At 40.7% G+C, this 247,403-nt stretch overlaps 2 protein-coding genes across 16 annotated transcripts; both read left to right on the top strand.

Annotated features, from left to right (window-relative positions):
* Positions 1–15,755: 15,755 nt before the first annotated feature.
* C2CD5 (C2 calcium dependent domain containing 5) lies at positions 15,756–92,581 on the top strand. 15 transcript variants are annotated; one of them, XR_014227959.1, is made up of 29 exons: positions 15,758–15,950; positions 19,980–20,066; positions 21,917–22,088; positions 24,392–24,487; positions 25,037–25,192; positions 27,621–27,819; positions 30,412–30,563; positions 36,041–36,126; positions 41,814–41,922; positions 56,238–56,352; positions 58,975–59,070; positions 60,828–61,019; positions 63,879–64,065; positions 65,100–65,264; positions 65,594–65,734; positions 68,701–68,764; positions 72,140–72,201; positions 72,970–73,068; positions 73,490–73,579; positions 74,360–74,447; positions 75,532–75,618; positions 77,137–77,187; positions 77,989–78,042; positions 78,231–78,332; positions 79,173–79,363; positions 82,229–82,375; positions 88,582–88,723; positions 90,695–90,777; positions 92,048–92,581. XR_014227959.1 is itself a non-coding variant. In XM_082309939.1 (28 exons), exons 1-28 carry the CDS (start codon positions 15,861–15,863, stop codon positions 83,073–83,075), a joined length of 3,498 nt encoding a protein of 1,165 aa, XP_082166065.1. In that variant the 5' UTR covers positions 15,756–15,860; the 3' UTR covers positions 83,076–84,737. The 15 variants fall into 15 exon arrangements, 14 of the variants coding, with proteins under 14 accessions (XP_082166065.1, XP_082166066.1, XP_082166071.1 ...); XM_082309939.1 differs by lacking the exons at positions 88,582–88,723; positions 90,695–90,777; positions 92,048–92,581 and adding exons at positions 33,424–33,618; positions 82,944–84,737 and having other exon boundaries at positions 15,756–15,950; positions 58,975–59,163; XM_082309940.1 differs by lacking the exons at positions 77,989–78,042; positions 88,582–88,723; positions 90,695–90,777; positions 92,048–92,581 and adding exons at positions 33,424–33,618; positions 82,944–84,737 and having other exon boundaries at positions 15,757–15,950; positions 58,975–59,163.
* Positions 92,582–105,095: 12,514 nt separating this feature from the next.
* ST8SIA1 (ST8 alpha-N-acetyl-neuraminide alpha-2,8-sialyltransferase 1) lies at positions 105,096–235,338 on the top strand (the record flags this gene model as incomplete). The annotated part of the gene is made up of 5 exons (XM_082310643.1): positions 105,096–105,334; positions 139,102–139,246; positions 176,397–176,506; positions 182,552–182,644; positions 234,852–235,338. The coding sequence occupies 5 exons, from the start codon at positions 105,096–105,098 to the stop codon at positions 235,336–235,338; spliced, it is 1,074 nt and encodes a 357-aa protein (XP_082166769.1).
* Positions 235,339–247,403: the final 12,065 nt, after the last annotated feature.

Below are 247,403 nucleotides of genomic sequence, written 5' to 3'. Positions count from 1 at the left end.
TGTTAGTGCAACCGAGACTTGTTTTTCTTCTTTTTATCCCTTTCATCCAGTGGAAAAAGTCTCCTGCTGGTCTCCCCACTGATATTTGATATCCTGTCTCCAACTGATGTACGTCTTTAACTTTTAAAGAACAGCATGTCAACTAGCTCTGTTAATTATCACTCATTTTGTCCTTTCTTTTTTTTTTTTTTTTTTTTTTGCATTGCAAGATTATTTTGGAGGTGTTACTTCTCAGGGGAATGACTTTTTCTGTAATAATAATAAAAAATTACTTTCTTGTGCTTTGCAACAATGTATTTATTTAATCTACAGAATCAAAGGAATGCTTAGAGTAAGCAAAGCAGCCAGTCAGCAGCTTTTCTGAAAGTCTGTTACATGTAATACTGTAATGCAAAAAAGTAGGGAACTTGAGAGATTTTTTTAGTTTCTCTTAAAGCCGTTTACATTCTAATAGGTTTTCCTGATAATCATCTTTCCTCCTCTCTTTCCTCCTCTTTTTTACCAGAAATAATCTTTCTGGCACCACCAGCAACTACCTACATTGGAAAGAAACAGTGGGAAGCCATTGCTATGCAGTTATTGATCATGAAATCAAATGTATCACTAAAAGCCATGCCAAAAGCTGTCCACTGGTCTTTTTACGATGAGTAAACAACAAAAACATTTCCAAAACCTTATTCTACCACAAACCTCGAACTCCCTGCTTATCTTTACAAGCATTTGTTTCCCACTGTCTTTGGGAACACAAAGCTTTAAGCGGTAGAAAAACACAAGTATACAAAAGTAGAAATACTGAAGGAATGTTTGAAAGGTTTATTGACCGATCCTACAATTGTATCGATTAATTGCCCAAAATTATGTATTTATAAAAACACCTGCAATACCATTCACAGATCCTTAGCAGTGGACAAGTGGAACTCCTGGGATAGCTCTTCTGTGACGGTCACTTCTAGTTCAATGAATCATTGTCTTGCTTTGCTAAGTTACATAAAGTCATTGGCTCCAGGTCAACTTCTATGTGATCCCTAAAGCCTCCCCAAACCAGCTCTGCCACAGCCTCAACCAGATCCTGTCTTACAAACCAGTACCACACATGGACCTGTGATGAAGAAAATAGAATAAACCCAGATGTCTGAACCTTCAGAACTGTTTTAAAAAAAACCCCACCTTAAAAACCTTTGATGAATTTAAGGTCACAGCTTATTTGTAGTTCACTTTCTGCCAGTCAGGGATTTATTTTTCCTCCACCAAGGAGGAAAACTTTTCCACCAAGACAAGTTCTCCTTAATCATGTGTGTACATGAAAGTTGATTCCAGAAACCAAACCTCTGGCAGAAAATATTTTTTCCTACAATAACATCTCCCTTGCTTACTCTTTTATAAAGCAAACTCTTTAATTGCTTCCAGAAATACTCTGGGTTTCTGCTCTTCTCTGGTGTATTTCAACTTTCCCTTTTTTATCTTTGTGGTGTTTTTCAGCATTCTTTCCTCAGCTAGCTGTTCAAATCTGATCCTCATAATTCACAAGCTGTTTTCATAAAAAGAGTGAGGCTTCTCTTAGAAAGAAAAGCACACAAATAAGAGGTTTTACCTGGCCAAAAGAGTCTGGCAAAATCTGAATTTCATATGGAAAGGATCACAGAGCAGAACACAAATACAAGAACAAGGCGCACTTTTGATGCAGTTGCTGAAAGCGTAAACAAGATCAGAAAAAGGTTAGAAAATGAAATGTAATTAGTACAGTGTTTGTTATTTTTGAATACCATATCAGGAAACACAGTCATAACTGGGGGGGAGGGCAGAAAATAACAGAAAAACTGCCTGATAGAGAAGCTCAGGCTCAAAGTTCAAGAAGCAGCTGAAACAGGCCCAGAGTAGCTGTGGAGATGCACTTTTTGTGTCTTTGACCCAGCTTTACAAAACCTTGAAGTTAGTTCCAGTTTTACATGAGCAAAAGATGTTTCTGTGTGGACGTAAGGTGAGTGAAAGCATTACAGGCATTTCAAAAATAAGATAAGCTGTTTCCATAGACGTAGCCTATGGAAACCTTTTTCAAAAAACTAATCGCTACTTTTATGTCCCTTATCAGCAAAACATGGAATTCACTCCAATAAAACTTATGTCCATTGAATTTAGAATAAATTAAAGAAAAGCATTTTTAACTGAGATAAGCATACAGAAAATAGTGCTTTGGGCAGTTTAGGTAAATATGTGGCTGAATAATTTTATGGCTGATAATAATACCTGCAGTTACTGCGTGTACCAGGTTAAGGATAATTAAGATAAGAGTAATTAAATCTTATTCTTGTAGGGTATAAACTAAACTGGCAAAGTCAGGAGGGAATTTTTTTCTTCCAAACTTTATTTATTGTTGCACTGTGTATATTTTTAGGGAATATTATAATATTTTCACCTGGTTTTGGAGGCCTCTGGTTCTTCAATACTGCTGATAATAGAAGAGTGGAACACTGATATCATCTAGCATCAGATTATTTTTGGTGTCCTTGGTGGAAACCCACAAGGCCTGCAAACACACAAGCAGAAACTCATAGTGAGAACAATGTATTGCATTGTCTATATATACAAAAGTATGTTAAAACATTAATGTGGCCACCTTTAGTACATTTTTAATTTCTTAGCTTGGTGCTCTGTAAGAATTAGAACCTATTTCTACATTGAGTATTCAGAACACATGCTGCTGCACGTCGGCACGGAGATCTGAGAGAAGGAGGGAGTTCTGCCACTGAGCCTTTCTGCTCCCTTAATGAGCTCCCCAGCCCTTCGCCGACTGCGGAGGAAATCCAGGTCCTCAGTGGGCTCTGCGCAGTTCTCAGTGGTTTTCTCGTATACAAGCCCAGCTGTGTATCAACTGGTGCTGCATGTGTAGAACACACATAGACTAGCTTTTGGTTTCTATACCTCTGTTTTTATAATTGCACCCCGATAGAACATTATTCTGTTTTTATAAACTTGCCTGTCGCACAAATACGATATGCTTGTCGAAAAGGCAAAAGGAATCCTAGGATGTATCAGGCAAGATAGTCCCAGCAGGGACTACCTACAAATACAGAGGTACATGGGATACAGAAGTAGGGGGATTATAATACAAAGCACTGTTGAGGCCTCATCTGAAGTACCATGTACAATTCTGGTCCTGTATATTAAAAAATGAGACAGGTATGGATAAAGGATAACAACATGATTAGGTAAATGGAGACCCCCACTCTCTTGTAAGAGGAGTCTGGATCTTGGCTAGTTCCATCTAGTACAGGAAAAGTTGTGTGTGGACAGAACCACCCATCACAAAAGCTCCTGGGCAGGTGTATCCTAAAGGGAAAAGATCCATTTAGGCTAAAAAACAATATTGGTGTGCACAAAATAGGCATAAACTGCTACTGGAGTTCTAGTTGGAAATTTCTAATCATGCATGAAGGTTCTGAAACAGCTTTCAAATATGAGTAACGGGGACAAGAAATGTCTTTTAATTTAAAAAAAAAAGAAAAAAACCAAGCAAGCATAGTTAAATCACAAGAAACTTGATAACTCTGTCCTCTTTGATACTGAATCAAAAATAATGGGCTTCTTAATGTAGGATAGCATATTATCTCTAAGAAATACCAGGCATTCCCATGTGTTCACTCTCATCAGAGAGGGAAGTGGAGAACAAGAGCTAGTTAGCTGTACTTTAAATTCAGCCTCCTACTGTTTTCAGTTGTGGCCATTTGGAATGAGCAGGGTTAGGCACAGGAGCATAACCCAGTCGACATCCAGCCCACTCCTAGTTAAGAGTTCTGATACTTCTCTGTATCTGACCATGTGGTTATCTTATGTGGCTAAAACAGAATTATTCTTTTTCCACATTACTTTTCATCTGCATTAACTTCAGCTACCTGATTTCGTTCATCACAATTTAGGTACCACCAGTTAACAAAGCTGTGAGCAAGGACTGCATTTTACCACATACCAAAGTACTTTTCAGTGACTGCGTGAAAAAAATGTATACAGCCACCAAGAACAGAAAATGAAACCGTGACGCACATCTGGTGTAGGAGCTGAAGGTTCCCTTTCCTCTGGGAGCCATTCAATATCACAGATAGATTTGAGATGTAACTCTGTAACAGCATGCTCTGATAACGAAGCCTCAGTCTGAGGCTGGAAAAGATCACGGCTGCAAAGGTTGCGTCTGAAAGACTGAGCTGTTACTTCTTCGTTGCACACAGATAACAAAGTGTCCATGCACACAATTTTGTATGCGTAGCTAACAATCGCTGATGAGCAAAAAACCTTGCAAGATGTGAATTACAAAGGACAGGAAAATAACCAAAATTACGGGGGTGTCATCATCCTTTCCACACTTTTCTATTAGTTCCTCTAGCTTGGTAGCATCGCTCCCAGATAGATTTTGCCTCAGCCTTTTAGTTCTCACCCATGCTCCGGTCTGTCTAAGGCACCAAGCTAAGAATTCCTGGCTCAGAGGAATATCAGAGTATGCGATGATCAGATAATACATGTGCATCTCAAACACTTAATAACACATGCATTAGAATTACTGCCCGTGGAGAATAAGCAGTGCAATTCCAGCAGTTTCCCCCTAGGCCACTGACTTGACTCTGCTTTTAGACTATGAGTAGTCTGACCACACCAACTACCAACCCCGTATCAGCAGCTATAGGTTAGTTCGAATAGGCAATCTGCAGTATAACTCATCTATTGTGATAGTTCACGCCTTGTCTTATCTCAGTGACCCCTAAAAACAAAAACCAAGCACTACGTGCGTGTTTTCATAACGCAAGATCTTACAGGGCAGATAACACAAGAAAAATGTTTCAAATGTTATCTGAGACAGTACATGCCTTTTTTTTTTTTTTTTTTTTTAAACTTGAAGATCAATGCTGTCAAGCTGTCTCCCCACACACGTAAACAATAACAAGGTTAAAATAATATCGGGTCTGTCTTAACTTCAAAACAATCCTCCAAAATGAAGTGAAGGCTAATGAAGTGATTAATCTGTTGACTTAAAGCACTGAAACTTACATAGTGCATCGAGATAATCTCCAGCATAAATGGAAAATCACTGGAAAGGAAGGCCACGGATAAAATATGATAGTACAGGTGACAGCAGTTAACTCTTTGGATTCAGAAGATGTGTGACAATTAGGCCTTCAAAAATTCAAGGCCTTGTCTTCACACAGATCACAGCTATGCTTTGCACCAAATTCTTGAGTCAGTTGACCTCTGCAAAAATTACATGGAGGCTTGTTTTTGAAAACTGATTGTATCACTCTTGCTTGCCTTTGTTTGGTGGAGGGTTCAGGAGTCACAGCAATAAAATCAGGAAAACCACTAGGTTTTCATACTATTGGAAGTAATTTGGAAGACATTGCAAGACTAGTAGTGTGAAATTAAAACATAAAATTAGTGAACATGTCTCAGAATGAGGATAGATGTACTGGAATATTCTTAGTTCTCCTTGCCTCTTTCAGACTGTTAAAATAAGCCAAGGCAGGTCTGTTCTTAGTCCTTATATCTGGTAATGGCAAGATAGCAGAGATCTTTCTTACTCCAAGAGCTTAAACTGTAGGGTACGGCTCTTATGGGATGGCAATCACATATTTGTGTACATGATAACTCTTCTGGACTACTGTAGAGAGCAATTTTTTGTTACTCCTTAAAAATACAGCAGTGTGTCTCCTTATTTTGTGCTAAACATTAATTTTTTTTTAAATTTTAGCAGAATTTTCCCAGCTGCGAGATGCTTTGGTACTAGCTAGCAGCCCACTTACCTTAACTTCCAACTTTAACAGCATACCCTCATCAGGGCACTGAACACACCAACACAATTACACCAGGTCCGACGGCCCTCACCAGCCTTTAACTGCCTTCCTCCATAATCCTCCTCTGCAATCCCTTCCACCTCCCCCCCCAGGCTTTAGCTGCCAGCATCCCAGATGAGCACTAACACACCACAGCTGGATAGCTTTTGTGAAAATGGGTAAGGGGGCGAAAATTCTCACCTGGGGCCTCTGCAGCTTCTGGCCCTGGGCGGGGAAGCTGGGTGTAGGCTCAGGCCCCTGCCCTTGCTCCTTCCTTAGTCCTTGCCTAAGAGCTCTGGTGGGGTGGCTGTATCCAGCCTTGTAGATCACGGCCTTGCCTTGCTGCTTTGTCCTGACTTTCAACCTGCCTCATTACTATAGACTCGACTGCTAATTACCAGGCTGTTGACCAAACTTTATTACCGTCACTGGACTCGCTCAGCTCTTCTCGTTGGGGTGCTGTGGGACTGCACCCTGGTGGGTCATGTCATTGCCCCTGCCTGCCTTGCTGTCACCCCTATCTCCTCGCTTGCCTAATTAAGGTCTGTATTTAACTTTCACGCATTGGAAGATGCTCAGTCATTTTACAGAGGTGTAACGACTGATTAAGCGATGTATTTAGCATAGATTTCTCGAGTTGTGCTGTTCACAATCATCTTTGCTAATAAAATCAAAGCAGTACCTCCCTCAGCTGCTATCAAGACAGTCCAAGGTGACGATCGTAATTCTCCTGCACATAAAAGCAGAGAAAGGCAGAACAAGCCTGATGAATGAGAATTTTTGTACTTTGAAGCCAGTTTGAAGACACTGTCCTCATATTTCAAAAGCTCTATAAATTGCCATTAACAGGGTCAAATGCAGCACTGAACACAACTCTGTCAGGAATGAATTACGATAGTACTCAGAGAACAAGCACAGATGACAGGATCCTACTTTAGTTAGCCAGGTTTTAACTCTACAAGGGTTTTTACTTGAGAAGTAAGGTGGTAAAGCCTTTGCTCAATGGCTAGTAATCAAGAGTCAACTGGATTAATTCACAGTAATAAAGAACGGGTCAGTACCGAGACCATCCATCTTTTCTCCTTTCCATTCTACATAATATAGTTATATGCACCCAGGGCTATACATAAATTTGGATTTTTTTTTTAAAAGTGTGCTTTGTGGGGCTTCACTTATCCTGCAGGTCCTGAACTTTTATGCTTTCTCTGTGAATAGAGACTTCCCCCTGACCCTGAGGGGACTTAGCAATGTGTACAGGAACCATGATAGGACTGTTGCAAACAAAAAAAAATTTGCTTTGTTAGAAGTAGTCATTTTGATTGCTCCAATAACCCATCAGGTAAGAAGGCTCTTTTTACTTTGGACTTCTGTGTGCCTTTGTATACAGCATAAGATTTTATCACCAAGACCACCTCGAGCTGCTCCCTAGTGCAGAGCCCCAAATCCTGTAGCAGCAGCAGCAGCAGCAGCAGCAGCACCGTTCTCTTGCCACACCACACCATGGAAGACACAATGCACATTCCCAGTAGAAAACATAAAATGAACTTGGGACTTCTAGTAGGAGCTTCCCGCCCACCCCCTGTTCCTGAGAGTTCTGGGTGAGAAGGGGACAGTTTCTTCTATTTGTTCACCTTTTTCCCCATCACTGTGCACCCGGAGGGAGAGTTTTTCTATCTAGCTTGTGAAGTGCTTCATCTCATAGCAATCACAGTTCCCCCTACTTTATTCACATCATGTGTCATGGCCACCTTGCTAAGCTGAGCTTGACTGACGTTTTCTGCAGCAGCAGAACATACTTTTCACAACAAATTGAATGGTGATAGAAAGTGAATTATAAGGCTATTACTTTTCATTTATAGTTTAAGCTTCTAACCTTACCAGCTTGAGCTGGGAGCCTAGTTTTTCTGCTTCCCACATACTAAGGGAGGAGACCGAATTCAGATCAGGAGCCTATCTGTCTCCTCTGGCTTGGCATGAGAGTTAAACTCTTAAAATAAACAACATGAACCCCTCTGTGTCAGCTGTTTTGACAGCAAATGAGTATCACAGTGTAGATACTTTCCTAAGAAGCTCAATGTAAGGCATTACATGTTGCTGAAAACAAAACTCGGTGAGTTTGCTTAATTAATGTGTTTTTATTGTTTATATATGAAAAACTTTAATGTTTAGTAACTCACAACATCACATCTATTCCAAATGGAGCACAAGAAGCAAAAGCATCACATGGTTATTAAGAACTGCATTCACTCCACGTTTTAGAATACAAAGATTTATTGTTTTGATTGTAATCCAATTTAATCTCTTTAATGCACCAGCAAATAACTTGCATATCTTGTGAAGGATCTTGAAGACTAGTCTATAGATAGTTTATGTAGAGTTACTATACTTAAAACAGTCTCCTCCGAGACACAGACTGACTTGCTGAGCAGTATGTATGTACTCTTGCTCCCTGTGCCATAGCTGTTGATGAGACAAACTACAAGGACTATAGCTTTAATAAGCGTTAACCTACTTCAAAATTTCAGGATCATCATCTTTGATCCTGACAGCAATTTCAATATATAAATATACACATTCATTAATATTTCCATGTTTTGGGATGGGACCTGAATAAATGATCTATTTATTACATTTATAGAAGAAAAAAGGAAGAGGAAATACCAACAATATTAAGCAGAATAAAAAAACCCAAAACAGTAAATATAACTGTTTTAATAACTGGTAAGTCTAATACATATTACAATCACAGTTAAATATTTCATTTCTTTGTCTCAACCCTTAAAAGGAGGAAGGGCAGAAATGTTGAAAGTGTCACTGAAAGACTAATTATCTTCTAATGATATAAATACTGCTGCTGACAATTACATTTAATTAAATTATTAACTAGGTGTTGACTAATTAACTAGGGCTTTGTAAGTGTGGAGCACTCCGAATAGCTATTATTATTGTACTGCTTGTAACTAAATATCTTTGCTAGAGCACGTGTACACAGGATTCTGCTGCAATCTCTGTGAACTGATATCCCAATTATGCCATTGCCACTCATTGCTCATAAAATGCACAAAGTCATATGCAGTGTTATTTCCCTCACAGAACTGTAAGAAAGATAAATGATATCCAATTACTAGCTGAGAACATGACATCAGATCCAGTTGTTTGATTCCCCCAGTAGGTAACTGCATACATTCCCGTGTTAGTGAATATTTATTTTATCCAATTTCTTTCAAGTCTATATGGAAATTGAGACCTTCATACAGCAATAATAGCACGAAATGGAATATTTTGATGGCTCTCTGTTCTTATGACCTGTTTAATATGGACCAAATCCCAAACTGCTGAAGTCAACAGAAGATTGACTCGAATAGACTATTGGAAAGAATATAAAGTGTCGAGATCTCATTTCCAAGAGAAATACTTTCATTTGATATCCAGGAGACAAGTGTACATAAACAATTCAGAAATATAACTTTAGGAGTAAGACATATTGGGGCTTATTTTTACCCTCTTAATGTAAGTCTTGAGAATAATTCTTGGCTTCTGTTTTTCCTCAAAGGACAACCAGGTTTTATTCAATTCACTAGATCTACATGGGAATAATATTTCCGAATACCACTGGACTTAAAGAGTTTTCAGCAGATAAGCTTTTTTTCATACATATTATAGGATATTAGCACATTTATCTGGATCTATCTGTTGTATCACTAGTACAGTATTTAAATTTCCTGACAATGTTTAACTTCAAAAATTAGTTTCAAGATACTGTCTCCTTTTAAAATCCAAATAAGTTCTGTATTCAGTTCCTGTATAATATAAAAGAATAGACTATATTATCGTCTGTCACCAGTGTCAGTTCAACTTAGTTCTGTTAGCCTGGAAACGACTTTGAATAGATTCAGGACAAAAGTAAACCACCCATGTATACCATTACTCATATCACATACTTTAATTCCATCAGGGAAATCACTTATGATCATCTGATTTTTACCTAATAGTTACAGCATCAAGATTAAAAAGCATTATCGAGAGATGCAGCTTTAAGGCAAAGCAGGATAAAGTCAGCAAAACTGAGCCCATAAGAACCTCCCCAAGTAACCGAGAGTCCAAATGAACTTTTTGGGTCAAGTACGAGGTAGGCACCACTCACTGACTGCCTTCACAGCCTCTTTCTGCAGCTGCCTGCAGGCTCGCTCTCCACCTGTACGAACAGCTGCAGCAAGGTGGCAGGGGTGGAAGACTGGAGCCTGCCCACGTCACCTTCCCGCTGCATGTAGCGCGCATCTTTGCAAGGCCATGGGCCTTTTCTTTTTTTGTTCTCACTCATAGGTCAGCAAAAAATGCAGTCTCGGTGATGGGACTACAGATTCTAAGTGCTCCAATGGCTTATGATTACAGGCAATTAAAAAAATGCCGACCTTTGATATCTCGCTCAATGATAACTCACATTTCCATTAGTCACGTCGACATATTTCCAGTTTTAATTTGGCCTGCTCAGACTTCCATCCTTTCTTTATCACACCTGCTGTATTAGAGACCCTTATGGTAGCAGGAATTTGTTCACGTAGATAGTAATATACATTAATGCTGCTCTTAATCTTCTGTTTAAACAGGCTAACTACAGTGAGCTCCTCCAGTGTAAATCGGAAACCTCAGTAATGAAACCTTCTTTCCCCCAGGAGTGCACAATAAAAGTCGTCATTTCAGTGAGAGAGTTTCACCTTACCGATTTTATTGAGACAGGATTTCACTATCTTTTAATCTAATGAGAGGGATGAGGGGTTGCAATGCCACATCAAATACATACAGACAATAATAAATAGTAATGATCAGGATTGTGCCCCTGTTTAAATCCTTGCAGTGGGCACACAGCATAGCACACATAGAGCAGAGGTAAGCTTTTTTTCTGGGATGCAGGGGTCCTTTACTAAGGACACACACACACACACACACACACACACACACACACACCCCCCACACACACACCCCCCCCCACACACCCACACCCACCCACCCACCCACCCCACTCTGCATATAGGACCCCTCTGAGCATTATTAAAAATATTTTTGGATTGATGTCCTGTAGATTTCAGCCAGATTGCTTTGAAACATGTAGTTTTACAAAGAAGTACTGGGATTTTTCCAGAAACTCAAAACTGGCACTGCAGAGTTTTCTTTGTTGATAATAGTTGACAAAGACTCCTGTTTCAAAGACTACTTATCACAGTAACTGCAGTAGAAATGGAGCCAGTATCTTCTGTGAATGCTAATAAGCAAAAGCAGATATAAAGTCTCTCTGGTGTGTTTCAACAAACTAAAAAAAAAAAAAAACAAAACCAAAAAGCTTTTTCATTCATTTCTGTTCAAATCAGCTCAATGCAATATGATCAAAAAGCACTTTTCCCCATGGTTAAGACGCAGCCCACCACATGATTCTATGATCTCAGGTCATGTTGCAACCTGAGGAAAGCCTAGGCCACCACCTTCTAAGCTGGATCTTGAAGAAGGCTAGGAAGCCCATAGAATTGAAACCTACCCTGAAGTGATGGGTCAGCAGATTGAAGTTACGGGGAAAACCTTTTCTTTGGAATATCAATTTCTAAACTAAGGGTTCAACACGCATGTCCATGACAAAGGAAATCTCTCTTAATTGGAAATGCAAGTATACATGGAGCTAGCAGTTAAGCAGAAAACAGACCAAAATCCTATCATACTTAAAACAACTGGAAAAGAAGGGATACATGGATCTTTACATTTAGATGGTAAAATCTCCCAGCTTCCCCACACAAAACTCTTACTTTTATGACACTCACTGTTCCACAAAAGATGTCTTCAATATTGTAATCAGCAATATTCTTGCTTTGTATAGTTGGATTACAATGCCATTTCATACATGACAATACCTGCTCAAATAAGATAATGCTATTTTTTAAGGATATCACGCTTGCTGTCTTGCTGAAACACAACTTCTTTTGCCACGACCTGCTAAAACATCACTTTTAAGCTGAAGGGGAAAAACTCAGCAAGAAACAAAGTGGATACTAAAGTGAAAAGTCAGATGTCACATCTTTTTTTTTTTTTTGTCCCTTGTGATGAAAATATACCTCTTAGTATTTTCTGTGGACTTCTAGCATGTGTATTACTGAGGAAGCACATACTACAGCTTTAGTTTCAAGTATATCCATTATATTCAACATCATTGGCCTAAACAGAGGGAAATCTAATGCTATTTTAGATGCCTCAAATAATATACATATTCTAGGGCTTTGGCTAAACTTTCAGCTGAGTCCCTTCTACCTTTCCCTTTCCGTAAGTCCCTGCTGGCCCTAGAGATCTGGAATACTATAGGCATGCAATGTGTTAGGTAACATGCTAATTTATGGGAAGACAGGTCTCATTCTGCCAGTATAGAAAGTCCTCAGCCCCAAGACAGGTGTAATACACCAAGCAGGTTTCTTAATGCGTGAAATCGTATCTAATCAATCCTTCCAAGTATGTAAGAAAAAGATTCTAACTGGTTCTCGAAAACAGGTGGTTTTTTTCTCATTTCTAGTCCTTTTGACTACTAAAATTTTCCATTGAAAGGCTGGATCCTTAGACAGAAATTTTTTGAGAAAGAAATATGCATTGCATTAATCCCCGTATTTCATAATCCCAGCGAGAGGGACATGTCCATTAGGCAACATCGGCAAAGCCTCCCTGGAACTTTATTTCCTGTTTGAGATACTACACTTCAAGAAAAAAATGTGGCCTGTTCAGAGAGTCTTCAGGAGAAATTAAAAAGAATGTTCAGAGGCATGAAAAAAGACCTATAAAGAAAGAATGGAAAAAATAAAGTTACGTATTTCAAACAAGTCAATAAAAAAGTTAGATGGTAAGTCCATAAAAAAAAAATCCATAAAAAACCCCCTTTGCATGAATAAAGGGAACAACTCTTCCTTCTCTCTCCTACTATAAGAGATAGGAGTCCACAAGTAAAATCAGTTGGTAAGTTCAAAATAAAAAGGAGATAAATTTTCCCCAAGCAGGTAGGTAACCTGTGGATCCTATTGGCCCCAGATGCTATAAATTAAACAGCAGAAAAGATTACCTAAAATAATATGTACCAGTTATTACCAGTCTGATCCAGTAAGATTCTTCTAATATTTCTAAAGGGATAAACTGTTCTCTAGGTTCAGTGGATAAGACAAGAACAGATTTGTATTTCACCACAAAACAAAACAAAACAGTTTGAACTTTAGAAAAATCTTTTAAAAAAGTTTGAAAATAAGAAGCATTGAGCTGGATTGTCTGGAAAGATTAGAGAGGTCTTTAAGAGTCAGGAGTGCTGCAGGTTTACAAGAACCTGCCTGGAAGATCTTACTGTGTTAGACATTCTCTTGAATGTTGCCCTTTCGCCAAGCATCTGGTACAATAATGTTTGAATTGTTTAAGGATTCTCCCAAATTGTAGCTATTTCATTTAACAAGGCAGTACATTTAGCCAGGTATTCACTGTAGTAACTGGCCATTAGTCAGGCAAATTGTCCAATCTTCAGTGAACAATAAAGAGCTCCAGAGTTTTGTTTAGTCTGTTCAGTGACCAGAGGGGGGTTTAGGAAGTGGCATCACAAACATATTTGGTAGAGCCACCTACCCATCTCTAAAGAGACAGAACTAAACTACATTTGTGTCCTTTTGACTATAATGTACAAGACAGTTTCAATCTTTTGTTCGATGTGCTAGAAATTCCTCTTCCAAATTAAAAAAAAAAAAATTTGTCAAGGACTCACGCCCTTATAAGCCAAAAAAAATTTTTCTACCTATCACAAGACACACTGTAAAATCGCAGTAACCACGCAGTGCTTCCTAATAATTTTTGCATTGTCATTTAGCTAGCAAAAGCAGCAAAGAAATAGGTATTTTTGCTAGAAAAAAAGAACATACAGCGAAGTTTACTTTTACGTTGTTTTTACTTGTCTATAGTCAAGAACTTATTTTACACTCCTTAAATCTTGGGCTATAAAGCAGTACACCACCAATTTACGAAGGCCAAACAATGCTGTATCTAATAAGGGCAACAGAGAATGTCTTTTTGTAGTCCCATCTTCTGCTGGTAGTTTTTTACTCTAATAGGGAAGCTAAGACACAGGAATGCCTGTTAACAAATAATGTAGTGGATCAATGGCCCATCTTTAGGGTGAAACAGTTGCCGAGGACCTAGCACCCACACCATATGCAATTCAGGGGGTTTAATTTCATACTAGCTTTAATTTGCGGCCACAGCCTGAAAGCCCTTAAACAGCTAGAATGTATTTGGTGTATTGCTAGCTCATGCTACTCAGTTCACTTTTATCCAAATGAAATATTCAGTTCATATGCTCTGTAACCGCTCGATTATGTCAGCCAAAACAATATTTAAGCAGGTGAGATCAAGGGATTCCATTCAAAAAGCACATTTCTGGTCTAAACTAAAACTGTAACATTAGCAGCATGTTTTCTGGTTTTGATTCCCTTCCTGGGCCTTTGCTTTTTACTGCTGTCCTGCCTTGGGAGCAGTCTCATTCCAGTACTCCACTCAAACAAGGATGGATGAGGAAGAAACATGCGTCTAGCCTGTTTGTAACTTACTCAGATATGATGAATATTAGCAATAGTATGAATTGTTCCAAAGGTAACGTCAAAACAAGCTAAAGAGACAAAGTGTTATATTAGTGAAACTAAATGCAGCGAGCTGGAGGACAGAGAGCCAAAGATTTTCTAGACGTTAATTTGCTATGCCACAGACTACTGTATTTCGTGTGTATGGTCTGTGTTGGCAATATCGCATCCAACCCATAGCATTATTTAGTCTTTTTCTAAGATTAGAAAGAGGGGAAAGTAATCCAACCAGATCTACTATTCGGCTCAACACCTGGGGACTGTTTAATCAAAACACAAGGCCTCTTTTATATTCCCGTTGACGGCCACACCAGCAGTACAAGCCACGACCCACCGATGCCCGCACGACCTGGTTCAGCTCTCCCAGACCCCCACCCGGTGCAGCCCCCGGGCAGCCCCGCTCCTTTGCTTCCCCCAGGCTTCCACAGCACTATTTCCTCAACAAAGAGCTTTTCAGGCATCAAAAAGTCAAAACCTGGGTACAAGAACCATATCAAATCCTATTTCTGATAACTAAATTCCATTTAATCTAGTCATAATCCCTCAAATACTGCAAATATTTGTATTTGATTAAGAAAAAAACAAAACAAAACTAAAAAACCCACGGGGTTTGGTTTAAGCCCTTTAAAGGACTCTCCCACCGGGCCCCCAAGCCCGAGAGCGGATCGCCTCCTTCCACGGGGAAGGACGCAGGCCGAGCGCTCGGAGCCGCTGGCAGGGCTGTCTCAGCGGGCCGCAGCCCCCGGGACCGGGCCTCCGCAGAGCCGCAGACGCAAGGCGAGATGGGGCACGAGGCGCGGCGCGGCCCCGGCCCGGCTGCGAAGGGGCTGGAGGCGGCCCCGGCCCGGCCCGGCCCGGCGCCCCCCCCGGGCCGCCCGCGGCCCCCAGCATCGATGACTCGGTGCTCAAGCACCCTGACTTCTCTTGGAAGCACCGCCGCATCGCTAGCGCGGAAACCATCGAGGAGTCGGCGTTCGACTTCCAGTGGGGTCTCCGTGCCCGCGGCGCCATCTTGGCGCGGGGGCCGAGCGGTACCGGCGGGGGCCGGCTGGGCGCCCCGGGGCCTTGCCGCCGCCGCCGGCGGGAGGAGGAGAAAGGGACGGAACGCTGCGCGCTGCCGGCTGCCCGCGCCCGCTTTGTCGGCTGCTTGCAGCTGTGACCCAGTAAGTAGCGCATGCGCCCGGCCGCCGTTCCCTCCCCACCGGGTTGCGTCACGGCGCGCCTGCCCCGCGGCCGTTGCGGCGCTGGGTCCGGGCAGCGGCGCCGGGCATGGGCGGGCAGCCGCAGGCCGTTGCTCGCCGTGGCGCATGCGCGCCCGCTCCCCCTCCCCCCCGCCCCCGTGCCGCGCCGTGCCGCTCCATGGGACACGCGCTGTTGTTTTCTCCCTGCAGCCGGGGGGAGGCGGCGGCGGAAGATGCCGGGGAAGCTGAAGGTCAAAATCGTGGCGGGGCGCCATTTGCCGGTGATGGACCGCGCCAGCGACCTGACCGACGCCTTTGTGGAGGTTTGCGGGAGGGGCGCCGAGCAGCGGGGCGGCCGGGGGGAGGAGGGCGGCCCCGCCGGCTGACGCCTCGGGCCCGCGCACCTGCCGGGCCCCGCCGCGGCGCCCCCGGGGGCGGGCGCGGCTCCCGCGGCCGCGGCGCGGCGACAGGTGCCGCCGGCGGCAGGTAGGCTGCGGCGAAGGGGGCTGCCCGGGACCCTGCCGGCCGCGGCTCCCCTCAGCACTCCCGCCCTGGGACGCGTCGTGCCTCCGGGTTCGGCCCGGAGCTGTTCGGGCGGTTGCGCCCCTCTGCGCGGGGAGGGCGGGCCGGCCCCGGCCGGGGCCTGGGGGGCGAGCGTGCCCCGCGGAGGGGCTGCAGAAATGGCGAGGAGCAGCCTGAGCCCGCGTCCGCAGGGGTGTTTTAAAAGCAGTTTCTGGTTTACCCGTGGGTGTGATTTTCAGCTGACAGCCACGTAGAATTTGAGTGGCATTTTAGAAATACCCTGCTCTGTTTCAGCCTCTGTTGGCTGAAGGTTGTTAATGAATGGCCCTTGTTGATATCGCAGCCGAATGGAATCCATTTCAGGATTCAATAGATGCGTTGTAAGCAGGATGGAGAAGTAGTAAAAGTGTGTTTAAGTCATTTGTATCTCTGAATATATGAAGTGCAGAGTGGTTCTACGGGCTGTACTTTTAAGGCCGATATTCGATTTTCTATTTAAAGTATTTGAAACACTAAAATATTTTCAAAGAGGATTTTCATTGGACAAATATTTAATGTTGTTTGCATGTTTAAATTACTTTATTGCACCAAAAGTATCTAACCTCAACCTTCCTTACCATCGTATAGTTAACAGGCAACATATAAGACGTTTCTCAGGAAGGGGTTATAAAATAAGTTGACGTGATCCTTCCGTTTTATGATTCATTATTTCCAATATGAATAACTTGGAACGTTTCAGAAACGTTCCATAGATTCAGAAATCATACTCTCAGAAAAAGCAAAGAGGTGTTTAAAAATGGAATGCTATGTAAATGCTTACTTGTACCACAGAGAGTAATTGAGGTTGGCACAATACTGGAATTAAGGTAGGAAGACAGAATGCCTTTCTAGAACTGTATAAATTGAAAAGTCTGATAATAGTAATATGAAAATAGATTTTGGTATGCAAGTCCTGATTTGGTTTAGTGCTTAAAAATTTGATTGACATTAGACACTAAGTGCATTGCTTAGTGGGACAGTAAGTTGGTAATAAAGTGAAAATCTATTTCTCATGTGCTTTTCAATGGAGCTGAAATAGTACACAGTTCTATTTTATTACATGAATGACAATAATTTAATATCTTAGCATTTGGTTTCAGATGTTTCATCAGTCAGTTTCGGATGTTTCATCAGTTTTTAGTTTATAAACATCTCTCTTGTAATTTTAAATTCGATTAATAGGCAGCCTACAACAACTTGATGCGTGCTACCAGGAGACAGGGAAAACAGGAATAGGAAACAGTTCTCTGATGAGTTTCATTTGGCCTGTCTTTATGCTGCCTTGAGGAGAAACAGCTCTCCTCTCCGTCACTTGTTCCCAATACTGCTCTGTCTGTGCTAGCCCCACTGTCTGAGTAGCTGTGTAGCAAAATAGATTTGGAAGTTCATCTGTTTAAAGACTAGCTTAGGAAAAAAGGAAAACAAAATTTTTCAGAAACATCAATTAGCTTAGCTGGGCTAATGTGCAGTTTCATGAATGTCTTGGCACAAATAAGGCTCAAGAAATACGATGGGGCCTTGCTTTTAGGACTGTTCCTTAGAAAGACTGGGAACTACCCTTTCCACATATGAAGTAGGCAAGGCAGCAGGTGAGATTTGTGTCAAAATAAATTGAGCTTGAAAATATAGTTTTATTTTTCAGTATAAAGTTGCAGAAAGTCTTTACAAAACATTTTCAATTAAATAAAAATGAAAAGCTGAAGTAATGTTAAGGTACTAGTTGATACACTAGCCTTTAACTTCCTTGTTAAATTTTCTAGTTAAATCTAGAATTAGAACAGAAAATGAGAAAAGACTTTAGAGCTCTTACCTATGCTCATGTTATGCATAACTTGGACTTTGCCAGCATGTGTGATCTGGAGCAAATTAGCACAATTTCTTCTGTAACCGTGCTTCTAAATTTGTACAGTGGACAGCAGCGTAGTGCTTGATGATCTCTACTAGCTTTAATGAACTAGCTTGACTACTGGAGAAGTTCAGTTACAGCTGCCTGGGGCTCCAAGGGAACTAATTTACTCCCTAGATAACATGTAAAAATAGGTTGGGTGGAGCTCTGGGCTGTTGCATCTTGGCAGCTCCGTTAAAACTAGCGTTAGTATCACTTTGTTATACTGCTTTGTGTGATGAACACACATTCTAAGTGGCAATGCTGTTAGTTTTCTGTGTGTGCCTAGGCTGCATCCACCTTTTGATAGCTAGATTATTTTTTACACTAAGATTGCTTAGTCCTGTGTTTTCATACCACTCTGGCTTTTAACTTTAAAGCTTATTTTGAGGTAACTTCTTTTTGAAAAGCATTACTGTTCACTGAATCAAATAGAGGGCCCCACCATTTTTTTTTTTTAATTTGTTTCTTTGGTCACAAATGCTGTGCAGAGTTCTGTTGACTGAGGTACGGTTATATATACAAAGCTCAGTATGAACTCATAGTCCAGTTCTGCAGTGCTTTTGGCTTTTTAAATTAACTGGGTGTACTTAAGCAAGTGCAGAATCTCTTCAGAGTTCGGGTATGCACCTATGCAAAATAATCACCATATTACTGAAATGTGTAAAGTGTTTATTTAATACTTTCTTGAGCAAAAGTGTTTAAAAAATTACTATACAGTTTTCAAAAGCTAAGCCTAAACTTAGTCTCTGAAATGCATTTAGACTTTTAAAAAGAAAAAGGCTTTCAAATTCCATTACTGTCTTTGACTGCAGCATTTCTTTTGTATCAGCCCACTCATTATTTTCTTAAGAATCTTGAACGAATTAAAAAACATAACTTTGGGTATTTGTAAGTAGCATCAGATAGCTGGTATGAGTTGAAGTACTGATTATTTTGAGGGGCAACATTGAGAGAATTACAAGTGTTTGTAAATGGTTTGGATTGAAAGCTGCAGTGAAATAAAGGCTCTTGTATTGTGCAGCATGGTTTCTTGATCTATGGTGCATCACAGAAATTCAGTTTCACTTTAAAAAAAAAAAAAAAAAAAGGGGTCATCCTGAAATAGACTCCTATGGAGTCCAAATGGAGATTCCTGAAATAGGCTGTTATGTGGTTGAAGGTGCATTAATCAACAGAAGTATGGAGAATATTTAATCTTCAGTAACTGGAGGTTACAGGGATGTATATAGAGAGATATGTATGTAGATATGGAGTCCCTCTGACCTTTTTGTCTATATGCTTTCTGGAATTTTCTATATTTTAAGAAAGGAGTAGAAACTGGTAAGGTGCTTACCCCTTGCTGCTCTGAATTTACTGACGTGTGTCCAGCATATCAAGATTGCAGTTAATGGAGATGGTTTCAGTTATTTTCTGGTGTGTATTTGGGGAGATTTCTTAAATTTAAGAAATAAATTTACCGATGTTACCGTTTTATTTCTATATTTTTTTTATAAATTGTCAATAAAACTGATTTAGAATCCCTAGAGAGAACAGTAATAGGACATAAACTATCAATATTTAGATAGAATACTTTTGCTCACAGTATTTCTAAACAGAAGGCAAAAGAGTGTACCAAGTGATTTTGAATAGCCAATATAAGCAATATTTTTACCTCTCAAGTGATTGAGGAAGAAAAGAAACGATGTTAATAGTGGGAAAGAGAGAGATTTATTGGAAGTCGTCTGATATGTGGAAAGCTACTTACTGATACATGTGAATCAATTAAAAAAGCCACTCTCGCTGAAAAGGATTTGTTGATATTGTTGAAATACGTATTTGAAATTATTTGCATGTCTAGATTTAATGAGTTTCTAAATTTATTTGTTAATATTTATTATTAATAATGGAATACTTGTATTTTTAGGTAAAATTTGGAAATACAACGTTTAAGACAGATGTGTATCCCAAATCGCTTAATCCTCAGTGGAATTCTGAGTGGTTCAAATTTGAAGTAAGTATTTTTTTAAGAGTTGGCCTGTATCTATATAGACACTCTGGTTTAGATGCCCTTTATGAAATAATTTCATTTCAGGCAGAAAATTAGTTTTGAGGAGTGAAGTGTATTTCTGTTTAAATACACACGAAGCCTTTTCAGCAAACCTATCTACAGTCAGACCTTGTTTGATGTCTCATTGGCTTTTTAGGACTGTTTGTAAAGATAAAAGCTTGCCAGATTGGATCCAACTCAAATGTTATTCTGGGTAATAATAAAAAAGACAAGACAGAGGTAAAAGGTGGGGGGGGAAATTATGGATTAGGCTTTCAGATATCAGTATGGGTATGCTTGTGTTTTTTTTTTTTTAAAGCGGTAATTTTGAGTAAGGAAAGTTAATTGGGATTTGAAATGTTACTCTGGGTTGCAAAAATAACATGCTTGACAAAGAAGAAAATGGAGAATTCCTATGAGAAAATTACAAAATAAAGAGCTTGGACAACAATTATTGGACACTTTCTTTTCCCATTTCCTTATATAATAATGAGGGCACTCACCATTCTCCTGTAATTGCTTGTTGCTTGCCAGGATCTGATTTGTTGATGTCCTTTGACATTATGCCCTCAACAAGTATTCACGTATTTTTTTTATTTTTTTGTTTGGCTACTGCTTTTTTTATTACTTAAGACAATGTAATGATATTTAGAATAAATTAATTGTTAAAACACTTTAATATATAATACTGTTTCATTTATAGTGTTCTAAGATAATATTGCAGTATAAACATGGTTGTATATATGTACGTGTAATGAGTGATGTAAAAGCTGGTAATGTTAGACGTATTTCAGAGCAAATATAAAATAGTAAGGTTAGGCAGATTATTAATCAACATGGAATGATTGATTAAGAGCATCCCTTAGTCAGCAATCCATGTTGATTAAGAAAGTAGTACCGTGGTATTGAAATTCAGTTTTCTTTTCTTATCTTTCAGTTCCTGGGGTTGTTTTTTTGGGGGAGCTGATCTGTGTGGAGGTTCTGTTCACAGAGAAAGAGTTTTTTTGACAATAATAGGAGCCTAAAAATTCTGTCTTTTTGCGTGGAAAAATGGATTTGGGAAAGAGCCAAACAGCAACATTGAGGGGGGCGGGAAGAGAATTCCACATTTCAAGGAGTGGAAAAACATTTAACTGCTTAAGACATTGTGTGTGTGTAGTTTGATCTTTTTGCAAGACTACATGTTATAATTCTGCAAACGCTTACATGAGTCATCCCATTGCGTTTAGCAAACCTGATTCTTGGTTTGTGACGTTCAAGACAAAAAGTTGTAGGGTGTCTATCTTTGTACGTCCTAAAAAATGGTCGAGGTATCTGCAGATGGATTATTGCATTTATTTAGGAAAGTGCGTGTCTGAAATTACTGAATTTTTACGAGTTGTATAAAATGTTTTCTTTTAAGGCACTGGCCAGTTTGGAAGGGTGAGAGCGCCAATAATCATAACTTCAGAGTATAATAGTCCTCTGAGATGCTTTATCTTAAGTTTTCTTTTTTTAATGAAAAGTATGTATTGTGGAGATGGGTAGACAGTCTAGGGAATGTGACTTAAAACAAATTATGTGGCATTTTGAAATGTGTAGTTGCTGTGTTCTTCTCCTAGTGATAACTCTCGCTCTAGGATCTCACCAGTCTGTGAAGGGTAAAATCAAAACAAGTGAATGCATTGTTTAGATACAGGAAATTGAAATTACAGATTTATGTGTGTCAGGTCACTGTACATAACTAACTCTCCTCTTTTTTGCATTTGTTTTTCAGCAGTGTTTCCCTGTGGTTTTTTTAAATACTGAGATTCCATGTTAATATTTGTTTCTAGGTAGATGATGAAGAGCTACAAGATGAGCCTCTCCAAATCACAGTTCTTGATCATGATACCTACAGTGCTAATGATGCCATTGGCAAAGTGTACATAGATATTGATCCTTTGCTCTACAGTGAAGCAGCTACAGTTATTTCAGGATGGTTTCCTATTTATGATACCATTCATGGTAAGAATTGCTAATTTAAAAGTAAAAAAATGTTGTTTGAGATGTAATCTGCTGCTTACAATCTTCACTTCTGTAAGCTGTCTTCAGAAATTTGTAAAAATTTTAGCCTTGGGAGCTGGAAAGCTACTTTTCTGGCACTTTTTTCCTTATTTCTGGCATGAGAAAATTTCTGGCATAGTAGTTCAGACTAGTGCTTGGCAGAACGCCTTTCATAGAACTTGTGACAAGTGGAAGAAATCTTCATATGGTATTTAAAATAGTTACTGCAAAATTCAGATTAAAAAAAAAGAGCCAAACATACTTTTCCAATTACCATGTGTTTACTAAAAGAATATACTTTTGCTGAAGTCACTTGGGGTGTTCCTTCCTGGGATGTTGGATGAACTTCGCTTGAGATGCAGGGACAGGATGTGTCCTATCTTCAACATAAAGTACAGGATGAAATTCCTTTTCCCTGCAGAAAATACTCTCAGTGCTAGGTAGATTTCATCAGAATACCTTGAGGTTATGAAAATGAAGTTAATCGTATTTTTGCCTTTGATTTTAATGAAACACAGCTTTTGTCCCAGAAAGTCAAGGTCAGTTTACAGCAGTTAGCTTGCTTCTTGAATACCGTATTGCAGAACATCTATGTCGTCGTGATTACCACCCTTGTTCATTTTCCAGTGTGAATTAAATGACCTAACTATGTTAGAAGCTAATTATAAATCATTGTTGGGAAATAATTAATGGTAGTTATTGGATGATCATCATAGCTGATGCAGAGTATTTTTTACATTTAAAACAGTTATATTGAAGAGGGTTTTTTTGAGAAATATTGCATGTATTTTTCTTACTTATCCTATTATTCTATTCACATTTTCCTATCATACATTTTCTTTTGAAGTTAAATTAGGTGAATGCTTATCTCAGGATGTGTACAACTTGTATGTCAGAGAGAATTAGATTTCTCTGTATTTTTCTAGATCTGTTAGTATTTCACAGCTTTTTTTCTATTTAAGTAAAATTAGAATTCTTATATTTTCATGCTCATAGCAGTGGATTCTAGTTATCTTGATCCTTGGCAAACAGTAATTGAGGCTTCCTTAAAAAAAAAAAAAATGTTTATGAATTTCTATTAAAAAAATTTTTTTGCACCTTAACATGATTATTTGTGAAAATACATGAACCTGATGCACTTCTTGTTGTAGTAACTGAAGGCTTCTTCCTATTGGTGTTTTGGAAGATAGATCTAGGTGACTTTATTGCAGTAATGTCAATCTATGAACCTAACGCTTTTGTTTAAGTGTCATATATTTATGTGATAAAGGCTTCTGAAGACACCAGAGATCAGACTCATAAAGAAGTTTAGTCCTCAATATGTCATATTCACATAATATGTGGAATGATTTTGTTACTGGGTGGGGAAAAAGAAGAAAAAGCTCAGAATAGAAAAGCAGAAAAATCAAAAAGGAATGGCTGTGTGTTGAGGAAATATGCGATTATTAATAAGGTTTAATTGTGGCCAAAAATTAAGCTTTATCTAAAAAGTCTGCAATACCTTATTTTTAATATATTTCTTTTCATAATCAAAGTATTTTACGAACATTTACTGTGCCACTTTATGGTTCTAGGAAGAACAATAAATTTTCTCATTGGATTGAACTTCAGAGGGTGGCTTTACTGTGATTTTGAAACCCTTTCAGGGAGAAAATGTAAAAGCTTTTTGGTGTTGGTCAGAGCTTTTTGATGTGGACAGGACTCCAGTTTCAAGGCATCTATACTCAAAAGTTAGTACTTCTGACCTTTGTGCTAAGGATATCTTGGGACAGTCATGGTACTTAGAAACTGATTTTATACGCTTCCTGCCTTGATGGTACAGGGCAAAGGAGCAGAGAGAGCACTTGCTCACTGCAGCGGAGGCCACTGCAGTATTAGGAGGCTGATGGCTTCATTTTTCCCAATTCCATCTTTCTTCTAAAGTCCTGTTCGGTGCAGCAAGTATTTGAGGACTGTTGCTTGCATAGCTTCAGCCTCAAAGGCTGGGCAGAACTAGAACCTTCCTCTGAGAGGGCATCTCTGCACCAGACCTGAGAGGCAAGGAAATGTCTTTCTGCTCCTCTGGCCAGGGTAGAATTGACACATGAACTAACTGCCAGTTGAACCGAGCGGTTGTCGCAGGGTTATAGTACATTCTTTGCAGAAAAACTAACTCATTGGTAATAGAAAGTGCCTTAATTACTAATAACAGGGAATAATTAGTAGGCCTAGTTTTGTATTTGTTTCTGATACAGCTTCTAATTTTTCATGGTTTTTATTGATAGGTATACGTGGGGAGATCAATGTGGTGGTGAAAGTAGATCTCTTCAATGATTTAAACCGATTTAGGCAGTCATCCTGTGGAGTCAAGTTTTTTTGCAGTAAGTAGAGGAAAAAAGTTTATTTGAACAGAAAACTCCACCCCCCCCTTTCTTTCTTTACCTATTTTGTCAGTTTCCCTTCTTCCACCAGCTCATTGCATAAGCCCAGTGGAGATTACATTGAAGCCAGTAGCAAATGCGGAAAAGTGTTTAGTTTTCTTTTTTTAAATAAATTTTTACTGTTCATATTTCAAAACAATGTAAGTAACTGATCCCCCCCCATTATCTTTCCTAAGTTGCCTTTCAGTGCATGTGCATGCGCATGTTGTGCTACTTTGGGTGCATATCCTGTTAAAGAGGCACAAAGTGAAAAGGTTTCATAATGGTACATGTTGTAACTGATGCACTGGACAGTTATCTTATCAGTGTTCCAGAGTCTCCCAGAACAAAACTGCTTAGAGTATGTCCACGTTTTAAGAAAAAATCATGTGGATTACTTTCTGGAATTGTTCACATCACTCTTTACATGTAATTGTACATTTTTGTTGGAATTCTTGACTCATAGACTCATGCCTTACATCTTCTATTTTTTTTTTTTTGTTTTAACAGCTACATCTATTCCTAAGTGTTACAGAGCAGTAATAATTCATGGATTTGTAGAAGAACTTGTAGTTAACGAAGACCCAGAATACCAGTGGATAGACCGAATTCGTACACCAAGGGCATCGAATGAGGCTAGACAAAGACTTATTTCACTCATGTCAGGTATTAAACATGTAGGCTGTAGTGGTTATTGCTGCTCTTAAAAATATTCACCATTTAAAGAAGTGACTTGCTTAAGACAATGTTGTATATGATTTTTGGTATTAATTATGTTTATTTTTTCAGTTAACAGTATCTTCTGTTTCTGAAGATTCTGTTGTCCTAACTGATGGCCAGTGTGGCTGGCTGACTTTCTTTTCCTTCTTGGTGAGGCAATGCTGCTGTCAAATTTGTTGATTGTTTTTAGCAAGGTCTTAATAACCTGTGGAACTCTTATTAAAGATGTTCTTAACCCATACGGGGAGTATTACTAGAATTTTGACTCAAACAAATAAAATAATAAACTACTCCACTCTTTGAACTACTTCAAAGTATGTGAACAAATATACACCATCTCAGATACAGTGTGTATTAATACTTACCTTACTCATCCCATGTTTTCAAAGTCAAGATTGGTTCATTGTTTCTGAAGCATACTTCTGTGTTGCCTTGCATCGATTCTGCAGGACATACCTGCAATTCCTGGAGAGACCAGTGATTAGAGTCAGTTGATGTCTCCGCAGCTCCACAGTATCAAGTATCTTCACAGATATTTTTTTTTTGGTATTACTGATGCTTATGAACAGCAGTTGTGAACCAAGATCCTCCTGTTTCAGTGCTAGTAGAACAGAACAAAACACCCCTACTGTAGAGTACGTACACACTAAGACAAGAGACAACCATTTGATAGAGGTGTGATAATATTGAAGGTGTAACGAATACAAAGAGACGAGGAAAAATAGCCACTAGAATGATAGGCAGTGGTTTCAGTTCTCTAATGGACTCTAAATGTTGTCAGGTTTCTTGTAGATACAGCTGTGTTTTAAGGAAGACAGTAAAAGAAAAAGTGAGTTGGGTTTTGCAGGCACGTATGGAGATCTTTAGTAAGTGGGGCAACATAAAAGAGATCATGGAGGTGTTACTCATTCACTACGAGAGCCATCATGTTTTGAGGAAAAATGTGAAAAAACAATATTGTCATAACTGACATGAATTCACTTTTTATGAAGTTCTTAATATAGCTTCCTGGTGTGTCAGTTTACAGAATTAACATTTGCATATCTCTTGCCTTGCATAAATGGTGAAAGTGGATAAAGTAGCACATGTGGAAGTATTCTGCTAGATTTTATTAATGTTTTTATTCATGGCAGTGATTAAGAGGAAAAAACCCAAAAGACCTCATAGCAATACTGTTTCATGTAATGTAAGATAATGCTTCACATTGCAATCGTTGTTACTGGTGGCTGAAGAAATTTGTAGCTTCTGAGAATGACCCAGGCTGTTCCATAGTTCTCTGTCATATTATGTGTTGTATCTGTAAAAAAGAATTCAGTCTCGATCTTGGCTTGAATGGAATCCATAGCAATTTTCACTCAGCTAGAAACTTGCATACTTTACCTCAATCTTGGAGATTTTTCAAGACCAGCACATGCATATTTTCAGCCCCAATTTTACTCAAATCAGTAACCAGTTTATAATAGGAACCTGTTCTGGTAAGTGTTAAAACCAAGCTTCTAGAAAGCAGTAGTGATCATTTCATTCCACTTGATTTCTTAACATCATTGACATTGGGACTGTTAGGCTATCCTCTGTGATGGTGAGGCTTTTTCAGTTTGCTAACAGGATTTTGGAAATCTTTTGATGAAAATGAAAGAGATAATATTTCGCATGTAGTACTACCAAGGCTACCTAGGTACATGGATCAATTAACTTTTTTTTTAAACATCCTGCTAAGTAAGCATCTATAGCAGACCATTGTCTTACAGTTACAGTCTTTCAGTCTTTGTGTGCAGGTAATAGAGGAGAAGTGGCAGTCTTTTGTTTGCAGTGAGAGTGTGGCATATTTGGTATTGTGTTTTGTTTATTTGGTGTTACATTTTGTAGAGGAGGCTGCATACTAAACACTATAAATTTAAAAAGAGCAAAAAGTATGAATTAGGTTGAAATATGCTTAAATAGGTTTGTAAAACAAACAAAAAAAAATCATAGATGCCTATACACATGGATTACAAAGATGTTGCATTGTTCTGAACTGTATGAAGGAGTATTACGATACTTGTGTGTGTTCCAGCACACACATCTTGACAATCTCTTTCTCTGACTAATAAAGGGAAAAAACAATGAAAATAAAAAACAGAGAAAAACATTTCTGAAATAGCATGTTGCAGTAGGAGTAGATTCGGAGAAAAAAGGAAAAAGCTGTGCAAATCATGAACATCACACTATGTTATAGGAGGCAGAGATTGTGACCAGCTGCTTGGCATAATTATGTAAGATTGGATCTATTACCTGTTTTACTGACTTGGAAATTCCAAAAGCAGAGGCCAAAGACCACAAAAAAGAATAAGGAAAGTTCACGGCAATTATGAGCTCTTTGTCTTTTGTTTTGTAGGTGAATTGCAAAGGAAGATTGGCTTGAAGGTGCTTGAAATGAGAGGAAATGCTGTTGTTGGTTATTTGCAGTGTTTTGATTTGGAGGGAGAGTCTGGACTAGTAGTACGAGCCATAGGAACAGCCTGCACGTTGGATAAATTAAGTAACACATCAGCATTTTTACCTGCATGTAACTCCCCATCCAAAGAAATGAAGGAGTAAGTATGAATTAATAATTTGTAGGGCAAAAAGTTTCATCTCTCTTCTTTTCATACTCATTCAGTTTTGCATAACCAATGTGATTTCTTTTTTTTCCCCAGAATTTGTTTTTCTTTTGTAGTTTTATTTGTCTGCAACTCAGTTTATATTCCACAATTTTGAAATGTTTTAGGTTGGATTACTGATGTTCTTTCTTTAGAAGCTGGAGTGGTAAACTTTAATACGACTTCTTTGAATTTATATAGCAACGGTATTATGTATCCTTGGGTTGTGATCAACCAGTTTCCTAATAATTAGTTCTGCCTTGACTCCGTGTTTGTACAATAAACATTTTTGTGAGGGCTTTTTATGATACACGTTCTGTTCAAGATTTTCCAAGTTCAGTAAAATCAGGTTTGAGTGTTTATGCTGAGCGTATAAGAAAAGATAAATTTTGAATTCAGACAGTTGCGTCAGTGATTTAGAGAATGACCCTGAAGTAGCCTCGTCTTTTCTTGTGTGCTTTGCTTTTTACTGTTGCAAAACAAGTAGGGCTATTGCAAAACAGGTAGGGTTACAGTGTACTTGCAGAGAAAACTTTTTATGATGAGAGGCAGAATTTCTTGATCTTTGTTATATCTACTGCAACACCAAACACAGTTTGAATGCAGTTTCTTAATGTGTATACAAATTAATAGAAAAATACTTGCAGTCTTCTTCGAATTGCTACTCCTTTGTTGCTTGGAGTGATCCAATTTCTGAAAGGAAAAAACAGAACCAAAAAGTATACTACTTATGCTATGTTTCCAGAGGTATTATTTGAATTAGCCATTTTCATTAACTTGAACTGTTGTGTCATTACAATAGTAATTAGGTATTTCTGTTGCGCAGGCATCAGTATGCTCAGAGTTCTCAAAATTACAGGTTTCTATTTCAAATCATAGCTTGTTTAACTTGTTTTAATTTTAAAAATTTGCCATCAAAAGAGCTTCTGGATACACTGCATCATAAAATAACAGTGGTGATTTAAAAAAAAAAAAAAAAAAAAAAGGTGGACGTAGTAACTACCAACTTAAAAAGCATTCATAAATAAATCAGTAGCTTTCACTCTGGAGCAAAACATGGAAATTCCACCCCCCAAATAATCCATGTTCAGCTTCGTGGTGGATATTGTCAGAATCATTTCCCATTTTTTGGACTGATGGGACATGTTTCTCAAAGCCAGCACAATCAACTAATGCTTCTTATTATTGGCTTTACTAACTTGATGCCCTGTTGCCAAAGAATCAATTACACATTCACAAGCTAGTGCTTAAGCTGTTCCTTTCTCTCTTTTTATTTCATCTGGACTCTTGCATGCTAGGAATTAAAATTCTTAGAGTCTGCTTAAAGTAAGAGATCTCCTCTAGCTAAACTTCCCTGAAATAATATATAACGTAACTTTGCAACCTGTTTGTATGTATTGTTTTCTTTTCTTCCACCTTGGCTGCAAATTCTCTCAGGTCTCCGCTGGTTCATCCGCCAAGCCATGGATGCCGCTCGACTCACAACAGCCCAATTCACACTGCTACTGGCTCACGACTTACTCAGAACTTCTCTGTGTCTGTTCCCACTCTCATCTACACTGGTACGAGACTGCTCAGACTCAAGAGCTGGGGAGAGGCAGGCCACAGGCACAGTGGTCGCAAAGTGCAGGCAGGCAGGCAGTGTAGGCAGGTACCACCCATCTTTTCTCCCTCATTTTCTCATGGAGACACCTTCTATTGTCAGTGAAGAACTACTGTGTGCAGCTGCTGAAACAAAGGCAATAGTTTCTTGAAAATGCATCAAGAGTCTCTTCCACAAAGCCACACTCTTCATTTCTTTTTAACATGCTTACTTCCTAAGAAATTAAGTAAAAATAAGTCGATATCTGTGAGGAACATTCACTATTTTACGGTCATTGGAGGAAATCACGTTTTGATTGGAGTTCATAATTGCTTTCAAGTGTAATTCAGATATGGTATTTAGGTTTTAAAATGGTTATAGGAAGGGTATGTGCCGTTTGTGGAAGAGATGGTTTTGGAGAGCAGGTAAGTCAACCTGTGCATAAGTGAACTGTTTGTCAATATAGTTGTTCCCATAAAGATTCTCCTCTTTGCTCTGTTTTTAGCTGTGGCATGCTGCTGATGCTATAGGATAAGGAAACATTTTTTTTTTTTTCCTTAAAATGCATATGTGTGTATATACATAAATGTATGAATATGTATAAACACAAATATAATTTGAAATCATTTTTTCTTTATTAAACTAACTCAAAGCATTGTGTATCTGACCAGATTTTTAAGCCATAAACTCTTTTCAATTTTTTCTTTTGCATATATATAATTTTTTTGTCACATTTCATGCCTTTCATTTGGCTTAATTGTTTCATTGTAGATTATCAGCATCTCTCTGTAGAATGCTGAAAGGGTAAAACAGCATTTCTTTGCCTCTGGCCTCATCCCCAGTCTCGCACCTAAGGAATAGCTGCTGGCCCTGCCCCAATCCCATCCTGGTGTTTGGATCATGCTGCTGTCAGCCAGGTCCTTTGGCACAGGATTACTGAATATGTTTCCACCTTCTTCTGGCAGGATTCCCTTCAATGAAGATCCCAATCCCAATACTCATTCATCAGGACCCTCCACCCCTCTGAAAAACCAAACCTATTCCTTTTCACCTTCCAAGTCCTACAGTCGACAGTCCTCTTCTTCTGACACAGATTTGAGTTTGACACCCAAAACTGGTAAGGCACTTCCACCCACTTTTTGTTTAATTTGTGTTTCTCTTTTTATATTTTCATTCAACCCCTTTTTGCTTTTTGGCATTTAAGTTATCAAAATGATGTGGAAATTGGAGAATTCAGATAGCACACCTCAAGCTTGAAAGGGTTTCTGTAGGGCAAACATTTAAATCCTGCCTAAACTTCCACTATTCTGGGTAACATTAAAATGGCATTTGTAACATGACTGTATTCAAGTCGAAATAAAACATCTCAGAGCATTAAGGGAGTCCTAAGTAATTGCCTTTTTCTTATTTCCTCCATTTCATATTACAAATCATGGGAGTACGTTTCTCACCACAATATGTTAAGGACAGTGTTAGTAAAACTTTGTAGTCTTCAAGCCTTATGTGTTGTGCTCCAAGTATATTGTATACATTTCTCTGTGATTTTTAACTCCTTTTTGCAAATGTGATACTAGAAGTGTAGCAGCTGCTATCTTCTTATTCTCCTTGGTATATAGAAATGGCTTTACATACACAGTATACATTTTGAAAATAACTTAAATTGTACTCCAGCCATCTTCAAAAAGCATTTTTCTTTCTCCGTTGGTCTATCATCAATTCTTCAACTTGTTGTTTCCTCCCGCCTTATTTTTTAGTCTGTGGTTAGAATCATGTCAGTATTAATGTCAGCACAACTCAAAGAATTATTGTCTGTTTATTCTCCATTATGTGACCAATGCCCTGAGTTTTGCTACTGTAGGGCAAAATATTTTGCAGAATTGTTTGGTTGCTTTTTAAATGGTGTTTTAAATTGTGGTATTTGAAGCTCAGAACATTCTTGTCTCCATCTAGTCTAGGCAATTTTTAAGCATGTTAAAGTAGTTGATTCAGCTTTACTTGATAGCACCCCTTTCAAGAGTTTTTCCATGCAGATAAATTAAATGTTGCATTCAAATGCTGTTATATTAAATATTTTACCCATTTTATTCTCTAGATAACTGTTAAAAAATGTTCTCAATTACGAAGCTGTCTGTCTTAGTACTATCTTCACTGTCCTGTTTTCAAAACAAACAAAAGCACATATTTCTTTTTTTTCAGTCCTTTGATGTAAATGATGACTATTTTGTGGATAACCTATGGTGGTCACTTGTTTAAAGGACCTACAAATATAAATGGATGCTTATTATGTAGGAGACCCACAAATTCATGTATTTGGTTTACTGAATATTTGAAAACCTCCTTGTTTTGATCAGATTTTTCCATTGTAAAGATCATGTCATGTAAAGGATTTAAATCTAATCTAGATGGTCATCTTTGGAGATGTAAATGTTCTGAATTTATGAAGGTAGTAATTCACTGTGAATTTGTCAAGTTATTAAAGCAGCAACCTTATATAATTCCTGGCAATTTTATGTAGGTGGATGGGCCCTCTCGTCTTTAGTCAGTTCGTTCAGAACTGAAACAGATTGTGTGATCGGTACCTCTTATTTTTAGGGATTTTTCAAGATACTTTTTAGCTATCTTTTTAGTATTAAAACTAACAATGGGCATACTTTTGCTTACTAGCACTGTCTTTTTAGCAGCTTTTAACTCTGCTACTGAAACTTGTCTTAAGAGGATTTGCTGGTTGCATTTAAAAATTCTGTATCTTGGTGTTATGTACTAGAGTTTGAATCTTAATACCTTAAAAGGACAGTATCTCGAGTCGTTTGTTTTACCTTTTACCAAAAATTTGATGATGTGCAGAAGATACTTCCATAACGTACTAAATTCAGTATGTTGTTTTTAACAAGTCACTGTATATGTTTAGACCTCTGTCTTCATTTCCTAAGACTGTTATTAGGTTGGAATATTTCAGCGTGAAAGTTGGTGGTGATAGTGTTTAAAAAAAAGCAAACATCTCGTGTGACACATTAAAGATTATCAAATTGGAGATACCCATTACTCTGATTGGCTGATGTGAAAAATGAAGTATTTTCTGATGTTTGTGCAGTACATTATATTCCTTTCTCAGTCAGGTAGCTAGTGTGTTCACGTGTTTGAGATGGAGACTAACGTGGAAAAAGAGTGCAGATACCACAATTTCACAATATGAATAACTAAATAGAGGAGTTTGAAACTTGGATCTGCTTAAACATCTAGTTTTCAGTAGCTCCAGATCAGGAGAATATTACCTTAATGTCTTTTATAACATACAGTTGTGATTGCATTATCCATTCTGGTCTATATCTGGTCTAAATATGAGGGGAAATTACTCTGTGCTGAGAAAGCTTGTTTTGGTTTGAAGTTAGACTTCTGTGAATAGTGATATATTTTATGCCACCGCAAACTAACAGAATATCAGGCTGACAAAAAGCGTGACATATTTTAATTTGGTACTATATTTTGATGTGACATAGTATATGTTTGGAGGAAATTGAGAAGGTGGGAACTCCTTTTCTTTGTGGGAACTTAGAATTCTACAAGATTTACGACTCTAAAAATCATAAAACAGATCCATGGCTTCTCTGGAAAATAACTTTTTATACCTAAATAATAAAAGTAATCAGATTGTGTGAGAGGACTGTGTTATTTAGCCTTTACTCCATAGTATGTTATCAAATTTTGTATAAAATTTAAAATAAATGGTAGATTACCATGGCTTTTAAAAAAAATCAATTTCAAAATACAATTAATCCGGTCATGATTTTTGAGATGCTTCTCATTCACATTGTGGAGCTGTATTGTCATTCCATTTCTTTGTATGTTGAGAAATAATTTAGCAATAAGTGCTGGTCATTTGGAGAAAAAAAAAATTGCTTCATTTTGATTTCTTCCGTCTGTTTCTTTAGTCATCTTCTGAACCTACATCTCTTTGTCTCTATTACTTTCCTCCACAGCACCTTCCCCACAGGGACCTAGGATTTTCCTGTTTCCCAGCTCCCCTACACTCTCTTGTGATTCCCCACATCTTAAAAAGTCCTGTCTCCTCCTCTCGGGGTCTAGCCTTAACCCTCTACACACTAGCCATGTCAGCCCAGTTGTTCTGAGGAAAAGTGTTTCTTTCACTGAAGAGCTGCTTCTGGCTGCTTCTGGTAGGATCAATCTATTATGGCCTTTTAAACAAACTTCTAAGAAAATGTTGTTGTTATTTGATACGGGGGCATTTAACACACAGCCTTCTATAACCCTATGTTTTTGTTCAGTTAGCCTCTGAAAACTGCTGGCTACATGACTATTCATACCATCCCTTACTTCTGCCCCAGAAGCTTGAAACAGCTTCAGAACTTCTTACAGGATTTGAAACATATGTAGTTTATGCTACAGAACTTTCTCCTTTTCCCTCGCAAAATTTCCTTTGGTAATTGGACTGAAATAATTTACTTTCTTTTTAATCCCCCTTATGCCCTTCACTTTGTTGTTCCTATATTTTGCACGGAACAAGCACTTGCTCATTAATTTATTCAGCCATTATTTCAATAAATTATATCAGATGGCTAGCAACTCTGCTCTTTAAATTACTCTTTTAAACAAAGCCTGTACAAACTTTTTATTTGTACTGCCTCCTTTTCCATTTCACTGACATGCATTATTTTCATAGATTTAAATTGAATAGTTGATATCGCTGCTTTTTTCTGTATAAACTATTTTGATTAGTTTGTATTTTTTGAGTTTGTTTCATGTCCAGTATTTATGCTATGTTTGTCTGTATTTAATATTGTATAGTCCCTGACAATGATGTTTAGAATCAATGCCAAATAGTAAAAGCAATTTAATCTTGTTTAACGGGACTATACAGATAGTAATCTTTTTGTTTCCTTATCCAAGAACAGCTAAAAATATTTGTTAAAAATTGTAGTATTTTTATATATAATTATACGGTAATGATAGCCTAGTAATTTTTGGAAATGTTACGAATGAATTAGCATACATTATAAAGTCTGGTATTATTTCCAGATCTCCCAGTCTTTGGTTAAAACAAATAACTGACCTTTGATGTATATGTACACTCTCATTCATGTTTATTAGATGCTTGATCAGAAGAAAAAGGAAACTAGCAAGGAATTGTTATGTTAATTCTGTGAAAGAAAATCTTGGCTTCGTTCGTAACTGTTTGCACTGTGGTGTTTGTATTTCATCTTGCTCCTGACACTTCTTTTTGTTCTTTATCCTGTGCTTTCCTATACAATTTAGGTGTTTATTTTTACTTTGTCAAGTTAGCACTGATGGTTTTTAGATACAAGAAATACCAATGATAGAATGTTTTTAGGCATGAAATATTACCAAGAAAATCTGATTCACCAGCATTGTGTTTACTTTAGGAAAAACACAATCTTGGTATGTGCTTACTTTTTACTTTTGTGATTTCTAACCATAGAATGAATAACTTACTGTCATACATATAACCTGCATCTTGACACACTCAGTTAAGAGTACAGTTCCTTGATAGCAGATAATTCAATAGCAGAGATATTTGTGTATCTGGTAAACTTGCCATCTCTTCAGAAGAGCTCCTGTATTGGGGGGTGGGGGTGGAGTAAAAATATATGAAAGAAGGAAAGAGAGATTACACATTACGCAAAATCGGAGTTTATTTCATATTTTCATTTTCAGATAATCTGCAGGTTATGTGTGTGCAAATGTAGTAATCAAATAAGTGTAGCAGTTTTGAATGCTGAGCAGTAGTCCTTAGCTTATTTGAATGAATCAGATGAATGATTATTTCATTGAGTAGGTATTAAAGAAAATTATTAAAAAATAATTGGTCATTTTTTTCAGAGTTTATATTTCAAATCAAAGGCTGTGCATTGCCTTTGCAATTTTCTTTTCAGTCCCAATCATGCATTATATAGCTCCTGCTGTAATTACGTGTACAGTCTCCTCCCAGTGGTTAGGAAAGGTGATTAAGTTACTCTGAAACTCTCAGAAAGCCAGATTTTTTTTTTTTTTTTTTTTTTTTTTTAAATTGATAACTATAGTAGAGAGATGTGCTTGACTATAGAGTAGTCTGACAGAGGGGCATCGTTCAACAGTGTGGAATTAATGGTGACTTTGCAGCCCTTTTTGATAAGGGCTGAAAATCTAATTATGTAGAAACTTTCTGCAAACTACAGAGAAGGTAGATCTATATTGAAATCATAAGACAAAACTCGCAATAGTAACAAAGAAGTTTTATGTCATAAGAAAGAATTGCAAGCCCAGGTCTTAAAGTCTTTGTGTTTTGAAAGTTTTTTTAAATTCATGTTGACAGCAGAAAAAGCTCTTAGATCAGGAGTTTTTTGTCCAAATGCTAAAAACCAGCAGTGCCACTGCTAGTCGTGTGAAAATCAAACCTAAAAAACAACACCCCCCGACCCCAAATTAAACTGTGATGCTCAGCATTTTTCTTCTGAAAATTAAAATTATGGGGATGATTTGACTGTTTTCAATTGCTGTTTTACATATATTTAAAGCAAAGTTTGATTACAATTTATAATATGTGTTTCTTTGAATGTCATTTGTACTGATACTCTTCAGGAATGGGCAGTGGGAGTGCTGGAAAAGAAGGGGGGCCATTTAAAACTCTTCTAAGACAACAGACTCAGTCAGCTCTGGAACAAAGGGTAAGGCATTTTATACTTATATTTCTGGTCTACTAAAGTGAAAATTTAGCTTGTAGTAAGTTAAGTGTTTCCTGTTACTTTCTGTTTAAAAATATGTGTAACTTTTAGGTCTGAAATCTCACTAGAAATAATGAACGTTTAATAGCCCTTTCATACACAAATTATTTAAATTTTAATATATCACTAAAGCATTAAGAAAAGAGTGGGGGAAATAGCTGTAATGTGCACAGCTCTCAAGTAATTACAGTTGGTGTTATAAGAAACAGTTATAGCAAAAATTACTGCTGTTTAGCCTCTGTAAGTTACTGATGCTTGTATAAGTTTAATACTTTACCATCATGTATTTAGTTAAGTTTTTACAGAAGCCAAATTCAGAAACATTGGAATAGCTTTAAACAAGGTGAACATCCCATTTATAATTGCAAAAAATTTCAGTTTTGAAAAATAGATACGGTGCATAATTTAGCCTTCGTTCTACTACATGAAATAGTGTGCTGGTAGCCTTTAAAAAATGGAAACTTAAACAAACCTCAACCATTTCCCAAGCAATAAAAGGGCTTTATCGATTTACAGGTTTTTTGAAGAACCTCTGTAGGACTAAAAATGCCATTGGTTATTATACTGAATAGACTGTATAATAAAAATAGTGTTTTCAATTCTTTGTTTAAATTTTGGAATGAGTCCTTGCAACTTTTTTTTAATAGATTATCTGCTGCTTTTGTCAAAATGTTATTAGTGAGGTGTCTTGAAGGAAGAAATGTGTTTTCCTATTCAGAAATAAATTCTAGTTTAATTTCTAGTTTAATTTCTGACTACCCGAACTACTTACTTAGAACCATATATGTTTGTTGAAAACAAGATCAGCTACATCTGTGAAATATAAGTGAATAGCTACTATTTTGAGTAAGTGGATGATTCTCTTCTCATTTTTTGTGTTATCCGTTGCTAAGGGAGGATCGCCTCATAGGTTCTGTAGAAGGCGGGTATGTTCCAAAACATTGTGTGACTCTTTTTGTAACCCTTTTTTCTTGTATTGAGGATTTCTAAACAATTATTTGAAATATTTTGATTTTCTTTTTTGTGAGGTTTTGCAGATTTCTTTGTAATCTTGTTTATGCAGGATTTTTTTTTATATTTGTTCTGTTTTGTTTTTTTTTTTTTTTAAGAGCATTTATCAGATTGGCATACTTAGTGTTTTGCATGTTGATACATTTCAGTTAAAATTTTAATTTCTCTTTAAATACAAATCCATGGCTTTTGCTTTCAGTGTTTTAGTTTGGAAAAAAAAATGTTTTAAAAAGAGCTTTTTCTCTGTTTACCTTTGTTTCTGCTAGCATTTCAGACATTTCATGGCTGATCTGTTATTTCATTAGGAAGCTTTTTAGAAACAAAAATGTAAATTAAGAGCACGTAATGTATTCTAAGAGCTTGAATTATTTGCACATTGTTTTGATAAGACCTGTATATTGTCTAGTGGAAAAAAAATACCGTAAAATGGGATGGAAACATGTTGAATGTGTTTTTAATGATGATGATGTAGCAAAGCATGCAGACTGTTAATTGATACAAAGAAATATGTTCATAGTGTCTTTCTGAAAATATCGTGTTGGATGTGTTTTTGCTACAGTTACCTTTTTTCAGTTACCCAACTAGAATGAATAACCCTTATAAATTATTTTCTCTGTTTTAGTATTGCACACATAGATAGTGCACTCTAGTTACTTATCTGGATTAGTTAGGGTAGTGCTTATTTGGGAAAACAGAGAATAAATTCAGTATGTATAATATATTTCCACATGTATTAGATATATACCAAATTCTGTTGAGTCTTAGTTCAACTTATTTGAGTATATGGTAATGCTAAGGCATATTAAAACCAGTTAATTTAAGTGGATGTCTCCACAGTTTCTTCAATCAAATGTATTTTTAATGTGTCACTTAAAAGAACCCTAATTGCAAACCAGAACAGATTTTGTTGGAAGGGTAATATTTCTCTATTTCTTCCGGGAAAATACACCAGCTGTGGAAAACACACGTATGCGTTATGTTTTACATGAATATATTTTTAGCAATTCACAGGATGCGTGTTGGTAGCAGGTGTAACTATAGCGTAGCTATCCTTGTGTATATTTTTATCTAAATGTATATGGTATATTTGTCAGTGGGAAAATTTGAGCTTACTTTACTCATAAAAAAATTAGCCTGTGTTTTTGTAGAAATGGCCAAATGCTGCTCGTGATGGTATTTTGTATCTCTGTTGACCTCAACTCGGACAAATGCTGTTTTATTCCTCCACGTTTGCGTTCTGCAAGTGCTTGAGAGATCTTTACTGCTGCCTTTTCAAAATGGAGATCTGTTGATCTTCATCTCTGAAGAGCACTGCTAGATAACTGTAGTGTTAGAGTGCAGTTCTCTGTGTGATTCTTTTGGCTGAAATGCTGACTTAAGCAACTTTTCTTTCCAGCAACTTCTTGCTACTATCCAGCCCATCCCCTCAGTTCAGTTGAAGAAAAATTGTAAGATTGTTTGGCCACCTTGTGAGATGGCACAGTAAATGTGCTTAGAATAAAAATAATTCAACCAGGAAATTAACAGTATTTTAATATGGACCAGTTCCCTACTCAGGTTCAGCCCAAAAAGCTCTATGAACATACCTGAGCGTTACGAGCAGTATTTGAGGGAGTGATGCAACGATGGGAATGAGTGAATGGCTGGAAGGGAATCTGAGAACTGCTTCAGCTGACACTAACACCTAATGATATGCCTGTGTAGCCTTGTTCCGTGTGCCTTTTCATTACTTTGTGTGTCTTTGTATGACATGTAATTAAGAAAGAATACTAGCAATACATGTATGCGTATACATGAACATTTTTAAACATTGTATTAAACAAATATTATGAGTATTTTATTGTAATCTTATCAAACTTTCCCCAAATTCCAACTATAAAATCTCTATGTAGTTGCAAGGATTAAACCAGTGACAGTTCTTTCAGGGTCTAGGCAGTCAATGACTGTGAAATGGTGTAGTGAATTAGTATTGGTAAAATGATGGAGCTTGGAAACTTTAAGATCATCATGTCTTCTCACACACAGGAATACTCTGTGCTTGCATCACCTTGATGTAAAGATAGTCCTTTGCAATTTGCAGTAATAGAGGAGATTTGTAATAAGGAAACACTGCATCTGGTGCTTATGGAATCTCTGTTTTCCATGCAATAAGTAGAGGTTTATAATTTTGAAGTATTACAGATTACCACATGTAATTCAGGCTGGAACTTATGTTTGAGTAATATAATAATAAAAAACCCCAAACCTTTAAATGAGCTTAAAAAAGAAAAAAAAAGGGAGGGGGGGAAAAGCCATCATACAAAGTGATGGAATTCCATCTTGGTCAGAATGAATGAAACATTGTCAATGGATAAAGAGCACGTCAGAATGGTTCCGTTTCCGAGATTTGTCTGTGGCTGAAATTAACTGCTGGGGCGTAGGTCTAATTTTAGCATGTATCACTCGCAAGTATTAGATACTCCTGAGTGTATAGATTGAGACAAAACCATGTTATTACCTTAAAGTTTTATTCCTGGCTTGTAGTGTAGGGAATCAGGCAAACTGGAAGTCTAAACAAGTTAAAATTACTTGCAGTACACAGCCTTATGAAAATGAACGAAAAATAAAGTAATTTCTGAATCTCCACATGGATTAAAAAGCATGAGATCTGCTTATGCTTTAGAGCATGGAATATCGTTCACTTCGTTCCTACATACTGCTTTAGCACAATGTAAGTGTGAGTATATATAGGTATGTATACAATATAAACGTAGTATAGGCTTAATGGAATTTCATATAGGTGGCATATGCAGTAAACTTTTTCAATTGATTTCTGTAGTTCTGGGAAAGCTTATTTTTAATGCCATTAATGTGGGATAACTATATTCAGGGGACAGCAAACATGTATGTTGATATACTTAAATATAGGTTATGCAGAATGAGTGTCATGGAATTATACAGGGACAAATATTATCAGTATTACTTGTGAATCACTGAATAGTTGATACTACAGAGCCACAGTGAGAGAGAGGGTTCTAACAAAGTGTTGATGTACTGAGTTTTTTCCATTTTTCGGCATGAAAGATGTACAGAAAAGGAGTTCGGACTGTGTTGTAGTCACAGCTTTCTGACTGTTCTGATAACCTGCAAAGCAGTTTGTGATCTGTTAGAACCTTCTGGGGGAGTCCCTAGCCCTCTGTGGAGATGCATCAGTGCTCCTGAAGACAGATTAGTCAAGCAGGTTTGCAGAGTCCTATGGTGAAATCTTCCTGCTTTTGCATCATAAAGCACGACTGCAGGTTTTGATATTTTGGGGGGTTGTTTGTTTTGTTTTGTTTTCTTCTGGTTGTTGATACTACAGTTGCTGATCTCAAAATTTGCCTCTTAATTTTGAAAGTCTAAGCCAAATGAAAATCCAGAAAACTTCAAGTTTGTAGGACCTTTTAAAAGTCGTAAGAGTTCTAATAACAAGGGTGGTAATAATTCTGAAGTGCTCATTTTTAAATCTACATTGGGCTTTGTTGTAAGAAGATTTTTCATGCCATGTATTGCTGGAAGAACCGTGGTCCTCATTTAATCTGCAGCATGTACACTGTTCAGGTAGAAGCTCAGTTGAACTGTACTGTTGCAAGTGCTTCAAGTATGTGAGAAAGGAATCTATACTGTACTTTCTCTCATATATAATTATGGTGTTTATTTTTTCCATTTAACCAATCATGACTGTACAAACCATGATTGCATGACTTTTATTTTTCTTTTTTGCCTTTATGCATTTAGAATTGCTGAAAATAAATGTATTGCCTTTCCCCCATAAGTGTGCTATCATGTGTATATTGGACATTCCATAGAATGTCTCTCTAGAAAATAAAATCTTCCAGTTTTGGGCTCACCTCCTTTGAATATGGCTGGTTTACTTCATCATGTGTGTCATGAAAAATTACAGTTATCACTTACTTTGCTTCTTGTATGAACTGCATTTTTGAGTAGTTGCTGAAACATACTAATTTTAATTATGAATTGGTAAAAACTAATTTATGCAAATGAATTGGAAGTGAATTTCCTTAGTTTAAGAACTTACAGTTGTATTTCAAAGACTTATGCTTTAATCTAGAAGATGGATATTCACTAGCAGAGCAGTCCGTTAATATTTTTTTAGGTATGTTTTCCTGTAATAAGACATTTATTATTCTTGCAAGACTGCAGTTTGGTTTACCCTATGCTTCAGGATCAAAATGCAGTCAATTGTAACAATAAGACTTAAAAAATGGAGAAAAATGTTCCTTTATTTTGTATCAACTAATGAGAGTAGAATTACGTTGTTTAGCAGCCATCCTAAAAGTGGACCAATAGAGGCTTTCCTAACACAAATGTGTAAAGTTTTGCTTATTTATTAATATTGTGCTGAGATACAACTCTATGGGGGAAAAGTATTCTTACATTGTATAATGCCTCTGCTTTTATTATACTATGGGTATATGAATCGTATGGTTACATAGTGCTTAGTAAGCCTGAAGGCCATCTTTGGCCTAATGTAACTGCTTTGCTTGTATTTTAGGGGAATTATCAATTCACTGCATGTTTATTGGCAATCAGAAGTGGTTGGTAAGCAGTCATTTGATGTTTGTTTTTAATCATAACAGGAATTTCCATTTTTTACCTTGACGACCTTTCCACCAGGCTTCCTTGTCCACGTCGGTGGTGTTGTCAGTGCACGGTCTGTGAAGCTCCTGGATCGCATTCACAATCCTGGTATGTTAAAACAATAACAACTTCATTGCGCAAGTCCAGTCGTCATGATCACATGCTTCTAATCTTTATAACTTCATAACATATTAGTATTTGGATAGATAAAAATCTATTGTAACAACGTATATTAAAAGCAATATTTTTCAGACAATCATTTAAGCTGGAAAAATAATAGTCATTTAGAGGGTATGTTTTTAGTGAGAAACTTTTCAGCAAGTTAATGAAATAATAAAGTACTTTGAATCCAGTAACTTTGCACTAAAAACTGTCTTTGAATTATTGAGGGTTTAATTATTTTTTACCACTTCTTAATATTAAAACTTGATGCAAGTTTTCCATTTAAACAAAAATAAGATGAAATACTTGATCTTAACTATGAATGTTTTCTAATTTTCAGCTCCTTGAAATCCTTAAGGACTAATGACTACAGTTTAGCTCCATACATGTTTTTAGCCTTTTTGATAAAACCTTTACAGCTTTGTTTCTGTTCTTAAAAACATATACTGAACAGTCCTTTAAGATTTTTATTTAATATTTACCTGGGAACCCCAGTACTGGAATATGTGTATTTTGCATGTTCTAGTTCTGACATCAGAATTAAGTGACTTTTGACTCTGAAGACTTTGTTATAGTCACTGAGACAAGCCGAGGAATATTCTCTAAAAAGCTGGGAGTTAACAGCGCACTTAAAAACACAGAGGAGAGTGAAAAATAGCACCTGTAGTGGTTTTGCATGCACTAGTCAGGAGTAATAAAACAAAGTTTGTGCAAATGCATCTTTAAAAGCAATTTTAAAAAAAAAATAAAAAAATCTATTTTCCTTTTCTTTCTTCTTCCTGTGGCCCAAGGCAAGTAATTCTGCAAGCAAGTAGATTGTTGCTGATCTAAAGATGCTGTAAACTGACAACATGAAATAAAATCTGAGACTTAATTTGAATTTAAAAAAGCTACTTTAAAGGATTTTTTAAAGCATATGAGTACACAATATTGTTCTTTTTTCCTATTATTAAGATCTATTTACACAGTGGAGAGAAGATGAAAAGAAATGTCAAAGTATAATTTATATGTGGGTACTCACTTTCTTTGCCGCAAAGTTATCTTCGGCTTCTGTACTTTGAACAGGTTTCTGATACAGGTCACTTACGTGCAAAATTTCCTGTGTGATAAATTTATTTAATACAAAATGGAAGTAAAAAAATCAATTATACTCAGAAGTTCTAAAAATTAATTTCTTGCATTATGCACTCCTTTATTTTTACCAACTGACTGAAAGCGGGATAAGAAATAAGAGGAGATGCGTATTTGCACAACTAAGTGGCTCTTTGCGGTGTTTTTGTGGGACTTGTAGATTGCTCCTGACAAGTGAATGTAAGATGCATGATACTTTGAACTCAGTATATTGCAAAACAGTGAAAACAAAAGAGGGAATGAAGGCACCTGGCTATGGGAGGGAAGGTGAAGAAGTAGAAAAAAAAATTCTGATACAGGGATGATCATGCTAAGCATTTGAGTCAAATAAATCTATAAAATATTAAAGGAAGCAAATAAACTGGTGAATGAACAGGAAAATGTAGAAGAGGAAAGAACAATTGACAGGGTGGATTGAGAACTTATCAATAAGACAATAATTGCTATATACTGTACACTTTGATCACGCCTAGTGCTAGATTGCTATAGCATGCTCCTTTTCTCCCTTTCTATTTCAGCCTCTTATTAACTCTGCTGTCTGTGTCTTTCCAGTTCCTGTGGAGTGGTGTTGTCAATTGTGTTCTTGTTGGTAGTTTTTTTTCACTATTCTGCTCCTATAACTGATCTACTAATTTGCTGTTTTGAACTCAGCCTTTGTCGGAATTATGGGTAACACAAGATCATACAAACTGCTAGACTGGAATAGTTTCAATTCAGGTATTTTACTAGTCATTCAGTACTACATATGCTGACAGAAATTATGGCAGCTCAGTGAAGTTCTTAGAAATGCTGTAGGATATTTAGGTTAATCTTTCAAATTTAAATCTGTTTAACCATCAAATGCCTAAATGTCTTGTTTTAATGTTGTTAAAGGCTTTCTTTAAAATTGCAAAACATTGTTTTAGTATAAAATAGTATTGCTAAGAATAATTTAATATCAATCTGGAAAGCTGAATGTTCAGATGATTATTTTGTAGTAGCTTTCAGCTCAGTGTCCATGAAACAAATAATTTAGGGAAAGAGAATGGATTCTTACTTATACAGTGGGGATCATGTCAGGTATGAGTTTTTTTTAATATAATTTTTTTTATTGGTTTGAATTTTTGTTTCTGGAGGGGCTGTTGGTTTTGTTTTGTTTTGCATGAGCTTGCACTTTCTTCAACAATGGCTGTACTTCTGTTGATTTCAGGAAACTGATGAACATGTTTGTTCTAAATAATAGACATAAAAATTGTCCCAGAGAATGGAAGATAGATGAAGAGGATGATCTGTTTAAAGAGAAGGATAGAGTGTAGTCCAGAATTTGTTGGTTCATAAATTTTGTATTGTAAAATGCAATCAGCTTGCAGGACTTAGAGCATAATAGTTTGAACTTCTTGATCGCTTTTAACACATAACTTGAAAAAAGCCCTAATATTCTTTTTTATGCAGTTTTAGGGATCAAAGTATGTAACTCCTTTATACAGCTGCAGAGAGAATGGATGAGTTGGTGCAGTCTACATAAAAGCTACTTAGAGTACTGGCCTCTTGTGGGGAGAAATAAAGACTCTGCCCCCCACCCCCACCTCCTTCTGGAAACGTAGCATGCTTTGGAAAAAAGAAGGGCATAACTTCTCTGTGTATAATAGCCAAGCCAGCAGACCTTGCCAAACTTTGATGTTTTTAAAGCTGGCACAGTAGAAAGGTATAAAGCTGACCTCTGGGGGTTTGTTTCCCCCAGAAACAAACTTTCCTTCTTGGTACTTCACTGTTGCAGTGCAGCTCTGTGTTGTTTGTCTTTGGAAATGGCAGTGTCGTGCTCTAAACTTCAGCTTAAATGATCTATATACATTTTTCATTTTACAAATAGTTCAATAATAGGTAGTGCCGAAAACTATTGGCTCATTTTTGTAGCCTTGTTCCTTGCTACAGTGAGCATCCTGTAATACTATAATTATAAAGTTTTCTCGTTTTGTTGGTTTTATTTGCTTGTTCTAAAGTGAGTATCTTTTAAATTAACTTTCTTTTCTGTATGAAAATAATATAATGAAATTCTCGGATCTATTACTGGTATAGCATAGTCTGATCCAAGGTGTTAAAAATGTGTTGAAATTTTGCATCTTGTATGCTACCTTGAAAAGTTTTAATTAATTGTTGCTTCTTTGAGGTAGTGTTTAGTAGGATGTTACCATGGAAGAATTTTATTAGAATAATGGAGTAAATGAGTTATGCACAGACACTAAACATACATTGAGCTAGGCTAAAAAGTGATCCAGAAATGTAAGCCTAGGAAGTAATGAATTTGTTTCTTGACAGAATATCCAAAACAGTAGCATAAATTTTTTAGAGATAACAGGACAAAGAAGGCATATATATATATCTATATCTATATATATGCATTTTATCTCCAGAGGTGGTTGTTACTCAAAAGTTTCGGAGTAGAGAGGTCTATACCAAACAGTAATTTTAGAGTTAATACCTCGCTGAGTACTGTCTTGTACTTCTGTTGCCTTGACATGTGTCAGCAGCTCTGTAGTAACAGTCTTGATTAATCTTACTGGTTAGGGACTGAACAGGTTATGCTCATATTCCTGGAAGTATGTTTGTTTGGCAGTGCTAGGTGTGTTGCTGAATGAAGAAGAAAGGAGGAAGAGAGTAGATCAATCGTTAAATACGATGTGTGATGGATAGCAGAGTTGCAGATTACATACAAGTTAACTCTGTCTTAAACTGGAATAATGAATATGCTGTGCAGATCCGTTACCATTGAGAAAACAAAGATGATGTCTATTCATCTGCCCCTTCCAGAGCTTTCTTGTCAACTCTGTCATTGCTGGCTAATACTTGGCCTGAAGGAGAGCAAAGATCTATACAGCTTAAGGAAAACAATACTACATCTTTACATTACATTCACATTAGCAAAAATGTAATCACAGCTGTAAGTAGGCTAAAATTATTTTCCTTTTTGAAAATGTTCAGGCTTCATTTAAGTTTGCTAGTAACCTGCATAGCATAAAGGTTGGGTTTTTTTGTTGTTGTTGTGGTTTGGTTTTTTGGTTTTTTTGGTCAATGCCAGGGAGGCTTGTTTAATTGAGTGTGTAAGATATACACTGGGACCATCTCATGGTGGTGAAAGTCAGAGATTTGAAGATGCTTGAAAATCAAACATGGAAGTAAAGACTGACTTTATTTGATGAATGGAAAAGAAACTACTTAAATATCTGGGAATTGCATCTAGTTCAATGGCAAAATTGTTTAAATGTTTGTAAAATTATGAAAAGGTGATGATCAAGATGAATCTGCAAAATAAAAGTAGAGAGACAAGCACAAATTCATAGAAAAGAGGGCACATAATACAGTGGAAGAAATACTCCAGTGCTGTCTCTGAAAAAGGATGTTAAAGATGTACTGTAAATATAAACACATGAAAGGAATCCTGGATCCAGAGGACTTGGGTCTTTGTTAAAGTTTCTCCCTGAGGTTAAATACAGAGAAGAAAGGTTCCTTGGGAAGTGCAGGGAACTTTTTGAATAGAGACTGCTTTTGCATACGAGTGTTTCATAGCACTAACGTGTACAGTGTCCTCATACAGTGACATTTTTAAACTTCTCATTCAGGGAGCTGCTTCAGCAGTGATTCTTCAGCTCCAGTAGTCAGAAACATGGAAGGAGAAAAGATTGTTAGTAAAATTCCTAAGGATCTCCTGAGCTCCTTGTTTGATATCCAGATTTGCTGTTGGAGTGAAATTCTCCAGAACTCTAGTTTTGTATATGAGGAAATGCAAGAGGAAAGCTTGAATATGTTTTGGTTCTGTAACTGAATGCTTTTCTTTCACAGAAATACAAACATACAGTGAATGTGCAAATTACATTTCATACTGCTATCTGGGTTATAAATATGGCATACTTGTAAGAACACAGTAGAAAATGTCAGAATGTTTTTGTTAGTGTCTGATGTGGCAATCATTCAGAACTAGTAGAAAAACAACATTTTAAGGTTGACCTCTTGCCTTTTCTTGGAGAATTTCCAGGTTGACTTCTTGTGCATCAGTGTGTGTTGATATGATAACGGGAGGTTAAGGCAGTTCTCAGAGGCTTTTCTGAGCAGAGTGAGAGGTGCAATGTTTTTCAGTAATATTTTACTCTACTTTTCTGCAGCCTTTCCAGAGCAGTGAATATTCCAGTTTTTATGGTTAATGTAAATGGTGTTTGAATATTCTTTTTTGAAGCAGATGCACCCTTATATTAATGAAATAATTTTCTTTGGAACTGTGCATTATTTTTCTTTTGGAGAGTTCTGAGTAGTATTTATGTAACTGAACAAAGGGTGGTCACTGTCAGTGAGTATAGAATAGTATTCTTGTGTTCTGTTAGAGATTCATAAATTAATAAACTTGGTATTTAAAGTCTTTGGTTTAGAATTCTTTGCCTAGTAGTAAGTAATGTTATTTAATCTGTTCATATTGATTTAAAAGTCTCCCTGAAATTTGGCTAATGGTGTGAAAACCGTCATAGACTTTCACTGCACAAATGCTCCAATAAAGCTGTTGCTGATTGCACCACTACAGTTTGTTTTTTGATTGATCGCACATAAGAGAGAGAACCTTGGTCTTGTGGAAAATTGCTATTCTTGCACATAACTCTTCCTAATTTCAAAATACGGGGCTTGACTAAAACTCTTACCTTGATATAATTTCTTTCATGGATTGCAATGAGTTTTTTTCAGCCTTATGGTGTGTTATTCTGTGGTTGCAAAGATACAGTTGTAGAACTTCTTGCCTGGCTCAAAATATGTTATTGTTAGAAGAAAACTAGAATGATTCTAGTTGAAAGGACACCTTTCTAACTACTACGTAATTATGGGTAAGCATGTCCTTATAAAATGTCTACGGACAGCATTGTAGGAAAATGGCAGGTAACACAAGTTCTAACTGACCGTAACAGGATTATAGAAATAACTCTGCTTAAATGTTAATGGATAAGATCATTATCTGAGCTGAATTAGGCACAAGAGATTTTCCTTCTAAGTGCTAAGACTGAAGTTGCTCAATATGCCATGTTTCTTATAAAGAAATATCATAGGTATGTTTTTTTGGTTCGGTTTGTACTTTGGGTTCTGTTAGTGCAGTTTGTCTTTGATCTTTTGCACTAATATTTTCAGTGTTTTTTGTAAGCTTTGAGGTTTTGGTCTCTCTTAATGCAGTCTCATTAAGGTCCTGAACTCACTTCAAGAGGCACTGTAGCAAAGGCTCCTTGGATCCAGAAGTTTGGAGGCTTCTCCGACTAGTTTGGCTTAAAACAAAATAAACAGTTGTGAGTGTATAGAACTAAGGAATGCAGAGGTTTTGTGAATGTAACCAGTAAAAGCCTGAGGAGTGTAAACAATGACTAGGAAATGCAGAGGCAGTATCTGTTCTTGCCAAATAATGCCATCCTGTTTCCGCAGTTTTGCGGTGAGGTGGATAGTCTGTCTGGCAGTCAGCAAGAAAGCGGCAATCTTGTCTGTGAACATCTATCTGTGTTTGTTGAGAGATTTATTTTTTTTTTTTGTGTTTAAATTACTCTGTTTAAATTAATTCTGTATGTTTCTTTCAAGGACCGTGTTAGATAAATTAGTATTATTGTTGCTTGTTTTAATGTTCCAGCTAGTTTGGCTTGTTTATAGCTTTAAATAATACTTGTAGTTCATTTTGTGATACCAGTTATAAAATAGATAAAATGTGGTTTAAGATGATCTATCTTGTTACAGCATAGGGTCTTCAGCTTTGGATAATAGCCTCTTTGCTGCTGTCATTTGAAGATGCCCTTTGAAGATCACTCATATTTCAAAATAGGTTGTATTTATTGTGCCAAGATGACAAAGCAACAGAGAGATACAAGAGAGAATAAGTAGTTTCTTTTAATACCTAGCAGCTCTTCAAAGTGGCAGAGCTTGCCCTTGTTACTGTAATAGGATCAATTAAAACAGATTCCTAGATCTTCTTTAGCATCCCACTCATCTTATGATTAGAGGAACCTTATGCACAGCTGTGAGGACTTCACCGTTATAGGATGAATAACTGATCAAAATAATAATTAAAAGCTGGAGTGACAAAGTTACATATTTAGGCCTGGCACACTGATTTTCCAGAGACAAATTAATTCCCGATATTTAACATTTTGTTATGCCTGGGCAGTACTTTTGAACTTTTATAATTCTAAGGAAGTATGGTGAAGTTTAAACCTTTATTTTTAAGTGTTATCTTAATAGATTAATTTTAGGTTTAATTTTTAATATGTACGTATATAAATACTCTGAACATGTTTTTTTTTCTTGAAATGCTGTATCTTTTTATTTTAGTTTTTTAAAATTTTATTTAAGTTGTATCACATGGTGGTTTCCTTCAGCTATAAATTAAGTTATTCTGGCAGTTTTAGTGGTATTGCAGAATTTTTTTTTTCTTTTTTATTTCTTTTTTCTTTTTTTTTTAAGATGATACTTTTTTTGCAGCTTGTGCTGTTTCTAGCAGACCTTCATCTATGATTAAAAGCCAAAGTTATAGGATGCATTACTGTTACGGCTGTGTAGTTAATGCCTGGTGGTATTTGCAGCAGATTTTGTTGAACCAGTTTATGGAAAACTAACACCTCAAGGATTACTTGTAATATTTAGAAAAGCTTAAATTATGCTGTAGTCTGCCCAAGTGATTCTTGCATGTTTATTTCTGAGATCAATTACGTATGTAACTTGCAATGTATGACTGATAGACAAAGTGTAGAACAGTGGAGGTTTGCTTTTTTCAGTGTGAAAATCTAAGTAGTTACTCTGTTTTTTTTAATCTGGGACATTCTGCTTAGATTTACAAGGTTGGAATTAGTTTAGAATACAGACGTTGTATCACAGTGGACTATATAAAATACTTGCGTTTAGTGATACCAGTCATAAGACTTCCAAGATGCTAATCTTTAGGTATCTGAGCATTCAAACTGTTCCAAGGAATATTTACTTGAGATGAGGAACAAATGCAGGGAGACATCTCAAGGCTTGCTATTGGGGATGTTGAGAATATAAAGTTGTTCAGGAATATATGGCTGAGAGTGTTAGCTGATTGGAAGTTAAGGTAGGATTCCAAAAGCCAAACTTTGAATTAGGATTTTTATAATTCCTGTTCAGGGGTGAGATAGGTACAAACATCTCCTGATGCATTTTAAAATCCCTTAATGGAAGTATAATTGCATATGTTTCTGTCTAAATTACAAATACATTCACGCACATCAGAGATACAGAAGCTATGGAGATTCTGTTATTTTTTTTTCTTTTGTAAGAAAAAACAGAGTATTCTCTAGCATCCTAGCAGTGGTGTAGATTTTTTTTCATGGAATTTGGAATATAAGGAAAGAATTCAGGAGCTTTGATGGGAATGTTACTAAGAGGAACACTTTGTTGCTTCTCCATCTTGGGGTATATTTTGGTATTAAAGCTAACACTCCTCAATAGTGAGCTGCCACTAAAAGGAATGATGCTGCTTTTCTGTACAATTTCTGCCATGTGCTCTTGCAGTCTTCTGGTGATCATGTAGTGATTGGGCTTGACTGACCCAATAGAAAACTAGCCCTGCAAATGAATGGGTTTGTGTTCAATCAGCCAGCTGAAATATCTCATCCTGTAAATGCATGAAAGCTGGATGCAGTTTTAATACTAAATGTTCTTAAAATTGTTTCTTCATCCAAACTTAAACCTGCCTTTTTGCATATTCAGCAGTTTGGGCTTGAGAAGTGAGATACGTGCTCTCTGACCTCATCTGGCAGAAAAGCACTGATTCAGCACTATTCTCCAGGCTGGATGTTTTGTCTGTAGTTTAAGCTTTGTAGGAGTAAGTCTACCTGTTCTCTTTGGTGGTGTGGTTGCATTGTTTTCTGCTGTTTTAGTGTATCTTAGTTTTCATTTGATAAATCCCAATTATCTACTTCCTTCAGTTTCCTTATCATAAGCAAAGTTTTCATGTTCACATCTTTTAGTCTTAAAGGTGAATAAAGGGAGTAATTTTTAAAAAAGGATGGAATGGCTTTGAAAATCTTTTGAAAGTTTTGGGTTAATCTGTTGTAGGTTTAGTTTTTTGCTACTCAAGTTTTATTGTTTAAACTTTACAGACAAGAGAATTTAGCCTTTTTTGCACTTACTTAATTGTTCAGTATTTTAGAAAAATGATAGGAAATGTCAGTATTTATAGGATAACCAGAGAGAATTAAATTAAACTTCAAGGTCCAGGGAAGGCTGCTTGTAAACCTAACAAAGGTGTGTCTTAAAAAAAACCAAACCAGCCTACCAAAAAATCCCCCACTTTTTTCTGTATAAGCTGACTAACAGGTTTTAATGAAGAAGATACAAGAATAAGGGGATAAGGAAGGTGTGGATAATGGCTCTGCCTAGTGAAAGACTCAAAGATGGGATTTGAAAGAATATTATTGGTGTCTTCATTGCCATTTTTGAGAGTCGTTTGTAGATTGTGAAAACTGTCATAGTATGATTGTCCTCATTTGAAAATGTTATATGATAAATGTAAATATTTACTAAATTATGCAATATTAAAATAGGTTGAAATGAATCTTACAGTTCTTACTTCAGAGTAATTGTCTCAGGATGTCTAGGGATTCAGCTTTAATAGAATAACTCTTGAGTATGATCTATGTAATCAAGAGACCATTCTTCTTAATTTTTCTTCAGTTTTTAAGAATCTGTATGGACCTAGCATAATGCAGATTCTGGCTAAATCATGAAAGGCCCTCTACAAGTGAACCTCTAGCAAATAACTTTGGAAAGGTGTTGCTTCTTATGAATCAGAAAGCATTGATAGTGTCTAGGGTTATCTCCAGGTGGAGGACTTGGACAGGATGTTGTTCTATCGACAACACAGCCTCATAGAAATCAACCTCATATTTTGATGGAAAGACATAGATGAATTGGTGGTGGATGGAACCAACTCAAAGAACATTTAGGGGACAAAATGAATACAGTGCTGTTTGTATCTTCTGAAGCTGTTGAATAAAATAAGTTTGGAAAGTTTCAGTTGGAGGAGGTTTGAGTTGGCACGATTTTTATAGAATACTGTTAACAACATTGTTTCTCAAGTCTCCAACTCTAGAAACAGTGTACTTTGCTTCCACTTTGTCATAAATATCATGCCAATTTTGAAACATTAATAAAAGTAGGTTTAATATTCAGTCTTTGGTTTCCAATAAAGGGCGCATAATAGCAGTGTAATTTTTGCCAACTTTTTTGCTTGAAGTTGTAGATAAACCTTGCTACAAACTACTTAGTAGATTTGCTAGAAAAGCTTGTGATTGAGTGCTATGTATGCTTGCCTTTTTGCTTCCACCTAGAATCCAGGGCCATTACTTTCTGTAACCATTTCAGTGAGCTGCCATAGTTTTCAGTCTGTACTGTCACCTGATCCAAGCATGCGCCAAAATACCCACCGTTTCTGGCTACTGTCTGCTGAATCTGCTTTGCAAACCCTTAGTTCTTAAGCTTTTGCCTTAGCAAAAAACAAGAACAGACACTCTTATGGAGTGTACTGGACACATGCCATCCTGCTTCCCTAACTCCTCTAATTGTTTATGTAAATCCTTAGCTTTACTAAACTTGTAAATGCTACAATGGCATCCCCATGTGAAATTGTGTGGCTCATGTGTCAAAAAAGGCTGCTTGTGGAAATATTTGTCAGAAGAATATGAATGCTACACATTGCACTGCATTCAGTGTTTTGTATCAGTTTATTATTGCAATGTCATGGTGTTTGATTTTAATTGTAGACAATCATTTTGTGTTTTAATATGCAAAGGTAAGTTCATGTAAATGGTGAATGTACAATATTTATATATAAACATACTAATTCGTATTTTTGGCCTCTTTCTGAAAGGAAAAAACCCCTCAATTAAATGTCTTAAGCAGAGGACCCAGACTTCTTTACAGACACTTGTTTATGCATGACTCGTATAGAAATCTTTGAACTTGTGCAATGAGAATTTGTTGGAATTTTTGAAAGATATTGGACCTGATCCTGTTAACACTGAAGTCAATGGCTGGAAAATTGTTCTTATCTCTAATAAGAATTAATGTATTATTGTAGTTAATAGTTTTATTAATCCTGATATTGAACAGATGCTCAGAGTAAAGGGTTGAACGTTGCTTTAGCAAGACATAGTGTTGAGCAGCCTCACAACAATATGTGCTTTCCATTACGATAAGGCGTTCTTGTAGATGAGTTAGGTGAGAAAATTGCGTTAACTCTTTTAGGAACTTGTTCCTAAACCTTAATTTAAGCTATAAATTTTTGTGGAGGAAAGTTAAATGTTTGCATACAGTTTGGGACCCGTCACTACTATTTCTACTGTTTCTGTTCCCCTTAAGCATATCTGTTCCCTTTCAACATTTCATTCTGTTTCAGTTTTTACTGTGGCTACATACCTTTTCAGTGTCATATTCTTGTTTGTAATCTTATTCTTTATTCCACAGCACTTTCCCTGTTCATCCCCAGTCGCTTCACCTGTTGCTCACTTTCAACTCCTTTGTCATAACTTGCCATTTTCTTGCACTTTTTGTCATGGAAAGGTCATTGGTGACAAGTAGGAGCAGTTTTTGCTAAATGATACCTAAAGGCGTGAAGAGAAAAGTGATGATTCAGTAAAATCGGCTTTTTCGTCTTTGTTTATGTCTAGAAAAAGGTTACTTCTCCTTTGCAGGTGTTTTTCTGTGAAGCACAAAAATCTGTGTGGCTGTTCATAGCCAGCTGCCTGTGGTCAAATCTAATTCAGTAGGAGTTGTTCTGCATAGTCAGTGAATCATTTTTCCAACTACTTACACTTTTCTGTTATAGAGAGAAACACACATTGGTAAGCAATCTTCCTGTCTGTGAGTGGATGGGGAAGGAGAAATTGATCCCAAGATCCACATCCCTTCTACCATGAAGAGTTAACGATAACATTTACAGAACGCGTTTGTGGTCTCACATCTCCCATACAGCTAGCTGTCCATTTTGTCAGATGTTGTAGCTTTTGCCGTAAAATGCATTTCCAAAGTTGCTCTGTTCACCTACCACTACTGTCATTAACTGGTGGCAGCAGCAACAGCCTCTGTTTAGACAGAGGTGCACACGCAAAAGAGAAGACATTTTGCCTCCCACTTTCCTTTATGTTTACCACCAATGGTTCTCATAGCTGAGCTTGGGAACTCCAGCCCTATGATGTGATGGGTTATTTCTGCATGATTCCCTGCTTTTGAAAGCTGAAAAGTGTGAGACCGTGCTAGCAAGTACTCCAGCCATCTGAGTCAGGATTACTGCATACCATCTCGAGCATTTGATTTTCCCAGTCAGTGAAAGTGTTTAAACAGTGAAGTGCAGTGCCTCAAGATTCTACTAGTAATGCACTGAAACCTGCTGAAGGTGAACTTGGATATAATGGGACATGATTGTTACAGTTCATGAAAATCCTTAGTCTGTTTTGTGTCCTAATGTGTATATTTTTGTCTTGATTGTGGAGAACCTTCTGAGAACTATCACTGTAGGTTTTTTTGTTTGGTTGTTTTTTTGTTCAGCGTTCATTTCTTAAAGCAAGTGTTGGATAAACTTCAGTCTGCACACCCAGGGCTGCTGTTAGTCAGTACAGCACTGAGTTACACAAGCATTAACATACAAAGTTAGGTATAGTTGAATATACATACCTCTGTGCTCTTTTTTTTTAATTAGAAAATGATCACTAGTTTAGTTTGGAAAGCTGAAAGCCTAGTTCTAAATGAAAAGTTGAAGTAAATTAATGAATTAATACATCTTGCTGTACAATCTTTTTGTTTTCGGTAAATTTCAAAATATGTGTATATCTGCATCTTTTTCATTTTTGTTTGTCATGTTGTCAGAGAACCTAGTGTATGATATAGGGTTATCATACACTATATTTATAAATGTTCCTGATAGTACAAAATTGGTTCCCAATTAATCTCAGGTTTTGACATTGATATTTTAAATTATGATTCAGCGAGGAGATCTCAATGGCTAGAAGTCTGTATCTGTGCAAAGTTCAGTTGATTTCAGGGAAATTGTATAAGAATCTATCTACTCGGAACCCTTTGTAGCATTTAAGTGCCTATTGTTTCTTGTTGTTTTTCCCCTTTTTTTAATGTATCAACAATTAACATAGTTTTCAGCTAAGTTCATTGGTACAGGTAAGCCATTTTGAAAGAAGAAACAGTTGACAAGCTCTAATTGTAAACGACAGTACTTGTTTACTTCATATGTAAAAAGTTTGTGAGACAAGAGCTTTAGTTCTGGGAAAATACTTGCTGAACAATTAAAATAAATGGATTGCATAAACTTATTCTAGTAGCACTCTTTTTTGCATTTTTAATGTAGTATTCATGAAAAGCAGGTAGGATACATTTTAACATATAACCTCAAAGGCAATAAAGGTAATTCAAATCCATTGAGGGGGCAGAAAAAAGGTGTGGTTGTCAGGATACTGAAACAAAAAAGCATTGACAAGTACATAGGCGACATGTAGTACTTATGCTGTTAATGTAGAAGTAGTTTCGGATACCTATGGCTTCTCAAAGTTAGAGGTGCTGAAATAAGGACCACAGAGCTGTGTGATTTCGTGATAGTCTTGAACAAATGTTTTTGAAACCTGCTTAACAGAGAGAACTGCTTGCAGTAGGAAAAACTATTGAGGTTATTTCAAAGATGTCAAGTGTATAACAAAGCAAAATATTACTTTATTACTACAAATACTGTTTCATTACTACTACTTCCAGTTTTTCAATATTACAGAGTATCTGTGATGCTTTGTTGCAAGTTACATCCTGCTCTCATGTTGTTGGAAACTGACAGTATGGTCTTCAAGTGGGTAGAGATTGGAACAGTATCTACAGTATTTTGGTATTATATGGACAACAACAGGAATGCAGTAATTTGTCAGAACCTGTTCACATGGGTGATAAGCAAGAAAATTAATGAAAAAGCCCTGTTAGTGTTTGCTTGAAGTGCGATAGCTAGGAAATAAAAAGTGTCCAGATACAACAAAATACTTGAATATGAAAAAGTCGACTTTTCAGATTAATTGCATGAAGCTTTATGTTGACATAGCGCAGAATAGTGAACTGATTTATACTTTGTCTTTCAGATGAACCAGAGACACGAGATGCATGGTGGGCAGAAATCAGACAAGAAATAAAATCCCATGCCAAGGCATTGGGTTGTCATGCTGTAGTGGGCTACAGTGAATCAACTAGCATTTGGTAAATCATGATGATGATTTGATTTTCAAAATGCCACAGAAAATTTATTTCATCTTCAGAGGATTAAAAATTATAAACTATTTCAGCACAGTTGTTGGTACTGTCTAGTATATGTACTTCAGAGAGTTTGTTAAAGTAACTTTCTGAGATTTCACTATTGTGCCTCTTTTTTTTTTTTTTTTCCTCCTTTATATGTTTTGGTTTGTTTTTTTATTGGGTTTTAAGTTTTTTCTAATGAACATTACAATTTTTATTTAAAAAAAAAAAATTCAAACCTACCTCTTTGCTTTTGTAGTAACAATATTAATTTATCTCTGAAATTTTCTAAACCTAATCTACCTAAATAGTTAAGACTGTTCCTAAAAGTATACGTATTACAGTTTCATTATTGGGTAACAACTGGCAGACCAGTACTTAAAAGGTACACTTGAAACTTAAGGCACAAGTTCTTTACTAGGAATGTATTAGTTGTAAGTTAAAGGAGAATATGCTGCCTGATAGATATAGAATACTTTAGGTGTAAACATTCTGTATTTCTTTATGGAAAACGTGTGTCATCATTTTTATCTTTCAGTACTACAGTGGTGTTTAAACTGCAGCTCTGCAGTAGTCTTTCTGACGTTGAATTCCCCAGCCCTGCATCCTATTCAGGCCAAAACTCCAATGTCTTACTGTATTCCCTTTGGCTAAGAAAATTCCAATCTTGTGTATTTTGGTGGCTTAATAACAAACTTTGTGAGAGGCTTCGAGATTGGGAGAAATAATTTGGGATTAATCTAATTACTTGTCCTTCTCTCTGGCCCAGGAAAGGTTTTGTCTCTTTATAGCTCCGGAAAGTAATCTATGAAGAGCTCCTCCTGGGGCCAAGTATGTATGGTTGGTATCAAACAGAAAAGTGCTCTGGCTCACTAGTTGTTTTGAATTGCTTTAGGAAAGTAACTGAAGCAAACTCAGACATCTGAATTTACTTTCTGTCAAGTTATTTTTGCCTAAATACTTTAAAAGAAAAGCACTGGGGATTTGCTTTTTTAAAGAGAGAAGTTGGAAAAGGAAGTTTAATTTTACTTCGCAATTAATAAGTTGAAGAAAGAAATACAGAGTTGTACAGTGCTTTCACAAGTGCACACCATCTGTTGGTAAAGTAGTAAGATAACCAGAAACGATCAGTCTGAAAGCCACAGCACTGATTGCTTCACATCTGTTGCTCCTTCACATTTCTTGCTTCACTGCAGGTAAAAAAAAAAAAAAAAAAAAAAAACCACAAAAAACAAAACCAAAACAAACCAACAACAACCAAAAAAACCCCCACCAAATATATTGATATTTCACAAAACTTGAAAACAGTTTTTGGAAGTCAAGTGCTTGTGCTAGTAGAGTAGGAGAACAGGGGAGTTTACTTTACAGACAAGGCGTACTTTGTATTCCTTATGCTGTCTTGTCTGGTTATGTCCTGTCTTGCTTGGTGTATTAAAGACCATTTTACCTCAGAATTGTGATGTGCAAGTTTCCATCGCTAAGGGATGATCTTGCCCTAAAAATGGAAGGCTTATTCCTTTGGCTGTCAGTCTCCTTGTAAAAAGCATGAAATTTCTTTTTTTTTTTTCTTTTTTTTTTTTTCCCCTACCTTAACTATGGGGAAAGAATGTACAGAATATAGATAGGCAGTGAGTTACTGGGTTATTTCACACTTTCATTTTTCTTAAGGAATTTAATGTGGTGCTATTTGATCATTGATGAAATACTTTATTAATGGAGTTCACATGCTTACTCGCCAGTTCAGCTTTATTCCATGCTTAAAGAGCAAGGCTCTGTCTGTAAGTACTGGTCTGCCAGACATGTTATATATGAAAAAATATTCTGGAAAGAAAAAACAACAAATAAAAAAGGCACATGTATCATTCTAGAAAGTGTGGGAAAGCTTTCCTCTGTATTTTTTCCTGTATAGTATTTTAAGTACTGAATGTTAGAGATTTTTTTCTTATTTAACAATTTCAGAAATAATAAAAGCTCTGTGATCGTAGTTTGCACTTCTGAGAGCTTTAACTCTGCTGAATCGTGAATATGGTCAGTTACTTTACAAGCTGAACGTACCATTATTGTAGTTGTTCATGGTCAAATTTTACTGTTTTGCTACTTTTTATCCTCCAAGAAGCACGCTTGTCAGTATTGTGTTGTAGCTTCATTTTGAGAGTGAATGTTTATAAGGTGATGAGGCTCTCAACTTCCATTTTATTTTGGTAAACAATTACTTTGGTGTTTTTTAATGTTTCTTTGCTTTTGTTTGGTTGACTGGATTTCTTTGCATTATTAACCATAGTATTGAAAGCCACACTTAAACCTGGTTAGCCTTTGTGGTGTTCTAGCATGTTATTTATAACACAGGGCAAAGCTCTTCAGTCTTTCTGTTCAATCCTTCTGCATCTCTTACTTATACAATGGTTTAAATACCAGAAGAGGATTGTTTGTGAGATTTAATGGATAAAACTGCACAAACGCACAAAATTGGTAGTTACATTGAATTCATTGAGACTTTCATACCAGCCTTTTAATCTAGTAGTTTTAAATAAAAGTAGCACTAAGTAGTAGGAATTCACTTTGTTGTAATTCTTTTCTCTTTTATAGTGAAGAGGTCTGTATTTTGTCCGCGTCTGGCACAGCAGCTGTACTGAACCCTAGGTTTCTTCAGGATGGCACCATGGAAGGCTGTTTGGAACAAAGGTTGTCATGGCAGCCTGGCTTCTTTTCCATAGGGTCAGAGAAGGGAGAGGTTGATTTTTTTCCTCAGAGCCAAGATAGTTCTTCTCTATTAGGGTAGGTTACAGTGTTACAGTGCAGGATGCGGGACCAACCACTTTACTGCTTTTCACTAACAACAACAACAACAGAAGTAATGGAACTCTGCACCAAATTAGATATTCTGTTTTTATTTCTAACAGTCTGAATAAGGTAACACATTTGACTACTAACCACAGATCGTAACTCAGTTTTTTTTTCTTTGCTGCTCTTCAGGTATCTTTCTCAACTTTATATCATACTATAAAAAACTTAGAGATGTATGATAAATTACATAAGCCAAAAACTGCTGTGGCTGTAATATGTGTATATATGCTCTATAGATACTCTTTAAGAGCTGTATGGAAGATAAAATAGCTTGGTTGTAAAACAAAGATGGTGCCAGATTTTTACAGAAGACGTATGTTTTAGTTGAAGTGTATGAACGAAATCATGAAACTGAAGGAAAAACATGAAGTTTCCCTTTGTTTGTGCTCTTGCAAATAAAATTTGAAGAATGAGTATCGACAGACAGTTATTTTTGGGAAGAATAATTAGATTAACTAATGCATATTGGCAATTTATTATGTGTTCATCAGGACAGTCATCAAATATTTCAATGGATTATTGTAGTTGTAAGTAAGGCTATTTATTACACCTTAGCACTTGCATTACGTTTTCCATAAAAACCCTGCCAACATAGTATTATTTACTTTGTTAGCAGGAGGCCATTATCTTCTTGTGTAGATACACTTTTGAAAACGGTAGCCAGAACAAAAATACTTGTTTCCGTATTCACTATGTGATGGAGAGAAAGAAGTGTCATGTTCATAATATGAAGAAAATTGCATTTTTATCCAAATATGTATTTCGGTGCTACTGAGAGCGTTGGCATAGATTAGAAATGCCAAAGGAAGGTAGACTAACTAAATGGAAAAAGCCCATGTTTGAGACAAAATATGTTTGCCAAAGTCTACAATAACTGATGTTCCAAATCTGTCAGATTTGCTTAAGCATCTCTTCAGAATTCACTGAGAAGAATTGTTTATGTGAAACAGAATAAATTTGCAGTGATGCAGTTAGCCTTTGCTTTCCTTGTTCATATTTTTATAGTGGTCATTCCTGGATATGGGGGAGTGGGACTAAGCGTTCTAAGTGAATAACAGGTTTTACCTAATGCCTTATCTTAGGAAATAATCTTGCTGTTGTTCTTACAATGTTAATATATATTGTGCTGCTTCTCAGTAGGATGGTTGGTTTGTTGTTTATGTTCTGCTCATTAGGTTTGTGTAGGTTTTTGGACACAATCCATGTAAAAGAGACTTTGCATTGTACAATACAGCAAATTCTCTGTACAGCTGTTGTACCATGGACTACATTTAGAAATCATAGTGCCTAAAGCCAGCTCAGTAATGTTAGGTTTATATAAATCATTAGTCATTGTATGTACTACTTCTTGATCCCTGCATAATAAGTTTCAATGCAAGTTTTATTTATAGCATTTTAGCTAGTAGCGTGCAGCCTAATTTTACTCTTCTAATTCATAAAATGCAATACTTGTTACATTGGTGTAATGGAGCAGAGTATAGCTGCAGTGTATGATTTAAGTAGGTATCTGTAGGTGTTTATACACATATGCATGTATTGATCATTGTTAATAAGATGCAGATGTTTTAAGTATGTTCTCCATAATGTATTTTTAGGATTGAAGAAGCTTCACCACCAGGTTGTGGATTTTGCCATATACCATATGATGAATTGAACATGCCATTCCCTGCTCACCTCACTTACTGTTACAACTGCAGGAAACAAAAAGTTCCTGATGTCCTTTTCACCACAATTGATCTTCCTGTAGAAGCAATAGTTATTGGAAAGGGATGTCTTATTCAAGCCAGGTATCTATCAAAATGTTTTCTTGGTAAAGTTTTGGAGATCTTTGAAAGACTTCCTGTTGCTAAAATCCAATATGTCATCAAACCTTAAATTTTTATGTTGAATTGCTAGGAGTTAATGGCAGTGTATTAGGGTACAGGAGGAGGACAGGCTTCTCCTCCCCCTGTGTTACGTGTCATGTCTCTTGATGAACATCTGGTATCTTATCCATGCTGATGGACATTTGGTTAATGTTCTGCCTTTTTTTTTAATGCGTATGGGAATTGCTGTATTTTGGCTGCCTGGATGTAAGAGTTTTCATGCTTTATCTTGCTGTTTAAGACTGCTGACATGGTCAGATACAGCTATTGCACTGGAAACTCAATGAACTGTTTAAGTCAGTTTTGTTACTTCTGTGCTGATGTCCGTAACTGAACATCATCTCTGTAGAATGATGTCTACGTCCAGTTTATGCTGTGGTCTTTGAATTTGGAAAAGGGAATAAGGTGGTTTACAGTGGGAAAGAAGGAAGGGTTAGCTATGTACAGTCTGTATGGGTGGCCAACTACATGGATAAATAACTGGTTGGATGGTTGGGCTGAGAGGGTAGTGGTTTATCGTTCGTAACTTACCTGGATGGCTGTGACAAGTATAATAGAGTCTGCAGTGGGACCTGTCCTGTTGAACATCTTAATGATGTGGAGGGGATGATGGACTGCATTCTCTTCAAGTTTACCAGTTACACCACAGTGAGTGGGACCAGACAATACGATACCTGTCCAGTTTTGTCCTCTTCTGAGAGTAAGACAGACATCAGAAAACTAGAGCAAGTTCAGTGGAGGGCCACCAAGGGAGTAAGGAGCATGTGCCCGATGAAGAGAAGCTGCGGGTGTTTGACTTGTTCAGTCTGAAGAGAGGACGGATTCAGGGGGATCTAATAGCAGCCTGCCAGTACCTATAAGTAGGTTATGGAGCACATGTAGCCAGGGTCTTCACAGTGCTGCACAGTGGGAGAGTGAGAGACACTGGGCCTAAGTTGAAGCAAGAGAGATTCAGAGTGGGTATAAGGAAAAACTACTTACTCATGAGGACAATCAGGCAGTGGAGCAGATTGCTTAGGGGTTTCTGCTTACTCCATCTTTGGGGAGTTTTCAAGACCTGACTGGATAAAGCTCTGAGCATCCTGGTCCGAGCTCGGAGTTGACCCTGCTTTGTCTGTACAGGAGATTGGACTGGATCTCCTGAGGTCCCTTCTCACATGAGGTTTTTTTATGATCCTATGATTATCATTTTCTGACTTCTGCTAGAGCAGAATTACTGGAGCTACTGTAGAGATGTGTTCTGTGCTCCTCCTTTGGTGCTTTCTGTATTATTAAACTCTTGTTCAGCACCATTGTGGAAATTGACTTTTAGTATCACACAGTGGTCCCCAGTCTGTCTCTGGAGCACTTGCAGATGTCCCCTTTTCTCTAGAATGATTCCTCAAACATTCCCACCCCCAAAAAAGCAATGAAAAATGAAAAAGACTGAAGCTATAGTTAGAAGGATTTTGAAGTGAACTTGTTACGATTGGGTGAATTACTGTGTTTTCCTGATCATGTAATAAATGTGATCCTTAGAAGAAAGTGTTGTCTGTTCATATCACTAAAACATGCACTTGTCATGTGCTGGTTTTGAATGAAAATTTGTCACTGAAAGTAGGCAGTCATTACACTGGTGTGGGGGTTGAATTTCAGCTTATGGGACTAAACCTAAAGAGTGGAATATGACTAACATAGTCAGAGATGGGATTTCTATGCTCTTTCTTTTATTCTTTTAAGATAAGTCTTTTTAGTTTGGTTAATGCTTGAGCTGTGAGGGCACTTGGTTTTTTCTTTATTCTGAAGTGTGCCTTGAATAACTGTATTAATAGGAATTTTAAAAGTTCTACTAGTAGATATAATTTCCTGTGTATGCGCCTCAAGTGTTTTAAGAGGTTTGCAGCAACAGAAATAGATGTTTGCATTTAGGGTCTTACCAGAAGAAAAGCTGAAAATATAAATTTTCAATTAAGACGGTCTCAAGGAGTTCTTGTAAAGAACTGACATTTTATTTTACAGTTGCAGCAATCTAGAAGAATACATCTCTTCAGTTCTGAGGCTCAATTGAAAAGGGCTGCAGTAACTGTCCCTTGAAAGAATCTATTTTTGGAGGGGGAGGTGTTTAACAAATACCAGACAACTTGCAATAGCGAAGAAGTTGTGTTTGTCTTCAGTATTTGCTTTGACAGAAGTGAGCAGGGCAAATTTTTAACAGTCACTGCTATTTGATGAGTATGAATATATTTAGCCAGACATCTAGTAGATGGTTATCTGGAATCTGTAGGCAACTTCTTTACATTGCATAGTTATTTGGTGCTGTCAGATTATTATGACAAAAACCCTGTGTGATGCATGTTGTTTCTGTCTGATAACAGTCCTTAAGTATATTTTAAGAAAGGAGACATGCCTTCATTCAGTGATTTACAAAAATACAATATTTGTCATTTTTGTATTCTGCTTTAATAGGGAATATTTTGAATGTTACTGCAGGTTATGTATTGTTTTATAAGTTTACTTTTTATGTTACCTATTTTTATTGTTAATATAAATATATGGTTTCCTATTAAAAATTAAAATCAAATCTTACTTATTGAGACTCAGTCCCTTGGTCTGCCTTGATCTTCCTGGTGAGAATGTAGTATTTTACAGGATTTTAAAATACATTAAAAAGAAACTGATTGTATTAGGTTATACAATGATTGGGGTGGGGGGTGGGGGAACCTACTCAGTGATCACTTCCAATCTTCAACGTTCCATTAAAACTGTTTAGCTGCTGATCTCATATACTGTTTGTATTGTCAGGTTATGCCGTCTAAAGAAGAAAGCTCAAGCTGAAGCAAATGCGACATCTATCAGTAATCTCTTGCCGTTTATGGAATATGAAGTGCACACCCAACTGATGAATAAACTTAAGCTGAGAGGAATGAATGCTTTGTTTGGCCTGAGAATTCAAATCACTGTGGGTGAAAATATGCTAATGGGGTTGGCAGTAAGTACAGTTTTAATCTTGGGATTCTTTTGCTTTCTTACAGTATTTTTTTCAGGACACAAAGACATATAAGTGTTGTGGAATTCAGGGTAACTAAAGATATTAAAATGTCATTTTAAGAATAAATGATGGAAAGGAGTGAGCTGTCTAATTGTTGACAAATCAGGATAGACTGTCTTTCAGCACCAGAAAAAGAAGATTGAAATCTCTTGAAACTGTGTTAGAGGACAAGATTATTAGAAAGGGTATGAGAGGAAAAGAAACTTTGAATGATTTAATGGCATAAATTATAGAAAAATGATTGTGTTCTTTAAAGGTCCTGTCAAAGAGATCCCTGGTCCTCAAGTTGCGTTACAGTTCCATGACAAATAAGGTCAATTAAGTCTCTCAATAAATCCTTTGGTTAGTTGCCAACAAGAGAAAGGTCTGTCGCCTCGTGTTTGATGGCACTGAAGAAATAAGTGTAGATTGGAAGTGTCTTAAAGATAATCAAGAAATGTTTTTTTAACAATATTTTCTAACCTCATTCTGTCATGGGGGGTTGGAATAGTGAAGTATGCTGCTTCTTCCTGCATCAGTGTAAGAGGATGCTTGGGTAACATTGACTGGCTTGTACGTTGTTTTGTCTGAACTGATTATCTGTTTTCTGTAAATAGAAATGGGATTGGCACAACTTCAGTGATACTGTCGATGGTTTGGCTAAGTTTTAAATCCTTCAAACTATCACTTGCCTATGCAAAATATACTAGAACAGTGGTTTTAATTCATACTTTGTTTGGAACTTTTAGGTAAGTTAAGAGCCCCACCATGGAAAAGACCCATGAGAAGGAGAGAGTTTATTAAAAGAATAGTGTTGGGTTTTTTTCATAAGTGTACAGGAGACGGAGATCCATTTATTATGGGAGGAGATGATGCTCTAACGTACATGTCACAATGCTGTCCATTATAGCATAAGCATTATGGAAAACTTCATATGAAAATATTAGAACTACATGCTTATGTAATTGTCATTTTTCTTAATGACTTTATAAAAGTCTGCAACAGGTGTGTATCTAGCAGCTTTGCCAACACCTGGTGGTATTCAGATTGCTGGGAAGACTCCAAATGATGGCACCTATGAGCAGCATATATCCCATATGCAAAAGAAGATAAATGATACGATAGCAAAAAACAAGGAACTTTATGAGATTAATCCTCCAGTAAGTAAAGCTTTTATATTCTTAAAAATAAAGCATTCTGAGTCAAACAGATATATACCATGTATATTCATGAATTCTTATTGACTGAATTGTTCAGAACATGTTGTTTTTTAATAGAGCTATAGATTCTTTTCATTATGTTTTGGTAACCTACTGGAATTTTCAGATCTCTTAAGCCATATATCCAAATCAGTTAGTACTTATTCAGATTTATTTCTCAGTAAAATTATTTTCAGAATGTTCCGATTCTTAGAACTGTTAACAAATTGCTTATAATTGAAATTATTTCTAAGCCACATGGAACTGTTAATTTTCATATCTTTTTTTAGGAGCTACCTGAAGAAATCATTGGGTCTCCCATTCCAGAGCCAAGACAACGTTCCAGGTTATTAAGGTCTCAGTCAGAAAGCTCTGATGAAGTTACAGAGCTAGACCTTTCACATGGCAAAAAGGATGCTTTTGTCTTGGAGGTAATAAATGTTTTCGTTACTCATTTTCATACTTCTCTTTTCGTGAAATATATATAAAAAAATGGAGAAAAGTGTTCTTACTCATCTCCAAAGACAGTTCTTAAATTGTATATAAATATTTCCGTTTTATACTGATAGAAAATGTTAAGTATTGGATTTTGCATTGTCTCTCTTATTGTGTTTGCTTAAAGCATAGCTATGTTATGCTTAGGGACAATATCTGAAAAAAGATTGCCCTGCTTTTCATGAACATGTAGCAATATCTAGAATAATAACTAAGAGCTGTTGAGAAATGCTCTTCTGCCTACTTCAAGCAGCAGTCATGACTGATCCAAAACTTGGATATATTTTTATAAACATTGAGGTTTTGTGTTGTTATACTTCATAATATTTAGCAAAGAAAAAGCTTGTGTAGTCTTCCTGTTTAAAGCTCTTATTGTTTTGGTTGGATATTCAGAATTATTAGTTTCCAGACCTGGTAGTATTCAAAGCATTCAAAAAAACATGTGTCAAGGGAGGACATAAAAGAAGTCTTGCTTTTCTGAATTTCAGCTGATGCTTTTCAGAGTTCAAGAATTTACAGCTTCAGAGAATACCTTCCAGTTCTTTCTACAGCTACAACTAGAAACAAGAACAACACCTGTAGATAAAGAACAAAGATTTCTTTTACCTCTCTATTCACTCAAATTCAAAGATGCGACTTTAACATTGCACAATTTTGAAGGAAAGGTGCCAAGTACTAAAGAATGCTAGAGTTTTGATCATCTTCCTGTAGATACAGGTATTACAAACACCTGTCCTAGAATAAGGGGGAAAAAAAAAAATTAAATTACAGCCTGTAATTGCAGCCTAAGGTACATTCAAGACTTCCCTTTGTGTTATTCTTCACAAATCACTGTCTTCATAGAAAATAATCTGGAAGAAAGGTTGTAGATAGGGAGAATGAGAGAGCGCTGTAACAGCAGTTCATTTGAAAACAGAGGTAAGAAAGGAGAGTGAAAAAAATAACAGGTTGGAAGATGTTGGTATAATAAATTGAGATTGGTTGGTGCTTCTGCTCTTTGAGTAAATTTTTGTTCTCCAATGCATTACAGGTATGCTAGGATCAAAGTAAGTAAATTGGGAAATACCTAAAAGTAGCTTTGATGCTAGTTAAATCTCACATGAAAAAGAAACGAGGGCAGTTTTCATGAAATAGTTTTTTTGCAGCTGGTCTGAGCAAGCTCTTGGTTTTGTTTTAATATCATCATCTGTATAGACTGACAGGATTGGAATTGTATCCTCAAAACAAAAGTTACAATAGATATTCTCTGAGACACTGTATTGAAATGGATGAGCCAATCAGAAAATAGTTTGATAATGCCAAAAGGGTCGAATGCCTTTGTGAAAAATAGAGGATTGTGTAAGGCGTTAAAAAAACCCAACCCAAAGACTGTTATACTGCAAGAGACCCTTTGGACAAGTTATGAAAAATATGAAAAACATAAGTCCAGCCTCCATTTCACTTCTAAAGGCTGTCAGATAGAAGAGAGATAGCAATAATAAAAGCTCAGCATAGTTATTCTGTCCAGTTGCCTCATAAAGAAGCTTGATATGTTATAAGCAAAGATCAGCATTATATGCTGCAAGCAGAGTTCAGCTCTTTTTTTATGGTTTCAGAGAATTCTTCCTTCTACCTTGTTTATTAACTGTAGTATATGCACTTGGGGGGATAGGAGGAGACCTCCATGTGGAAGGGAAAAATGTAAGTAAGCTGTAGGGTACTATAGTGTACATTATAAATAGTGCTAAAGTTAGCAAGAAAAATAAGATCGGATGTTTAAGGACCATCATTTACTAGTTTACATTATGCGAATGTGTTGGTCCTAGAATATGCGTCCCTGTGTTTTGGCAGTTCAGTCTTTATTTGTAGAAAAAAGGACTTTTCATCTGTGGAACCACTTACGACTCTCTTTGTTAAGAAATTGGATATCAGAAACTATATTCCAGGAGCTTTAGTGAAGCTCCTGAGTCTGACCTTTCAAGAGTAAAATCATTGTTCACTGGAAATATGTAAGAAAAAGTGGTAAAAAATTCACTGTGATGAGGAAATGCTAAGAGATGCTGGGAAGGCAATTATGAGAGGTAAGGCTGTCTGTAGTTTAATTTTGGAGGGGAAAAAAAGAAAGACAGACGACTCCTTTTACTTTGAGAGGGAGAAGGAGAAACAATACCTGACAGAGAACCCTTTAATACTGGAGTTAAAATATAAACAATTTCCAAAGTACTTGATAAGAAAGTGTTGGAAGTAAGAGGTAAACTTGGATCTCTTGCAGATCGATAAGGCAGAATGAACCTAAAGACACGTGACGCAGAAATATTTACAGAAGGTAGCAGGGCAGATAGCTGTCAGTGTGATCTAAAACAACAAAAGTCTTTCTTTAAAGATTGGATTGAGTAGAGGTTATTTGTATAGGAAAAACTAATAATTGCCAAATATACCTTTCCCTATTTGATTTTCTTCTGGTTGCACTAAGCAAGGTTTTTAAAGTCCTTGAAAGATTTTTAGGTGTCATTGGAATAGGCAGAGAATAATCACGTCAGTATAATACAGACCTTATGAGAGCTCTAGTAGCGAAAGGTCCTTAGCTCGAAAAAGTTCTAAGTTGTTGTGTGGAACCTTGTTCAGCATTTTAAATTGTTTAGAAAATTCTCTTTTTATCATTCTTGTCTTACCTACTGCAGTTTCTGTGTGTTCTGTGCACATTGCTTTATTTTTAATACAACTTAATTAAGGGAATTATTTTTCAAGTGTTAAGCATATCATAGGCTGCTAGTTAAGGTTCAGAGGTCTGATTGATGGTATCCTTTTTTAAAATCTCAGCTTAGCTGCCAGATATAGATCTCTCGATGACAAAGTTTTTACGTATTTCTGATGCTTCTGACTGGAACAGCACCTGATTTTTGTCAATTATTCCTTTTTCCAGATTGATGATACAGATGCAATGGAAGACGTACATTCTTTACTGACAGATGTTCCACCACCTTCTGGTATAGTTAAAAACATATTTTTCTAATTTATGCTGTAGGCTGCAAAATGACAAAACAGAACTGTTTTTATTTAAAAAAAAAAAAAAATCAAGAGTAATAGTGAAAATATTCTCAAAGTGTTTAGCTTATCAGATATACCTGTGAAAAACAAGTCATTAAGCCTTTTATGGGGATTGTTGCTTATTGAAAACTGAAGTAAACACAGTATTTGTGTGGTATTTTGTAGTTCAGGGATTTGTACTGTTGCAAATTTGTTGTTACTTCATATAGGTATAACAATTGGATCTTTCCTACTAGTATACTGGTTTCTGAAGATTCTTAGACTGAATGGCTAATTTGTAGGTTTCAGGGTCAATGAAAGTAGAAGTATAGAGAACAGAATGTTAATGTGAGATATTGGTGGTGTATTCCAAGAATGTTATTTAAAGTGAGCAATTTGCCCTTACAGTACTCTTGTTCAACAAGTGCATTTGTATTTTCCTTGCTTTGTGTTTGTGCCATACTGTCAATTTAAATCTTTGTGTTCACTGCATTTGTAGTCTTTGCTGTTAAAACAAGCAAAATCCAAAATTATTTGGAATTCTTAAATCAACCACAGCATTTTTATCCAAGTCAGTACTGGTCATTTTCTGTAGAAGGCAGTAATGTCAAATAATAGAAATAGAGTAGTTTCTAATTTCTTCAGTTTTTTTTATAGATGTATTTTTAAAAACTGTTGCAACTTGAGAACATAAAACTGCTTAAAGTGAATAATTTTCAAAATTAAATCATGAGACTTGAAATCAATGTCTTTTTACTTCACGGTAAGAATACAAATGTTCAGACTGCGTTGCTGACCATAGAACTTTGTGAGGTGTCCATTTAGTTGTCTGCGTTTAAAAATTATTTCTGCGTTTAAAAATTATTTAAGAACCCAACATAGGGGGAGGTGTACTGAATCACTCAATGTCTGCTTGCTGATAGGGATCAGGCAAGAATGCGTATTGCATTAATGTAAGAGCAAGGAAAGAAAAATCCCACAGAATAGTATGCTAACAGTTCGTAGTTCAACAGCATCCTAAAAGAAAGTTACTGTCTTTGTAAACAATAGCCTTTGTCAAACTTCTCTGTGCATTTAGCTGTTTGCATTTTGAGCCCATGTGTGCCTTCAGTGTTCATACAATTTTGCATCAGGATCTGTACTCATATAAGACCCAGCTTCTTACGCTTGGTTTGTATCAGCCACTAATTTCCTTTGGTTTTTCCTTTTGTTTACATTGGGAAGAACAGTGAAGCATTGCTTTGTATCAGTCGTCTTTATATTATTTGTGGTTGTATAGATATCTGTTACATCCTCCTCAATGGAACTCCTGGATCTGGATAAGAGACTAATGTAGTTGTCTGTTACACGGAAGTTGCTCTGTTCATTTGGTTGTCCATGTCCTCCCTCTCTTTATTTTTGTGAGTTTCCTCCTGTTTCTTCTGAGCACATATCTGTTCCCTTCCGATTAATAATTGGTATCCGTGTTTATCGTTTTGAGTACTGTTGAGGTCAGAACTGTCCTTGTCAGAGTTATCTATTATTACCACCAAATCTTTTATTCATCGATTATCCATTGTTAGATCCTGCTGCAGTTGATTTTACTACCCTAAAATAAGGCCATCAGCAGTCACCTCGTTTTACCCTCTTTTGCAGATGAGTTATGAATATGTTTAAAGCTTATAATCCTGAGTTACGATGTTTCCAGTGTGAAAACTGAGCTTTTATTTTGACCCTCTCTTTACAGTCTTATAATAATTGTATTTTCTTCGATGGTACTCCCTTCTACCCTTCAGCATATTAGTTTCTTAGAGTCCTTGGTGAAGGATCTTATCGAATGCTTTTTGATGTCTGAAGTAGACTATATCAGTCAGATGCCTTTTGTCTACATGCTTGTTGGCAGCTTATGAGCCATGACTGTTACTTAGAAAAGTGGTAGCAGCTCCTCTGCAGTGTCTTGTTTTTCCATCAGCCCATGAACTCCATTTTCTGGAATAGCTTCTATGGGCCAGTAATACAGATACCCATACTAGGCAAATTAGTAGGTCCCAGTCACTAAAAGCACCTTACTACCCGAAGATTCTTTAATCTTCTCCTCTGGTAGTGGGGTAATTTTAAGTTAGAGTTATTTTCCATTCGCCTATTTGTTCAGTGTCTCCTGCAGACTGTTTTGACAGGTTCTCTGATGGAAAATAAACAAGGGACTGGTTTTCCACTCTTGTGGAAAGCTCCACTACCATGGTGAACGTTGATGTTAGCAAAAAAAAAAAAAAAAAAGCGCGTTTTCTGCTATCATGTTATCATCTGTGCATATTCTTTCTATATCTTACTTGACTCTTCAACAAGATTTCTGCTTTTGATGTTCTGAAAGAAAATCTATTAATATTTATACCTTCTGCAAGCTGCTACACAATTTCTTTTCTCGTTTATTTTGTGCATTTACATAGGCCCTACCAGATTTTTCTCTTTTGTGCTTATTTAGCTGTAGTTTTAGATTTTCAACATTGCCTATTTGCTATTTATAACTTTTCTTACCCTGCTGTTTAGTCATAATACTTTTTTCTTTTTTTTTTTTGTCTTTTCAAGTCTCTATTAGTAAGTGCTATGTATTTGCACTCAGTCTCTAGGTAGTATCTTTAAAGCATCTCTGTGGTGTCTGTCAAAGGTTAGCTTTTTAGCTTTTCCTTTCACACGTTTTTAATAAGTTTCCTCGTTTGTGCGTAGTTTGTCTATTAGAAACTAGGCAGAGCAGTAGTGGATTTCGGGTGCTTGCCCTTCATACAAGAATGCTTAAGTGTATCTTATGACGAGCTAAAAAACTTCTTTGAACGCCTCTCCCTGCTCCGTCAGGAGTTTCTTGTTTCGTGGGTTCGACGAGGAGCGGTTCCGTGAAGCAGTCGGGGAGCGTGTCTCACCGGTTACTCTCAGCATCAGCTGACATGAGTTACCCAGTCTCCTCGGGGAGCAACTGCCGCTTCTGCATTTCGTGCCATCGTAGCCTCTCTCATGTTCCTCAACGTGGTATTTCTGGCCTTGCTTTTTGGCAGTTGAAGAAATATTCAGAATAAGAACTCTGTAGTGAATTACTGTTTTAGAAGTGGCGAGTTTCATCTTTCCATTTTTTCACTGCAGTATGAATGACAGAAAGCATGCGTTTCTTTTGTATGTTATATTGTGTTCTTCAGATGCTATGTTTGGTTTTTGAATGTTGGTCTTACTTCTGGTGTATTATTCAATATTCAAAAACACATGAGGGAAAATACTTGCAAAACTCAAGTAAGGTCACATATATTTCTTTAAAAGCATTTTTATATTTCAGTGTGCAACATAAATTTCCCGAAATATTTTCTTTACAGGTTTTTACAGTTGCAACACAGAAATTATGCCTGGTATAAATAACTGGACACCAGAAATTCAAGTAAGGTTATTCAAAGAAAATTCAAACTTGTTTTCCAAATTATGTTGAAATACACTGTGGTAATTTAAATATATATTAGAAATCACTAATTTTAAAAGATAAATTAAAAGGATACTCTTGTGTTAGAAATAAAAGTAGTATTTTGGTAAGAAAAATAGGGTATGAGAACTTGTTTCTTTGTGGTTTTTTTCAATGCTGTTATGTAACAGAGAACTTGGTACAAAAATACAAAAATTAGTTCATGTTTACTGTAATTATTTTCTATCTTAAGTGAGCTTTTACACATAATTGGCACAATGCAAGACTGCTTTGCAGAGGCACAGCTCAAACCTGAAAACAGTATGACTGCACCAGCAGCACACTCTCAGGTTGATGGGATTGCCTGTGTATCTGTGTATGACATTCCGTTATTGTCTACATTATTGTACATAATTAACATATAATTTTCAACAGCAGTTAACAAAATGTGTAGCAGGTAGAATGACTCCTTTATGAAGCAAATACAAAGAACAGAGTATTTCATATCTTGCTTAACCACTTGTTTTACATATATTTGTATACATTAGTTCACAGAAAACTTGCTTTTTGTTTGTAAAATTTCACGAGCAATAAGCACTTTACTTGACTTACCGATGCTACAGGTTTTTTTTCCTTTTCTTTCCCTCCCCCTCCCCCTCCATGTTATGCATTATTTGCCTTCTTTATAAATTTGTTTTGTTTTTAATATAACATACAGGCATATAATAAGTGTGTTTGTTTCTAATTCAGATGTTCACAGCAGTAAGAGTATCCAGATTAAGCAACATTAACCTAACAAATCAAACACTTAATAAGAACTTTAATGATCTCTGTGAGAATCTGTTGAAGGTAAGAATCTTGTTTCAAACATTTTTTTGAATTGTTCAAATGGAAGCAAAGTAAAATCAGGCTATAGTGAAAATAACATTTTCTTCATAATTACTTTTCGGAATTAGACTACAAAGTGTGTGTAATTAGTTTGTAAGCTGCTGTAAAGATAGATTCAGCCTTCTTAGTATATTAAGGATTTCCAAAGCACTTTGAATCAGAATGGGTCCTTTGATGGGTAGCGTGCTATAGAAACAGAAATACAAAGACTGCTACACAGTAGATTGCATTCTATCCTGACTTTTCACACCTGTAATTCTTCTTCAAGAAAAAATTAATATGATTCGATGATTTCTACTATGAAAAGAGTTTTGATATTTAACTTCTCTGAAATAAACCATATATTTTTAGAGTAGCACAAATAATGCCTTGTCTTCAACAGAGCTTGTATTTTAAACTACGATCTATGGTTCCCTGCTGCCTTTGTCATGTAAATTTTACAGTTGCTCTACCAGAGGATGAATTAGTTCAGGTAAGTAAACTGCTTCTTTTGACTTTCAGCGTGTAGGCATGCCAGTTTTGGCATTGAATTAACATTTGCTGCTCAAACTAGACTAGGATTTCATTTACTAGTATGTCTGGTGAATTCTGAAGTAAAACTTAAGGCTGTGATCTTTGATGAAGGAAAAGATGACGTATGGAGTTCACCAGTTTTGAGAATCATGGGACTACATGGCATTTCATGAGCACAGTGTGTCTTAATAGTGTGTATCTTTTTAGTTAGGTAGGAAATGAAAAGTCCTGACTAGATATCCATTAAAAGGTGTTAGCCACATACACTACAAGAATATGGCATGCTAGTTTTCTAAATATGCTGTCATTATAATTGTCTGATTGTTTTCTTTCAGTTTCAAGATGATGCGATATACTTCATTATTTTTAAATAAAATGTTTTCTTTAGAAGTATAGCATCATTCTTGTGATGAATTAAACATCTCCCTGTCTCTTACAAATACAATGATAATGAGTTTTTATGATTGATTTTTATGTTGGTTCACCAAGAAAGAAGGAAGGAACTGATGAAAAAAATCATAAATGTGGGACAAACACTGTCAGGTGTATGTTCTAACAGTGGACCTTAGTATTACCTTTTATGCTCTGCTGTGAAGGGTTTTTAATGTCTACTTAGATGATTCCCCCCCCCCCCCCCCCTTATTTTTCTATGGAAAAAGCTGGCTTTTTTGCAAAATTATTTTTGCAGGTTGCACAAGAGATTAAGTTACCTAATATACCATATATTTCTGATTTGCAGATTGCAGTCACAGCTGTTGCAATTACATTTGACAAAAACCAAGCATTACAAGCCAACAAAGCCCCTACAGAAAAATCCCAGCAAAGAGGTAAAATGTAGTGAGGCCTGTAAAGATAAGAGATAATCTTTTTCTTTCCTTTTTTCCCCCCTCCCCCAGTACGTAATGTGTCTACATTTTTATTTCAGTTACGTATACACATTTCTATGGGGAAGTTCTATAAAATTGTAAAGTCATAACATAGAGGTTTTTAGAGTTACATATATGTGACCTCCAGCAGGATGACTTATCAAGTATTAGGTATTTGCTTGTACATAATCAACAAACTTATAGTAACATGAAAAAAATGTTTGTTATTTCCTTATTCCATGTACCATCTTTCTTTAATTCTTTAGAGAAAATTATTCAGTGTAACAGATGACATTTCCATTGTATTTTGAGTCGTGGTGTAAGTCATTGGAGAATACTTGTTCTTATAAGTAGCAAATTTTGTCCTTACTTCAAGAAGGCAGAAAATAAATTATTCATAATAATGTAAAAAAACTCTCAAAAAACCCTTAAGTAGGTCAGTAATATTTTTGGAGATCAGTGAAGCATATAGCATTATGGAGAGAATAGAAGAGACTACTGCAATCTGTGTATGTCATCTTAATTATGAAACACCATCTTATGCTAGAAATGCATGTATGCAATCTGGATATGGGAATTTAGACAGAACTTTGAAGTTACTCCATTCTGAAGAATTGAATTAGGTAGTAGAACAGAGCCATATGTTTCTAAAACATTAGTTATACCTTACTTCTTAAATAGTAGCAGTAAATTGTTTGTTTTCTTTTATGTGAAATAAATCATATGTTGCTTTTTACTGTAATGTATAGCTAACTCAGATCCAACTGCAGAATCAAATCTTTAAAATACATGACTTGACTTAATATTTTTTTCCTGAAAATACTAAATCAAATCCTGTTCAATGGAACACAGGTTCTGTTCAGTTTTGCAGCTGGATTTATTGTCAGACATCTAACTGTTGATACAGAACTGCATCACTATATACATATGCCGAAAAAATCTGTTCCAGTCAGACCTGACTAAATTGAATCTGTAGTGCTTATTATTACTGGCGAATCTTTTTTGGGGGGTTAATTATCAATCGGTTATGTTTTCTTTGTTGAAGCATCTACAGACAATGAAGAACAGCTACAGTTTCCATTGGAACTTTGCTCTGATCCCCTTGCTTCTCAACCATTTTCACCAGCTAAAGGTCCGTTAAATGGAAGAATGTTGAACTACTGGGTTTTGTACTGATTTTGAGTTCTGCTCTTTCATTGTTGCAGTAGCTTCAAAATATCTGTACTTTCACATGCTTTAAATATTCTTTGCTACCTAAGCATAATGGATATGTTCACTCCTAAAGTAAAATTTTTTGAGTCGCATCAGATGCATTGGCTAATCCTTCTGTTTATGTTCTTTTGTAGCTTTCCCATCTAGATAGATTTTGTCTATCTTTGCATTTAGAGTATTGAAAATGCTGCAATCCACAAGGTGTTGGGTGTCATTTGACCTAAAGAATTATAAATTACTTAATAATTAGCTTGCCTCATAGTGCTTTGCTTCTGTAAATGGCCCATATAAAATAACTCCGTGTATTGTTAACCTCAAATAATTTCGTAGTTTTCATGGTGGGAGATACTTTATCTAGCCAGTACTGGTTGTTCAGCTGAGCAAAATTGCATGCAATTATTTTTTAAGTGAAAGGAGCCTAAACTTGCATAGTAAACAGTTTGTAGAGTGCAGCATGTTTTAGCTGTTAAACAGCTGCTTTATTTTACCTGAGGTAGAGCTGCATTTCAAGAATGGTTGTCACAATTCTTCTATGACTGAATTAAAAATTAGGTCATCATTCATTGAAATTGGCTGTCTTCGCTTCCTTCTCCATTGTAGGATTATCTACCCACCAAAATGGCTAGCAATAGGAAATTTAGTATCTGTGAATTATTGTAAATGTTCTTTTACTAATGTTAAAGAGCTGCATTTTTGCCCATTACATAAGTTGTATAAAGGAGGGTGCCTACTGCATTTACTTGTATTTTCAGAGGTCAGTTTAATTTCAGCAATAATATCCTTATTGCTTTGTGTGTTTTTTTTTTTTATTTTTATTTTTATGCATTTGTATGTGCTTAACTTTTAGTTGATCACATTATGATACTGTTAACCTTTCATTTTCAAAAAGAGGAGCTATCCAGAAATTTCTGACGAGTGTCTTTTTCACTGATACTAGACAGTGCTACTTGTATAATGGGCACTGACCAGTAGAGGGTAGCCTGTTCATGTATATCACTTTTCCTGATGTTCTTCACATTCCATATTGTACTGTACATCACTTTGGAGGCTTTCAACTAGATAATTATTTCATCTGTCATTTCTTCACAAGTAGACTTGAGGTTTCATTGTAGTTACATTTACTTAGCAGCTTATTTAATATATTGATACCTTTTTTACATACTTCTCTGTAAGATTGTTATTTTTAAAATATTTGTATACAACCTTATACAGTAATGACCTTTAGTAAACGATCATATTATAATTTGAAAGATTTAATAAAGTTAATTATTTATACCAATTTATTATGTGCTCTCAAAGTACATAGTATAGTATATGTAGAAGATTTTTTTTCCTCATATTTTACTCTAAAAATGTTTTTATAAGAAGAAAGCTGTTGTCCTGTACTACATGACTCTGCTCATATATTATCTGAATGGAATTCATTTTGTCTTATTAGAAGTCCTGGAGGGTGCAAGTTCCCACACAGGTATTCCTGCTGCTCAGAGAGGTGAGTTTACTTAATTTAGCCATATGCCAGAACATTGAGCATTCTTGGGATATTGGTATACGCTTTTTGGATGTGTCTTAATCCAGGAAGTGTTTACTAGTTAACTGAGAATGCATGCTCTGTTGTGGCTTAATGATACCATAATATTTTGATGTGTTTTTTAATTACAAAAGTCAGATTTGTTAATAATAATAGTGTCTCTCTGTGAGATACATTGATATCACTTTATCGAACAGAAAATTAGTCCCCTGAGAGAGAGCTTTTTTGCTTGTCTTAATTTGAAGTTAGCATGTGTTCCTTCCGTTTCTTCAGAATAATGAAGAAACAGTGTTTGCAAAACTTTTTTTTTTTTTTAAAGATACGCAAGCACCCCTGCAACTAATACTAAAAGTCATAGCAGAAACAACTCTACTTCTCATTGCAATGATAACGGGGGTGGGAGGGTAGGGGATGGGTGTTGGAGGGGGGGATGTTGGGGGAAGGAGGACAGCATTTTGTAAGGAAAATTCATTTGTGTTTAAAACCGAGGTGTTGTTTCAGCTTGTGACTCTTATCATCACCAAAGCTTTTTTTCAGTCTGTAGGTTAGATATTGATAACGACAGTTAGGAAGTTTAAATCATGATGAGCAGCTCTTTGTGAGGAAAAGAAAAGCAATAAAAATTAAAATTAAACAAGGCTTAAATAAACTTAAAGAAGCCAGAACTGAATACCTAAAATGAGATTTTAAAAAAAAAAAAAAAAAAAAAAAAAAAAAAATTTAGCATAAGTCATTAATGACTGTATTTGCATGTTTTTTCAGTGATGAAGTCCCAGTCAGGCAGTTGGTTCACAGCTGGGACATCACCAGAAATCGGTACACTGGTTTGGACTAGTCCAAACCTATACTGTAACTTTTCCTTTAAACAGACCTGGAAAGGGATGTTTGTTCTCTCTCAGACACAGATAATTGCTTCCTCAAAAGGAGCATTGAGATGAGCAAGAGACATCATCCATATTTTTTTTCTTTGTTTTTTTCTTTTGTTTTTCTGTCTGTGTTTTCAGCAACGTCAATTGATTACAGTTCCTTTGCAGACAGATGCAACAGCTGGATAGAGCTCATTAAACTGAAAGCTCAGACCATAAGGCGCGGATCAATTAAGACAAGTAGGCGGCTGTTTCTACCACGTTATGATAATCTGAGACATATCTCTGATTTCCCAGTGGTGAATAGTGGAGTTTCCTACCCAGCTATAGTATTGCAGATCACATGTAGAATGAATACCTGAGTGTCAAAACTGCTGACATTGTTAAAGTCTTTGTAAGCTAATATAGGGTTCATGAACCAGTAGCATAAAAAGCAAAATATAGTATTTCTGTTCACTTAGTAAAAATTAGTTATCAATAAATGTGTATGCCTACTAATTATATAACATACACTGCATGGATGTAGGTGTATGTATGATCTTGGAAAATTTTTGGTGAGAAACAGGAGGCAATCACCAAGGTGACAGTCAAGGCAATGGTCACTAAATTAGCCAGTGGTGAGTTATTTTTCAGTAGTTCTTTGGCCACAGGTCTGACTATCTTGCTTAAATTAGCAGAGATTAATACCTGTTTTAATGGAAAATGCTGCACTGGGGAAACACAACAACTTTCACACTTCCTATAATTTGTTCCTTCAGCAGAATACGTATTTCAAAATGTTGGCACTTTTTTCTTTACCCTCACTTTATAACTGATTGTTGTATGTGCAGCTGCTCGCCTCAATGTTTTCCTTTGCAGGAATGCCACTCTTCCAAATAAATTCCATTTCAGCTTTTTGTCTCCTTTTGCATGCATTGCATGATAATTTCCTTTCTCACATGATATGGCTGAGCATCACAGGCAGCTGAATGTTGTCACCAAACTATTTGGAAACCATAAAGAAGAGGTTTTGTGTTTTGAGAAATAGTAATTGATCTTTCTTGATAGTTACTTTCTCTTCTTTTTTTCCCATCTTTTTAGCTGCTTCACTTGATAAAGCAAGTCCATTGGCTGAGGGATATTTACGGCACCGTTCTGTTCCATCATGCACCAATTCTACTGTCTCAGTTGTTAAGATGACACCTCTTTCTTTTCTACCTGGGGCAAAAATAACCAAATATCTTGGGATAATCAACATGTTTTTTATACGAGAAACCACTTCTTTGCGTGAGGTGAGCTGTATGTCAGGGGTTAGCACCTTTTGCTAATTATAATAATCAAAGGTAAATACCTGAAGTGGTTTGAGTTGGGGTATGGCACAGCAAGGGAATAGAGTTTTTGTCATTTGAGGGTAGGTGCTGAATGGGGAGTAAATTGTGTTGCACTGCTCTTGTCATAGAGCATATAGAGCTGCTTTGTGTTTGGCAATGTTAGGAGAGGGGTTACTTAACCGTGGACATTGTTGTTGAATTTGGATATAACACTAAGCCAATGAGTTCTTAAACAGAACTATTTGGGGGAAAAAAAAAAAAAGGTCTCTGACCAACAATGGTAATTCGGATCATTTGAACCCAAACCTGAGATTATTAAATGAAAAAAAAAAAAGGGGGGGGGGGGGGGAACCCAACCATTCTCTCATTTAGCAAGCTCAATGATGAACTTTCACAGTGTATTTGGATTTTAGAATTCTTTGGTTAATACAAGGTTTCCCATATCATATATAACTATTATGCTGATTTTTTTTAATATTACGTTCTGTGCATTCTCAGTAACATAGCTCTGTCTAAAAAGCATGCCGTAGAGTATATAACCACACAAGCAGCTTAGAGGGTGTAGCTATGATAGTCAAACAATGATCTCCAGTCTGGATCTGGACAACAGATACTCATCTGAGCCTGCAAAAATCCAAGACATGTTCTTTATCACTTTTGTGTAATTTTGGGAAGTAGCTACATCCTTCTGCTACAATTTCTGGTCACAGAAACACAATATACCTCTTGCCTGGTTTGTCAGCGCTGAGGAGTATGCTGTTTCTTACTAATTACACATTGATAAAATTACATAGCAGATGTTAATAAAACTGAGCAGCCTTCATAAAAACGAGTTGCGAGCTCTCTAGAGAAACTTTGATCAGCCAAACATCTTGTTTGGATCTTGCAAGTTACGACCCCTTTTAACTTGAGAAGTCTATGTGAAAAGGACAGGATTTTCAAAAGGATGTATGTGGTATGACCAGGGAAACGTTTTCGTGGCATTTCTGTGCTAACTGCAGCTTCTGTAGATACAAATTAAATAGCTGATAAGCAAGCTTTGGTAACTGATAGCAGATATTAGCAGAGGTATGTTGCTCAAGTGTTTGATTCAGCTCCTCCGTGAAGTTGGGATGGTTGTAGTTTCTGTGATGCTGTCAGTGTGCTATTTCCAGCACACAGGGCAGCTAATTTAAATCTATTTCAGTTGCCTAGGCTGAGTGACAAACCAGTTCTAATACTAGTTGCACAGTATTGCCCTGAGGCTGTAACAGAGTCAGAGTGGTCAGTATATCCAACTCAAGCAATGTGTTTCAGATTCTACAGAAAAATAATTTGTGTTTGTATTGCTTTATATTTTGCTTATGGTAGTTTACAGAATATTGAAGCCCTATGAATGCTTTCATAAACTGAAGTATATACCAGACACTGTGCTTCAAAAATTAATGATAATTTTAAGTCCAGTTTATCTATTGCTCTTAGGTTTTGCCATTTAGAGGTGTATATTTATGATCTTTTGTTATCTTTTGTCATCAAATTTTCTGTTAGGTTTATAATATTACAGAATTTTTCCTATCAGTTGCTGTAACTATTAAAACACTTGAACAAAATCAAAATTTCATGAGGAATGACAAACTAGTACTGAAATTTTGATTTCTGGCTGCAGTTGACGTCATTCATGCTGTATGCTTGGATTGGTGAAATTTATATTTGCCTTTTGTTTGTTAATTTTCATCTGCAAGATATGTTTCCTTATGCCTTTATGAGGCTCTTCAGGGTAGATTATACTTTTTCCAGTAGATATGAGGGCAATCCGTATTTGTTGAAATTTAGCTTAGTTAGCCTCTTCTACCTACCTCTTTTCATTTTCTCCAGTGGCACACCCATATGTGGGAAATCTAGTGGTCTTGCCTTTCACTTTCATTTTGCAATTTTATAGATATTTTGAACCAATATTGAGCTCAGTTTCATCAGTTTCTTTCCTTAGTTTTTTTTCTGTGGATTTTTATTTTTTTGGTTGGTTGCCTTGTTTTTGTGTATGGGGTTCCCCCTGCCAATGTAGTTGCTCACATTCTTTCATAAGGATTGTCTAGAAAAAAAACATACATCATTGTTTTCCTCCTGCTCCTTTCACAGCAATTTAAATTATTCAGCTTGGCACCAAAGAAGTAAAAGTCCCTCACAAGCACCATCAAGTCAAAAAACTTCACTAAATGGGGTGGCCAGAAGTTCTTTCAGACTTCAAGGGAAAAAAAAAGCTTTCATAGCTTGCTTGTCAAGTCTCTGCTCTGTCCCTTGCTTACTTTGTATTTTGAGGGGTCATTTCTTTAGTGAATGTTGAGAACTGATGGCAGTCGTTAGCATGCATGAAGTTGCAGTGACCAAAGGTAATGGCCACTCTTTAGCAGTAATTTCCAAGAAGTCTAAATCTCTTTTAGTCCTCAGTAGGAATTATTCTTTATCTGCTTCCCAGTTATCAAAAAAAGTGGGCAGTGTCCTTCCTGATGAAAGAAAAAAGTCATTATTCAACTGTCATTGGAATATTGAATGTTTCTGCAGAGGTGTAGGAATGTCTGAAAAATATGAGTATATGTAATACACTGACTGCAAGAACAGCAGTCACAAATGGATAACCTACTTGTGATTCTTTTCCTCAAACAGTAAGTTCCATTGGTCTGCTTTTTAACTGTGACCCATTAAACAGTGAATAGCTTTTAAGGTCTGTACAATATACCATTTAGGATTCACTGAAATATTCAGCTGTTAAAAATTTAAGAAAAGTATTCAGCATCTTGTAGCTGTACCTAACATAAAATGTAATTTTTTTTTTTTTTTTTTCCATTTTAGGAGGGTGGTGTCAGTGGTTTTCTCCATGCTTTTATTGCTGAAGTGTTTGCAATGGTGAGAGCTCATGTTGCAGCTTTAGGGGGGAACGCAGTTGTCTCATACATAATGAAGCAGTGTGTTTTCATGGAGAATCCAAACAAAAATCAGGTAAATGATGGTATGAAATAACAGTGCTATTGTGATTAGTATGACACAAACATACATTTTTTACATTTAAAAAACAGCAACCCTGTAGAGCCATGTCTGTGTAACACTTCTGGACCTCTCATCATAATGTTTGTTTGAAGAAGCCAAGAGCATTCTTGAACACCCCAGTTAACAGAAAATTACAAATATGCTGATACGAAATGCTTCATTTTGGACATAAAGGGACAAAACTTTATTGGTAAAGATGAAAACGGAATATGGTTGTTTTGGTACATGAAATATGTTCAAAACAGTAGTGAAGGCAAGTACAGCTACCCAGATATTTCATTTGTGGTGGTCTTAAGAGAATCTGGCTTCATGTTTGATAGCACACAAGTGAGTGGATATAAAAGGAAATACGGCAGAGATTGGCTCACTAATAAATTCTAATAATTTGTTCTTTGATCTCTGTCGACTTTTCTATTATCTGTGTAGTTATATTTAGCAGATATATGTAAACATAAAATATTTTATTATTAATGTTTGGTAACTGCAGGTTGTCTTTTTTTTTTTTTTTTCCCCCCTCCAGGCTCAGTGTTTAATAAATGTCAGTGGTGATGCAGTCATCTTTGTACGTGAATCTGAGTTAGAAATGTTAGCAGTACAACCCTCTACAGTTGTTTCTCAACCAACAAGTTCTGGAGGAGATGTCACAACGTGAATACAGAAAAAGTTGAAATAGTCTCTGCCAAATATAAAGATTGTGGGAACGTTTAGGTTTGCATCTTCAAAATCAGCATCTCCCCATAACATTAACAGCCAAAATCCAAGACAATCACTATACTTTGTCGGTTAACTTCATGTAATAGTCAGGGCAGCATATTGGCAGGTATGCTCTGATTCTTTTCTTATAATTACAGGCCCCTGTGAAACTGAGACAGTAGGTGAAGCACTGATATGAGAGTATGGGTTAAAATAGTAGCCATCACATGGAACTGTGAAAGTAAACAAAGAATTCTGTTGCATTTTTCAGCTGTTCAACAGGACCATGATAAGTTGTAATTCAGAACCATTTCTGAGTTTGCATATTGTATTAGCTGATTCTCAGCTCAGTTTAAAAAATTAAAAGAGGGGTCAGAGTGGGTGGGAGATAACTGAGAAGCCTGTATTAGCAACCTTTGCCGAAGGAACAAGAGATTTGTGCACAGACTAAGAAAATGTGGGCTGAAGCCTAAACTTATCTTAGATCATAGAGTGCGAAGAGGAAGAAGCAGCACCAAAAAGTCACAGTTTGAATTTCTGCACACTAAAAATATTTTTCAACTGTTTGCAAACTGTTAATTTATTTTTTTAAAATTATTACTATACAGCATATGTGTTGGGTGGGTGTTCCGAGGTTTTTTTGTTGTTTGTTCTTGTTTTTAAAAAGGTGACAGACCATGATGCTGTGCTCCTAGTCATCCCTATAGTTTAAAAAAAAAAAAAAAAAAAAAAAAAAAAAAAAAAAACAAACAAACACCAAAACAAACAAACAAACAAAACAACAAAAAGTCCCAAAGTGTGTTTGGTGCTATTATAAGATGTTCATTTCAATATTGACAAAACAGATCTTTTTTTTTACATAAGATTCCGTGAAAGAATTGTCCTGAGGCTCATTTTCTTAAGGCATGATCTCTTGCAAAGATAACGTAAACAGTCCTCCGAAAGTCAGTATCCAGAGTATACTCCAGCCTTCTTTCTGTTTAACAAGGTGGAGATGCCTGTCTAATTAGAGATTTATGTGTATTTGTGACGCTGATTTCGGCAAGTTGGTTTTGGGTTTTCTTTTTTTCCCCCAGTACAGTAGCTGGGAAATGAGGGTACTGCAAAGAAAGGAAATCTGTCATTTCCAGTAAATGTCTGAAAGGCAGTGATATTTTAATGTAAAAAATGCAAACTTTGATCTGAAGATGCATTCTTACTTAATTCTGACAATACCATACATGGAACTTGAACAAACATGTAAACTTGAATGTAAATATTCTGCTTAGTGTTGAAATTAAGCAATGGCATGATTATTTGTTTAATTATTTCATTGTAAATGAGCATGAAAATCATTCTTGCACAATAAATTTCTGTATAAAATTTATTGCCTTTTTATATGTGTAATAGTTAAATGTGTATGCTGGATACATATTAAAGATGTCCCACCCCCATTCTCCTCAGAGGAACATTTTTTGTATAGAATGTTACAACCTGATTATTTAAAATTTGGAGAGTTAATTATCTTTATATTTAAAGTGTTTGAATTGGGTGCTTACCAGATTTACTCATACAGTTAATTGTCTTTCTAAATTCTGTAGCTGTTGCAGCCAAAGCTGCCATAAATTAAGTCTCCTGTAAATAGTTGCAGCTCTCTTGATTATTTTGCAAGGCAAATCTTGTTCCCTTTGAAGCTGATGGCAGAATATTAATAACTTCAGAAGGTCTTGGATCTGGCACAAGAAGTTGTTTTCAGAGTAAGTGTTCAGCATGGAAATATTCTCTGAAGTAGCACATTAAAGTAGCTGTTCTTCATTTTTTTGTTTTGGAGGTTTTTTTGGTAGGTTCGATGGGAAGTATTAATGCCATCTTTTCATTTCTAGCTGTTGCAAATGGCACAATTTCTTCTAGTGTGCTTCATTAGATGTAGAGATTTCTCATCTAGAAATTTTCCTTCTTCTCTAATTATTATACCAGAAATGACAAACATGTTTTCTAACTGTTACTAATTGGGATTTAGCTTTTCTTAATCGGTCCAGCTGGGTAAATTTAACCTGTAGGAAACTGTACACTTAAATTGCCTTGATTGCTCTTTTCTTCTTTCCAGTGTAAAAAAAAAGGGTTAAGTGTGTGCAAATCCATTGTCATTTGGAACATCAGACCTCATACATTTCTCGGAGGCAAAAAGAGGATCACATAAACTATAAGGCAAACTTCATGGAATTATTAGAGTATGTAAGGAAAGGGGAACTAAACGTGAGGTAAAAATTCAGATCATTGGTGCACAAAACAGCAAGGAGCTGTGTGCCTACAACTTAAGTTGACTTGTGTTCCTTGCTGGGTTCAGAATGGCTGAAAATCACACAAAGGTACTTTGTTAGTTAATGACTTTTCCCCCTTTAGTCAGGATATAACAACAGACAGTTTTGATTGTGGGAGAATCATTGAAGTTTCTGCTGAAATGGGCACAGTTAATGCAAGATGTCCTGCTCCTTACTCGAATGGAGCTTTGAAATGCAGGGATACAAACAGTATCATTGGAGGTTTTTCATGGCTCAAACAAACGTTGCTTTGTCAGGAATTTACCCTCTTTGGGGGTAGGAGCTAATGCAGCTTGCTTGTACTGGTTTTGGCTGGGATAGAGTTAATTTTCTTCCTAACGGTATGGTGCTGTGTTTTGGATTTGTGACCAAAACAGTGTTACCACAGGGATGTTTGAGCTGTTGCTGGACGGTGCTTGCACAGCGTCAAGGCTTTGTGTTGATGGCGCTGCCGCCTCCCCAGGGCGCGTGCTGAGGGTGGGCAGCGGGCGGGGAGGGGCCGCAGCCGGGGTGGCTGGCCGCAGGGCTGGCCGCAGCGATGGCCCGGGCTGGCCGCAGCGATGGCCCCGGCTGGCCGCAGGGATGGCCCGGGCTGGCCGCAGGGATATCCCGCCCTCAGCAGCCCCCTCGGGGGCTGTGTGCCAGGGTTCGTGATTGCGTGGGGACTGGTCAGCTGGTGGTGAGCAGTTGCTTTTTGCATCACTTCTTTTTCTTCGTTTTGTCTTTTTTTTTTTTTTCCTCTTGTTAAACTGTCTGTCTCAACCCATGAGTTTTCTCACTTTCACCCTTGCGATTCTCTTCCCCGTCCCGCGGGCAGGGAAGGTGTGAGCCAGCAGCGGTGCGGTGTCTGGCTGCCTGCCGGGGGTAACCCACAGCACTGCTGCTCTCTTGACTGGAGGAATCCAAACGACGGGGTAAAGTGAAAGCAGCCTTCAGAAGAGCCACTAAGCTTGGGTTTAAAACCTTCCCATCAATACTGTGAACAAATCGGGTGGTATTGCCCTTCGTTAGAAAGGAGTGGTAGCATCTGCTGTAAAAGACCACTTCTCCAGGCACTGCTTTACTTGCAGCAGTGAAGCTGGGTCTGTCAGGCCTTCAGGTGACTGGGCCGTGATCAGGGCCTGAACAGCTGCCCCTCCTCCGGAGAACGGCAGCAGACGAAGGAAGAGCATCTGCAGGTGATGCTGCTGCTTGCTGATTCTTGCCATGGCTCTCTCCAGCCATCACTGTTTTGAGATGCATAGGGCTTGCTAAGCCAGCCAGCTCAAGCTTGAAGGTAGGCAGGAATCAACTTGGAGGGCGATGCCGGCTTCATGTTGGAGTCCCAACTGGCTTGGTGCTTTAGGAATGTATGTTCTGGAATAACATCCCACTTTTTTTTTTTTTTTTTCAAGGAGGAGCATGCTTTCAGAGCTAGTTGAAAAGTCTTCAGCATTTTTCTTCTTTGTTAACTTTCTAGTTTGTGAGGGCGCTCTGATAGGCACATATGAAAGGCGCTAAGCGAGAACAAATGTCTCTGGTGCGAAGAGAATTGTAGCTCTTTCTCCCCCCACCCTGAAGTGGAATCAAATTTTTTTTCTTGGCGTTTTGTTGAAATTAGAATTTCCTTGGAGGTGAAACCTGAGGGGCTGGTTCACTTTTGTCAGACTGAAAGACAGCCCTGCACCTATTTCGTGAGCAGCTTACTGAGGGGCAGATACAGGAAAGTAGAAGCAAGACAGATGCAGGGAACGACAAACAGTCGCGACAAGTGAGATGTCAGTGATGGTGAAGTTTTTGGAGAACTCTCGGTTCCCTTTCGGTGTTCAGATAAGGACAGACGGAAGCTTTGATGACTGATCCAAGTGAGTAACAGAGTTTTCTTGGCAAGCGAGTTATGAACAACTGTTCTGCCGCGGCATCTGCAGATCTTCTGTTGTGCCTTGGGCTGCGTGGCAAGAAAAGTTTTCTTGCCATGCAGTATTTGTAGTTTTGGTAGATAGGAGGAAGCTCAGTTTTGACTACTCTACAAAGCGGAAACGAAGCAAAAAAGGATGAAGTGACTTGCCCTGTCTACAGAAGAGTGCCAGGCCCTGGGAGCGCTAGCAGGTCTTAGAGGCCCTGCCTGGCCTCATCCCGCCCTGCCCAGGACCCCATGTCAGCCCCCGGGGCCGCCAGTCCCTGCCCCAGCGACGCTGCAGCAGGGCCGGTCTCCAGCTCCCCACAGCCCTGCCCTGCCCGGCCGTGGGCCTGCCGAGCCGGGGCTGCCCCCGGTGCCCCCCGGCTCCCTGCCCTGCCCTGCTGCCCCGGGGAGCCCCCATCGCTCCGGGGGCCTGGGCAGCGGCGTGACGCAGGGGTAAGAAGCGGGTTTCAAGACACAGTAGCTTAAATACTGAACCATCATTAATTTTTAAACTTGCATATCTTACATTGGTCGTGACAAATCTGACACGCTGAAGGTTCCAGTTGGCAGGAAAGGGCTCCGTCTTTCTGGGGCTCGCTCTTCCACGCGCAGGGTAGCTTTCTGCCCAGGTTTTCGAGAAGTCAGCTGTATAAACCCTGCCTGGTATGAGAGCAAGCTGGGCTGCTGCTCCTCGTTAGTACAGATGACCCCATCAGGTAACACCTTCCATGGGTATACCTCGAGCGTTTCACAAAATCGGTTGGTATCGCTTCTCCACGGTTGAAGTACCTGAGACGGAGCGGTGTGAGGCAACGTGCCAAGGCCCTGCTGGGGGCCGGTGGGAGAAGCAGGGATCAGAACGCTGTGCTTGTGAGTACGGCGCGACAAACAAGCACGGGCTGAAGACAGATTGGCGTGGTGCTGGGTCTGTTGTCGTCGTAGCTGCCTGATGAATGCGTTGCCTGAAAAACAGAGCTTCGTCTGCTCCAATATAGCTGGAGTTAACGATGTTAGATAAGAATTTACTGTGTATGATAGTCAATGGACAAATTGCTGAGTAGAAGCTGGATTTTGAAATTGTTGATTTCATTTTTGGAAACAGGAGTCACATTTCAATTGACTTGCAGGTTTTTAGCATAAACATACACATTCACATTAAATGATGCATATTTATTTTTGTTGCAAAAGCACTTCCATTAATGTGTACAGATATATCTCCTTAAATTGTAGGGAGGAGAGGAGCTAGGATGATTCCAATTTTGATTTTATTTTGTTAAAATCAGATGTCTGTAATGCTTCAATCAAGGAGAATCTTTGTCTGGAAACCTTGTAAGGTTTTGGAAACATCGGAGTAATTACAACCTTGCAAGAGGAATATTCACCCCTGAAGAGCTCTTAAATTATGAGGGAGTGCAACTGAGCCTGGTAAGCTTTGAAGAGATGCTGTTGTCTCCTGGCATGCACTCTAAAAGCCAGAGGAGTAAGTGAAAGCACTTGCAGACAGCAACCCTTCCTCTTCCTGCCTCCCTTCTTTGCCCAGGCCATCCGTGCCCTCTCCAGAGCCGTGCGGCACCTTCCCTTCCCGGGATCCTGCCCTGCGCTGCGCTTCCCTCTTCCTTCTCTCCCTGCCCCATCTCTGGAGGGTTTGGTTAACCACAGGTCGGCAGCAGCACGGGCACTCCTCTGCACGGAGGAGAGGATGCCACCGTGTTTAAGTTTGGAAATTGCAGATTCTGTTCACACTTTGTGCAGGACAGCAGAGCTATCTGCATTGCAGAGCTGTAATTCAATTTTCAAGCTTTTACTGAAATTGATGATCTATTTATACTTTGGCCTCAGTCCAAGGGTTGGTGCTGTTTGCATGAGTGGAAATGTCTGAGAGAAAGTGAAATGGAAGAGTTGATTGTTATTAAATTGTCATAATGTCCCACCTCTGTCTTCCCCAGTGCTCCAGTCCTGCCCTTGCGCTGCATACCACATGCTTTGTTACCAATTTACTCTGTCAATTGAAGTTCTGCGTGCAGGGTGATCAGAGTACTCTGGTCTGGAGGGATCTGTTGTTTATGCCAGAAACCTGCAAACAGGCTTTTAAATTGTCACTTTAATTTTACATATATCAACTGTTAAACTTACCCAGAGGCCACGTGAAGAGAATGAAACTTAGCAATAATGCGTTCACACTGTCATTTCTGTTGACAGTGTCAGAGCACTATTTGTTGAAGGTGAAATGCTCTTGTATTTCTCATACCATTGCTGATTTTGACTGTCTCCACAACTAGCAGCAGAGCACATCTGCGGGCCAGATAATTGCCCAGAAAGAGTTTGGTGTCTCCAGACTATTTCCCTATTGCCACTGCAGAAGAAGAGGGGCTGAGATAAAGAAGGGAAAAGCAAGAGATCGGGTAGATAAAAGAAGGTAATGTAGGCAGGAGAACGAAGAAAAGAGCACAAAATGAAGCTGAGTGTCTACCAACAAAAAAATGACGGGAAGGAAAACAGCTTCAAGGGCTGTTTCCTACATCTGCAGCAGATATAGCAGAGGAAGTAATGGGCTTGAAGTGGAACAGGAAAGGTTCAGGCCACACACGCAGGCACGGGTTTGCAGTCATGAGGAGCAGGAAGCACTGACGCGTTGCCTGGGGAGGCTAGCGGTGTCCTCCACCAAATGACTTAGACAGCTGGTTAGATGAGCATCTTTCAGGAATTCCATGTGTGCCTCTGAGCAGGGGGTGAACTGGATGGCCTCCTGAGATTCTTCTTACTCCTAGGACTTCACGCTGTGTAGATTTACATGGATCCAGTTTTGAACTGAGAAAAAGATCCTTCTTCCCAACTACTCAGATCTGGCCTGAGCTGCTCCCCCTAACCTGTGTTCTGGTAACTTTCTGGCAGGAAGTAGCAAACTTAATTATATATGGGGAGAAACAGACTTTGCTTTTTAAAGTCGTCTTGCCTACAAATAAACTGACATTCTTTTAATAATGTAATTAGAGTGGTACAAAACCCAATGTAGTTGTTGTTCCTTTCCTAGGAAAAAAGGTTTATTATGACTTGTCTGAAATCATTATAGAGTTTAGACTCAAAAAAAAACAACTAGGCCTCTCTGAAATAAAAGCGTTTTGTACTACAGCAATTAAATCAGTGTCCAAATCACTGACGTTAAATTGGAATGTGGAAATAGCCTGGACGGAAGTTTGCTCAGATCTCGGCAATAATGTTATTTCAAATACGCGTGCATAAATTTAACCTGATATTCTGCAGTAAAACAATTACATTGTCTCATTTAATTTAACGAACCACAAAGTCGTTACTTCTTGCAATTAAAAAGGTGTATGGGACAAGCAGCTGATCTCTCAAGCACCCTGGCCGTACTTAAGAGAGAAATTTCTTTGACAGGAAACGATGGGAAACTCCTCAAAGCAGTTGCCCAAGCCATTATGAAGTCCGACATTAGAGGCTTCGAGTGATTAATGACTTTGGTGAGCTAACCATAGATTTGTTTGATATCAAACAGGCAGTCTGTGAAAAACACTAACAGTGTGTCATTAATTTCTCTGCAGCTCGTTCTATTAAAAACTGGCATGGCCAGCCGCTCTCAAATACCTGCTGTAAAGGGAGTCTGGTGCAGAATGTGTGTTTCTTTTTAAGTGGTAATAATCAGTTGCTATTGTGATCAGTTTGCTTCCTTTGAAGCCCTCAGCTGAGGCTTTTTGGACAGCATTTAACAGCAAAGTTTAAGCCCAGTCAATGAAACATCAATATAAAAGCTATAGCACAGTGTAGACCTTGTAAGGAAATATGGGAGACCTTCATATGGTGGTGGAACACAAGAACATCAAGGTTTGGGCAAAATGGATATCACAACTGGGCAAATACAAAAGAAGTTGTATATACTATTTCTAGTGTAGCCATGCACAAGGAAGTACCAGGCTCCTACTTTCCTTGGTTCCCGTACAAGACTGTGTGTCACTGCGGCATTTCCTAGCCCTGCGCTAGATGGCAGGGCTTTGCTGCAGGTGTCTCGGCAGTTAAGAGTGGGGTATGTGGGTTTGCTACCTTGTTTGGTTTAGAAGTTTGTTCAAAATGAATGCTGTCACGTTTTTCTGTAGGAGCTTCAAGGAAATCAGAGTAAATATTTCATGAGAAATAACAGGAAAGTTAAAAGATAGTACTTAAAAAGGAGAAGAGTTTGAGTGTTGCTCTTCCTTTGCGGAGTAATTGTCCATGGACCATAACCACACAGGAGCAATTTTTCTACTGTCTTGTGACGCTACTTGAGGAAAAAAAACGTACACTCCAATGACAACCAAAGATATTTCTGGCTGACTAGACACAGATTTAATTCATGTGATTTGCTTGAATGGTATAATTATGATATTAATTTTCATCATGTTGCCTAAATACGAATCCAAGTGCCAGAAACAGAAGACTGAATTGGCAGCCAATGAAATACAGTTAGCACACAGGAAATATCTTGGACTACAGTAATTTACAGATTATAAGAATGAGTGGGAGTGAAACAGTAAGAGAAAAGGAAAATATAATCTATGAAGATGACAGGAAATCAGACTAAATACAAATTTCACTTCTATTGCATTTTACCAGCTATGCTTACTTTTCCTCCAAGAAAAGATCATATTATATTAGCCCTGACTCCCTTAATGACAGGGAATTAAAATATTTCTGACCATTCTCTGGTGTAATGTCCAAAAAAATTCCTCAGTTGCTAAAAAAATCCTGCTGTTGTAGGTAAGTGGGGGCTGAAGACACCTGATGGCTCAGAATGGTCTTAAGACTGATGAACTGGTGAGAAGAATGCAGAGTCACGCAGAGGACGGATGGAAGTGTGTATGGCTGGAATAAAGAGGGGAAATACCCAAGCACTGATACAGCTTCTAAGAGTGGTGAGAACTTAGCTGTAAATTTTCAAGCATCCAAGGACACAAAAGATTGGAGAATTAGCATTTTTGGCATTGAGGAAACTTCTGAAAATGTCATTCTTAGATTGATGAGGCAGTGAAATATTCATAAAATCTGTTTTCTTCCTTAGCTTTCCAGTTTATCAATGGCTATCAAATCTATATGTCTTATTTCTGGATGCATATAATCGTAACATGTACAAACAGAACTAAGCATATGCAAACATATTGTAGCTGTGGGAATTCTTACCTAAAGATGAAAACACATCCATCTGACTTCATGGTTTTTAACTGTTAAAAAAAAATCTAGCTAAGATTTGAAGATTATGCAGCAATCCTGTTGAGAGGCACAACTGGATGGCTTGCAGAGCAACCAGGACAAAACATGCTGCTCGTGGAAAAACAGATTACAAAATTTAAGGAAGATATTGCAAATTAAATGCTGGTCTGTTACAGAGATAACACAGAAGGCAATAAAATAGTGAGTCACGGATATCTTGGTAGTTACTTTATTTTTGAAATGTTTAAACTTATGCTTGGATTAATTCCTATCATAGTAGAAAACTGAGATAAGTGAATAGGTTAGTATACCATTTTACAGAGCTTGAGTGCTCCTAAAGGAGCAAGAGGAATGTTCCTAAATGGATAGAACTGGCTGAACCTTGTTACTGGACAGGCTGTAAATATACAAAAAGCTGAATTTTCTCACTGTATTCTTCAAAGTCAGCAGTCAGGAGAAAGATTCTCTGAAGATTTTCTAACAAACAGACACGTTGAAAATCAACTTAAACTCTACAAGCTCCTCAATTATTTTTTTTTTTTTTTCCATGCTGTAAGATATGTTTCAGTTCCTTATGAAATTAGGTAATATACTTGGTAGAATTTGGTCTACCAGATCCTTGTTTCATTAGAGGGGTTGATGGGTAGTCAGTTCAGAAATGTCTTGCTGAGTTTTTCTGGGTTTAATGTACTCTTCCTATGGTTTTATAATTATATTTTAGAGCTACTATGAATCATTTGAGTTGTGAGTAATTAACCCCTCTGGAAATCTGACTCCAAAGGATGTCTCATGTTGAATAATCATAAAATGAGGTACTGAAATTAGACATATTGGGAATATTTTGAGTTGATCACCCAAAAATTTGGAGTCACTGTTCGAGCAGATAATGACTCAAAAGCCAAGTGTATCTGCTTCTCTGATCTGTGTCATGCAGGAAAATAAACAATATTTGAATTAATCCAGATGAGCATGGCACTCGAGGCAGAACAGCAAAGGCTATAGTTAAATCCTAGGATGGAAATTTTGCCAGACTGTAGCCCTTATTGGTGCTCCAAACTTAGCAATCATAAAGACTCTAACCCCAATGAATAGAGCATCCTCTGTTAAATCAGTTCTGTGCTGATGTAAAGTGTTACTTGAAGATGTACTTAGCTGTTCTTATGCATCCATTTCCTCTTCAGCCTCCAACAACTAACTTATCTCTGTAAAACTACAAACATATACAAACAAAACTTCCAACTTTCCATCTGAGGAATTATCTGCTTATTCAGCATTTATGGATTTTGAAAATTTGCAGAAGAAAAAAACATGCAGACTTTGCAAAATGTTTGACATTTATAATTATTGTAACTGCAAAACACAGCACATTATTTGTTCCAATAATAGGTCTCAGCAGCAATAAAGTGTATGCCTCTCCTCCAGGTTTCAGCTGTGGGAAGTATTTTGACAGTTGGATCCACAGTATGTAACTACATGTGGGCAGAGTTGTGTTTTCTTTTTGCTGCTGAAGAGAGGCTTTCAAGTTTGCCACAAATCTCAGGCGTATGAGCACATTTTCCTACTAAAAGTCCTACTAAAAGTCCGCTCTCCTTCGCTTCAGAGGGAAGGAGGTGGTTGATATCCAGATTTGTACTTAGTTTTATGGACCGGTTTGCGGTAACAGTTTTGGCGACCCAGATGGGACACGGCTTCTGAGACTCGATGGATGCGGGAATCGAAGGACCTCCGGCCAGCACCGAGATTTCTCAGGGAGACCTTGGTCCCCGCTCCTCCGAGCTCACGAGCTAAGGTCCTGGGTAAGAAAATGTAAGGCATTCCTTAATTTATACCTGAGCTCAGAAAACTGTAATGTATCTGTAATGTATATGCCTACTTGTAGGTTCTGATATCTGTCTGTAATCTGTCTGTGAAGCTCTGCCTGTCAGACTGAGGTGAAAGCCCAGCAGGGTGGGAGCAAAGGATCCTTGGGGGGGTTAAATCCTCTCCTGATAAGTCCTTTTAGGTGAAAGCCTTAAGGACGCCCAGGTTTAATTGGGGTTTGAATCCCCATCTGTTCTGATCTGTTTTGGTTTTCTGGTACTGACTCGGCTTATGTCATTTGGTTACGAGTATGATAAAAAAAAAAAAATCAGTTAGCGTCCCTCTTTATAGGACAGTCAACAGACGATATTCGGAGGAAGCTGCAAAAGTTGCAGGGCACAGATGCCAGAGACTTAGGGAAATTGTTGGAAGTTGCATGGATAGCTTTCAGAAACAGGGATCAGGTGAAAGAAAAATATGATGCTCGGTTGATAGCAGCCTTAGAAGGATTGCAAGGAAGTAGAGGAGGATTTCATGGAGGTAGAAATGGAGTCCGAGGAAGAGGACGAGTTAGAGGTGCTTATTGTAGAAAGGAGGGACACTGGAAAGCGAATTGCCCTTCCCGACAGGGAATAGAAGGAGCCAATTCCGTTTTGACAACAATAAATGCAGTTAACGCTGAGGAATGAAGGGGAGCGGAGGAATCTTCCCCAGCAGAACCTCCGGTTAAACTGCAGCTGGGGGAAGGTCAAACTGAAATAGAATTCCTGGTAGACACTGGAGCAGCTTATTTGGTTTTAAATGAAAAAGGTTTTGAGCTTAGTAATAAGAGAATCAAAGTTTTTGGTGCGACTGGTAATGCTGAAACTAGGCCATTCTTCAGGCCTTTAACATTTAAAATTGGAAAACAATGGGTAACACATCAATTCCTGTATTTACTGGGGGCTCCAAAACCTTTGCTAGGGTGAGATTTGTTTGTTAGAAAAATTGGAAGCGGAAATACGATTTAAAGATGGGGAGGTCGATGTGTTAATTCCTGAATCTAAACTTGTACAAGCGACTGTGTTCCTATTGCAGTAAAATAAAACTTTAGGAACCAGCATCCCAGCAGAAGTGGAAAATACAGTGATACCCCTCGTATGGGCCAGAGAAGTCCCTGGTAAAGCTAAGAATGCTGAACCGGTAAAAATTGAACTCAAAGCAGGAGCATAATAATCTTGAAGGACTTCGCTAATATTAGCTGTCGGTGCATCCAAGAGTTTGAATTACAGCTGAATTTCTCTGGAATGTGTGTCCTACAGCACTGCACTAGGCTTGAAGAAGCCTCTGTTACAAATCTAGCTCAGTCATCAGTCAAATCTTTTCAGGTCTCTGTCTCTGTTTCCCCTGTTAAATGGGGACAAGGGTAATGATAACTTTCTTCTGGAAAACAAAACAACTGAGACCTTAAAAATGCTAGAGGGTACTGATTCTGGTTGCTGTATATGAATGTTACTGTATGCATATTGTTACTGTACACAAGTATGTTTCAATTAATATATTTGGAAAAACTCTTCTGAGGCCAGCATGTAAATTTTGCCCTAAATAAATGGGCTAATGGAAATCTGACACACAACCCTAACTTGACAATTTCTGCACTGTTTCTGCACCTGAAGTCTCATCTAGCCAGGCTCTTTCATTTCCCATCACTGAAGCCTTGCCTTTTGCTCTGTTTTAAGTTAGGTTTCCATTTCTACTGTGCATGCTGGGTCTGTTTTTACCCATGATCCTGCACCCTTCAGAGCAACAGGTCATGCTCAGCATCTAACTGCTGGCCAGAGGAGGCCACGGACAGCGAGAGTGTCTGTGAGGCTTCCTCTTGGATGCTCATCTGTCTAGGCTTTGAGGGTTGCAGCCAACCTTGCTGAAACTTCTCTTTAAACACATTTCTGCATTACCTTTTTCCCCCTTAGAGGTGGATAACCGAACAGATCACATAATCTAGATCTACCGTCAATGCTCAGCTAGTCTCGGAAGCAGAGGGGGACTTCTGATACCTCACAAATTCGTGTTTCTCCCTAACAATAGCTAAGGATCATTTGTTATAGGAAGAAAAGATACAGCAACAACGTCAACAAGCTTTTCTCTCTCCTCTGCTTTTCTTCCATACACTTCATCCTAGTCTAGAGGGATTACTTCTTGTGAGACCAAATTTATTATGTCCCTCTCTATATCAGACATGACCTTCTCATGAACAGGCATCCTTAAACAATGCTAAATTATGAATGATGGCTTCCTGACGGCAACAGCTCAGATCGAAATTTCAGCAAATGTCAGACATGAGGTCAGAATCTGTTTGAGTCCCCAAGGAAAAGGAACTTCGCTAACAAGGGAAGTGCCTGCTTGCTTAAGAGATGCGCTTGGAGTCTGTGTGCATGTGTATGTGCGTGTTCCATTGTTACTTTTATACACCTTTTATTTCCTTTTTAAATGGTGCATAATAAAATAGGACCCCTTCAGCCACAATATTTTTGGTGTGGCAGTTATAATACGTAATTAATATTAATCCAGCAAGTCCCTTACTCTTCTGAGTAGCCCTTCTCTTTGTGACTATACCCCTGAGCATCAGCGCAGATTGGTCCCATTAGTAAGGACAACTTATAGAGCCGCACAGGGGTTCAGGTTCACTGCAGCATGTTTACGGGTGGTTTTCCCTATGGGAGAATTCACAGAGGCTGCCAAACCCATCTATCTCCAGTAATGTATGTTCATGTGTTTATTGTAAATTTTTTTCTCTGCAGCTTTACAGCTATTCTCCATAATTGATTTCTCAGTTTAGAGGAAGTATGCTTTATAATGAGAGCTTTTCTAGGCTCTGATGCTTTTTGGTAATAAGTGTTGCAGTGGTCTGGGCTGGAAACAGATTTCTTTCCCTCTGTTACAACAGGCCAGACCTATTGGACCCAATTGTCCCTAAGGTCAAACCCTTTAAGGACTGCAATAAACTTACTGTGATTTATGGATGCATCTACTTCTGTTGGATAAAACTGTACCAGTTGTGTGAGTATCTATATTATGGATGCAAGAGGGTGATTTGGAGGTGCCCTGTGAAAAGATACGTGCTGAGTTTGAACAGGAGCTTCTTGTAGTGCACATGGCAGGAATTTCACCCAGGATTTCACTGTACTTCCTTACCTTCACCTTACTGGTGCTCCTGCCCATCCATGTCTTTCATAGGCACTTTTACATATATTAAAACATTCTAAAGATGTATCCTGAAGCCAGTGCTGCATAACAGAAATCTGGTCTTTATGGCTTTCCCAGAGATACTGTAATGATGTACAGCAGTGATGGCAAAGTTGTCAAAAATTGCCTGTGCTCCTCCATTTTATGAGGGAAAACTTTTTTTTCGTGCAAAATCAAAAGTGCCTGTGGCTAATGGCTTTATATGGTCCATGTTGCTTACACTTGTATGTTTTCACTTGGTCTTGTTTCACCTTGTTACCAGCTAACATCACCAGTCGCATAAAAAGATGTTCAGAAAGTCCTCTCAACACTGCTGATAAGAGAGGTTCTCTGTTTTAGAGAATGAACTCTGCCTTTGATCAGTGAGATCTTTTTTTCCCATTTTATGCTTCTTCCTTGTGCGTTCTGACTCCTCTCTGCAGCTGGAAAGATGACTGTCAATGTTGTCACAGTAATGATATTATTACAGCATGACAAGATGCGGCACCCTCAGTAAGTCTGCAGATGACACCAAGCTGGGAGAGAGTGTTGCTCTGCTGGAGGGCAGGAAGGCTGGATTGACAGGCAAAGGTCAGTTGTATGAGGTTCAACAAGGCTGAGTGCCAGGTCCTGCACTTGGGTCACAACAACCCCATGCAATGCTACAGGCTGGGGGAAGAGAGGCTGGAGAGCTGCCTGGCAGAAAAGGACCTGGGAGTGTTGGTTGACAGCCACCTGAACACGAGCCAGCAGTGTGCTCGGGTGGCCAAGAGGGCCAGTAACATCCTGGCCTGTATCAGGAATAGTGTGGCCAGCAGGACCAGGGAGGTGATAGCGCCCCTGTGCTCGGCATTGGTGAGGCCGCATCTCGAGTGCTGTGTTCAGTTTTGGGCCCCTCACTACAAGAAGGACATCAAGGTGCTGGAGTGTGTCCAGAGGAGGGCAATGAAGCTGGTGAAGGGTCTGGAGCACAAGTCTTCTGAGGAGAGGCTGAGGGAGCTGGAGTTGCTTAGCCTGGAGAAGAGGAGGCTGAGGGGAGACCTTATTGCTCTCTACAACTACCTGAAAGGAGGCTGTAGCGAGGTGGGGGTCGGTCTCTTCTCCCTAGTAACAAGGGATAGGACGAGAGGAAACGGCCTCAAGCTGCGCCAGGGGAGGTTTAGGTTGGATATTAGGAAAAACTTCTTCACCGAAAGGGCAGTCAGGCACTGGAACAGGCTGCCCGGCGCAGTGGTTGAGTCTCCATCCCTGGAGGTATTTAAAAGACAGGTAGACGTGGTGCTCAAGGACATGGTTTAGTGGTGGTCTTGGCAGTGCTAGGTTAATGGTTGGACTTGATGATCTTAAGGGTCTTTTCCAACCTTAACGATTCTATGATTCTAAAATTTGTAAGGCAAAGTAATATTTTTTTTTTTTCGTTGGCCAGCTTGTACAGCCAGGTAAAAACAGATTAGCTTTTGGACACCATGCCTTTACAGGAATATTAATTCGATATTGTACTTGGTTGTAGTTATAATTCTCCCCCTCCAACAGGATTATATAAAACTGTCTGTCATATCAGGGGCTTAAAATGCTTTATCAGTGAGAATAAACATTTGTTGGTGGTTTTAACAGAGCTGCAGAGTAAATCCTGATAGGGAGAAGCAGTATGGGAATTTGCCAACAGGTCTTTGTATGTGCATCTGTGCGTCCATTCATAAAGGCATTCACACTGTTTGCGTTATTTTTACAGCCTGAGATTCAGATGTCAGTTTTTCAAACCGTATCAATAGGAGGGGTGCAGAGAAATCAGCCTGTTCAAAGGCGACACCACACGAAAGCTGACCTACAATAATATCTCAGGCAGGCCACGATTTCTGAACGTTTTGCTGTTGCACATTTGGTCAAAACACAGGCCGAAGGAGCGCACGGTATTTATAGCGGTGGGGAATAAGGGCTGCCATTCGACACTAAATACCAATTGTTTTTTTTTTTTTTTCTTCACCTCCCTTCTCCCTTAGAAAACAAATCCACCCTTCACATAGACTCTACTAATGGAGCATGAAATACTTGCAGGACTGAGGGCACAGCGTAAAGCAAGGTATTTTAATCAGGTGGTACATGAGTGCATTCGGAAGGTAACAGATTTACCTTGTAGGTATATGGCGTGATAACGTTTTCATCAACTGAAAGGACGTCGTAGCCTGAAAGCTGATTCCAATGCAACTCCTCTGCTAAATTCTGCAGAGCAGAAAGTGAGTGGGATGCTGAAGAGGAGGGGAAAAGCCCTGTTATTTTGGAAGTGAGAGGGCTTGAAAGGGAGCAAAGACAGAGTACCACAGGATGCATGTAGGAGTACAGGATTCTCTAAATGAAAGCTGGCAAAAACTGGATTTTTGGAAGGATGCAGCTCAAGTGGTCTTGTGCATTTTGGGCTGAGGGTAAGGGAAAGAGGAGGTGTGTATTGGGTTTGCGTGGCAAAGTTTTGGTAGCGGGGGGCCTGCAGGGGTGGCTTCTGTGAGAAGCTGCTAGAAGCTTCCTCAATGTCTGATAGAGCCAACGCCAGACAGCTCCAAGATGGACCTGCCACTGGCCAAGGCTGAGCCCACCACCAACAGCGGTAGCGCCTCTGGGATAACGTATTTAAGAAGGGGAAAAAAAAAAAAAACCTGTGCAACTGCAGCAGAGAGGAGTGAGAATATGTGAGAGGAACAACCCTGCAGACACCCAGGTCAGTGAAGAAGGAGGGGGAGGAGGTGCTCCAGGCACCAGAGCAGAGATTCCCCTGCAGTGTGTGGTGAAGACCATGGTGAGGCAGGCTGTCCCCCTGCAGCCCATGGAGGTCCACAGTGGAGCAGATCTCCACCTGCAGCCTGTGGAGGACCCCATGCTGGAGCAGGTGGATGCCCGAAGGATGCTGTGATCCTGTGGGAAGCCTGTGCTGGAGCAGGCTCCTGGCAGGACCTGTGGACCCGTGGGCAGAGGAGCCCAGGCTGGAGCAGGTTTGCTGGCAGGGCTTGTGACCCCGCAGGGACCCACGCTGGAGCAGCCTGTTCCTGAAGGGCTGCACCCTGTGGAAGGGATCCACACTGGAGCAGTTCGTGAAGAACTGCAACCCCTGGGAAGGACTCACGTTGGAGATGTTTGTGGACTGTTTCCTGTGGGAGGACCCCACGCTGGAGCAGGGGAAGAGTGTGAGGAGTCCTCCTGCTGAGGAGGAAGGAGCGGCAGAGACAACGTGTGATGAACTGACTGTGAGCCCCATTCCCTGTCCCCCGCGCTGTTGGCGGGAAGGAGGCAGAGAAATCAGGAGTGACATTAAGCCTGGGAAGAAGAGAGGGGTGGGGGGAAGGTGTTTTTAAGATTTGGTTTTATTTGTCATTATCCTATCCTGATTTGACTGGCAATAAATTAAACTAATTTCCTCAAGTCGAGTCTGTTTTGCCCGTGACAGTAATTAGTGAATGATCTCTCCCTGCCCTTATCTCGACCCACGAGCCTTTCGTCGTGTTTTCTCTCCCCTGTCCAGCTGAGGAGGGGAGTGACAGAGCGGCTTTGGTGGGCGCCTGGCGTCCAGCCAGGGCCGACCCAGCCCAAGGTCCTCCTTCACAGGGCAGGGAGAAGGTCCTCGCCCCGCCGCCCTGAGCCGGGCTTCCTCAGCCACGGCGGCAGCGCGCAGGGGCTGAGCCGGGGGGAAGCGCAGGGCCGGCGGAGCAGGAGCGGGGCTCGGGGCTGGGCCTACCGCTGGGAAGGGGAAGTCTTGGCCGGGCTGTACGCTTGGCGTGGCTGTGGCGAATAAACAGGCAACAGAAAACGGGAGAAGAGTTCTGCCGATGCATTTTAGAGTGAAACCGGGAAAACCACAACACTGTGTTTTCTTTCTGACCAGTGGATAGTCACACTATTTCTTCTGAGTGTTTAAAATGGATGTTATTCCATGTTTTCACTCATTGTTTTTCTCTGTGCTGCTTTTTAAAGGCATCTCTCAGTAACAATTTTTTGTTGCTGTAGTAGGGCTGCATATGAACCATGCCCAGAACAGTTAGCCTTTCTGACTGGGGATCTTACTTGGGACCAAAATAATGAAGATGAGGTTAAATCTCTCCACTCAAGTTCTCACTAAAACGGAGTACAACAGAGAAGAATCATGCCTGAATTTCAATTTTCTGCTTTGATTTAAAGAGATGGATTGTTGATCACTACATCTCTACATGTTCTCAACGATTGCAAACTGTCACTGAAGTACTTGAGAGTATTTGCTTGTAAGCAAGATTCATGCCTGGCAGTTTATTCTCACCTTCTGTTTATTCTCCACCTGAAACCGTTCTCCTCAGCGGGAAGCATCAGCACGCTTCCTTCTCTTCAGGGCTCACCGACGGCGGGAAAGGACAGAGGCTGATAACGCTGCCTAGAAACAGATTTGACTATAGAGTAAAAGACCTGGCTTTGAGCTTGTCCTGGTGTATCTGTAATTTCCACCTGTACGAGAGCAGAACGAGCCCAGGCATTTTCAGTTCTCCATGAGATGTCAGTAGCAACGTAACGAGCTCTGCCTCATCTCTGTCTTGATCCACTGGGCTCCTTGCGGGCGGCAGGCAGGACGCCCTGGTGGAGCTACCGCCACGGCACTAGGCAGACCGCGGACTGTTATAAATTCAGCGACCGGCCTGGGGGCTTCATGCTGAAATAGATTCAGAAAAAGAAGAGGAAAGGCATAGGAATATCTCACAGGTTAACAAATAAAAGAGATGCCCAAACCTTGCGCCTCATTGTGCAAGAATAAAAGCCCTTTATTAAAGAAATAATCCTGCCCTATGTTACTTTGGGAGGGATTATGTTACTGAAGAAATTAACAAATAATTGTATCGGTTTTATTTCAACTTACTTCATTGCAAGCAGTTTGGACAGTGAAAGAATTACAGTTGTTCCTACTTTCTCTTGTTCTTCTCCACTTTCTGATTTCCCAAGCAACACCGAGCCCCTGGTTTGTCTCTCTTCTCAGCTAAAGGTAGGTAAAGAGGCAGAATTGAATTTGGGATAGTTTTGCACATTTCAACATTTTTTTTTTCACTTTTTATGAGTGTAGCTAACTATGTTTTGAATTAGTCTCCAGAGATTGAATGGTCCTGTTTGTTTTTAATAGAGGTGACTGAATAGGTTTTGGTTTATTTTCCTGTTGGTAAATAGCTTCCTCACCAAAATGAAAATATTTATCCTTTTCAAAATATTTTTTTTTGTCAGAGGTTGGCCAAAATGCCTTCCTCAATTTCTTTTCCTGTTTTGCCCAGAGAAAACAGCTCTAATGCTCTAGACAGCTCTAGCCTATCAGATATGAATTAAAACAGTATTTCTTATGCAATTACAAGTTTCTGGCCTTTTTTTTATTCATTAGACATCATCATATTAATATTTTTGTCAGTGTATATTTCTACACAGCGACACACTATGAAAGAGAGAATGTTTTTCGTCCTCTCAAGCACTGAAAGCACATTGAGATTTCCAAGTTTATATTTTACTGAGAACTGAGTAGTATCTGTTTGGGATCTCTAGCTGAAAACACTGTGTAAACAGCCAGCTACTATTTATGATTATTTTATTGCTACCTCACGGTCAGGACATATTAAACTAACTGTGTCAGCTTCCTTCATGCTTGCCTTCCTTCACTCAAAACTTTTTTCAAAGCTTCCTTCAGTCATTAGTCCAGGGGAAGTTGTGGACATTTGGAGAAAGAGCCGTGGAATTTGCGGTCATCTATTTTCAAACTCAAAAGTTGTTTGACTGAATCTCTAATTTCTATGGTGAGGATCTTAAACCACAGATTTTTCTTTAGCTGCCTTTTCTTAGGTGACTAACTGCTGACTTTCATCCCTGTGCTTTGGACTGTTTTAGCAGAGGAGCTTGGTACTACTTCCCATCACCCGCCACGGTCAACACCTCGCTGCAAGATGTGCTGTGCTGACTTGAGTCAGGCAGAAGCTACTCCTTGTCTTGAAAGGCTGTCAGCGTCTCCTTGCTACCTTGGGTCTCCCAAGTTTAAAGCGCTCGAAGCCGTCCCTTAGCTGCCACTCAACCCTGAAAGTGCCCAAAGTAGCCAAGACCGTGTGCTCCTGAAAGTCTGGAAAGCAGCTGCCTGCTAACTCACACAAAACTCTTCCTAGGGTTTTATGGGTGTCCGCAGCGTTTCTTAACGGGTCTGATAGGTGTGTCTGGAAATGCTGTACACAATCTGATGGTACCAGCCCAGGCTCAATTTGCCTTTTATGCACTAGCCGGGGACTACAGATCGGGCTCTGAAACAGGGGAGTGCTCTGAGAGAAGCTGAACCCATCTCCCATGCTTCAGCCTGCCTGATTGCCACAGAGAGGTGCTTTCTACTGCTGGAGTCACTCTGTTGGGATCTCTGCTGATTTGGGAGGGCTGAGGGACGTGCCCGTGGCACCCTTATCCTGCAGGGCAGGCGGTGGGCTCCCGGTGGGAAGCCTGAACTGGCACTGCTGCAGGCGTGCAAGGCTCACGCTGCTGCTACATGGCTTGCGGGCGGCCTCCCGGCCCGCTCCCCCACGCACTGGGCACTGCAGGGATGCCGCCAGCGGGGCTGGGATGCCCCATCGGCTGCCCGCGTCCCACCCGAGGGTATAATCCACAGCCCGTTGCCTTCAAAGGCCCACCCGAGCCGGTGGGTACGTGCTGACATGGAGCTGCGGCTCTGGTAACGGTGCTGCTGGCTGGAGCACGGTCCTCTCTGAGGTTTGCCGTACCCCCCCGTTTGCCAAATTATCCAAGAAATACCTGCGTGGGATGTACTTCGGCCGGGCGGGCACGGGGATCCGGGCGCCCGGCTTGAACCCGGGTCTGGCGGCGGGGCCCCTCCGGCGCGCAGCGCTCCCGCAGGCCCCGCAGGGCGAGGCGGAGCGGGGACGGTGCGGGGCGGGAGGGAAGGGGCCGGGGCGGCCGCCGCGGGCCCGGGCGGGGGGACGGTGCCCGCCAGGGCGCGCCGGAGAGCGGCGCGGCGGCCGGCGGGACCCGCGGCTGCCGGGGGAGAAGGCGAGGGGCCGGGACCTCCCCCTCTCCCTCCGCCGCGGCTCGGCCGGTGCCCGCGGGTCAGGCGGGGGGAGGCCGGGGCGCGGGGCCGCGCCGGCGGAGCGGAGCCCCGCAGCAGCCGGCTCTCCGGCGCCGTTCCCCTCCCTCCCTCTCCCGGCGGCTGCGGGGCGGGCGGCGGGGGCCGGGGCACCCGCGGCCGGGGCGGGGTGGAAATTTACCGGGGCCGTCCGCAGCGCGGCGGCGAGCGAGGGAGAGCGAGCGAGCGAGCGGGGTCGGCGGGAGGCGGAGGGAGGGAGGGCGGGGAGCGGCGGAGCATCGTCTGGCGGGGAAAGCGAGGGACCAAATGACCGTGAGGGAGGGCGGCAGCCGCCACCGCCGAGAGAGGAGCCAGCCGCGGCGCAGCGGCAGCAGCCCCGGCAGGAGACCCGACGCCCGCGGGGCCCGGCTGGGCGGCGATGGCGGCGGGCGGCGGGCGGCGGGCTTAGGGCCGCCGGGCTTAGGGCGCGGGCGGCGGCGGGGCTGAGGCGGGCCCGAGGCGGCCCCCCGCCCGCGGGCGCCGCATGGCGCGGGCCTGATGCCGGAGCGCGGCCCGGCGGCGCGGCGGCGCTGCGGGAGGAGGATGGCGGGGCTGGCGTGGAAGTGGCCGCGCACCCGCCTGCCCGTGGGCGCCAGCGCCCTGGGCGTCTTCGTCCTCTGCTGGCTCTACGTCTTCCCCGTGTACCGGCTGCCCGACGAGAAGGAGATCGTGCAGGGGGTGCTGCTGCAGCAGGGCAAGGCGTGGAGGAGGAACCAGACTGCGGTCGCCCTGTTCAGGTAGCGCCGTGCGCGGCCCAAGGGCGGCCGGGGGCGGGCGGCCGGGGGCGGGCAGCGGGCGGCCGGGGGAGCCCGGCCGGGCGCCCTCCCCACCCCGCCGGGCCCCAAACTTTATTTTTTCGTGCCCGACCCCGTGTTTTCTCCCCGCGGGCGAGGGGCGGGCGGGGCCCCTCTTGCCCAGGAAAACTTTTTGGGTGGCTCTGTTCGCTGCGGGGAGGAGAAGGGGCTCGGCGCGGGGGATGGAGGCTTATTTCTCCTCGCAGGGAAGCAAGCCCACCTTGGGTGCCCTTCCTAGGAGGGCTGAGGTGTCTGAGGCGTGCGGTGCTGCCTGCACAATAGGATGCTTCTGGCCCGCCGGGTACAGCTGCGCCGGCGGCCCCTCCGGCTGCTCACAAAGCCGGGGGCTCGGCGCCTCCCTGCGCCGGTCGATCGCGGCCGCCGGCGGGCGCTGAGCCCCGCTCAGCCGGGGTGCGGGGGGCTCGCGTGGGCTCCGTGCGCGTCGGCCTCCTGGCTGCGGGGAGCGCCTCGGAGCCCCGCGCTGCTGCGTGGCTCGCTGCCCTTATGACAGCAGCCACGTGAAAAGGCACCTTTTCATCTTCTTCTCCTCTGAGGCGGCTGGGAAATGGCGATGAGCCGCGGAGCCCCTTTCCCCTTCCCCAGCGGCAGCGGCGAGGAGGAGCGGCGCGGCCGGGGCGCCGCGGCTGGGAGCGGGGCAGAACCGGGTCCCTGCGGCGGGGAGGGTTTTTTGAATGACCCTGGCTTAAAAGCGTGTGCGGTGGAGATTTGCATCCCCTCGAAATTTTCTCGCGTGTCTGGGTGAAATACAGACAATTGGAAGAGAGGCCGATTTCCCTCCCTTTCCTGGAGGGAAGCTGGGTTTTCTCCCTATCCTTCAAGCACCAAATGAAAGATGAGAGTGGTAATCAAGCTGCCTGCAAAAAGGCCCTCTTTCTTTAGTAAATGCTAGAATGAATCAGATCCAAATTCCAAGGGACTTATTTTCCTTCTTTTTTTTTTTTTTTTTTAAGTGGTGTACAGCTTTATTTGATGTTCTTCAGTGTTTTTTGAATGCAACTCAACTTGTGTTTGTCGTGAACTGGAGCTGGCGTGTGATCGCTTAATATCTTGTCTGCTGGGATAACGGAAACTTTACAGTTCTCCAAAAGCACATTCTTCCTTTAGCCCCTGAAGCTTGCGGAAAATATAAGGAAAGAGAGGTGATAAGCGGGCATGTGCTAATACCATCTGATTGGGTAGGCCTGGAAGAAGTCCTCCCTTTAATACAGAGCTAGCAATGAGGTACAGATGCAGGATCCTTTTCCTAAACCACTACCTAACTCTAGAAGCTAGGTTGATCTTCTCAGGTACTAATTCATCTTAATCCTCTTGTGCCACAGATTCCCATTTTTGGGGGTAGATGAATCCAGATTTTTAAACAATTACCCCGATAGGTGATGTAGGAAGGAGCTTGATGTGTTATTTTTCACGTTTGTAAAACAAATGTTGTTTGAAGATTGATAACGCTGCTGCAGCTTCAGTTTAAAAAACAGTTTTTAGACCATTTCCACCACATGGTTTAGTAACAAAAACTCTGCGTGGCTCGTCAGCTATTCCACTTGCCCATATGTTTTTCTACTCCCTAAGCATAGTGATTATCTCGGAGATGCTGTTGAAGAGAGTCTCTTGCAATAAAAGGAGCTATTGTTTCTTGCCTGTGTCTCTTGATGAGTTGGTGCAGTGCTAAATACAATGAGCTTTAAATCAATCTGCTTCAAAAAATAAAGTTTTTAAGAGGAAATGTACACTGGAGATATGTAGTGAGTATACCATAATATTCAAATAATTGTGATGTTGAACTCTATTTTTGCTGCGTAAATTTGCTTCTCTTAATATTGGTTATGAAATTGAAGTCTGTGTCAGGTAAGCTGCTGTATATTGTGAGGTGGTTGAGAGAAACAATGTCCCGCTCTTTGCTATGGTCCTGCTGTCTCTGTGCAAGAGCACCGTGAAAGCTCCCAAGTTTCAGTTTCTACTGGAAACTGCCTATGAATGCGAGTCTCTGTTTTAACTGGGAAGGAGGTATAAAGCTTCACACAGATCCTGTGTGCAGACTTTGAAGTAATATGGCTTTCTGTAATACCCTAATATTAAGTGGCTTTTAACGACATTAATTGCCATTTTCCCTAGCCCCCCTGCCACATTCTGGTTACCAAACAATTTTGGTTTTACTCAGTTTTGAAAAATAAATTTGAGTTTATCTGTGCTAAAAATCTATATGAGAAAGTGCAAACTTTCACATTACTGCTTTGTCTAGTATGGTGGCATTTGTGGTACTGTACAGGTGTTTGAATAGCCAGGTTCTTGCTATGCAGAGAAAACATCTGATGCTTTTGTATCTATCTTTCTCATCCTGTAAACTCACTGGAGTCCTGTTGTTGAAGTAGATTATTGTCCCTGAGTAACTAACTTGACAAAAACATACCTTTGACACCTCAGAATTGCTATTCCCCCTTTCCCTTCTGTACCTGGATCAAAGACAACTTCAGTAAGTAACTTAGCAAGGTCGGTGAAAACGTCTGGGGTAAGTTGGGTTGAACCCTGGCATCTGAGTGCCAGTAACGCCTCAGTCTCCACCGCTCTTTCCTCCTCCCCTCTGCACAGCCAGAAACCCCCTGTAAAGATCTCACCCCTGTAAACTCTTGCGTATGCAAGAACCCAGGCTGTCCTGGTCCTCGTGGGGTGGTTTACATGCGGGTTTTGTGTTTGAATATGGATTTGCAGAATTGGTTTTCGAATATAAATACCTGCGTAAACAGCCACGGATTGCTGCTTTTGAGGTGTGTGTTGCCTTGTTGCAGCTGTGAGTGAGGAGAGTTTGTTCTTCTGAATTCTCTCGGTGCCAGGAGGCACACAAGGTGCGAACATCGTTCTTCCACTTCGATCGGTCTGCGGCTGCGTGCTCTGGAGTCCCAAGGGCCACAGCGCAGTCTTCTGTTGGTTTTTTCCTCAAGACATGACCGATCCAGTTCCATCTCCTCCTCCTCACTTCATTACTGATTTTCTCCGTCTCCGAGTTGATGCTCGTCGTTTCTGCAACTTTTTTTTTTTTTTTTCCGGGAGGAGGTAGTTGGCCTCCTGCCCAACCCCCATGACTTGGAGGGCCAGTGGTTTTTCTGTCAGGGTGGCCTTCCCTTAGGCTGCGTTGGTTCACGGCACCTTCTTCAATTTTATCCGGTGCACCCTCCAGAGAGGGATCCCCTATCCACCACCCAGGGGACGCGCCTTCTAGCCGTGCAGCCCCAGCCGAAGGGAGGAGAGTTTGTGGGAGTAACAAAATGAGCAGGATTAAGCCTTGGACTCCAGTGCGAGTCTGTTTAAAGCGCGCTCTCAGCCTTGGCTCTGCACGCGTGGCTTACGTGAGTCATCCTGGCACGATGAGCGTGCCGAGTCCCGCTGCCGGCAGTGCAGTGGGTGTCTGTGCAAGGGCTGCCCGGGTTCGTAGATGGAAGGACAGATCCTGAAAAGCCTGAAGATAAAACTGAGGTTATTAGAAGAGCTCTTGGTCCAAATCCTTGCCTCAGTTGAACATCGCTTCCTTTAAAGTCCTCAAAGCCTGGGCATTCAGCCTGCTAGCAAGCTATTGCTACTAGCGTCCTTTAAATTTCAAGACACTAGTGGCTGAGTGTAGCCAAACTCTCTGCTGTGGAAACATCTCCTCTCTGACAAATGCTGAATAATAGTCTGTCAGTCAGATGGTAAACTGCTTGATCTTGAACTACAAAGTGGTCAGAATAGGAATGAGACTGTCATTAGAGTCACTAATGGCTAACGTGTCTAATTTACCTACAATATAATGGCTTGTCATCCTCTGAGGTGGTTAATGTTATTGCACCCTGATTGTTTTTACAGATTGCTTAGGGTTTTTTTAAGGGCCTAGTGCTGCTTAAATTATTTAGGCAAAAACGTTGTTAATTGCTCTTCGTTATTAGTGAAGTAAATGGCATACAATAATACCTTTAGGATGATTTTATTTAAAATGATCGCAGTTGATTAAAGGCAGAGCTGGATCTTTTCATCTGCCTTACAAGCTCCATACAACCACAAATCCCAAGCGCTGTGCGTTTATCTGACACTTCTGCTTCATTTGTTGCCTGGGGTGGACCTCCTCTGGGGACTGAGTACGCTGCGGGGGGGCAGCGGGCTTTTGGCTGTCAGGACTCCCACCGAAAGGGTTCGATGGCAATTAGTGGCTTAGGTTAGAGGTTCTTCAGGAAGAGATGAGACAGTCCCGTCTTCAAGGCAACGGAAAGGCTACCTTTGAGGTTCAGATTGTGTTCTTGCTTCTGCTGCAGCAGTTTTGTGTGACCAACCCAGGGTTTATTCTGGGGTGGCTTGGTTGAGCTTGTGGCAGACGTCTCCTGTGAACTCACTGTTCGTGACCTGCCTCCAGTCCAAAGCATCTGCTACAACTTGGCTCTGCTCTCCAGTGCTGTCCCCAGAGCCAAACCGGCCATGCTTATCTTCACAGGTGGCTTCTCCACTCCTTTTTCGTCAGGTTTGGCCTGTTATCCGTTTTCCAGGGACAGAGAGGAGAAGCTACTGGCTGGAAGTCACACAACAGGGTCAGTGGCTGAACTGGACAGAATATCCAGATGTGGTGGACTCTGGTGCTTGCAGTGTGGATGTGGACAGGCTGTGTGAAGTCTCTTCTACTGTTAGCTTTCGCGTGCCTTGCAAAAATAATGCTCTGTCGCCGCTACGTGCCATGCCGGAGGCGTTCTTCCCGCTACAACCTTCTCTGCCAGCTGCTCTCTGCCAGCTGTTAATGTCTGTACCTGGAGTGCAATCACAACAGGCACCGAAGAACATCCCCTTGTGCAAATCATTTTTCATTCTAGATTGTATTAACACAGAACTAGAATTCCAGGTCACTTCCCCGTCTGGGTAAGACAAATGCTGTTGCTAAGTCAGCGAGAGTTTCTTTAGTTCAAATGGCTTTTTTTCCTTCTCTTTTGATGCGAGCATTGCAAATTACATGAGTGTTGCGATCCTTACCGGGATATTTCAGGGCAAATCTGAGATGAAACTTCGTATTGCTCAGGTTGACTAAATAAGAGTTTTGCCCTGCTTAAACAGCTTTATCAGATAATGAATTATTCCTGCTTCTTTCACTGAGACATGTGAAGACTGGAGTTAGGATTAGAGCCGGGAGATGCTGGATTAGATTAGTTCTACTTCTGTGGCTCATGAAGCCCTGCCCTGAAACCATCGGATATGCTCAAATGTTGTGCATTGGCAGTGGCCAAATCCAGCTCATTTTGCTCTCCTGAGTAGGTGTCACTACTGCCTGGCTCTGTTTTTAGCTCAGGTGTTAACATTTTGAATGACTTTTTTCGGTTGTATTTGCTGCATTGGTTATAATTGGGTATTTGTAATTTGTAGTTTCTTGGTGTCTTCATCTGAGATGGGAAGTTGTTTTGGTGAAGAGGTACAATTTGAAGAGCAGGGTAAGGGTGAGAGGAAAGAAATGTTCTTATTCCATTTTATTATTTGGAGGCTGTGATGAAGGAAGCAAGCTGTAGAGAGATCTGGCTCCATATCTTCAAGGTCTTTAGGTGTCTTTGGATACCTAAATTACATGAAAACAATGAGAATTAGTTATCTGAGTTAGCTCATGGCGTCTTTGCAGATGAGGGCTGTGGTGGCAAGATAGGAATTGACTTAAATTCCTGAGTTCCAGCTCATGGTATCCTTCTTCCTTGCCCCTAAGTAGCATTTTCTTACAGACTTTGATTCCGCCTTCCTCGCAAAACAGACAGTTGAGATCCCTGTTTCTAGTATCTGCTCTTGCAAAGTTTTGGATGGCTGCTTTACTTTGAATTTGTAAAAACTCCAGTGCTGCCAGCATTTATGGGAGGGTGTAGCCAACTCCCTGAGGCTCTTTTCCTGTTAGCTGGGAGCATCGGAAGGCCCAGAGCCAGGCACTGGGGAACAGGAGGAACAGAGACTTTACTGGAATTTAGGTTACCCGACTAGGGCCCCGAAAGTCTGGTATGTACATACGCAGACACTGCTGGATGTATGTATTTTCACATCTGTGCGTTCCCTTTTTCTGCCTTGTGGTGGATGGAATGGGCACTGAATCACCCGTACGATATAGTAACTGGTGATTTATTCCTCTGCTTGTAATTTTCATCTTCAGAGCAGCCGAGAGTGTTGCTCCCATTTGATGTGTGTTCAATGTCATATATAAGAAGACCTGTTTTTGAGGCTAGTTCCTACTAGGTAAATGCATGGAAAATGAATTGTCTTTCCCCCTTTAGAATTTATCCTCCCACAGTGAAGATGAACCTCACTGAACTGAGGAGGCTGTTTGGACTGCAGTCTTCTGTTGTTCCAGTTTTCTAAGCACCAAAAAATACTTAATTTTAAATCTTTGTGTATATATATATATATATATATATATATATATATAAATAAATCTTTTTCTACATGCTGCGTGTGGTTCCCAAAATGCAAGAAAACTTCTCCTAATGTTAAATCATTTTAACATAGCTGTATGCAGTCAAATTCATACTGAAGCACGTTAATCGATCTTATGTAGTATTTGCAGACTTCAGTGGAGCTTCAGGTTTTGTCGTGTCACAATTTTTACATATAGAAGACCAGATACAATTCTTCTCCCAGGTCTTGTAATCTAAACTGATGAGATAAACAGAGGGTGGGGTGGGACATGGCACTGGGAAGTTGCTTAACCCTAGCAAAGTCTTTGTCCGTAAAGTAATTATTACGGGAGCTCTGAGCTTCATGAAGAAGCTGTGCCCGTTGCCTTGACCTTAGTGGTATTTGAAATTTTTAACAAAGTGAATTGCACTGCGGAGAACAACATCCTGGCTTTAACCAGGATTCTGGAGGTCACTTTCCCATTTCTCTGTTCAGGAAAAAGGTGAAGGCTGTGAAATTGGACTGTTATAAAACAGTTTCTGGCCAGCAGGGTGGTGGGGTTTTTTTGTTGTTGTATTAAATCAACAGATTGAATTATTTCAACTTCTGCTATTCCATCTGCCTGGAAAATGCCCTCCTGAATTTCTTGGTTTAGAGATTCTCTTTTCAAGTGGAAATGTGGCTACAATGAGGCTTTTAAAGCTGCTGGAAACAGCTGAATAGAAATGGTTAACTTTTTTGTCTTCCATGTTTGCTGTGAGCATCATTGCATTTCCTGAACAACCATTTTGTTTATCTTTTTTTTTTTTTTTTCCTTCCCTGTCCACCTCTTCTTCAGTCTTTTCCCATTCTTAAGCTGCTTGACGTCCTCCTCAGCTTTCAGGGGACCCCCCGACTCTTCGGGTGGCTCCTTTTGTGATTATCCAATCAGCATCCATAGCAGTGACGTAAAGAACTTGTGTGAAATTATTTACTCCTGTATCTCCCTCCCCTACTGAGCTGCCAGTCACCTTCCTCAGAGTCCTGCAGCTCCCACTGATGCTCGGGGCATCTGTCGTTTTCCGTCCTCCACGTGCCAATTGTTGGCTCTCAGGCTTTCCAGGTAAACTGCAGACTTTGCCTTCAGGTAGTAGCAAGATAAAGTCTCTACTTATCAGGTCTCCTCTGCTCTGAGGATGTGCAGCCAGCTTTAATTTAAAAGCTACTATATAGCTCGCCTGTGTTTTAAGGAGTGCTAGGAAAACAGATCAGCTATTTTGCTTGCTTTCCTGTGGGAAAACTTGCTCTGCCTATTTCTGGAATGCCTGGAGTGGCCATCGCTGTAATAGAGGAGTGACGGCTTTGTATTTCCTGTCAAAGATGAGAGACAAACAAATAAAACTTCACTGGGGGAAAAAGAAAAAAAAAAAAGAGATTGTAATGTTTTCCTATGTGCTCTGTCTTGGCCAAATGTCAGCTCTGGTAATGCCGTTTCATCTGCCGCAGTGTTTGGAGTGTCTGTTGTATACGATGTTCCGCTCGCGCTGTTGGACCCGCAGTACGGTGTGTCCCAGCGCAGGGCGATGAAGTACCTGCTGCTATAGGTGGTACTCAGAAGTGGCACAGGAGGTGAGACCCAGCCCAGAAAGCACTCAGATATGCAATGAGGGGGTGATGCTGAATCCAAGGCTCACCGATGCCTGCCTCTCTCAGTGAAAGTCGATAAGACTTAGGGTCAATAGCAAATGGGATAAAGACTCAAGTTACTCAGCTATGTTTGAACCTTTTTACTTTTGATTGTCAGGGGAGACTTGGTTCTGGTTCCCCAGGTACTTTTATATGGCAAAGGAAATATAGTTATAAAGGAAGTTAAGGAAATCGTGTCTCCATGACATGGTTGTCTCTCATAACTGAACTTTGGGTCTAGGTCACCACTGAAGTCAGTAGGGAGTCCTGTGAATAATTACTGGTCTGTACAGAAATTACCATTTATATGGTGCCATAAGCTTGCGGAGAGACATTCCGCGCTCTGAAGGATTTTCAGTCCAAGAATGTGTGTAGTGAGATTTATCCCAGCTGTGCAGGTGAGGAATTTTGATTAATGGAGTGGGTTTTCCCTCTGTTAGTACAATTTTTAATGCAAAGAAGTACCTGGGCTATTTGCTAGTGACAGGCCACCTGAATGTTCGCTGGAAGAATGATCCAAATACTTGTGCTGAGGGTTTGGTGGGTACTGGTCCTTCTTGCTACTGGTACCTGGAGGTGCCAGCTTACTACCTGTAAAGTGCTTAATGATTTTGTGTAAATTTTTGTCTTCTTTCCATAGCTTCCACTGAAGCATTATTCTATTTAAAAGGGAATAGAATAGGTCTTTATTCCGTACATAGTATTCACTTGAGAAATGAATCCCTGTTCCTGGATAGTAACTTAGAGTTTTACTTTGTTTTCCCTAGTAAGTTGCAATGTTAGCAATGCTTGCATGGTCTTCTTTTTTCTAAATGTCGATAAACTTTTAATTACCAATGAGTAAATATTTTCATTACATTTCCCACTCTTAAATTTGTCACAAGTCCTCACCAGTATTTAAATGATGGTATGTTACCATTTGTAATAGGTTGCATGCTCTGTCTGGCTCAGCATTTAAAAGCAGGCATGTGGGATCAGACACGTGCCTTTGTGGGGAAAAACACAGGAAAGGTTTAACCAGAGCTTAAGGTTAATAAAGAAGCCAAAGAATGAATCTTCAGCTACTGATAAAATTGAGATTCTCTACTTTTGACCACTTTTTATTCTTTGGGCTAAATGACTGCTTGCTTTAACCATTGTCCTTCTCCTTTAGCTGTTCTTCTTTGTTCCCTGTTCTTTCCATTTATCTTATCTTCTATCAAAGTCCCATCTGGAGAGAAAAAACATAGCCATCGTAGAGCTTGTGTGCTGTTTGCTGCCCTGGCCCTGCTCAGCTGCCTTCTACGTGCATTTTCCTCCCCCCTGGATCTGTCTTGAGTGTTCGGTCTTTGCCATCTCTCACTTACTGAGCAACGCTGCTGGTCAGCAGCGCACCCCTCCGCTTCTTGCCGTCACTCACGCTGCGTTCACCGGCAGCCCCCCGGCAGCGATGGTCCCTAATGCCCCGTCTGGTGCCTCACATGGCGTTGTGCTTTGGGCCCTACAGCGTTGCCCTGCGTCTCAGACCCACTCACCCCACAGCACAGGGGTCTTTCGGTCCCCTGCACGCTGTCCCCGTGGCAGCACCTCCATGTCATCCTGAGGTGCTCCGCAAGACTTGTGCTGCAGTCGTAGGAGTCGGAGGGTGAAATGGCATTTGGCGAGTAGCAGCTTGGAGCACAGCGAGAGCTGCTTGTGTGGAATGGGAAGAAATTAGGACCTGAAGAAAGGCAAGGAGGCAAAGAAGAGAAAGGAGGTATAAGGCTAGTTGGGGAGTTGAGCAGAAGTATTTGTTACTCTTTCTTCTTGAAGCACCTTTTCAGTTGGTCTGCGTGTTCTCTCATGGTGAACCTGACCCCTGGGAGTCATCGACTTTGTGTGTTCAGTCTCTGGGTCATGTGAAAGCTTGGCGGGAGCAAGAAAGCTGGGAGCCCCAAGAAAGGTGGGAGCTGCAAGATCTGTGGGCTCTGTCACTAGACTGCGGCAGTGAGTGCTGCAGTAGACATCCCTACGTAGTTGGAAGTGCAATGTTTACGTTGTAATCTTTAGATTACCCTTGCTTGTTTATGGGTGATATTACTGTCCATCCACTCAGGCAGCATTAGGTTCTTATTTGTCTGAGCAAGGTTCAGACTCTTTGCAGTCTCCTGCATTGTGCTATTTACTACTTAATGGCAATGTAAAAGGCATGAGAATAAATCCATGTAGGGTATGACGATAATATGGGATAGAAAGGAAATGCAATATTCATGAGGCAATAGCGGAGGAGTGCTGTTGGATCAGATGAGAATGGGAATGATGGGGAGAAGTCTTTTACTACAGCTTGCTTGAAGATAGATTGCAGCAGTGCTTGCATGACCGCGTGCAGAGCTCCTTGCTTTTCCTGGCCTCTCTCGGATTGCTGCTCTAGGAGGGCAAATAGTGACAGAGCAACTTGTGCAGTTGTTAACCTTGCAAACAAGCGAACAGGGAGCAGACACAAAGGGCTGCGAAGCGGGGAAAGTGTTGGCTTGTTTCCTCCCACAGCCTTTAAGCACAGGAGCGGGTAAGAGCGGTGCGGTGAGATCAGTGAGGTGGTGCAGTTCTGAAGCACGGAGGATGCTTCTGCGTTGTATTATGTAGGATTCTTTGTGATGCACGCTACTGCCTGACACGGGTTAAGACTTCGTAAATTTTTTTCCAAACGTTTGCTGCAAGTGGGGAGTCTAGGTTAGTCTGTGTATGTGTGATGGGTATGATGAGGATAGCCATTTCTGGAGTATGTAAGTGAACTATCAAGATGCCTGGAGTTTGTGCTAGTGCTTGAATAAGCCTGCGTGGGGAAATATAGAGCTAAAGAGCTTGCACCAGTGGAAAGCTGTATGTTTCTGTGTGACCCAGATGTTTCTGCAGAGCCACAAGATTTCCAGAAAACTCAGAACAAAGAAAGTTTTAAAAGGGAGGTGAACAAATAGGGAGAATCTACAATGAAAGTGAGTTGTGTCTTGGGCAGGAAAAAGAGGGGGAAAGTGCTTTTTTTAGCAAGGAGGGAAGAAAAACTCTACGGAAGGATCTGTGACGTGCACAGAAGGATCATGGGCCATGCTGGAGCAGTTGATTGCAACCCAGGTTGAGTGAAAAATACCTTTGAAAGAAATATGTACGGGATGTAATTTTTATTTGCTTTTTACTAGACCTCTGTAGTTTTTATTATATTAATTAAGAAATACTGATGGGATGAAAAACTTAAGTCTGTCTACATATGTCTGCCCTGCACTTCTGAAGAGTTATCTGTAAACCAGATAGCTCACCTGTAAGTTCTCAGAAAGTTTATACTTCAGCCACAAATATTCCTTGGTTACACGGAGAGGAGTTTAAAATTCATCACTGTGAGGGTCTTAATTCAGGACTATTAGGAGACCTTTTGCCAAGGGCCATGACCCCGACTGTTTTCAGGCTCCGGAGGTCTGAGACTCAGCAGTCCAGGGATGTCCGGCTGTGAAATGTCACCTTGCTTGGTGCTGGTTGCTCCTCTGCCAGAGCAAAGCAGGAACAGATGCTGAACTATGTATGCTTGTGGGTAGGGGCAGTTAATACGACTTGGGGAATGCTACAAAGTCTGCTATTGCCCACCCTTGTAATAGTTGTGCCAGCTCCCGCAATCAAGTGAATGTGCGATAGTCTTGATTTCATGGAATAAAAATGAAGAAGGAATTTTTTAGTCCTCATAGCTGAAGTGAAGGGCTTGAAAACATGAATGGCGGCTTGTGCCCCAAAAGGCAAATAAAAATCCATTGTGGCTTGTTGTTTTTCAGATGCCTAATTTCTGTGCCTTAATCATAGTTTTGGGGGCCTGACTCATGTTTTTTAAATGCTAGGGATTGCTATAGTGAGAATTACATATCAGCCTATAATTAGATGCATTTTTTTTTTTAACTAAGGAAACTGCAACAGTGAAGGGAATAGGAGAAACAAAACCAATCTGGGCATTCCTCTATAGGTCGTGTTATTAAATGAACATTTTGTCTCGGCACCCAGCAAGCATCTAGCACAAACACACTTGCTGAGCCTTATGGACAAATGCTGAACATCTCCAGGGTTTAGTATGCCCAGTTGGATGAAGCAGTGAAAATGCACATGAGATATTTATTCTTTCTATCCCACTCCAGTCATCGCCTTTAAATGTTTAAGCATATCCAGAAGGGAATGGCAGAGTGTGGAACTTGAGCTAGCTGATCCAAAAATGGTAACAAAAACAAAAAAGTAAACCTATCATTAGAGAAATCATGTGTTTTGGTAGTTCTGTTTAGACAACAGAACAAGTGAAAACACTTATCTAGTGTGGTTCAGTAAATGCTAATGGGTCCAGCATGTGATAACATGTTTATTTTTGCCTTGGGTCTTTGATGAGTGAACATAGTGATTTCTCTCATTTTGTTCTAAAAAATCTGTTTTGTGCTTCACTTGTCAAACAGTGAAAGTCTTGTACTAAGAGGGTTGAGTTTGTTGTTCTCCCCCACCTAATCTGTGGAAAAACGTATTGGCTGGCCTGAGTATTTATACTGTCAGTTGGTTTTATAAGTTTACTACAAATTCTGCTTTCTTTTCTGCTGCAGAACAGCAGATCTACGTCATGGAGAAAAGCAAAGTTACCTCTGCCGGCATGGGGGCAAATGGGCTGGTGGGTTTCCAGTGGGGTGTGGGCTCTCTTCTCTGTAGCATGACCAGGATCATGTGTGTAGCGTGCTTTCACTTGAAATCACAGGTCAGCCTAGATGAATATGAGCTTGCTCAGGACTGTAGAGCTTAAGAAGTTCTTTCCCAAATTTGACTTAATGATTTGGTTTCAGGTGGTGTCTTGTGTGACTGTGCAGTCTGTCCTGTGGGACTCTTACTCCTTTCCATTTAAGATTGATAAATTGTTTTGCCTTAGAGAAATTAAAAATAAATCCTAAAAGTCCTGAGTAGTTGTTTCCACTCATGAAATGCCCCCAGTCTACAGGTGTATCTTAAAAAGTTTGGTAACTGCTAAGAACAGATTAGCTTTCAACAAGTTTAAATAGCTAGGCTTTGTCATTTCTTGATCACCTTTTTGGGTCTCAAGTAGATGGGTTGAATGTATGGGGGAGGAAAATCTCCCAAAACACACTGGCTCTGGACTAGGCATCGAGCACATGAACATGACTTAGAAGTATTTTTAAACCACCTTTCAGGCAATATTCCTGTCTTAAGATGCCTAGTTAAAGGGCTAAGTAGGTTGAATGATTTATTTAATGAATTTTTACTTTTATCCCATACTTAGCAGATTTCTTGCATTAATTGCTTGAAGGTTTGTTTAGGATTTTTGCTTGCTCTTCTTCGCAGCATCTTTTAGATATTGATACTGTAAAAGCCCATAAAACTTAAGAAAGTTGTTTCACAATGAAAGGTACTTTGGGTACTCTGGGCTTGTCCTTTCCTTGAGGAAGCTAGTACGCCTCCTCTCAAGAGTACTAACTAACTTTTCTTTCTTTGTTTATCAAAGTTGGTGTGACATTGAGTGTTTCGGTAGCAGACCTACAGTGGTCCACTCATCCAGTGTAAAATAAGCTGAAGCAGTTTTTGAAGACTCTAGTCAAAGTTATTCTCGACAGCCAGCATTGCTGTAATGTCCTCTCTGCTTACCAGAGCCGCCTCTGAACACCAGCGTCCGTTGCTGTGTTAGCAGCTCTTCCATGGAGGGACCCATTGCTGTCTTATGCCATAATATCTGGAGCCTCCCAGCATTAGCAAGGGAAGAAATGTTACAGGTGTGCCGGTGGGGAGCTACCCTTGGGGTTTCTGACTTCCTTTCCCTCCTCAGGCCCTCGCATCTTCCCTGCCGGGGGGCCAGCTGGCGGCTGTGGATGCCGTCCCTTGGGAGCTTGCTCACAGGTGACATTGCAGGCACGCCGGCTCAAGAATAACTTGTGCCCCGGTGTTTTTGAAGCGGATTACCTTAATACTTTGGATCAACTCCAAAACTACCTCAGTTGTCACCAGCATCTCTTCCGACTTTAGAGAGTAAGTTGTTCTATAAATAGCAGTGCTAATTAGGCTCCGTTAGTGTCCCAGTTCCCTCAACTCCTTTTGTCCCCTGCGACATGACCGTGGAGGGAGCAGCAGCGGGTGCTGACCGAGCAGCCGGCTGCGCTCGGGCAGGGTGCACAGCTCTGCCCGCATGCGGCTCATAAATTTGGGTCTCCCTTCTACCCAAGTTTTCACAAAACTTGTAGGATCTTAATCGTATTTGATACTTTCCCTCTTCCCTGTTCAAATGTTGCTGAAGTTAACGAACAAATTCAGAAGTCTGCGAGGTGGACAGGCTGGGTACGTCAGCCAGTGCCCTCACTTAAGCTTCGTTTGCCATCCTTATTTAAAATATATCCTTTTCTCCCAGGTGCCCTCAGAATTGCTTGGTGGCTGCCGGAGCCTTGCCTCTCTGGCTTTTTCAGCCTGTCTGGGCCGGGCCAGCCCAGCCCCTGCTCGGCGGGGAACGGCCGCCTCTTTGTGACTAAGGGCAGGCAGCTCCCCGCAGCTGCCAGCCCCCGTCCTCCTCCCAGCAGGCCTCCCCTGCTGGGAGCCCAGCTCGGACCAAACCATAAGCCACAGCGAGCCGTCAAGACGGGGGCAGGCAAATTCACGTGTCCTCAAGGACAAGAGTGTGCTCTTTCCTGCCTGCGACAAACTACGTACAATATTCCTTCTCCCCTCCCCTCATTAGTCTTGTCCTGGTTGCTGGCTGTTCTCAGGGACAGGATGTCTTCCTTCATATATTCTTATTCTTAAAAACTGAGTTTTCTATTAGGAAATGTGTCAGAACCCTCTTGTCGGATGAGAGGGAGGGATTGTGGAGTGGGGTGCTCCAGAAGGGAAGAAAATACATGTGCTTGGAGGGCAGGGTGTGGGGGGGTGATGGTAAGGTGGTGAGATGGAGGGGCCTTGGGAGGTTGGAAGGGAGGTGGAAGACTGGTAGGGTTTAACACAACAGAGGCGAGTAGTTTGTAATAGCAGGGGCGCCGAAGAAGAAGAAACATTAAAAGCAGAGAATAAAGTAAAGAAAGATTTATGTAAAGCAGTATAGCAGAGAAAGGAGGACTGTAGTTAGGAAATTTGAGAACACGTGGATAAATCAGAAGGGCAGTCAATGAAGAATGAAACATTCAGTGAAGTGGACAATTTAAGAACAGCTCAGTTAGTTAGGCAAGATAAGCCAAGAAGGTAACAATTAATTAAAACAACATGGGTTAAATTATAATCTCAGTTAAGAAGATCAAGTATCAGATGGAAGCAGATCACTTGACTAAATTGAGGGTCCAGTTTCAATGGCCTATGTGAGGTATAAGAGAGGCTATGAAACTAATAGGAGAGGGCATTTTCATGCCACAAGATAGGAGGAATGGGAATCATTTTGCTCTAGAGATGACTGTTAAAGTGGTGAGATTTGGAAGTAGAGTGATGAAATATGTGGAGTACAGCCCACTCACTGCAGCTATCTCTGGTACCTGTCCTACTTAAGAGCTGTGGTAGGGAAAATGTCCATATGGTTAGCAATAAGACAGGAAAACAACATTTGTTGCTCTGTTTTTTTTTCATTCTGTGATTGCATGTTGCCAACTAGACAATCCACAGAGTTGGCATCTAGTGAACTTTATGTTTGCTGAGGTTTAGACTGTCCTCTGGGACACCAGCAGCTCATGCTTAGGGTTGATGAATTACAATGGGCAATTCTTTGACTCCTCGTATCTAAAACTGGGGTTGGTTACTTCGGTTTTGGGGTGAGACTGCAACAAAGGTACTCTTTGTTCTCTCTGGATGCCACCCGTAGCATTTCTGGTGAGATGACTTCTTGGTGTTCTAGTAGGGTTGTACACATGGTTGGCGTTAAATTCACGCATAGATAATGTGTATTTGGAAACAGGGACTCAAAACTGCACTGTGCTGAGGATATTCAGCTACTCCAGAATTCCCTGGCCACCTGCACTTGGCGAGTTTTGGTTCCAAACTGTGGAACAGCTCTGGGAAGGAGAGGGATTTGTGGGGGCAGACATGGAGCTTTCTACGCTTCTGGTTGTCAAATGCCAGCACCTTCTCCAGACTGATCTCACCAGGCAGGAGGCAGAGTGGAAAGCAGTGAAATTCTGTGTCTCAGGTGTTCTCTTTCTCTGCCCCCGCCCCATTCGTTTTGCAGCATTTCCATCATCTAGCTTCTGCCCCAAATATTCCTGCTTTTCTGTGGCTGTGAAAATACACCCTTTAGGGGTGTGCAGGGCAGATTTGTCAGAAGTGTGCAGCATAAATCAATTGATAATGGACTTTTATTACAGTGCATAAGAACACAGAAATGTCTTTAGTAGGACAGATTACTAGATCAGGTCCATTTAGTTTAGTTTCCTATCTTTGTCAAGGGCTGGCACCAAATGTTGCAGAGAAAGTCATGCAATAGATAGATGGGGATATGTAGTATAATCTCCCAAATAAATCAATGTCTCAGATTCTTATAGTTGTGAGGCTTACCCTTCAGTAACTTAGTTTAGTACTCATTCAAAATTACCGTTGTTAATTATAACAACCGTTCATATTCTTGGTGCATACATAAACAATCAATCCCTTCTTAACCTTCATTATGCTTAATTTAGGAAATGCAGGTGTTCTCAGAATGGTTAGTTCTTAAATATATGTCTCATTCTTAGATTGCTTCTTACTCACTTAAAAAATCTATTTCCTCTTCAGCTCGTTTACTGTTTTTGTACTAATTTACTTATTTATCTGGTTTATTTTTAGATTGTAACATTGTACCAGAAAACAAAATATCATCATGCTGTTGAAAACTAAATAGCTCATCTTCAGCCCTGTAGTAAACAGTTTAATTACTGTGGAAACTGAATTACTGCTCTTTAAAATTGTTCAGTTATTACTTCTGAAATGTGATTCTTCTTTCTAAATAATTAACTGCTTGAATTTCTTGAGATGACATAGACCAACTGAAGGACATTCCCATGATTAAATATAGCTCTATAACTTGTCATTCATTCTTGAGCTGCAAGGTGAATTTTCAAGACAAGTTTGAGACCTAAAAAGCTGTCAATTGGACTGCCCAGTTGCTGGACGCTCTCAAATGCTGTGTGAATTTTCACCAGCTAGTTTCAGGTGTCGGGCCTGGGAGCTCTGAATATAATGAAAGGCTCAGTCAAAAGCATTCCTAGAAAGCAAATGTTGGGTTAACTTTTGTGCAGTGGTGTGAACGTGAAAGTCTTCTCATGCTGGTCATGGAGAGTAACGTTTATTTGCCTGACAGGACACATTTCTCATGTTCACTCAGTCGCAGGAAGAAGGACCACAAACCCAGCAGCTGTATTGGAGTCTTGTCAGTTCATCATGAAATCAGTCCAGTGCTGCCCTGGCAAGCTGGGGAGGAAGGGGTCACAAAGAGAGCGTCCTGGGTGACCATCTCTTTGGGCCAGGGACTGCCTCTGCTCCGTGTCTCTGCTATGGGACCCTTGTTTTTGACATGTAGTTTCCACAATACTCATAAATGGTCATGAGCTACGTCCAGTCCAGACTGATGAGTTCAAGATCAATCAATTAATCAATTAAGAATCTGCTACTCTCCTCACTCCCCTCAGGATCTTGAATGCCACTGTTTCATGGGCCAGGGTTTCCATTGATTATCACATCCCCAATCAGTGCTTCCTTGTTAGTGAATAGTAGATCCAGCTGTAAGTTGACCCATCAATACCTGTATTAATAATTATCCCTGACACACTCCAGAAATCTCCCAAGTTGCTTGCATGACTCTGTGTTGCCCTTCCTGTAGATGTCAGGGAGATGTAAGTCTCCTAGTGGACCCGGAGCTTGTGATCCAGAGACTTCCTTGAGTTGTTTAAAGGAGGTTTCTGTTACCAGCACTATGCCTCACTCTTCTGGAACTGACAGCGTGGACAGCTGGGTAAAAGTAAACTCAGGTTACTGGGTAAAAGTAAACTCAGGTTACTGATCTGTTTGTAGGAGAGATGGGGGGTTGCTCAAGACCACCTGCAGCTGGAGGTGAAGCAATAGACTATGAGAGGCAGAAGGTGGATGGAAAACAAGAAGATGGTTCCTGTCTTGGGCAGAAGAGCGCTGCTTGGCAGTGGTTAAAAGATGTCTCTGCTGTCTTGAAACAGTTTGTTCCCCATGGTGATTACCTGGCGTGAAATGGCGATAGAAGGTCTGAGCAGATGTGCTACACTTCAGCTCGCTGCCTGTTGGCTATGGAGAAGGGCCCTGGTTGCTGGAGCTCCAGCTGTGCAGAGTTTGCATAATTGTTTAGGAGCGGTACAGCTCCTCTTCCCCTTTCCTCTTCAGTGGGATTGCTTGGACACGCTAGACTGAGGGACTTCACGTGGCTGTGAGGTTTCTGTCTTGTGCATAACTGCTTGGTTTATAAATTCCCCTTTCAGCTCTTTTCAGAGCCTAGTTCCAGTATTTTTTATTATTTAGATTTCTTTGGATTATGGGTAGTCTGTGAAAACTAGAGCGCGGCAGCTAATTAAATGTAGGATTTCAGCAGTCCTTCAAGCAAAAATAGTTTCCTGTGATATGTGTGGCTGTATATGTCAAATGCTTCAGGTTTTGCTTTTATTTGGAATTTCATAATGTTGCACTATATATAATTCTTGCAGGCATGACAAGATAGCATGTTTTGCATTGCTGTAGTACGCCAGGCAGCTATCTAAACGGCAGCAGTTCACCTGTTTACTACCTTAACTCTAATGAATCCTGTAACTGGGTGTTAGGGAGTAAAGAAGTCTAAGAAGGATGGAAAACTCAACCAGTGGAGCAGAAAGAGGAGGGAAAGCAAAACCCCAGACTTGAATTCTGACAGGAACATTTCCCGTAGCTGTTGGGAAGCTGTTTTGCAGCACTGGAACCCTAGGGTTTCCCAAAACCGCCCGCTCGGCGTGCGTGCCTGTGCAGGGGAGGTGCGATTGTACAGCTGGGGCCCGGCCCGGCCCGGCAGATGGCAGAGGCAGGAGAGGTAGATGGAAAATAAACATCTTGGCAAAGTTGGGTAGGAGTCATAGCATGTAGTAATCTCTGCAGTTTTGTGTTTGACAGGCTTTTAGGAATTCTTCTCTTGCATTTAGTGTTAACTTGTTAAAGGCCACCAGATTAGACAGAGGGGTGAAGTTGGATACGTTGCTTTTTTTGCCAGGACTTCAGGCCTAAAAGAGCTTAGTACATAAAACTGTTGTCCCCAGGGAAGCTGTTTGATTGCTCCGGGTAATGGAGTTTGTGCATTCCTGATTTATTCCCAGCAGCACAGAGCACAGCGCAGCAAACTAGTTAGATTAGGATAGACTCAAACATGGTTCCTGTCTCCTCACCTCTTCTTTTTCACTGCCAAGCAACTGCCTGGTTTCTACTTCTGCTGCTTCTTCTGTGCCAGTTTAGGCAACCTCGCCACTCCCAAGCCCCCAAAACCAAACCCAGACCACTGAACATTGTGGTGTGTTGTGAAACTCCACGTTTGCAGTGAGTGCTGCCAAATATCACTCGTTTAATGGTAATGGCAAAATAGTGTGCAATGAGTCGGGAGCTGGAGGTGCAAATACGTGATGACCTTGATGGCCGAAGCCATTTGGATCGTGCTGAGGACTGCTTCAGAGCCCTGACAAGATGTAGTGATGCGCCTGTGAAATTCTGGGAGCTTTGGAAATGTGAGTTACGGAAACTGCTTTCAGCGCCATGTGAATATTTGTCCTGAAAGGCCACGTTTATGTTCCCTGGTTACACTGGCAAATTCTTTCTAGCTGGTTGGGGAAAGTGTTCAGGGGAATCCTGCCAGCTCCTCTTACGGTCTGGAATAGCTCAGATGATAAGCCTCTGCATGTACTTTGCAAGCAGCAATTGACTAATAGAAATGCAGGGTACAGGTTTAGAGGAAACACGGAGTGCTTAGGTCCAGGCTACTTAAGTCTGACCCAGGAAATTCCCCATGTTTTATACACCCTGGAATCAAAGTGTATAGTTGTGGTGGTGAACAGTGAATTGGTGCCGTGAGTCTTGCCGAAGGGACTTGGCTCAGGTTAGGTTGCCAGTGAAGGAGTGGTGTGGCTCAGAAATGAGCTGATGTGGGTGGAAAGTGGGAAAATGTCTATTGGACTCTTCCATACCTCCTGTTAGATACTAGCTAGGTTACTTTGCAGTAGTGAGCATTGGTGAGAGTGGGGGTCTGAGCACATTTTAAGTAATCACAAGAGGCGTTTTACATAGAGTTGTCAGTAAGTTGGCAGCACTGTTGAGAGCAAATGGCAAAAATTTACTTCTTCATCAGCATTTTATCCTTTCTAATAAGGTGCTAGAGGGAGTAAGGTATACGGCAGTTTTTGTTACTGAGATGTGCTCAGAAAGGAAAAAAAAAAAAAAAGACTTTCCTGTGATTGTGTTTGTATTGTCTAGGCCAGGGGATAAGCAGCAGATTTTAATGCTGTGTGGTCACCTATAGATATAGCAGATTGAGGTTTATCACACTTACTTTAACTAAAGGTATATTTCTCTCTTAGCAGGAGGAAACTATAGTAGGAGTACTATAAGTAATGAGCAGGCAGAGGTACTTGCAGATACTGAGAGTTCTCTTCTGCCTTAGATACCTATGTTAGGGTAGGGTAAGTGTGCTGTTGACTGTGGAAAGTCTAGATGACCAATGTAAAATAGGTGCCTAACTGTGCGGTGGCTGGGCTTTGGTGGCGTGAGCATCTTAGGAACAACACTGAAACTTGAGGCACGCCAGTAGACTGTTACATGAGTGCAAAATGGGGCTTCAACCACTAAGTGCTCCTGCATTGCGAATCAATTAATACAACGCATAGCTGTCACTCAGCCACCGAGAATGGAAGTAGGAGAGTTGCAAAAAGAAATCCTGTGGTCCAGAAACAGGCTTAGCATTTGCTTCTGCTTTTGCTTTATCATACCAGAGTCCCGGTTCTGCAGTATACACTGATGATCATCAATAAACTTGATTTTTTTTTTTGCTGGGCCTACAGAGAGCAAGCTGTGAAGACAGAGAGGGTACACTGCCTCTTGTTCCTGGGACAGGTGTTTGGAGATGACTGGTGAAAGCATCTCAGCTGACCTTCCCTGTAAGAACAGACTCATTTCCACTTAGAGCTAGTGAGATTCTTTCTGATTGCAGTAAATCTGTAAGGCAATAGCCAGAATTCAAATATGATGGAGTGAAAGATGAGTGCAAGATGATTGCCATTTAACTTTTTTCCTCTGGCTTCACCAGAGGAAAAGAGACTTAAAAAGACTTGGAATTGGAGCTTCTAATGAAGAGACTTTCCAAATTGAATGTGCCTTTATTTTAATCCACTTACTGCATTTAGCAAAGTATTTGCATCAATGAAACTGATTTTATAGCACCTAGTACGCAGTCAAGATTTAAAACACGTTAGCAAAACTGCTTCAAAAATGAAGCTTGTAACCACAAAGCGCGGAAATGCAATTTCAAGGTATGTTTCAGGTAAATGGCTCTGTTTTAATCTGTGATAATTTTACCATTCATTTTCATCTGTTAGAAGCCATCTGTCAGCACACAGAAGGATCACTGAACTCAGTTCAGAAATATCTCTGGACACTTGGCCAACTGATCATCAGCTGTTTTCAAAAGTGATGTTGATGGTTGCAGCAACTCGGGCTGTAAGTGAAGTCCAGCGTCAGTGCTTGACAGTGCATTAAATCATGGCTTTCATCCAAAATTGGACTATTACAGCTTAACTGGTGTATAATTCTGGGTACACAGGGGCAACAAAGAATGCACAGTTTTGTCAATGTCCTTTTCAAGAAAGCTAAAGCAAGGCATTATTTGGCATTTATTGGATTCCCCTCCCCGCTCTCGGCCAGTAGGAAATGTGATAAAATGTGATATATATGACTGGAATCTCAATCATAATCCACCCCCTTTATGAAATTTGTCTCACTGGCTAATTTCATCCAAATTAGACGGAATAATAGAAGTCTTAAGGGTAGTCAGTTCCGACAAGTTTCATGAAACACAGCAGCTGGATAGAAGAGAGATCAAAACTGAGGTTTCCTATTTTGTTTGGCCTCCTGTTTGGCTGATCAGCCCGTCCTGCTAGCTGGCAGGGCATCAGATGGATGCTTCCCAACCAGGCACAACTCGCTCTGTCTGCTAAACAACTGAGAGTTATGAGATGTGGGAAGCTGTTTCTGAAAAGTGAGAGAAACAAGTTTCTCTTCGAAACAATGCTTCCTTCAGTTGTAGATGTATTCGTATGTCTTTCATGGGTTAAAGCTGCCTTCCCAAATGTGCAGCTTCATATGCCTTTGAAAATATATTGCTCATTCATGCCTGTTCACGTGATACTTTTACATATTCTTGTCTCTATCACATATACAGGCAACAGCTGCCTGGTTACCTACAGTTTTTGCATCAAAAAGCACTAAGACTGACCAGTGGAGGATTATTCCTCTCCTCTTCGTTTCTGTGGTCTCTGTTTTTAGGCATTTCAAGATGTTTAAATCTGTGTAATGGAGGAATTTTTTTTTTTTTTCCCTGGCCAGTTCACGTTCTATGGAGGGGCATGACTTTAACTGCCCAAATTAGTAAAAAGCTCCCTACGGATTTCCTTGGATTGGAACGTGGGGGCACTTTTGTGAGGAGCATTGTATAACACTTACAGGGCTTTTATCTGGGTTGCAGAAGCAGGTGGAGAAGTCACTGTAGTGTGATAATTGACTGCTTAGATCTAGGTGGTATGTATCATCACTCCAGATATTACAAGCTCAAATGTAAGATTAGAGCTGCTCGATTTATTTTTAGTGAATCTCCTTCTCCTGGAAGAATACAGCCATCCAGTGCCCTTGTTGAAGCTGAATATTTCTTTGTACTCGTAGCGGCGCAAAGCAAGCAGCAATTTTGCTGAAAGGAACAAGGGAGTTGGTAAGAACAACGCATTTTTCCCCCCTTGGAGCAGCACCGTCATGTGTTTTAACTTCCTGTCTCAGTGGATGGTTCTGCTGTTTTGCAAGACAGCAATTCATTAATTTCACTTCATCTCTGTGAAAGCTGCTCTCCTCCTGCCAGGTTTACAAGATCAAAAAAAAGAAGAATAGCAAATGAAGCAATTAATCTGTTCCCCCTGCCCAACTCCCCTTTGCCTCTGAATTCTCTCTGACAAAAGTACCAGTTCGTGCAGTTGTGCCATCTCATCTTTCTGACAGGCTTTCTAGGGTCTGGAGCAGCAGGTCTGGCTTCGTGGATTGAAATTAAATTACCAAACGTAGATGTCTCCATCTAAGGTAGTTGTTCTCTTTATGGTCATTGGAGAGGAAATAGGTGTCCGTTTAGTTTGAGATGAATCACACCCTAAAAGAAGCTATCTCTGCTACAAAGAAGCCTCAAAGTGACTTGGATACAGGTGTTTACATTTCAAATACTGTAAATGAAGCGAGATGAACCCTGTGTCGTCCCTGGGATGGGCCCTCAAACACAACATTTAGGGGCTGGTGGTGGTGGCATTGGCAAAGCAAAGGAGCAGTCTGGTGCAGTGCCAGTGAATTCCAGCATCATGTGAGGTCACTGCTCTTGAGCTGCTGGCCACTGCCCAGAAACCATCAGCTCATGCTCAAATTCATCGCCTCTCCAGGGAATGTGGCTGTTCCTCACAGTTCCTAGGTTAGATGAGGAGTCACTGCTGCTGTCTCCCCTGGATGTTGTTGGGGTTTCATTGGGAACAATACGGACAACTCGGAGGCATCCTGCATTCCAGTGGATTTTACTGCATGAGTAATAAAGCAGCGCGACAGTGCTGGTTTTGCCATTGCAAGTCACAACTTGTGGTGGTTTCCTTATATACAGCTCTTTATACATCTGGTATGAGAGTCTTAGCAAAACTTCCTCTGACCGAATACTGGAATTCATACTCTGTAATTCATACGTTATAATTCATACATTATAATTTGTGTTTCAAAGCTTATAAGCAGGCTTTGTGCATAGCAGTTTGAAGCAACTTTGCATGAATCAAAATGTATTTTCTCTGAAAAGAGGCTAACAACTGTGTGTTTCAATAGCTTTCCAGATGAAATCTGCTCAGTTTGTAAGTAAAAGAATTGGCAGGAGAAAAGGTAAACTCAAGGCTAGTCAGATGTTCAGGTAGACTTCTGTTCACTGCCTTCTTCTAGTTCATGAACATTGTTCAATAACAAAGATAGTCCCTGGCAAATTTTGGCCTCAGCTGTACTTCTGCAGTCTAAATGTTGCACAGTTCAGTCCTCCTTTGCACTTGCAATATTAATGAAGGTATGGAAAAAAATTATGTGATGCTATTAAAAGAATCATGTCTGTTTACAGTGGTAGAAAAGTATATCCTTTCAATTACTTTTCTTAAAATGCAGGGTTTTGATCAAAGAGGGAATGCATAATCAACTGAAGTAACTGCCTATCTTTATCACACTGCCTGAAATTTGAGTTTAAATTCAAAGGAGAATCTGATAGAGATTAAATAATCTGAAATCATCTGAAGATTCACATTGAGCTGAGCCACAGTTCAATTTTGAGAGAACAGAATTTAGGCAAGTTTGGGGAGTTACAAGGTGCGCCATGTAATACTGTTGCTACTGCTGTCTTCTGAAAACAGACTTAAGATCCTTGAAATTTTAAGCACTAAGTCTGTCTTTGTTTGGAAGGAGGGTAGAAGAAAACAAAACATTTTCTGTGATACTCTGAACGTTTCTGGAAAAAAGATACCACATGTACATTTCAAAAAAAAAAAAAAAGAGTTGGACAAAATCAGTCACAGAGTAGGATGATAGGCTGCAATGGCTGACAGCTCAGATTTTGCCTACTACAAGGCAGCAGGGTTTGTTTGTATCGGGCCGGGATAGCAAGGATAGCGTAGCCCAACACACAGGAGAAAAAAGCAGTTTTGTATTTCTTTTGCAGTCTGGAAAACAGAACTGCTAACTATACTGCGTGGGTGGCACCAAATGTTTTGTTCAGTGATTTTAAAATAAATAGCGAAAACCCAAAGATACAATATTCTCAAGTTAAATAAAATACTTTGTTTCCCTTTTGGGCACCTCAAAAAGACGTGGAAGAAAGTTCTAAAGGAAAAGATACTGATGATGCAGAAATGATGGAAGTGCTTGATTTCATAATTTCCCCCCTAAACTATTAATTTGGCAATTTGTAGCAAATTATCCAATGGTTTATAGGTAAAATGTCTTATTCTTACTTTAAAAAGTCACATACAGCTCTACTGCTGAGCTTATGAAGGTGGTTTTCATGAACTGTCCTTATTCTGGGAAGTACCTATGGTCTCTGCAACCTCTTTCCTTGCATGCTGGTTGCAGCGCCAGGCAGTTCAGTACATGATCTGCTCTGCCTGTCACCTTTTTATTGTCCTCATACCTTGCCTCTCTTGAGGAAGATGGGGGAAATATTACATGATCCTTGTAAAGTCCAGGCACCAGGAATTGCTGCAGGGGGCATTGAAATAGGCTGAAAGTTTCACAACAAGAAACAACATAATAATAAATGTGAGGAGAAAAACTGTCATGACTTTAGTCTTCATAGAATCTTACTGTTTTGCAGAAAACTTGGCTGGGAAGTAGATCAGATTATCTCTCTGTTCTGCTCTGTGATGTCCACTCTTTTTCATATTTCTTTTTCATTGCATTTAGACCTATTCCTCAAGGTTAGGTAACTGGGGGATTTTCAGAAATGAACCTGTGCAGAGCAATGTATTCTGGATTTAGATGTTGGTTTTGGCAAAGGTCTTAATTTTAGTTAGAGCTTAAACTAGTACTGCTTTCCCAAAAAAACAATTTGGTATGCTTTTGTGAATAAAAGAGCATTTGCATTGGCTGTTCTCTTATTCTTTTGGTACTTGTCCATGATGTTCTTAGGAGGGCAATTTTAAGATCCTATTCCTGAATAGTTGTGCTGAGGGTAGTTTTAAATTTCATCTCAGGTGGGGTGGAGTCTGCTATAGAGAGGAGTGGTGCCAAAATACTTGACAAGGCTGAAGCCAGTTTGGGTTTTGATGTGAAGGAGGAAGACCATGTGGCTCTGTGTTGTGTTGGACACTTGGAGTTCATTCAGTGCGTCCCTTAGCATCTGGTGGTAGCAGAAAGGTGACAGCCTCTTCCCTCCGTCTCCCTAGTGAATTCATAGTGGTTACTCGTGTTCTACCCACAGCTTTGGTACAGGGGCAGTTAGGTGTTTGAAGCAAGAGTTTGATGTGTGTGATATCTGCCCTGATAAGAACATTACGTTCCACTTTCAGTTTCCTTATACTTGCTGGCTTCTGCCCTGCCTCAGGTGCAGGCTAGCATGCCTTGAACTCCTTGCATAGTAGCACAGTTTAAACACCGTGAAAACCTCAAAGCCTCAGTGACTTCTTCAAGCTAACCCCCAGTTAAAAATATTATATTGAGCTCTTTGGGAAAGAGAAATTCAATGTGTGTGACCAAACCCAACTAAGGATGTTTTCACAGAATATTCAGAAGCCAAATGCCAGCTGCAGCTACAAGCTCATGCGACCACACTCATTGTAATTGAATCAGTGATTTTACTGTTATTGAATGGCTTCTGTAGCCTTCTGTAGAGCCATAAAATTCTCAGGCTGCCAGCTTGGAGCAAAAAATGGCCACAAGTATAGCCATTATGTGGCTATATGAGAGGACTCTTTTATAGCTGTAAGCATTAGCTACTGCCTACTGTTGGAGATGGGATATGGGGCTAGATTTTTTTTTTTTTTATGTTCTTGGATGGTAATGATCATTGGATGGATGAATTCAGGATGTTGTTTGGGTGTGAACTTGCTCAGATGATTAATTCTTGATTCTCTGCGTTTCTTTTAATCAGTGATCTGCAAGACAACATTAAAATATTGTTGATAAATTTTTCAGGTGAGAAAAGGAGCAGGGCAGCAACTGATCCAGGGGACAGGCCCAGGAGACAGAGCAGCCAGGGTTTCCTGCTAAGCTTCCTAATTTTCAACAGAGCCATATGTGAAATCTCACATTTAGCAAACCAGAGTGCAGGTTGCAGTTACAGATGGATGTCCTCATCCTGGGAAGCATTGGCAGCGAAAAGAGTGCTAAATAGTTAATCAGTTAAATGTGCTTTAGCCTTGGACGTGGGATGCATGGGTAATAACAGAGAGGTCATTTTGTCCCTGTAGCTGGCAGGGGGTGACTACCCTAGAAATATTATTTCCAGGCTTAGAATATTTAGAAGTGGATTTTGAAAAAGAGAGAATAGCCACAGGAATGATGGAAGGCGTAAAAAACTTTGTTCAAAGTGAGAAATTCAGGAAACTCCACAGCTTTTCCACTCATCAGAGGGGAGGCTGAAATTTGAGAAGCCAGGGATCTCTGAAGGGAGGGGAGAAAAAATAATGAAAAAAATCAGCGAACACCTGAAGTGCCAAAATTTCAAACTCTAAACTGGGTGCAAATTTGCTAAGGCAAGATTTTAACCATTAAACAACAATTGTGGTTTCTCCCCTGCCACCAAAACTTCTTGCAAGAACATGTGGATGTATTATTCTTAGGGAAACATTACGCTGAAGACCTAATTTAGAGAATTTCAGGATTAGATTTTGAGACTCATAGTGTTGGAGGTGGTCAGACTAGAAGTGTTTCAGAGCCACTATCGATATTAATCCCTGAAGTATTTCCGATGGGGATGTTGGCCCAGGGTCCCTTAAGTGTGCATGTGCTGGGAAATAGGTGTTGATTTAGTTGAGTAGGTCCTCCTGCCTCTACTGGGGGATACGTAGATGGAAGCAATTAAGCAATTGCACTGAAATGGAGCTGTGCAAATGTCCCCTAATAAACTTAAGCAACCACCTGTACTCTGGATTTTAGCAGTGCCACAAATCCCTGGCTGTGAGCGAAGGCCTGGTGGTTTTGGCTTGACACTAGCTGAAACTCCAAAGGTAGATTCATTTTTTTCTCTGAGTGTTCAGATTCATTTGATCCCAAAGCAAAATGTGGGAAGTTGAGGCGAATGTGAACTGCAATGTAAAGAAAGGAGGTTTATGTCAGACCAAATGCTGCAGCCTTGTACTGTCAGCTCCTGGCTCCATTTTGTAGTCACTGGATGTAGGCTAGAATGATACCAGCTAAATCCAGGCAGCCGAGCAGAGTCTGACTGAAGCAATTGGTTGACCAATTATTTTTATCTCAAACTTGAACCTGAACCTCAGTCATTATTTTAATGCTGCCATTAAAGCCAAACGGTAATGAAACAGTAATAATAAGTTTCGTGTTACAATTTTTGAGCAGTGGTTGAATCAGTGCCGTTGTTCAGCGTGGGGACTGCTGGCACTTGCTAGGACCTGCAGAGCAGCGTCAAGCTGTAGCCTTTCCTGCCCTCTCCCCCTCCCGTGCGTGCAGCATCATCCTTCCTGGGGCACTGCTCTGCAGAGCTGGATGGGGTCCTCTTCAGTGCAAGGTTCAGCAAGTGTGTGTGTGTGGGGGGGATTTGCTATAAAACTGCTATCCCCTTGGGGCAGAAAAAGGGGTGTTGGTAGTGTTACCAGTGTCAGGGCACCAGTAGGCCTTAATAGCCCTGACCAGCCTCACCTGGGACCCTCACCCCTGCACCCCATATGCCACGCCATGCCACGCACCCTCTGCCCGTCGCTCCATTTAAGATCAGGCGTAAGCCTTCAGTCCTCCTTCATGAAGCTGCCCTCCTGTTGCTGCTGCCTGACAAGCGGCTCCCCATCAGCCTCATCTTTTCCTCACTGATGTACTACATCCCCCTTGCATGGGTTTAAAAGCTAAAATTTGAGAGGAAGAATTTTGCTCCCCCTCCCTTGCACAGTGGTGGCGGCGCTTACGTGCTTCACGTAGTGCAGCATCACAAGGCAGGCGTGGCAAAGAGAGCTGGAGAAGTGGTGGTGTGCTGGGGAGGCAGGACCTGCTCCACCTGTGGAGAAGAGATAGCTACAGGGCTGTAACCTCCTGGCTGACAACCCGTGCTGTGGAATTGCCCATTTCTGCTTTTAGATGTTATATTTGCCAGTTTTAAGCCATTTGGGATGCTTGAACTAGCTACTGAGTCATTATTGGCTGGGACTCGAGTCAAACCCAGGGTGAGATTAAGCATTAACTGGCTGCAAACTGAAACCAAACTGAAAAGTTCATTAACTTCAGATGAAGAATAAGTAGTTTGGGATTTTTATGCAAGCTCTTTTACTCTCTTTAGGTTTAGACTTTGCAAGGAGGTGTGGCTTCCTCTCTGCTTTTAGGTGGAGGAGGGTGCACCTTAGCCCTTTGGTCAGCAGTGGGCTTTTGAGGCAAATCTCCCGATTGACCCCCGTTACTGCAGTTCAGTAATGCACTCAATGTGCTACAGCCGCTCCCAGGCTCTTTGTGGAATCAGACCAGAGTTAGTCTGCAGTAAATCCCATGAAAATAAGGTAATGTGGATGCAGGATCCTTGGCACCAACTATTTCACTCAGCTTCTTTCAGTGTGCAATGTCTGCTGGTATAACCTCAGCAAAGTATACCGTGGGGATACGGCTGACATCTCAAAACTGCTGCTCAGCTCCCGCCTTGTGCACAGGTTGCTGCTTGAGTTGATGTGCAGAGCCACTTCAGCACTAATGCTGCCTTGTACTTAATGACCTGCTTCGTGCCCAATTCTGGCTGAAATCTTAGAAGCCTGAAGTGAGATTCTCAAATGACTTTTCTCCTGCTTCTCTCGCAAGTAGGGATTTGTCCCTTAAGTGCTCTCAGATCTGAGGGCCCCCAGTGCCTTTTCAGTACCAATATTCAAGTTGTTTAATTCCTCTCATACACAGGTCTCCTCTGAATTGGAGATAACTTTGAGTCAAAGGTATATTATTTATGTCCTGTGAGTGAAGGAATGCTTGCAGTGAATTGAAATCCTTGGCTAAAAGCTGCTGCAGTTTTGCAAATTCTGTCATAACATTTTAGCTGTACATTTTAATGAAGCTCAGCAAATCAGTTCAGACTCCCTGATCCTGCAAAGTACCTTGCTTTAGGTTTGCTTTTGAATCTGTTCTGCTTTTTAATGCACGTTTTCCTATGGAGCTTTTCTCACTTCGTAATTCTGGGATTTGGATCAGAACGAGAGACTGAATAATGTGAGACTTTTACTAATTATTCTTTTCTGATGGAAAGCACGTGTGAGCGCACAAGATTTTTGTGCTAATACACGCAGATGCATACTTGAACTAGTGACCTGCCTGTCTGTGGACCTTCCAGGAGCACCTACTGCTTTTCATAATAGTTTTATTAATGAAGGATTCAATGGGAACCAGAAGAATGCATTTGGGGGGAGGGGAAAGAGTAGGTATATATATCTGGTCTAATAGATGGGGGGGACGGGGGAATCCTACAAAGAGCTGTTCCTTAGCTCATCAGTTTACCCTGGCTAAGGAAAGATTCGTTAATATAAAACATTCCCTAGATACTTTTCCACTGAGTTATCTGCTATTTTTGTGCTTCTTGCTTGGACCAGACTTCCAGAGAAGGTATGAGTTGCAGGATTTCACTTGGAAATTTTAATTTTGTTATACAGTTGTATAATAAACAACTATATGTAGAGTTGAGGCTCCAGCTAATCTTGGATTACCTTATGCTTTCTTGAAAAAGTTGCCATGGGGGTAGAAAATACAAAGAAAAGGAGGGGAAAGATAGGCAAAAATTATTTTCTTTCCACTTGACAGAGAAAGAAATAATTTTCCAAAGGCTGCAAACTGGAGTTTGTGGACAGCCAGAAAAATCGCCACTCTCATATCTTTTATTTGGAACAATATTCCATGCCTGTCTTGAACTGTTTTGCAAAGGTTATGTGGTGAGAGATTTCAAATTTCCTCTAGTTTGATTTTCACAGTTCTATGATGAAGGCTTTATCTGGGCATCAGTAGGAGCATGATGTGAAGCCTCTGTGGTGGGTATAGGTAGACCCATTGGTGTTTCTAGGAATGGAAATTGCCATTCTGGCTAACACATCGCTCTGTTCTGCTCAGGGGGAGACAAACCAGCTCTGCAACGAGCAGCCTAAGGGAAAACAGTTCCAGAGTCACAGAACTGCTGAGGTGGGAAGGGACCTCGAACGATCACCTGGTCCAGCCTTTCATGGGAAATGGAGCCTAGATGAGATTATCTGGCACCTTGTCCAATTGCATCTTGAAAACCTCCAGCAACTGGGACTCCACCACATCCCTGGGGAAGTTGTTCCAGGGAATGATTGTTCTCACTGTAAAAAATTTCTTTCTTATATCAAGATGAAACCTCTCCCAGTGCAACTTGTCCCCATTGCCCCTTGTCTTCTCCATGTGGCTCCTTGTGAAGAGAAAACCTCCATCCTCTTTGTAACTGCCCTTCAAGTACTGGAAAACTGTGATGAGGTCTCCCCTGAGTCTTGTCTTCTCCAGGGAGAAAAGACCTAACCTCTTAAGTCCTTCCTCACAGGGCAGGTTTTCCAGCCCTTTGATCATCGTCACGGCCCTCCTTTTGACCCTCTCCGGTCTGTCTGCATCTTTCTTGAATTGCAGGGTCTAGAACTGGACACAGTTTTGTCCCAGACTTCATTCATTTGGGGTTTACTTACGCACCTGAGCACAGTGATTTACATCTTTTCTGAAATGCTTATTTATACAGATGGAGGAGTTCAGGTGTTTATGGAGAAAGCACGCGGAAAAAAGATCGTGTTCGTAGCACTTCAGTCTGAGCAGCAGCTCGCTCTGTGGTCGTGAGCCCTGTGCCCTCACAGTGTAAGGTCTGGGTATGTGGTGGATCTGCAGTGCAGCACTGTGGGGTAAAATGGACAAAATATCGACATTTTGAGCCGTGAAGCACCCTGTCATAAGCTTCTGATTGAGTCTTCATAAAAATTGCTCACCTCTGTGGCTGCCTGTGGGGACAGAGGGGCTGCTCAGCCTGTTACCGGGGGAGAGCTTACCTTGCAGCTCTTCATAGAAGCTGACTCTTGACTTTCAACAAAATGTGATATCCAGTTACCTTGTGTAATTTGCTTCCTTTTAACAGTTTAATCTGCCTGCATGTCATGTGCAAAGGCTACTCTCAAGTACCTGTTTTAGGAGAGGAGTGGACCTCCTGCCCTCAATCCAGCTTCCCCGCGCTTGCCTCCTTGCTGTCCCTTGAGAGCCTTCCTCCACGCGAGGAAGTGTCCCAGGGGCCCGGGGTATCCGTGGGGGCAGCGCTGCCCTGGAGCTGAACCAGAGCAAATCACTGAACTTCCCCAGCGGGGAAGGCTACCCAATAGCACCGACACCCCTACGTTTTCTGTTTGCCATGCAACATTTTCAAGCTGTTTCCAGTTCTGCTAAGATTACAACAAATCCACTCTATGGCTTTCATCAAATTTTCAGTTGAAGTATGTACGGCAATTAGTATTCACATGGTTGCAGAAAACTATTAACTTACGGCAAAATCAATTTTTGATAGGGGAAAATATTGATTTTTTTTTTTTTTAATATCAATTTTTAGAGAAGACAAGTAGTGGTAAACCTTTAAAAATGCTAAAAAATTTAAACATTTCTGTGAATGACTTCATGGTTTTGAATAAAGTTTCCTCTTTCACAGAGGAGAACAGCGATATCAAGCATTTTAGTAGTCACTAATAACTGATGTTTTTCTGCCTGCCACTTGCAGCTCTTATGCAGCCACTGGAAATGGCATCAGCCTCTTTAGGATTCCCTGTAAAATAAATGACAAATGTATATAATAATATATTAATATACTGTAATGGCATAATTCTGCAATGTATATTTTACATACATCTATTACATATAAGAACTAATATGAGTGTCACCCTTCCTATAGAGAGCTTCTCCCATGCGGGCTTTGGAAAGATAGAATATTCCTGCCCTGCAGATGTCTAGAGCTTTTCATCATTCTGTATTTTAGGATATTAATTGCCGAGTTTACTGTGGTACAGAATTTTTGCTCAATACAACCTTCAACCACCCCACCAGCTCTCAAATTTCTATTCAAGCTGAGTAATAAGTATTTTGGGGAAATGAATGTATAAGAGGATATGCAGTTTCAGCGAGGAAACAAGAAGTATAATATCTACTATATATATATGTGTGTGTGTGTATCATACTGGGATGACTCAAGCTGGACTTCAGTTAGAAGGCAGGCTCTGATACTGCTGTGAATGTAGCACAAGGGTATTTAGTAACTGGAGAGAGATGCCAAATTTTTCCATACTTAAGTTATGTAACTGTGGGGTTTTAGGAGGCCTGCTCTTCGTGTGTAAGGCTTGGTACTGAATTTTCATATACCTTGGATTTAATTTTCAAAGGAGCTTCTCTGATTTCTATATGTGTTGGAGACTAGTATTTTATTAATTAGAATGGGTTGTAAAGGATGGAGTTTCTTTTGCTGAATCTTGGTTCTATTTTTATGCCACTTGAAAGTGAATGGAGGTTTAAATTTTTTACTGTGTATTTCTAAGATTTTCTGAAATAAAATCAGGTTTTCTGGCCCTTCTGTAAGTAAAAACAAGTCACCTACGGTTCATCCGCTGGCTGGGAAGATGAATGGCGTGCTTTGGAGCATCTGAGAGCAGCAGGATCTCAGGTGTGAGGGGTGGTCATTAGAGAAGACGTGCCGAGGCTCTAATTAATATGGCTCTTTCTCTTTTGGTTGCCTTCACTAGGAAACTGCTGGAAGAATGCTGCGACCCTGGGCAGCTCTTTGCTATGACAAAGCTGAACTCCCCGATGGGAAAGAACCTCTGGTTTGACGGGGAATTTTTATATTCTTTCACTATTGACAATGCAACTTACTCTCTCTTCCCACAGGTTAGTAAACTTTTTATTTTTCTTTTAAGTGTTAATATACTAAATGGTAACGTGGTACAAATGAGTATCAATAGGCTAAACACTCGTCAAGAAATTGTACCTTAATTTTTCAATACAGAACAGTCTCCTCTGCTTTTTTACTTCTGCGTTCTGAAAATCATAAAATGTTTGTATGCCTGTTAATATTTCCATGGCCACTTTTCAGGCGTGCGGCTGTACACAAGGGATGAGATTGGGCGACCCATCTTGATTCTTAAAATGCTAAGTTCTGGCTATTTTAAGAAGGTGATTTCTGCATATCAGTCAGTGATCCTGCTCACTGGGAGCATGATCTCTCATCTAGGATTGCTTCAGTTCAGATCTGTTTAACTAAGATATGACAGTGCTTTGTGTGGAGGTGTCCAAGTTACTTCCAAGTTAATGAAGTTTATTGATGGCAAGCGACGTGAGCCCAATAACAGAAGCCAACAACTTGGCTTTGTCGATTCTTGCTGTGTTTTGAATATTAGAAGTGGTTTGTTGTTGTTCAGCAAAGGTGTTTTGGGTTAAGTGCAGGGTTTTTGAGCACTGGGCATTTGTAATATTGATCTAGGCTTCTTGTATTTTTAATTAATATATGAACTGATGTTAAATAATGAGTTTATTATATTGAATTTTGTATGTGGAAGGAGAGATGTTTTACGTGGCTGCACATTTAAAGAAAGCCAAACATCTGGACGTATTAATTGATTTACATGTTACTTTAGTTTCTCAAATTAAAGGCATAGGTATTTATTAAGCCTTCCCGGTCAGTGTTGAGTCATTCACACTGGGCTTTTCATTTGTTGCTGTTTCAATTAAACATGTAGCAGAGTTCTTACATGTTAAACTCATCCTGCAAATAAAACATCAAAAAGGTTCTTTTTTTTAAAAAAAAGTAGTTTCCAGAACTCAACAACAGACTTAAGACTTCAAATGAGTTTCTTTTAGTGGAGAAAGAGTGAGGGGAAACTGCAGTTCAGGGAAGAGGAGATGGGGACAGCCACTTTCTGTGTTAAGACACCATCCGGAGGAGCAGTGTTACAGCTGTGTCTTGTTTAGGCTGCCAGTCCGCTATCCTGTCACTCGGCTGTGCCTGTTGCAACGAAGCGGTTAATGGACCTCTGCCTCCCTCAGGCTGCTCCCCAGCTGCTGTGTCCCTGCAAGCTCAAGAACCAAGCAGATGCTGACATGTGCATGGCGAGTGTTTTTTCCTGCAGTACAGCTGGAAAGGGGCTGCCCGGCTGGAGTGAATTTCTCTCCCTGCCTTTGAGACTGGTAGAAAGTTTATGGTGTGTCGCAGAGTAGCAGCTGTAAATTTTTTTTATGATGATTAGTATGATTTGTTGCTACAATATTGTACCGCTTATTGGAGAAAACTGAAATCCTTGGCAGAGCTGTTAACTTTGTACTGCACAAAGATACTGGCAGCAACTGCTCAGAATGTGTACATCCTTTCCAACATTTCAGAAAAGCCCCACCTGGGCTGGCACAGGGAGGTCATTATTTTGTGACGGATTTGGGATTTCAGATTTGGTTTTCTTTGGATTAAAACCTAGCACTCTGGCTGGCCACAGTGATCTCCTACTTCCTCTCACAGAAAAAAGCAGAGCACTGGATGGGCTCCTTCAGCGAGGTAAATGCTCGCTTGAGAAGAATCACGGTCTTGGAAACTCCAGTGTTTCCCAGACTCCTAATCCCTATCCTCAAAGTTTTTCAGTTGGCCGGATCGAGAGCACAGATCTGGGAAGCCCTGGAGAGACAAACTGCTGAGGGACAACATCAGCTAAGGAGTTGGGACTTCAGTGTCCCTTAGGCTTGCCAAGCAGCCTGCAAAGAGGATGGCTAGATGCTGTTGTAGGGTTGGTGGTGGAAAAGGTGAATTTTTATGAACAATGCTAGAAAGCAGCTCTAGGACCAGTGCCAGAAATGCTACTCTTTTAATGAATTGACAGGCCGTTCATTTCTGACAAGTGCTACTCACTACTACACCCTCTTTTCTTGCAAGTACCACTGCCTCTAACTTGATGTGTTATTCCTATGTATTTTGCCCAGAGGAATTTTGTAAACCTTTATCAGATGAAATCCTGCTAGGCTTAAAAGCTTAGGAAGATTTATTTGCAGTAAATTCTTAAACGAAGTATTTTTCTACCTCTCTCTTTGTTCCAAGAAAAATACTTGCCTAAATTTTTCAGGCTTCTGCTTTGAAGAATGGTGTCTATAAGCTTGCTAGCAACAGGCAAGTGATTTTTGTGAAGATGAATATTCCTTTCAAAAGTATCCAGAAGCTTAAAACCGCTCATAAAATATGGGTAATACTGTGAAATGCTCAGGGGATGTAACAGGAATGTAAAGGGCTGCAGCTATGTTGATATAATCGAAAAAAAATTTCCTCTTGAATAAATAAAAAAGGTTGTCTCCACATCAATGTGCTGGGCTTAAGCCATTTTGTGCTTGTAGAAGATTTCTCAGTCCTGAACCAGTTATTAACTTATAGGATAAAGTAACTCAAAACTAAATAGGAAACTTGCTATGTTTTATGGCATAGAATAAGCTGGCTATGCATCAATGGAGACTTATACAGAAATAACGTAAGTATGTCAGAACTTAATATGTAAAATGTCAATTATTTTTGAATGTGAACAATACAAAATAGAATAGTTTTTCTTCTGAGTAACCTGTAGGTAAAGTTCTTACAGCTGGTTCAACATTTTCTGATGGAGTGCTTTTCCGATAAAAATGCTATTTCATCAAAATAGAAATTTAGTATCAGTTCATTGGTTTTTCAATTTTTCTTTGAAGTGAAAAGGTTAAAAGGTTTGGTGGTGTTCTGACATTTCATTTTACCATTTTTTGAATGTAACTTCAACTTTTTTTTTAATCATCTCCGTTGCCAGCTTTTTTTTTTTTTTCCCCCTCAGTCTTTGCTTGGTTATATCATAGAATCATGGACTCATAGAATGCTTTGGGATGGAAGGGACCTTTAAAGGCCATCTAGTCCATCCCCCCCTGCAATTGGCAGGGACATCTGCAACTAGATCAGGTTGCTCAGAGCCCCATCCAGCCTGGCCTTGACTGCTTCCAAGGATGGGGCATCTACCGCCTCCCTGGGCAACCTGTTCCAGTGTTTCACAACCCTCATCGTAAAAAATTTCTTCCTTATATCTAGTCTGAATCTACCCTCTTTTAGTTCTAACACCATTACCCCTTGTCCTATCGCTATTGGCCCTGCTAAAAAGTCTGTCTCCATCTTTCTTATAAGCCCCCTTTAAGTACTGAAAGGCCACAATAAGGTCTCCCCGCAGCCTTCTCTTCTCCAGGCTGAACAACCCAAGCTCTTTCAGCCTTTCCTCATAGCAGAGGTGTTCCATCCCTCTGATAATTTTTGTGGCCCTCCTCTAGGCCCTCTCCAGCAGGTCCATGTCCTTCTTATGTTGGGGGCTCCAGAGCTGGACGCAGCACTCCAGGTGGGCTCTCACCAGAGTGGAGTAGAGGGGCAGAATCACCTCCCTCGACCTGCTGGCCATGCTTCTTTTGATGCAGCCCAGGATACGGTTGGCTTTCTGGGCTGCGAGAGCACGTTGCTGGCTCATGTCCAGCTTTTCATCTGTCAATACCCCCAAGTCCTTCTCGGCAGGGCTGCACTCAATCCGTTCATCCCCCAGCCTGTACTGATAACTGGGGATTGTCCCGACCCAGGTGCAGGACCTTGCACTTGGCCTTGTTGAACCTCATGAGGTTCACACAGGCCCATTTTTCCAGCTTGTCCAGGTCCCTCTGGATGGCATCCTGTCCCGCAGGCATGTCAGCTGCACCACTCAGCGTGGTGTCGTCTGCAAACTTGCCGAGGGTGCACTCGATCTCACCGTCTGTATCATTGATGAAGATATTGAACAGCACTGGCCCCAGAACAGACCCCTGAGGGACACCATTCGTCACTGTTCTGCATCTGGACATCGAGCTCTGGATGTGACCATGCAGCCAATTTCTTATCCACCGAACAGTCCACCCATCAAATCCATATCCTTCCAATTTAGAGAGAAGGATATTGTGGGGGACCATGTCAAAAGCCTTACAGAAGTCCAGATAGATGACATCCATAGCTCTTCCCTCATCCACTGATGTAGTTACTCCATCATAGAAGGCCACTAGGTTGGTCAGGCAGGACTTGCCCTTGGTGAAGCCGTGCTGGCTGTCTCGAATCACGTCCCTGTCCTCCATATGCCTTAGCATAGCTTCTAGGAGGATCTGTTCCATGATCTTCCCAGGCACAGAGGTGAGGCTGACAGGTCGGTAGTTCCCAGGGTCCTCCTTTTTACCCTTTTTAAAAATGGCTGCCATATTTCCCTTTTTCCAGTTCCTAGGGACTTCACGTGACTGCCACGACTTTTCAAATGTCATGGAGAGTGGCTTAGCCATCAACCAGTTCCCTCAGGACTCTGGGATGCGCCTCGTCAGGACCCATAGACTTATGTATGTTCAGGTTCCTCAGGTGGTTGCGAACCTGATCTTCTCTTACAGTGGGAGGACCTCTGCCTCCCTGATCCCTGTCAAATGGCCCATTGACTTGGGAGGTGTGAGGAGAGAGGTTGCCAGTGAAGACTGAGGCAAAGAAGTTGTTGAGTACCTCAGCCTTCTCCTCATCTATTGTTACCAGCTCACCACTTCTGCTCATCAGGGGGGTACACTTTCTTTAACTCTCCTCCTCCTTTTATTTCTTTTAAGTTTTTGATTGGCCAAGGGAGAAATTTACAAAAGAAAAAAGCTTTTATGTGGAAATAGTCATTTAGTGTTTCATTTCAGTTTACGAGAACAAAATTTGAAGTTGCACAGTTTTGCACGAACCAACAATTCCAGCTGCTGGAAGTGGCTCCTCTTATTTCTCCCCTTCTCTCAGTGTCATTTTCCCTCTGATTTCTAGAATTAAATTTTTTTGAAACAGACATTAAATATTACACAGACTGCATCATCTTTCCCATCCTGGAGAGAAAGTGCTGGTGGCTCATTGTCAATATCTAATGGTCAGGAGAAGACGTGGGGCAGGACGTCGCTCATCACAGAAGATGGCCTAACGTGCAGTGAGGGCAAGCATCCCACCTGCATCTTATCTGCCAACACATACTACAGTGGCCTTGGCTGAAGGTGTCGGATAATGGAGTGTAATTTCAATTAAATCCAGACATTTCTTGACAGCAGCTTTGTTGTATTACTTGCTGTGATCTACAGCATTATTTCCCACTCTTAGGAGAAAAAATGTAGAGTCTGCATATAACTGTAGGTGTAGTTTAATAATAACAATGAGAGGTTATTCCTACTGCATACCTACTGCTTTTCTAAAGCTTTTCATGTAGACTGGAAGTTTCAATATTAGCCAGTAATTTTGGTACGTATCTGGGGGCACTGAGAGTTCAGAGATGCAGGTGACCCTACTACAGTCGAGATCAGCGGCATGGTTGGATAAACCTCTGAATAGCCAGGCTGCCGTGTCTCAGGTTGACCACTAAGGGCCATGGGTAACTTGTAAATGTAATTTCCTCTCCATTGTGGCCCAACTATTACACAGAAGAAGAAACTGTGTATTGGTGAGCGTTCAGGAGTCCTGTCCCTGGCAGGACAGAGACATACACCTTCCTTGCTCTTCAGCCTGGAAGTGTAGCCGTGCAGCTCTGGTCCTGTTGCGTCGTATCGAGGCACGGCAGAGGGCATGACTAGCATTTTCCACCCTTTACTGTCTGACTAGAGTGGAAGAAACCAGGCTTCCATATATTCCTGCAGTAATTTTTAGATGCCATGAGTAAACGTGATGTAACCACATGAATAGCTGGGTTGTAACTCAAAGCCATGTGAGAGAAGCGTGAACTAACACTCATCTGCTTTTGAGTTAGAGAAGAAACCAAGCCCCAGTTGCAAACGTTTTCTGAAATAATTTTGCACTCCTTCCTGTCTTTTATTTTTTCAGAGTTTCAAAAGCAAATATCATACTGTCTTTACCATTACAGGAAAAAACCTCTCACCTCAGTATTTAGCTGTTTATGCAAATAATTCATTTTTCTTGCTTGTTGGCAAAGCTTATAGTAAGGAAGAACTGAGGTGAATTTCTGAGGTCTTCTTTCCCCTTCTCCCCAAAGGTTAAAGAAATAGTTAAATCAAATAGAACTTTTCACTCTGCCATGTAAAGTATTATTTTGGAGGGTAAGGGGGTGAATACATTTCAAAAGAAATTTCAAATGTTAAGCTTCAACTTTTTATATCTGGCACAGTAAAATAACTCATTGAAATTTTTTCAGGTTTTATTGTATTTCACCTGAAGCAGTTAGACACAGTTGGTACCAGTAAATTATTTCAAATTACTAAAATATGATTCCCCAGTTGCTCAAATCCCTTCTACGGTTTCGCCTGCAAAATGCTGTCAGCTAGAAGAATGGCTACTTGCAGTGAGCTTCTCATGAATAGTCATCACAAATGGTGTTTGAGAAATCCAAAGGAAATAGCTTCAAGCCACAAATAAATTCGGGAAAGCCGGCAGCTGCTTCTGGATACCTTGTGATCAGGAGAAAGGCAATATTTTTCAAATTATTAATTAGAGTTTAAATTCTTGTCCTTAATATAAAGGCAGGGAAAAATACAGTCTCTCTACTTGTAAGTGTAAGAAAGATAGAGACATTCTCTGACATTTTCTGGGTTATCAAGGTGAATGTTGTGTTGGGTGACAGTGAATGATTTCACAATTGTGCTATGTGATTCGTGGTTTTTATTCAGGGTACCTGTTAGATTCTGGGAGCTTGTTGAATTTTTCTTGGTTGCTCACAACATTCCTCATTTGGCCAGAGATTTTATCCTGTCCTTCTCTGATGCTGGCACTTGTACTGTGTCAAAGCACATTCTCTGGTCTTACAGTTGGAGCCCGCAGCTAGTAGAATAATTTATAATTAATTCAGGGAAATAATTAGGATTTGGAAAGGGAGTTCAGTGTAGAGTCTGCGGGCTTTTCCCCTTTTTGCATGACGATGATTACAGGAAAAACCTACTCATCCTGAGGAAGAAAATGGCAGTTTGATTCAGGTAAAAGGCGAGGTCTAGGAGCAGCAGGTACCGGGAAGGGTTAGGTGGGAGCGCGGCTGCTGCGCAGACCCAGGGTGGAACGTGGAGCTACGGCTGTATAAGGAATGTGAACCCCGTTAAGAGGACAGTGTTAACTTGCTTAGGGCAAACACTGTATGTTGTTCGGCCTGATTTTAGACCCAGATGATTCAAAAATTGCGTATGAAATGGGAAACCACCTGAAGTGAAGGGGGCTAGGATTTGATAGACTGCAGTGTTGCCAAGAGGCATGAAATTATTGCCTTTGGTGTTGACTTTGGAAGCGCTCTGTTAATTTTTGCTACCAATCTAACTTACAGAAGTACTCTGTTCTCAGTCAAGCTCTGTAATTAATAGCTGCTTGGAGAAATATATTGAAATATTGGCTGTCATACATGTCCTGATTTTTTTCTCTTGATGGCTTGGGTAGGGGCATGAAGTGCCTGCAGACCTAACATTATTGAGCAACTCTTACATTTACTTCCATTTGTTCTACTGTCTAAATAGTACCTCCCTGACTTCTTTTGAGTAGTATTTGATTAGGATTTGGGGGAATTTCTTGGTGCTGTCCCTTTTCTTTTCTTCCCCCTTTTTTTTTCCTTCTCCCCCCCCCCCCCCCCCAGTATACTGCAAACTATGCATGCAGACTATGTTCTTGATTGGCGCTACATATATTTATTGAAAATGAAAATGGAATAAACATTAATTACTGCAAACATGGAAAACATATTGTATATTAAAAGGCAAAGAGGTAGTTACATCTTGTGAAGTGACATCTGCATGTTAGGAATGCAATTATAAAGAGGTCTTCTGAATTATTCAAGTAATTGTGTCATATAGTGCCTTTCGTAAACTGGGATATGAAATAATATCTGTAGAGACCTGACAAATTGTACTCTTTTGGAGCATGAGTCTTCCTTTCAGTCCTGGATAATCTCTAGCCATTGGCATCAGAGTGATTGAGATAAAAAAATCTGGCTTAATATTTAGTTAAGTGAAACCCCTACCCTCGCTTTGATTGCATACTGACTAATTAAGAACCGTGTAATTGGACCATTTTGTGCAGCCTGTTTGCAAAGCTGGAATAGGGCATCATCTGTTCTGTCTGGTCAATTAAGCAAAAGCCATAGTCCATCTGAAACTATTTTTCCATTTTCCATTTGAAAATAAAATTTATGCTAAAAAGACTGAGATGCAATGTGTATAGTTTGAAGTAATTAACTAGAGGATGGGCAACACGCTCTTGTTGAAGTGAGTTAAAACAGACCAAGGAGTGGCTTTCTGTCCCTGTTGACCATCGGATGCGTGCTTTGGTCTCTCTGGGCTTGCTAAAATGTCTTCGGCCAAGCTGTTTAGCCAGGCTGTCTTGGTGAGCCTGATTTTCTGGAGTTTATCTGCAATAACACACATGCCAAATTGGCTTTGTCTCAGTCAGTGCAAATACATAAATAGACAGTGACCTTTCCAAATGTAACAGAGAGGAAGGGAAGGAAAGGACTAGATCTGGCTGCAAAGTGTCAGTTTGGCCCGCAGGCAAAGAGAGAGGAATGGCTGCCCGAACTCAGCGTTTCTATTTCAAATCTAAAGTGACTGAGCGTCAATCACTCTCTTTCCTAGGTAACACAGGAGCTGATCCAAGGACACACTAGTGCCTTTGCCAGACAGACCCTCATGCCCTTGGGCATTAAAAAAATCCCACAGATCAATCCCATCCCTGTTTGGGATTTTGGGGATATGAGGGTGTGGAAGAGCAAGTGTGGTCCAGCTTCTGCTTTGTTATGGATACTGAGCAGTACTAAAAGAAGTATAAAACCCTATGGGATTGTTGTGGAGCCACCTAAGACAGAAGGGACATGGGGTATTTTCAAGAGGATAACTCAGCCATGAGGGTGGTGCAACTTGGAGTGATCTTTATATTTGGAAAGCGCTTCAAAGAGCACATTGATTCATTTTTATTGGTACCCAGGGCTGTACAGCGACTGACTAGTAAAATGCGAGCCTGTGCATGGAGGAGCCGCGGAGGCTGACGAGGCCACGGCAGGGCTGGGAGGGCAGGCGAGGCTGAGGGCTGCGGCGGTGGCGTGCTGTCTCGGGGAGCGAGGGGACGCTGCGGAAGGGCTTCTGCTGGCAGAGGCAGGGAGGATCTCCCAGCCCTGCACACTAGCGCACGCTTCTACTTATTAGCTGCAGAACCAAAAATTTCTACCTCAGGTAACGTTTTTGGTGGTACCTAGAAGTCACCGTTACAGGGAAAGCGATGTTATGCTGTGGGCTTGTAAAGCACAGAGCAAAAAGGCTGTTCTGAACCCAAAGAGCAAGCGGGCAGCACGGGCAAAGACGGCCAGAGAGGCTGTACTACTGCCCGGGCAATTTTATGGGCTTTTTAGACAATGTTCGTCTGCTTTACGGGGACATAAAGTTGCTGCTTTATAAGGAAGAAATGTTGTAAGCAGAAGAAGAATTAAAGGAAGTGGTCACAGATGAGGAGCTACAGGAATAGCGAACTTCTGATGGCTAGGAGTAACTACAGGGCATATGAGCTGCCCGGCTGAGGATATAAAAATAGAAATAAGAGGTGGTTCTAGTCTGCCCAAAGGCAACACAGTTAGATTTGTTTTGTTTGTTTTATTGTGGCTTTATATAACTAATAAGATGCTAAAAGGGGGTTCTTTCTCCATGCAGGGGTTTTCCTGGCAGTGAACTTGTTTATATACCAAGACTTCCACCTACAGGTGCAATGAGACTTTTGCTTCTTTGGAAGTCAATGTCTAAATCTTGAGTAAGCTTTATCCTTTATATCCTGACCACCTGTTAACCTTTCTTATTATTTATGAATTTTATTTTTAAGAGTAATCTTGTTCAGTTTATAGACTTTCTACTGTATATGTGACTATACATTTGAATTATTCAGTGATCAGATTGCATTACATTAGTTTGCTGTATTCAGTAGTTAGCTTTTTTGATGAGATACTTCTAAAATAGGCTTAATACCAGTAGTGGCTTATTTGAGGCTTAGGTTTGGTTGCATTTCATGCCTGGCACTTACCACCTGGCAGAAGAATGAGTAGAAATTGATGAAATATTACATACTTCTGTTTTTCATACAGTTGTTGGGTTTCTTGGTATGGCTCGTGTAAACTGTACTGGAGTGTGGCAGGATGTCAGATTATGTTTGGAAAGTATTTCACCTCCAGCAAAGACGTAGCCTCCCTCTTCTTCCAGGTATTCATAAGTACAGGTGGAAGCATGTCTTAGCAGAGTCTGCAGGCTTGAATAAAGTTGAGGAAGGTTACACCACTCCAGAAGCTATTAAGAAGGGGTAGCACGGTTACAAATCTTGTAGGAGGATTATATAGTGACTTTCAAAAGATCCTTTATGTCTTTTTGCTTAGGGGGGAGTGTAAGCCCAGCTTTACATTTAATGAGAAATCTGCTGCCTTACAGTTCAGGAATTGACTTACGTAGCCAGGCATGGTTGATTTAGAGTCCTTATAACCTGATATGGCATGGAGGGGAAGGGCTGTGGTTCTCTTCTGGAACAACTTTTATCATCTGAATGGCTCCCATGAGGCAGGCATTGGCTTCCAAATGACATTTTGGATGTTGGGAAAATAACACAGTAGTGGTTTTCTCACCTCAGGATGCACCAGGTGAATCCTGTGATGCTGGATGTGCAGGTGAAATGCTGTTTAACTTGCTGTTGCTCAGATCAAGAATTCAGGCTGTTTCTCCCTTCTTGATCAACAGAGCTTGATGCTTTTTCAGAGTTTTTAGGGAGAAATTTGACAATTAAATCTGTGCTTCTGATTGTCTACTGGCCAATAACTACCGATCTGAGGTGACTGTTTTGCGTGTGGTGGCTAAAGGGGTAGTCTGTAGTGGGAGGCAAAGGCAAGATAACTGAAAGCACTGGTGTCTTTCCCACTGAAATGAGTCAGGATATGACATTTAACAGCCTTGTCAATCTGGACTTGTGTAATGTAACTATGAATCCCAAATGCAGAAAGAAATAGTTCTTTCTAGTGTGGAGATGGTGTCTTTTTTTTTCTTCTTTTTTTATTTATTTTTTGAAGACTGTCTTAGACACTTCTGCGAACCGTGGGCATTTGGGGCTGGTGACAGTTGGCAGTGGTAGTCCACGTATGTTGTGGAGAAGAGCAGCTTGCATATATGCATACCTGGGTTCGCAGGTGATTTGAAGGAGACATACTTAAGCCCAAAACCATGGCTTAGGCTTGCTGGCTTGAGTCCAGTCCATCAATCCCAGGAAGATCGCTGCAGGCATTCACAGGATATTTTCCTGTAGGGTACATTATTGCCAGCACGATTCTGCACACCGTCCTGAGTGAGCCCTTGACCTATAAGCTGAAAGTCAGTTACAAAATCCCGTGAGCAGGGTTAGGGTGGACGTTCAAGGTTCCTGCGTGCCAGCATGGTGGCTGCAGTAGAGCTACCTGAATATTGCCTCATGGAAGCTCAGTCTTCAATGACTGTGTTTTTCTCAGTGTAAAATGTACTGGACTAATGGTCTCCAATTTCAGAAGGTTCAGATGAAAGACACTGGGTTCCAGATGATCATTTGACCAGGGGGAAATTATCTGAGTTATATCCCAAATATTAGCTCTGTGGTGTTTTCTAGGAACTCCCAAGTCATGCAGGTGCGTTTGGATACCTTCATTCTCTGGCATGGGAATTGCATGATAGGTGAAGAACAAAAATTATACATGCCGGGGGGGGGGGGGGGGGTGGGGGCTGGCTTTTCCTTTTGCCCTGGGAATGTGCCTTTATTAGGAAGGGGACAGAGAAGTTTTCTTTATGAGTAAATCATCTTTAGTGTGGAGGAGTAAAGTTTGTGATCTGAATAAGCCTGATGTGAAACAGCTCTTGGAAGTCAATTCTCGTAATGATAGTGTAGCACCCTTCTCCACCTACTACTGCCCTGACTAGTCTTCCTCGCACAAGAGCTATATGACTAAGTGTGAACAGATGAAGTGCATAATTCCTGACATCCTGTGCTTGAAAAGTGTGGGCTTAGGGTTTTATTTTAAGACAAGGTCTATATTAATAGAACAATTTAAGCACAGGTGTATTACACTGAAATGTGAGTGTGTTGCTGTCTTATGCTGATGGGGCTATCTAGTCAGCCATTCGGTCAGATAGGGATAAATACACTATGTAATGCCGATAGGCCAATTTCTCATGTGTATAACATCTCCTTACTTATGGTTTTATGGGGTGTGACGGGAATCTCTGCAACCTATTAAGCCCCATGATAATGAGGCTTTCCTACAGCAACTGAAGGAAAGAAGTCAGTGCGGTGAAGGTGACAGTGGTGACACTAACGTTACTGCAACCATCGGTGTTATGCACGGGCAGGCGGCTCCCTCAGAGATCCCTCCTCACTCACCTTTACTGTACCATCTCACTCATTTTGTTGTATCTAGTTAAGTATATGCCGTAGATAGCTGCAAATGTATGCTGGGGAATGCTTAGCAGCCACGCACAGTGATTGGGAGTATGCTTGTTAGCTCCATCCTCTACCTGCTCTAGTTGGGCAAGAAGCACCAGGTATAAAAGAACAAGGGCTTTGGTTGTTTCCCCTCAATTGAATGACAGCAAACCAAAATCAACAACATCAAGCCTATTTTCACATTGTTCTTTTCGCACTCAGAAGGCTGCACAAAGAGGCACATTGAATCACAGCACATAATCCAGACGTACAGTGCTATTTATAATTTTACTTTTATAAAGCCAGGCTTTTAGGGGAAAAAGCCTTGCATCTTCACATGGGGATTCACTAGGCAGTGCTACACCAAAATACAGGGGCACTGTCGGTTCATTCTGGTGGTATCATAGTGAAACCTGTGCAAAGTCATTGTCTGGAGGGGATACTCGGCAGTCACTGCCCTCTTGCCTCTGTCCTGTGGCAGGCAGCTCTACCAGGGCTGTACCTGGCAAATATTTATCTAGTAAATTTTTAAAGCTTTCAGTAATGCAAATCCCACAGCCCACTAGGCAGTCCATTCCAGTACTTTGCTGTCCTTATGTGTAGGATAGATTTCCTGATGTCTAACTCAAAATTCCCCCTTAGCGATAATTTAAGAACATTTTTTTCTTATCTTTTCCACATATGACTGCTATCAAGTCTTCCCACAGTCTTTTTCTCTAGGCTAAACAACCACAACTCTTTCAGTCAGATCTTTTTTTCTAAACCTCTGAATGTTTTTGTTTTTCTGATAGTCTGTAAGGAAGATACGTGACAATTAACCGTGTGGTGCCCTCAGAATGTATCCTCAGACTCTTCCCGTGGATGTGGTACAAAACATCAGTGCCATATCCTCTGAACTGCAGAGCTTAATGGCACCTTTCTGCTTGAACAAGCTTGTATTTAGTGTTGCTGATTATTCCTGTAGCTAGAAGATCACTGGATGTTGCTACTAGTGAGGCAAACCTAGTGTCCCAACATACATGCTCATCTTTTCGCCTTGATAATGTCCACCAAGGACAGAACAGGGAATGGAGCTCAGGTATCTTCTCCTTTCCAGGGTAAGATCTCCGTGTGCTGCAATCACAGCTCTGACAGTCTGCGTCAGCTAATACCGCCCGTCTCTCCGCCTCAGTAAACTGCAAGTACTTCTTTATGTAGCTGGAGACAGACAGACAGTTGCCGGTGGTGAGCCCCCTCTCCAGGGGGGACAGTGAAGATTGCATGGAGCTACTATTGTACGTCTGTCTTTCCCAGTGTGTAGAGCCAAGCTGAATTACACCTGCCTGCAAGGCATGAAATAATACCAAGGAACACTTTCTCTCTGTTGATGATTTTTAACGAGGCTGTGAATATGACACGAATGAAGAATGGGAATGTGTAGTGTATTTGGGTTTTTAGGCTGGCTAACCTATTTGTAGGCTAATTCATTAATAGACATTCCTCCATCCAGACCATCTCCAGCCTTTTCCTTAACCTGGCTTGTCTCGCTTCCCTTCCCTTGCAGCAGGGCTTGATGTAGGCACAGTGTAGCTTGTTATTCAGGAGCAATGCTGCAAATTTAGGTGATGGGACTAGGAGCAATAGGAGACAGTTTAGGTGAAAGGAGGCAATGCAAAGGCTACATAGATCTATTCTGTGATCCGCTATTGTGCCAGAAGAAGAAATGAGAAAGCCAAAGATAAATAATCCTTGGTATGAGTATGATGCTCTTTATAGCAATTCCCTCAAGCACTTTACAGTCATTCAAATTCAATGTATGGTGTTACTGCACTGTTAAATCTATGCCTAGAAATCTCTGGAGACAATTAACATGAGGGTTTCTGCATGGGGAGTATGTGGGGAAGAAATACTGCAACCCCCCTTTTTCCCGTACAATAAACAGATATACGTGATGAACCGCTATTCCTTTTGCTTCACAGACAAAAAATTGGAAGAGAGCTGTAGAGCCCCTGTGATACTCTGGGCAGTATATGAATATAGCAGACAGGAGCTCTTCTCCACCCTGTGGTATTAAGCAAGGCCTTTGAAAAGCAGGACTACCTCAGTTTAAGCTCACCAGCACTGCTTTCCTGGCTCAGGTCTTGGCAGACTTCTTGCAGTTCTAATTCCCCAGTTTAGTGTCTGTCCTCCAAGTGGTACCCAGGGCCAGCACCCCCTCATCCTAGCACGGCTGTGGTCGGCACGGTGGTTGCATTTGTCTTTTCAAGGCGGTTACTGAGCAGGGAAGTGTGGGTGCTGGATTGTTAAGCACCAAAAGAAGCATGGTGGGGAAATGAGCAACAAACTGTGTTGCAGAATAGGTCAGCTGAAGCCTGGTTACACCAAAGTCAATAGCAATGTTCCAGTTGACTTCAGCATAGCCAGGATTTAGCCAACAGTACTCTCTTGCTGAGTACGCTTCTGCTAGGGACACGTGCATTTGTTTTTGTGGCTTCTTCGCAGGTAACAAAGAATGACTTTTTTACCATTTCTGGGCCTTTATGAGCCTTTGTTTTCATGCAGTGAACGAGTGATTTATCTTCTTCAGCTAGTCTGACTGAAAAATACTTGTTTATACCCCTTAAGACACACCCTGACTGAAAAGACAAGGCAATTTTGAAACAGCCACTCAGACGAGATAAAATGGAGCTTTTTGTCACTGCTCTTCCTTGCCCCCATCCCAGCTGACAACATCCTTTCTGTTGCTCATGCCAATAAGCAGGGGATCATCCTCGACTTGATGATTCACTGGGTCCTTGCAAGCAGGCTATGCGTAAGTCTTGCAGAACCTTTGTTTTACTTCTCTGTCTCTCTCAATGAGCCAATCTTACTCTAAGTTATTTTTGCAGGGCAAAGGCAGCCTTTTTTATATGCTTGTGCACTGCCAGGAAACGTGGAGTAGGCGTATGTGTACGAGGATGGTGCGTGCAATTGTATGCCACAACGGTCAACAACACGGTATTAAAGTGAGGTCATCCATAGTTTTATTGGCTTTTATTTTTCATTTTGTGGTACAGAGATCCTTGGCATGTGACCCAATGAAAGAAGGGAAATCAATGGCATCCTGATGCAGTAGTGGGTGTGTTATTTTCTGCAGCTTTTTCTTGAGAGAGGATCAGATACTGTCCTCTTCAGGTATGAGTTTACCCCAGATTGTCATCAGGATGCCTGGATAGTCGCTGTGTTCGGGGATTTTGAAATTGAATATCTGGTTACTTGAGAATAGACCGTCTGAGAGATGAGGAAGTTGTACAGAAAACCTAGGTAGTGGTAATTAGCAATGGTTTCTCTTTAAAGTTTGATATCTGGTCCCACTGGGCACTTGTAAGGCTGAATACTTTTCTGAAACCTGCTGTTGTGTGAAGCCTACAAAATAAATAACTTTTCCAATGAAGATCAGAAACTTGTTTTTTGTGATTTCAAAGGGTCATCTTTTATCAGAGCTGAAAAACGTGGAGGCAAAGATAGAAAGTGTTCGGGGTGGCTCCACTCCAATGTAAATTAAGTTCTTCGTTCTAGCTTCGTTGCTAGCATTTTGATCCTGCAAGAGGCATAGTTGTAGAACTCCTCATTCACACTAATTAGATATGCAAGAGATAATCTCTGGTTTTATTCTTTTAAATATAAGCTTTCAGCCCTTCTTTCCATTTTTGCAACCACTCCGAAGTTTGATATGCCAATTACCTCCATCCAATATTACTCTTGCTAACCATGTAAACTTGATTTTCACACCGATTTGGTTTGTACAATGCATGTTAATAACTATGTCCCTGTTATCCTTCCTCTTTCCCCTACTTCTGAGTACTGCTAGGTCTGCACTTCATGTAACTTTGCACTTTATTCCCTTTGCCAGCTCTAGTTCAGGGTAATATTTGTCTAGGGTAAGGTAACCTGGAAGGCCAGCTTGACCTGGCACGGCCTTCGCGTAGTGGCTGTTACCGACTCGGGTTTGGCGGTTCCAGCAAAGTGCTGAGGGGAGCTGGAGTGAAAGGGATTTAGCGTAACACACTCTCTGTGAGTATAACTCCATCAAGTCATTTAACTTGCATATATTTACAGAAATGTGAGCTTGTAAAAACAGCACCTTGTTAGTCAACAGAGCCCCTTCTTTCATATCCCCAAGGTTTGTCTTCCCACTGACGAAGGCAAGTTTTCATTCCTGTCATTGATTCAGAGCACATTCAGCTACAGAAAAGCACGTCGGATTGTATGTTGCCTTGCTCCTAACTAGCGTTGCCAGCTTAGTAGGGTTTTTTATCATATATTTGTCAAGTGCTAAAATTTTACGTGACTCTCTTACCTTTGCTTCTCCACAGAGCTGACAATGTACAAGGCAGATCAAAATCAAACCTCATTTACTAAGAGACCTAACAGAGGTGTTGATTTCAGAAATTACACATTCTCGTAACAGGCACTTTGTCTTTAAGTCTGTAAGAGCAAAACTCTGGCTTGTCAGTTGAGACAGCATCTTTCCATGCCTAAGCTGAAATTCGAGCTGGTGTCTGACTGAGAGGGGGAAAAAATGTAAAACCACAGTAAATATACCTTTTGTTTGATAGCAGCAGAAATTTTGATAATATAGAAGTAAGGTGAACTAGTATGTACATGATACTATAGATGTATTTGTGGTTAGTCCTATTACGGGTAAGAGGGTGAGATTAAATCAGTATTTTTCAAAACTCACTCATTCCAGTGTGGTTTTGTGTTGGCCCTTGTCAAAGACATTGGCTACCTACAGCGTCCCTTTGGATCAGTGTCCCCTTCCGCGACAGAGAAGATCTTTGTTGTCTCTCCTCCTACACGGCACACAGAAAGTTACCCCCCGACACGAGAAGCTGAGCTTTAGGTTTGACTCTGTTCAGAGGGAGCCTAGTTCATGACTTCTTAGTGTCCAGGTAACTCAGCCTCTCTTTCTCCTGGGTTCCAGCCCAAGCACCCTGTACCGAGCCATTGCTGACAGCTCCCCGGTCTGCTGCTTCGGTTCTTTATTTTGCTTTCCTCACCACGTTTTTGTCTGTGGCTCCGACATCTCTCCTAGGCAGTCTCCAGCCCTCCCTCCTGCTGCTGTGATTCTTCAATCTTTATTAGTGTCTCTTTATAGTTGGCCTTTTAATCACAGTTAGGGGGTCAATTGACTCCCCCATTAATGCTTTCTGGGCTGCTGTCAACGTTGCATGGAGTTCATGCAGCTTATCGTAGACCTTAGAGACAGAGAGTCATTGCAGCGATAAAGATGAGGAGCGTGAATCTCATTTTGCACCTGTTTCACAGCAGTGTAACACTTCTGACTTCTCTGTTTTATCCTGCTGTGGGGATTTGAATCCTGCATAAAGATGAGACAACCCCCTTCCATGTAAGTGCTACTCCATTAGTCTGATACTGGGGTAATTTGCACACCTGGAGTGAAATTCAAAGTGTTCTAGAAGCGAATTACAGGTTTTCATGGTCATTTTTTCAACTGTAAAATGATTTGCTTATGATTGGTGTCAGACAGGCGTTGCAGTTGCTTTGCTGTTGCCTATTCCTTTGTTGTCTAGATGTCTTTTTTCCCATAGTAATACTGTGTAATAATGTTCTCCTGTTATTCTGGTAGCCTTGGTGTGGCCTTGAAGGTATAAGAACACAGATAAAACAAACTTTGTAAGGAGAGGTAATTCTTCTTATTAAAGCAAGATAAGCTTAGCTCTTGTAGGGCACTCTTTCTCTGTGACTCCACAGTACAGATTTTACTGTTGTTCTCTGTTTTATGGATGGGGAAACAAGCAGTTTACCCTTACCTCAGGTGATCAGGTGATTAGCAGAACCTAGAGCAGAACTCCAGTTTAATGAACATACATGATATAGGTTGTATGTTTGGTTTGCCATGTCCAAAGGAAACAGTGCACAATTCTTAGAGGTTTTGAATGTTCATATGAGGTTTTGGTACATTCTCTATTTCCTTAATCTAAGCCACTGAGCTTCCAGTCTTGTCCAGTGGTAACTCAGTGGTAAAAGGGGACTTCAAAAGGTTCACTGGCCTGAAAAAGTTTTTTTTTTCCTTTCAGATTGGTGGAATTTAAGCTCATCTCCTGTGCTTGATGCACTAACATCTGAAGTTTAACTGGCTAGTTGCTCAATTTCATCAAGCAACGTAAAGTCAGAACAGACAGGGTACTTATTAATCACAGGCAATACAAGGCGAAATGATGATTCTGCAGAATGACTGCACATGCAGTCAGGAGTTTTGATTAGTTGGGGTTTACCTAACTTCAGCTGAATTACGGTTTTCTTTAATCCTCCATAATTAGAATCTTGTTGCTGCTACTTATTTTCTGAATTTTCCTGCAGTGGGAAGTTCTCCATTACAGCATTGCACTATTTTTTAATGATGGTCGTCTTGCACGTCTGGACATGCAGTATCCCCTCTTGTTAGCCCTCTCCCCAACCCATTATTTAAGAATATAGGCACATTATCAGTTTCTTTCTTTTGCTCTCTCCATTTGTTTCTATGTGTTTTATTGATCTTCTTAGATCACAAAAGTACCCTGATTCCATTCTCAATTAACATGTTGTGATGACATTGGTCTGTGGCATTTTAAAGTGAATTTGATGTTATCTTAATGCTCTACAGATCAAATTTTTGGAAACTGTATAAAATTATTATTTTGTTAAATATCTCATTAGTAGGCTAGGTATGGCTCATTTTTGAAATCTCCTTAAAACTTGAGTAAATACAGAAAATCTAAGATGTGCAGTGTTCCTAATTTGACAGCAATCCAATCAGTCACTTAACAGCCCTTTTACCTGTAAATTTAAGAGGTTTCTTCCATCTCCTGGCAAATAGGTCAACATCCCATTTACTATTGAACTTTCAAGGAAGCTAAATGCAGTGTAACTTGCAAAAACGTGACAGGTATGTGTGTAGCTTTGATGAGTAGCCTTTTGGCTGGAATTCATGGAAGTTCTCTTCAAAAAGCAGTTTCTCTGAAATTATGCTTTCAGGGTCTTTTTCATTTCACTAACATAGGCCTAACTACCATTTACTGGCAATGCACTCCAAATTTGTGTCAGAAGGAGTAAATCTGAAAAACACGGTTTTGTACTTTAAAATTTGTCTTTTGATTGCCATATCTTTATGTTTTGCCTTCAACAGATGTCTAGCTACTTAGTCGAGCGAGAAAAAAGCTGTCTCTGCAAAAATGATGAGCTGAGTAAAAATGATTTTTTACTTTGGCGGTGTGTTAAGAGCAATTTACACTGTGCATTGATATTCTTCCCACTCCTTTGAGACTTGTCGGGAATCATTTGTGATAGTTTCATTTGAATGGGGAATGGGAACTTTAATTTGAGGGAAGGAACAGAAAATAAATCAGTTATGATGGAGGCTATATTGCAGCCTGTAGGTTCTCTGGGGTTTGGAATCCCCCATTGCCTGTGCTTGGAGTGCCATGGAAAGGCAGCTTGCAGATCAGATCCCAAGCATACATATGATGATGATGATGATGATTCTGTCGGCCGCACTTCCCTAACATCTTTCTTCAGCTAATTTGACGCCTGTAGGTGCAAAGTGCTCTGTGTCATTGTCTCCAGTGCAGCAGGCTTAAAGGCAGCAGGAACCCTTATGACCCAGCCTGACCTCCTGAGTAACTCAAGCTGTGGGGTTGCATCTGGTGATTTCTGTCTAGCAGAGTAGCGGTGTTTCAGCTGCAGCATGTTAGTACTACAAGGCTGCAGTTACTGTGCTACAGCACAGTTGTGGCATCTGGATACAAAAGACTCCTTACAATGGAGCATTTACCATACCGTAGTAATGAGGTCCAGTAACTCATTATTGCATCCAAAATGTATTGTATTTCCACCACCCTCGGAGGTATAAATGTGGGAATAGAACTGCTGACTTTGCCTGTCAAACTATGCAATACCAAAATATATCACTATAGCTTAAAACATTGATTTTTAGAAGGTTTGCTACCTAGGTCTACCATGCAGACAAGACATATAAGATATATTACCTCACCAAATCATTGAAATGCGTGAACAATTGAAACACAAGGGTGCCTTATGGAATGGAATGAAGCTGCGTCAGGGGAAGTTCAGATTGGACATTAGGAAAAGGTTCTTCACTGAGAGGGTGGTCGGTCGCTGGAACAGGCTCCCCAGGGAAGCGGTCATGGCACCAAGCCTGTCAGAGTTCAGGGAGTGTCTGGACAATGCTCTTAGTCATATGGTTTAGTTTTAGGTAGTCCTGCAAGGAGCAGGGTGTTGGACTCTGATCCCTACGAGTCCCTTCGAACTCGAGACATTCTATGATACTATGAAATATAACACACATACTGATTGCAATCAGAATACTGAGAAATGCTAGCCATTATCCTAAATTTAAAATTCACTGTGGAAAAATATAGATTTTATGGAGAAAATATTGTAATTTCTATCCCCACAGTTGCTTGGGCAGCTGTTAATTGAATGATCGAGCTTTTTTACTTCTGTGCTTTAGGTTCGTTAAAGCATCGCTCTGGCTGTGCAAATGGATATAAATTACATCAGTGTTTAGAGACAATGAAGGTTGGGATCTCTTGGGTGTCCGATCAGCTGTGTAGGATATTACCTCATCTGCTGGGTCAACAATGAGAACTTGCTCTTCTGTTATGTTTATTGCAAAATCATTGCAGTATTTTTTTCATTCATTTATGAAGCTTGTTGTTTTAGCTTGATTCATCATAATTTTCCCTATTTAATGCTTATTCTCAGCCATTACAGTCTATAATTGCATTTTTGTCGTTATACTCTCACTTTATAGGTATATGTGTGTGATATATATGAATATAAAGTTACATCATTCAGCACTTTGGAAGTAACTGACAATATTGTATCTACCAATGAAAGCTCTGCTGAAAACTCTCCATGTTATGGCTTGATATTTCTCCATGTGTACACGTGCTTCTGGTTAGGAATTAACAGATTTTTTTATCTGACTAAGGTGTTAGCTTTTGCATTAGAGGTCTGTTCTTCATATCAACCAGACCTACAGGCTCAGCTAAAACCTTTCTGTCTGTGTGTCTTCATTTTGGAATACTTTCTCGTGCACGGCAGCAGAGAGAAAGGGAGGAATCCTGAGTGCTGGCTGCCTGAAATCTTGCATCCCACTATGTGATGCTCTTGGAAAGGGTATTTCTTCACCTTTTACTGACCCAATATATGAAACTCCGTGGAGCTATTCCCTGAGCCACTCTGTGGGAAGAGGCAGAAAGGTGCTTGTAGAGAAGTTAACTGTACCATGAGATAGTGGATGTGACTGTGGGCGATATTCATGAGAGGTTTCTGGGAGGAGAGGCTGCAGCCCCATGTGGAATGGTATTTCGTGGGATTTCTCTGGGCACGAGACTGTGGCGGGAGTCACACCGCAGCTTCTCTCTCTCTTTAACAACCTCTGTGCTTATCAGGCAAGTGCACTGGGGATAAAAAGTCTTGAAGCAGGAGAGAATGACTAACTTGTATATCGATGGCACCGTAGTGGGGGAATGTGACGCTGGGGGTGAGTCTCATTCATAATATCTGAGGCTTGAGAGGTCTGAGAAAGTGTTTCATCTCAACCCCTGGAGAACCTGACAGAGTACGGCTCCTGCCCTGAAGCACATGGGCTTCGTTCTTGTTCTGTTGTGGGATGAGATCTCTGGGTATGCAGCAAGCTCGTAGCTCTGTGTAGAGTCCCATTACGTATCAATTACTGCAGGTTCAGTGGAGCTGTAGCATTTCTTTGATGTAGCGAATTTGGATGTCTGAATTTTAAGTAGGAGTGGGAGAAGTGATTTAAACAAAATACTGTAGCCTGTGACCCATAGCTTTGCCAAACTCGATGTGAAAGACTTGCCCATTTTGAATTCTAATGTAGGATCATTGCTAATTTATCTTTAGCATGGTGTTGTAAAACAACCTCCTCTTCACTTCACTGCAATATTTGGAGCGTGGTATCTGCCAGTCAGGCTTAATGAAACCTTGGTGAAAATTTTCACTGCTTAAATGGAAGCTTTGCAACTAGAGTTTGTTGTGAACAAAAAATGCAGTCCATTAATTCATTAATATCCATAAACTTTTCAGCTGAATCCTGATTTAATTTGTGAAATATTATGAATTTCACAGGCTTCCAAGATTTTCATGCAAGAACTCAATGAAACTCAGTAGTTCTGGTAAGGTTTCACTTTGGGATTTAACTCTGAAATGTACCAATGTGATTTTGAAAGGAAAGAGAAGTAGATATTACATGTGTGAACTTCTATACAGTAAAACTGATCCCTATTATCAGACTCTTTAGGTAGTCGTACGTAGTGCTGTTGCTCTGCTAGACATCCAAGGGGCTGAGGGACTTCTAATCTTGTGCTGGACCGTTAACTTTATTTCTAGGTTGCCTCTTCTGTCATCAAAGCCTGCAGGTCTTTCACTCCAGCTCAAGAAGGACCATTACCTTTCCTAGGTTTTTACCATCCTCCCCACAAGAGGTCTCCGATTTAGTAAACTTATTATGGGCGTCCAGGTTAGCTCTACTCTAGCCTTTAACAAAGACGACAGCCCAACTGATCTTGCAACAAGTGTTAATCCGGTGGGCAAGCATAGTTGATAACAGAGGTAAAGTTTGGTGATATCAGCAATGTTTTTGACAGGAGACAGCACAAGAGCCCTTCTCTTCACCTCCTCTTTTGCTTGCTCTTAGCCTCCTGCCCTAAAACCAAGTGCAATTTGTCTTTGGTAAAGGTGCTTCTCAGAAAGTAGTCTTCTCAGTGTGACAGCATGAGGTGAGTCAGAAATGTGGCTTCTAGCCCTGGCCCATGGGCTGCATTATGACCATTACAACTATCATTCCCTATGTGGTCGCAGGATGCTAGTGCCACCATGTATGCCACGGCCTCTATGCCCAGGTGCTCTTCTGTGTTGGCCTGTTCTGTTTTGGCAAAAAGCTTCCTTCTGCAAGTGGGTATGCAAAGGACTCCTGGTACAGTTAAACCAACCATACGTTTTGACTGTATACCCTGGAGATGTACCAGACAGATAAACTTTATTATGGATGTTTTACATCTACTAGGCCAACTTGTCTGTGTTGGTGGTAGAAATGATGAAGGTAAATACCCAAAATGTGCCATGCCTTGCTAAAGCATGAGAAAATGTAGGCTATGGCCATTCAAGACAAGCACAGTCACATTTGTTCCCAGTGAAAAGAGTACAGTTACATGTTGAGAGGCATGAAAGCATAATTAGGAGTAGAAGAGGGATGCTGTAAAAAAGAATCTATTTAATCTACTTGTTTTCTGCATATTCTGAAGTCATTACACCCTTATTTACTGGAAAAAAGCACAGTATTGTTGTTAACTTGGTTGTTACAGCAAAATGGTCGAATAGTCTTTTGTTTCCAGATATCATGCATGGCATTGTCAGGAGACCAGCACAAAAATTACTCTCTTATTCTGTGCAGAATCTTTACTAGTGATGGTAAAAATACAAAAAGAGAAAAGAACCTAATCTGACTTTCTAATCACAGGTCATATTTTGAGAGATTGTATCCCTAGGGGAAAAAGCATCTTTTTTAAGTGTGACATTTTTTAGCTGGATACAATTGAGAAGGAATATAATGTACAACATTCACAGTGTCATTTTACAATAATTTTTTTCTAAGTCTGCTCTTTAAAGGCTATCCAGACATGAGTGGGTAGCAACACCACTTGAATATCTCTGTTTAATTGACTGTCTTAGAGAGCTCTAAAAATAAACTTCCAGATACTGTGGGAAGATGGAACTAGAGGACAGTTACATGTCTTATCAAAAGCCAACAACCAGGCTGTGCTGTCTTCTTCCATGAGATTCCTCATGTGAATAAAGAAAGCTAAAGGAAAAGTTAGAAGATTAAGTTTGGGGAGTATCAAAATCAGACAAGTCAAAGGGTGGAAGATCGGGGCAGTTCTTTTATAACTTCTGTCTTTGTAAAAGGATGAAAACTAAAGCAGTACAATGAGTATAAGAGGCAGAGTGGAGTGGTTTTCTTATCCAGAGAAACAAGGCTGGCAAGTATATGTGTATAAAAATGCTGTATGGAAGCTATGGTCGTCTGTTATGTTTGAATGTTGGTGTTACGTGCTAGCAAGTGCTGAGAGTGCGATCAGCATGAGGCTAATTAATGAACTATCATCCCTGTTGGGGACGCAGATGTTCTTCACTGATAAACTCCAAGTCCATTGCTCTTTTACCGGTGTCCTCTTCCAAGCCACAAGGCTCAAATGTTTACTGTTAGGAAACTTCTCTCCCCAGACTAGCGTTTGAAAGGGGCTGAAGCAGCCCCAAAAACTAAGTGGAGGGAGAGCCCTCCAGACCTTGAGAAGCTTGCTGGTCTGTAGTGTTGTGCACTCAGCGAGTGATCAATCCCGTGCGTTCTTGTTATGTTAATAGCTTCCTGCTGAGTGACTCATCTTGATGTTCATTAGTTTACCCTGGAACTGCTTTTGGTTTTAGAATAGCTTTTAGTGAAAAATAAAGTTAGTTTTAGTCTAATAGAAAGCTGAAAGACTCTTCATCGGGTCTGACAATATGGTTAAAAAAAACCAAAAGATGTCTCTAGTAGCTAGTCTGACCTCCATGGTGTTTTGTTCAGCTGGCTGAAGAGAGCTGCAGCTTATTGAAACTTCTGACATGGTCTTTTCCAAATTGCAGCCTCTGATAGGGGACAGCACATCATTTTTTTTGAACCTCTTCACTCAGTGAATGTAATTATACCTGTAAGAGATATTTTTTTTTCTGACCAAACGGAACGGAGAGTAGGACATGAAGGATGTGAACAAGGTGTGCCGAAAATGGGCCATCAAGAATACAGGGGTTGTATTTGCTCAGAGCAACAGGATAATCGAGGTATGAAAAGCTACGCGGTGCTGCCTCACAGAGGCGCGGGGTTCGTTATTACTGTCATTCTTCAGGTGAAAACCGGACCCCAAGGGGCAGCGCTTCCCCTTGTGAAACCGAAGTGGCCCGGGCGGGGGCCTCGGGCCGGGGGCGGCGGGGGGCGGCGGGGCGGCCCGGAGCTGACCAGGGTCCTGACCGCGGGCGCGGCCCGGCGCTCCCGCCAGCTGCGCTCGGAGGCTACCGGAGGGATGCAGAGACGCTGAGGCACGTCAGTAACAAGCGTATATTGGCCAGGTTTCACGGGTGAGCCTGCCTGGGGCAGGAAGCTGGACTAGATTACCTGAATTAGATGCTGCTAAACCCAAGGGAAGCACCAAGTCAGGGAAAAAAGGCGTCCCTTTATGTGAAATTAATTTTGGTCCGTATTGCCTTTCAGTAGGCTTGCAGTTGCCTCAGTCTGCACAATTTAACTGGACTTCTAATTTTCAGATTCTGATGTGTACACTGCACTACTGAGTCTTCAGTCTTAGGTTGAGTTTGGTCCCTGAAGTCTAGCCTCCCTGTTTTGCTGTGCTCTCAGTAGAGGAGCTAGCCCCAAATGAACTTTTGTGTAGGCTTGCAACAAATGACACTTTCTGTTTGCTTTTTGTGGAATCTACACCCTTATATAATGAAAAGACACTTTTCCCCATTTTAATCTTATATTACTAAGTGTTTTATTATTGATATAGAAATGATTGTTGTTTATTCAAATCAGTTTATGATAATTTATTCAAACAAGTTCATGAATTACTCTCATGCCTCTATGTAAAATACTGTTCATTTTAAGGAGTTTTGTTTTCATTACTGGAAAAAATAAATAGCTTATGGAAACTTCATTAGTTCTGTAATTGTAACAGCTTTTCCCCTCTGCCTCCTTGGGCTTCTAAACTTCTGTTTTCATAACCTTTAGAGATGACATTATATGGCACTGCACTTCCCTCTAATTGCTTCCTTGTTTGGTAAACATCCATTGTTAAACAATTTGGTAGTCACTCATTATATGAAAATCCTATTATGCTGCTAACCACCTTTTTTGCTTTTCAGCAAGGTCTTTTAATCTTGACTCTACATTTCTGCAGAAAGACTGCCCTAAAGAAAGGTAGTACTCTAAACGAAGACCTATACCCTTGCTTTACATGCAGTCCTTAAAATTCTTTGCATTGTTTTCTTTGCATACTATTATTTGCTTTTCAACTCTTATGAGTCAGCTTTTCTTGTGTTGTTAGTTACATGAACAAACTCACATGCCATCTAGGTTTGTGGATGAAGGACAGGCTAAAGATGTAAGATTGCAGGCTCCTGACCTGGCCCAGATATAATGGCTCTTTGGAGCTGGGTACATTTATTGATTCCTCGAACTGTTGCTTGTTTCTTCGTGTATTTTATGTATTTGGTTTGACTGTGTGCTATAGGAGGGGAAAAAAAGAAATTGCTCACTTCTTTGGATTCATGCCATTGTTTCGTCCAGTTCAGTAGTGCGTTTAAATGAACCTGCTGTATCTGTAAGATGATACTACATGTTGGACTTTTTTTTTAATGTTTCTGTGCAGCCCAATATCATAAGGCTTTTTCATCCAATCACTACCCATAAACTATTCTAAACACTTTGAAACACCAGAGCCTGCAGAATGTTTCCTAGCTAACCTTTCTCTGTTGTGGTTCACTTTGCTGTTTATCTCCATTTCCCTGATAAGAATCAGGGGGAATTGTTTGCTTTTTACTGAAAGAAAGATCGGTAAATGTATCTGCATCTGTTTTGTAAAATTTGGAAATTTCAGAGTCTAAAATTTGGCTTAAAATAGTTAGATATTTCCTCCTTATCTATAAGATAAATGAAGCTTACTTAAGAGGCTTAATTTTTCTCATTAATGGAGAAGAAGAAAAAAAAAATCTGCAAGTATTAAAGGAAGTCAACAGTGCTTCTGTGCTGCCAGAAACCAATCTCAGTGTTTAAACTCTGCTCAAACTCTAATTGCAGATTTCCTAGAGAGATCAATCCTTCCTAGTTGTCTTTGATGTCTTTTTAACTAGTGATTCTCAATAGACGTCATTGATTCATCTGAACTATTTAGAGGTAAAGCAAAGGCAAGAAGCATTTTTTGATTAGTGGATCTTTTCCTTGTAGAAGTTCGTTCGTTAATATTCTAGCTAAATGGAAGTGTATTGCTTTCAAGACATGCTAAAAATCCTAAAAGCCAAAGCTTTAAACTTCGGTATCTGTCATATGATAATTAAATCCATATTTTGGTGCCTGTATAAGTTGATTATTTCCTTTGCTGCAGCTCCTTATTCGTATCGGTGGGATCAGAGGGCCCTCAGGATTCAAAGAGCCATTCCGTTGTTTAAGTGTTATGGTCTTTTATACACATAGAATTGGAAGCCCTTTCTCTTTTTTATGAGCTGAAACTAACCTTATTTCTTGCATATACTGTGTGCTACTAATAAGATTTAGAGAACTTTGTGTTTCTGTAGCTGGATGAGCTTTTTAGTAAATCAACCACATACATGCAGATGGGTCTCCTGACACCTTCTTCAGAGTACTCCTGCATGCTGTCTTTCCTACCCCCACCCACGTTCAATGCAGGCTGTTGTTGCATTTCGCAATTATTTGTACTCTGCTCATGTGGTTGTAGAAACATTCATCCTGCATCAGTTCTGCAGGGTTAGGACTGATCTTAAAATGCTTAGGAACCTGTGTGTTTGATTGCGGATTGGTCCTGGCAATAACCTTGCACATATATGAAGCTGTGTTGAGAAATCCTTTGTAATGCTGGGAAAATAAGCGAGTAGTATCCCTTACTGAACAATAGTTGGTCTTGCAAAATTTCCTAATGTTTTGCTATCTTTGCTGACTGTGTGTTGTCCCACGCTCTCACCAGAGAATTCAACATGAGAGTACATTGCCTACTTATTCCTGCACCAGGCATAAGTAAGCAGACACCCCGCAATTTTCCCTATTCTGTTTTGGTTTCAGCTTGTTACTGTTCTTCCATCCTGAAATCGCTGAGGGAGAAAGTACAGTCAGGGTTGGAGGACATTGGCACTGGGCAATCATATTATTTGTTTTCTGTCTACATTTCTCTAAGTGGGATATTATAGTTATTTACTTTAAGAAAAACTTTTGTGCCTGAAATTTAAAATGTGTGCCTATATACAGTAACTTTCTCAGCTAGGAAATTGTGCACTGCAACGCAAGAGATTAATTTAAAAGTTTATACTGCATTTTCCCAGGCCTGCAGAATAACTCATTAAACTCTCATAAAATAGTAACTACTCTTGTTGTTTAATGGACGTGCATGACATTAAAAAACGTAGTTTTTCCCCCTGAAGTGATGATTTGTGCTTACTCTTGTTCCCATGAAATATCTAGTCAAAATTAAAAAAATGTTTCAATGCACTTTTTTTGACTTAAGCTTAGAGCATTGTATCGATGCAACCCTAGCGCATACAGTTTGATATACTTAGCTTTTTCTTTTCCGCTCAGACCTGGAGCAGATTAAGAAAGGAGCAGGGAAAAAGTGGAGGATGGGCAAAACCTTCAGCAGCAGCGTCTGGAAGTAAGGTCTCTAAGCCCAGAAGATAAGGGGTGGCTGCTAAGCATTCAGCATAGTGCAGTATTAAATAACCACTGGAATACCTGGTGCGTCTGAATGTCTTTCTGCCATAGAGTGCCAGCAAACCGGGAGGTGAATTGCTGCCTGGTGTGTAAATGCTGTACGGTGCGAGCACGTAAGTCTGAATCAGTTGAAATCTAAGTGGGAGGGTGTTGTGTACCTACCGCTCGAGGTGCTGGCAAAGCAGAGCAGGGCTGAGAACCCCACACAATGCACGTTGCGTGTCTCTAAGCTTGGCGCGGCATAAGACGATGTCAGATGGTCAAGTAAAAGGAAGGATTTTCTGAGTGTTTCTGTGGCTATAGGCAGAGTTTAATGATTCGACCATGAATTGAAGTTTATCCTTGTCACCACACAGGATTTAAAAAAAAAAAGTGAGTTATTCAAGTGTATGAGAAGGTGTTTAGGGAAGCCAACACAGGCAATTATTTATAAATTCTGGTCAAGCAGTTTTTCAAGAAATTTGTACATTATTTTTCCATTTTGTACAGTTTACATGGGACTGGGTTGCTCCATGGAACATCTGAATGCAGCTTAAGTCCTTCTTGAGGCCTCCCAGTTCTGGAAATGTTGGAAGCTATAACATCTTCCAGAATAAGAGACACCCTCCCCACCCCCAGTAGGTTGAGTTCCTTTTTCTAATTAATCATGAAACAGTATTTCCTTGTTCTAATTTTAGTCCAAAGTTTGAGGTCCTAGCACATTGCAGGCCATAAAGTTTGGATCCAGAAATCTTCCAGAACTTTGGAATTTCCCACCCATTGATGTCTCCTTGTCTTATATGTCACATAGAATAGAAGCATTCCCTTCACATTGCCAGAGCATTCGTTGTTTAAAATACTGTTTATGATATACCATCAATAGTCTGTTTTCTAAAATAAACCATTACACTCTCCAAATGTAATTTTTTTTTTCATAATCCCCACACTGTGCTATCCTGGCTGTATGAAGGCCGATTCCATTGAATTAAATGCCACAGCAGCAATTTGAAATGTTCTTTTAATTCACGGCAAGTACTCACTTGCAGTGACTTCATGCTGAGTGGAAAGCTATTAGAGAGCACACTGTTTTGAAGTTGCTACGTAAAGTACAGCTTGAACTAAAAGTGACTGCCAGCTAGTTACTGGTACTCCGTGGGTTTTGTGAATATGCAGGTATGTTGCAAAGCCTTCTCTCTTTTGTGTGTGGTTGCTCTGCAGTTAATATCCCAGGTATCCTTTTGGATATAAGAGGGTTTCCTGCAGCCGCAGAGCAATGCGTTCAGTCTCCTAAGTGGTCTTTTGCAGTCCTGTGTCCCCGTATAAATATTTCATGAGATATTAATCTCATGAAAAACAGTACTGCCTGAAGTACATATTTATGAAGAGCACAAAGTTTACATGAGCTTGAATGTTTAATTCCACTTCAATCCTTGATAAAGACACTGCCGTCGTGACTGAGACGTGCTTGCATGGTACAACAGAGAAGCTTGCCCCACCTGGACCTGGACTTGTGCAAGCAGTGAGCTTCAGCTTTCAGATTCGTTACCTGGCACTGCCACTGTGGAGCAAGGAAACTTAAAAAAAAAGAAACTGAAGAAGGTAGCTGGAGATTCATTTTAAGATCTCTTTCTTATCTTCTAGAAGGATTTCATAGTCAGTCACTGTTACAGTTTCTTCCTGCAATAATTGCTTTGTAATCCAATATTGGGGTTTGGTAGTATATGGGTCCAGAATTTGAAAAACCATGCTCAGCTTATTTATTGATGTTCATAATCAGCATATGCAAAGCGGCAGTGTGCTGCATACCTGGGATCAGTCTGGCAGGGGCTCCTTTCTGATCTGGTACGCAAAATGACCGTAAGGATGCTTATTCTTATCCCTCTGTTTTATGACAGCATTGCCATAGAGGCAAGATTTTTGGCTTGCTTCTTGCTTAACATTTCACACATTATTTCACATATTAGTGGAATATAGAGAATTTTATACAAGTTACAGCTAACACACACATTTAGCAAGTCTCAGTGGAAAATATATTGTGATTCTGACAGATTTTGCACATGCGAAATATAGCTTTCAACAGTTTCACTAATGTGCTTTTGTAATACAGCTTTGTGTGAACACAGAACAATTTAGGAATTATATGGCATTCAGTAAATCTGCCAGTAAAGTATCAATGTGGTTTCTTAATATGTTAAAATACATGTATCTTCCAGCCCACAACGTTCGCTCAAGATTTATGATATGGAAAAGATTTTCTCCCTTTCCAGCCCTCATACAGAGACACTTCCATTCTAATTCATGTGTCTTCTGTTTCTCTATACAGAAGTGAGTTCTAAATTACTGTTAAAATTTTAGATGCATTTCAAACTTTGTGCAGTTATTTCAATCAGTAACTACAAACAGAAAGGCCAGGATGAAAATAGGTGTGTGATAGAAAATGTCAGAAGTTATGAATTATTACATGCAAGACCTTTTAGATAACAGTGCACCCAATTTTAAAGGAAATCTTCTGGGAAAAAAAAAAAAATATCCATCTTTTATTTTTCAAAATTTTCAGTTTTCACTAAAAAAACCCTAAACCCTAGCCCTAAGCATTTTTTGGTGAAAACAGTTATTTTCCCAAGAAAATAACACTGAGTTCTAAAGAATGGAAAGAAGAACGTCAGCTGTCTCGCTGTAGAGGCGTAGCGTGGGAGGTGGGCTGAGAAGTTCTCTCTCTTTTAGGAGGAGCAGCTCCTCCTGACCTCTGTGATGTTCATGTTCTTGCCATCAATAGTGTCTCCTTGCTTGGGGCTCCTGTGCCGGGGCCAGGGCAGGACTGGAGCAGTTTGGCGGAGAGGAGCGAGTGAAATGTAGGGAACCACAGCCACCCTCCGCATTCCCCTATAGAGAATACGCCGTCCCTGACATTGATGGTTTTTTGGAGCCAGTTGCTGTCAAGCTGTCATGTCTTGACAGCTCTGTAGGAGGAACAAAAGGCCCACCAGACCGAAGATGATTTGTAAACAATGAAGGAGGAGCGTTTGCCACCCCGCCATGTCTGACAGTGTAAAAGCCAACGCCACGTTACCTGTGGCTGACACGCAGAGAGTTGTCCTTTAAAGTGTCAGCTGCTTCCTTATGCAAAGACGCAAGAAAATGTTGTATTAGGAGCTGAATTTGGCTTCTTGTTAACTCTCAGGGTTTTCTGTCTCCTTAGGAAAATCAGTAGAACAACACCCTTCTTGTCAGGATGCTGCCTTCTCAAAAGGGACAGTAACATCACAGCATCTCTTGCAAATTCAAAATCCTTATTTAAAAAACCATTTTATTCTAATTTATATTCTCAGTGTTTTCAATGTTTTTGACATCTTCAGCATTAAATCAGAGGCTGAATACTGTAATTTTTTCTGTTTTCCCAGTAAGAACTTGGTTGCTGATTAAAGTCTTTGGCAGGGAGTGGGCAAAAATTAACGCATTAACAACCTAACAATGAAATCAAAGTGAATTAGAGTAGCATTATCTAAAATAAATTATATTTTGTTAGTACTGTGTAATGTTCTTTTAACTGATGACAATGATTTATTTCTACTTAGATGAATGTTGAAATTAATCAGTGAATTGCTGGATAGATGCTTTGTTAAATTAGTCCCATATTCAATTGGGAGCCTTTAATCTATTGCTTTGTGTCCTTATTTGCCATTGAATGCACAGGGGGGGTGTGCAGGTTCTTCTTTCACGGCCATGAATATGAACTAGAACATCTTCATTGATGATCAGTGGAGTTTCATTGTATTAAACCAGGGAAAATGAGACAATGGGGCCTCTCCGTCTTTGGTTTTGTTTGAACATGCCTTTTAAAAACCACCTTGGAAATCCTTTTTAAAATTAGTTGAAACTTACTTTTAAAGGAAATTTATCCCTCTTATTTCCAATATGCAAGGTGTTTTTAGTTAACAGTATTTGCAAATCCTATGGTAATGATTGCTTAAAAATGGAGGTGAGTTGGTCATTTATTTTTACATTTTCGCTGTTGCAGTAGATGAACTGATGCTGCACTGTTTTTTCTAGTCCACCCAGAAGACTCCGGCTGTTCATTAAAATTTTATGAATGAAGAAAACAACAAATGTGTTGACAATGAAAATAAGTTTCGGGAAGCTAATATTAATGGAAATTCTTTTGTTACAACTTTACAGTCCAAAGCCAGCATTTTTCAGGCCAGCTTACAATTCTAAGGAGAAAAACAACTGAGCTTCTTGTGAGCATTTAGCATAAATGACAGCTGGGTCCCCACAGTGTGAGAACTTATATGCCGTTAACTATGAACTGACAATTTGCCTAGCAAAGAGTTATGCTGTGGGAGGTAAAGAAGGAAAGCATGAGAAGGTTTGTATAAGTCCTGTGAAATATATTTTGCCAGTAATAGAAACCTAGAAGCAAACTTGGGTTTACTGTATATTATTATCTCCAAATAGCACCATCACCTTAAAAATATAACACTCTTGACTGAAAATTGCCCCTTACTGAAATTACAAGTAATGCCCAAGTCTATTTTACGAAAAAGTAAAGCCAGTTTAATTCTGGAGCAAGTTGTAGCATTCTTCAACCCCAACGTAACATTCAAAAAATCTCAAGGTAGATCACCCACACCATGAAAACAGCATAAGATCACTTGGTGTGAGGAAACCAATCATTATTGGAGTCCATCTTCGATGTTTTTTACCCTTAGAGGAAAGAAATAACTCCAGGTTCTGATAATAATAACATTTTAATTTGATTATTTTAAAAAACTAATATTTGAACAAAATTTAAAATTTTAAAATCCAATTCAAATTTATAATTCAAATTTTAATTTTGAATTCAATATTAAATTCAACCTTAAATCCACAGTGCATACCCTGACAAGCCAGCAGTAGGAAGAGCTAGAGGATGCAGGGAAACATCTTGAAAGCCTAGTAGTGATGTGGAAAGCTAGTAACAAGCTGACCAATTCTACTGCGTGTTAGGGCTGGAACTACCTTTTGGTTAATTGCATTGCAGTTTTGCTTAAGCTGTTTGCACCTCCTATTTTGGGTAGCCCAAAGGAAGGAATGAGCTGAATGCTTACGGGAAGTCACAGAAGGAAGCCCACAGCATTTTAGCTTTGAAGAGCCTCTGAGTGCCTTTATCTGTGCTGTCTGTCCCATGAGCATCCTTTGGATGTGGAGGGACATGTGCCATTGCACGAACGTCCTGCAGTGGGTTGGGTATGCTGCTGCTACCTGGATTACAGGATGGTGATTTCCTAACAATTTCAAAGCCCAGGAGCCTGTTCCTTTGAAAGAGGGAAAAGAGAAATGCCTTTTGTAGAGAGAAAAAGGAGCCATATGTTTCATAGTCCCTTATAGGCAACACTTCAGTCTGACTTGAATGATTTGTGTATGACCAGGCAGTTTGTTTGGACAAAGAGGCTCAGGGCAGAGTTCCTGAAGTGCCCCTGCAGTCTCAGCAATAATTACAGATCTGTGATTTAAATGTTTGAAGAAAAGTCATGTGCAAGATAACAAATGCAGGTTTCTCCAAGATCATCCTAAGCAATTGCTCTTCATTAAGCTCAAAGCAGCTGAAATCCCACCAAGCAGCATGGACATTTAATCCTTAGGCCTTTGCAGCCCTCCTCCCCCCTCCAGCCCCATCCCGTTACGGTACTGGAAGGATCTTTTGCGTAGTGTCTGTAGAAAGTTTGTAAGTATGGTCTTCTGGAAAATGCATCTGTTGAACGTTTTAAGCTAAGCGGTGGCGTGTAGACTCTGTCTGATGTCTGTGCCGTGTCCTGAATTTTCAGTTCTTTGCTGGGGGAGGCAAAAGCTGCTGTGGGCTCTTGTGGGCATGGTGGCTTTTCAGAGAGAGCTGCGTTCAGCCTGGTTTTCCTCCTGTGTCCATAGAGCGAGTGGATTTCTTCGCAGGTTAGGCAGAGAGAAAACCACCATGGTGATTTTGTCTGCCCTTTCTACTTTCCTTTGGCTCCCTCAGATCACCCTGGCAGCCCTGGTCTTGTTCTTTTGTTTCTTGGACTCTCTGAAGGACAAGAGTTTCAAAGCTTCACATGCTTTTGGAAACAAATGTATGTATACAAATGACAACTAATATCATCTGTGAGCATAACAGGATATAAGCCTCCCGTGAAGGATAGCAAATCATCTCAAGCAATATCAAAGGCTGTTTGCGACTCACAGAATTTCGAAGCATTTAGCAACTCCTAAATGTTTATTTTGGGGGTTTAAAGCCATAAAATTTATGTGACAGAGTGTCCACAACTCTTAAAAGCAAGAGTTAATGGCTGCTACCTTTGTCTGTGATTTGTCACAGCCTTGCCTTTGTATAACTAGCTCTCTTGGAAGGAGTTTTGATATATCTTGAATAAGAAAGGTACTGTTATTTATAAAACTTATCTCTTCTACATTTCCTCTGATTCCCCTCCCCCTCACTTTACTGAGCATGTGAGCTCTCATTTGGTCAGGGTCACCTCAGAGACGAGATGTCCTTTGAATTTCAAGATACGCTCCTAGTTCAATAACTGTGTAAATTAAAAAATGTTCTTGAGAAGGCAGATGCAGGACAAGAATGCAGCTGCATACTTAGTATTGCTCCGCCATGCTATCACTGGCTTCTTAATGGTGGCTGGGCCTCAGGAAACGAAAATCTATTTTTCTGCTTTATCATATCTTAAACCAGAGTTAGGATAAGGAAAATGCTTTAATGTTTTTCATTAGAAAGCAGGTTGTGGCTTCAGACTAGCTGAATGGAATCTCGTTTTCTGAGAAAAGAAGATAAAGCAAATAAATCTAAGGAAGAAAAGAAATAAGACATTAGAAGTAAGTCCTAACAAATACAGAGTCTGTGCTGTAACGCTGGGTATGTTTTTGGGACCACGTACACCGTTGCAATGCCTGGTGAATACATGATGCAATGTTAGACGTTGCTCCGTACACGTAAGTGAGGACAAGTGCTGCCACCGTTCCACCTCGTCCTCCCGGAGAGGAGAGTTGCTTTGCGATGCTGCATCCTGTCACCGTGGCATCTGCATTCTCAGAGGCCTGGGCAGGAACTTCTGTCTCTGCTGCAAAGGCAGGTTTTGACAGGTTTGATAAATAAAAAATCCCTGCGCAATTTTTTGCATGAAGAGAATATTAACTCTTGTATTGTAGACAAATTCCGTTCTGCAACTCAGTCACACTGCTTTAACTTTACATGTCTTTTCACCACCTTTTTTTTTTTATATGCTGGGCTGCACTGATGCACTGTGTACAGTTTAAATGACTGTCCTGACCTCACTAAAGATGAATGATTTGGGGCTGACAGGAAGATGTCCCACCCATAGTTTTGACATCCTCTGGAATGAAGACAATGATACAGGTCTAATTTATTACTGTGTTTGGTGCATAGGATAGCATGACAATTTGACCTTGCACTTTTATGCCCTGCTAAGTGGCTACAAGAGCTGCTTAGTTAAAACGGTCCCTTTCTAATTTTAATTTATGCTGTGTCTGGGCAGCTGAGTGTTTAAGGAGCTGCTATCAAGCTCTAAATATCTTTGCCTAAGGTTGTGGAGTGACCTGTCCCAGCGACACAGCCATGGAGGGAGCCAGGGTGACTCCTGGTTCCCAGTGCCCTTCTGTCATCACCTCGTTCCCGTTCCTTCCTTCCTTTCTTCCCCAGAGCGGTCTTTTGTATATCAGCTCAGGAAGGTCACTTTCACGGAATTTTTTTTTTCTTTTTTTCCTGGTTGTATTATTTCCCCTGTGTCCTTGCAGCTTGGCTAGAAGGCTTATTCTGACTGGACTGCCTGGCTTGGTCAGCACCTGCATCGGGACTTCAGGCAGTTTTGGTTTTGCAGAGATGTTATCTTCTGTATCACATTTGTTGCGTTCTGGTTTGGGGAGTGGGGATAAGAACTGTCCTATGTCTACTTACCAGCTAATTTCTGTACTTCCCCCCCCGGCCCGCTCCTAATACTCCCTTTTCCTTCATCACTTTGAGCCCTGCCAGCTCCCCGCATTCTGCAGGAGCGGCTGCTACAAAGATGTGTGTGTTCTCCTCTGTAAAACCGGTCCTTGTTTTGTGTTGCTAGGCTACTCCCTTCCAGCTGCCACTGAAGAAATGCTCCGTGGTGGGAAACGGTGGGATCCTGAAAAAGAGCGGCTGCGGCAAACAAATAGATCAAGCAGATTTTGTCATGCGGTAAGACAGAAACCTCAATGACACATTGTCTCCCCTTCGCCCTGCTAAGTCTTGGACTTTTCAAAGCTATTCAGTTGCGATTAATCAATTATAATCTGCCTTGTTTCCCCCCACCCCTTTGCAGGATGCTTTACACAAGCAATTTGGGTAAAAGTGTGAGGAGAGGCAAAAAAGAGAGTTTTGACTGGCTTGTGCAAATGTGTGTGTAGTGCGGGGGCAATCTGCAGATGGAGGGGTTAAGGTAGTGACAGATTGTGCAGTGTCGCAGAGAGGTACTGAAGAGCTGCTTTTCTCTTTAATTATGCAGTGTTAGGCAGGGTCTCATCCTGCAGTGTGCTCTGTTTTCTGCAACTCTAACTGCCATCATGGGCAACCCCTTGAACTCAAGATGAGTAAGTACTGATTTATGGGGCAAGGCTCAAGAAGTAAGTTGGAACAAGCTAAATTGTTTCTGTGGTTTTCGTCCCTCAAGATTGATTTCTGGCTGACTGTCTGAGGAAAGGCCAAACCTCTTTCCTTGATGCAGGTTTTTTGGGATTCCTCTCATTTCCTTTCCCTCCAGCCTTCCTGAAGTTATAAGAACCTGTCAGGAGGGATGTTGAACCAGCTACTGCTTTCATGATTGAATTTGGCACTTTCTAGGTCTGCATTCTTTAAGGAAGAAAGACAGAAATTAGTTCCTCCCTGTTAAACATGAACAAGAAAAACTGGAGGAATGCTCCCAAAGAGATGAGAAATGGAGTTTCTTTGGGTTTTGAGATGGATGCATAATGAACACCCACCTTAGCAAGTCTCCTTATTAGATCCTGATGGCTAATTATAAAGCTGTACAAATTTGCTGCAAACCAAACAGTATTACTGTAATTTCTGGTTTGCATCTCAAAGACCAAAAATGCCTTCAATGTTAAAGCAAACTAAAGGCAAAAGGAAACGTATACTTAGTGCATTCACAGAAGAGAAGATGTAAGGCATGGGGGAGGGAGGCAGTGTGCTGATTGCCATTACTGCAAAACTCCTTAGGTGTTCCACAGACTAAATATAAGAAACTGCAGGGTATATACCATGGTAATATTATCTAGATGCAATGGGAAATTGAAATGCTGTAGGAGCAATCAGTTACAAAAACAATAGAAACTTTTTTTAAAAAAACAGCAATTGTTGTAGCTCGATCAGAAAAATCCTTTCCTCTCCAGGGAGGGTAAAGCAACCATTATCTGTACAGAACTTATTTTGAATTGGAAATAAGTGATAGGGAAAATCCTGCAAAAATCCCAGTAGCTGCCTGCAGGCTGTATTGTATTAGTGATGTGCAACCGTATTTATGGAAAATGTTTCAGTTCTTTTGGGTTAGAAGCTAATACACCACTGGGAGAAAACATTTTTATAGCGTGTGGAAGACAGGAGTTAGTAGATCTTTTGTAAATCTGGTTTCTATAATCTGAGAGCTGAGAGAGAAAAAGCACAATAGTGGCTTGCATAACATCTTTCTTTTTTTTTTTTTTTTTTTTTTAAAGAAATTTGTGTAATATCTTTGAAGTATTTCTGCAGTGTGAAATGTCATGCCAGGTTTTGTCCTTGTTCTTTTCTTTCTTTCACGTGGATTTTGATTTCACTTAAGTGTATTTCCATAACCTCTGTCATATGACTGCAGCCGTCTTAGCTGATATATTGTAATCACTAAGGTTAATTAATGAGTTTAAACTCATCTCATTGCTGAGCATCTACAAACACAGTTGTACCAACATAGAGATTAAAAGAGCAGCAGTTTTCAGCCCCTAAGGCATAGCACACTACATCTGCAATGAAAAAGGTACATGGCATATGGTCTACACGTTTAGGCAGCGTGGTTATAATAGGCTCTTCTTCTGATACCTGGCTGGTTTTCAAGCTTGTAATCCTTATTGCTGAGAAAAAAATTTGATTTGCCCTCTCCCTGCTAACACTTATTTTAAGAGAGAAATGTTGGGTACTAAACCCTAAGCAATGTTTTTGTCTGCATTTTAACAGAAGAGACACATTTTCTTGACATTAGATTTTGAAGAAATATTTCTACATCTCACAATTCTCCCTTTCCCCCAGTCACTTTTCATGGCTCTGCTGTGGTTTGTACGTCTCCCAGAGAGAGGGTTTCTCTCTGTAAAATAGCAGGGGGTTGCGGGGAGTTCTCCAAGCTGTTTGCTGGTGAATTTATTGCAAAACTAGAAACAACTTCTCACTATTTCAAGTTGACTAGTGGTTGTCCTGGTTTGGGGAGGCCAAGCTGTTATCTTTTAATCACGCTGTCCCATGCCATCTAGCCGTACCAATATGGTGTCACTTTGGGATTTGTAGACAAGTCCAGAGAAACATGGCTTTCAGCTGCCTTATGCAGTTATTGTCTTGATGTTGGCCAAGGTGCCACAAAGGAATAAAGATGAATGTTTGCAATTACATGTTAAATTCATGTTAGTCCCTAGTGTTTAGTATACGTGCATATATAACATTGTAAAATAGCTAGATAGTCACATAGCATCTATCAAAGGCACATGCACCAGCCAAGCTGCCTGGATTCTCTGCACCTGCGGGACATGGACTTCTGTCTGGGCCAAACCCAGAAGAGCCGCTTCTGCCTGGGGAGGGTGGAAGGATCCCTCTCGTTTTACCCTTGTAGCTGTTTCTCCCTAGTGAGCTGAAAGGTCTCAGATGTGAAAAAGGCACACACAAACTGCTGTGCCTATTGATGATTTTTTTTCCCAGTTAAACGCTGGGTCTAAGTCATATTGGTCTTCTATATAGAAGAATATGTATATTCTGTATAGAAGACCAATATGTTCCACTCTTCCAATTAGACTCATGTCAAAAACACTGGCCTGAGACTCTGTCCTGGTACTTCCTTCTTTCCTGCACATTCACCTACTTACTCCTCAGTACCAGGACCAAGAGTAAGATCATTAAAAAGACCTTTCTTAGGATGCATCTTTGGTTTCTTGGTGTGTTCTTCACCTGCACAACACTCGGCCCTCTGCTGACCTGTTCAAGAAAATAATCTGAAAGACCAAGAAGTTTCTGTCAACCAACTGATGTCTTACTGAGTTTCCTCTGGATACTCAGGCCATTTCTTAATATTTCATGCAGAGCAAGCTGCGAATGAGACTTAATGATGAATGGAATTAGATGTGTTTAAATAATGCATCTGGGACTGGCTTGTGAAAGAAATTTCATTATTGAGATGTTAAGATGATAAAAACGAGGGAGAGATCTTGGTCCTTCATAGTGCTTTTAAATAAACTCCAACCAAAAATGGCTTCTTAAAAGATTGCCCTATAAGTTTCTGTGTATTCAAATCAGAGAGCGTTAAACTGTGATCTGCCAAAGGTCGTATATGCCATCTCTGCTCTGAGGCAAATTTCTTATGTATCTTGCCTCACAAATATTTGTTTGACCTGCCACTGAAAACTGCTACTGAGAGGGTTTTTACAACCTCTCCAAATAATAGTAATCTGATTAATTTCTATCCTACCCAGTGCAGGTGCAAGAAACAACCTTATTGCAGTCTTATTTATTTATTTATTTATTTGGTAAACCTTTCTCGATTTTTAAGGTTTTATCATTCTTTATGTCTGGGAATTAAACTATTAAACTTCCCCTACGCGTCTAGTCTTTTTTTTTTTTTTTTTTTTTCCCTTCTCAATGATTGCATTTTCTGAAACCTCTTATTTTGATTCCTCTTTTCTGGCTTCTTTTTAAGTTGTCTAGCTTCTCTTAAATTGTGGCAGACCAAAGTAGAAGCTGCTTCCTAACTAAGATCTCAGTACGTTGTGCACATCTTAACAAATGTAGTCATGAAAAGGAGAAAACGTTCCTGGGAATTCTATTTTTCTTGGTGAACATGGGTGAATTCATCTTGCTGTCCTTCTCCTTGGCATTTCCTGATGATGTGAATTTAGGAGTATGGTTTTGAGAGCTGGTATTTGTATGCAGATACATGCAAATTAGCACTACCGTGTTTTTTCTTCGGGAATGTGGAATGTTTTGCGTTAACAAACACTAGTGCCCTCTCCAGGCACTGACATTGCACAAAACCATAACACGTGGAGGCGTGGCCCAGAATTTGTGCAGCCCCGTTTGCTGCACTCTGCGGTCACAAGCACCTGCATCCCTTCTCTGAACGCTGCAGAGGTCAGTGAAAATGCTCACGGCGGCCGTGACTGCTGTGGAAACAAGGGCTTTCCTTGTGATGAGACTGATTTTCCCAGCGTGGCAGGAGAGTATGGTGACCTGTGGTACAAGACCCCAACAGTTTCTGCAGTGGCCCCTGGAAACTGCCGTAAAAACTGAACTGTAGCTCGCTTCCCCAGCTCCTGCCTCTCACTAGGGTAGGAAATGGGCCTCTGAATTATTAAGATTAAAAAAAATTGGATAAGCACCTCATTGTTGTTGGACTCAAGGGTTTCACGGCTGACACTGGTTGCCTGGAGGATGCACGCAGAAATGGAGTGCTACAGAGAGCTTAATGAAGATGGTGAGAAAAATGACGTAGATCTTCACAGGCATAAGACCTGCAGCAAAGGAACCCGTGTCTCCCTGGTACCAGGAGGAGAAGTCATGAACATGAAACAGCAACTCTCTGTGCCACTGCCTGCCCTCTTCCAGTGCTGGAGCCTCGTCCTCCGTGGGGGCGGTTGTCTGTAGCACTGAAAGCAACCACGGGCTGCTTGACCCTCTTCTTTAAGGTTAGCGTTTGCTCAGCACCTTCTCTGGTGGGGAGCAGGAAGAGGCAGGAGCTGGCGCCCAAGCGTGCCCCTCGCCTTCCCTTACCTCGTGCGCTCCGTCTCTGTGCTGCGCTTTTCCAGCGTGCTGCAGAAAAACAATGAAACCAGCACATGCAAATGGGGATGTCTTGATTCGATGGTGGAATGTAAAAATTGGAGGGCAAATTTGGTTATGGTAGAGCACAGAACTTTACAAACAAACAAAAAACTCACTCAACAAAACCCCCAAACCCAACAGCACAAAAACCTGAAAGTCTTTTTTGGAAAAAAAGCCAAATTCTACTTTTCTCTGAGAATCTTCATTTCATTTTTGCCCTTTAAGCATTAAAAATATTCTTCATATCTTTGATTTAAAAAGTTGGACAAATTTGAAATGAAAAATATTGTTTTGACACCCATTTTTGGTGTAATTTTTATGTATTGAGTAGATTTCTCCTGATATTGATTGTAATTTCTGGAGCAGTGCATGGGCTTGGATACTGTTGGAACGTATTTTCACCTTTATCTGCTCCACCCTCCTTCTTCTCCTAGGTCTTTACTACGGAGCATTTAGGACTGTTCATTGTCTGGAAGTTTCTATCTACTGTTTTTTGGAGTCTTGGCTCTCTGCTTTCCAAAGTAAATTTTCTCAGTCACTTCCTCTTTATTACGTTATTACCTTGCCTACCAGAACAAGACTGTGAGCAGAACTGAGATGCACATATTTAAATAGCCACTTAAATTTTTTCTCTGTGTTTTCTTGGTAAATTCTGTACGCTGAAGATACCCCACAGTGTCATATTAAAAATGCCAGTCGCCTGTTGTTTGCAAGATGTGTAATGCTTGTGATACCACAGAGTGGTAACAGTCTGGAGCCTGATACTGGTAAACACAAGATAGAACAGAGTGAAAACCAGAACTTTTAAGAGAACTTTAAGAGAACCAGAACTTGTAAAAAAAAGTCTTTGCTATAGATTATAGCCTTTCAGCCTGTCAGAAACGCCAAGTCTGTGTCTTTGCTTTTGCTTAGTAGTTACATAAGATCATCTCTGCAAAAGGTTTTATTTCTAAATTTCCCCACAATCTGGTAACAAAAATGTCCTGTTGTGCTTATAGGTGTGGTACGTTATAGTAGGGAACATTTGTAGCTTGGTCTAGTATTTATACAGCACTTTTACATTTTCTGACAGCTTGCTTTTTTTTTTTTTTTTTTTTAAACAAAAACACCTGCAAACCTGCAGACTGAAAAAGGCTGAGGTTGAAGCCAGTCAATCCTGAATGTCATTTAAAATCTTGACTGTCTTTCTGTGCACAGGTGCAACCTTCCTCCTCTATCCAGTGAATACAGCAAGGACGTTGGATTGAAAACCCAGCTGGTGACTGCAAATCCCAGTATAATTCAGAAAAGGTAGAGAGCATATTGTTCCTTCTCTGGTTGGGGGAAACAAGAAGAAAAATGCTTCGTCTGTGTTATAGATATTAGGGCATCAGAACTATGTTCTTAACAATCTTCTGATCCTGGAAAAGGATCTGGAAAAGATGAAATAGCCAATGGTTTGGTGTTAGGTGAAATACTTCAATACTAAACCCCTGAGCCTTTCACTGTAGGCAGGGAAACTAAGGGTGGCTGGCTTTTACAGAGTTATTTCTTCTACCATAACCCCCTCAGTGCTTCCAGCTCCCTCCCTTTACCATGCGCTGGGCACGTGCCAGAGGTGCTGTGGCTGCTCCCAAGCCAGGTACGTACTGGGTGGCCCAAACTACTCTGCTGGCCAGGCCAGCTGGCTGCTGCATCCCACCATTAATGAAGATGCTAATTTGGGTTTCTCTTTGCTTCACCACTGATAACCCCTGGGTTCTTACTGTTGTCTTATTATTTGTTTGATATTGACTTGCAGGTACAAAAGCGGTTAGGATGGAACTAATTGGCAGGTTGTGATCATACAAGCCTCGCTTTCTTAGGAAACTGGGACAAATTTTTGTTATTTATTAGAGCTGGTTGAAATTTTCCAAATGTCAGTAGCTGATGAGAGAGGGGAGGGGGGAGGGGGGAAAAAAGAAAGTCATCGCCGTGTCTCTGATTTTGCCTTCCTGAATTTTAATTGCTATGTTATTTGTTTGTCACCCGGAATGAGGTGGGCTGTTCTCAGGCAGAACAAGATTTGGTCGTAACCTGCCATGTTCGCTGAAAAACACAGAGAAAAGGCATAAAGCAAGGGGATGAACAGGAAATGATTCGGCGTAAAGAAATGTATAATGCGGGTACCGGGAGGTGAAGGATTGTGAAAGGAAGCAAAGCAGGGAAATAAAATGAATAATAGAAAGCCAGGTGTTTCAGGAAGAAGAAAGGCACAGACTTGGAAATGGATGTTTGATGGTATTTAAATGTAATATTTTTCCTCTCTATCAGGAATTGAAGGGTTCTCTAGTTTTGTGCGTGGAAAAGATGACAGTCTTTCACAGAATAGAAAAGAGAGGGTGAGCAAGAGAGAAATTGAGTAGTAATCAGCTTCAAGAGCTGATTCGAGGCAGAGAGAGTCTGAATAGGAGAAGGCACAGAAGTGCTTGTGGGATGAGATGAAAGCAAACCAAGCAGAACTGGCAGAGGATGGCACCAGGTGCCAGGCGAGAAGAGGGAGCAGCTCAGGGCAGTGGACCTGAAGATGGGGAATCTGAAAACTGTGGGATATAGATGGCTAATGAGGTTGATTTAAGAAGCGGGATGAAATGGCCAGAACATCCCATCAAGGAAAGAAGATCAGTTTGGCCATGGCATTTGGGATAAAATGAAGCGGAGCAGTGTGAAACATGAAGCTTACAAAAGATTTTACAGTTGTCAAGGCGGAGGATTATTAAACTCATGGATATTTATTTTGTACACCCCCCACCCATCAAGGCCTAGTGTGGAAAGCTCGCTGTACTTGGTAGCTTTGAACGGAAAGGAAAAGGAAAAAGCGTTTTAGTGATGCTACAGGGAGGCTATGGAGCTACACTAGAGAGACTGTGGAGTTATCCAGCAAGAAGGAAGGGAAGGAGTGAGCAGATGGTTGAAGAAGCAGACGGAGAGAGTGAGACGCTACTTTGTGAGAGGGGGATATCACAAGGAGGAGTGGAGAGGGAGAGAAATGGGAGAAGAGAAGGGGAGGAAGGAATAGATGGGGAACAGGAAATGGGATTGTGTTCAATGTCAGATTTCAAAATGAGTGGATGATAACTGCGATGCAAGACCTTTGACGAGAAAGTAATGTGGGATGTATATGCCTGTGTATTGGTTAGATAAGGAGATACACAACCAGTAACTGAGAATGAGGCAGAGAACAAATTCATAGTACTGAAAATTGGCAGAAACCTTCTCTGAGGCTTGGAGCTCTTGAGGGATCTGACACTTTGCTTCCTTTGCCTGGTCAGGAAGAGTTGTTTGTTTTTTTTTTTTTTTAAATAATATTTTACTGATGTTTCTTGTATGCTATCCAAAGTCATTATTTTACCTCCTGTGTGTTAAGTTAGAGTTGGAAAAAAAAGTGAAAGCTTGGAAGGTAAAATAGAAAAAAAAGACTACTACTCTGTCAACAAATAATCCATTTCTAGGGGAAGAAGCTTTTTAGGGAATTAAGACTGCATATAAGTCCAGACTTTCATGAAATTCAAGGACATTCAGATTGGTGACTGATATGTATCTGTTTCTAAGCTATAAGTTAACTAGCTTCACATAATGGTATTATTCATTATCATTGTTCCCCTCTTCTCTTGTCCTTACTTTAAGTAAGTTGATGTTGATGAGGCTTGACATCTCAATATCTCTCAAGTGTGTTATGGCAGATTTAGTGAATTGGTCGTGCAACACCATTCATGGCTTCTAAAAGATCTATCCTTATCAGATAATTTATGATGAGGCATGTTGGATAGGGCAAAGTTTCATACCAGGGGTGTGGAGGCAATTTTCTCTGTAGTTTTAAAACCAGAATGATTGCCTTCAGAAAACTAAATTGTTGGCAGCAATTATTACAGAGTAATATCTGAGCTACTGCCTTGTCCCTCTAGACCTAGAGCCTTAGGATGGGAGAGTCAAGATTTTAATCTGGGAGTGTATTGACTTTAGAGATAGATACCTTCTAAACATTGCCTTCTGCAAAACTTCAAGTGTGCAAATAATAATGAAAGAATTAAAGATCAAGTTCCTACTCCATTTTCAGCAGGAAATATGACTGTGCAGGCAGTACAGTTTTCACTTGTACAATATTGTGCTCAGTTCTCATTTGGGTTTGAAAACCGATGAGGAATTTCCTACCCTAACTTTGCTTCATGTAATACAGGAGTACTGACAATGGAGGTACTATAATAGAAATTTTCCCAGCTGACTAAGAGGACTCGTGATGACTGCCCCAGATTCTTTTTTTGTCTAAAATATTTCACGGGCATCTCCCTTCAATTAATATTGGAACTCGCAGTCCTTCGAGCCTGTGTAAAACTTCTTTTTCCACTTTGTATTCAAACCTTACCTCTCTGTCAAACCCTGGTTTGAGGTTGCAGTTGGGATTGAAATGTTTCATAAAGCTACTCCTGGGGCCACTGCGACATTTCCCACCCTCTGCCCCCCAGTACTGTTGAGGGACTGCAAAAAGGTTGGTATCTTTGATGTTTCCAGTTCATTCCCCTACCACTCTAGTCAGCTTGGCCTTATCTGTAAGGAACCACTTTGTAGGCAGAAGATTATTCTATACTTGTTTTTATTTTCTTTCCGTGAGTAGCTGCTCTAAGTCGCTGCTAGGAAAGAGGCAGTTCAGTAGCGAGACCTGTGATGTGCCTACAGCCATTCTTAAACTCTGGGAAAAATCAACAAGGTTATGTCATTTACAGTGATTGTTTCTATATTCTGAACACTTCTCCACAGTTGTGGAGAGGGACTAGTCAGTGGATCGCACATGAACATAAAAATGCTTAAATAGGTAGTGATGATTTCAACTGATGGCATAAGATTTTTGACTAAGAAATGTAGAGTTACCATTTGGGATGTGGATATTATGTGTTTCTGAAGTCACTGGCTCTGGGCTGTTTAAGAAAAGCAAATTCTAGCAATTTCTTACCATCTTCAAGAACCCTTGCAAATGTCAGGTAATACTACTCTTACCTTTTGTCTAAACTTTTAATCAGATCTTCAAACAAATGCTGTTTGCAGCAATCTTCCTTTCTAGTCACCATGTCTGCTTACTCTGTCTAACCCATGTACACATATATCATCATTAATGTGGATATAATAGCCCAAATAGATGGTTTCCCAGCATTCAGTGAGTTTGAGATCGACTGATGTTTGCTGGTATTTTATCCACGAGCTGTGTGAGTGTTTCTGATCTGTGTAGAAATAATCTCATTACAAAATGGCATGATGACTATGATGATAGAATTCTTTATTCGCCATAATTTAACATCGGTATAACTGACAGAAGCCCCCGAGGTATGTAACGCACACCTCCCAACACTCTTTGAGATGTAATGCGATAATCGGTTGAATTGTGTGAAGCTTGTCCCCCTTCTCCTTTCAGGGTGCTGTATGTTCTCAGGACTGGTGGTGCTGGAAGGAAGACCTGTTGCACAGCAGGCAGCCGTGCAGCTGCTCTGGGGGCTGCCGCTGCTGCTCGCAGCTTGAGGAGCAGATCCAAAGGCGGACTCAGGGTCACTGCCCTCACAACCCCCACTGTATGATGAGTAATTAGATCTGCTCCTTTCCCTAGGGGAAACCTCTCCCTGCCTCCTTCTCATCTCTGAAGGGAGAGCTCAGACTCTTCCGCTACCTGAGCCCTCCATGGTGGAAAGCACATTGGTCCGTGGCAAGGGCAGAGTGTGGACTGATGCTGCTGGTCTGGCAGGAGAGGAGAGCCCTCCTGCTGAAGGGAAGAGCCAAGGTGCACTTCCCCGCCTCCGTCTCTGCGGCTGCTTCGGTGCCATGGAGGTCCTCGAGAGCAGGAGCTTGGTGCCCGCAGAGGCTGCGTAGCCGGGCTCTGAGGCACAGCTCTGCCACCCCTCTTTGATATCCTCTCCCCTCATCATGTAAATCCACTTGAATGAGGACCGGGTCATTCCTCTATGTGTTTAGGGCTTTGGAGGTTACCGTAATTAGATTCATTATGAAAATGTCTGTGAAACACCTGCACTGTCAGAGACAGGCTGAGGGTGTAGGTGATCCGTGTTTCTGCTACTGCAGCGTTTCTAGTGGAGCATGCCTTGTTGCTTTGAATACGGAAATAAGTGAAGGGTTAGTTGAGGCGGTATCAATCTTCATTCTTTGAAATGTGGATATTTTTGTTTAAGTCTTTGTAGTGGAGTCTCTCAACAGTTGTATAACATTGCCAATGGAAATAGTCTGACTGAAACTTGGATAACCAGTTTTAGGATCAGCCATTACACTTTGCAGCTCAGTATGAACTTCCATCACTGAACGTGAACATTTTTTTTTCAGTAAATTAGTTCATTTTTTTGATCTCTGCTATGTTTGACAAGTTTTTGCTGCATCCAGTTTCCTGCTCTAAAGCAAGATGAAGGAATGAGACTAAAGGCTAACAAACGCAATGATTCTGCCTCTGAGCTTTGAAATGTCAGTTAAATATCGCTGTTGTTTATTAGATTCCCACGAAATTTGAGTAGGATTAGATTTGCTTTCCAGTTCTCCCTGCATCTTAGAGACAACTAATAATCTTTCTTTCCTGGATTCAGTCCTGAAGACATCTTTGAATCCAATTGACTTAAGCAATTAAGAATAAAAAGATGGAATTGAGACAATTATTTAATTTGATAAAAGCTTCCTTCATCCTTGATTAAACAAATGTACAATATTAAGCCTGTTGCTGACACTCATCAAAATGATACATGAGAATTCCACTTGACTATGTCTGCATGTAAAAACTATATATTCCGTTCCTAGGTAGTTACATTTTAATTTGGTAATTGCAAAAGATCACCAAAAGAAAGGAAAAAAACCACCCATAAAATAAGTTATTGAAGGAAAAGCCTTCTTGCTCATCTTGTCCTTTCTTTAGGAGTCAGGTGATGTGAAGATGTTTCCTTGTAGAGTAATTTAATCACCAGATTTTAAATATTTCACATAGAAGTTCTTCTTTCATTCCTGGTATCTGAATACATCTAAGATTATTTCATTGAGAAGTACTCCAAAGTGATAAGAATCGTTGTTTTCATTCACATTGCAAAACTGCCCTTTTATGTTCTTCTGCAAGAGTCTGTGAACATCTATGCCAACAGCAAGGGGATAACATTTCTGGGAAATACTTCTTTAGAGGCAAGGCTATAAGAAACCCTTCTGTATATGGAGGTTGCTTGGAGCCCCATTTGTTGGTAACCAATCTTTTCTCTCCTCTAACGCAAAATTCCTTTAAAAACTTTAAATTAATTAACAACTGAAGCCTTAGTTTCTCTCTGTGAGGAACACCTATTTTTGTCCTCATTTGAACAGAAAAGGAAGTGAAAGTGTGGTGATGGAGAGGACTTGCCAGTGTTACCACCAGGCCAAAGGCAGAGCTAGGAAAAAAAAACCCATCCAGAATTTCTGATTGGCTTTTGTGATTTATTAGCTGATGAACAGAAAAATGAGGAGTTTTAACAAAGCCATGCTGTGATTAGGACAGTTCAATGCTATTAGAGCCATGCTTTGACCCCATTTACATCAATGGCTTTTACTCTCTTATCCGTCCCCTCTCTATGTAATTTCCAGTGTGGACAGGATTATAGTCTAAAGTAAGAAAAGTATATAGAAAACTTTAAAAAAATGCTAATCTATTTTGTATTTTCCTCTGGTTTTTACAGATGAGATTTAGATGATTTTTTCCTTTTAAAAGTTGCAGAGTTTGGCTGCAAAGTCATAGTTTTCAGTGATCTAGAAATCATAACCTACATAGGGAGACTTATGTGGAACAGTCTTTTGCAGTTGAATTAAACATTCCCAAATAATGTAATTCATTTGAATTAAACCCCATATGTACAGCTCCAATTCTAAAGTCAGCTTTTGAAATCATAGCAGTAGATCAGTCCCACTGAAAAGCGTCTATCTGCCCGCTACAGATGTGCAGCCAATACCGAATGAAGTGACGCTGCAAGCATTAGAGTTAGAATTCAAAGGTATAATGAAAAACTAGAGAAGCATTCTGAACTGAACAGAATGCTATCCAGAAAAAGCAAATGTAGAGTCTTCCACACGGGGAGGAATATGCGAAAAGTTGGGGGGGTTACTGGCTAGGTGGCATTTCTGCAGAAAAGAAGCATGTGGTGTCAGGTCAGTGGCTAAGCATGAATGGCAATGTCCTACTATTTAGATAATAGCAAATGCCGCTGGGTTATCTAAATAAGTGTAATGCATGAAGAGATATATTTAAGCTCAGCTATGGCCCAGCTGGGGTAACGTACTTGGTTTTGGCACCCTGTGTTCAAAAAAGCTGCAAATCCCAAACATGGAGTGTCAACTGCAAGGTGCAGCAAAGAGCAGGAAGAAAGAGAACTATGAAGCTTAAGCCCCAAGGAAAGGATTGTTGCATCGAGAGCTGTCTCAAAATGTATAGGTGGCTTCAAAGCAAAATGTTGGTTGCTGTTGATGAGACGAGAAAAAGTGGGCTGAAATTTTGGGTTAGGAGAATGAGAACTGAGAAGAAAAGTTATTTAATCTGGTAGGAGAGAAGAAAGGAGAAGGAAAAACTGAGGAGAGCTGTAACAGTTTCCCAGCTGGTGGAGGTGGTGGAGGTGAGACAATACCTCATCAGCAAAAGCGATTGCTAGGAAGAACTTCCCAGAGAGTGCTGTGAAATCCATGTAGCTTGTGCTTAAGTACAGGTCAGATAAGTCGGGCTGATGAAGTAAAATCTCCCCTGAGACAAAGAGCAGGTAAGTTGATACTTTGGTTGACCATCTGTTCAATTAATCTATAAAACTCTCCGTTTTACAGTAATTTAAAGGGCTAATTGATAATGAGATGAAATGGGAAATTATAAATGAAATGTCATGAAATTATAGTTTGATGCTTTCTCTTAAACAAAAATAAATGTTTTATTAGTGATCATTATAAAGCAGAGAGAAAAGATACCAGGTTTAAAATAATCCATTTAGATTTCTGATTGAAAAGTCCTCAAATTTCACTTCTAATGTGTGTTTTTTGTAGAATTGGAAAGGAATAGGATGCATTATCTTACGTGCGCATTTGTGTATGTGCTACCTTAAACTGGGATTTTGATGATAATCATAGCTATCATAGTGAATGGCATTTTAATTGCAAATTTTTGCCTTACCAAAATCACCAGTGCTTGCCCATATGTGCTGATATTCATTAACACATTGTCTCACACATTTTCATTTTCTTGGCAAGCCATTGCAGGAAGACTCTTGCTTTTGGTTCCTCCCCCCGGCCCCGCTGTCTTCTTAAGACCACTGTGTTGAAGAGTCTGCCAGCAGCACTAAACAGAAAGACAACCAGCTGTCTGGTTTTCCATTATTAGGTTTGTGAAATGGGAAAGCTATATATGTCCTTGAGCAAATAATGCTTTTAATTAAGGTGATTTTTTTCATCCTTACATTGCTGCAGTAGGACTTCATATGAGAGCTTCTAAATCCTACTGCCAGTATGTGGAATAGCATACCCAAGTGCCTCATGTTTAAGTATGTGAGTAATATCTTCACAGTTAGTGGAATAACTTACATGTGTTTTGTTGGATCAAGCAATTTAGTGCCTTGTATGAGCGACCCAAGTTTGTTCAGGGTAACAACCCAAAAGATTTTTAAGTGCCTAATCCATGTTTAGGTAACTAATCTTTCTTTGGTCTTTGGCTTCAAACTGGATTTTTCTACCATTATCCCATCTCTTGGATTTTTTTCAGATATTGATTGGAAAGCAAATATATCTTTTTTTAAATGAAGATACAAGGCATCCTGCAATCTGAAAGATTGCAAATAATGAGAACACAGAAAAACTACTACTTCTCTGCAATCTGTCAGATTGTGACATTCCCACCTTTTCTTTTGTTCCCATCTCTAAAAAATAACACTCACTATTAACAGCATCTGCGGCTGTGTGGGCCCCTAAACTTCAAAGAAAGCCTCCAAATTCAGGAGCTAGTCTCAGGAGTGTAAGAATTATCCTTACGGACTTAGCCACAGGCCAAAAGCTTTAGGTTAAGCATAAGTGTCAAAGAGGCAGAGAGGTTAATTACTATCTATTTTCTCATTAAACAGTGGAAGGGATTGCTGGGAATGAGATAATCTAGCTGAGAAGACTGGTGGGTTTTATTCCTCTGCTGATCTCTGCTGATTTGTGCAGACTTGTGAGATCCCAGCGCTGCTGATCTTGGGCAGAGGCTGACGGGCTGTGCAGTAGGTTATTCAGCAGTCTGCAGTCTGGGCAGCAGGGTAGGTTGGAAAGTCAGGTGCTTGGTGGGTCAGCAAGAGCTTGTGCCTTAGAAGCCTCCTCCCTGTTTGTATTTTTGCACTCTCGGCTGGGGAGGACAAGATCTGGCCAATCATTTTCAGGCAGAATTTGTTATAATGGGTGCAAAAGTATTTGAAATGTTTTTCTGCGGACAATTTGGTTTGCATAGGCAATATTTCCATTCATGTAATGTCTGGAAAGATTTGCTTGTTAGAAAGCAATGTTTTTCTCAATAAAAATTTTAGGACGTTATTTCAATGTGAATTTCAGTGAGAAGACTAAATCAGTAGGGCTTAGAATAGATGCTGAAGGAAAGGATGAATGGAGAGATAAACGCCAGTGCGGAGTCCTTTAGGGGAACAGATTCTCTCCTGGAGTAAATCACTGTAGCTCGCACTGCAGTACTTCACACCCACCAAAAACCTGACTTGGATTTTGTTCTCATCAGGGAGGGTTGGCTCTCACACTCACATAGCCTTTGGCTGGACTTGCTTTCCAAGCCAAAAAATCCCGGAGGGTGTGGATGAGACAATCTCTTCTTCCCTGTCTGCTCTGGGGTCTGCACAGCCTTCTCTGCCCACCCTCAGTGCTGAAAGTATAGCCTATCCTTTGAGAAGGACGTGTAGGCAAGTTGATTTGTTGGAAAGCATCAATACTAAGAAGCTGCTAGTAGAGGCAAGGCAGAAGCTGATGCTTCATAGCTAAGCGATTTGGTGTAGTTTTTAACTGGAGAGTTTTCAGCTCTAGGTACCAATGCTAGTTCTGTTCTAGCAAGCTGGCACCATAGATGCTAGCCAGTGCGGAAGTCAGAACACCTTTTTGACCCAAAATTGGTTATTTCTCATAACTGGGTTAGTACCAGCATGTGTAGGTATCTCAGCACCATCATCTTACTGATGTTTACCGTGTAGACTTAGCAAGTGGCCAATGTGCACTTCACTAGTCATGAAGATAGTCTTACAGAAACGCACAAATTAATCCTAAACAGTCCACACCTAAAGAAAATCCTGTTACATCCCTGGGAAATATAAAGATTTGTTGACATTTGTTGTTTTTCAAACTATTACGCTCCCCCTAAGCTGGATGTGCAGTTTAAAAATCTAGGAGTGTGAAGTTGTGACTCATGAAATGTTTTTTATAAGCAAAAACTGAGCTGATTAAAAGGACAATTGGCTTGAGTCAGAATGTTAAAAAACTGGTGTATCTTTCTTACAAGAGGATGCTGTTAAATTGCTAGATATGAGTCACTGTAAGCATTAGAGAACATTTTTCATTATCAGCCTTTTATGTACGATAACAGAAATAGAATAATTTTCAGTGAAAATACACCTCCAAGTAGAGGCGGCTTTATTTTATTTTATAGTGAAACTGCTATTTTTCTGAACAGAACAAATCCAGTTGTAAAAATTGGCATTTGCATTTTATTGCTTTTAGTTTACTTCTGTAGGAAATTTGGGAAGTTGACAGCTGTCAAATTAGTGTTTTCCTTATATTTGTTTAGATAAATGTTTAGCTATAAAGATTGTTGGAGGGTAAGTGATACACTCGCTTCAGATGTGACTGAACTACTGGATCATTTTGTGCGTAGGAAGGTTGGTTAATACAGTGTGAGAAGGCATAGGGTTATCAGCGAAGGTCGGCTGCTCTGGTTAGGTAGGCAGGCACGGGGCTTTTGGTCAGGTTGCTCTTCAGGGTCTTTTCCTGGTGCTGGTTCCTGCCAATATTTCATGGTTTCTCAGAGCAGAGAAGAAAAACTGTTGCTGGAAAATTGAAGTCAGCTATAAAAGGATGCCTGTTGCTTTCTGCATGACACAGTTTTGGTGACATTTTGCGTCAGATGAATACTAGCAGCTAACCCTGTCTCTGAGATTTTATGAAGACCTGGTGCTGAGTACTTCTACCCTATCTCTCAAACCATGAGGAAATACGTCGTTGCTTCTAAGGGAAAGGAGAGTGTAGTCAGGAAACCTTTCTGAACAACAGTCCTTTGAAGAGGAACTGCTGTAAAAAGTTGACGGTAAAGCGATGAAGAGAGGGTTAGAAAGAGGAGGCAATGGGAAAAGGTGTCTTCCTCTTAAGGACCTCAGAGGTTTCCTCCTTCAGGAGAGAAGACCAGTTTTAGATTTTATGATACCATGTTTATTCCCTGTCCATTCCTCTCCACAGAGCAGATCATGAAAGGAGGCTGTGAATACAAGTAATGTGCTGGGGGAAGCATCAGCACCTTTGAAAGCACAGTGGGGTGGCTGCCCTCCTCTCCCATGCTGATGTCCATCATTCTGACCAGCTTGTCTGCTGGCAAAGAACAACTGCAAGAAAGATTTTTGCCGATAAACCTGTATGAATTGGGCAGCAAACTGCTCAAGAACATACACTTTCCCAATAGCTTCATGCCTATTGCTGACAGAGGCATATGAGGGAAGAAGGGGACCAACTCAACTCTAGACAGACACATCTGTTCTCTAGTTGTGCTCCTCGTATTATATGTATCAAAATCATCTGTGGGGGTATTGATCTTGGTGGCTGCTTTGAGCTAGAGATAGAGCAGGATCCGTTGTCAGTTCAGGCACTGCTGTCTTGGAGACTGACTCCAAGTTCTGATATTTTTTTCAATGAGGCACCACTGACAAAGGAGGAGGGAGGGACTACCATTTGCCTCCCTTTCATGTAGTGTGGTAATAAAAAAATTGTACATTTTATCTTAATAACTCAGACTCTTCTTGTCTTGCTTTATCTCTGCAGTTTTCTGTGAGGTACAGCTGCTCGCATGTTCTTTTCTGGAGGGCTGATGCTACTTAATACAGCCTCATCCCCTTTCTTTTTTAATGCTCCATATTAGGAGCTGGATGTTGACCCATGGTATTTTATTGTTTTCTTACTGTTTGCCCTTTCTGTTCCTTGGATTTGCTACTCTTAAGTACAAGAACTGATTTTGAAGGAAATGTATTTATTTGAAATGTTAAAAAATGATATGGAGAGGTAGGAGGAACAGAGCATGAGCAGTAGAGGGGAAGAAACAACCTTTTAAAAGTACCTGCATGTTAAATTGAATCTTTTATCTTTTATAGTTATTTATTTTCATTAGTTTCTCTGTGGAATGACCAAAGGGCAGCAAGTCTGGTCATCACATGATAAAGTTAAAATTGTCTTTCATGAAATTCTAAACAAGAATTTTGCAGTAAAATTCTGAGAAATTGCTAGAAATTTATTAAAATTGGAACAATACAACACCTGCAAGGCGATACTCTGATATCATTGAGGAAACTAGCATTTGAGAGACTGTAATATGCTGAAAGAAAGAGGAGGATGTAGGCTAGAGCAAGTCTAGTGCACAATAGTGAAGGAGTCAATACAGCGAAGATAAACATTTACTCTTAACAAAGGGTTCAGAACAGAAGTGAAAATGGAGAACAAATGGGTTAAGGAATTTTTAGGAAGTTAGAGAGATCTGGAGACATTTTTTTCAGGAGTTTGTAAGTAAATAGCCAGAGCAGTATCAGAACCACTAAGGAAGGATCTTTGGGACTATTTTTTCACATGTTCTCAGCGAATGGTAAACAAGGAAGAGTAGTACCTGTATTAAAAGAGTGGGGAAAAAATGAAGAGCAGAAGGAATTAGTTATTCTGATGTAGTTTAGTACATGGAAAGAGAGTGGAAATGGTTAAACACTGAAGGAAGTATCTAGATGTTCAGAAGGCCTTTCACAGGAGGTAACAAAGAAGTTAAATGGCATCATCTTTGAGGAAAAAGTGTCATCAGGGATTAAAACCTAGTTTCAAAGCCAAGGTGTGCAAGGTATGAAAGTCAATTTTTCAAGTCTGTCTCAGAAAGTTGTGAGCTTCTGATACCGATTGATTTACGTTCCATGAGAAGTCTTGACAATTGTAAATGGCTTAATTCTGACAACTCTGGAATTTGTTTTTAAACTTTGAGGCAGGGGGGAGAGGGGGAAGAAAGTGTCAAGCAGCTCAACCCACAGACTCTTTACTGTTCATTAAGAGATCCTTGGAAGAAATGTTCTGATTTTATTGTAGATATGTCTGTGTTTCACTTGTATGCAGGCTGGCAGAATGAACAATTAGGTAACTGTGTGTATGCAAAATGGGCAGAATATTTATGGAAGCCTGAATTTCAAAATTACATAGCAGGGATAAAAAGATGGATGAGTTGTTTGTTTTGTTGTTTTTTTTTTTTTGTTTTGTTTTTGTTTTGTTTGTTTGTTTGTTTGTTTTTTTAACCAGAAAGACGCTGTGTTTATATTTCTCTTATGAGTTAGTTAAATTTGTGAAGAAACATAAACTCAAAACTGAAGGATTCAGTTAATATATGACCAAGTTATGGTCTATTCCTGGAATACTCTTTGGAGACCTTCCAGGAGGAGCAATATGGACAACAAGGGGATACAGCAGATAGTTTCCTCTTTATTCATCACATTTAGAAAAAGTTTTGCTTCCTTTGTTGGTCCAGGAGCATGTCCAGTATCTTCTGAAAAGCAACAGTAGTTTTCTTGTAGATAAATTAGTTTAGGGATACAAAAGATAAGGTCTGTAGGGAGAGAGAATATTCAATAAAAATATAGCAAAGCGTTTAAGCACACAGAAGCCCTTCCCCAAAACAGAAGCAAGAAAAAGTACCAAATTAAACACCAACAATTCTGAGAACTGTTTCTGTTTTTTACGATGAATCAGCTGATCTAAGACCCTGCCTCTCCCTGTAGGTCTTGCCTTGTTTATCTGCTGGGGAGATAAAGGCATAGGTCTTCTTTCAGTTCTCCTCTGCTCCACCCATACCCTGTCAGTGTAGCAACAGTAATCCTTTCAAGTGTTGACCTCAGACCCACAGAAGTCAATGAAACCATGCCCACATTGCAGAGCTGCTTCCAAAACACATGGAAGCCGGGGTATTGCCTCTGTTCTTCTGGCAGCCTGAGGCTTTTCCTTCATGAGTGGTTTTGGTAATGCAAGCCTCATTTGGTCCAGAGGACACATTTTGGTGAAACCTGAAATTGAACTCACAGATTCATACCATAGAAGATAGACAAGCCTGGTTTTGAAGGTGGTCCTGGAGCAGCCGGCAAGAGACAGTGAGTCATGGTTGCAGAGAGTTCCTTTAAGGGTTTCCATGGGCCTTGGGGGATGGATTCTGCGGTGCAGAGGGACTCAAAGAAAGTGTAATGTGTGGCCTACGGTGGCATCAGTTCATCTGCGTCTTCCACCAGAGAGCTCAGCAGCAGGAAGTCCTCTGCAAGAGGGTAAGGGGACCTCAAAAGGTGGATGGTAGTGACAAGGGAGAGAGTCTAGGAGTGAAAGAACTCTTGGTATGTGTGAAGCTCCTGGTGTGGTTTTGATTGTCCAGACGTAAATGGAGAAGACACACAGCAGAGATGTGTGCATTTTGGAATGTGATGTGAGAGGCTGTCATCATTATTTGTAAACATGGAAGACTGTTTTATCAACTTACGGTTTCCTTTTCTGACTAAGCTAGAAATACCTTACAAGGAGAACATATGTACTGCTTCTCTGCTTGGGCTCAAAGCGAATGAGGAATTGCATTTATTTTGGACCAGTAGAAAAGATAGGGCTAGAGGAGAGCAAGAAGGTCATTAGGACCAAGGGCTGCAGTTTAAGTTGGGAAATGCTCTGAACGTGTAGCATCAGCCATCAGACTGGGCAGGGATTCTCCTCGTGTGCTGCATCTACCACCTTGTCCTTTCCCCATGCGGTGGTGAGCTGAGCTGGGGAAAGTACCTGTGTGCTTGAACTAAATCCCAAAGACTTCGCGTGACTTCCATCAGCACATAGGACATATCAAGGGACAGTATGGCAATTTGAGCTCTACCTCCTGTCAGTTTTGTCATCCCTGCAAGACTGAACGTTTTCAGTGCATTTACTTGCATTAATCAGGGATCCCTGCCCCATAGTGCTAGAAGTTGTCTGAACAAAAGACAAAAAGATGGAGCAGGACAGCTCCAGACAACTTGTGGTGGAAATGAAGGACAAAGAATAACAGTACAGAGACACGGAGGAGTTCAACAAAGCCATATGGTTTGGCATGACTAGCGGCAGCCTCCACATTGCCCGACTGCTCTTGTTTTTCCTAAAGCCACTTGGCCAATGCATAGGCTGGATTCAGTTTCTTACCTTTCACTATGCTGTTCTTATGAACAAAATCTGCTTCTCTTCGGGCATAAGGCAAGAAATAAGAGTCTGATCTGAATCTGAATTCTCTCAGTGCCAGGAGGCACACAAGGCGCGAACATCGTTCTTCCACTTCCATCGGTCTGCGGCTGCGTGCCTTCCCTCTGGAGTCCACCCAAGGGCCACAGCGCAGTCTTCTGTTGTTTTTTTCCTCAGGACATGACCGATCCAGTTCCATCTCCTCCTCCTCACTTCATTACTGATTTTCTCCATCCCTGCCATTTTGTTTTTTTTGAAAGTTGATGCTCGTCATTTCTGCAACTTTTTATTTTTTTCGGGAGGAGGTAGTTGGCCTCCTGCCCAACCCCCATGACTTGGAGGGCCAGTGGTTTTTCTGTCAGGGTGGCCTTCCCTTAGGCTGCGTTGGTTCGCGGCACCTTCTTCAATTTTATCCGGTGCACCCTCCAGAGAGGGATCCCCTATCCACCACCCAGGGGACGCGCCTTCTAGCCGTGCAGCCCCAGCCGAAGGAAGAAATAAGAGTGGCCCCTTTGAAGTTGATGCCATTTCTAAAACAAAAACCTGCTGTTTACATTAACGGAAGCCTTATCTTGAGCGCTTCAGAGCAACTTCCGCCAAAGTCCATAGATACCATGGTTTCTTGCACTCTGGCTGGTCTGTACCCAGCATTAATTTTTCCTTGTTCGAGATTGCACTTAAATAGCAAACAGCCAGTTACAGAGAGCTCCAAAGAAAAGTCTATCACATCATAGTAAAAAATTAGGGCTTGATTACCTGGGGAATAATCATAAAATAAGCTCAGGCTTGCATGAGTTTAAATTTGATCAATTAGAATAGAAAGCTAGATCAGAGCGTGTAGACAGCTTGTAACGTTGAACTGTATTATTAACAGCTAATAAAAGATAGAGCTGTAAAGTGCGAGTATAAAAGAGCTCCAGTAGAGCTCTGTAACACTCTTCCTTGAGTATGTGAATCTACAATTGTAAGATTTGGCATTGCTGATTTTGGCATGCTCTTTAAGCATTTGAATAACTTGTTTACTTCTCACTGAAGCAGGTGGGCTGCTAAAATCAGACCCTTAAGGTTCTGACTCTTCGAGTCAAATTGCACACTAAAATTCAGTGTTCATTTCACATGAGTTTTGAAACAATATGCAAGAGAGTTCTCAAGTGTCTTTGAATAAGAAATTTTAGCCACTTTATGAACTTTTTGTACATGAAATCTTACAGTACTTTTTGACTTCATCTGTGCCAGCCTTCCAGTTAGCTTTTCTACAGGGGTGTGGATTCTTTGTGCTTTAAAAGGAAAAGGAAATGCATTTTTCAGACTAGAATGTTCCACTGTGACTTTCCTACCATTTTTGCTTTACCCTATCTAGAAGGATAGCAAACAATGTGCAAAATACATGTGATCTTGAATTTCTAATTAATTTATTTCATTACATGCTGTGAGGGTGTTGATTCTTGTATGATAATTATTACTTCTGCTACTGTTGGCAGGGTTTACTTACAAAGAAGATAGTGTTTCTGCCTGGGTTTATGTCCAGAGAAATGTTTCAAATCAATAGCAGTAGGGAATATGTACTGTTCACAGAAATCATCTTGGCTCAATTTTCCAGTGCCATGCCTGTTTCATACAGCAGGTTGGCATTAGTGAGTAACGCTGCTATGAAGCACAGCGTAGAACAGAGAGCTGAGCCTGTCACTGTTTCTGTGGCAAGAGTTCATCCTGCAGCTTAGAAGATTGTGGCTCATTTATAACTTAAATCAAAATTTCCTTCCTGATTCTGGTCAGACTCTTATCAACTTAATTCTCTGCTATCTTGCAATATCTAGTCATGAAGTACTGTTGTACTGTAATACAGTAATGTAGACTTATACCACATGGTTGTATTTACTGTCCAACTAAGAGAGATGCTGATCTAATATTACCTTTTCCATCCCTACTTCAGGCAGAGACTTGGCTAAATCCAGTGGGTAGATTTTTACATACCCAAGTCTAAGCATGTAATTTGTAATATTCTGCTTACTCTCTGGAGAGACTGAATGGATGCAGATTTTCATAGCTAAGGTTACTTGTCCAAGTCTTTGCAACACCGCAAATATACAATCAAAACAGCCACCATCTTGGCAGGATAGAGTTGAAATCTTTTTTACAGCTGTGCTGGTTTTGACTGGGATAGAGTTAATTTTTTCCATAGTAGCTTGTATGGGACTATGTTTTGGATTTGTGCTGAAAACAGTGTTGATAATACAGGGATGTTTTTGTTACTGTGGAGCAGTGCTTACACAGAGTCAAGGTGTTTTCTGCTTCTCACCCCACCCCACCAGCGAGCAGGCTGGGGGTGCACAAGAAGTTGGGAGGGAATGCAGCTGGGACAGCTGACCCCAACTGACCACAGGGATATCCCGTACCATATGACGTCACGCTCAGTGTATAAAGCTGGGGGAAGAAGAAGGAAGGGGGGGACATTCGGATGATGGCGTTTGTCTTCCCAAGTAACGGCTACACGTGATGGAGCCCTGCTCTCCTGGAGATGGCTGAACACCTGCCTGCCAATGGGAAGTAGTGGATGAATTCCTTGTTCTGCTTTGCTTGCACACGTGGCTTTTGTTTCACGTATTAAACTGTCTTTATCTCAACCCATGAGTTTTCTCACTTCTACTCTTCTGATTCTCTCCCCCATCCCACCGGGGGGAGTGAGCGAGTGGCTGTGTGGTGCTTAGTTGCTGGCTGGGGTTAAACCGTGACAACAGCTAAGCCTGATCAGGATTCACAGAATCACAGAATGGTTGAGGTTGCAGCGGACCCCTGGAGGTCATCTGCTCCAACCCCCTGAACAAGCAGGGCCACCTAGAGCTGGCTGCCCAGGACTGTGTCCAGCTGGGTTTTCATTATTTCCAGGAATGGAGACATCACCACCTCTCCAGGCCACCTGTTCCAGTGTTTGACCGCCCTGACAGAAAGAAAGGTTTTCTGTGTGTTTAAACAGAATTTCCTGGTTTCACACACTGGGTGCCTCTGTCACTTGACGTGTCTGGTTTGATAGGTCTGCTCAGATGTGTGTAGCTGAGAATGCTATCAGTAGTTGCTATAACTTGAGCCGAAGCTCTGTGATATAACCACATCTTCTGTATAATGAGATTTTAATCTTGTTTTTCTCTTCCTCTGTTCCTATCTAGTAGCTTGTTCTTTGTACTTGCTCTTCCATTTTGCATGCCAACACATATTACGGTGGCATTCTCCTTGTCACTGATACCTTAGATCATGTACTCTTTTAGAGATTTTTTTAAAAAATTTGAAACCTAGTTTAATGCATGTAGAAATACTCATTGTGCTGCTTCCACTTACTCCCAATGGCAATCTTAAAAACTGAGCTGAGCTAGCTGGCCCATGGAGCAGCGAGTTTAGTGGCACTGCTCTGCTGTGTCCTAACTGGAGGTAAATCAAAACCAACTAGAAAGAAAAAATGCCAAAATGAGTGAAAGACAAAATGTAGTAAGCAGGATAAAAGGATGAAATATGACTTCATTATTTTTTCTTTTTATAAAGGTCAGTTCACTAACTGGAAGATCTACTTACACTGTACAAAGTACAAGGGGGTGTTTCTTAGATTCATTAGACTAATTAAACTATTTGGCTTGCTCTTGGTATGGTGAAGCGTTGCTTTCCAGATATTTCTGACCAATCTACATCCTACCATCCTTCCACTATTTTTATGCCAGACTAACCTTTGGGGGAAACAACACTCCAAGAAGCAGCCAGATTTGTATCCTGACAGTAGACTGCTTGAGCAATAGTCAGGACAAGAAAACAGTAAGAGTTAAGCCTCATTTTTTAAGAAAGCAAGTGAGTTACAAAACAAAAGGAGAAAAAAAACCCGAAACCAAACACACTATTCTGTAAGAGCAGCTGCAGTGTTCAATTTTGTGAGACCTGGGCCTTAAAACAGAAGATACAAGTTTAGTCAGGTATACATCAGGGGCTGCCAACTAAAATACGGTGAAGACCCTGCATCAGTACCAGATTTGTTGTAGGCTTCCGTTATTTGTGGAAGATAGGAAGGGTCAATAGCCAGGGGAATAGCCTTGTAAAGCTAGTCAGGGGCTGAGGGTTTAGGGGCTAAGGCGGAGTAATACTGAGCTTGTTTACTGATAAGAAAATGATCACACTGCATGTATAGATCCAGACCTTTTAATGGATGTAAAGCACTGCTGCGTGAGCCAGTAAAGCTCGTCACTCTGTAAATGATTCATTACAGGAGATGGGCAGCTCATCATCTGCTCATGCTCTTCCCATCAGCCCTAAAAGGGTCAGGTAAGTTCAGTTTACTCTGGGGTGACCCAGCTGGGGCTTTAGCAGGGATGTGCCAAACGGAGGGATATCCCAGGAGTCCTAGTCGTGCTCTGTCCTCAGGTCATGCTCCGCGCTCTGTCTAGCTGTACGTCACTTGGTCAAGCCGATGTTCACTGTGCTCTGGTCTAGGCCAGGAGAAGTTAATGTAACTGCAGAACAGGCTTGAATCGCTGAATGCAAACTGCTTGGAGGTAGAACAAAAATAAAAATGAGCGTTCGTATTGGCACAAAGGAGTCTGGATACTGCTAACAAGTAAAATGGGAGGCAGTTCAGAACTGCAGTTCCTTCAGGGGTTGTCTTTTGGCTCGAGTCCACTCGTGCCTTGTCCCAGTCAGTCTCCCAGTGAATGACGACTTAAGCTGTTCTCGTCCTTCTGTGTTAGGCAGGAAGGAGCCTTCGGAAAAGCTGCAGGGTGTGGGTGGTACTAAAGCATCTCTGACAGCCAGCTGCAAGGTTTACAGTTGGCCTTTAGGAAGGGTTTCTGACTGCTAATTGTGAACTGTAACGGAGAGCAGGAACCAAAAGTCTTGTTTGAGAGGCATGATATAAAAGATTTTATCTCCATCCCATTTCAGAAGGTGTTTTTTTTTGTAAATGGAATAAATTTTAAGTCGAGCTGCTGTTTACAGACTGTTGCAGAGCTGAAGCATTTAGCAAGGCAGATGAAATATCATTGTCCCTCATTTTCAGGTAGGATAACAGAAACACAAGGGAGCCATCACAGATGAACAATCAGAGTGAAGTCCAGAGCAGCATATTTCTGGCTCCTTGTCCAGTCTTCAATCATAGGTGTTTGTTGAGATACCTGGTATGAAGAGCAGACTTACGTTCTTGGCTGCTCACGCAGTCTCTTTCATGAGTATTAAATCTGCATAAAGAGATTAATGGGACCTGCCAGAGAACCTGTTTCTGTCTGCAGAGTTGCTAATTGCTGTTCACACAGTGTCAGATTATTGCAGGGTTTCCTTCTCATCTCTGATGCTTCTTTCTCATATACAGAGGTGTTCATCAAGTGGCAAACTTACTGTCCAAGGAATTTTCCTCTGGCATGGACTGGCAGGACCCTGAGCATCCCACTTTCCTACAGAGCGGATGATATCCATCAGTTGTTCAGGGGTGTGTCCTTCCTATTAGTTTTGTACAGTCACTGAGCAGCTGCAGCGCAGAAGGACCTTCAACATCCTCCTTTTATTTTCATTAGCGTTTCTGGATGTTGCTGGGTCAACTCAGTTCTGGAGTAGTATTTACCCTTCCTCGCATTTTGCCCTTTGCAATCTTGCCTGAAAATGTGCCTCTGTGAAATGAAGCCTTAAATAACTACCATTAGCAACAGTCCTGGAAACCCAGGTAAAAAAATTATAAGTTCATCAGTGGTGGTGGTGGATGTTATTTACTTACATGAAATAAAGTGGGTGTGAGAGAGTAATGCTTTTTTTTTTCTTTTTCTCCTTTGTGTTACCAGTTGCGAAGGATAATTCTGTCTTTTAAGGGCCTTCACATGGAGAAAGGCATGCAAGCACGGTAACCTTCAAATTGTTGTCTTCAGGTGGCTCTACTAAGGATCTGCTGGCTCTGTTAAGACAACGGAGGTGTGGCAGCTGAAGCCCTGACCCACAGTTTTCAGTATGAATTAGGCTTGCTTTGCACTACTCAGACTTCTTATTTTCTGAAAGACATTTATTGCCTAGAGTGGAAGGGACATTGTAGTGGTCAGGGCAGGAACTGAGAAGCGAGATTTCTGTTGTGTGCTAGCTTTCTGATGTCAGGAAAGGTCATTTTTGGTTCAGATCACTTACTTGAAAAATTGGCTATAGCAATACTCATTGGCATAGAAGGGGTTGATTTTTAGAATACACGTTTGTGGAGTTCCTTGGTTAGAAATCAAATAATATCCTTTGCTTAAAACTGGAGCAAGACTGCTTTTGCCTTTGTAGCAAGGTGTAGTTCTTAAGTGAGTTGAGCTGATATATTAGGTAATCTCATTCCCATTTTCTATTTTATGCTTTTTTCTATTCTTCAATCTGGCTTTATATGCAAAGCAGCATTGTCTAACTGGAGGGGAGTGTGTGGGCTGAGTCTAGCCTTTGGAAAGCTTCTGTCCAGTCTGTCTCTGTGGAGGAGACGGGGAATAGCTGGTCAGGCAGCAAACACAGTCTGACTAGCCAAGTGACTCCTTCAGAGCCTCCTCACAGCCTGACAAAGTGAAAATTGCTGCTGCTGCTGAAACTAGGGAGGTATGGGGGGACTGGCAGCTACTGCACTGTACGGAGAGTTGGAAGGAAAGGTGGAGGAAGAGTGGCGTGAGGGTGTTTGGGAGATACAAAGATCTGAAGCCTAGATTGGCTTCTCATCTTTCTTGCGTTATTTTTTCCCCCCTTTCCTCACTAAACAAGTAGCACGCTAAACACGTAACGCCAGCTCTGTGTGGTTGGAAGCAAAACTATGTCAGTGCCATAGAAGAGTTTGCAACGGTAATGTATCTGACTGGCGGAGGCACTGAACATCTGCCCCTAACGCATGTTCCCTCTGCTTCTCCGTATTGCATACGGAGTAGTCACGAACGTCCTTCGGCGGCCAGCTGGAAGGGGCTCCGCTGTGAATCGCTCAGAGGGTTCTTTGCAACTTCCTTTTACGCAGTTTGCCAGGAGTTTTGCGTCGTGCAAGGTGACTGAGCGGTTGCGTGCGTAGACTGTAATCATGGAGTGCAAGCTGTTCCGGCAGCTCTGACAGCAGCAGCCTGAAGAAAGAGGGCATCCTAGTACGTGATGAACTGACTGCTTTCAGGATGGTGGCTCACTGATAGAGCCAGGCATGTGTTGTCGCTGTTTTTCTCTGCATATCCTTTAACTTGCTGGGACCTAGATTTTTTTCTTTCCTTTTTTGATTTTTCTCGCAACAGATAAGCATGTTTCTTCTTAAAATGTTTGGTGAATCTGTAAATTTGCCCTGAATTCTATGGAATTATTATGGATAGGAAAAAAAGGGGGGTTAAAGAATTTTAAGAGCAAACTGTTTATAAGGTAGGAACCCTTTGGCTATCTGGGATCTTGCAGCAGCTTTGGACTTTATGCCGAGTGAGAACAACTTGAATATGGAGCTTCACCGCTCACGAATTGCACAACACAAGTCATTTCAACAAATAAGGAATCCTCAATGACTTTTTTGTGTCTGCGCGGACCACTCGGTGGACTATTTAGTAGCCCTCTCAAAAACTGTGGTGTTGGCTGATTTGTTCTGCCATATTCACTTAGCTCTGAGTCATTGTGAGTTGAAGCAGAAATTATCTATGAGTGTCTTCTTTGTATTTGAATTATATTAAGCAGTCTGCTTCATGCCATATAAGTCTTGACTCAAAGATCTGGCTGGATTAGCAATGTAGGCACAGCTGGAGTTACAGATAATGGATAACATCCTCAGCTGGTGTATTATATCCCTATAATTCTAGGGAAGCCAAAGGAGCCACACTAATTCTCACCATCTGAAAAGCTATAGTTTCTGCAATTGCTCTCTTTCTCTCAGCTGCCAAAGCTTATGTTTGGGCCTTTGTGCTTCTCCAACAGAACTTAATGATATCCCTTGTGTTTGAATAGGGCAGAGTGCCCTGTAAACAACAGGTTTTCTTGTGAATGACTGAGTGAAAATGATGGGAGGTGCTTTTGGCTTTCCTCGGAATTGAGGTGTGTGCAGCACTTCTAGAGGACCAGATCTAGGTTATTTGTGAGGCAGTTGTGATTTTTACTATACTTTTCATTTGTAATGAAGGTAGCACTGAACTAAGGCTCGTTATTTAAATTAGCAATTCATAAGACCATTTCATACTGTAACCCTTAATTAATCAGAGACAGATTCCCCATTTCCTTTAGCATTTTAGTTACAGTTATGTATCTGCTCTCCAGATGTCCACAATGAAACACAAACCAATACAAATTATTACAGAAGTCTGTAACAAACAAGCCTATAGTTCTTAGAGACACAGGCTGATAATTTCTGAATATTTTTTCAAATGGTTATTTTCCCTAGCCCTTGGGAACATATTCAGTACAGAAAACAACACTCCTTCAGCATTATTTGCGGTTTTGGCCAAATGTATAAAAAAAAAGAGTAGCATTGGAGTAACATGGAGAAATGAAGCACTGGTTTGGACGAAATTTAATGACCTTGCATTTCCATGTGACAAAATACAGAACTTGCTGTTGTAAGTGCAGTTGTTCACTTGGGACAGCTGTACAGCTTCAGATCCAGCCGCGCTGCAAATCATCTCACCTAACTGTGGGTACGAGGTCCAGGGTTTCCTCTAGGCTTCTGCAGTTAATGGAGAGAGAGAGAGAGGAGCGCTTTGTGAAGATGAACTGCCCTCTGAAGGTGCTTATTGCTCTGAGCTGGCGATAGGGGTGGTTAAAATGACCTGCTTAGATTGAAATGTGTTTTAGCCCTCCTCCAAAGCCAATCCTCTCTGGTCCCTCAACGAGAGGAGAAGCTGCCTTACCTGGTGAACAATGTTTGCAGCTGCTGGGTTGCACTTTAAAAAGCATCTGATAACTAGCAGCAGCTTTTGATTTAGAAAGTTGTTCCATGCAACAAATTTTGATTTGTTACCCTTGTGCAGTAGACTTGACATGGCTCTTGTTATCTCTTTGCTACCATTACACAAACCGAAAATTGTTTGCTAATGAGTGTTACTGCAAAGAGACTGAAACAGGCTGCACGTACCATTCAAGGAAACAGTAAAATATACCCAACTCTCTCTCTCCCTCTCTTATATATGTACATATACATGTGTGTGTATATATATAAAAAATACCAAAATTTACTTCTGACGGTCTAATCCTAGAGCTGTGCAAATAGCTAGTTATTTTGTTAGCTGGAAGGTCCAGAGAAAGTAAAATAATTATTTTGAGTTGTAGGAAACATTTTTGCGGGATCAGACTGGAGTATTTGATTTTGTTTTAAAGCACTAAAAGTATTTGTAGATGAGAAAAATGAAATCTGAAATACAATTTAAAGCAAGACCTTGCTTAGAATATATTAGACCTTGTTTAGAATATATTGAAATGTCTTGATGCTTTTCCTCTCCAGCTCTTACTGTGAGATGATATGCATCTAAGCATTTTGGATAGAAGGCTCCGTCAAAAACGTTGCCTAATTCCCATCAGTTAAGGTCAGCAAGCAGAAAAACTCTGAATCAAAGTCTTAGTAGCCTTTTATTCTCATAGTAGCATTTTATCTCCCAAATCAATGACTCTGGATCTGCAATTACGTAATTAAAAGCAGAATTTGGGTTTGGTTTGTAGGAAACCTAAAGTTATTAAGAACCAGAAGCTACCGATTATTAGCTGAAATTGTAATTTCACATTGTTTTTATTCAATGATGAACTACAAAATGACTAAGAGAGCCCTTGTAGCCATGATTAATATTAATAGAAGTCTTAGTGTTTCCAAAAGGCTGTCACTCTCGGTTCCTATGTATTTTCTGGTGCTTATACCTTTAAATTAATGCGATTTCTTTAGAAAGTGTACTTGGATATTTTTATTGTGTATTGCAGGGAAGGCTGCTTAATATTTTGAAACATGACATTTTGATGACTGTTTTTGGCCCCCAGAATGCTAACATTCATTTTTCTAGGAATCAGCCAGCCCGAAATATGCGTGACAGCGGTGGCATATTATTTATAAAAAAAGGCTATGTTATCCCATTTTTAATTTATTGTAATGCATGTACAAACTCCCTTAAAAGCTTTAAGTCACAGTGTGTGTTCTTCTAATAGGTTAATGCTATGGCTAAGGAGATAGACTCTAGTAAAGTAGTCTTCACTTCTAGGTATGACTTTGCAGTCTTACAGAATGAGGAGTGCCTCCTATTTTAGGCTAGTATTTTTAAGTGTTGTACATGCAGTAGTTACAATATTGGACTGGTAAAACCAAGAAGCAGCCCTGTGACTCTAGTGACAATATAATCGGTGTTGCCCATTATGGTTCATGAATTTCTCCTGCAACTGAAGTTAATTGCTGTTACATTTGTCACCTTCAAAGCCAGTCTCTGCTATAGATACAGGTACCATCTATTCTGCACGTTGCTGCAGCTCAGCTCCATGACTGGTTTCTCTGCATTTTTGCACAGTGCTGCTCCTACTTGATTTTGCTTTTGCCAGGGGACACTGAGCAGCGTGAGTGTGGGAAAAAGCTCTTTTACTTTTCCTTGTATTTAAAAGGCCAGAATGGGCGTTGTCTCTGCAGTTTCACAGCTTCGAAGGTAGTGAGAACAGTTTAACTGATTATAAAATGAGAGAAAAGATACAAATCTTTTAGCGGAGCACCAAGAACTGGAAGTGGCACCTGGCAATCGTAGTCTCAGACCAAGCACGTGTGTGAGAGCCAGTGGCTGAGCTGGACAGATGGCTCATGTGTGGCAGCAATGCCTACTGCTTCACCCTGTTTTAGCAGAAGTGAAACATGAATTTATATGCTCCCTGTAGGAGATTAGGATCTCCTAATCTCCACCAGCTGGTTATTGAGTTCTGCTGTGAACTAAGAAAATCAGTTTTTCCCTGTTTACTTACCATTCTAATGAATTAAAAATAAGGTAATGAGTGTAAAGTGTTACATCTTTAACTTTTGATTTTTCAAAAAAAGTGCTGATTAAAAGATAATCAACTAATTTATGGACAATGAATCATCCCCTCAGATAAAAGCATCTTTACACCAGTTGGTGAAATCCCTCAGAGTGGTTATTCTTCAGGTAAGCTTTAAATTTCTGGCCCCTTTCCTTACTCTCGGGCTTAGACACAAGGGCCGTATGCCTTAGGTGTGTATTTACGTAGCCAACACTGGAGGTGGATTTACATGCTACCTGTGCCCCGTCCCTAGCTGCTTGCTACTGATTCGAGGTGGAATTTGTGGAATTTGCTGCATGTTCCCTGGCTGTAGCTCAAGGCACCTCTGAGTGTGCTAAGTTGCAGAGCTTTGCGTTGAAGCAGCCCTCACAAGCTTCATTTTACTGACTTTCCTTGGAGGTAGTAACCCCTAGCAGGAGGCAGGAACAAGCAGTTGGGAGAACAGGTCATTACGTTTTAAATCATCGCAATGAATGTGAGTTAAAGCCTGCAGCAATTCTGCAAATCCATCCAACTGTTTCTGTTTAGCTTTCGACTGTGTATTGTAACCCCTTTTAAATAGGCATCCTTTTTTTTGTCCTTGCTATAAGACATAAAACCTAGGAGTGTTGCTCTTGTGTGGCTGACAGTCATTTACATCTGCCAGCATCGGTGTCTGTTAATGTCATAACTTAACCAACATAATTTAAAAAAAATCACCCCTGAAGTGCATTGAAAACTGAGAAATAACTAGTGAATAGTGATGGTATACACTGCTTAGGAAAAAACCCAGAGGTACTGGGAATTTATAATTGTTCAGTGTATGATAGAAGGACAGTTGGAGCAAGCCATGCTGTGATACCTGGAGGGGACATTACAGTCCACAATTTTGAATGCTCCACAGACAGCGTCTCTATTTTTCAGTAAGTGGCATCAGCCTGTTTGCCTCAGCACTGCAAAAGCTTAGATGCTCTTGCTGAGAGTTCCCTGTTGCAGAATGAGAGGGAAAGCTTACGGTAAAGCTTTTTTAAATCAGCGAAAGTGGGAAGTTGATCCCTGAATTACACAACAGCCCTGCTAGCTAGAAACAGCTGTTTCAATATCAGGGGTTTTCTCCCCAGATAACCGAAAAAGTTCTCTTCACAAAAATGAAAACAGGTTTTTTTCTTGCACTGATAATCTCAGACAAACACATGATTCAGAATGCTTAAGGACTGAAAGAGGAGTAGAGGTCCTTGATTATCTCCTTCTCTGTCTCTCCTTTCTTCCCCCAGCCCTAGGCCAGCATAATATGTCTGGTTACGAATGTCCAGGCACATTTAGCAGACTCGCACAGAAAAGGACTGTGTGTCTGCCTTGCTTCTGGCAGTAGATCTACCCCCAGGAAAGAAATATTTTGAGCAATGGTTCAACAGTGAAGGTGAAACAGGCAAAACTACTTGGCCTTTGCATTTTTTTCTGCACTCGCTTTTCCTTTATCTCAGTACAAATTAAATGAAAGTAGTTCTATAAATGTGTGCTCAAGAGATCTGAGAGTGAAAGCTGTTGTTTGAAATCCCGAAGATGATTAAAGCTTATTCCCTCACTGATCTTTGACTCAATTACAACATCAGAGTTTGGTTCCTGTCGGACATCGCTTCCTGGGAAGCAAAGGCAAAAATACCCTTGGGGCCACAGCTAATGAGGCAGTTCCTCGTTGTTCTTGGAGGCCTTGTTTCAAGGCAGTCAATGCAATCAGTTTATGCAAACGCTGTGTATTGTTTTCGTGGCAAGAGCCACCTGTGTATTACTGTACTGTGGAGGATGTCAAAAGATAAATGAAGAACGGGGATAGGAGGAGGAAGCGCCGGGAAACGGGCTCGTGGTGACATCCGAGAGTTCATGAGATGCTCTTGGGAGGCGAGGAGGAAAGGCAGATGTAGGAGAGAAAGAGGGAGGGAGGCGGTGAGAAATACTGTGCAGTGTAGGTACTTGCTACAAAATAATTTATCAGGAAACATTATGAGATTTTACTTTGTGCTGTAAGTCAACTGATGAGGGTCCTCCAGAGAGGTTTGTGGGGTAGGAAGCATGCTACTGAACTGTCTCAGTTTAATTATTACTTTGCTAGCGTTCCCATAAGAAAAATAAATGCTTTTGCTGTCATGATTGCAACTCCCATTTCCAACTGAATGAAATGTGAGAAATAAAATCATAGTATTTATTTATGTATTTATAAATCCAAGTCCTGCAGAATTAGGCATTTGAGGTAATGGTTAGGTTGACTTTTTCTTCCCCAGACCCCTCCTGTGCAGTGCTTGAAAAGTTATTCCAGAGTCTCAAATCTCCACGAGCCCATCACTTGTTTGAAAATGGATGCAGGTGTGAGTTTCAGCACTATGTGTGGTATGAGCCCGCTGGTTAGCCTGAAACGCTGGAGGAAGTTGTTGGTAGGTTTGAAATGGGAGATGGGAGCAGCCCCAGCAGATTCACTGCCATTTGCTCATCAAAACCTGAAACCTCTAACAAACCACCAAAAATCAGCCTCTCCTCATCAGCCTAGCTACAAAATAATTTGTAAAGATGTCTCCTCATCAGCCTAATGATACAGGACGTCCTTGGCCTGCCTGGCCTTTGAGGGAAAGCCCTCGCAGTCAATCATGATGAAGGTATTGAGAGGTTTTGTGATATAGAGAAATAGTGGCTAGATCAAAGGAGTGATTAATTGTTACTGTGCAGTTAAAGCCCTGTTCAGAAATGCTCTGCAGTACTGACCAGGAGGCAGATTCTCTCCCTCTCCCTGGTTTTTGGTTTGCTTGCTTTCCTGCCGGCGCGAGAGATGCAGGTCAGGCAGACCACTCTCTGCACTTGCAGCTGTGGCCCCTCTCACAGACGTGGCAAAGGGACTTCCAGGATCCCCAGGAGCAGCTCCCATGGCCGTTTTTACTCCTTGCTAAACTCTGCTGTTAGCAGGAATCACCTGGTTCCGCCGAGCAGCAGCTTTCCTTGGGTGACAAAATGAAGTCAAAATTGTGGGTGTGTCGCATTCATTTCACATCAGAAGCAGTTGGATGCAGTCTGATTTTTTTCTTTTCTTCCTTGTTTCTGCACTTTAAATCAGTATTTAAAACAATGCAACGAGCTTGTCAGCTCTGCTTTTCCTTTGGTTTCCCATTCCACTTGCCTTGTCTTTGGTGTTGACCTGTCAATCACTTGTTACCTCCTTCTATTTTCAAGTAGCTTCCTGGCAGAATTCGCCTGGTTGCCCTTTTCCTTTTCCACATATTGTGCAGTGTTTAGAATACACTGCCCTTCCTTCAGAGTGTGCGCATTTCTCTTGGCTTCTCTTCTTTGTGGCTGTATGGGCCCCTCCTCTGAGGAGCCAAACACACCCTACAGTGTGCCGTGTGTTTTCTTCCTCCTCGTCTGTCTTTTCCCCAGAGAGAATCTTCTCTCAAGGAGATTAATGGGAGTGGAGAACGTGTAACACCACAAGCTCCCCATTTGTAATCATTAAGCCACATTACCACGGCACATACACCAGCACGTGCATGCGCAAACAGCAGATCCACAGCTGGGGTAAAACGGTCATACTACACACTTGAGCTGCTGGAGAAACTCTGGTATGAAGAACTCTTTGCAAAATCTCCTAAAAATCATTTTTTTCACATGTCTCTCTAGTTGCAATATTTCGGAGGGTTTAATTCCTTTGTGTAACCAGTGCTTGGGCTTTTGTTTTTGCTGGGTCAGTAAAAGAGTGCCAAAATACCTGACGTGCCTCGCATTCTGCGAGGCTTTAGTTATAGCTGTATGAGATATGTTTCTTCTATATTATTTGGTGTCTTGACAGTGTCTATAAGTCTGCTTTGTTTTCCTTCCTAAACTGTAACCTTTTCATTGCAGAGCCTGTGTTGGGGACATACGATACTAACCATTTCAGACACCACTTATTGAGCGTGATAATAGTGATAAAACTAGAAAAAAAGGAGAGAAAATGTCAGAGTTCATCACGAACAATTTTTTTAGAATTATAGGCACCAGTACATCCTTTTCTTGATTAAGCTAACAGCTGACTGGCCCTATGATTCTGCTTAATAAAATAGGAGGTGGCTGGATGATGGAGCTAAATGTTCAGCATTGGACCAGCATGCAGTTTGTAGGGACAGTGGTGGCCTCCAGGGTCTAGATTAATGTTCATCGGTGCCAGGAGAGAGAAAAGATTTTGCTAGCAGATGTTAGCAAAACATGAAAAGGTTCAGAGAAACCCTGCCACCTGTGGAGCCTTTCGGCACAAACCATAGCCCAGGGAAGGCAACGGAGAGATTTTAGAAAGGTGTTTATGCCTAGATATAAACCTGTGTCATTTTAGGCCACCATTGTCTTTCTCACCCTCTAATAAACTGAACTCAACCTGTGACTCCCTTGCGGCTTGTGCACTGCTAGTTTTAAAAATTTATTTCCACATCATTGCTTTTTGATGTTTTATTGGGAATTTGCTCACTCTGCTTTTATGCTGCATCTCTCAAAGCATCTTTTGTGTGGCTCTGACCTCAGCCTGTTCCTAGGTGGTCTATGTAACCTTTGCATCTTTTTCATCTCTGCCTTTTGCTTGTCTCATTATATTACAACCCCAGCTTTGCAACAAAGGCATGATTAGCCACTTAAATAGTCTGCATCTGCTAGCCGATGTTAGTCCGTGCAGCTACCTCATTTCATAACATGCTCAAAGTGCTCCAAGGTAGAGATAATTTTGCACAGTGCAATTTTTTTGCAGAGTGAGGACAGTGCGTTGAACAGATCAAGCGACGTGTTAACAATGAAAAAGCAAGAGGACGGGCCATCTGCTGGGCAAGACATTGCCTTGGGGAGTTAAAAACCAGTATGACGCTATTATACCTGATCTTTGACCACCTGCGCTTGTGCTGTACAAGCAGGCTTTCAGGCTGTGCTGATGGGGCTTTGTTTTTATTCATGATGGCAGCTGCAGTGTTTTCAGTGCGCTGGCAGTGAAATTGTTTGTTTTCATCATTCCTGTCGCTTTCTGCGCGATAGGCATCTCCACACATGTCCTGTCAATATTTATTTATGTGTCTAAGTAGTTAAAGGTGGAGGAGGTTTTTTAAGTGGTCATTGTTCAGGGGTTGCGGCTGGTTTCTTGCACAGGGTCTAGTGAGGTTGACGGACCGTTGTTGACTCCAAAAGGCTTGGAGAGGGTCCCAGAGATTCCTCTTCTCTTCCTTTACTCCTTCCCCTGACAAGCGTGCACGTTTCAAAATCCTGCTGCTGGACTAATTTTGCCCTAATTGAGAAAAATCCTGGAGTGACTCCACCGAAGTCAGACATGACATCAGCAGCGTTGCTCAGGCAGCGAGCGTTTGGTCCGTTGTTCCCGTCCCACAGCACACTTCCCTGTTCCCGAATCGGGGCAGGGAAACTATGTCAAATGCATAACATCTTTCAATAGGAGGTGCAGCCTCAGCACTTTAGGCACAGCACAGGGATTTGGATGCGGTTAGTGTTGGAACTGGCAGGCTTTTTGTCGTTTCCAGTAATTCTGTTGTCTAACCAGCGCGTTCGGTGTAAGATCCCGGCGTTAGATAAGGCATTATTCTTTGCTGGCAAGCAGATTACTTGTCATAACATGTTCAGGGTGCATTGCTGGTGCATAATATACCGATCCATCATCCCCTAAATTTACAAAGATAAATGCAATCTCTCAAGCTAAGCCGATATATATCATCTCAAAAGTACATTCACCTGGGATATATATCAGGGTGATATTGAATTAATCTTTGTTAGCTTTAGATAACTTCATCCCAGTGAATTTCTTGGTGTGACAACGATGCAGCTGGATAATAAGTCCAGTTTCATCAAGCGATGACAGCTTCACTTTCCAGACAGTTCTTACCACATTTGATTTATGCAGTGTGTTCCTGTCTGCTGAAGGCAACAGGAGTTTCTTTTGGGGCTCTCTGGGAGTTGGATCAGACTCTTTTGTTTGAAAGAAGTTGTCTCTTTTCTTCGATGGCATATGTTTCTAGAGCGTGACAAGGGGGTTTCTGTGTTTCACCATCTCTGAGCTGTTTGTTTCTACATGCATTTTAATGTCTGCTTCTGGCCTTTGGTCTCAATTATAATTTGGTCTCAATTATAGCTTTCTGTGTATCTATCTCATTGAGCTGATGAGGCATGGTTTTTGTACAGTGCTTTTTCGCTCAGTCACATTGAAGACAGATCATACTTAGGAGGACCGCTCCCCACCATACAGCCAGCATGGGTGAGCTTCCATCTGGGATCAGCAATTGAAGGGTTACGAGGACTGCTTGCTCACTGACATTCCCTGTTCATACCCCGTTCATCAGAAATGTGCATATGATTTGCACCAGTGACAGTCTTAATCCAGCAAAATCTGCTTTTAAAGGTGTTTTAAGTTTGCACACAGTTTCTGCCTCTGGTTTGCAGAGAACTGCAAGAGTCTGCGAGGAAGCCTGTAACCTCTCAAGTATCTGAGCATGTCTTGCTGGCCTTCCTTCTCATTACCCTTCTTCATCAACAGCCACCATGCGTATGCTGAGCGGCTTGTCCATGGCTATCACAGCATCTGTTATTTAGGGCAGCAGCATTTCGTTTCAGAGCGTGCTTTCTTCCTGGTGTGTCTGTGCATGGAGTAGGACAGCTGTGTCCTAATCACTGACCAATCTTGGCTCCTTCTTGCTCTGATTTTCTCAGTCCAGTGCTCTTCTGGGGCTGTCCATGCCCAGTGTCCTTGGAGTTTAAGCCACGTTTTTTTTTTTCCTTTGCATTTTCTTTTAATATAATGTTTGTGATTTGGAGAGGGTGGGTGGGCAAGGACAAAAGATAAAGGTTTGATTTTTGATCTGAGCTCTGAAGCTGTGTTCATCGTTCATCAGGGAATCTATGTCTTTCTGATGCTTGTGGTTATAAAGCATTAATATATCATGAGCATAATTTTGAATGTAGCTGTCTTGAAAGGATTTCCAGAACCTGGACTATTAATTGCCCTTCACAGTATAGGAAGTAGGTTTGGGATCCATAACTTCTTTCTTTTGTTACAAACAGCTCCCATGCCTTGGCGGTGGGGCTGCAACTTCTGGATAGCTCTGAGGTACTTTTTCTGGAAGAATAACTTATTCATTGAAAAATACAATTTATTCCATTTTGGAAGGCATAAAAATGGTTTACAAGGTCTTTTCAAGACAGTAGTAGTTTATTCAATAAAAAAATAAGTTCATTTTCACATTTTCTAACTGATCTGCAAGGAGGATAACCAAAAGTCCAGAAGCAAACATAAAAACCGAAAAGGTCCAAGTATAAACACAAAAAAGGATGGCAGTCAGGAGATCTCAGGTCAGGAAATGATTTTGTATGGCAGAAAGTGGTAAGAGCCCTCTCTGGAATATATTGAAGATGCATCTATAGATAAGCATGATGTGCAGGGTAACAAATCCAAACAGAGCATTTTCCATTGAGTAAAAATAAAAGCATAAAATGAAACATTTTATTCTTTCCTTTCCAAGGCAAGAAAAATATTTTTCCTGTTAAGGGGCGTTGGGACCTGCCGCCTTCTCCCACCGCCCTCCAGGACCCTCCTGCCCAGCCACTGGAGCCCAGCCCGGTGCCCTAGGGACAAGGGGTCCCAGGGTCTCTGCCCGGGCTGAGGGACGTGACTGCTGCTTTCCCAGTTGCAGGTTCAACCAGAGCCTCATACTGCCAGCTCGTCCAGCTTGCCCCCCGCCAGGTTTGGGGAAGGTACAGGCACTCGCCGCCCCTAGCAGCCCGCACCAGGCATGCGGGCTGTGATCCACAGTCCCACTCCAGCCCCTGGTGCCTCAGTCACCCCAGTCACCCCAGTAGCTGGTTTTTGGGACATAACTGCTGCTGCCCCAGTGGCTGGAGGCAGAGACCTCCCTTCGCTTCAGCAGCTGGCAGCACGGACCCAGGGGTGCCTACAGCCCTGGTCTGGCTCCAGCAGCTGTGGCCCCCAGTGCATCACGCTGGTCTCCCCAAAAGCTGGCGCCTGTTCTTGCGGCATGCACACATATAGGATAGAGAGTGAGATTACGCAGAGAGATAGGAAAAGATTTAATAAGAAGGTAGGACAGACTGCAGGGTTAAGGCACAGGGCTCAGCCAGACAAGCATAATTTACAAGTGTTTTACACATGACCAGCCCCTTTTATAGCCTTTTCTGTCTACCCCCACTTTGTTCCTCCCTGCTCCTCTTCCCCTACGTGTCCTTACATCCACCCTTTCATCGATTTCTGTAGTTGTACTCGTCCCCCTCATCCCTCCCAGGCCAGTGCCCGGGACCTCCTCTGGTTTCCAGTTGCAAAGCCCAGGTCGATCTTCTGGTAGTAGCACCTGCAGTTTCTCGATAGCCCACCAATGAGTGTGAGTGGCGAGCTTTGTTTCTTGTGATTGTCTCCGTGTTTGTTCTGTCAGGTCTGTGTCCCTGTATGTTTGGGTTTTTTGGTCTTCCCCTTTTCTTATTGTCCCGATTTAGGACTTTCTTGATCGGACAACCTTGCTGGAATAAACATTCTCACACTCCCTCATACCCTCATTGATTAGTGTGACTGACCAGGTTTGGTTCACCTCGCTGCCTCCCTTACCATTTGTCAGTCAGGGTCGTGTCCCTGTATGTTCTTGTTTATGGATTTCTCGTTTTCTTACTACCCCTTTAAAAAAAAAAAAAATTATTTATTGAAGAGATCCTTGACCAGATAGCCTTAAAGAAGCAGACGGTCTCCTTCCGCATACCCTTACATTTCCTATTTCCTCCTCAATTTGTCTAGGAACTAAAAAGCTATTTTAAAAAGAAATAGAACCCTGTAGTATCTTTTCTTCGTATAAACTTTAAAGAAGAAAAAGCTTTTATAAAATTGGTTGTTGAAGTATTTAGTGAAGGAGTATATAAGAACCAGATGGATGTATGTTAAGGGAGAGAGGAGCACAGGCAGGGTAGAAAGATTTATGCAATTGTTCCAGCAACACCGGAAAAAAAAAGGTAGCAGCTGAAAATAGCAGATTGGAGTAGAAAGAGGAAATAATATTTTATGCTGACTAAGATAACCAAAGATCTAGGCAGAAACATCCTAAAGACTAACATGAGGAGAAAGAATGTTAGGGGAAGTACGTGCCAGAAATAAGTGTTTCTACCAAGAACGAAAATCCCTTTTCGTAACTCTAAACACAAATTTCATGATGAATTGTTTCTTTTGTATTTGCCACTCGAGCTAGCCTCCAGGATCCTCAGTTTTTTCTCTGCCATGATGAACCCATCCGGATTTAGTACCAAGCGCAGGGGGCATTCATATGTGCTTAATCCTGCCTTTCAGATCATGTCTTCTGTCTTCACCCATTAGATTCTTTCACTGCTTCATCACAGTGGGAAATTGAAAAATCCTTTGAGGAAAGCATCCTGCAATCTCCAGCACATGGAGAGTGATTTAAAAATGTTGGCAGTCTTGTTTTTATCCTCTTCTGGTACTCTGCAAGAAGTATAATAGACTTCAGCTGAGCTCAGATCCATTGCCCAGAAACAGCCAAATGGGAGGTGGGCGCAATCCTTACTAAGAAACTGAGCTGATAATGTGTAAGACGTAAGAAAAGTCGGCTTAACTCCCTGTCTTTCTTGGCTTCTCAAAACTAACAGGAAGAAAAAGCAGTAAAAAGTTGTTTTTTTTTTTTTTTTTCTTAAAGAGAGTAGCTATACTTACAAAAATAATGAATTCTGATTTCTGTACATGCTTTTTGGGTAAAACTTTCATTTTTAAGCCAATAAATCCTCTGTGGATTTTTGTCTTTACAGTTTATATGAGCAAATGCACATGTCTATAAAAGGAAAGGAATAGTATTCCTTCCCATGTGAATCTTCCCAGGTAAGTTAGACACACTCAAACTTAAAGATTGAGTTTCTCTATCATATATAGCTTTTGGGGAAAAGCTGAATGATTGAAAGTAGTTCTGTCTTCTTCATTTGGATAACATGGCAAATGGCACAAACTGCTTTCGTACTAACTTCGGTCACTCTCTTTTTGAGGAACTTTGTTTTAATCAGTTTTTCATGGCAGTTTTCTGCCATCTGGTCTGGAATGCATTGCAGGCAAGAACTTCTACAGAATTAGTTAAATGAGAGATGTGCCGCCCTAATACTTAATTTCTACTCCCTGCCTCCTCTCTTTCTTTTTTCTCTAGCAGTGATTCTTTTTTAATTTCTGATTTGAGAGAGTAAATAGTGAAAGCACAGTGATTTTCAAGATACATGGAGCACTTTGGTAGGTTAAAGCTGATCCATGGGAATTTTTCATCTCGGTTTCATCGTTTTTCCACAATAGCTGGTTTGTTGGAAGAGGAAACGGAAACCTGCCAAAAGCTGTCATTGCGCTGAGAGAGAACCAAATGGTCTTCTGAAACATAAAGCGGGATGGAGAAAATCAAGCTGTCAGTATGTGTAGTGCAATTTAATAGGGCAGAGAATAATTCGGTTCTCATGGAAGAAAAATTTCCCCAGAATGAATTAAAAGTAGAATTTGAATCTACGCATTTTATTTCAGTAGCAATGGAAAAATAATAGTAGTTTCAAGTGACTCTGAGACCAGAGGGAGATCGAAAAATAGACTGAAGTTTTTATTTACCTGTGTAGCCAATTCCCAGCGTGTGGGTCACACAATTTTCCTAGCGTACTAGCTGAAAAACCCTTAGCAAAATGATTTCGTCAGCTTTAATTGATTTCTTAGCTAATATGTACTTCACTAAAACAGCCAATAATCTTCCATCAAACACACAAATAGCAGTGCAGATGCTTAAAAGTTTTATGCCACTGAAATATCAGGATTTGTGGAAGGAAAATGAGAAAGTAACTTCTTCCATTATGGTTGTAATAAGCTATTCTTACGTGCTAGATTTCTTGGTAAGTTATGGTTTAGCTGTGAATGCTCAAGGCAGATGTTACAGAAATGTAAATAGGGAGCTTTCCAATACAAATTAAATTTTTTAAATTATCTGGGAGCTTTATTTAAAATATTGCTGTATATTTAGAAGTACAAAAGTGGTAACGTAACTTTTTAAATTGTGAGTTTGAATATTGTAATCCTAGAATTTTATTCTTTATCGTCATTGGTTTTCAAATGTGACAAAGTTGTTTTTTTTTTTTTTAATGAGCTTTCTGTGTGGAGGGTATGGGCTGCTAATCTATCACATTTATATCAGAAAATATATCATGCTGTGAGGTTTCAGAATGTTGTCGTGGAAGAAAGTTGAAGGTTTTTTCATGATCCAGGGCAGCAAATCAGAAGGTGCCTACAGGAACTTTCCCAAAGGAAATGAAATTTGGGAAGATGACAAGCAGGATATTTTAAGTGGGAGCTTGTACGCATATGGAAGTTGAAAGCATGTGAAAGCATATAGCACCATACTCAGCAGAAATGTAAAAGTAAAATAAAAAACTGTTGACAGTGCACAGATTGTCCTGTAAAGGGTATTTATACAATACTCTGTCCCCTCCTGCTAGAGTGGGGAATACATTACTGTGATCCTTCAAAACGAGCCACTTGGTTACTGTCCTTCCCAGGGTCCTTCCTCCCTGAGATAGCAGCTTGGTACAGCCCGGGCGAGACCAGGGCTCTGCCCCTTCCCCAGCCTTCGGTGGCCTTGCCCTGGTTTTTTCCTGCAGGCAATATCTGGAGCGTGAAGTTTACTCCCAGTTTTGGATGTGAACCTGGCAGGAAAGCAGAGCACTGCCCTTGGCGGGCTCAGCTCAGTAGGCCCATGTGTGTGCTGTACCTGTGCGTGATCACGAACCTTTTACCAGCGTGGGGACTCAGAGCGGCAGTGTTCAGGGCTTTGCTTTTAATTCCCTTGTAAGATCCCGGACTGACTTGTACGACATCACTAACCCACATCGGTTGTTCCTGGCCAGTAAAGCTACGCAGCCTAAAGACAGGTCCGCTGTCTGCCTCCCTGCGCTGCCCTAGGCTCCCAGTTGTAGTCCCCGAGACGGCTTGTGACAGTGGCAAAATGCAGCTTGTTCCTCATCTCTCTGGCACAGCACTGGTGCGCTTCCCTTACCTGGTGTGCGGTGGAGATGTAGCTACACTGGTAAATGGAGAGGGCTAAGGACCAGTCCATGGCTCCAATGCCGAGCAGCGCAGACTGGCTTACGAGGACATTGATTCAGTCCCTGTAGCATATTTGTCTTGACGAGAACTAGCTGGGGCACCTGGAACAGAGCCAAAGGGTGAGCTGACATCGTTAAGCTATGTGAGCCATCAGGAATCCAGCGCTTCTGCTGGCTTTGAGGTCCTGTTTAATTTAACAGGGACAATAAATTTCTCAGCACTATTACAGCACTGGGTCCCCAGCAGTTATAAGGTATGGCTGTACAAAACTGTCACCCTGAAAACGGATACTTGTACAAGTTCTTGGTGTTCTCTCAGGTAGGATAATTTTTAGAACAAGGCTTAGACAGTGAAGATGGTATGGCTGCGCTCATTGCCTGTACATTTGACTTTGAATGTCTCAATTTGTGCAGGTCTGAACCATCCAGGCTTAGAAACTGAGTCCACTGAGTTGGAACTGTGTTGGGTGGGGTTTGAGAGCTGGACCTTGGGTGTCCTGAGCTGGAAAGGAGAAATAGTTTAAAGAAAGTGCTGGGAGAAAACTGATCTTTGTATCTGGGCTGAGCAAGAACTTTTTTCTCCATGTCACTAGTGTGAACTGTGGGTCTGCTCATAGATTTTGCAGTACAAGCCACAGATGGCTTTTTAAGATCATCTGTGAGCTTTTTTAATAGCAAATATTGTCATAGTTTAGAGGCAAGAGGACACTGGCGATGTCCATGATTTCTTGTGCTTTTTTTTTTGAACATCTGACAGTTGTAGCATATGATTTTTTATTACAGGTTTTATGTTAGTTACAGGACATTAGGAAGCATTTCTGGGCTGCTGGAAGCTCCTCAAGAGCCTTCTGAAATCAGCATCTCTTACAGTGCTGACACTGCAGGATTTCCAACAAGCTCTTTGCTCTGCCTCGTCTCCATTCCTCCTTGGGTTCCCTTCTGGCATCTCAGCTCTGCCAGAGCATCTGCAGCGTGTGCCTGAGCCAGCCACCGTAAGCCCAGGCGATCCCTACGGTCCTTTGTACCTGCACCTTTGTTCTCCTGTCTGTTGGGGGAAATTTGTACATGTCCCTACATACAAACGAGTTGTTCACAAACAATTGAAGTTAGATTGTGGTGAAAAAGATACCACTGCTGGGCTCTCCCAAGAGACCTGGTGGTTGGTATACCATAGCTGAACTAGGTCATGCATCTGCCCTGTGTGTACCGGGTACTCCAGCACTTGGGACTGCAGAGAATAGCGTTGAGAAAAATAAACCAGAGAACTAGCTGGCATGTATTGGCTGAACTATTTTTGCCGACTGGCTTTCTGAAAGGAAATTCATTAGGCACACTAGTATGCCCTCATGCAAATTGTTTATGCTTCTGACTCCACGCTCCTAGGTCCATTAAGCTGGAAATGGAACTGGGTATGGCTGCTGGAACAGAACACACGGGACTCCTCTGCCAGAGCACTGGTGCAGTGTGCTGTCTTAGTTTTGTTTTCTCACTTCATGCTCCAGCACAGTTGCTGCCATCCCTCATTTCTCCTGGTACATTAAACATCCAAGGTTCAGGAATGCAAATGATTATGCTGAATGAATCATCTCCATAGCCTTGTGCATCCAAATAGTATCATTGTCTTTAGTTGTATGTTCGCAGTGTGCTTCTTGAATAATGCAGCTTACTGGTGGTTTCTGAAACCTTTAAGTATCTGGCATATGATATCACAAAGACTGACCTTTGTACTCATTTGATGAAAGTTAGTGTAAATCCCTTGATATCAGGGGAATTGTGTCAATTTAAAGCATCAAGACAGGACCTTAATCATCATATTTCTACTTCATTTCAAGGTATATTAAAAATAGAGGAATCTTTTAAAATGCCGCATTTCTTAGGTTGTTCTTTTTAAAAAGTGCAGATGTGGGGGGAGGTAGAAGAAATGGTCTAATTTTTATAACAAGCAGGACCAGTCTGAAGAGGACTTGGTATTACAAGCAAAGTGCTAGATTTGCTGGAGCACATAAGGTTCCTGGCTCTAGCTTGGTAAAGCAAAGCAGCACTGTGCCCTGTGGCTTATTGGAGTGGCAGAGTAGGGAAGGGAAATCTTCGCCTTGAGGCAAATTCAGATAAAAATACATTGCTTGTTAAAAAGTGTATTTGTTTTCCAGATCATTATCTGGATAAAGCCTCTGGATAAAAACCTCAACAATAGCTCCTGAGTGTTGCACATCATCATACAAACTATTCTGGCCCCTGTCTGTAAAACAAGAGGCTGAATTTCACCACTTGTACTGTTTGATTAGCTGCTTTGGGAATACGTGTACTGAGCTGCTAGGAACGTAAAAGTCTATCGGTCAAAGCCATTGATCACTGAATGATCCTCCGGCATTTGGAAACCTTCTGGGAGTGTAACCACTTCCTCAAGGGGGAGTTTATGGCCGTGGCTGTTGTTTGTCCCGCGTGATTCATGGCCAACCTCAGGTTCTTCAGAGCTGCTGACAGACTTGACATTTACAGCTATTTTCAAACCTACAGTTTGGCCTTATCGGAAAAATACCTTGGCCTTCTCAAACGGATGCCCTTAAGGTATTCTGTTTTCCTGTTTCTGAGTTGTGCTGTAGACCCCAGACCATACCTTCCTCCTCACTCGAAAATACCCTTTAGCCTGGTTGTTAGGAAAAAATCTAAAATTTTTTCAGGTAATGTGTTACTGCTGCTTCAGGGAGACAAGCCACTAATGGTGGCTTTTATTCCTGTTTTTGTTATTCAGTAATACTTTAAAATAATGGCTTAATCTGTGTTCACATCGATGGTGTTTATTGTAATGACATAAAGCATGTGGAAGTTGTTTAGTATTAATGTGATGATTGTCAGAAATCCTTTGACAGAATTTCTACTGTAATTCGGTATTAATTACTCTGAGCATTAAAGAAAAGGAGCTTATTTTTTCTGCTGCCTGAATCTGAAAGGAATCTTGATTCTGTAGGAGATGGCAACTTGCTTTCCTTTATCATTTGAATGTGAACATCTGTAAAAGCTGATGTTCTTTGAGTTTCAGAGAGGAAAGGTAGCTCAAAGGAGTACAAACCCAGGAGTTTATAGTTTGACCATAGTTTCACATACAGCACTTGTTGTTAAGGTGCTTACTGTCTCCTCCGCAACCCATGTGATATCAGTGGGTCTAACTCCTGCTGCAGTAATGTTTTGGCACCTTCATGAAGGGAATTGGTGCAATGGCCTGAGTCAAATAAAAAGAAATGAAGCTAAGGCTAGATGGTTTGGTTTTTTTTTTTTTTTCCTGACTAAAACTTCCAGATAATATAATTTAAGTTTTCCCCAAGCAATTTACAAAACCAGGCTGAGCAGTTTCAGCTGAACAACGTAGAGCTCGGTCCAGAAAACTGGCCAAGGCAGATGCCATGTTTTATGAGAGGCGAGTAGTCACCTCAGTCACTGAAGCTGTGGTAGGCACAAGTTCAGTTCCCTTTTCTGTGTGCGGGGACTTAAACCTCTGTCTCTCATCTGGTAGGCGGCAGTCCTAACCGTCATCAAGGGGGCATGCTGGGCTGGTGCCATCAGCATCATCTGCTGATGCTGTTCCAGCTTGTGTGACTGAACAGGGAGGGCCTGAGGGCTGCGTGACTCCGCCACCAGTTTAGGTGGTCACCCTCTTCTTGTCTTCCTCTCTGATTTAATGAGTATTGTATGTCCAGTAAAATTAGCTTTAACAAGAGGGATTGAAAGACCCTTCTTCACTCATTGCTGATATCCGAGATTGCGTTGCCCAGGTGAGCATCCTTCCAGTGTTGTCTTCTGGAGTCAAGCTCCATCCAGTTCTGGCAATTCGTTGTTATTGACTCTTCCCTGAGGGAACAGAGAGAGGGCAAAAGAGAGAAAGGTTTTCTTGCCTGGTATTTCAGAATGTGAGAAGGTGGGACTGCATCTATGGTGTGTTATGGTGTGTTATATGAAGTGTGGCACGGGAAGAATACCAACTACAGTTACAAAGCTGCTGTAGTATCAATACCATTGACCTTTCTCTGGCATTTGGAAACTAAGAGAAACAGGGAACTGAATTTTTGTTCTACTTTCCTCAGCCAGTGCATAGAGGGCTGTACTCAGTGACATGCACCGCCTTTCAAAAGTGTTATTTTGTCCTAGCAAATAGCATTTATTTCCTGCTACCTTAAAAGAAAAAAAGTTTGATTTTTACTTCTTTTACACTGTATCTCCTTTGAATGAAGTTAATGAGGGGAAAAAAGGAGAAGGAACTCTAGCACTTTCACAGGTATCAAAACAGTTGAAGAGATTAGCAAAAGCTCCAGCATGTTTCAGCTATCTGTACTTTGATTTTTTTTTTGTTGAGATTGTTCTAGCTATAGCAATTTAAATTGAGTACAGGCTGTACTAACAGTTGAGGAGAAACCTTGGCAGTTTAATCGTGTTGAAAAGAAGTTTAAGTGGCATTCTCAGCATTAAATACCATACATCGTGGAAAATATATCTGGATGATCTACTCAAAATAGTGGACTCTCCTAAGGGTACCATACTGGAAGCAGAGTGCTAGGAGCATCTATCAAGCCTTAAGAAAAGGTAAAAGGAAGTTGACATCACTAACAGGCAAAGAAAAGGGAGATTAATGGAAACGGAGAAACATCCTACCAAGAGCTGAAGTTGTTTCCAAAGGAAATGGAATTTATTATAAGCTCTGGCTGATGAAACATTTTATCTATGTGTCAGGCAGAAAAAGTTTCCAACTAGAGGAATGAAAACCTAATGCTACGTCCTCCTTCCAGCAACAGCACAAGCCAAAAAAGAGCAAAAAAAACCCCACCCCCTACCTGCCATGTGTGTGTGGTCAATTGATGACCAGGTATAAAAGAAGTGCTCAGAGAAGAAACAGGGAGGCTATATTTGCATGTGTTCACTGTGTAAGAAGGTGGGGACATTGCCTGTGCCCATGGGGAGACTCAGCAGGCTGAAACTGAGGTAATTATTAGAGAATTTATGGTATAGATACAGGATGGATGTGAACGTATTGGCAGGACTAGACTCACTCATGAGTGCTAAAAAACAGTCATGTGTACTTCCTCGCTTAAAACTGCCTTGGTACTTAAAGACTGGAAGGTGTTAAAAATGGGACCCGTGTTTAAAAATAGTTCAAATTAAAAATAGTTCAAGTAGATCTGTAAGCCTGACATCTCTACCAGCTGAATTGGTAGAGACTTTATTATAAGATAATATTAGTGAACACCTGGATAAATGTATGTGCTCTTGTGAAGAGTCAGCACTGTTGAGTCCAAGGGAAATTTTACCTTGTAACACTTTTGGAGCTCTTTGAATAGATGCATGTGGATAACGGTAATCTATATGCAGTAGATAAAGTCTATTTGAATTTTTAAAAGGCTTTTGACAAAGGGATCAAGGCAATCATGACATAAGAGGAAAGGTATTGGTGAAATAATTGGTTAGAAGGATGCGGAGAATAAGAGATTAGGCAAGTATTCGGAAGTAAGCTTCACTGGGGTTACTGCATTGACAAATTACACCAGTATCAGGAAATCTTTTGAGCTGAAAATACTTGGATGTGCAGTTTAAAATATACTGGTCATGTTCTTACTCTTCACTAGGTGCCTGTATATAAGCTGCAGAGGAAAGAGTGGGTTCTTTCAAAGATCTAGCGTGCGGCAAATCAACACATCACAAATGCTGTCGGAAGCCTTGAGAAGCATCTACTAATGCTTCTATTGAACAGCACCAGAATTGCTGAGAAATATCGCTGTAAATTGATATTAGATGAAAGTAAAGTCTTTCTTCAGAAGGGACATTTTGAAAGATCACTGGAGGTAGTGACTTCAAGGTCTATGGCTGCAGTCCTTGGGCTGGCTTGAATTCTCCTGGCTGATTTCCAGGGATTTTACTAATGGCATGAGCTCTTGTGCCAAGGACTGGATAAAGGGACTTCCTTGTCTGTCGAGCTGCTGTTTATTTCTCTCTTTTTCTATCTTTTAGCCTCACGTTTGGCTTCTGCTAATCTAACTGCTCCAGAGCAATTTATCACCTCTTCTGCTTATACTCAGGTGGCCAGTAATTCATTGCTCAATTGCAGTGCTCATTGCCCTACGGATGCAAAACAGGTGAGGTTGCCCAGAGGGAATGGCTAATAGAGGAAATGCAGAGCTCTTCTTTTGCATATTTGAGAGTTGTGTGAATTGATTTTACCCCATTTAAAATACTGTAGATTCACCATATATTCCTATGGGCTCTGAACAACTGTTTCTATTATCAAGCTTTTAGTTGACAGTGTTGTTTAACAGGGATCTGCACTCCAGCTGCAGGCCATGTGGCATGATCTCGGAGATCACCAGTGATACATGTACTGTAGCTTAAAAAAGGTGCTCATATACTTAAAAAAGAACCTATCCTAGTTACAGTTGTTGCCATAATGCCTGTCGAAGCATCTACTGGTTTAAATAATTTCTCTTCAGTCTACACTTTTTGTAGCACAGAGCATCTTTAAAAAGAAAACACATTCAATTCAAACATTGCTGTTTTCTCTCTCTATCCAGTTCTCTTTGGAAAGAGCTCTAGGCGGCTGAAGAGAGGATATAGTTGAATGTCACCTTCCCTGGCATTTGCAAATTATTAATATGCGAAGGATGTCATGATGTTAAAGAGAAAACTCAAAAGACTTAGCAAAAGTGTTCTCAGCTATGAATAGGTCTTTCATGGCTGTAATCATTTGGGATGCTTTATATTTGGGTTACAAAGCATATAAGGCCAGCATGGACAGGAAAGCGTAATGTTGTTAGCTTTGTGTTTGCTGCAGTGCTGTTGCGGGCAGTGATCTAGAGAGACCTGTGTCGGGACAGTAGCTGGGCAAAAGACCTAGGTGTGCAGGAGATGCTGCGCTGTTCTGTTCCTCTTTGGTTGCTGTCCCAAAGCCGCAGCAGACTGTCTTAGGGAACCCATGCTGATCAGAAGTAAATCTCCTGCAGACTATATTTGGGCTTTGTTGCAGTCCTTTTTCCCATTAAAACCTGAGAAAATGTGTGATCTGGTTATGTTTCTTCTCACAGGCTCACTCTGGCTACAGTCCAGTGAAATTAAGTGCTAAAGATATCAGGCTTAGTTCTGTAACTTTTTTTTTCTAGCTGATTTCATTGATTCTCTATTTTCTCATCCTCCAGACTTTCAGCTGTAAGAGCTGTGAAGTATTCAGAAGATTTAGAAATACTAGGCAGCAATTTCATTTTGACAGTACAAGTAGTTTACAGCCATGCTGTTCTGGCTATCTTTTTATATTATTTCCACTTGTGTGTGACTTTAGCAGCCGCAATCTTCAAAGAGTCAAGCTAAGATGAACAGCTCATCTTTTGAAAGCTAAGATTCAAGCTGTCAGATAACAGAAAGGATTGATGTTTAGCTCTGCTGGTTTTGGAAAGAGTAGCTATTAAAAGCACATTCTAATTTGAGTTGGCAGAATAAGGATCACACACAGTCCCAAAATACCAATGAACACTGATTTTAATGTTTCATTGCTTTGGTGTACAGGATAGCTCTGTGTTCCATTGAAAAACAGAGAGTCAGCTTTCCCTTGGCACTATATATAGTATTCCCAGGGCGACAGCGTAAGAGCAGTAATGGTTGGAGGTTTAAAAAACCCCCTAATTAATACTGAATTCAGTCAGAAGGGGAGCTGGCCTCTTCATGGGGGTCAGAGCCCACCTCTGCAATATGTAACTGGACTTTCGGAGTGCATGAAATTATTCTGAAGGTCATGTGCTAAGGACAGCGTGTCGTTAAGAAACAGGCTGATGGAGAAAGATGCAGTCTGCAGTCATTGTGGAAAGAGTGTATTTCTTGGTTTTGGGTCTTTGGAGCTGATGGTGGGAGTGACCAGAATCCCTGACCTGGAAAAAGCCATTGAAAAGGTGTATAAAAAGGAGAATCAGGCTAATTTGTTTGTCTTTAATCTTTGGGACCAGAGATGAGAGGAAAGCACAGGTTCTTCGTGGTTGGAAGCCTCCGTCCGTACGAAGAGGAGGCAGTGTGGAGTCTCAGCAGGCTTCAGGCTGTGCCTAAGGGACGAGCTGAAGTGAGTTTTGGAGAGAGTCATACCCTGAGAAGAGTGAGCATCTCTGCTGAGAGTCTGAGTGGAAGATCTGCTGTCTTTGGGTCCATAAAGGGCAGTCAGTGACAAGAGAGGAGAGCAAAGGGAAGGGAAAAGATGGGAATACCATCACTTCATCCATACCACAAGCTCTCGAGTGGGTGACCCTGGTGCCTGTGGAAGGGCAAGCAGTGAAAACAGGGGAGAATTCCTCATGCTGAAGCTGTTTGGCATGAGATTAGACAAAGCACTGGGATCTACCACAGGAATAAGAGCCTTCTGCGTTGATGGAGAATGTTTGGCATCTGTAATTTTACTGGTTTAATGATCAGCCTTTATAATTGCTCATGTTACTTCATACCTTTTCTAATCACTCTGAAGCGCGCTGCAGGCCTGATTTTTTTTTGCCTGAGGCTCCGAGCATACTTCTAGTGAGATCAGAGTTGGTTTTGCCATTGACTTTAATGGGATTATAACTGAATCCTAAGGCAGGTAGCTGTCCTTAGGCTAAGTAAACAATGGCTTGTGTAGTTGGGGAAGCTGGGATAAAACAAGGGGGTCAATTTACAGTACTTTAAGTGCTCGTTTCTGGTTCCCTGTGTGGACAAGTAGAATAGTCTACCCTGCACCTCATACATGCGAAAAGTGCCTATGTGGAGAATGAGCACATGGAAACTAGTATGCTGTTAATTCAAACACAGCCTGTGTTTTAGTAAGATTGGCTACACAAGCCCCAAAGGGGCAGATAATCAAGAAGCGCATGATATGAATGGGAGCACAGGGCATTAAGGAGGGCATCACTATTTGAAAGCATAAAAGCACTCTGAGAAATGAGTGCAGTAAAACTCCTCTGTCACTTCAATGGAAGTTCAGATGTGTGGTTGCAAGCTGACTTGTTGTGACCCCAGCTGTAAGCATATTCCAACAGCTGCAGCAAATTGCTAAATCATTCTTGGCTAATGCTGACATCAAATTATCTAAATAATTTTTGTAAGGTTATCCTTTGCCATAGGGACAAATACATAAGTCTTTGTATGCCTTCTGCTCTATTCCCTTGAGCTCTGTTTGTCTTAATTTTAAAATAATACACTATTTCTTTGGCATCCGAGCTGTTCCCCTCATTACTCAATTTTTTTTTTTCCCTATGTCAATTTGTGATTAATCCAGAATGCTGAACTTGTGACTTTGCAGATGCCAGCACAGTAAGTGACTGGGATATCATCACAGGCATGAGATAGTGACTCTCCGGGGAGATCAAAAAGAAACCAAGATGCGAGAAAATGCTGCCATTATTATCTGCAAGCAGGTTAGCTCAATGTCACTGCAGCAAATTCTTTGTGGTTATTGGAAGTCATCTCTTAGTACCAGAGAGCAGTCCTGTCCCTGAATATCTGCTAAAGAACATCAATAAGAACATTAAAAACAGATTAAAAACAAACCCCAAAACACTTAATGCTCTTAAGTCTTTGATTGTACTGTCATGGCAACGTACTGTGACAGTTTTCTCTTGGATGATGCATCGTTCTCTCTGGAAAGGTAGAGCACAGCATTTGAGGGAACTCCAGCTAGTATCAAGGAAATTATTTCTGTGATATCTGTGCAGCTGTGCCTACACGTGCCTGTTGAAAGTTATGCTTTTTAAGTTGATCTGTCATATGGACCTGACAGCAAAAATGTGTTGCTGATGATTTTATTTGCTTGCTGTCCATTAATGAGCATAGTGGAAGTAAAGCGTCTGAGCTGAGCATGCCGTGATCTGCTTTCACCAGCGTTCACCATCATTGGCACCTCTCCGGGCTGCCGTCAAGCTGCCGGGATGCATTACTGCAAATTACTGAGCAACTCTCATAGTCTTCAGGTGCTGCTCAAGGCTCGGGAGATTCCAGCTCCAGTTTTATCTAAATGCTGGCAACCCGCCATGCGTTTGTGTGAGCTTGACTGCAGAAGGTCAGAGGATGACCCTGAAAGCCGCTCGGCTGTTTCTTGCTCAGAGCTGAGCTGGGGAGATAACATCACCCGAGATGCACTCTTGCACGAGGGGCTGGATCATTTGATGGGTTTCTTTTGAAGCCCTGTGAGTGGGGAGGAGCTGCACAGCTTCTGGGCTGTGCCTCTGGGAGTACCGAGTGTTCAAAGCATCTCAGGCAGAGGCCAGCTCTAACTAGGAACCAGAGGCTCCTCATTCAAAGAAGGCCGGGCAAGGATCGGCACGAGAGAAGGAGTTTCTGCCCATCTGGATGCGAGGACTGCACCAGGCTGGCGGCATTTATGCCAAGACAAGCAGGAAGGAACCCTGTTGTCATGCTCACACGTGCGCTACAGAGCTGGTCAGCTGCGGAGGAGAAGCCCTCCTGGTCTCTCTGTCCGGCATGGAGCAGCCTCCTCGCTGTCTGCTGGGACGGATGCGGTGTGGTAGCCCCAAAGCCACCGCTGGAATGAGGTTGCCTGCAGGACTCCTTATCTGGATTGGGAGCTAAAGGAAAACGCACCTGAGCTTCCAGTATCATTTCTAGAAACTTGCTGATGCACAGCGTTTGTCCCCAGATTTCTCAGCCTCTAACCAGCCTGTGAAATGTCAGAAAGCTGGACAGGGCTCCTATTTTTACAAATGGGGAACAGTAAATTTCATTTGCTTCTAATATCTCCCCTTATGAGGAGCGCAAGATGGGCGGCAGCTTTCTGGCTATGTTAGGCCATCAGACCAGCCGTAATCAGCATGTTTTATGCTTCTACATGGGCTCCTGGCCACCTGTATAATGTCCATCTGTTGAACTGGGCGTGATGCCTACACTGCAATCCAGATCATTTGAATGAGGCACGGGGTTCCAGGAGGTGATGATGTTCCTGAAGGACAGTTTGCAGTAGCATGACAAATGCTGACCCTTCTGCGTGAAGTCCCTCCCATGCACCGCTCTCATGGCAGTGCCGTTCACTTCTCGTTACTTTAAGGCATTTGAGGAGATTCATCTAGAAGAAATGTAAACGTGTTGTGGCAATGAGAGCAAATGAATATTCAGAGACAGTCTCTGGCCCTCTATGACTGTATCTGAGCAATTTTAATGTATTCATCTTAGAGCTGCGCAGTGCTTTTCTGTGAATGGTAAATTTGCTGAAAAATGCAGTTTTAGAATAACCACGTCTATTTGCCATCTGAAGTGAAATTTGTTAACTGGCTGTAAGCGGGAAAGGACACGGTGAAACCAGCTTCCAGGAGTGACCGAGGACCTGTTTCTGCCTTGCCCTCAGCCAAGGTACAGGGACGCCATCGCATCAAGCTGTGTGCTCGGGTTCCCCTTACTGCCAAAGGAAGTTTGAACCTGCATCTCCCACACTGGATGTCCCAAGTTACGGGGAGGGGGATAGTCCAAAAGCCTGCTGCCGGTGGTGTTCTACCTTTTATAAGCAATTAGGGTTATTAGAACAGGGTTTGGATACTGAGGCTCTGAGTGCCTAGGTGAATATTGAAAGTATTAAGCTAGGTTGGTTTTTTTTTTACCCTCGGTGACTGTGTCCTGATGGAAATGGAACAAGTTTGATAGGATGGACCCAACTCCTATACCTGATAATCTGACAGGTTGTCTTGCTGCTCCTTAGGAAGAGAGGATGCTAAAGCCTCTTTTGGGGAACTCTTAGTTAAAGGTCTGATAGTAATGGAGTGAGAGGGCCCATATGAGAAGTTACAGCCAGACCATGAATTTCAGCCAGGGCCCCTTGTCTTGGCTGGCCTTCTATATTCAGTTGTGTCTTGCCTATTTCTGTGGAAAAGAATGCCAAATGCAATAAGTTAGGAAATTATTTTTATTGGTTTGTATATTCAGGTTGAATTGATTTCTTGCTTGGAAGACAGTGGCTTCGTCTCCATTAGCAAATAGCACCATGCAGTAGGAGCAGATCTGCAGAGCAAAACAGTAACGAAGACCCAGGCAGATTTCAGGGGGTTTGCTTCAAAACATCTTTATTATAATCCCACTTGAAGGAAATTTTGAAATTTTTTTGAAAACCTGGCACATGTTCATGGGGCTTTCAATGCTGTTGAAGCTATATTATTGTTGGCAATTGTTTCAGCTGAAATTTTATCTGGTGCTTCTTCAGGTCATCTGGCATCCTACTTAAACCTGTGTATCTTGTTGTGGTTGTGATTCTTGCTGTTGTTTCAAAGAGGTCTATACCCAAAATTGATCTCTTCATAACCCTTTTAAAAAGGTATTCTTATACCTATTTCTGCCTGCACCAGAGAAAGGAAAAAAAAATCCAGTGCTGCTGTCTCAGGTTTTTTGTTCTGACTCCTCTGCTGCGTGACTATGAAATCAGTCATGACACATTTGCCGTAGCTGCAGGAAACTGAGAGAGAGGAGGCAGCAACAAGGGCGAGACGGGCACTTGGGAGCTGAGAAAAAATTAGGGATCACATGCGGGAGAGCAACCCAGCTGCAATGAAAGGAGCGCGTGTGATGGTTGTGCAGAAGTGGCTTTTAATGTAGTAAACTTTGCCTGCGTGCTGAAGCCTGCAGACACTGCCATGTGGTAAAGGCAGGGAGGACTTATTGGTGCTCTGAAGATTATGTGGACTCTGGAAAGAAAGCAGATTGTTGAGAGTAAATCATAGTGACTTTCTCATGCAAAGGTACCCTCCAATGCAGTCAGCACCCCGGGACAGCAAGTGTTCCTGTTACTTAGCAAGTTTGTGGTTTAGGTATTGGATTTTACCCATGGCTCTGGATGACCTCTGTATCAGTTACATCCAATGATACTTATTCAGGATACTTTAATATTTTACTGAAATGTGATTTGTTCAGTGTCAGACGTCGGGACAGGTCAAACATCAGTCCAGGTTTTGGTGTGTGTGAATGGCCTAGGATTTCCTGCCAGATGTCTCATTCCTCTTGGCATATCCAGAAGCATATGGCAAGGAAAGGTTATAGTCTTGACAGGATACTGGTTTTGGAGTAGTATATAAGTCTAACATCAGGGATAAAATAGGCATCAGCAAACAGCTATTGGCAATTTAACAAATTGCAACCTGATGTAGTTTTTATATCAAGAGATGAGAAGACTATCATATTAGAGAAATAATCTGTACATATACGCTGCCCTCCTCATAGTTGCCAACTAGTCTCTCCTTCAACTTGCATGCTACAAATACCAGCTGCTTTTAAACCTACTCAGTGTGTAAATCGTGCCATCTTAAACACCAACTCTGAATATTGTTTGGTGCTTGTTGCTAAATTTTTGTGGTGCCACTTATCCTAAACAATTCATTGGTTTCTGTTTTATTGTTTATAACAAAGTATGTTCTTTGAGATTTTTCTCAGTTCCAGAACAAGAATTAACTGCTGTGGTAGCGCAACTTATATCACTATACAGGCATAACAAAAATAATTCTTACAAGTCTTATGAATTTTATAAGTCCAAAGTTTCTATTTAAATATTTCTTGGCATTGCTTGTTCAGCATGTAACTTGGATTCTTTTTTAGTATGCCTTTAAGAAACAAGAACAACATGGACTTTAACATTTCTTTTAAAGATTCCTGTGCCTGAAAAAGTAAGTTGGGTTTTGGACAAAAAGAAAAATGTCACTAAAAATGACTGGTTTTCAGGAAAACTGTCAATGTTCGTTCAGGGTTTTTTGACAAGATGAAATCAGAAACGTTTTGGTTTCTGGAGTTAGCAGGATACCAGGTAGTTTCAACTGTCTATTCAGGTTTATGTTTTTAGAAGAGAGGCAGTGTCAGACAGTCAGAAGTTTGTCTGGACTTTCTCTGGGCTGGAGAAAGGTGTGCAGGTAGTTGTAAATATGTATATGAAGAGCAGCTTTTAGCTGGGTTTTGAAATGACTGGGAAAACCTGTGTGTGACCAACTTGTTTTTCTCTGTTGTTTTACAGGTTCCAGAATCTGCTGTGGTCTCGAAAAGCATTTGTGGACAGTGTGAAGGTGTATAACCACAGCTACATCTACATGCCAGCCTTCTCGATGAAGACGGGGACAGGACCCTCCCTACGTGTCTATTACACCCTGGAGGACTTCGGTGCCAAGCAGGCGGTCCTTTTCGCCAACCCCAATTTCCTGCGTGACATTGGCAAGTTCTGGAAGAGCAAAGGTATCCATGCCAAACGACTTTCCACGGGACTTTTCCTGGTCAGTGCCGCCCTTGGTCTGTGTGAAGAAGTAACAATTTATGGCTTCTGGCCGTTCTCGGTGGACCTGCACGGGAAGTTTATTAGCCATCATTACTATGACAATGTCTTGCCCGATTCTGGATTCCACGCCATGCCAGAGGAATTTCTACAGCTCTGGTTTCTTCATAAAAGTGGTGTACTGAGAATGCAGCTAGAACCATGTGAGGACCCTTTAATCCAGTCTTCTGCCTGAGGATCGTAGGAGTTGGTTTGGGAGATCCAGTAGTTTTTAATTTCCATGCTCTCCAACAGAGAGTTCTGTTTTCTGTTGATTCTTTTTAAAGGGAAAATAATCGTGGATCTGCATGGACCATAAAAATGCTACTTGAAGGCCAAATGGAATACGTCCTTAATGTATCGTGCTTTGTGGAACTGGGGTGGGGGAAAGTGAATCTCTCCATTGAGTCCATTCAGCAGCATTGTGAAAATAATGTCAGAAGCAGCGCAGCTGAACTTTCCAGGGGACATTTTTACATGACCGATGTAAAAAGGGCATTAAGGCTTGGAGAGACACAGGGCCACTCACAAGCTTTTGCTGACAGTGCCAAATATGACTGTCTGTTCAAAAATCCATTTCATTCCAGATTGGCACCTCGTACAACTTTCCTTTTTCCTTTTTTCTTCCTCTGTGTGGGGGTGTGTGTGTAGGAGAGCATGTGTATGTTGTTGACTTTCTTTGTTTCTTTCGTTTTTCTGGGTTTTTTTCCTTTTTTTTCTTTTACTTTTTTTTTTCCCCAATGGGAGGAAAAGGAAAGGCTTAAAAGCCCCAGGAGCTGAGTACCGTCAACTCCTCCAAAGACTCTTGGGAGAGTGAAGAGTGCTAAGAATCTGGTTAGAAGAATGTCCTAGGAATGCCCTGCTACTGAGTATGGGTGGACCTACTTGCTGTAGGTTTTATTAGGATAGTTGAGGTCATTGCACTTATAGCTATGCTAATGCTATATTGTGGGCAAGAGCTGGTTAAGGGAAATTGGTCTGAAAATAAAACTTGGGCTACAAAACCAGTGGTGAAGTGCAACCTGGTTTCGGTTGACCTGCTGCAAGATTTCCACAGTGACTTTTGTAGCAGGGATGGTTCCTGACCTGTTTTGCTGTCCAGCCTTGGGGATTAATTCTGTGTTCATTTGGACTCCAGATGTTCATTGACTGTCAAGGGGATTTGAGGTGTTCAGTGGAATGCAGAATGAGGTTCTTCATTTGCTTATAGCAGAAAAACTGCAGAAATGAATGTGTCATTTAAAATGATTTGAAGCTTCGAAAATCCTTTTTCTTTGTGTGACGAGCTCTTCTGCTTGGATTGTAACGTTAGCCTTAAAGACTTGTACCTTTCTTGCAAGATTGTCTCTTGTTAAAGATAGTCTGAAAAATAAAACAGCCTTTGGGAGCACTGAAAAACTGCGTAGCCAGCAAGAAAAAAGTAAAAAAAGGAAACGGCAGGCCCTTATGTAAGGCAGCCTCTCCCCTCACAGTGGGTGAATTATGTCAGTGTGCGCATTGCCCGCGTGCTGCTCCGGCCAGCGCAGCGCCTGAAGGACTGTTTTATTTTGGGCTATTACTTGGGCAGCAGATGGTCCTATCGCCATGTAAATGAGAAATCTTTTTGTTTGTTTGCTTTGGTTTAGCACTGTAGGACAAGAAGAGAATACCATCTCAGTCCACGGTGCAATTTCAGCTGCAAGACGTTATTACCATTAACTTTAAAATCCAGACCAGTGTTATCTTTCTTATCGTTCCATCATTAGTAGCTGAAATTCCAGTCAAAGTGTTGAAACAACAAAACTGTCATCAGGTTTCCACAACAATTTTCTGTGCTACCTGTTTTAGCTCCAAAGTGCTAGTATTTTGGGGGATGTGTCCTATCATATGTTGACAACGTCTCTCTTTGTAGACTACCAGCTGCAAGTTATATAGATATAATTAAAAGAAAAAAAAAGGCAAAATCCATGGCTCTTCTTTAAATATGAATAATTCAACCATCTATGTAGGGCACTGGAAAAAAAAAAATCATGTTTTGCTTTTTAAACCTATGTTTCATAATAAAATCTTCTTTCTAAATACGGATATTCCAAGCATAAAGTGGGCACTGTTCCATAGGATTACAGGGCAGTGCTAAACTGTAACGTGGAGATTTGGATTAAATAGCGTTCTAGAGATTGTTCTGATAAAATCTGAATGTGCTTCTGTAACCCATTTTATCTTTGTCCATATTTTTGTTAGAAGTACAGTCAACACACTGATGGAACGTCACTTGATAATTCGTTCCCTTTCGTTACGTTTGTTTTATCTATGATGTGGGTACTCGGTGAGGAAGGATTTGAAAGTAAAATATTTTCTTTACTGCTTGTTATGGCAGAACTTTACTGAGCTGCCTTTCTTGGAGAAGAAGAGATGCCTGTAGTGTTTTTATTATACGTGTCAAGTTTTGCACTTTTTAGTGCTTTGAAGATGACATTATCTGTGAGAACAACAGTTGAAATATGGTATGCTAAAATGGCACTTCAGCAGGATGCCAGCATTTGCTTGGGGGTGGGAGGGAATGAGGAGAGCAGGGAGGAACTACCTCTTTGCTGGTCATTTTTGTTGTATTTTTACCAATACTTGGGAGTTTAGTTCTGAACCTCTCTGACAGCTCTCCAACCCTTTGGTAATCCTTTTTTCCATGTCCTGGGAAAATAATCAGATTAGAAGAACAAGAGAAAAACATGTATTTTTGTAGGAAAGCTCTGTGCAGTGTTTCATAATGTCTGGCTTGTTCGTGTTCAACTGGTGCCCTGGGTATCTGGAGATGTTTTATTTCCCCACCTCTGTAAGACTGAGGCAGACTCAACCTATAGCCTGTGGTCTTTGTGAGTCCCTCCTGATGTCTGCAGTCCTGACGTTTGCAAGGAAGATAGCTTCCAAAAAATTGTGGGGGTAGGAGAGACCCAGGCTGTGTGTGATGTGTGACTGATGGTGGAGAAATTGATAATTCTGTCTCTATTCACATTTATGTAAGTGAATATAACTGCATCTTACAAAGACAAGCACATTTGATGGGAAAGTAAAGGCTTCAAGGATAAATAATTTTCTATAACTGCCAGAAAACTCGCAGCTGAGAAAGAAAAGAAATGAAAATAAATCCCCCTTTTGAGAGAGTAAAACCTGTTTTAGCTCGCTGACTTGTCAGTCCGTGCAAACACTGGCCAGCGATCCGCCTTTTGCCCAGCAAGGTAAAAGGGATGCAGCAGAGTACTGCAAGTGTTTTGTGGCAAGAGCAGTCACAAAAAAAAAAAAAGGAAAAGCAGTTGGGACTGTGAGAGTGGCAGCTGCCTGACAGAAATGTTGGAGTAAATATGCTCCGTCCATGCTGCCACTCAGTGTGAGGCTTGCCTTGTCTAAATCTAGGAGGTGGAGGGGTCCATGTGGAGGGATCATTGATGTGAAATATGGCATTGCATGCAAGGGACTGAAGTTGTATCCTTCTTCATGAGGGAGGTCACACCATGAGATAGGACCATACTTCTGCTTAAAGACAGGCACAAGCAAATCCAGGAGGCTATCTGTAAGTGTTAACCATGAGAAATCAGCGTCTCGCAGTCATGGCAGACTTTGGTCAGAGCGATTATATCCATCCAGCATTTACCTGTTGATTGATTCCAGTCCATGGCCGTGCCCTTAATCAAATCTTATTGCTTGTGTTGCTATATTTTCCTTGAAGTGAACTGAAATCCCAATGTTTATTTTGTTAGTGAAATTCCCTACTCTAGCCTCTCTATTTCCGCTGCCAGTCCCTGAATTTCTCTGATAGTGTAGCTAAAGCTGCATAGGTCTTTGCCAGGTTGAAAGCTACTGCAATTCATCTTCAATAAAAACTAGTTCAGACTGGCCAAATGATTTCTTAATGTTCCTAGTTATTAATTTTATCACAGAAGTGACAAGGTACAGAAGCGCTGGAATCATTGCTCTGCATAGGAAGCATTGCCCCACGTTTGTAATAACAATAAATTAAATTACTTTACAAAAGCTGTGCATGGAAGATATTCAGTACTGAAATCGCTCTAGATATAATCTTTTCGGGGGTCTATATTCTTTTGAGTAAATCAAGACCAGTTTTTGAACTTGCGCCAAAACGATATAAAACTTCTCCTTCCTGTTGATTATGAAGCCTTTGGAGCTCATTCTAAAATATACAAGCAAAAGAGAAGCCAGCAAACTAAAATAATAGAGAAAGGGGGTGTGTGCTCATGAGAATAAAAACATTTATAATTTTGGCACAGACCTTGCTGTAATACTGAGGACTTTTATTCATGAATGTTGTATTTTTATATTTTTGGAAAATGAAGATACGAAGTTTGGGGTGAACTTTGACCTTCAAAGGTCCAAGCCTCTGTTACAGATTAACTTTTGTAGAATATAGAAATACTGTCCGTTTTGTCGACTTGACTACTTTCACCTTTTTGTTAGCTTCATCAAAATGGTGTCATAACGTACACTGCTGAGTCTGCACCTCTGTGGGAGCTGAAACTAAGCAAAGCATCGGCTTTTTTAAACTGAATGTCTGAACTGTGGCAGTTATGTAAAAACCTTCCTCTATACATCTTCATGGAAACTGGCTTAATATCTGGCTCACCCTTGGCTGTAATTAATAAGGAGAACATGAGTGAGGAAACTCTTGATCTAGAAAGGAGGATGATGAAGGAGGTGAATACTATCTCACCATTTGCTGCCTGCTTCGGTTCTTTTCTTCAGCTCAATAGATTACTAAGTATTGGAAGAAGTCCAGGTTATATGAAGCACAGGCAGTTCTTGAAGGGTTGGATGATGCTGGAAAAAAAGATCAAATCAGTGGGGTAACAAATTGGAGCATAGCAATTCTTGATAAAGATCCCCAGTTCTAAGGAACGGTAGGACATTTTCATCTGGTAACGACTCTGATAAATGGACTACCTATGACCTACTCATGGTTGTCTGCAGGACGGCAGCAAAGCAAAATGCTATGAGGAGGGGAAACTCTGATTAAACAGAAAGCGAAATACAATAGAACAAAGAATGATGATGAAAAATATCTCTTTCCCTTCTCTCCTGCTACTCCTCCCAAAACACATATATCAAATGAACTAACTAGCTATTATCCTGAGTCACGGTCTCCTTCATGAAATGAAATGGTGGGATTTCCATTAGCTGATACTTCCTAGTAAACAAAATTCATCAGACCTTGTCCAGAAATGCCTATTCCATGGCTGTTTGGGGGATGTTGTGGGGACTGTGGCTGTCCTGGTGTGCTGTGACCTCCCTAATGGGACCTGCTCCTAATGTCATGTACTTCCATCAGATCTCCCTCTGGCATCATCTGGACTTGTATTTGTGCCCCAATAAGTCATCCTAAAGGATCTCTCTTTGTCTTTCCTGATGACCGTCCTCCTTGGGGTTAGAAGTGTGATTTAAAAAATCAGCCATAAGGTAGCTAATATGCATTGTCGTTTTGAACCATCTTTTCTTCTAAAGTGTTGATAAATCCAACAAGAGTTAGCTCCAAATCAAAAATACCGCTTCAGTTAGGTGTTGATAATTCCATCACTGGAGAACAGAAAGGGGGTGGAAGAAGGCTGTGTTTTTCGAAGCGATTGTTGTAAAATAGCTTCTCTTTCCTTGAATTCCCAGATTTTGTCACTTGGAATCTATCAGATGTTTGACTTTTTGGTAGTTTTTGAACAGAACAATTAGTGAAAGACTTACTGGCCTTTTTGTTAAGTATTAGCAAACTCATTTTCGTAAGTGTAACACAAATACCCAACAGGAGGCTTAACCTGTTCTCCCTAGCTGATATTTCTTTGGCAGCAATGAGAACTTAAACAGCTACTTATTCCTCCCCGATTATTCATTTTCTTCAGTTTTTATTACAGCAGGCTGAGCCCTAGTGTATTCAGCCTCTTCAGCTTAATGCGTATACTTAAAAATGAATCTCACTCTGTCTTCTCAGCTTTAAAAAAAAAAGTTGTTAATTGAAAATGGTTGCGTAGGTTCTCTCTACTGTCAGGAGAGACCGGCACCTCCGGATGGTGATTCGTGCTTTTTCTGAACATGGGCTGCATTCAGAGGTCTCTGCGGGACTGTGAAAACACCCCAGCTGTGTCTGTAAGGCTAAGCTGCGCAGGGCAGAGCACAACCTTAAGCGTTTTCCTTAGCAGTGTGTAGTTTGCTTGTGAGCGTAGTGCTGTGCCTGTGTCAGGCGCCCGCCGATGCTGTCCTGACCGGTGCTCAGGCGTTGCGTGGGGCGGGGATGCAGCTCCGTGACCGGCTCCCTGTCGTCCACGCAGATGATGCCAGCCCGGGCTGAGGAGTTCAGCTGCGTGTTGAGTTCAGCCAACCCTGGCGTGCCGCTTGCGTTCGGGGACAGCAAGTAGTCCTCACCCGTGTGAAGGCAGCAGGTACGTTCAGGGCAGCGGCACGTAAGGATCAGGCTGTTGATTGCTGCTGGGACTTGGCAGTGACCGGAGCGGCTCCATTGAGATCTGCCGTGGGTACGATTCAGCAAGTGCCATTGCAGACCAGGACCTAGGTGATTACCCGTGGCAAGGTTAGCCCTCTCCTGCTTCAAGTCAGAAGTGCTGGGCTTAGTGGAAATGATGGCAGCTCATCCCTTTGGAGACCAGCCTGCTTCTTGCCCTGAGACACTTTTGATACCTGGCAAGTCTCAGAAGGGCCTATTACAACTGCATCTTAAAATAATCTACATGTACTCCCTGCTGCTATTGAGTTGGTCAGCTTTCTGTTGAGCTGAATATTTAGCTAGTTGGGGTCCCTCTAAGGCAAGTGAACCTTTAGCACTCAGACCACCTGGAATTTACTGTGTTGTTTGGTGTCTTCATCTTCCGAGTTAATCCCTTTTTTCTTCTAGACTAGATTTAACTATTGTGAGTGAATCCAAAGTGAATGTAAGAAAGCAACACCACAAGTAATTGTCCTCTGGGTTTATGAATAAGCTGGCGTTCAATAAAACACTAAAGTACCTTTTGAATAGTTCCTGTTGATTTCTAATTGTATATTCAATGAATTGTTTTGCTCAGATGGGGTCCATAACAAAGATGAGTTGCATAATTTTCTGTTTATTGGCAGGGAGCCATTAGAGATGCATAATAAATTTTAAGCTAAATTCTTACCAAGAAGTTAGTTCTGTGAGAAGCTTTGCTATTGTGCAATTACCTTGGTAGTAAAGGAAACATTTTCACTGAGAACAGATGCACAGAGGAAGAGATTTTGATGAGAACAGTATAATCTGGAGCACTGAGACCCAGATTCGAGTCCCTGCTCGGATGTCTTCAACCAGGATCTCGGTGTACTGCGGGAGTGCCATAATCACAACTTCCTCTTTCTTCTCTTTATGTATTAATTTTTGTAGAACGTGCTTGAATGCTTTTTTTTATAATCCCTACGTGCGCTGCAAAGAAACACTCCTTTTTTCAAGAGCACAAATTTTGTTTTCGGATATCCATAGCTTTTAGTACGCGGAGCAAAACTGACAGAAGATGTGCGGTTTTCCAGAGAACGCTGTTTTGGAGTGGTCTGGCAGGGCTCCGGCAAACAGGCAAGTTGATTGCTGCCTCTTGAGCTGTAGGGTTTCAGCAGATGATACAGTGTGCTGCGCTGACGATAAAAAAAAAAGATGTTTTAGCCGCATCTCTGCCTGCTTGGTCTCCCATATGCTGAGGGCTCTTTCTTTGTTCTGTGAGGGCTCTTCAAGCATGGACTTTGATCCTGAAGATGACTAATGGCTGATTTTAAAGGACTGGACTTTGAATGTACTGAAAACTGAAACGAGCATTGAACTAAGTCCTTAAGTGTATCATCTGGTCATGCTGGATTGTTTGGCCTGTTACGAAACAGACCTGCCTGTATGCAAAAGCCATTTTATCTGAGGATGAGACTTTGTATCTGTGAGGAGGTCACTGGAAGGTGAATGCCTGATGCTGCATAGGGCAAGGACTTTCAAAAAACGCTTACTGTGTTTTTATTTATACTAGTAATGAAATCCCCATTGAGCCAATATTGGATTAGGACAGCATTCAATGCTCTTGAAACTCCTACCCCATCAGCGTTTCCAAGAATTCTCCCATGCACAGGCAGAAACAGGAGATTTTTCTTTTCTTTGGGAGCTTCACCTTGCACTGAAAATGGAATGAAGTGTCAATCAGAACTCTTATTTACCCTTTTTAGAGGTCTCTGTGGACTACCTAAATAATATATAGGCACACAATTCTATAAATATAAACAAGGTAGCTGATAGCCTGAAGTTTATATCTCAAACACTGATTAGTATCTTGAAAAATTACTTTAAAATCATTTAGTGAAAAAAAAAAAATTGCACAGATTTTACATGTGAAAAAGGATTCAATTTTTTTCTAAAGTACACCCATAACTGAACAAACTCCATGCTAAGAGCTATGTGAGTGTTTCCTCTGGTTTTCAACTCATGCTGCACTTCTGGCTTTGTACTATAGTCCGTACTTCTGCAAAGCTTCCCATTTCAGACTACTCCGTGTGGTGTCCTTAGATTAAAAATTAAATGTTGTACTCCAAATGTAGTAAAAAAAGAAATTAAAACAAACTCAGGACAGAGGTTCAGATCTTCTGAAGTCTGTTACTGTTCATATACTGCCATTTAGTTGTGGTGTCTAAAGAACTAGCCAAAGATCAGAAAGGAGATAAACATGCAAGATGACACAGTCTTTCTGGTAAAGGGGTCCGAGGGATGAAGGGATGCAAGCATGTATTTAAATGCTTTGCTGAATTGGGACCTAAAGTTATTAACAGGTGTTAGGTCTTTATTCTTCCACTTCTCTTTCCCTCAGTTCTTGTGGTACCAGGGTGAAACCTGCTGCGTTTGCAAGTTGTTTAAAATCTCCTCTGCACTACAGTGAACTTTCCTCCAGGCTCTAAACCTAAAAACATAACAGAGAGAGCATAAACCACTTTAGGTTTATTAATGCCGAGTGCATTAATTAATGCCGAGTGCATTAATAAGCTTGCATACATGCAAGCTTGTATGCAGTATTTCACATTTTCCTAGTACTAATTACTGTATTAACTCAGAATTAAAATGAAGTCTTTCTTATTTCCAATAGTGCTCACCTCAGAATGTTTGGTATCCTCCTTCCTGCGGTGGTTTCTCTGTCAGGTGAATGGAGATTTTATTTACCTCAATGGGAGATGTTTTGAGAGTTAGTTAACTCATGCTTGGGAAGTAAAGTGAAAGAACAGAAATGTTATAAAATATAAAGGTTTATCTGTTTTGAACAGTGAAAACAAGCAAACAAATAAACCTTTTTATTTGACTGAATTTATGCTTTTATGTTAAAATCCACCCTCATTGCTAGTAAGTACAATAAGAACATTACCTTCAGATAATGCATAGATTTTAGGAAAGTGAAAAGTCGTGCATTTTAATGAGAAAAGAAGGTTTTCTTCTCTCTGCCCTGCCCTTCAGTTTATAAGCCAAATTCTCTGCTCTCTCTTACTGTTCTGGCTCCTGTCAAATCAATAGAATTGCCTAGATTTTAACCAGCTGTCCTCAAACCTGAGGGAATTCATCCTATGAAAATTTTAAATTAAGGTATTTTAAAGCAGTGCCAGATTATGCTACCTAGTTAAAGGTTCCTATTCTGTAAGCTACTGATTTTTTCCACAGGTGTAGAGCATGAGCATGTTATGCTATTTGTTAGTTGTTGTTGTTGTAAGGCAGATATCTTGCTGCATTTCAAACATCTGCTGCGCTAAGGTGTCACAGTCTGAAATCAAATCATGATCTAAGTCATGTCCTTGTTTCAGCAAGTTGCGTAGAAATGATCCATGTGCTGCTCTATCTGCCAAGTATATTGTATGAGCCAAGTGAAAATGAAAAAAGGGTTTTGCTACAGTGTGAAGCCTCACCATTGACTGGCTGTATCTGGGAATTAGATATCCTCAAGTAATTTATTGTGCATGATGGATTTGATGCCTGCTAATGTTTCCAGTCATTGCCAAATAATTTTGTTAGACTTTATTGATGTAATGATATGATCTTTCCCCCCTGCTATTCGACTGCAATTTTTCTTTTCTGATAGTTTTTGTGGGGAAGAAATCTTTCTTTATTCTCTTTTTTTTTTTTTTTTTTTTAATGACAATTTATATCTAAGGCTCAATTCCAGTCTCAGATGCTGGTTTTCTTAAAAATGTTGGTCTTAATGCTTTTTTCCTGTGTTGTGCACAGTACCTTCTTTTCATAACAATATGTATGATGATCAACAATGAAGTCTTGACAAATTACCTTCCTCTTAAATATTGAAAGTCTTTGAGAACTGAAAATTCTTCCGGCTTTCATAAAACCCAGTCTGGCTGTAAGTGTCTTTGGGTTTCAGCCTAAATTGCACACAGTCAAATCTTGAATCTTTGCAATATCTTAGTGCACTCATAGTCAATCAGGCATCAGTAACATGTAAATTCATTTCCAAAACTGCTTTCAACCTCAGTGAAAAACAAGGAGCCTTTAATAAACCTTCTTAATAATGGCCTGTAACTACCAGGATGATAAAAATATTTCTCATCTTCCTTTTATGTCTCTTGGAAGTTACAAGCTGAGACATGGGTATAAACAACTTGAGTCAGTGTCTGTCTAGTTGTCCTCTTGTTTTTGGTACATGTATTCTTTCCAGTGACCTTATTATTTTTCATTTTTTATTTTGCCTGCACCTCTGATTAGCTCTCAGATTCTCGTCCAATACCTAAATTATTACTATGTGTAATGGTCAGGAATTGCACTTAGTAAGGTTTCTGTTCTTCTGGAGAGCTTACTAGTAGTCTGAATTTTAAATGAAGGGGTTTTTATCCTCTTCTTGAGGGACTTTGGGAGATACTCAGGGGTGCTGCTGGGGCTGTACCTTGTGCTGAGCAGCAGGGCCAGGCTGGCACAGGGATTTGGGGTAGTCCCGGGGCTGCTGGGTGCTCACAGTCCAGCCGGGCAAGAAGAGAGCCAGCAGGCAGTGGAAGGTGATACGAGCCCTGGGATGAAATATGAAGCATGGTCCCAGCCCTTGCTTGCCAGAAGCTGAGCAGGAGCCGCTGCCGTCTGCTCCCTGCTGCGTGCTCCTTCCCCAGGACGTGGCATGGGGCACCTGGTGCGCAGACACAGCCAGCCTCACTGACCCTGCTGGGAAGGGTAGTACTGAAGCTGAGAAATAGTCTCCCAGTTGGAAATTCATGGAGAAGGGTTATGTTCTCCCCTGCCCAGCCTTTCCTGGTCCCGAGCAGCTCAACACCAGAGCTGGGTGCTGGGAGCTCCCCTTGGCTGAGTGGCTCCGCACTGCAGCCTCCCAGTGCCGCAGCAGAGCCAAGCCATCTGCTGAGGGACGAGCCAGAAAGTGTCTGGGCCCTCTCAAAAGCAGAAGAAACTTCAAATGCAACTGCTAGAGCAATCAACACAAATAGCAACACAACTCTTTTTCCTTCGTTGTGGAAGGGAAGACAGTGCAAAGCGTTTTCATGCCATGCTTTAGCCACTTACAGGTCAAGAGCAAGAAGTTTGAATGCGCAAATGGTCTGCTGTGAAGTCTGATTTTTCCACCCTGAGCACGGAATAGAAATGTCTCTTATTTTCATTTAGAAACCTAGATTTTTTTTAATGTATTGAAGGACAAATATGATTATCTAAGTTAGTAACTGAACTCTTTTAGAATCATTTTCATCTTCTCCAGCTCTGGCAGTTCAAGGTGACGCAGCAATTCTGCCTTCATGCTGGAAGTCCTTCAAGGACTTGTAAACCTTTGTGTTTCTTACGCCTACTGGACACCTTGCTTTAACCTGTGTCAGTGCTGGTTCCACCTGGCTATTTCTGAAAGCTCAACAGAAAAGCAAACAAACAAAGATATGAAGGAAATTAAAGGTGCCTCGCTGTGATGTTTTTATAGAATGGTACATTGCTTTGATAATGAACTGTGAAACGTAGCATGCGGATGATGATGAATGTAAAAGACTGCATGTGTTTTTACTTGAATGTCGTGTCCATGAGCTGGATTATTAGTATGAGCTCTGCAGTGTAAAAAAGAGAAGTGAAATGGAAAGAAGATATATCTAGCAGTTTTTGCAGTGAACCGCATCATCTTTCATCTATCTCTCTTTTCACGACCAGACTCAGATTCCGGTAACGTAAGCTTTACCGTTATGATGGTAATAAACAAACTGCTCTCTTCCTAAAGTTAAATATGCTTCCTTCCAGCATTGTAAGGGAAATTTGCATTTCCAGCAGAT

This window comes from Platalea leucorodia, assembly GCF_965183815.1.
Source record: "Platalea leucorodia genome assembly, chromosome: 4".
Classification (NCBI taxonomy): Eukaryota; Metazoa; Chordata; class Aves; order Pelecaniformes; family Threskiornithidae; genus Platalea; species Platalea leucorodia.
Note: the sequence above shows the minus strand (reverse complement) of the source record. Positions and strands in the feature narration are given on the sequence as shown.

Excerpts from the sequence above, each read along its gene's own strand:
- C2CD5 (XM_082309939.1), top strand. The coding sequence starts at position 15,861 with ATGCCGGGGAAGCTGAAGGTCAAAATCGTGGCGGGGCGCCATTTGCCG. Across the intron at positions 56,353-58,974 it reads AGTGAATCAACTAGCATTTG|TGAAGAGGTCTGTATTTTGT; the intron begins GTAAATCATGAT and ends TCTCTTTTATAG. Across the intron at positions 78,333-79,172 it reads GCGCGGATCAATTAAGACAA|CTGCTTCACTTGATAAAGCA; the intron begins GTAGGCGGCTGT and ends CCATCTTTTTAG.